The 281,689-nt window shown below is 48.2% G+C and overlaps 10 protein-coding genes and 3 long non-coding RNA genes across 42 annotated transcripts in view; 4 read left to right on the top strand and 9 right to left on the bottom strand.

The window, feature by feature from the left end:
* Positions 1–2,311: 2,311 nt before the first annotated feature.
* On the bottom strand, positions 2,312–3,872 carry LOC137865250 (mid1-interacting protein 1-B-like). The gene is made up of 2 exons (XM_068700174.1): positions 3,414–3,872; positions 2,312–2,674 (listed from the first exon to the last, which is right to left on the bottom strand). Exon 1 carries the CDS (start codon positions 3,838–3,840, stop codon positions 3,439–3,441), a length of 402 nt encoding a protein of 133 aa, XP_068556275.1. The 5' UTR covers positions 3,841–3,872; the 3' UTR covers positions 2,312–2,674; positions 3,414–3,438.
* Positions 3,873–6,039: 2,167 nt separating this feature from the next.
* LOC137865137 (mid1-interacting protein 1-B-like) lies at positions 6,040–6,891 on the bottom strand. 2 transcript variants are annotated; one of them, XM_068700047.1, is made up of 2 exons: positions 6,432–6,891; positions 6,040–6,318 (listed from the first exon to the last, which is right to left on the bottom strand). In XM_068700047.1, exon 1 carries the CDS (start codon positions 6,849–6,851, stop codon positions 6,450–6,452), a length of 402 nt encoding a protein of 133 aa, XP_068556148.1. In that variant the 5' UTR covers positions 6,852–6,891; the 3' UTR covers positions 6,040–6,318; positions 6,432–6,449. The 2 variants fall into 2 exon arrangements, with proteins under 2 accessions (XP_068556148.1, XP_068556090.1); XM_068699989.1 differs by having other exon boundaries at positions 6,040–6,338; positions 6,432–6,887.
* Positions 6,892–9,422: 2,531 nt separating this feature from the next.
* On the top strand, positions 9,423–10,271 carry LOC137865301 (mid1-interacting protein 1A-like). The gene is made up of 2 exons (XM_068700296.1): positions 9,423–9,882; positions 9,976–10,271. The coding sequence occupies exon 1, from the start codon at positions 9,463–9,465 to the stop codon at positions 9,862–9,864; it is 402 nt and encodes a 133-aa protein (XP_068556397.1). The 5' UTR covers positions 9,423–9,462; the 3' UTR covers positions 9,865–9,882; positions 9,976–10,271.
* A 613-nt stretch (positions 10,272–10,884) lies between these two features.
* Positions 10,885–14,981, bottom strand: NDUFC2 (NADH:ubiquinone oxidoreductase subunit C2). Its single transcript, XM_068700414.1, has 3 exons — positions 14,751–14,981; positions 11,756–11,899; positions 10,885–11,074 (listed from the first exon to the last, which is right to left on the bottom strand). Exons 1-3 carry the CDS (start codon positions 14,887–14,889, stop codon positions 11,025–11,027), a joined length of 333 nt encoding a protein of 110 aa, XP_068556515.1. The 5' UTR covers positions 14,890–14,981; the 3' UTR covers positions 10,885–11,024.
* Positions 14,982–16,158: 1,177 nt separating this feature from the next.
* Positions 16,159–40,463, bottom strand: ALG8 (ALG8 alpha-1,3-glucosyltransferase). 4 transcript variants are annotated; one of them, XM_068701202.1, is made up of 13 exons: positions 40,398–40,463; positions 26,133–26,211; positions 24,986–25,179; positions 23,825–23,934; positions 22,882–22,949; positions 22,208–22,334; positions 21,120–21,223; positions 20,882–21,002; positions 20,456–20,595; positions 20,005–20,144; positions 18,967–19,064; positions 17,844–17,916; positions 16,159–16,822 (listed from the first exon to the last, which is right to left on the bottom strand). In XM_068701202.1, exons 3-13 carry the CDS (start codon positions 25,087–25,089, stop codon positions 16,591–16,593), a joined length of 1,317 nt encoding a protein of 438 aa, XP_068557303.1. In that variant the 5' UTR covers positions 25,090–25,179; positions 26,133–26,211; positions 40,398–40,463; the 3' UTR covers positions 16,159–16,590. The 4 variants fall into 4 exon arrangements, with proteins under 4 accessions (XP_068557303.1, XP_068557396.1, XP_068557138.1 ...); XM_068701295.1 differs by lacking the exon at positions 40,398–40,463 and adding an exon at positions 26,813–26,957 and having other exon boundaries at positions 20,005–20,110; positions 20,456–20,554; XM_068701037.1 differs by lacking the exon at positions 40,398–40,463 and adding an exon at positions 26,813–26,957.
* Positions 28,791–40,526, bottom strand: KCTD21 (potassium channel tetramerization domain containing 21). Its single transcript, XM_068653590.1, has 2 exons — positions 40,398–40,526; positions 28,791–34,736 (listed from the first exon to the last, which is right to left on the bottom strand). Exon 2 carries the CDS (start codon positions 34,704–34,706, stop codon positions 33,924–33,926), a length of 783 nt encoding a protein of 260 aa, XP_068509691.1. The 5' UTR covers positions 34,707–34,736; positions 40,398–40,526; the 3' UTR covers positions 28,791–33,923.
* USP35 (ubiquitin specific peptidase 35) lies at positions 40,466–63,572 on the top strand. Of its 3 annotated transcripts, none has more exons than XM_068700531.1 (11): positions 40,466–40,632; positions 47,747–48,443; positions 49,458–49,593; positions 54,174–54,303; positions 55,521–55,622; positions 57,396–57,554; positions 58,012–58,205; positions 58,324–58,417; positions 59,896–60,002; positions 60,520–61,741; positions 62,217–63,572. In XM_068700531.1, exons 2-11 carry the CDS (start codon positions 47,762–47,764, stop codon positions 62,385–62,387), a joined length of 2,997 nt encoding a protein of 998 aa, XP_068556632.1. In that variant the 5' UTR covers positions 40,466–40,632; positions 47,747–47,761; the 3' UTR covers positions 62,388–63,572. The 3 variants fall into 3 exon arrangements, with proteins under 3 accessions (XP_068556632.1, XP_068556703.1, XP_068556772.1); XM_068700602.1 differs by having other exon boundaries at positions 47,750–48,443; XM_068700671.1 differs by lacking the exon at positions 40,466–40,632 and adding an exon at positions 45,615–45,635.
* A 1,201-nt stretch (positions 63,573–64,773) lies between these two features.
* On the bottom strand, positions 64,774–140,280 carry GAB2 (GRB2 associated binding protein 2). 3 transcript variants are annotated; one of them, XM_068700857.1, is made up of 10 exons: positions 140,025–140,280; positions 99,678–99,978; positions 80,680–80,920; positions 77,848–78,434; positions 76,577–76,671; positions 75,374–75,653; positions 74,645–74,735; positions 72,925–73,027; positions 71,911–72,036; positions 64,774–70,838 (listed from the first exon to the last, which is right to left on the bottom strand). In XM_068700857.1, the coding sequence occupies exons 1-10, from the start codon at positions 140,094–140,096 to the stop codon at positions 70,695–70,697; spliced, it is 2,040 nt and encodes a 679-aa protein (XP_068556958.1). In that variant the 5' UTR covers positions 140,097–140,280; the 3' UTR covers positions 64,774–70,694. The 3 variants fall into 3 exon arrangements, 2 of the variants coding, with proteins under 2 accessions (XP_068556958.1, XP_068556880.1); XM_068700779.1 differs by having other exon boundaries at positions 75,374–75,656; positions 140,025–140,279; XR_011102037.1 differs by having other exon boundaries at positions 70,700–70,838; positions 71,911–72,004; positions 75,374–75,656; positions 140,025–140,279.
* Positions 82,137–91,648, top strand: LOC137841126 (uncharacterized). Of its 2 annotated transcripts, none has more exons than XR_011088468.1 (3): positions 82,137–85,460; positions 87,041–90,837; positions 91,238–91,648. It is a non-coding gene; the product is annotated as an uncharacterized lncRNA (long non-coding RNA). The 2 variants fall into 2 exon arrangements; XR_011088473.1 differs by having other exon boundaries at positions 82,137–85,446.
* Positions 140,281–150,648: 10,368 nt separating the features above from the next.
* NARS2 (asparaginyl-tRNA synthetase 2, mitochondrial) lies at positions 150,649–195,877 on the bottom strand. Of its 7 annotated transcripts, XR_011088602.1 has the most exons (17): positions 195,642–195,877; positions 192,953–193,062; positions 191,939–192,059; positions 191,129–191,269; positions 187,726–187,806; positions 179,228–179,328; positions 174,823–174,876; positions 168,705–168,837; positions 163,656–163,754; positions 163,198–163,241; positions 161,802–161,868; positions 160,773–160,910; positions 160,062–160,159; positions 158,135–158,161; positions 156,515–156,636; positions 156,274–156,431; positions 151,328–151,463 (listed from the first exon to the last, which is right to left on the bottom strand). XR_011088602.1 is itself a non-coding variant. In XM_068654007.1 (16 exons), the coding sequence occupies exons 1-16, from the start codon at positions 195,837–195,839 to the stop codon at positions 151,404–151,406; spliced, it is 1,524 nt and encodes a 507-aa protein (XP_068510108.1). In that variant the 5' UTR covers positions 195,840–195,877; the 3' UTR covers positions 150,649–151,403. The 7 variants fall into 7 exon arrangements, 5 of the variants coding, with proteins under 5 accessions (XP_068510108.1, XP_068510028.1, XP_068509947.1 ...); XM_068654007.1 differs by lacking the exons at positions 156,274–156,431; positions 156,515–156,636 and adding an exon at positions 156,007–156,058 and having other exon boundaries at positions 150,649–151,463; XR_011088599.1 differs by having other exon boundaries at positions 156,274–156,636.
* Positions 163,975–179,208, top strand: LOC137841419 (uncharacterized). Its single transcript, XR_011088616.1, has 4 exons — positions 163,975–165,124; positions 166,597–168,858; positions 173,317–173,413; positions 178,514–179,208. It is a non-coding gene; the product is annotated as an uncharacterized lncRNA (long non-coding RNA).
* LOC137841451 (uncharacterized) lies at positions 180,130–184,251 on the bottom strand. Its single transcript, XR_011088628.1, has 2 exons — positions 182,533–184,251; positions 180,130–182,290 (listed from the first exon to the last, which is right to left on the bottom strand). It is a non-coding gene; the product is annotated as an uncharacterized lncRNA (long non-coding RNA).
* A 62,089-nt stretch (positions 195,878–257,966) lies between the features above and the next one.
* The window catches only part of TENM4 (teneurin transmembrane protein 4), a 1,646,934-nt gene continuing 1,623,211 nt past the window's right edge, over positions 257,967–281,689 (bottom strand). For all 15 annotated transcript variants that reach the window (XM_068654787.1, XM_068655360.1, XM_068655430.1 and 12 more), the window contains 4 exons: positions 280,589–280,885; positions 277,733–279,347; positions 273,081–273,223; positions 257,967–264,723 (listed from right to left, as the gene is read on the bottom strand). In XM_068654787.1, the coding sequence (XP_068510888.1) occupies positions 263,965–264,723; positions 273,081–273,223; positions 277,733–279,347; positions 280,589–280,885 (2,814 nt within the window). In that variant the 3' untranslated portion in view covers positions 257,967–263,964. The remainder of the gene's footprint in view (positions 264,724–273,080; positions 273,224–277,732; positions 279,348–280,588; positions 280,886–281,689) is intronic.

Consider the following 281,689-nt stretch of genomic DNA (forward strand, 5'->3'; position numbering starts at 1 on the left):
GAAACAGGCGCTCGTGTCCCTCCTTTTACCCCACGGTCACAGCAACGCCGGGGAAAGTGGTGGGTGGGGAGCAAGCACTGAAAGGCAGAAATGGGATCTCAGCGCTCCACACTGCTGGTAAAACCCAGCCCAGGCTGGTTTAATTTCATTTTTCCCTCGAGAAAGAAGTAAAAAGCCAACAGGGTGAATGTCTCCGTAGCCTGGAGCGACCAGGGTTTTGGGATTCCCACAACCAGCAGCCCCATTGTAGCTCCACTGCTGCTCCACACCCCCTGGGAGGCTTTGGCCACCACCGTGGTGTTTCAGTGGGGTTAGCGGAGTTTCTCCCTTTGAGGGATGGATTTTGCTTTGGATTGAGCTGGAATTTCCACCCAGGATCTCTGTTGGGCTTTTGTGATGGTTGCACTGAGCTGGGAAGAGAAAATCTGGAGGTTTGATGGATCTGGGGGCACCACTGTGTAGAGCTTAGTGAGAAGCTCTGAGTGTCATAGATCCCTTCCTGTCCTCAAAGGGAAGGTCGCCAACAGCTATCATGTTTCTTCTGTAGACACTTCAAAAGTAGATCTCCCACCGTCCCCAGCTTTCGAATGGCAGAAGAACATCTCCAAGACTCCAAGGGACCGTCCTTGCATTGCCTAGAAGGATTACCCTGTACACAAGCGACCACAAAAGTAATAAAAAAAATAATTGAGCGACAAAAATAATCATCATAAATAACTCGGTGTCTGCCGAGGAACGAGCAACTTGACAATGGCTTCGTGGGGAATAAATACATGGTTCTGAAAATTGTATAAATAGGCACGCAACAATGAGCTGGAACAGCTCTGTGCTCGTTCGTACGTCGGATTGGAAAGCAGTGTTGCCCGTGCAAGAATTTTTTACCAGATTTATTTCATTAACACATCCAGTGGGCAGCTTCTGTTACAGAGAATTAGGTCGACGGCATTCCTATCTGGGTTTTATACCCCTCTGCAAGTAAATATCCGAGGGGAAAAAAAAATAATGGAACGATTACGGAAAGCAGCTGTGAAAACAGAGAGGGAAGTGAGAAGCTTGGACGTGGGGAAGCAGCTTGGAAGCAGCACTGAGCGGCTCCTGTTGGCCTCGGGTTCCCTTTTGTCTGGTGTAGAAGTCACTCGAGGAGATAAAGGCACTTTGCTCCATGTAGGAGGTGCTCCAGGGCTGATCTCCACCCTTCGTGTCATGTTGGAGTCATCAACTGGTGCAGAGGGCACCTCAAGAGCCCGGTTTCCACGACCCACCTGCTCCAGGGCATCCCAGGGAAGGAGATTCCCATGGAAAGCTGGGGACAACATGAGAGGGAACGGGCTAAAGTTGCACCAGGGGAGGTTTAGGTTGGATATTAGGAAGAAATTCTTCACCAAAAGGGTTGTGAGGCGTTGGGATGGGCTGCCTGGGGAGGTGGTGGGGTCACCATCCCTGGAGGGCTTCAAAAGATGTTGAGATGTTGGACTTAGTGACGTGGGTTAGTGGAGGACTGGTTGGTGTTAGGTCAGAGGTTGGACTGGGTGGTCTTGGAGGGCTCTCCCAACCTAGACGATTCTGTGATTCTATGATTCAAGAGCCAGGCAATGGGACACCAGGACTGGGGACACCTCCAGCCTCGTGGAACAAGGCACGGCGTGGCCAAAAAGCAAAACCAGCAGGAGTTTGCTCCGGGTCTGCTGCGAAATAGCTCCTGGGCCACTGGGCAGCTCCAGGAGCCACTCCTAAATCAAACAGCCGGGCGCTGAGCAAACACCAGCAACACTTCCAGCCCTTTATCTCCTCCACCCACCTCTGCGTGCCTGGGGAATGTGTGGCTGAGGAGGTGTCTGAGGTGGCTTTGGAAAGCCCCCAAGATGCCATCGAAAGCAGCTGGTTGCTTAATTGCCTGGTTGCTGTTAATGCAGCCCGGTTCCTCGCCTGTTTTAATCTAGGGGAACAGAATAAAAGAGGTAATTTTTTGTTTTAATAGCTGGTGAAGCCCTGCCTGGCTACGGGGTGAGCAAAAATAATTTATTCCCTTGAGGAATAATGTGAGACATGAGGGAAGGGAAGGGAAGGGAAGGGAAGGGAAGGGAAGGGAAGGGAAGGGAAGGGAAGGGAAGGGAAGGGAAGGGAAGGGAAGGGAAGGGAAGGGAAGGGAAGGGAAGGGAAGGGAAGGGAAGGGAAGGGAAGGGAAGGGAAGGGAAGGGAAGGGAAGGGAAGGGAAGGGAAGGGAAGGGAAGGGAAGGGAAGGGAAGGGAAGGGAAGGGAAGGGAAGGGAAGGGAAGGGACCAGCCCGTAGAAAACACACATTCACACTTGCTTGAGGCTTTGCATTTTATTTCAGACCACCCTTGGGTTACATCATCAGAGACCGGTGGGGAGGTGGTTTAGACACACGCAAAAATAAAATAACATAAAATAAAATAAAAGCCTTGCTTCAAAGTTACAGAGACCTACAGAGCGATAACACGGAACGCTTGCTTCTGCCCTGCTGCAGGGAAATTTCACCTCCAGGGCACGGAGGTGAGACGAAGCCGGCGGGATCGGCCGCGGGGCAGCTTGGCTGGTCCAGGCAGCGCCCGGCGGGCCGGCGGCCGAGCTCGGCGCTGGTCACAGAGGACGTTCCTCGGTGGGACTTGGCGCAGGAGAAAAGCTGCCGCTGGGCTGTGGACGTCAGAGCACCCTGCGGGGAAAACGGAGGTGGTTTGGTTGGAAAGACCTCATCCTTGGTTGAATTTTGTCCAAAATTAGGGTTGGTGTTGTTGTTCAGGGCATCTTTTCTGTATGCTTGCGCTGTCAGAGCTCTGTTGGGTGCTGAGCCCGTGGTTGGGGTTGGGTACCGGGGCCAAAGGGACTGAGGGGTTGAAGTCCCACCAGCCCAGAGCCTGGCTTTGTTTTCCAGGCTAGGGTAGGACCGAGGTAGCTGATGGCACATCTCGTTTAAACATCTGGAGACCCAAAAGGGCCAATTTACTCCCTGAAAAATTAATCCTATGGTTTTCCTCCGAGAGGAAGGAGAAGCAACTGGGGCACCGGTGTCTGGCAGCTCCTGGAGACCAAAACTCGGGGTCCTCCAAGCACCCGGCCCCTTCCTCCCTGAAGATGCTTTGGGATATTTGGAGTCCGCCCAGCAGGAGCCAGACATTGCCTAAACTGCAAGCTGGGGGCTTTGGGGACAACTTGGAGCTTGCTGAGTGACCTTTGTCCAGCGGCACAGCCCTGTGCCAGTTGGCAACTGAGAAGGACAAACACTGGAGGAGCTGTTGAGCAACGAAGGGCAGAAAACGAAGGCTCAAAACTCCTGGGGTTTGGGGGAGTGATGCAAACGCTGGGAAGACGCCCAGCTGATGGGGCAAGGAGATGACACTGTGCCACCCCTTGGCCGGCTCCTCCTCGGGCTCCGCGTCTCCCCAAACTCTTACCTCGGAGGCTGGCGGGGGTGCAGGCTCACGAGCTGGACTGATCGTCACTGAGGTTGATCTGCTCCAGGATCTGGCTGTACCTGCGGGTCAGGGCTTTGGTGTTTTTGGTCAGGTCGGTGAGGACCTGCTGCAGGCCATTCACGTGGTGGGACAGGCGCTCCTCCAGGTTCCCCTCGGCTCCATCAACTGGGGCCACCTCGGCGTCGCCCTCGGCGTCCCCACTGCTGCCGGGGTCGGTGACGGAGGCCAGGCCTCGCTCCACCATGGGCTTGATGGCCTTGAGGAGCTGGTAGCGCTCGTACAGGTCTGTGGGGCCGCCCTCGGGGGCCTCCCCGTCCCGCTCCTGCTGCGGGAAGACCCCTCGCAGCAAGCTGGGGAACATCACCTCCTGCTCCATCTTCTGGGTGGCCGAGAAGTACTGCTCCATGGTCTCAGTGTTTCTCCTGCTGCTCCCCGCATGTCCCACAGAGGCTTTTTATGCTCTGCTCTCCTCTCCTCCCCTCTGCTTCCTCCTCCCCTGGCTGGGCTGGGCTCCAGCCCCATGTCCCTGGCTGTGCCCTTAGCCCCACTTGGCCCCGGTGCCGCCGTGTCCCCGGGTGCCCAGGGAGCCGGATGGCTCTTGGGCAGCTTCATGCTGCCTTTTGGGGTGGGTTCGGTTGGGATTCGGTGGCACTGGTGACAGCAGGGCACCGGGCAGGGGGCTGGAAGCCTTTGGTCCAGCACTGCGGGTTGTCCCCTGTGTCTGTACACTCAGCTCACCGATTTTGGGATCAGTTCCCCGTGTGAGGCCGAGAACCCAGCGCTGCAGTCCTTTTGGGGTAAATCTCTGTGAGCAGTGGCAACGGGGGCTGTTGCAGCATCCCCTGCCGTGGTGGAGGTGCCGTGGGGTGCTGCCCAGGGACCTTTGGAACTGGTGGCAGGTCACAGCCCCTGCCTGGAACATCTTGGGGCCCTTATCAGTCACGTTCATCAGCGGTGCTGAGCTCTCCGGATGCCCTGACGGGACCCTGCCCAGGGCACCGGGAGCTTCTCCAGCTGCCTACCCAAAATCCTGAGCCAGGAGCATCGCCTGAGCTGGGCTCAGCCTTCCTCACCGCGCTGCCACCTCCTCCCCCTCGCTCAGCCCCCGGCCTCCTGCTCCGGGTGGGTGAATGACCGTGGGGACATCCCCCCCCCAAGCACCCCGTGTGGCTCCTGGGCTCAGGCACATGCGGGTCCACGTGGTGCTGGGGGGGTCCAGGGCTGGTTCTGCCCAGTTTCCCCTCCCCAAGCTCCAGGAGATGTTTCTCAGCCCACCTCCCCTGCCTGTCCGGGTCCCTCTGTATGGCAGCACGCCCCCCTGGTGGATCTCCCACTCCCCACGGGACTTTTCTCCACAAATTTAGTCTTTTTTCCCCAGATCTCATTGCAACCGGACAGCTTCAGCACCTCCCCGCATCACCACCCCATGGTCGCGGATCAGACAGAAACCCACAGCTGTGCCAGGATGAGGAAGTGCATGGGACACAGATCTGTCCCGAATTTAGGGGATTTCTCCATGGCGGTGCCATGCAGGCACCTCCTTGCTCACCTGCAAGGGCTGGAGGTGACCCCGCTGAATCCCCATTCTGCTGCTTCTGCAACCCCCACCCTGCCCCATAACCCATGGATCCTGCACGGGGCTGCTGCCTGCCCGCTCCCTCCCAGCTCCTGCCTGGTTTCCAGCCTCCTTATGGGGTCAGCCCTCCTTATGGGGTCAACCCTCCTTGTGGGGTAATCCCTCCTTATGGGGTCAGCCCTCCTTATGGGGTCAGCCCTCCTTATGGGGTCAACCCTCCTTGTGGGGTAGTCCCTCCTTATGGGGTCAGCCCTCCTTATGGGGTCAGCCCTCCTTATGGGGTCAACCCTCTTCATGGAGTCAACCCTCCTCATGGGGTCAGCTCTCCTTATGGGGTCAGCCTTCCTCATGGGGTCAGCCCTTCCTATGGGGTCAGCCCTCCTTATAGGGTCAGCCCTCCTCATGGGGTCAGCCCTTCTCATGGGGTCAGTCCTCCTCATGGGGTCAACCTTCATCATGGGGTCATCCCTCCTTATAGGGTTAGCCCTCCTCGTGGGGTCATCCCTCGTTCTGGGGTCAACCTTCCTCGTGGGGTCATCCCTCCTTATGGGGTTGGCCCTTCTTCTGGGGTCAGCCCTCCTTGTGGGGTCAGCCATCCTTATGGGGTCAGCCCTCCTTACAGGGTCATCCCTCCTTATGGGGTCACCTCCAGCAGAGCAGAGCCCATGCCGTGGTGGTGAGGGCTTGATCTACTGTGGGGTGCTCCAGGGACCTTTGGGGCTTGGGGCATGTCACAGCCCCTTCTGGGTGTCCCCCCCATCCTCCCAAATCCCTCTCATGGGGTCACCTACCCTTGACAAAACCATCTTTCCCCCCTTGGAGAGGTGGCTCCTGTCTCTCCCCAGCACACGCTGAGCCTCACGCCAGCTCCCACGGCCCCAAAACCCAAAGTGTCCCCCTCCCAGCTCCCTGGGGCCCCTCTCCGGGGCCACTTGTCCCAGCCCTGTGCTGGGGCTGCAGACAGACCCCGCTGCGGGGTCAGGGCCCCGCTTGTCCCCGTGTCCCACAACACCACAAGCACGCGGCCGCTTCGGAAGAGTCCTTTTATTAGCAAAGAGAGGGGCAAAGGCCCGCGCGGCTCCAGGTACCAGCTGGAACCAGCTCCGCAGAGCTCGGGGCGAGAGCGCGAGGCCGCCGCCTGCCCCCGCTGCCACCGCTTCTGCTGCTGCTGCTGCTGCTGCTGCTGCTGCTGCTCGTCGCCAAGCGAGAGGAGGGCGCGAGGCGGGCGGCTCCGTGGCGGCCCCGAAGGGCGGCGAGGGCTCTGGCGCTGAGGATCCGGCCCCACGGCGTTCCCCGCGGGTCCTGGCGCTGGAGGTGGAGGAGCGGGGCTGGGGGAAGAGGCAGAGATGCCGCGTGATGCCCGGGCTCCGCCAGCACCTCCCCGGGCCCCCCCTGGGCTCCGGCCCCCAGCGCTCGCTCACCTGGAGCCTGCGGCGGCTTCACCAGCTGGGCTGCCCGTCGCTGGGGCTGATCTGCTCCAGGATCTGGCTGTACCTGCGCGTCAGGGCCGTGGTGTCCCTGGCCAGGTGGCTGAGGACCTGCTGCAAGCCGGCCAGGTGGTGGGACAGGCGCTCCTCCAGGTTGCCCTCGGCTCCATCATCCGGGGACACCTCGGCGTCGTCCTCGGCGTCCCCGCTGCTGCCGGGGTCGGTGACGGAGGCCAGGCCTCGCTCCACCACGGGCTTGATGGCCTTGAGGAGCTGGTAGCGCTCGTACAGGTCTGTGGGGCCGCCCTCGGGGGCCTCCCCATCCCGCTCCTGCTGCGGGAAGACCCCTCGCAGCAGGCTGGGGAACATCACCTCCTGCTCCATCTTCTGGGTGGCCGACAAGTACTGCTCCATGGCCTCAGCGCTTCTCCTGCTGCTCCCCGTGTGTCCCACAGAGGCTTTTTATGGGGCCGGGCACGGCCCCGCTCCGCTCTCCTCTCCTCCCCTCTGCTTCCTCCTCCCCTGGCCGGGCTGGGCTCCAGCCCCATGTCCCTGGCTCTGCCCGCGCGTGGCCTTGGCCCCAGCTGGCCCCCGGTGCCGCCGTGTCCCCAGGGTACCCAGAGAGCCGGGTGGCGAGGAGGGGAGGTGCCGTGCGGCCTCCGCCTGAAGATTTCCCATCCCACCAAGGCCACTCAGGAGGCTGGGGGTGTCACTGCCATTGGGGTGGCTTTGGCCAGGGCTCGGTGGCCGCGCTGTGTCCCTGGCTCTGCTCCCCCTGCCCCAGCGGTGCTGCTGCCACCCAGGGGGACGTCCCCTCTGCCCCCGTGCCTGTCCCCCACCGTCCCATTGCGGGTATTGAGCAAGGCCCTGAGGCAGCCAAGGCACAGAGGTGACAGGGGAACATACAGGGGGACACTCAGGGGGACACTCAGGGGGTCACCGCCTCCTGCTCCCCACCCCGGGGCCGAGTGTTGTCCTCCTGGGCTGCTGTGGGGCTCGGGGCAGCCGATGGGGACTCAGCAACCCAAGGGTGGTCCCTGGCACCGCAGCGTGTCCGTCCCCATGTGCTTGGGGTGCTGCTCGCAGGGAAAAGTCCAAGATCAGAGCAGGGCTGAAGTTCTGCTGAGCTCCCACCGGGAGCATGCCCGGCGGCGGCGCCTGGCGCTTGCAACAGGGCCAAAGGCCGGGCTGCCAGGGAGTGTGGCAACCCGCTCCTATTTTGGGATCAGCCACAGGGTCCTTTGGCCCTTTGGCAGCCCTCGCCGGTAGCAGCTCTGCCCTGCATGCACACCGCAGGACGCTCTGCCCCACGCGCTCTCACGCCAGGGCCCTGTGGCCACCCCCACCTCTTCCCCTAAACGGACCTAAACATGCCCGTAAAGGACCAGGGGCTGGAGACCCCAAAGCACAGGACCCCGAGTGGCTGCTGGGGTTGGGCAGCAGTGTGTCCCAGTGGTGCCAGGGCTTTGTGCTTCCCCTCACTGAGCTCCAGGAGATGTTTCTCAGCCCACCTCCTGGCCTGGCCACGTCCTCATGGCTGTGGGACCCTGTGCCCGACCTGCTGCTCCTCCCCGTGCCATGGCATCAGCAAACTTGCTGAGGCTGCAATCTGCGGGGCCGCCCGGATCCTTACTGAAGTTGTCAAACACGGCTGGGTCCATACTGCCCACGGGGTGCTCCACGTGTGTCCCTTTTTCAGCAGGACTTCGCTCCCCTGCCCACCCTGTCTGGGTGCAGCCATTCAGCTGGTTTTCGAACCCCCTCACTGGCCTCTCCCCCTTCCCCTACTTCAGCAGCGACTCCATGGGGATGTTATGGGGACAGCGTCAAAGCCCTATAGAAGTCCAGGGAGACAAAATCCACTGCTCCCCCCTCTCCCATCAAGCTGGTGATTTCCTTTCAGCAGCATCTCAGGTAGTTCAGGCACGATTTCCCCTTGTTGCATCGCCACCTGCCAGCTCCCTCAGCACCCCTGGGTGCATCCCATGAGGGTCCATGGACTCCTTTGTGCCCACTCTGCTCAATATTTTTGTGGCCCGACCCCAGCAGCCACTCGGGGTCCTGTGCCTTGGGGTCTCCAGCCCCTGGTCCTTTAGGGGCACGTTTAGGTCCGTTTAGGGGAAGAGGTGGGGGAGGCCACGGGGCCCCAGCGTGAGAGCGCATGGGGCCGAGCGTCCTGCGGTGTGCATGCGGGGCAGAGCTGCCACCGGCGAGGGCTGCCAAAGGGTCAAAGGACCCTGTGGCTGATCCCAAAATAGGAGCGGGTTGCCACACTCCCTGGCAGCCCGGCCTTTGGCCCTGTTGCAAGCGCCAGGCGCCGCCGCCGGGCATGCTCCCGGTGGGAGCTCAGCAGAACTTCAGCCCTGCTCTGATCTTGGCCTTTTCCACGTTCCCTGCGAGCAGCACCCCCAGCACGTGGGGACGGACACGCTGCGGTGCCGGGGACCACCCTTGGGTTGCTGAGTCCCCATCAGCTGCCCCGAGCCCCACAGCAGCCCAGGAGGACAACACTCGGCCCCGGGATGGGGAGCAGGAGGTGGTGTCCCCCTGGGTGTCCCCCTGTACCTTGGCTGCCTCAGGGCCTTGCACAACGCCTGTGGCCCCAACGGGATGGTGGGGGACAGGCACGGGGGCAGAGGGGACGTCCCCTTGGGTGGCAGCAGTACCGCTGGGGCTGGGGGAGCAGAGCCAGGGCCGCGACGTGGCCACCGAGCACTGGCCAAAGCCACCCCAATGGCAGTGACACCCCCAGCCTCCCGAGCAGCATTGGCGGGATGGGAAATCTTCAGGCAGAGGCCACACGGCACCTCCCCTCCCCTCCTCGCCACCCGGCTCTCTGGGTACCCTGGGGACACGGCGGCACCAGGGGCCAGCTGGGGCCAAGGCCACGCGTGGGCAGAGCCAGGGACATGGGGCTGGAACCCAGCCCGGCCAGGGGAGGAGGAAGCAGAGGGGAGGAGAGGGGAGCAGAGCATAAAAAGCCCCTGCGGGACACACGGGCAGCAGCAGGAGAAGCGCTGAGGCCATGGAGCAGTACTTGTCGGCCACCCAGAAGATGGAGCAGGAGGTGATGTTCCCCAGCTTGCTGCGAGGGGTCTTCCCGCAGCAGGAGCGGGACGGGGAGGCCCCCGAGGGCGGCCCCACAGACCTGTACGAGCGCTACCAGCTCCTCAAGGCCATCAAGCCCGTGGTGGAGCGAGGCCTGGCCTCCGTCACCGACCCTGGCAGCAGCGGGGACGCCGAGGACGACGCCGAGGCGGCCCCGGACGACGGAGCCGAGGGGAACCTGGAGGAGCGCCTGTCCCACCACTTGGCCGGCTTGCAGCAGGTCCTCAGCCACCTGGCCAGGGACACCACGGCCCTGACGCGCAGGTACAGCCAGATCCTGGAGCAGATCAGCCCCAGCGACGGGCAGCCCAGCTGGTGAAGCCACCGTGGGCTCCAGGTGAGTGAGCGCTGGAGGCCGGAGCCCGGGGGGGCCCTGGGGAGGTGCTGGCGGAGCCCGGGCATCACGCGGCGTCTCTGCCTCTTCCCCCAGCCCCGCTCCTCCACCTCCAGCGCCAGGACCCGCGAGGAACGCCATGGGGCCGGATCCTCAGCGCCAGAGCCCTCGCTGCCCTCCGGGGCCGCCACGGAGCCGCCCGCCTCGCGCCCTCCCCTCGCTTGGCGACGAGCAGCAGCAGCAGCAGCAGCAGCAGCAGCAGAAGCGGCGGCAGCGGGGGCAGGCGGCGGCCTCGCGCTCTCACCCCGAGCTCTGCGGAGCTGGTTCCAGCTGGTACCTGGAGCCGCGCGGGCCTTTGCCCCTCTCTTTGCTAATAAAAGGACTCTTCCGAAGTGGCCGCGTGCTTGTGGTGTTGTGGGACACGGGGACAAGCGGGGCCCCGACCCCGCAGCGGGGTCTGTCTGCAGCCCCAGTACAGGGCTGGGACAAGTGGCCCCGGAGAGGGGCCCCAGGGAGCTGGGAGGGGGACACTTTGGGTTTTGGGGCTGTGGGAGCCGGCGTGAGGCTCGGCGTGTGCTGGGGAGAGACAGGAGCCACCTCTCCAAGGGGGGAAAGATGGTTTTGTCAAGGGGAGGTGACCCCATGAGAGGAATTTGGGAGGATGGGGGGATGCCCAGAAGGGGCTGTGACATGCCCCGAGCTCCAAAGGTCCCTGGCAAGGCCACACCTGCAGTATTTTCTTCCACCTTTTTGTATTTCCAGACCTAAATGTTTAAATACATCTGGAAATACTCCCACTTCCAGATGTGCTGAGCACCCAGCAGTGAAATTCGGGAGAGCTGTGGGTTCTCAGCACGTCTGGAACACGTTCGGGGTCAACGTGCTGACTTAGGATCCACAAAGCAGGGCAGAAAGATTGAATCATGATCACCAGGCAAAGAAAAACCAACATAAGAACGCAAAATATATTGATATAACGTAACAGAAGAACAAAAACCTGAATACTCTCTATTCCATCCTAACTTTTATTCAGCGAAAATGAATGGTAGCTCTTTACCCAGGCCATGAGCAGCCTGCAGGAGCTCTCAGGATGGAATTGGGAGGTTGCTTTGTAAGACGCAGGCTTGTAGCTGCTGGGGAAACCCTCAGCGGATTGGAATGAAGTCCTCCAGAAGCTCTCCTATTCTCTTCTTTCCTGCAAGGGGCAAGGAGACGGTTTAGGAAAATCCCTGCTCAGCATTTGAGATCAATTTTCAAGATTGAAATGCCCAAACCAGCACTATTTTCCTGTTCAGAAGGTTACCAAGCCACCAAAAATCTGCCTCCTGCGACCAGCTAGCTTGCTGCACAAACCCAGCACGCGATTTCTTTTCCATGGGGCAGAAGTGCAGAGCCCACTTCTGTAACGCCTCCTTACGTCTGCAGCTGCCCGCTGACACAGCACGATGCCATCATCATCCAACAGGCAGCCAGCTGGCTGTGCTTTATTAGAAAACAAACAATTCTGCCCCCAGCTGCTAGCGAAACTTTTATTTACTGAGGCATTTTTTGTGATTTCCGATATTCGTTATTTTCTTGGATTTTCATTTGCTGGCACAATTTTGGTCGATCCGCTTATTTCGGTTTGGCTCTGCCATTTTTATATTAAAATAAATTATTAAGAGGAAGAGTTGGTCATCGAGCTGATCAGCTTAACAAAAATATCTGCTTTCAGATGCTAACTGCTGTTACAATTTATACCGTGAAAAAGCACCAAAAGCATTTTGAGTTGTCAAAAAAGAACCTGCAAGCAGCACATCGACGCCTTTTTATATTTATATATTTGTTTATTAACCAAAACGCTACAGCAGGCTGAGGTCTTTCCCAAAATACCAACCTGCTGTCTTGAAGTCCTCTGGGTGGTGCCTGACGTACTCGAACATTTCGCGGTCCTTCCTGGCGTGCACGTACTCGGTGCGCTTGGCGAGGAAGTAGCCGGCGAACCAGCCCACGGTGGTGAAGAGAACCTGGCGGTGAACACCTGCAAGGGGAAAAGAAAAGGCCAAAAAGGGTGATCTGACATCGAGGACACACAAAAAATAAATAAAAAAAAGATCCCTCACTTCAGATTGTCCCCAAATCCCCCTACAAAATCTTAGAGTTGCCCCAAATTCCCCCCCTCCCGCCTGTCACCTCAGGGTTCCCCCCCGGTTCCCTGAATTCCCCTCAAATCCTCTTCATATCCCTCAGAGTCCCCCCAAATCTTCCCCATTACACCTCAGAGTCCTCCTAGATCCCTCTCCACATCCCCTCAGAATCTCCCCAAACCCTGCCCTACCCCTCAGAATCCCAAATCCCACCCCAAGGCCCTTCAGAATCCCCGCCAAACCACTCAACCCCTCGGCATACCCCAAATCCCTCCCCAGTGTCCCTCAGAGTCCCCCGAAATGCCTCCAAATTACCCTTCAGAATCCCCCCAAATCCTTCCCCATTATCCCTCAGACCCCCCTCAAATCTTCCCCATCACCCCTCAGTCCTCCTAAACCCCTCACATCCCCTCAGAATCCCCCCAGACCCTGCCCATTACCCCTCCAAATCCCCCAAATCCCTCCCCATTACCCCTGAGTCCCCCCAGAGCCTCATTACCCCTCAGAATCCCCCCAAATCCCTCACCATATCCTTCAGACACCCTTCAAATCCTCGCATTACCCCTCAGAGACCTCCAAACCCCTCACCACATCCCCTCAGAATTTCCCCAAATCCCTCTCCAACCCCTCAGAGTCCTCCCAAATCCCTCCCCAGCCACTCAAAGCCCCCCTTCAATCCTCCCCATTACCCCTCAGTCCCCAAAATCCTTCCCCATTACCCCTCAGACCCCCCTCAAATCCTCCCTATTATCCTCAGTCCTCCTAAACTCCTCACCACATACCCTCAGAATTCCCCCAAATCCCTCCCCATTACTTCTCAGACCCTCCCAATTATCCCTGAGTCCCCTAAAATCCTCCCCATTAGCCCTGAGTCCTCCTAAACCCCTCCACATCCCCTCAGAATCCCCCCAAATCCCTCCCCATTACCCCAGAGAATCCCCCCTAGATCCTTCCCATTACCCCAGTCCTCCCAAATCCCTCCCCATTGCCCCTCACTGCCCCCAAATCCCCCCATTGCCCCCCAAGATCCCTCCAAATCTCTCTCCATATCCATCAGACACCCCTCAAATCCCCCAGAGACCTCCTAAACCCCTCACCACATCCCCTCAAGAATCCCCCCAAATCCCTCCCCAACCCTTCAGACCCCCCATAGATCCTCCCTATTACCCCTCTGAGTCCTCCTAAACCCCTTCACATCCCCTCAGAATCCTCCCCAAATCCCTCCCCAACCCCTGAAAGACCCCCTAAAATCCTCTCCATTACCCCTCAGACCCCCCAAATCCCTCCCTAACTCCTCAAAACCTCCCTTAGATCCTCCCCATTACCCCTGAGTCCCCAAACCCCTCCATTACGCCACAGAATCCCCCTTAGATCCTTGCCATTACATCTCAGTCCTACCAAATCCCTTCCTATTACCCCTCAGACCACCCAAAGTCCCCCTCAGATCCTCCCCATTACCCCCCAGAATCCCCCCAAATCCCTCCCCATTACCTATCATAATCCCCCCAAATCCCTCCCCATATCCCTCATACACCCCTCAAATCCCTCAGAGACCTCCTAAACCCCTCACCACATCCCCTCAGGATCCCCCCAAATCCCTCCCCATTACCCCACAGAATCCCTCTAAATCCCCCCCAACCCCTCAGAATCCCCCCTAAATCATCCCCATTACCCCTCAGAATCCCCAAATCTCTCCCCTTTACCCCACAGAATTCCCCCAAATCCCTCCACAACCCCTCAAAGCCCCCCCTAGATCCTCCCCATTCCCCCTCAGTTCTCCCAAATCCTTCCTCATTACCCCTCAGCCCCCCAAAATCCCTTCCCAACTCCTCAAAGTCCCCCTTAGATCCTCCCCATTACCTATCATAATCCCCCCAAATCCTCCCCATACCCCTCAGACACCCCTCAAATCCCTCAGAGACCTCCTAAACCCCTCACCACATCCCCTAAGAATCCCCCCAAATCCCTCCCCATTACCTCTCAGACCCCCAAATCCCTCCCCATTACCCCCCAGAATCCCCCCAAATCCCTCCCCATTACCCCACAGAATCCCCCCAAATCCCTCCCCAACCCCTCAAAGCCACCCTTAAATCCTCCCCATTCACCCTCAGAGTCCCCCCTAGGTCCTCCCTATTCCCCCTCAGACCCCCCAAATCCCTCCCCTTTACCTCACAGAATCCCTCCAAATCCCCCCAACCCCTCAGAATCCCCCTAAATCCTCCCCATTACCCCTCAGAATCCCCAAATCCCTCCCCAACCCCTCAAAGCCCCCCTTAGATCCTCCCCATTACCCCTCTATTCTCCCAAATCCCTCCTCATTACCCCTCAGCCCCCCAAATCCCTCCCCAGCCCCTCAGAGCCCCCCCTAGGTCCTCCCCATTCCCCCTCAGACCCCCAAATCCATCCCCATTACCCTACACAATCGCCCCCAAGTCCCTCCCCATTACCCCTCAGTTCTCCCAAATCCCTCCCCAACCCCTCAAAGTCCCCCTTAGATCTTCCCCATTACCCTACAGAATCCCCCAAATCCCTCCCCATTACCCCTCAGACCCCCCCAAGCCCTCCCCATTACCCCTCCCAATCCCCCAAACCCTCCCTGTCCCCCCAAAACCCCTCACTCCCCCTTCCCCAACGCCCCAAACCCACCCCCCCTCACCTCCCCTCACCCTCCCAAACCCCAAACCCACCCCAAACCCCAAACCAACCCCAAAACCCCACACCCCAGCCCCTTCCGCCGTCCCCCACCTGCCGTGAGGAGGGGCCGCTGGCTGAAGCCGTTGGCCAGCAGTGCCGCCAACCAGCCGGCGCCTCCCAGCCACGCCGACATCTTGTTCACCAGCGGTGGCGGCGGCAGCCCCCGCGCCTCCTCAGGGACGGCCGCCATGGCGCCCGGGCCGCCCAAGGTGACCGCCCGCCTCCCTGCGCCTCAGCCAGCCCCTCCTCCGAGCCCGCCCGCCCCTCACACACGGGTTCCGCCGCCTTCCTCCCTCACTCTTCACCTCGATTTTGAACGAAAATCGGTGTTTTTAACGCAAACGCCCTCCCCTAAATGCGCCCCCCCCCATAGCGGGGTGGTGGTAACGGGGGTGAGCCCTCTTGTGGTGGTCGAGCAGGGGGCGCGGCAGCTGTGAGGTTTTTGCAGCTTTCGAAGGCCTAAGTTTTGGTTAAACTGCTTCAAAAACACTTCATTTTGAGAATTCTTTCTGCAAAACAGATAAATATTAATATGATAGCGCGACCCAGAATGATTTTTCTTTTAAATGAATCTGAAATTACCTTAAGCCACCTGCGAGAGCAATAGCCATACAATAACATAACCATAAAAAAATAGCCAAACACATCACAACTTCCCGATCTAACCCTATTTATTATTTAGTCTGTCCCCACAAGGAGGATGTTTGGGTATCAGTGTCCCATAGCAGGGTGCTGGAGGTGACACAGGAGCCCCCTCAAAGTAGGGAGCTGGGGGTTGGCCTCTGCTCACAGGTAACCAGTGATGGGATTTATAGGGAATGGCCTCAAGAAATTATGAGAAAGTAATGACAACTGAAGTGAAGAAAGCTGAAAAGGAGTTTGTCATCTGTGAATAGTTATATCAGTACCTTGTGTTTACACAGATTGCCTAAAATCCTACTCCAAGCACCCCTATTGCCACAGCAACCCCTCTAACTGCTACCTGCTTTCCTACCTGAGCCACACATTACTTTAACATCCAAAATATTCAGGGTGTAGCTATTTAATCAAGAATCCCCTCTAAAGGGGAACCTCGTTCTTCGACAGTGTTGAGGTCCAAAAACAGCTCAGAAGATCCATCCCCTCTGTCCTCCCCCACAGAATCCCTCCCCATTTGTGGGTGTGACATCGCTGGGGCCCAAAACAATCCTATTCCTAGGGCAAAATCTCTGAGGGACAGCAGGTTTTCAAAAACCTTGTCTTCTAAAGTAGGTGTGATTAGAATACATTAAAACCTCCTTGAAAAGGCTATGAAATAGATCAAAGGGACATGGCCACATTAAGCAGAAATGCAAAGCTGTGGCTTCAGGTGTTCAGAAGCTTCACAGAGCACCCCAAGAGTTTCCCCAGGGACATTACGTCCTTATTTGTACCTCAACAGTAAAGCTTGGACAAGAGCTGAAAAAGGGGCAAGAAAGGCTGAAAACAAAAATACCAAGTTCCTTTTATTTCCATATTCCACAGTATGCAGTTACAATGCTCTCTCTACACAGCCATGGCCTCTTGTAATTTCTGGTTCCCTTTTCATTCAAATACAGACAGTAATGGGACAGCCAGGCAGGTTTTCCTCAGGACAGAAGCCTGAACCTCTTACATAGTTAACAGGAATCCAAAATCCTTTTTCGTTAAGCTTCACAGTTTATTCATGGCAAAGTATAGTCTCAGTGGACCACGTTATTGTGACGAGTGTTTCTGAGCAGAGGTACAGCAGTTGGACAGTACGGAAGTGTTGGAAGAAAATCTCTCCTCACGGAGATGGTAAACATACAGCTGGCTGTAAGACAACAACGCCTCACCGTGCTGGATAACCCTCTTCAAGGGATAACCTGGAACAGGTCCCACCAACACAGCTTTACTCAGCCTTCTGTCTAACAGAAACGTGCTCAGTCAAGACACTGATGTACAGCTTCAGCCACGCGTATGTGACACCCAGAGCACAGTAAACAGAGGTCAACAAGAGAGGGACAAAAGGAAGCTGCAGCTTCCAGGAGGTCAGGGGAAATATAATTTCACAGAAGATTTCCAAAGGCACCAGTTGGACGAGGTAGATCGTTTCAAGCCAGTTAAGGAGAGGCCTGTCTCTCCTGTCAGAGAGAATTAAAGAAAAACATGTTAAAATACATGTTGTTACTAAAAATAACTATTTTTTTTTCAGCTACTACTGGTGACACAAAAACAGTGCAGAGAATATCACCCACTAATTCAGAAGGCTTTCAATAAACACTTAGATCTTCAGCTGTCAGGAGGAAAACCCACGATAACACACAGTACAGTCAATTCCCTTATCGTGTGGTTTTTACACAGTTCCAACAGGCCTTTGCTGAGCAGAAATGAATCTAGGTGGAGATCACATCACATCAAAGGACAATTAAACAGATCTCCTGTACTTGTTCCATCCAAGTTCTTCTGCACCCAAGGACTAGAAATGTCAGGTTTATCCTAACCACCCCTGCCTCCACATAAGCTTTCTGTAGGAAATTGAAGTTCATCTCTTGGAATGGACACTGCTAGTAGGGTTTTGGCGACAAGTAGTTAACAGGCTACATTCATATTCTGATTTTAACAGTTATGAACAAGAAATTTGCAAAAGCTTGAGCTCTACACAAGTTAAACACCTATAGAGGAGTTAGGGCACTTAAGGAATGACTTGAGACCAGAACGCTACGGGGTCTAAGAAGTCTGGCTGAAAGGGGATGACCTATAAAAAGGAGGTGACCGATGTAGTAAATACAGGCTTATATCAAAAAGATCCTTCATTACAGCTTGGCTTTGCCATAAAAAGTTTGGTAAATAGGACATGGAGACTACAGGATTTATAATAAGCATTGTCTTTGGTTGAGCGGGATCAACTGCCTTAAAAATACAGTAGGTTTACACCCTTCTGAGACTAACCGGACAGTTGTCACAGTTCAAACAGAACAAGGATGTCCTACAAAAGATCCTATCTTAAGCCCTCCTTCCTGAGAACAGAGACATCATCACCTTAACACAGAAAACTGACACTAAAACATGAAACTGAATGGCTATTTGTCTCTTACGACAACACAGTTCCCAGTGACAGAGGTGGTTTCATTCTTGACTTCAGGAACAATTTTGTTTCATTACCTGAACAGAGATTTCAGCGAAGAGAAGCTATAAACTGTAAACAGCAGCATAAGCAGTATTTTGATTGGAAGTTCTGAAACGGAAGGAACACAATATACAATTAAAATCAGTTACAACAAACATTTACCATTTAAGTTACAGCAACCTTAAGTGCTAGCATTCAAGCTTGCGTTGTCCAATTTAATTATTTTCTCCAAACCAAACAAAATTATTTATAGGACTTGCATTTATATACAGAATATATATTTAGGACACAAAAGAATTAGCATATGTATTTACTAAACAAAATGCCAAGCATTCCAACACACACAGGATACAGAGTGAACACAGTTACAATATATGACAGCACTGCTAGTAAGATTTTTCTATTCAAAAGTGATCAGAAATTACTAGGCAGCTTAAAACATGTGAACAACAGGAAAATCTAGTTCTAAGTTACACACTATAAAGGAGTTAGTTGACAGAGAACATAAAGGAAGTTTCTCAAGTCTAAAGGCAGCAAGTCTACTGCAAATAAATGGCATTATTTGACCAGGAGAGCATCTGGATTTGAGCTCTACCAGAAGTATGCCAATCATTACGCAAGTGGTTGTCTGTTTATTTCATTTAAACCTTAACATGTCAGACCTTTGATTAATCAAAGGCAAGAAGAAGGAACAGCACTCATTCACACACAAGAAAATCTATCCCTACACAACTGATTTAATTGATGCTACTGCAGGAATTTTAATTTATTTGATAGCGCTAAGCAGCAGTCAGGAATAGTTGGCTGGAAAACAGCCTGCCAGATCTGTAGTCTCAAGTTGTCTTTATCATGTCTTGCTTCACGTGGTTATCTTGCTTTCCCCATGGCAGGGGAAAGCTTCTAGAAATGTGGCAGAGTGAGGGGTAACAAATACTGACAATTACAATTCCCCATCTCTATTTCAGTTTGAATTTGATGATTCTTCCACTGTGTTTTGTTTTTTTAAACCAAAATTTCATTTGTTGGAAAGCCATATTTACAAAACCAGGCTCACATATAGCATTCTGCAACTTCCAAATTATCACATGAAATAATCCAAAGCCATTATCTGCTCTTCAGCAACCAGAAACGTGAGAGCACAGAAAGAAGACACTTTACCTGGTGCTGTGAACAGCAATGGAAAAAGGGAGAAATGCCCTGTGGTCGTCAGGATCAAGTAGATGCCAGCATCCTTTGCTCTCTGAACAGACAACAAGCTAAAAAATGACAAGAACTTATTTTAACCAGTTTTCTTTTAGCAAAGAAACTTTGTTTCAGCAAAAACACTACGCAAGTCACAAAGGAGATGAAAAACAGGTCATATGGAGTTACATAGGACCCCAGTCCTTCCAAATCCTGGACCTGTGATGGAATCTCCTGCTACCAAGCCACCTGACTTATTAAAAACACAGGAGAAAAATCAGCAAAGAAACCCTCTCCCAGAAAACCACACGCTCTAATCATATTCACAAGTATCAGTTTTGTTTCCTTGACACGTGTCTGAGCATCCATTCTTCTCTATCACCAATGCTGCAGAGCAATTGTGTACAATTACAAGTGATGCAGCACATGATCAGGATTATTTTCCAGTTGTACCCACATTCACGTACCATCAGAACAAGTCCCACTTTAGGGTTTTAGTCGCTAAATTCAGACCTGGTTTGCCAAACTTGAGCACTAGGTGAAGCCAGGAGCTTGGGGCAGTGGCTGAATTACATGATTCTTAAGGTCTCTTCCAGCCCAAAGCATTCTGATCTTATGATTTTTATCAAGCTTGCCCTCAAGCTGTCAGTATGGAAAGGAGGCTTTAAGGGGAAGCTCAACAAATTATTTTAAGAGCTCTGGGGTACCCACAGCCAGAAGTCTGAATCCCTTTCTTTTATGAGCTTTTTTATTATCAAGAGTCATGTCTGAATCCAAAACATGGATTTCCTGTTACACTACACATCTTAATAGCACTCAGCACTTCAAGACACATTTTATTGTGTCTGAAATGAATGCACTTGGAACACTTTAAAAACTACAGCTGAAGGCATTCTATATAAACACGTTTATTTTATGAAATATACTGAAAACCAAGCGATCCTCTTTTGAGGATTCTTCAGCAAGCAGCTGCAGGTTCAGCTTGGCCAAGTACCACACGTGGGATTCACTCACCTTAGAGGCAGAATAGCAAGGAGGATTGCTTTTTCGTGCACGTGCCACCCAAACATGAAGGAGCTCAATGCACAAAGAACAAGGCACTGGAGAAAGCCTCTGGGCCCTTGAGGTTTAAACCAAAGACAGAAAACAGAGGGCTAGAAACAACAGGCAAAAACAGGACTTCAGTCAAGTTTTGCAATCCTGAATGCAAGCCATTGTCCAAAGAGCTTTTCAATGTTAAACAACTGTGCTCCAAATAGATATTAAATAAAAATAAAATATTTTTGGATACACAACTGTATCCAAAAAGATTAACCCCATGTTTATCATAATAATTTTATTTTATTTTTTTTAAAGAAAAGTTATCTTTTGACCTGGGATTGAAATTTGTACAAAGGACATGCTAATCAGATTGAAAGCTGCTGAGGACAAAAGAAAAGTTTCCCAAACAATGATTTGTTCTTACCAATATAGATATGAAAGTACAGATCAGTGTTGCCAGCGGGGTCACAGAAGGAAGGACAGTGTGCTGGAATTCTTGAACCAGCCCTCCTGTCATTGAGGCTTTAGGGATTTTGGTGGGATCAAGGAAGTTGTACTTTAAGCCTGAAAAGAGAAGATTAAAGACGTACAAACTTAAATATTAATAAAATACAGTAGCTGTCAAACTGAACTAAGTATATGGTTGAGATTTTTCTGTTTTCAAATATAACAGAGAGGTAAGATTGATTTCTGACCTACCACTGGGAGCTTGTCACCCACTGAATTATGTAGTTAATTGGCTGATTTACTGGAAGTATAATTTGCTATCTGTATTTCAAATGGGGAAGCCTAAAATCCAGAGAGCTCTATCTGCAAATGAGCACCAAACCACAAGATGTGCATGCTGTACCAACAACTGTGAGTGCTTTGTCCACGGCGTTGTACAAAGCCCAGAAGTTAGGGGCCCAGTAAGCATGGCAGAGGCCTCGCTTGAAAGGGAAGAGCCGTGAAATGACCTGAGGCAGCTGGCCCTACAGGAAAGAAAAAGAATGAAAAAAAAGTCTCTTTAGATGAGATAAAGTTTATAGTTTCGTAACAAAGCTTTCTTAGCTGTTCAGGTGAGTAACAAGTGGAGAAGGGGTCATTACCAAGACTATGAAGGGGCCCAATGAAAGAGCTGAAACAAGACAAACAATCAATGCCAGAAGAATTACGTGAAGAAAGCTGAAACTCCTCCACTTCAGGGATCCATCTATAAAAAGAAAACAGATTAACAATGCAGTTACTGTGGCAAGTGGAGAGGCAAAGCAATCCATTGGTAGGGGGGAATGCTAGCGCTCATCTAGAAGAAGCACACAGTCCTTCATTTCAATATATTTAATTGTTTCCTTTAGCAGGTAGTTTTTAGGTAATTTAAGGTAAGCAACAAAGCCAATTTTGCCCATTAAATATCTACATAGAACTGCCCAGCTTGGCCAAACCAAAGAAGTAAGGCTGACCCAGACGGAAAGAAACACTTCATATTACAGAATCACAGAATTTCTAGGTTGGAAGAGACCTCAAGATCATCGAGTCCAACCTCTGACCTAACGCTAACAGTCCCCACTAAACCATATCCCTAAGCTCTACATCTAAACGCCTTTTAAAGACTTCCAGGGACGGTGACTCCAAGAGTATGGGTATTTATTTTATTCTGAATTTACGTAGAGAAGGAAAGTACAACTTGAGATTGCCCCACTTCTTTTGAGTTAAGTTTGTGCTCTTCATTAGCCTATGCCCATTTACTTTTTCTACTTGGCAGCTCTTGCATTATACAATCTTCTGTTATTTTCCCTTTTAAAGGGAAAAGGAGAACTCCTTTTAAAGGGAGTTCTTTGTTCACATGAAAAATAAACACATTTTTCAGTGCTGAAAAGTGGACAGAAGCCTGAAAGATGGATGTTGGAATAGCCATCTCATTATTTCTTACTCAGAATAATTCTTACTGCTTTAAACTGCCATCTGCAGTTAGTTCATGTTGCATTTTCTTAATAGAGAACTGCCTAGAAACAGGAATTTTTGACACACAAATATATTTAAAAGATCTTTAAAAGATCTTTCCAAGTCTACTCCCTGAGATGAATTTTCAACTGACCAACAGCCATTCTGATCCAATGGTACCCGCATGTCTTGTGTCTTCCCCATACCCCATTAAACACAATTCCTCAAAAAGCAAGCGAGGAAAACCCCATCTTACCTGCGTTATTTGCAGTAAAACAATAGGATCGCAGCAAATAAATGCCATACGCTGGGGCCACATACATGTAGATGTGTTTGAAATGCAGAAGAATAGCAAAAAGTAGAGCGCCCTCCAAATATCTTTTCTAAAATAAAAAAAAAACACAACACAAAGTCCAAGATTTTCTACTTGTTCTTCCTTTGTATGACCTTTAAATAACCCTCTAGTGTAATCCTAAGGTGACAGGAAAACTATCATAGGCATCAAAAACAAATGAGGTGTTTACTTCAAATTACAAACAATATAGTCAGGAATAAATAGAGGAGGAAGCTGCATTCTCAGATGTTGCTTTGAAAACTGGGAATGGCCTCCTCTCTGTGCAGCTTCAGAAGTACATTTTTTAAGGACTGGTGACTTGGAAGGAGGTAAGATGGCAGCAAATCATGCCACTTTGCTCAGGTGTAACAGATTTAGCTTTTTTTCTCACAGGGAACTGAAATGCTGCAGCATCAATAAGGAACTGTGGTTACATTCAGGTTCTCTTTCCCCCAGACTCAATAACTGAACAGCCAAATTAGGACACACTAACTGTGAGCCACTCCCATTAGCTTCAGCAGCAGCAGCCCAAGGAAGTGAAATGATGTACCTAAAGTGTGTAAGTAAATAAAGAGAAAAGAACCACTTAAATTTACCTGGCATAGTCGAGCAACAGAAAGAAGCATCAGGCCAAACAGAAAGCCATTGTACTGAAAGTGAATATCTGAACTTGAGTCAAGAAAGGAATAATGATATAATCAAATTAAAATAGAACTTAAGGCAACAAATTAACCTTAAATTCACTCCATGTAGACACAAAGTCATTAATCTTACCTCTAAGTACACCAAGTACAAACACTACTAACCCTGGAGTATTATCATGATGAAATGAAGCTCAGCAGTCTGGCTACATACCTATCATGAAGCTTACAAGACAAAATATAAGGCTAATCATCCACTTTTTGAGTTTTTAAATACTAGTTTCTGCCTCACATTGGTTTATGGATGGAGACAGTAGCCCTCACTTATCACCTAACACCTGTAAGCAATCAACTTTGACAAAGACAGGGAAGCACAGAATGAGTCCTTTTTATTAAGAACCACTGTATTTCTCCATTCCCTCCTCAACAAAATGAACACATGTTATGTCAAAACTGACTCACAATAATTGGACCTCCCAGAATTATTTTTATATCCTTTTTAAAGAAAATATGCTAATTCTCACACAGCATTACCATTTAAATACATCCCAAACATAAAGCACTTGTAAGATTTTCCTTTACATGGGATAAACCTAGAACTACACCCAGGAAAAAGAAGCTCTCTGCTAAGACTTCTGTAGGAAGGTGGAGGAGCAGCCAGCAGGAACAGGCATCTTGCTTCCAGACTGGTCCTTCAGCAGCTCTGGCAAATCAGACAAAAACCTGATCATTTTCCACTTTGACAAATAATAATTGCCAAGAAAACATGATGAAGTTATTCAACTAGAACACAAAAAGCAGTGTTACTTGCTCTTACAGTAAAAAATAAAACCCAAGGGTTTGTACCACATGCTGTAACAGGTTGAAAACCCCACAAACAACTGGTTTGAAAGGATACGATCCACAATTAACAGCCCAAAGTTCCACAAGAGCAGAACAGCAAGAATAAACGTTGGTTTTTCCAAAATATCCTTTGCAGAGCGCTTCCCATTTACACATCGGCAGCATCTGAAAAACAACAGAAGAAACATTAAGTCTTAATTGAAATAATTAATGAAACCACACTGCTTTTAAAAGTTGAGACATGCACTTAACCTGAGGATATCACATGGCTGGAAGACAATGACAGAATTCCTGCTAAACTTATCAAGAGAATAGAATGTTATGGATAAAGTTTAGTAGAAAAAAAAGGGTTTAAAATACCAGTAGCCATATTTTTTTCCCCACACTAAGTTTTGTTAAGTAGCTTGGTCTCGGCCACATCTCCTCTTCAATTTTAACACTAGTTTTTACTGTCTGTTTGCTGTCAGCTTCTTTTCAAAGACCAGAGTATTGCTCTTATCTGGAGACAGCGCACTGGGTTGTATTTAAAGTCCCCAGCTGGGGCATTAACCTCTTTGTGGCTTTCCCCCAGAAACATGAGCTACATGCTTACTGGCTAAGAACATCCTATAACTTCAGTGTGAAGCCATTTGGTTCATACGTTGAAGGTCAGATTAAAAGACTGTGGGTGATGTGTTTTGTTGCTATGAGTAGCATCATTCTTCCCCCTCAGAAATCCAGGGCACCCTAAAAGCACAGAATCTTAATAATGCTAAGTTAAACTTGAAACAATTTATCATCAAGAACATCAAAAACACTGGAGTGACTTAGCATATTTGAGATCATACTTGAAATTTCACCACAGGTTTCTTATACACTTCTATTCTAGAAGGACAGAGTGATAACAAAATAGGCGAAAACACTTGGGCTCACCCAAACTGACCCAGAGCTCCTACAAAGTGAACCCAACACAGAACCCAGATACCCAGAGTATGAAATGGCAGCTGATGTCTGAAGGCATAGAAATTTGATGACATCTATAGCAGTAGCATCTCCAAGGGAAACAAAACGTTATCTTGCATTTAGCAGCATGTTCCATAGCTGTCCCTTGAATAGGTTAAAACACCTTTGATGATTCCATGCGTCTACAAGCTTAATTGTACAAATAATTTTGATATTACTCTAGAAGTTAGAATACTGAACTCACTGTCCCTACAATTAGATCATTAAGACTTACTCATGAACTGCATAGATGAAAAGGATATCCGTAAAGATGACAGAAAATCTTTGGAAGAAGATGGTTGCGTGACTGCTGTAATTCAGATTTTCAATGACCAACATCTTGGGGTCGAAGTACTTGGCAATATGTGAGAGCGCGTACTCAAACCAAGCAAAAAAAGGTGGATAATCCAGGGTCCATTCTGAAGTTGCCTGAAGATAGAATGAGAATAAATAATTTAACACAACCTGTGCTGTTTGCAGTCCTCATATCTAGTTCATGACATCAAATCAATTGACATTTTATCTCTATCTTATCTTTTGTCTGCATGAAAGAAACCACCAGCGCAATCAGTCTTCTTGGACTCAAAATTATTTTTTTATACGTTACATCTAATAACCCCTTTTCAATCCAATAGTTTTATTTAAGCTTTTCTTAAAAGGACAGTTGTTATGCCCTGACCAATGATTAATCTTTTACATTATTAAATCAGCCTGTTGGAAAGTTCTGACCCACACACATCATTTATCACACATCATTTATCTCTGGATGCACAGTTCCCAAATTATTATGTGGAGTCCTAGAGACTGATCTTTATCCCAGAACTCAAAGAAATATCTTGAGATAGTGAGCCTATACAACTGGGTTTTAATCTATCATCAAGTTGAAGGTGATCCATCCAGGTTAAAATCAATGCATGCTAGTAGAATACCAGCAGAGCATCATAACTTTAATATACTGATTAACTTCATAATGCACAAACCCCTTTACGAGATTCGTTTTTATTGCAATAACTATGAATTATTAATGACAACAGCGAAGACAGCAACAATGCAAAACTACCACACAGCTTGCTCCCATGTTAGGCAGCCTTTCTAATAAACCATGTGCATTAATTGTCTTTCCCAGTTTGCCTTCATAAGTATTAGCAGCTGTCCCAAACAATTCTTTTCCTAAGCATTATATAGGGCCAATTAATTGGGATTGATAAGCTTCTGTAGCACTGCTATCCAGCTGTCAGCCATCAGTATCCCTGGCACGTATGTTCTGCAAATAAAATTTTTTTTTCCTCTAGCATTCAGAGAGGCTGGCATAACCAACACATCTGTAACTTACAAACAACTAATAAAAGAACATAAAACCCTTTCTTCCTAAAGAAACTTACTTCATAATACCACTGAGAGAGAGGTAAGTTGTGCGTGATGGCGAGCCAATTCCTGTGCACTTCAAAATCTGTGGAATGACTACAAAAGGTTTATGTTAAGTCAGACGCATGCACCTGAAGGAGAAACATTACTGAATACAAGGCCAGAGGCAGATAAATAGGGAGCCTACACCACCCAGCTCCCAGACTCTGACAAATAATTGCCCAAATAATTTGGGCAGTAACAGAGATGCTGCACAAACTTCATACCCAGGACACTGATAGATATAGGACAAGGTATATTATAGGTACAATATAGGTATGTTATGGGTCAAGAACGACTTACAGCTCAGCCTTTTCTTACAATTAACGCTAAAATTTCTGGGGTTACTGACCTTTTAAAAGCAATTTAAAGTTTCTGAGGAAAAAGTTGCATTGTTTCCCCTATTAATTAAAAAGCGTACCTGTTTCAGCATATTAAAGCCCCCCAACAACAGCCACGTTGGCTGTGAACACTTTTAAACCCAAACTTAAGCCCATTTTACACCGCCCAGAGGATGAGGAGGCGGCACCCCAGGGCCAGCGATACCTGAGGGGAGCAACCCCCCCCGGGGCCGTCCCCACACCGAATAAATCCCAGAACCCGAGCAGGGGCAGAGCCAGCAGCCCCCCATCCCTATCCCTGTTCCTTTCTTTCTTACTACGTGGGGATGAGGAGGCACTTGAGGAAGGAGACGCCGAGCACCAGAGCTCCGAACCAGCTCCTCCCGCCCGCCGCCATTATGGGCCCGCCGCCATTATGGGCCCGCCGCCATTACGCGCCCGCCCCCCCCGCGCATGCGCCAGGGCTGGGCCTGAGGGGAGCCATGGAGGTGGGGGGGGAATGGCGGTGCTTGGAGGGGCACAGAGGGGTTGGGAGTGCGGCTCCTGGCTCCACGCTGCACCACATAAAAATAAAGTTATGTGTCCGAGAGCGGTGTCTGAATGCTCCTTGAGGTCCTGCAGGCGCGGTGCTGTGAGCACGGCCCTGGGGAGGCTGTCATAGTGGACAACCACCCTAACTTTGCCCTAACTAACACCCAGGGGGTGTCCCTGTGAGAAAAACCTCAAATAATTTTCTTCGGACGGGCTCTTCTGTGAGACTATTTTATTCGCGATCACAATGATGGGTGTCCTGTCAATCAGGAGCGCATTTTAGTAATCAAACCATAACCTTTTATCCCCTATTACCTGATGCCTGATCACCTCCCCTGTTTCCTCATTGCCTGACTACTACAGGTTCACAACCTACTCAACTCTCTTCTATACCATATAAGTACATTTTTTTTTCCAACCCTTTAATTTCTCCTTCTATGTTGAAAGCTGGTGATCTTTGTTTTACTGCTCTCACGCTGCTCGTCCTGTTTTTCTCCAGCTTCTACCTTATTTTGGAACAGTGAGGCCTTCTGCTGTCCACTTACCTACTTAGCCTTTCTCCTTATTATGACTACACAACTACCTTGGAATACAGAAAGATAACTCTACTGCTAAAAAAACACAACTTTGTTTCTCACGTCCCCACAGCCTCCTCTTCCCTGGGCTAAACACATGAAGTGCCCTCAGCCATCCCCCATACGCCTTCCCCTCGAGTTTGGGAGTGAAACTGGGTGTTGTGGGGTCAGGATTGTTGCTGGGTGTTACGGGGTCAGACATGGTGTAGGAGAAAGCATGGGGTTGAGAGCTCTGGGACCAGGCGCAGGGGTGGCTCTTGTGGGCCCACCAGGGGTATCGGGTGGTGGTAGGCTTGGGTGATGTGGGGTTGGGTGGTGTGGGACCAGCAGTGGGGTTGGGTGGCTGCGGACCTCCATATGGAATTGGGTTGTGTTGGACCTGCGGGATGTGGGTTTGGGTGGTGTGGAGCCACTCTGAGGCTGTATTTGCTGCCAGGGCTTGAGCCGATCCTGGTGGCCAGCACCTCCACGAGGAGGGGGCCTGTGGTGGTGGTTGTGTGTCCAGCATTATTGGTCTCATGAAGGGTTGGCATTGTCCAAGCACTGCCCCATCTCCCTCCCTTCATGCTCCTTCTCTGTTTTTACTAGAGCGGAGAAATGGTGTTCCTACAGGGTTCAACATCAGCTGCTGCTTCTTCCTGGGATATGGTCAAAGAGACGGAGGGATCTGGCTCACACTGGATCTGGGTAATCTTTTAGGGTCTCTCTCATCATTCCTTTGCATCTCCTCTGTGGCAGTGGGCAGTGTGCTCGGTAGCCCCCCATGCCAATCTACTCATCAGCACAGGTTTAACCCTATCGATCTGATTTGTGAAAGGTTCCCCTCACAGGACAAGAAGCACAGTGTTTGTGGGTGCATTAAGGTTGGAAGAAATTGTGTAGCAGTTCTTATGCCAACAATTCCCTTGAATCAAGCACAAGCCACTTCAAAACCTACAAGCTTAGCCCTCTTCCAGGGAGGTACCATCTCCAAACAGTGTCACTGGGAGCTGAGTCCCCTTCTAGGTGTGCTCTTCGAGAGGAACGTGCTCCATTTGATAGTTCTGCCAGCCTAGAGGGCAGATATATGCAAAGAGGATGGGTTTTTGGTTGCTTATAGCAAACCTCTGTCCTTCTAGGAACAGTACTCATAGGGGCACCTTGAAATCATGTTAATAATATGTGAGCATCTAATAACATGCAGAGCATCTACTGCTTCATTCACATTTTATTTACTGCCTTCAAAAATACATATTAGTAACAGTTCACAGAAGACTTACAGGCAGATAAAAGCAACCAGATTTTCAAGTGTGATACCCTACAGGCTCTCTATAAAAGTGGTAAGAAAGTCAAACCATCTTTTGACACCTTCCAAAAAACATTCATTCAAAAGTATAGCTCTTAGTGAATCAGGGACCGAGTTCTGATCAACAGAAAAATCCCAAAAAATCCCAAATTAGGATTAAGAACAAGAAAGTAAGAGAGAAAATAAATTATTTACTCCATGGAGCCCTCCCCTGTAGTTCCTTCATTTTTTTTTTATTTTAAATTTTTGAATCCATAGGAAAACCATTGCTCCTATTATTCCTGAGTGAATCTGACAGCATGATCTGCTCGATCCAGCCCTTCTCACACAGAACACCGACATGTCTGTACTAATTCACGTACAAGACTTTTACTGGGAGCATCACATATTAATTAGCACTGCTCATACCCTGCACGTTTGTGACCAGCAGTGCGTGGGTAAAGGCGGTATTAAAGAATTTCAAAGGAGATATTAAAGGACAGTTTCATGTTCCCAAAGACGTGGAAATTCTGGGCAGTGACACCAAGTTAAAAGGGATGGGGTGAAAACGAAGCTTCCAAAAGAAGTCTTCTTCATAACTTCTCCATTTATCCGTGAAGTATCAGAAGATCGTAGATTTATTTTACACAGTCCGTGGCATGGGCTGAAGGCCGTATTTATCAACCTTTTGAACTTTATGTATGGACCCCACCAGCCTTTCCAAGACTGGGAATGAATCTGATTGATTGCAGATATTTACTGCCAGTATACTCGAGTAGCAATTTACATTCAGCATCCCAGTTAAAACACGGGTAACTACAGCAGTGCATATGCTTGGCGATTTAAAGCACGTGCAAATTTAAGCAAAGCTGTCTGCATCTGACAGGGTACTAGCGTAACTGTTGGCATGGACAATATTTAAGTTGCTTAACAAGAGATTAAAACTGGAGAGGACCAGGGAGTCATTTTAATCACAGCCTTCTTCCACAACAAAATCTTTGTCTCCATTGTTACCTTGCTGTTTTCTTTTCCTGAACGCACCTAGATCCTTTATTCTCCCCCTTCACATTCTTGTTAACTTAAGAATTCCTCCAGGTCTAACATTTTACACCTTTTATTTCCCTACCACCACCTGCAGAAACAAACACTCCTCTCACTGTCTCCTAATGACTCTGAAGAACAGCAGCATGACCCAAAGACATCTTAGTATTTAGGTATGATTTCAGTCCTTTTATCGTAACTGGACATTATTAGACAATTAAGAGATGTCAAGCCAAAAAACACGTAAGATAAATCCATGACTGATTCTTTCTGGACTCCACTAAGATGCTTTATAATAAGCTTTCTGTCTTACAAGAAATCCCACTGTGCCATGGACATGCACATGTCTGAAAATGCCATTATGGTACAGCTAATAACTTATTTATCATCTGCCCTAACTCTGATGTTTTTCTGCCCTGAAACTATTGATCTCTGTACCCAGTGACTCTCTCAGCATTTAGGCCATTAAAAAAAAAAATAAAGTGCATGTCAGCCTCATTTTATAGATGGAGGTGGTGAGGGAGATGGGCTGATGGCAGAATCAGAACAGGAGATAAGCTCTGAGATGTGGAAGAAGCCATCCTTCAAACTTTAAGGGGAAGAAAGATTCTTTCCTTGTTTTAAGGAAAAAAATAAGTTTGTTCTCAGAGGGAATATTCCACTCCAACAGTGAAATAATTTGTAGATGTTACTGCTAATCAACGTCAAGTGCTTTCCATGACTAGAGATGAGGTTGTGCTGTACCCTAAGCACTTGATATGGCTTTGTGCATGTTTATTTTTCTTTAACTCAGGAGAACTGCAGAGAACAAGAATCCCCAGTGCTGCTGAGTGGTGAAAGAAAAGCAAGTTACACCCCTCGGGCTCAGAAACAGAAGGTAAGCAAAAGCTAGCTATCAAGATAACAAGGGAACAAATGCTTCCGAGAGAGAATGTGCCTCCAAACAGTCATTACAACATAAATCAGAGCACAAAATTAGGGAGCAGCTATATATTTAGCTTAGCACGTCCGCTGAAATAGCAACTCCATTTGTATAACATACGTTTGATTGCAATCCCAGCTTAGCACTTACTTCACATACTTGGTAGCACGCAGAACTACTGTGGTGCTATAAATAATACCTCCTTCTCAAAGATGTTTATTCCATTTAACAATTTAGAGCTATTTCAAGCTTTTGTGTAGCTCCCAAAGCCTGTTTTCATTCCTGTCCTTACACTGGTTGGACATTTCTCTGCATATCAATAAATGTCAGAGATCTGTGGTCAACCCTACTCTTGCCTGATTTAATTACCTGAGCACAGAAAAATGTTGATTCAAGCTGTCCATCTTTTGCATAATATCCTGATGGGTTCAGGCTCTCCAGATGAGGACCTGGATCAGTTCTCTCCTTGATCTGTGGAGACTCAAACCCGTATTTCCATCTCAGCAGATTGTCTCAGTTACTAGGGCCACGTTGGGGCTCTCTTCACTTCTTGCCCAGATTTTTAAAGAACTGACTGCTTTTAGTGTGGGCTTTGCTGCTGTCTGAAGAAAAGAAAAAGGGGTGGGGGCAAAACGGAGGCTTAGAGCTCTCTGTAAAGCTATGCATAGTGCTTTTGGTGCCGCTTCTTACATGCCTTTCACCAGAAAATGAATGATTCAGCTCTTTTTCTTTATTATTATCTGAAACAGAATGAGGCAGTACCAATCTAGAGCTCGAAGGGGTGTTGATCAGACCTTCCCCCACACCCTTTCAAATGAGATTTAAGCACACTGTTCTTGCCCCTTGATTAACTCAAGCTGAAAGGAAACTAATTACGTTGATTTAATTAAACTAATTAAATGAAATAAGCTGAAAGAAAACTTTTCTTTTGAGTACTGAGTTTAAAAAACACGCGGTTGACATCCCCCAAAAACTATTACCATAAATTCAGCAAGGGCATACCTATTTTGAAGGCATAGATTTGATGAAGGAGGGTTCAAGTGTGGCATTTTACAGATCACAATAAGATCACATGCATAGATCATCGCTGTGAATGTCCAAATGAGCAGCAAACTCGTGGCAGAAATAAGATTCACATTGCTCTTGCTTTGCTTTGTCAGTGACACGCTGCAACCCCTGGAACAGATGACTTCTGCTTCACAGTTCAGGGCAGGAGTGGGGAAAAAAAGTTCTTCCTACTGCTTCCTAACCCCGAAGAATGGTGCCACAAGCTGGAATTTGGTCACAACGTACTGTTTACCATCCTCAAGGCTCACAAAACTGTCCAGGTTTAATGGTTCCGTGGTTTTCAATCCCAGTCAGCGCTTCCTAACAACATGGTCCCCCTTCCATCATCGTGCTGGTGGGTCTAGCACCAAGGCAGACAGGGAAAGAAGCTTACAGTAGGTTGCTAATAACTACGGAATGTACATTTGCACCAGCAGCATGCTGATTTGTGTTGTTCATGCAATTACAGCTTGGGAAGTAGAAGTTATATTTATTCTATTTCTCTTGCTGTTTTTACAACAGTACAAAACACTTCTTTATGCTGCTTACGGGTCAGCTTAACACAGCAACAACTGGCTGCTTTGGGAAACGAGAACATGAGCGACACTGAGCTTTGCAGCCCCCTACCGAGAACTTTTGGAAGCAATAAAATTACAAATGCAGAAGTTGGTTATTGCATTTTCCCTCCTATCTCATTAGAGGTTACGGGAAATGTTCTGGGGGGTCTCTCATGCAATGAGGTTAGGGACACCTAAAATATTTCTAAACGTAATTAGCTGAGAATGAACCACCTTGAACGTGGCACAGATGAACTAATCATCATTTCGATCACCGTAGCACCAGGCCAAGCTTTTAGGAAAGGGCTTGACCACTGTCGTCACCTCTGGTTTCCTCCTGCCTAATCTTTCTGACGACTGGACAGGAAATCCCAGCAAGAAGGCAAAATGCTGCCTTAGCAGCCTGACTGTTCACAAGGACATCATAAATGGCTCAATGTGCAGCAAAAACGAGCCCCTAGCTTTGTAATTAGAAATACTGGGGGTAATGATGGAAAAATAGTCCTTTCAGATGGAATCCAGCCTACCTCGAAACCATCCCGTGCTGGTTGACATGGCCAAAAGAAGGCCGTGTCCAGGCAGAAGAGGTTTAACCGTTCAGAATTTATTTGGGGTCCTCTGCCCTCTTGATGTCTTCACCTCTTAAGAGTTTTCGGAGCATCCTCAGGACAAATTATAGCGTTGTGAGGGAAGGAAAAGGACCAGTGGTCTCGGATGACTTTGGAATGTAAAGGTTTAAGAGCATCCAAAGCAAAGTTCCCCAACAGACACAATCTTCTCAATTTTTAAGAACATCACTCTCTCTCTTATGGCTTTCTTGGTCGTTCCCAGTGTCAGGCACATCATTCAAACACGGCTTCCCTGAAAGCAGAACAGGCTTCCTCCCAGGGTTCAGGAAAAAAAGTCACCTTCAGATGGCGATAGGACAGGATCCCCTACTCATGTGCAGTTCGCACTGTCCTTTGCAGCAATATTGGATGAGTCCATGTGGCGAGGCTTCTTCTCTGTGGATCCAACAAGTTTCTTGCGTGCTCCACGCAGGTGGCATGGTAAGAGAAGGAAAATGTGCCCACTGGAGTGTAGCTCCATGGCTTCTTTCACCGCATCAGGTCTCCAGCTACTCTCCAGATCTTGATGACTGAACATTCGCATCACCCTTGCAGGATAGGTTAAGGACCATCCCATTTTCCAACCGGAGAACGTAGGAAGGGTAGAAGTTCAGTGATTTTCCCCACAGTTGTACAGCAGGTTAGAGGTGGAGGCAGAGACAGAACCAACCCTGAATTCAGGTGTTAGACAATATTCCTCCTGCTTAGAATATGGCCATATTCTGGAAGATGGCTTCGGTAAATACATTAAAGGAAAATCATCTCCCTGTTAGTGGCTCTTAATCCAGGCAAGCACGATTCTGAATTAGGCTGTAAGTGTGTTTTAGAGGGAAACACTTAACCTGTGTTATCTCCACGCCGGCACCACCATCAACAGCCCTTCCTACTTGTATCGAATCAGGCGAATAATCTTATTATTCATGAAATCCGAAGTGTGTGGGTGAGAAGAATCTATGCAGAAGCCATCGCTCAGGGCTATTTTGAGCACTTCTTCCACAAACACCTGGAAGCTGTTGATCTGCTTATTGTCAGGCACCACCCAGAGTCTCTTCAAGTTCTGCCGCGTGTACTCCTCTTCGGGAAGGCCCTCCACGCTCGCAACCCAATCTAAGGTCAAATGGTTGGGGTCCTGCAGGTAGCTGGATATGGACGAGAGGTTTCCGTTGAAGCAGTAGTAAAGTTTGGAACCGAGAAGCTTCAGGAAGAGGCACGAAGTGGAGAAGATATTGGCGCTGAAGACTTCCATGTTGGAGGAGGAGAGGCTGTAGATCTGGGGCGCTTCTCGGACGGTGAAGTGAACGGTCTGGGTCTTCTGGTCGAGGCTGATGTTGAGCATGGCGTTTTTCTCCGCTTTGGAAAGCTCCACCTCCTTCTCCTGCAAGGCCTCGATCAGGGGCTGGATTTGATAAAAATCCACCTCCCGCCGAAGCAAGCCCATTTCCTGAAAGTCCTCAGGGAGGTCCAAGTGAGAAGTTCGTAAGAAGTTGAGGATGTAGCGGAAGATTTTGCCGTCTCTGTCGATGAAGCAGTTGCCTTGGCTGTCCTTCTTGGTGGGCATCTTCCCACTGAACATGGCCCCCAGCATGGAGTCTGGAAAGCTAGTCAGGGTGGACAGGGAGGTGGTGTAGAGTTTCCCTCCCACATTGAGCGTGATGGGTTCTGACATGACGGAAAAGCCGCGGTGCTGGGACTAACTCTAAAAAATAAAAATAAAAATCCAACACCACACATTCAGCTGCATTAACCTGCTCAAAAGGAACAGGGGAAAAAAAAAAAAAAAGAGTACTAAATATATCTGGGTAACTACAGGGTAATAATTCATCATAGGAATTGGAACTTGGGTTGTTGGAGGATGTGTCTTGAGAAGAAACTTCAGGATGTTTTTTCTCTTAAGGGTCTTTAACAGGGCTTTGTTTAGTTCAGTTTAGTGGCAGAAATCACGAGTTTTCCAAAGCTTTGCAGTCATGCTGAATGTGAAATCTCTCCCACAGGTGCCTACAGCAGAACAACTGCTGACTTCAAGAGTTAGATCCTAGGCTCACCTGATCTCATCTCCCTCATGACCACAGGATTTAGAGGAAACAGAAAGGCAGGACAAGAACCGGACACATTCCCAATACCTTCCATGGCATCTCGAGATGTAATCAAAGCAACGAAGCTGTGGTGGCAGAACCCCCCTAGCACACATTTGTGTGCAGTCATCCTAGCAGGGAGCCAGCGAGCTGTGCTGCCGTAAGTGCTACCATTCAGGAAAAAAAAAAAACAAATAAAAAAATCAGACTTTCTCCTTCCAACGTACTTTGCCTGAGAAAACATTTCCTAATTAATTGGGGCCATAGCCTCAGCTGGCGTAGCTTCTGTGCAGCTCCTCTGCAATCAGCTGAGCCAAACTGAGGATGTGATTTTATGCTGCAGTTCAGCATCATTGCCTCTGGAGGGAACATACCTCCCTTCACCTGCTTCTGTACCATCCTTATTCCTTCCAGCAGCTCTAGCACTTTCCTGACCCCACACTAAACCAGTTTAGGGAGCTGCTGCTCCATCGCACGGCTGTTTTCCCTTGTTTGCTTGCATCCACAAGTTCATTCCTAGCTTTATTTTGACTGTTTCAAAAGCAGCAGGGAACCCATAGGTATTTGCTGCAGAGATATGAGGTAGCTCTTGCTGTAGTAGCTACAATCATGCAACAGAAAGCAGCCCAACAGCTGCCTTAAAATTAAGTTTATTAAGCCTAAATAGTCATGGAATAATCCTAGCCAGGATAACGTTGTTATCAGCTCTGCAGTCACATAGTTCAGGTATAACATTTCCCTCTGTCCTGTAGCCCGTGTTGGCCCTCAGCACACAGCGCGTTTGTCACTGCACAATAATGAGGGGAAATAATCAGATTTGCAAATCCACCGAGGGCTTTGCTTGTGTAAGCAACAGAGATCCTGCATCCAATAAAACTGGCAAATAAAGACACGTGGAAAGCAACACAGCACCCACTCCACCCCCGTGACCAAAGCCCGTCCTTGGTACTAACTTCAGCCGAAAACACCCTGAAAAAAAAGCTGTTTGTTTCAGTGTTACCCTCCCCTCAGCACTGTTGTCTCAGCAAACTTCCCACTCTTGAAGGCTTCAACCCAAATTAGAGCCGAGAGCTCTTCAAACCCATTTTATATCGGCTCCAACCGGTCTAATTCTGTTGTACGAGTGGCTGCCGTGTATTTTTCCCCCCTAAGGGCTTGCAATATGCCTGTGAAAGCGTTGCTACAAACACAGTCTGACATTCACAAAACCAGCCCCAAATGCGTATTTTTTTTCACGTTTCAGCCAAGAACAGAAGCGTTCCCAACATCTCCCTGCGAATAACACAGACAGCAGAGGCAGGACTGACAGTGGCCCAAAGGCCCATTCACGGCTTCCCTCCTCTGCTAAAACTCAGGCTGTTTTAGACCAAACAACCCCATTTTTTTCCTGTTCTTTCTTTATAGGTCATGTTTGCAGATTTTGGAGCCCACGCCTGCTTGTTGGTACCACGGGAGGAGTTTTCTCATGCTGTCTGCCAGCTGCAGCGAGATGTCCTCCTCCGTGGGTCTGCGACAGCCTTCTCCTGGCAAATTCTCTCATCAAGAACCTAACGATCACTGGATGGCCCAAATCTTCACTGAGAAGACAAGAGAGAGTCCATTTCAAACCCAATATCAACCCTAAGTTTATTCTGATCCCAAACCTGGCTGGTTACATGCATATTAACAAGAGGCAGACAGCTCAGACTGATCTGAAATGGGTAATGTTAAAAAAAAAAGGGTCTGGCTCCAGCCTCTTGGCACCTATCTGACCTAATATAAGAGAAGGGCTCTCCAAGAGTGCAGCACTGCTGCTTGGTGGCACTTCCACGAACACGAGGCTGCAGGAGAGCATCTGACGTGGCCGTGGGTGGCTGTAACCTGCAGTCCCCAAGGCCAAGCACAAACTGGGTTATGGTTCTTGGAAGCAAGAGAATTACAGTAAAGCCTTTTGTGGAGCTGCTCCCAAAGCAGTACTTAAAATTCAGTCCGATTAGATCACCTAGAGATCTAATTTGAGAGCTGAAGATGTGAGTTTCACCAAAGAGCACAGTGTTATTATGTGCTTTGGGAGTGATTTGGGTTTAAATACATTTTTCTTTCAAAAAAATAGATGTAATTTAGATGTAATTTAGTGTTAGAGATAAATAAATAAAAAAACTACACTTATTTAAAGACATAATCTCTTCAGGCGATGCAAATTGAGAGAAACTAGCCTTGCTTTGTGGCAATTTTTTATTGAGAAGTCCAATTTCTGAGTCAAAGCTGCTGCTTGAGCCTCCGAGCATTTCGGCAGACCAGGGTTTGTAAATCTGAAGGTGGGATTTACTGGCAGGAGCATCCTCAGCAGATGCAGAGCACCCATTTCTATAAGGAGCCTCTACTCCAGGAGTTTAGTTCAGCAAATAATTGGTCTGAACCTGGGAGAGTCGTGGGGTTGACACAGCAGGAAGCTAGGAAACGGTGTGGGAAATGACAAAATTCACCCATTTTCACTAATTAACATCTTCACATATTTATAACCCTCACCTCAGTTCCTTCATTATCTGTGACGCTTCCTTTGTTTAATAATTTTCAATGCAAAACAGCCTTGGGCAAGCTTATTTCCCCTCTTATTTATTCATCGCATTTAAGAGTGCTTTAATTAGATCATAAATAAAATTCTGCATGTATAATTTAACGGAGTGCTGGTTTCACCCAATTTAGAAAAAAAAACCCACACGTGCACAAATAATCATCCAAAAATGCATCATTCACGATGTGCCTCCTTAGGTAAAAATGGTGCAAGTGGCACAACTATTGCTGAGTGTTTAACCTCTCTGAAAAATGAGCAAAGCTGCAGTTTGCCCTTTTTTTTTAAGCCAGAAAATGCAGGTTGCTGTAAACTTTAAAGTTATGTTTATAACATTTTCAAAGAACAAAGAAAAACAACAGGGACCTTTCCTTAAGGAATATATAAATTTGCGTATATATATATAAAAGCACAGGAAAAGCCATTTTTAATATGAGTTTTCTGCTTCCTGATTCAGATAAAAATTGATCTTTCCAGTTAAAAATAATCTACCCCGAACTAGCGAGTTGATGAAACCCGAGGGATCGAACGTCTGGTTCTCTTTCACAATCTCATTAAATATTTGGAGAAAACTGGCTCTGCATTAACAAAATAAAGATAAAAGTAGCTTGGCCAAAGCTAGAAATAGAGGCAGGGCAGAGAAAAGACACAAAAGGTACTAAGCAGATGAGAAAACAAAATTAAGTTTTTATTTGGGAAAAGGCGTAGTGATGCCTTGGTTTCCCTCAGAAGTGAACCAAAGCACAAGTATTTGTTGGGAATGAGAAAATAAAAGCAGCAGGAATTGCTTACAGACACAGGTTTCCCTTTACAGGGAAAGAAAATGACTCTTTTGGGGGGATTTTGGGGAGGCAGCAGGTAAGACGGGGTTAACAGGCTGCTCAGAGCATCGTGCAGAGGATCTCGTTAGGGAAATGAATTAAACGCAGAGCAGCAGAGAGCGATGTGATGTGGGAGGAGGGCATTTTAATTTTAATTTTCTATAGGTGCCTCGCTGATTAATTTTAGTGTACCCTTCCGTACCCAACCCATAAAACATCCCTTCATGGCTGAAACTTTGGAAACCTGTCTTTAAGGCAGCGAAAAACCCAGCTTGGTTAAGAAAAAGCTGCGGGGTTGAGATGAGCAGCAAGGCACACACGCAGCAAAAATTAGAGATGAATTATTTAGGAAGAAAACCTAAGTGGCAATAAGATGAAAGCAAGACGGGGACCATTTCTGATAAGTATCGGGAAGAAAAGCCAGCCTAAAAAAACCTTCCTGGCTTTTGGGTATTGCCCAAGAGAGCCGCAGTGGCTGCAGAAACGCCGCACGAGGCCGGCCAGGTAATGCGCTGCGGGAAGCCCGGAGGGGCCAGATGGATTTGGGGTAAAAAGGAGGGGAAAGCAAGACCCTCAGCTAGGAATTTGTGTTATGGGGGCTAGAGAAAAGGCACTTTGACGTCCAGGAGTCACCCTATGGTGACAGCTTGGAAAAAAGCCGTAACGAAGAATGACCAAGGGAAAGTGGAAATAAAATAAGAAGGGCTTAGAAAAGAAAAATAAAAGGAAAACTTGGTTCGTGGCTTCCCGAGTGAGAGGCAGCCCCCAGCAGCCAGCACGTGAGAGCTGGGTTTAAGGAAGGATTTGGGATAAAATGTGTTCTAAGGAGAGGCTTAACCTTTCTCTAGGGTACCACTGATGCACGCAGTGATCTCAGCAGATGCTCAGCTCCAGCAGGTTAAATGTTTGCAACACGCCTTCTACACACTACGTGCTTATTTACTGCAATCCTACAGAGGGAACCCCGCGTTTTCCCGTTGCTTTAGGATGGAAATCAATCCCACATCGTTCTGGCCACCGGGCCGAGCACAGGGAGCTCTGCCAGACTCTGCAAGACGCGGAGAGCTGCGGCAGGGACTCCAGCTCCCGGCAGGCACCGTGCAGGAAATGCCACCTCACCCTTCCCCTATAGCCTCGAGGAAACATCCCCTATAGCCTCGAGGAAAAGCTCACCCGTGACTCGAGGTTTATTTTCTAATCACGCTGCGTTAAACACAGCAATACACGGGGAAGGATGAACACGACTTTCCTAACATCCCCAGCTCGCTGGCATGCTCCTCCATCCCTTCCAAGGCCAGGAACTCCCTTCTTTGGGGTCTGGAGCATCTCCTGGCAGTGGGTCCAAGCTGGTGCTGCTTGCCGGGGGATGGAGGTGACCCCAAAATGCTGCATCTGCAGATGCTGAAGTTAAGCAGTGTACAGCTCTAGGCAAAGAGGAGGTGGGACGAATGTGGTAGGGGCCAGGATCCGAGCTGGCTGCCCTCAAGAGCCAGCTTCGTCCCCCAAAGTGCTGAAAAACCCGTGAATTGCAGAAAAATGGGATTGGGGAAATGGGGGGAGGACAAAGTTTGCCGGGCGGTGCTGCGCCATGCTGAGAGGGGCTGGCTCCTCCCTGCACAGCCGGGAATTCGCTACAGCAGAATGAAATGCTAAAATCATCCTAATAATAATAATAATTATAATAATTATAATTTAATAATAGGAATAAATCCACCAAATCCTCCCCGCATCCCAAAGCCCTTCTCCCTCTGGCCCCTCTGGCCCGACAAGCAGCACCCCCCTCCCCAAATCCCACCCGTGCCTCAGTTTCCCCAGCTGGCGGTGGGATGGGAAGGGGGTGACCCCAAGCCACCCCTCTCCCCCCTTATGGGGTGGCTCCCCCAAAAAGCCCCCCCTGCTGTCCCCGCACCCACCTGCGGCCCCGCCGAGCCCCGTCCCCGCCCGGGCGCCGCAGGAGGAGGAGGAGGAGGAGGAGGAGGAAGCAAAGGGGCGGCGAGCCGGGCTCTCCCGGTGCTGCCAGAGCTGGGATTTGTAGTTTCGTCGCCTTCCCTTCGCCCTGCCCCCGGAGCTGCCCGCAGGGCTGCGGCTTTTTTGCCCTAAAGAGGAGCGAAACGGGTTGGCACGGCTCGGCACGGCTCCGGGGGGGAGGTAACGGGGGGCAGGAGGACGGGGGGAGGTCAGGGAACGGGGTGCTGGGGGGTGGTTTGGGGTGTAAAAAGGGTGGAGGGATGCTGGAAGGATGCGCAGGGTGAGGGATGCTCCTGGGAAGGGCTGCTCCGAGGGAGGGATGCTCAGAGAGGGGTGTTTGGGATGCTCCGGGGAAAGGATGCTGGAGGGATGCTCGGGATGCAATGTTTGGGATGTTTGGGATGTTTGGGGCTTCAGGATACAGGAGGGATACTGGAGAGAGGGATTTTGGGGGTCAGGACGCAGGAGGGATTCTCAGGGGTTGGGGTGCAGGGTTGGTATTAGGGGATCGGGCTGCTCAGAGGGTGCTCGGAGGTTGGGGTGCTTGGGGTTTCAGGGTATAGGATGGATTCTCAAAGGAGGGGTGTTCGGGGGTCGGGATGTAGGATTGGTATTTGGGAGTTGGAGAGATGCTCAGGATGCTCTGGGGAAGGGATGCAGGAGGGATGCTCAGAGGGAGGGATGCAGGAGAGGTGTTTGGGGCTCGGGGCTCACAGAGAGGGATGTTCAGGGCTTGGGATGCTCAGAGGGAGGGATGCTCAGGGGTTGGGGTGCTTGGGGCTTCAGGATACAGCAAGGAGACTTGGAGGGATGTTTGGAGGCCGGGATGCTCAGAGAGAGGGATGCTTAGGGACTGGGATGAGGGAGGGAACTGGGATTAATGGGGTTTGGGGTTCAGGGTATAGGAAGAGTGTTCAGGGCTCAGGCTGCAGGAGGGAGCTTGGGGTGCTTGGGGGGGTCTGGGTGCAGGAGGGGTGCTCGGGAACTGGGATACCTAAAGGGAGGCCTGCCCAGAGGGAGGGATTTTTGGGGGAATGGGTGCAGCAGGCATGGCTGGGATGAAGGTTGGGATGCAAAGGGGATGCTCAGGATGCAGGTGGGGAACCCATAATGATGCTGTGTGTGTGTGTGTGTCTGTGTGCATTCCCCTGGTGCCTGCAGAGCTCTGCAAACCTTCCTTTGCAAGCAGCAGCTCGCCACAAGGAGCTGATACAAATTGTGTCCAGGCTTTCACCCAGGGAAACCAACCTGGGGGGTGGAACAGCCTGGGATGTTCCCATCCCACAGGCCCTAAAAGATTCAGAGCACATTTTGTGACAGGGGCGGTGAAGTTCGCCACGGTCTCCGTTTGCCACAATCTCAGTTGGCCTTCCTGGTTTCTGGATTAGTGGAGGCACAGCCAAATACTTGGGGGCTGCAGGGAAACTGAGGTCTAAAATGAGGGACATGTCCCCTTTTTCCTGAAAACTGGAGGTCTCTGTATCTCCAAGCAGTAAGGCAGGGGCTGATAAATCCCAGCCAGTGCTCGGTCCGGTGTGCTTTGGTGGAGGAGATGTGGTTTTCGCTTGGACGATCTCCAGGGCTTTTATTTCTCTACACAGATAAAAGCAGGCAGCAATGTGAAGGAAGGAGAGTGGTGTTTATTCTATAAATACCTCCAAAAAAGCCTTCCGGAGTAGATGTATTTACAGTCCCCGGGGATGATAATAGAAAGGACGTTGGTCTGAAGGTCAGGGCAGGAGCCAGGCACTCCTGGTATCACACAGGAGAAACGCAGGCCTGCCTGAGAGCTAGGGAGGAAAGCAGAAGGCTTTGGAAGGAGGAAATTTTGTCTGTGGTTGGTGCTGGGCTTAGCCATAAAGCCAGCGGTTTGTCAGTGGTGGTCCAAGTCCCGGTTCCTGTGCCTTTGCTACTGAATTCGGGGGCAATGGGAGAGGGAAATGTAATTCCTTGTGCCTCAGTTTCTGCAGCCACAGCTGGAGGTGATGGCTGATAATACGCCAGCAGTGCTTTTGAGAGGCTTTATTGGAGAAGGATGCTGACATGGGTTAGAGCTGTGCGTGTATCTCTTGTCTGGAGGGGAGGAATGGAGCTGGGAGGAGTCTGGAGACGGAGAGAGGATGAAATGTCAGGGCCTTGGGCTTTATTTGGCATTACTGCACTCATTGCTTTGACATCTAGCCAAAGCCTTTTTTTGTTTTGTTTTGTTTTGTTTTGTCTGATGACTGAGTGCCTAACAGCGAGAAACATAAAGCAAGAGAAGAGGCTTTGGGGTTTGTGTGCAGCAAAGGGACCGAAGGAGCAGCACTGGAGATCAGAGAGCGGCCTGGCTGAGGCAGCCGCCTTCAGCTCCTCTGGGCAGCCTGGGCCAGGCCCTCAGAACCCTCAGAGGGCAGAATTTCTTCCCAATTTCTTCCCGAAGCCTCCCCCCTGCCAGGCTCCAGCCACTGCCCCTCGTCCTGTCCCCCCAGCCCTGACCAAGAGTCCCTCCCCAGCTTTCCTCTAGGCCCCATTTAGGTACTGGAATGCCTCTGTAAGGTCTCCCCGGGGCCTTCTCTTCCCCAGGCCCACCTCCCCCAGCTCTGGCTTCTTAGGAGAAAAACCAACAGATTTTAGAAACATCAACAGAATTTAGTAAAGATACGGCCTGCTATCTGGTAAATTTAGGCTGATTGCACACATGCACTTTAGCTAGTTACTTTTTAGGGGACCCACCTGTGGCTCCACCAGCTGTGGGGTGAGGAGCCCCACAAGCGCTCAGGGTGCTTTGGATTGAATACACCAGAGGGCAGGAAAGCATGAAAGAGCCTTAAGAGCCCAAATTAATTAGCTGTAGTGAGTAGGAGACACGCAACACGAGTGCAATCTGTCACTGGAAAACAGTTTGGGACAGGAAGCGAGGAATATGTTATCTCCTCGAAAAGGGGAGGTGGATTAGAGGAGGCAGATTGTAATTACAGGCGAAAATTTTGGCCAGCCTTCCATGCTGGCAATCTTTCCCTGCTACGACCGCAGATGGGTAGTCTCACTTTGGTTTCTAAAGGGCTATTTAGCTGCATTTTGGGGGGAAGTTATTAGCTCTGAGTTTCTGTTATATTGCTGCAACAGCCTTGTCTCATGAAGGCGATGTGTGCTCCTCTGTGCATATCCCTACAGATACCCATGGCTTGCAGAACAGCGGGCACTGTTTCAGCTGAAGCCTCCAGGCATTATTACAGTGCGAATAATAAATAAGGCAGTCTGAGGCTTTAGATATTAATGAACAGCAGGATGACAAATAATTAGGGAAGAAATAAAGAGGGAAGCAGCAATTGTGTCGCTGAGGGGACTCGAGGAAGAAACCGCAGCATTAAGTCACTGTGAGTGCTTGAGGTATGCACGGAAGATCACAGAGCTGGCATCACATCACTCCAATTAATTCAGGTGATTTAGCCAAAATAGCTAGATCCCAGCTAAATTAAGAGTATAACTGATTGTGTAAACTGCAATAGATCACAGGGAGAGAAGAGCAGGGGATGTGGCAGCAGTGATGACAGCCTTTATTTGATGATTTATCATTCTGTAGGTCAGCTGCAATTTCTTTATGGTTATTTGCAGAAGTTTTTTTAGCATTTTAGAAAAAAAAAAGTCATAGGGAAGTGATAATGACTGCTTGTGTTTGCTCAATACCTGCTGATGAGGCTGCATCTATTGGATGTGGTACTGATGTGTTATGGGCTGTTTGCCCTCCTCAGAAGGATGGATGTGCAGGTACTTTGGACCAAAAGTATTCCCATTGTTTATGAATTAAGGAGATATTTATTCCATAAAGAGAAAGAAAGAAAGAAAGAAAGAAAGAAAGAAAGAAAGAAAGAAAGAAAGAAAGAAAGAAAGAAAGAAAGAAAGAAAGAAAGAAAGAAAGAAAGAAAGAAAGAAAGAAAGAAAGAAAGAAAGAAAGAAAAGTAAAAGAAAAAAAATTATTAGGACTGCAAATTGCTTTGATGTTCCTGGAAAACAGACCTAGAGAGGTGTGTGACAACAGGGGCTGCTTCTTTGGACAAGTTTGGACAATAAGTCACAGCAAATTTTATAGAAATTTCAGAGAATACTGTTGTGCAGTGTGCTGTGCTCTAGGAAGGTGCTGTGAGCACTCACCTCCACCCTGCAGCAGCTCAGCAGCCTGCAGGATCGAGCCCTAATTGCCCGACTGCCTGGAGGATGAAGGAAGAATAACAGTAATGTCTTGGCTGGCATAAAAGGAACCACTTGAGCAGGAGTTAAGGACAATAAAAGGTGACTCTTGATTCTGTACTTCCAGACCTCCAGAGCATTTAGGGAAGTAGATCACAATTTTGTCTTCTTTTTAAGTAAGAAGGAAGTCACATTATTTATCAGCCTACATTTGGACAGTGAGATTTTTTCCCTCCCCTAGTGGTATTTATCAAGCTATATAGCATGAAACAGTCCTGATGCTATCGTAGGAAATGTGTTAAATTTATTACCAAGATTTCCTGAAGGTAAGATAAATCTCAGGTCTATGTTTTCCCAGCTTTTTATGGTGTGGGTGCAGGAACCAATACTGCATTCTGCAAAAAGTACTGAGGAGCCTTTACTGGAAATCTGCTGCTGGCAGAGATGGGGGAATGAATTGATTTAGAAGTAATTGGAGAGACTTCAAGTGAAATGAGTCCCAATTAAAGAAAAAAAACACAGTCAGGAGAGAAATATATTAAGAGGACACCTCAGAGCATTACAGAATATGAAGATTAGACCCAAGTAAAGCCCAAGGTGACTTTTAATCCTGAGCTCAGTTTTTTTTTTTTTTGTTATTTTTTTGTTTGCAGTTTACTCAGTTGAGGGAGTGAAACTAACCTGGCCGATGATGCTCTCTGCAAACAAAGCCTGTTGCAAGCCTGGAAATACTTCATTTTCTTTGTGGGTTTAGGTGGCATTTACGTCTGGAGCCAGAGCTGCTGTCCTTTACAGCATCCTTTTCATTTCTTTATTTATTTATCTATCTATTTATCTCTATATTTATTTATTTATTTATTATTTTGAGGAGATAGGGGAGAAAGCACTGCCGTGTGTTTGTGGATGCAGTTTGTGCTACCAAATACCATCCATGCTCGTTGATCTATCAGGCAGAAGGCAGAGTGTTTGCAGGACAGTTCCCTAAGTCTGAGCATCTGCGTGACAAAGATGAGGTAGGAAGACATTCCCCCCTTTTACAAAGCACAGCTCCCTCTCCAGCACATCTCCAAAAATCAAGAAGGATGGTCTCAAAAACTACCTTTGTCAGCCTGTCTTTGGGAAAATCACTGGGCACAGCCTTTTGAAAGCTGTGTCTGGGCACACGAAGGAGGTTTGCTTGATGGCAGGGCTGTCAGATAGGGGGACCAGGGCTGGCCAGGGCTGACGAGAGCCTTGTGGAATTCAGCAATGACAAATGCAAAGTTCTGCGTTTGGTACAGGTTCGTCTCTGGATGGACTCATCCAGCATGGACTCAGCTGGGCTGTACCAACCCCCTGGTGAAAGCTGGGCACTGGCTGATAGCAGCTGCCCAGTGCCTCCCAGGAGGTTATCTGGGAGATGGAGCCAGGCTTTTCACAGCAGTGCATGGCAGGAGAATGAGAGAAAAACCAGGCATAAATCAAAACACGAGTTTCCAACTGGAAATAAGGAAAAACTTCCCACTGTGAGCTAGTTAAAAACTGGGGCAAGTTGCTCAGGGTGGTTGTGTGATCTCCATCCTAGCATGTTTTCAAGACCTGGATGGAGAAAGCCCTGAGCAAATTGGTTTAATTTCAGCTTTGTGCAAGGGTTGGACCACAAACCTCCCTCCTGATCCTTTCATTTTCCCCAGGTTGCTCCTGCCAGTCGTGCACGAGGGGCACAGAACAGTTTCACCACTTTATGGGATTTTTTCCTTTTTCACTGCAAAGCTATGTACTTTCTGTTTCGTGTGAGCTGCACACCAGATGGAACCTCAGAGCAGCTTTTCAGATTAATAATTAACACTTTGACCTCCTCCAGCATCTTCATGTGCTCCAGGAACTCAGTTCTCTTTTGCAAGCAGGAATGAGCCGATCCTCCCAACTTTTCTATGAGTTACTGCCTGGAATATGAAGTGCTAAAAAATGTTGAAGTTCTCCCACTTCTTATGACAGATTCCTGATTCTTTGAATATTTATTCTCTCTCTCTCTTTTTTTTTTTTATTTATTTTTTAATTTTTTTTAGTATTTAACAGAAGAGGACCAGGCACCAGATCTCCAGAGCAGTGTTTGGCTGCCCAGTGGCAAAGCTCTCCCCCCCTCTCCTGCAGTTCCCTGGGTTGTTTATGACACATTTCCAATTTCTGCAACAAATGAGGCAGTGCTCTTACAGGCAACAATCTCCTTCACTGCAAACCCTGATTCATTCTCCAAGAAGGCCCTGGAAAAAAATAAATAAATAGAGTTAATATGAGATCCTTTAAATAATATCCCTGAAAGCATCTGGAGCTGTGCTGGGGCTGAATTAGCCCCTCCTAACTCCTAAACTTTGCCACTTGAATGCTGTCTGAGTGTAGTTTGAAGACTGTAGTGTTTGTTTTTATATACTACAATGCATCTGGAATGTAGCTTTAATACAGGTTTAATATTGTATTGTGAAATCCTTTGCTGGTGATGGATCCTTCACCACAAGGTCAGCTTGTGAATGATGAACAGTGAACACACAGGGCACAGAAAGGACCAGGATAGTGCCTGGAGAGCTGTCTTCCAGGGGAAGCCCCGGGGGCTTTTTCAGTGCTTTCTAATGCTTTATGGCTGGTGAATTCGGGCTGAGACGAATAGGAAGCTTTGCCTGACTCTGCAGTTTCTCTCCCCTCTCAATTTGGTCCAGCAAACAAATGTGGCAGGTCCTGAGGGGCAGCCAGGACCTCACCACTCCCTCTGCTGAGAGCCAAGTGGATTTAGGGAAGTGTGGGGCACCACCCTGAGCTGCTGCACCCCTCGAGGAGAGGGAGCTCATCCTTTCCTAGGGTCAAGTGTAAGGCTGTAGTTGGTTATTTACAAGATAAAAATGCTCAAGTATGTGACTAGTCCAAAGAAGTTCTGTTTTTTTTTGTATATTTATTCTGGCTTTGGGACTTTTGTCTCAATCAAGCATCACCAGAGTGGAAACTTCTCCTCATCCCTCAGAACACCACCATGAAAAAGTCACAAGGGTTATCATCTTTGTAGTGTCCCAGATGGCTTCCAAGCTCTGTTTCTGGTCCTAAAAGCTCGACGGATCTTCCCTGAACTAACCTGGTGCTCTGTTCCTTCTTTCAGCAGCTGGGAGCAGGGATGGATAAGATACTGGAAGCCGTGGTGATGTCCTCCTACCCCAACAACGTGAAGCAAGGCCTTGTGAGGCGTGTCATCGAGGCATCGAAGCAGCCCATGGACAGTGAGCAGTGCTGGTCCATGCTGGAGCTGTGCACCAAGCTTTATCTCGTGGGGGACACCAAGTATAAAAGAGAGATCGGGAAGGAGGTTTTGGAGGTCTACGGCCACTACCACCCGGAGGAATTTGAGGAGTTCTTCAACGTCCGCTTCCTCCTGAGTCTCCTCCAGGAGGGCTACGGCCCCCTGGGGAAGAGAAGCCATTATGTCCTCGATTATATCCAGTTAGGGCTGCAGTTCGTCTTGGAAAGCCCGTCAGCAAACAGCATTTTCAGCTTGCTGAGGATCGAGGTGCTCCGGAAAGTCTGCGAGAGGCCCGGCCCCAAGCAGTGCGCCAAGATCAGCAAACTCTTAAGCCAGCATCCTCAGTGCATCCCCACGGGCAAGCACCAGGTCTTGTTTTGTCAGCAGCTGATCCGGTGCATCGGGCAGTTCCAGTGCGTCTCCGAGGGGGAAGAGGACATCATGGAGTTTTTGGAGCATGTGAACAAGGTGAGCGGTCTCCTGCAGAGGATCTGGAGGACTCAGACCTCAGCCATCCTGCCCTCGTTGAAGGAGCTGTTCACTATCATTTCTTCGACAGGTAATGATTAAAAAAAAATAAAAAAATAAGGGGTGCAAATGTAGGGATTGGTTTTGATGAGGAACAAAAGCGCTTGGTGGTTTTCTTGGTTCCCAACCACTCCAGAAATGCAACCAAGACTGAAATATAACAAATAAGTGTCCCTAACTGTTACTTTAAGCTAAGAAAATAATTTATCCTGAAACCTCACAGAGTCTGTACGCAGGAATTGTTAACTGGGCTGAAATATATGCAGCACAGGCTTGTGTGTTCAGTACTTTTCAGCATCAGCTGGGCTTGATGGAAAGCGTCTTATCTGCGGCAGGTCAGGGCGGGACCTGAAACCTTTCAGAAATGTCACTCTCAATCGATGAAGCCCTCAGCCTGCTCCTTAGCAGAAAGTAAGAGCAGAGCTAAGGACTTAACTCCTCACCAACCTAGAGGTAGGGAGCCCAGCTGTCTCTCTGGACAGAGGTCTTAAGGTAGGACAGAAGATATTGATCCATCTTCTGGGGCCTTTAGATTATTACAGAGAGGCTCAGAAGATTTTTGGAGATCCCAGTGCTGTGAAATGTCAGACTGTAGGCAGGTGAGCTCCTGTCCCAGCTATTCCTGAGCCCATAAGGAGATGGACATTTCAATATCCCCGATATGAAAACCTCATCTTTTGAAACGTGCTCCAGGCAGGCAAACCTGCAGTCATACCCCATTGCAATTATTTGCAGTGATTAACATAAAGAGAACACACAGAGGGACTTTGGGACCCAGGCAATAATGTTTTAGTGTCTGTGATCTGTTTGGGCTGGATATGACTGCATGCAACAGCCCGTCTGCTACGACCCAACCTCAATATTTTGGGGTTTGGGGGATCGTCCTCCTAACACAACTACGTGTGGACTCCTCATGGCCTGTTTATGCCAGCTGCATTTACCTAGGGAGGAATTTTCTGGCTTTTAGAGCTGAGAACTGACCTCACGTGCCTGTTTTCCCCGGGGACTAACATCTTCCCTGCTGGTGCACGTCCCTGTCTTGCAGAGGAGCAGGAAGCGCCGTCCAACGCCTTGGCCAGCGTGGTCCAGTTTGTGCCTCTGGAGCTGATGGACGGTGTCATCAGGAACCTCACCAACGACGACAGCATCAGCGATGTGCAAATGATGATGGCCATTGGCAGGTAGGAGAATTAGGGAATGCAGGAGTGAATGTTCTTGGTCTGGAGAAAAAACTGCCCCAAAGCTTCTCTTGGCTCCTCTGTGGGGTTTTATCCCAGGGCTGGAGCAAAGGCCATTTTAGCTTGTGTCTTGTGAGGTGTGGGGATAAAAGGGGAATTTCTGAATACTTCCTTCCAGTTCTGAGGGCCCAAAGAACTAGAATAAAGACTGGTTTTTATTATTATATTATCATAAAGACTGATTGTTATAATTATTATTGTATTTGTCTGGTTTGATTTGGTTTCTTTTTTCTCAGAAATAAGCTGTGTTATGGGATACCCAGCATAAGGTATCTTGAAAAGAATGGATTATTTTTTTTTTCCAGAAGATGTAAAGGGCCATTTCTTCCCCAAATCTCCTTTAAAGAATTTCAAGGACATCACCCTAAACCACCAGCCACAGCTAAAAACCTCGCAGGCATTTTTTAATGCCCAGCTGTTTCAACAAGCCCACCCTGACCTTCACCAGACGGCTGCGGTGCTGCTGGTCTGGATCTTGGTGCTGTGCCATGCTTATCCCTGACGTCAGTGCAGGCAGAGCAAACGGAGACATCAAGGCATGATGAAGCAGTAGCGGGTGAAATTCTGCCTGACGTGCCAGACTTGGTCTTTGCAGAGCCAGCATCCTCTCTGGCATCACCAGATCTTCCTTGCACAGCCGTGTCCAAGTCCTACAGCTCCTCTATGTCCCCGTACCTTGCTCCTGCTTTTCCTAGGATTATCTCTAACCTGCATCTTCCTCAGAGGTCTTCATTTAAATGGGTGATGTTCACATGCAGGAGCACTCAGATTTAACCCAAGGGAGCTGGGGTGACTTGATCTCACTGAAAAAAATCTTTTTTTTTCCCCTCTCTCTTAAAGGATTTCTCCCCTCTCCCTCAGGTAAGTTACAGAACAGAAACCCACATTATTCCTGATGGGAACTTTATGCCTGAAGAAAGAGATCCCTTCACTTTGACTTGTTGGGGAGGGTCATGCTTTTCTCAGGGGCAAGAAAAACCCAAGACAACAACAACAAGAAGTTATCAGTTCAGTTCTTAAGCCTCTTCTCCATCTTTTTTTCCTTCTGGGATCCTATTCCCAGATGCTGCTGTGAGCTCCAGGCAATAAATCCTCCGCGAATGCCAGTGCCTAAATATAGCAGTTGCAAAAGCGATTGCATCATGCCTTAAAAAAATTCTTTGTCACGCAGAAGGGTGAGTAAATGATTACTCAGACTGAGCCAAACATTAAGCAGGGCCTGCAAAATGTAATTAAGCTCACTTAGGAGAAGTGCAGAAGTTTTGGCAGCGCGTTTAGAGCAGACGGATGCCCCAGAAAACTGCGTGACTGTTGGCCTTTTGATGAGCGTGCTGCACGCTTAGGAAATCAAAGAAGTCAAAAGGGTCTTTCAGCTTGGGATCCCTGGCAAAGTCTTCCTCCAAAGTTTGGGTTTGGGAGTGCAGGGCAGGGGGAAAAAAAATGGATGTGGGGCAGAGCTTTTGATCAAGCATTGAAAGAGCAAAGAGCGGTAAAAACAGCAAGCCTGGCACCTGCTGGTGTAAGCGTACACCACAATCTCTTAGTTTCTCTTTCAGAGTTTGTCTCTTTTCAGATAAACTCTATTGATGTGCATCCACAACTTCAGAAATACTGATTTTTTACTTTTCTTTTTATTTTTTTTTCTTAGGGTGTATCTGTTTCAAAGAGCCTAGCTCCGGCTGCGGAGAGTGCCTGCTGTCACACCGAGATGCAAGCGCTTGTTATCTCTGGAAATCAGGATTTGAGCTTTTCAAAGCTGGGCAGGCCACATCAATGGCTCCTTTTGGCAAATGAGGGGCCCGGCTTGCAAAATGTTTGTGGATCTTACAATGTGGGAACTGCAGTGTGAATTTAAAGTGGAATTTGTTCCTACTGCAGCAATACAAGCAGCAGGTGGGGCAGGATTGTAAGTTGGCCATTAATGTTGGTAAAAAAAAAAAAAAGCTTATTGCAGACAAGGTTGTTTTATTTCAGTGTCAAAGAAGATAGGTGAAGGGAGGCCTTTGGATCCCTGAATTCTTCTCCCTGCTTTTTATGCACTGATGCTACAGATCCCTTTCACGAACGTCCAGCCACGGTCTTCAAAGCAGGAAGGGCTTTTGCTCTCACTGCTTTCTTTCATAGCTGCCCCACCATTTGATTGCTTTAATGGTTCAGAGCTCTCTTCTGATAGCCAGCCTCTATTTATTTCCTGCTTTCTCATAGTTCTTTTGATTTTATGCCAGCATCAATAGCTGCAATACCTCTTTTCCCTCCCTGGTGTTTATTGTGTCGATGTATGCACAGACAACAGCCCCATCCCCTCTCTGCTTTCCAGTGGCTGTGCTGAACTAGCCAGCTTATTTCAAGCTTTTCTTGCAGGAGAGGTTCTTCATTTTCCTGACCATCTTAAGAGGCTTTTTCAGCACCTGCTCCCACTTCAGTTCATCGGTCTTGGATATGGATGGAGAGGTTTGTGCACTGTGTTCCTGACGAGGTGCATCGTGGCCTTAAATGATGGCTTAGGAGGTGATGGTTTTGCTTTGGAAAGTGTCTTTTTCTCCTGCACTGCAGCAGGTGCTGGCCTTTTTCATGGCTAGTGTTACACTGGGAACTCACAGCCACCTGGTGCCCTGCTGGTCTTCTTCAGGCAGATTAATTCTCATCACACAGGAGCTGTTTCTTGTTATTTGCTCCCCACATGCCTTGCATGTGTTTTGAATGTAGATATTTCATCCTGGTTCTGCATCTCTAGTCATCAGGGTCTTCCTCAGGATCCTCTTCTTGTTTTGATGATGCCTCCCAGCTTTGCATCATCCCAAGTTTCACAGCTGCCTTCAGGATGTTTGTGCCAACACCATCAGGTCCTGTATCCGCTCAGATACCCAGCCAGATATGATCTGCTTGCGTCCTTTGACTAGAAAATCAGATATCCTGACAAGTCATACTTTGTCATCTATGATAAACCCCTGTGGCTTGCTACCCCTTCTTTTTAGTCACCCCCTTATTGCCTGTCTTAATTGTAGGAACTCTCCTCCTATTCTTCCCACAGAAAGCACCACACCAGTGTTAATAGGGTCATTAAACTCACCAGAGTTCAATTTTACTTGATGAACATCACTGCCCCCCCTCGGAGCATATGAGCTCTTCGTTCCTCTTTTGCATTGGCCGTCATTGCTCCTGTTTCCATTCTCATATCTTCTATCTGCCTCCTCTCTGTCACCCAGATCCATTCCTTCCTCTCCGTCAAAACAGAGGCAGAGGATGTGTTTAGTTTGGAAGTCAAATCTGGAGGCTGTATCATATCTTTAATCACCATCACATCCTCCCTGTACAGCGATTGCGTGTCTTTCCTTATTCTACTCTGATGCAAATGTCTGCAGAAGCTTTTCTGGTATTTGTTTTATTATCCAGCTTGGCTTGATTTTTGTTATTTCTCAACATCCCAACATATTCTGTTCTTCAAACTGTTCTTTTATTATTTTTTTCCTCCCAGTTCCTTGTGGGCTCGCTCTTTGCCTTATGTGGTTATTTATCCACAGTTGCTTTTATATATCTTGCACAAGACGTAAGCTTATAAACAAAAGGGGCTGATTGGGTAAGAAAGCTGGGCTGAGGTGGGAGATTGTGAAGACCTGGGATATCTTCAAATCAACGATCCTGAAATGATTAGCAAAGTTTGACCTTTGGAGATCCTAAGCCTTGGCTACCCTGCAGTTCTGTTTAACATTTAATTTAAGCTTTTTTTTTTTTTAATGCTTAATTTAAGTAATTATTTAAACAACCTGTCATCACTCAGTCTGAGGTTATTTTGTTACGAGTGACTCTCCTGTGAAGCGTTAGTTGCAGAAACATGGCATCTTGTTGGCTGAGTGGCTATAGAAGAAATTTGTTAGCTGTGACCTTCAGGAATATCTGGTTTCTATTAAGGTTACCAGTATTTTCTTTCTTTAATGTGATTTGGGGAATGAATGTTTACTATCCAGAGAAGATAAAGATCCAAATCTGGGTATTTTTCAATACCAGTATCATTAGTTCTCTAACAGCAACAATGAGAAGACCTCTCGCAGATATCCACCACTTTAAAAACAGAACTAGGGCCTCCTCTGAGAGATATATTTGAGAATACACAAAGCAATGCTGTGGTCTGTAGGGCACCAGACTGGTGTTAGAAACTTGAACTCGAGTTGATTTAAGTTAATGGTAGAAATCCCCACTTTTTTCTATGGATTTGGGACAGATTCTCTGATGAGCCACAGGATGCTGATGCCATTGCTGCAGTTCAGCTTCAGGCTCTGTTGTGCTTTGAGTAATGGGATGGATGCTGTGATGAACCCCTTGTGGCAGGGGGTTGGAAATGGATGGTCTGCAAGATCCCTTCCAGCCCAAACTATTACATGATTCGAAATGTCTGACGTGGAACCTCTCTCTTACTTGGCCAACCCGTTGAATGGACAGGAACTTGGAAGAGATTTAACCCCGAGTGGAGCTGGGCTTTCACAATATATCCGTTGTTTACTGTCAGTGTTTGGATTTCATTTCAGGATGATCGACTGGGTGTCCTGGCCCCTGGGAAAGAACATAGACAAGTGGATTATTGCTCTGCTGAAGGGTTTGGCTGCGGTGAAGAAGTTCAGCATCTTGATTGAAGTTACTCTTTCAAAGATCGAGAAGGTCAGTGGGTATTTGGAGAAGCTTTTCCTTGCATCCGGGAGATCTTGCCTTTTGCTTGAATAAAGATGAGATATGACTTAAGATGTGTAGAAAAGATTATGCTGTCCCAAAGGGTTTTGAAGGGAGCGCTGAGCCCGCTGCATGTTCTGCAGATGCTGCATTACTGCAATATATTATGGGGTGGTGGGCAACTAGGAATGATGTTCACCAGAAATACCTGTTTGTGTGCCTAGCTCCTTGTTAGAGGGAGCTGGACACTGGGATTCCTTTTCTCAGCTTTGGGACTACTCCTTGCCAAAGGATTTTGGGTGTGGCAGCAACTGAGACCTCAACCTGAAGTTTTTTTAGGGCTTGGTTTGCAGAGGTACTGATATCTTAAGTTTATAAAATATAACAAACCAAGGACTTCAAAGCCAACTAAGCACTTTCCTTCCCAAAACACAAAGTTCTTCTACAGCTCGTTGTTGGGAACATGAAATGCTGTCCTTCAACTGTGCCTGGATCAGTGCTGGTCCATCACACCAGTGAGTAGGTTAACAGGTCACGTACTTGTAGGTCAGTTTTAAAGCCTGTGTCCTGGCTTTATTTGATTTACCAGCACAGATACAGCCCTAACCCCATTTTCCAACACTTTCCATGCTGTGGTCCTGCTATTTCCTCCTTTGTAAGATAATACCTGGTTGAGTCTCCAGTGCAAGTCACCACAGAAGTTACCAATACCATAATTATCTGCACCAGAACATTATCTGTGGTTGCATTTGTCCCTGTGATCCCCCATGTACATCAAGCAGTGACATTGCTTAGCCTTTGAAAGTGCTGAGAGGCTCTGCAAGAGCTTTGCTTTCTGTCTCTTTGCCTGAAAGGTAGGTGATAAGGTTCCAAATACAACCATAAAACAGGAGAGGCACATTTTAGAAAATCTAGCATCCCTTTGTGCCCGGGTGGCCTCATCTATCAGGAGATCTGGAGGTATGTTATGGCTATCAGGATCACCCAGAGCTCTGTACCTCAGTGTGCCAGGCACTGCACAGGCCTGAATGAGTGATTCTAACCCAGATGGTATTTTTAGGGTGCTCTGAGGATGTGTTCTGGACAGGCGATGACTCTGGAGGTGTGGTAGATGCTCAGTACCTCCCTTTCCTGCCAGGTCCTTCTTACTCATGTTGTGATACCAGTCTGCCTTCTAATTTGCTTTTTTTTTTTTTTCTCCCCACCAGGTCTTCTCCAAGTTGCTGTACCCCATCGTGAGAGAGGGAGCGTTGTCCGTTCTGCAGTACATGCTGCTGAGCTTCCAGCACTCCCACGAAGCGTTTCACTTGGTAAGGATGCGTCCAGCCCTTGGCTGAGTGCATCGCCACAGCTGGGAGGGAGCCCAAGGGGCTGAATATCTCCCTCCTCTGCTAGCTTCTTCCTTGTGGTATAAATTCAGCCCGTCAACTTGCAGCTTGTCCCTGCTGGAGGTTGCTCACCCTCTGGTGAACAAGTAATATGGTAATATATATAATAAATTCATGATAGTTAGTATTGCCCAGCTTGGTCTGGGTCTGGGTCACCACCAAACTGCATTATTGTATTGGAGAAGGAAAGGGAGCATTGAGAGGTGGCATGGGAAGGAATTTGGGCAGGGCTATGCTGACCCAGGATGGGGTTTCGTGGGCAGGTTTAGAAGACAGGGCCCCGTATTTGAACCCATCCTTTCAAATGAGGTGTTGCAGATGTTGCCACTCTGACTTTGGGATGCATTAGGAGAAGACTTTGGATTGAGAGGATCTTGGAAGCCTCAAGTAGCAGCAAATATAATCCCAAACAGCTCTTGGTGTTTCCTAAGAAAGTTTCTGAAAGTTGCTTTTCGTTTCCAGGGTGATGCTTTTTGCCTGTTGACACTAAGGCACAGCTCTGCTTCCCACCAGCGCTGCCCCCAGAATGCTGTAATTAAAAAGTGGGGCTGAGAGCAAAGGCATGCCTGCAGCGATTGAACTGATAAAAGAGCTAATGGAAATTTACTGCTATTAATGTTTGATTTCGTACTTTTGCATTAAAGCCCTTACTTTTGGCTTTTCACCTAAAGTTCATGGAATAAACAGATAAGGTTGGAAAAAAGCAAAGCCAGCCAATATTTTCAACTGATGTTTTCTTGTTCCTCAGCTGCAGCCATTTTAAACGAGCCTGATTTCTTGAGAAACTCCTCAGTTTCTAAAAATAGACGTTCCAACGGGTTGTCTTCGATTGTGCGTCCAAAATTTGAAAGACTCCAAAAGCCATCGGTTGCTCTTGGCCTGAAGTTTCCATCTGCAGCCCAGCAAGCACGAATTTCCTCCCCTATTTAAAAAACAAAAACCCCAAACCCAACAAAACAACAAGGCATAAGCCTGTCATGCTTCTTATCTCTTTCTGTTTGCCCTGGCACCTTGGAAGAGTTTTGAGAATTGTTCAGATGACAGCTTGGCAAAATATCGATGCGTAAAGGTTCTGGGATTCATTTGTTTCCCCCACCAAAGCTTTCCAGTAGAAAGGAAGCAGTTAAAATCCCCAACATTTTGAGGAGGAAGAAAAAAAGAGAGGGAGAAGAGAGGAAGAAGAGTGAGGAAGGGACGACCAGCTAAAGGTTAAACTGTGGATTCTGAGCCATTAAACCAGGATCATTCTGGGGTAAAATCACGTAAAATAGAAATATGAAAAACGGTGCCTGACTGGCACATCGGCAGGGCTGGGAACAGGTTAGCAAGGCTCTGTACAGCTGTGGGGTCGGCAGAGGGTGCCCGTGAGCAATCTATCCTTGTCTTTGGGTCTGTGTGCTCTTTGTAAAATCCTCTAGATGAAAGCAAAATAACGAACATGCTCTTTACGTGCCTGTCGCTACCCATCCACCCATCCAATTCAGTTTACGCAGTACAAAATAAAATATAGCACACGAGATAACACCTCTTGGAGGTTAATTCACCTATTTTACAGGTTTGAATCCCTGCACTTGGTGCTTAACATAAACCATTCCTTTCCAGCACGGGTACGTGTTTGAGCAGGTGCTGATCTGCACTAAGAATGGAAAATACAGCATGGCAAACTTTTATTTTATTATTTTTTTTCTTTTCCAGCTGCTCCCTCACATTCCGAGGCTGGTGGCCTCTCTGAAGAAGGAGGACTCCAACTCTGCCACCAGCTCCCTGGAGCAGCTGGCTGAGCTCATCCACTGCATGTTCTTCCGCTTCTCAGGATTTCCAGATCTCTACGAACCAGTCTTGGAAGCGATTAAAGTAAGATGTGTACTTCTTGGCTGTTTTTTTTTTTTTTTTCTGTATTGCTTATGGACATGACATCTCAGTTTGCAGTGTAGTGCTGAGCGACTGTCCTACTGGTAGGGATGCCCAAACCTCAACACCTCCAGTTGTGGCAGAAGAAACGGCTTAAAATTCTGAGTTTGAACCCCATGTAGGCAAGCTGGCTGTGTTTTGGGAGTAGAGACTTCTCTTACGGTGGATCTGCAGAAGTCCTTGTCATGGCTGTGGGTTTTAGCCATAGATTTAGACTTGAGTGCCTCTAAAGTACTAATACTAGCAGCTAAACAGTTCCTTGCATGATTGCATGTTCAGGTGAAGAGCAGGGAAATGAGTTGTGCCATGGACACCTCCAGCAGAGAAGTTTTGCAGTTGCCCTTTAGTAATTGTTCACATAGAAAGGCAAGGATTCATGACACCCATCTCTTTTTCCAAGGCCCTTCCAATTCCAAATGAAGACAGGATTAAACATCTCTTGGGACAAAATGCTTGGACCTCCCAGAAGAATGAGCTAGCCTGCTTCTACCCACGCCTGGCATCCAAATCGGAGACAGGAAAAATTGGCTTAATTAACTTGGGAAACACCTGCTACATGAATAGCATCATACAGTCTCTTTTCATGGCTTCCGAGTGAGTTTTTGCTCCCTTGCTCCCATTCAAGACTGCTCTGAGGTTGCTCATTACACAGGCGTTATGCTTTCCACACTAATTTTCCATCTTGTTTTGCCTCTCTGGTTTTCTTTTGCAGCTTTCGGCATTCGGTGTTGAATTTAACCGAGGGCAACTCCCAGCCCCTGATGACAAAGCTCCAGTGGCTCTTTGCGTTTTTGGAGCACAGTCAGGTAATTATTTCATGTTCTAGTTATTTGTTTGGACTGTCGGCTGCGGAAAGGCTCGTCTCCAAGTTGCTTCCTGCCGACTCCAATGTGCTGATAAGGAATTGTGGATCTTGGTGGATTTTTATAACGGGACAAATTTTGTTTATGTGAAAGAGGCTAATTTTGGGGGTGGAGGAGGCAAGCAAGTCTCAAGCTCCTCTCACCCGTGCAAGCGAGCTGTGTTCACACCAGGCTGCCTTTCTTCAGCCTCTGGCCTTCCTGGGTTTGACTGATGCAATCACTAATAGTTTTGACAATGAAATCCATTTGGTAATAGCTTACATATGTGGCCAGCTGAAAAGCCTGTTGGTGTAAAGCAGCAGTTTCTGTTTCTTGCTGTGCAGCAAAGAAGACTGGAGCAGTTTGCTTGTCCCCTTGCTTCATGGCAAAGTGCAGTCAATCAATAGAAATTGCCTTAAAAATAGTTTGGTCAGGAAAAAAAACCACACAATACCAGCAACAACAAACCTGTGGATTCCAGATGTTTTGAGTCTTCTGCATTTGAGGAAAATTAAAAAGTTATAACCCCAAAACAAATTAATTATGAAAGCTTTCTGGACAAATCTGAAATTTAACGTGGGTGACTCCAGATAGGTCGTATCTAGGTCCTCTCTTGAAGATGCATCTGCCTGTCCCTAAAAAGACACAGTTCTGAATTTTCCTTTGATGTGAACCCATTCATATGGGCCTCCCCATTTTCCAAGCTATGAGTTGGCTTGTTGTACTGTGGTATTATGCCATTACCGATCACTTTGGGGGAAAAATATAGAGAACCTGTTAAATTTGGCCAACGAAGGGCCTGTTTTTCAGGGCAAGTTAGGGTGCCTGCGATGTGTAAATCCAGTAACGTAGCTGCTTGTTAGGTAGCTTGTAGATAATAATATCTTAGTAACTTCCAATCATCATACAGGTTATTTTTCTTTTTTTTTTTGGCAGTACTTAACGTCACTTCTTTACCAATGATGAGTCTTTCCCCATGTTGATTAGGCAGCAGCTTCCTGGTGGTGCCAATTACATTATCACTGATTATGCAGATTACCTGCCTGCAGTGATCAGAATGATGGGTGGAAGTTCAGTGGATTATTATTTTTTTTTTTTTAAGGAAGGGATTTGGTGAGAGAGATCGTGATCAAATTAAGTTGATGATCAAATTAAATTCAGGCTGAATTAAGTAGAAGTCTCTGGGTCAGGAAAACAAACCATTGTAAAACTGAATGAAGTAAATGCGTGGATATTTCATAGAAATATATATAAAATATATATAGGTAAAAAGTGAGCATTTGGAAGCTCCTGTTCTAATAACAATATCAAAAAGGGAGGTTCAGTAGGGCTGATATTAATCCTTCCAGTCCTGGCTTGCAGCAAACCATGCAAGCCTTCCCTGCTATGAAGTGGGAATCCAGACCTCATGGCTTAAACATGTTTTTCCCTCTTGGTGCCAGCGACCTGCCATCTCACCCGAGAGCTTCCTCTCCGCCTCCTGGCCACCCTGGTTTACTCCTGGTGCTCAGCAGGACTGCTCGGAGTATCTCAAGTACTTGCTGGATCGGTACGTGGCAAATGGCCTGATTTCGGAGCCCAGCAGCAACAGGTTCCCCTAGACCCGGCGTGTTATTTAATGCTGACCCACGGGGAAGGAGGGGAAGTGGCTAAGAGCTGGAGGAACTCAAAGAGTGGAGACTTGGGATGAAGGATGGTGAGACCAGTCTGGGGTGTCTTGCTTGTGCCCTCCTGGCGGTGAGGTCAGCAATGAGGCCAGCTTGAAAATTTCTGGAATTGCACCGTGTTCAGAGGAGAGCTGTTTGTTTGACAAGCCTCCACTTTAAAATGTTGATTTTTGCCTTTTTCTCACCTAGAAATCCCAAATCCTGGTGTCCTGGTGATGCCCCTAGGAGTGGGGTCAATGGCCCATTGCCCACCCCCACCTTCCTCCTGCAGCAGACCCTTGTGCACAGGCAGGCTAACCCAAATTAACCCCCACGGCTGAAGAACAGAAACCATACTTTAGAAACCAGTTCTTGGTGTTGTACTGGTGTATAATGCAGACTTTTTTCCTTCTGCCAAAGATTACACGAAGAAGAAAAAACCGGGAAGAGGATCTACCAGAAACTCAAGGAGTCCAGCTTGATGTCTCAGGCTGTGGAGCATCATTACTTAAACAAGACATTGATTGAGAAGATGTTTGGGGGTAAAATGATGACAAAGATCCGCTGCTTGAAGTGTCTGAATGTCTCCTCCCGAGAAGAAGCCTTCACAGACCTGTCGTTGGCTTTCCCCCCGCCGGACAGGCACATACACGGGCCTGGGAGTGCCTCTGTTCTACCCGTGGAAGAAATTGGCCCGCAATTTATTGAGCCTCCTGAAAACCTAAACCAGGTAATGGGGTCTCCTTGGGTCCGAAGGAAGCCCCATGTGTCTGGAGACCACCCAGCTCAGCCGGTGCCAGTGGAAACGTTGGGTTTTCAGGAGGCTGGAGAACCATCAGATCCCTTAAGCCGCGACGCTGTTGGAGCAGAATCAACCAAAGACCCAATATTGGCTTCTGGGGAGCAGGCGTCCGCTCCCAAGGACTCCCGATCGGTCCCGGATTTAATCAACTATTTCCTGTCCCCGGAGAGACTGACGGCGGAGAACAAATACCACTGTGAGAAATGTGCTTCCTTGCAGGACGCCGAGAAGGTGGCGGAGCTGACGGAGGGGCCGCACTACCTCATCCTCACGCTGCTGCGCTTCTCCTTCGACCCGCGGACCATGAAGAGGAAGAAGATCCTGGACAACGTCTCCATCCCCGTGGTGCTCAAGCTACCTGTCCTCGTCTCCTCGGAGGAAAACGAGGATGTTTGGCGACACAGGAAGGGCAGAGGTGGCCCGGGGAGCAGTTTCGTGTCCGTCGTGTACGACCTCTGCAGCGTGGTGGTGCATTCGGGCATCTCCTCCGAGAGTGGACACTACTACTGCTACTCCAGGGAGTGCACTGACGCCGTGCCCCATGGGCAGCTGCGGGATGGGACGCCGAAACCGGCTTCCGACAAGCAGTTGGACTTTGAAATCCAGTGGTACCTCTTCAACGACACCAGGGTTTCCTTCTCCTCCTTCGAATCGGTCAGCAACGTGACCTCCTTCTTCCCCAAGGACACTGCCTACGTGCTCTTCTACAGGCAGCGGCCGGGCACGCAGAGCTGCCCGCTGCATGAGGCTGCGGCCGAGGCCGGCCACCTGCATGGGGAACCCTCCCTCAATAAGGACTTGATGGAAGCCATCTCCAAAGACAACATCCTCTACCTGCAGGTAAGAAGTTCCCTTGCTGCTTGCTGCAGGGCCTGATCCTGTGGCTGGCCAGCTTGTGGGGCAAATTTCCACCCCCTGGGCAGCAGCAGGGTCAAGTCCAAAGGATAAATCTGCACCAGAATTATCCCTGGAGCAGATTTCATTCACCAGCAGAGTTCAGATATTTCCAAACAGCAGTGTAGGAATATGAGGTGGAATTTGGGAATCACAGGGAAATTTGAGGGCCCTCTCTCCTCGTGAAAACAGCCCTTCAACGGGCACCTCTGCTCATCCATATGGCTGGAGAGACCCAACGCTTTGCATCTCCCCTGCAAAGCTCTAGAGATGAGGACGTGGCCTGGTAACCCCAACTTAATTTGGAGGAGGCTCCCAGGAGCACCCAAACAGGCTGCTGACTACCTCCTCAGGGAAAGTTGGAGCCCTTTAGCTGCAGATAATGGCAATATCTTTGTGTTATTTCTCCTCCTTCTCCCAGGAGCAGGAAAAAGAGGCGAGGAACCGAGCCGCCTACATCTCCGCCTTGCCGAAATCCCCGCTGTGGTGGAGGGACTTTGACAGGGACAAGGACGATGACAGCTCCTCGGGGGGATGCAGCCCTGCGGCGGGTGGAGGTGGATCCGGCTCCTTTCACGGACTTGTCTTCTAGCAGCTGGGTGAAATCAGAACATCAAACATCCACGGGGCCAACCCAAAGCCAGAGGCTCCTCTTCCTCGTCCCGCTGGCAGCGAGCATCTCAGAGGAGGATTTGGGGAACGTCGCGATGGAAAAGGACTCAGGGGCTGACTTGGAGACTGCGTTGCTGGCACCCGGAGGGTCGTCCTGCTTCCTATGCACTCGGTCTTAACGCCTTAAACGAAGCCTTGCAGCTCAGCGCCTGCAGACAGCTCGGAGAAGTGCCCTTGTGCTTCAGCGCCGCCGTGTCTTGCCTGCTGCCACCAGCCTGGGGAGGGCACGGGGTGGGGATGGGGATGGGGAAGGATCCAGTGATGGCCTGGGGATGGGGGCTGCTCGTGCACGTCCCACCTGCAGCCATTCCCATGGCAGTGAATTTTGGGGGAACCTCTTCACCATTTTTTTTTTTTTAATAATGTGGTTCTAAAAGACCACCTGGACAAACCTTTAGAGGTGGAAAAAGGCTGAGAAGAGGCCACTCAAGCTCCTCTTTAGTTACTGGTGACCTCTGGATGTTGTTAGTGTACATGGCACTCCAAGGTTCCCAGCTGCTTGTCCAGATGTGTCTTTAGGCTCGGTTCACCTGGCATTTCATGGCTTGAAAACTGGGCTTCCCTTTGGGACAAAGAAAGATAGAGACCTTTGAAACCACTATTTATTTCTTCAAAATCCTGATTTACAAAGAGAGTAACTCAACCAAATACATTGTATGCACCCAACATAAATACCTAGTACGTAAACCAATGCTTTATATAAATCAAAAATGGGACAGGGACTGATTTTGGTGGCAGGAGCCAGCCCAAGCCTTGGGCAATGCATCTATAGGATTGTGGCTCCCTCCCCGGCTGCTCCCCACCCATCCATCGTCCCTACCTGCTCCTTACTTGCGCCTGTAGTAGATTTCCTCTAGCTCCAGTGGCAAACTTGTGCCTTAGGTCCTGGGTGCGGGGCCTAATCCTATTGGGAGGGGTGGGGGGAGCATTTTTTTTTTTTGCTGTGGAGGACAAGACAAAGCACAGACATTGCTATGGGTGATGCAAGCAGCAAGTCTGCTGGAGGGGACGTTTTCTGGCACAGGATTGAATCTCTGGCATATACTAGCATATATATTCTTTTATTGTCTTTCCTACATATAAATAAAGGAAATGAATGAATTCACCAGAGAAGCTTCGTGTCTTACAGCAGTGCTCATGGGGTGGATGGGGTCAACAAGATGATGGGAGAGGAGCATTGCAAAACCTTCCTCTTGCTGCTGTGTGTTGGAGTGTCACCTGGAGGCATTTCCTGAGCTCTGGGCCAAGTGCTGGATGGTACTTCAGCAGGAGATGGTCTCTGCCTTGATGAGACCATGAGACCCTAATTTAACTAATGAACGCAACACGGGAAGCTGGAGAGGTCATTTCATAGCAATGCCCTTCCTTGAGTATCTCTCTTTTTTTTTTTTTTTTTCTCTTTTCCTTTTTCCCCCCTACAATTTGCTGAGATGAGGAGGGGCAAAGTGCACACAGTGCTCAGCATGGATGGCAGCCTGGGCCATCAATTATTAACACCATGATTACTCTTAACATATTATAATTACTATTATACCGTATATGTGTACTATAATACAGTAGTATAGCATGTTGCCGTGTCTGCTATACCAATTATAATATCTGCTATGCTACTGTTAGTGTTATTACTAGCAGGAATATTTGTATATATCATACTAATATCGTATGTGCTGGAGTTTCACATCCACCTCTGCCCAATAAGAACCTCCAGCCTGGTTCTCAGCTCCACGTTTGGGATCTCAGATGTGCTGGAGATGTGCTGTGATGCTGCTCTGGTCTAGAAAAGGGGGCTCTGGGGGGCAATGCTGTAGGGAGGTGGCTTACTTTTAATTCTTGTTGAGAAAGATTTGTTCTTGTGCTTAGGTTTTATGGGGGATTTGGTGACCTAAGCTGGGACCTGTGCTGCTGATGGGTGAGGAAGGTGATTGCCCTTGCACTGCATATACCCAAGTGTGTCCCAAGAACAGATATAGACATAGTATTAAATTCACTTTATCAGCCCCAAAAACATCTGGTTTGGGTTCTGGTATCAAGAAAAGCCCCAGGTGCATCCTTGAGGCTGTCACGGCAGAGAGGGGACACCTGAAGCTGTAGGAGATACTTGGTGACATGACCTGAAGAATACTCTGAGAGCTTCATAGTGCTGCTTAATTCAATGTGACCCAACCATTAATTCCCCCTTTCTCCCTCCCAGCTCCGAATCCGTGCAGGGAGTCAGCAGTGAGAGATCTATTTTTGGTTTCATTCTTTTATTTTCCCGTTGCTTTTCCGCTGCATATACAGTACTTAAAAATGAGATCACCTTCACATCAGGCATGTACCATGTTTATTAACAGCAAAAAAAGTATTACCTAGGTTTCACTCGAGACCGATTTACAGGATAAATAATTGTTTCAAATTACTTAAAAAAACAAACAAACAACAAAACCCCAAAGAATAAATTAATAACTTAAGTGATTAGCTGTCCACAGTGATTTGAAAACTTAATAACCATTCAAACAGTGACACCACAAGAAGACACGTACTGTACAGTTTGCCACAGATTACTCTTGTCCTTCCTTCTACAAATGGAGAAAAAAAAAAAAAAATAAAATACTCCTCTTTAAGAACAGTCATAGGCTTCGAAACACACAAAAATATCCCTGCGAATTGGCTGCCGATGCGACGGCTCCGAAGCCGGGGCTCCGACCCTTCCTCGCAGCAGGTTAAGAAAGGGAGGGTGAAAACTACCCTAATTTGGCTGGGTCCCTTCCCACACAACGATGCTCAGAGTCAGGGGGGACTTTGCCAAGGGCTGGGTTGAGTGGGATGTAGCTAAGCTAAAGGTTTGGTCCTAACCCTATGGGATTCGTCAGGGGGCTCTGCAGGGTCCTGCTCCCTTCCCTCTCCACGATGCTCCGCGTGTCCAAAGGGCTCTCAGATAAAACGTGGTGTTTTCAGGGACAATGTGACAATGTAGTTGTCAACTACTTAAACCTCACTGTGAGGTGGGGAAACGAGCACTAAAAATCTTCATTTTACAGGCTGGAGAGAAAGCAGGATACAGGGAGTTCAGGCGCACTCCCTTGGCCCCTCTGAAGATGAAGTGTGGTGTCACCCAAAGGCCAACACTAAAAAGGATGGTTTGTTACCTCCTGGTTTTGGGGATAAGCTCTCCCACGTAGGTTGTGGGTTGGCTGGGTGACACCTCGCTACACATCAGCTCTTCTCAGAGCAAGCTCTGAGGCAGGAGCCTGGTTGATAGCACATCTCTCAGAGCTGCAAAGCGAAGGAGATAAAATCACAACTACACAAGGATGAGACACAAAGGACACGCTGTTGAGGGGCTGGACTGCTTCAGGCCGAGGAGAAATCATGACACCAAGGCTCTCACCAAGTGCCTGGTGGTGACAGGTCCCTGTGGTGCCAGCCCTGCTCCAGCAGGGCCACCCCGAGCAGGGGGCCCAGCCCCATGTCCAGGCTGGAGATCCCCAAGGAGGAGCCCCCAGCCCCTCTCTGGGCAGCCTGTGCCAGGAAAAAAAAAAAAAATAAAGAAAACCAAGGAAAACAAGCGATGCACAATGCATTTGCTCACCACCAGCTGACCAAGGCCCAGCCAGTCCCTGAGCAACGGCAGCCCTGGCAAATTTCCCCACGAGTTTTATTGCTGAGCATGGTGCTTGTATGGCATGGGACGTCCCTTTGGCCAGCCTGGGTCAGCTCCTGGCTGTGTCCCAGCTCCTGGTGCACCCCCAGGTACCTTGCTGGTGGGGCAGCACCAGGAGCTGAAGGTCCTTGGCTCTGTGCGAGCGCTGCTCAGCAACAGCTACAACACTGGGGTGTCACCAACACTGTTCTCGTCACAAACCCGGAACATAGCACCATAAAAAGCTACTACAAAGAAAATTAATGCAATCCCAGCCCATGAGCCGTGCTCAATGGGTGGAGAAAAGGAACCGAATCCTCCTGGTACACTCCTGGGAGTGGGACCCTGGGGTGTCAGGGCTCAGGTGGGGCTCCAGAGAGCCCTGGGTCAGTCAGTGTCTATCCTAACAACTTTACAGGTTCAGGCTGTTCCCCGGTGGCTCAGACTGTGTGTCCGTGTCCTGGGTGACTTGGCCTGGGCCAGCCAGCCCTCTGCCAGGTGCAAGGGGTGGCCCCAGTGTGGATTAGGCCTCCTCACCAGGGTGTATGACCTTAGGTGTTGAGCTGTGCCTTTTCACGTCACGGCCAGAGAAGATTTTAGGATACCACAGGCATCCAGGCACTGCCTTTGGCCCCTTCCCTCACACGGAGGAGGCCTCACACAGCCCCAGCAGCAGGGTCTCAGGGGAATTCAAGGGGAAGGGATGTTTCTAGTCCCACTCCCTGCCCTAAACAGGGTCAGCAGTAGGGTATGACCCACTTGCTCAGGCCTTGACCCAGTCAGGTCTTAAAATACCTTCAAGGACGGAGACAGCAGAGCCTGACAGGACACCCTGCGAAGCCACAGCACTGCTTCCCAATGACCAGCCCAAGAGAGCCCCAAAACGAGGTTCCTCAGCATAGCTGGGTCTCCAATATCTCCCTGTAGGGCTTCTCCTGCACACCTCAAGGATGAAGTGCTCTGGGTAAGGCCTGAGAGCAGTGGGTGCTGCCCTCCCACCAGCACGAGGCCCTCACTGAGCAAAACCCTTCCCTCCACAAACCCCCTCTGCAGATCTGACTTAAGACATGCCAAAGGAGGTGTGGAAGACCAAGACTCAAACCTTTCTGGCAAACACACCTGCCTTCTCTCCTCCCAGCCCATAGACAACCCTGGTTGGTGCCTGTGAGGCTCCAAACCCATCCCAGTTATCCTCCAGGCAACCCAGCCCCATCTGCCAGTCTGCCCCAGCACAATCTGCACACACACGTATTTTCTTTCTCCTGTTTGAGACTAAACCTCATCCCTGTATCCTTTCAGAGCCAGCAATTTATTTTCCCCTGAACATTCAAATGCCAATTCAGAGCAAATTGGTTCCAAGACAACTCACACGTCGCACGAGTTGCTGCGAGCAGCAGGTGCAGGCTCACAACATGGGATATGTACATGTATTTTGGGAAGTTTCTGCCTCTAAACCCACCAACCTAGCAGTTCTAAAGCTCGGGGGGAGCTTTCTGACATGGCCCTGATGCTTTCTAAAATGAACTACTGAGGTTGTAGTGCTCGTCCTGCAATCGACCCTTCTCCATGAGCACACACACGCAAAAGCACAGCCCTTCTCTTAAAATGAGCCCATAAAGCTGAAGTGCAGGCTCCGACATAAGGATTCAAGCCAGGTCTTTTGCTTGCAATTAAAATGAATCATTAGCAGTGCTCTCGGCTTCCTAAAATACCTACTCCTAACAAAAGAGCCAGTCATACTCGAGCATCCGAGTATAAAGTGGATGTGATAAACTCAATGCCTTCAGGACAAAGTTCTTGGCAGGCCGTGTAATTAAACCAGCTGCTTTTCGATACAGTTTAAGACTAAATACTGCACAAACATTAATCATCGGGGACTGCTCTAATCAGCCCGGCAACTGGCAGGAATGACTATTTCCACTGCAGCCATCGATTTCTTTCAGGAGGGGCTGGTATAGTCACATCCATACAGCAGGGATGGAGTCGGCGAATTGCTGCTTGGTATGGAGGGGCCGTTTGCTTGATGCTCAGCAGGGGGAAAAAAAAAAAAAGAGAAAAAAAGAAAAAAAGGAGGAATATATTTGTTTCTGGGAAATTGGAAATGCAAAACCCATCCGTTTTGGCTTTCAAGCCACTGCATCCTCAGAAATGAGGGTTGCTGCTGCCTCCCCCTCATCTCCCTGCTTTCAGAGTGCTTTTGGGACCCTTGTCTTCTTGACCCCTGATCTTCTGCGTACAGCAGGCTAGAGGATGACATAGGAAAAGCAAGTTCCTGCTTGAATCATGTTTGCTTTTCAGCAGGGATGGTGCAGAGCTCGTTCCCAGCCAGACCAACACCCAGCAGGTCCCTGGGCTTGGCTTTTCCCTCACGGGATGCCGAGACCACAGGATCTGTCCACGTCCTCTTGATGAGCTCACCGAGCTTCACGGGAGTCTTTGCAGTGACTTAGCAGGCTCTGGACCAGGACAATGTTCCGTCTCCCCTGAGATGCGGTGATGAAAGGGGCTACAGAGAGCCCTGCTCCCTGCTCTTCATTTCATTATCTCACCAAGCAAGCCCTCAATGAGAGGCAAAGGCCCCTGCAGGCTGTAACACTCCCCAGCCTTCACAAAGCATCTGTCTGTGTTAAATTTTCCCCTTTGGGTCATTTTTTTTTCCCCTAGATGATGATTATTTTTACCAAAAGCATTAGGATATTTGCTCCATTATTCCTGTAAAAGGCCAACACTGCAATGTCTTACAAGGGTTATTGGAGCTTTTTCCATTAATATCCTTCCCTTTCATGGCAAAAGAGAAGAAAACACAAACCGGGGATGGAAATCGGAGACTTACAAGGCAGCACCCAGCCCTTAAGGGCCCAGATCCCATACCTGCATGGGCCATCTCTGGCCCCTTCCAAACTCAGGCCAAGATTAAGCAAACGTGCTAGCACTTGAGCATCAAGAGTCAACACAAACGTTTGTTTTTCTTGGTGGTGGTGGTGCGAGGCAGAGCCTGTGTGGGGCAGGATTCAGCTGGAAGGAAGGGTAACTCAAGCTCTTTAACAAAAGCCACTACTTGATCTTTCTAACAGAAATGATCTTTGTTCAGCTCCCAGCTCGCAGTTGGCCTGTGTGTCCGTGTCAGTGCCTGCTGTCTGGCAGCCAGGCCTCTCCACGCCGATCGTTAGGCCTTCCTGTTTTAGTGAGATCCCAAATTCTTACTCTGCAGCGAGCTGCCTCTTCCTTCTTCTTCCTTCTCCACTCCAGCTTCTCGCGGAGCGATCCCAAAGCCTGGTTGCGTCAAGGATGCAGGTGGGACTACAGCAGATTCCCATCCACAATGGTCAAAAAGTCCTATTTGTGTTGAAGAAACATCACCAAAGATGGGGAAAAATACAGAGTCCGGCCCTTTGTGCCCAGTAGGAACTGACTTTTATGCTACATTACAGCTAACACCCATTGAGACACCCTGTCCTGGCTCTTCTCACCAACCTCTTCCCAAGCCCAAGGCCTCACCACCGACCAACGTTTCAGTTACTCCGCTCATTTTTTCTCTCAAATGCACCTCACCAGACCTTCTTCACCCCAATACAACCTCTAAGGTACAGCACCTGTCTTCTCCTGGTCCCCACAACAGCCTCCTTCTCCTCCCTCCTTCCCACTCATCCTCGTGCCAGGCCGGACATTCATGGTCTACAGAACCTCTCTACACTCCTCGTACTCAACCACTGAGCTTCTCATGGTGGCCAGGGATGGAGGACTCTTCCTCTGTGGCCTTCTTTTAATGCCACAAAAGGCAGATTTGGGTTTTTAGGGCCAGATTCACTGGCAAATGACTTCAGATAGGCTTAAATTCTCCAAAGCCTCTCTCTCCAAACTTTGAGAGATGCAGGAGAGCATCAACAGCAGAAGACACCCCAACTAACCTGGCTGTTTCATGCATGCATGCACGTGTGAGCACATGCTGGCATATATACGGGTATGGTGGGGCAAGTTCTGGGCTCAACGGGGCAGTCTGGATGCTCGTCAAGCCCCTGAGGGTTAACAGCCACAACCAGAAACACAGGGGCTGTCCCACCAGGGGAACAGCTGTCAGAGGATTTGAACACATCATTATTTACAAGAGATGGGATGATGAAAGTAAAGTCAGACAGGAAGGGTCCTTACTCAGTTTTGGGATTTGGGAGGAGGCAGAGAAGAGGGTAACCATGAGGAGATGCGGGAATGAGGTCCTGTGAGAGGTGCTGTCAGACGTGTATGGCATGGTTTGGGGGTACGGCATGGAAGAAGACGGGGAGAGATGATGTTAGCACGTACAAGGTGGCTTTAATAGCTGTAAGCAACAGACGTGTAGGGTGAAACCTGGTATTGCTACGTTGAAGTTCCTGGATGGCGCATCCAGCAGCTAAAGCACAAACCTAGCCACCGAACGTGGTTGCTCTTTACCATCGGCAAACAGTATCCGCCAAGTCTTCCCCTGAAATTAAGTTTCTTTTTTGTCTTAAAAGAAAAAAAGTCGTGAAGACCCCCTCCCCTCGGCAGACAACAGTCTCAGGGATCCAGCCCAAACAGAGCTGGGAAAACCACGAGGATATTTGCCCGCTGAGCTGCCCGCCCCGGGTGCTACTGCTTGGTGCTCTTGGTGGGCTCCGAGGACTGCCGCACGTCAGTCCACTCCTGCATGGTGCTCTGCAGCGCCTGCGTCTTCTCCTTGTCCACTTGCACGTAGTCAACCTTCTCATCCGAGGCGACCGATGAGGTGGAGGGCTGCGGGGGGGAGAGACACGGCCACCCGTGGCCACTCGTCAGCTCCAGAGGCCACCAGATCCTCCCCGGCCTTCCCCCGTTATCCATAGCTCATCACCCTCCCTCTAACCTCCTGAATGTTTGGTTGGAAACGTGTTACCTACCTGCTGATATTGCAAATTCAGCTTTGCATCGTGCTCGTTTTCTTGTAAAGAACTCAAGAATAATTATAAATGAGCCAAAAAATCCCAGCTCTAGAATATTTTAATCCCCTTAAACAACAGGGGAGAGCTGCTGAGTTAAAAGGAGATTTTTTTTTTTCATATTTTCTTGGGCCCTGGAAGCTCTTCTGCCTCTTACGAGTATTTCAGCTGCTGCAGCTGGAGCTAGGTGATGGTTTGGATGGTGCCAAACCCCTTGTGGTTTATTATTTAACTCGGTAATAGCTGCAGAAATACTGCCGGGCAGAAAGAAGGAATCAAGGGACAACTTCTAAATAATATGAAGAGCTAAGCAGTGGGATGCTTTCCCTGGAAATGAGGTGGTGGTTGAGAAAGCTGAGGCCAATGCAGAGGTGGCTACCACAAAGGTTCTCCTGAGGTCCTCCCTTGCTCTATTCTCCTGTGATTCACTTTAAGTCACCAACGTCTGGGTCTTTGGAAGCTTCCCTTTCCACATTTCTACTTGACATTTGGTAGAAGCATCCAAATGTCAGCAGGAGACAGATCCCCAGCACTTTATGTGTGAGCACCTCTCTGGTTTTGGAGGGCCTGTTGCTCTGAAGGAGCAAAAAGTTCTGCTGCTGCTTCTTGGGAGACCTCCTGACAGCTTATGGCCATGGCACCAAATTCACAAGATCTAGCAGGATTTCTGGTCTCATCAGTATCCCTGAACCCCTCAACACCTGTGCTTCTGGTGACACCTCCAGCAAAGCTGCAGACACAACAAAGACCAAACCTGACCTAGAATAAATACAACAGCAGATCTGCAGGAAAAAAAAACATCACTCTTCTGAGGTTACTAACCCAGCCCTGCACAAAAACCCTCAAAAAATGCCTTGCTGTTAACCAGAAGTTTAGAAAAACCCCAGTACCTTTCTGTGTGGCCCTGGTGAGCTCGGCTGGAAGTCCAGGGCCAGATAATCCACACTCCCAGAACTCTTTTTAGGCGCTGGGCTGTTGGTGCCACTAGGAACAGGAGAAGCAGAAATGGGGTTTTGCTAATGCAGGGAAGAGACAGGAGAGATAATGAGCATTAACATGGGAAGAAGGATAAAAAAATAAAAAAGAAGGAATTAACACACATCTGGCAAAGAAAAGCTTCAGTGGCACTTTCAAAAGAGGTCCCAGCCTGGAGATGCTCTCACCTTTCTCGCAGGGACCAGCATGTGCAGCACTGCTGGGTTGAGTATGGGACTAATAAATACAAATTAATCCTCAAGATTTTGTATATCAGCCTTTCTGCTGCCTCTGTGCTCATTTTATTCACATGCCTGACATCGGACATAAGCTCCAGCATTTCCTGGGAGCCACACCTCGTGAGGCCAGGCCAGTGCTGGGATCTTTGCTAATCACAGCCACGCTACAGATCTGCTTGGCCCCCTCTCCTTTACACAGCCTTCGAAATATGCTTCAAGTCAGCAGCTTTGCAAAGAGAGACGAAATCCCCTCCCTGTGAGCAGGGCCACTCCCTGCTGCTGCTCCGATAGCCCCTGCCCTCCACACAACCATGATGTCAGCAGCTATTAGGAGGATTTAAAAAAAAAAAAAATAAAAAAAAATCAACTTAAATCAGGAAAATTTATCCTGACAGCCCATGGGTGTTTTTATCCCCTCTTAATTCCTTGTAAAGTGGGTAATAGATGTTTCTCCTCTCATATCGAGTTAAAACCCCAATAGGATATGCCATTTTAGGAACAAAAGCCGCTGTTCTGTGCCTAGCTGGACAAAGGGATGCACACCACATCCCTCCTGGTGCTACCAGAATCCCTGTGGTGCTCCCATGTCACGAGCTAGGAATGTGTTTGCCGCACTGGGGGATGTATACACCCCGTTGGGACCCTATATCTTAGCTTCTCAGCATCTCGGCCCTATATCTTAGCCCTTACCATGGCCACGTAGTTCTCCTCGCTGTCTCCTGAGTCAGTGCTGGTGATGCTCTGGGAGGAGACAGGGCGACAGTACTGCAGCGAGCCGGTGTTGAAGGTCTGGCTGTAAGGACAAGGGGCAAGGATTTAGGGACGGCTGCAGGGGCTCTTCATCTGTGGATGGGAAGGGGTGGGAAAGGGCAGCACTTGATGCCCCAAACATCACCATGCTCGTGGTAGGTGGTGGAGAAGAGCTGGTGGCATTGAGGCTGACCTTTCCATGGGTCAACAAATCACTCAGATGGTCTCCTTATTTTGTTTTTTTCTTTCTAGGACCTTTTTAATAACACCTTGCTTGCTATAAACCCGTAACTCTCCTGCTATCAGCTACATAAATCCGGCCCCGTAAACACTTTTATCTCACAGGAAGTATTTCACTGGGGAGGATGCAGAGCCAGCCTCCGTGGAGGTCCACAGCAGGCTTCTCACCTCCAGCCCCGCCACAGCTCGAGGCTTTGCTTACCGTGCAGGGCCCTAGCTGGATTTTTTTTTTGCTGGAAACCAAAATCTCCGAGGCGTCGCCTTGTTTTCAATTGGCCAGATCTAATTACGGAGAATAACCTAATGCAATCAGCGTCTGGCATTAAAGCCCATGTCTTAAAAAGTTATTCGTTGCCTTGCAGTAAAGGCAGGGTCATCTGATTAGCTGATAAGGGGAAAAAAAAACCAAAAACAAACAAAACATTAGCTTCTCCGGGCTTGGACATCTTGTCAATCCAAGCCCGCTCGCCCTTTCCTGGTGCAGTGTTTTCAGCACGCAGAGCCCATGCCCTGCAGTCAGTCTCCACACAATCCAATTTATGAGAAGAGTCATAACAGCCAAGCCTGGCTTCTTCCTTTCATTGGACAACATCAGCCCGCGAATTAGCAGCAGGACTGGAACTGTGTGAATCCTGTTATTTTTGGCCGGCAGACTTCGCTGTGAAGTGCTTTGGTTTCGTTTTGCAGGCTTCCTCCAGGCTAGGCTTTGCTTTCAAGGCAATCCAAACACGACTCGGTCAAACCCTGCGTTTTTAGGCTGAAGCAGGGTTTTTGGGGATAAACTGGATGTGAATTTGGTACCGTGCCCTGAGTGTGGCTTGGTTTGGGGTCACTCAGCCGTGTCACAAGTTGCGGTGGACCACAGGTCCTGTGTCGGAGCCACAGCTCCGCGGGTGGTGTCAGATCCCAGAAATAGGAAACGTCTCCGAGGGATCTTAATTAGCTGCTTGGCCACATGCTGGGCTTTCATGTGAAAGCCTAACCTAAACCAATTCATCTTCCTGCCGCTGGCTGTGGTGTGGGGAACATGACTCTGGCTCTCACAACGCTTGATGGAGCTCGCAAGCTCCATCGGGCTCCTCTTCTTCAACAGCATCTGACCCCAAAGTCTGGCCATGATGTATCCAGGGAAATCCCTGAGTCCCAAACCACCATGGTGTGGCAGGATATTTTAAGAAAGAATCACTCTATACATGTAAATGCCCAATTCTCATCTTCTTCTCAGGTAGCTCCTGCTGGGCCCTGATGGATGAGGATTTAGGGCAAGGTGGACTTTTAGCTCAACGTAGCCGCTCCTGTGTTTGTATATTTTTCAAGACATGACCCAGCTCTGCAGCTCCTGCTTCTAACATCAACAAAACAGGGTGGAAGGGGTCACCCAGCTTTCAGGGAAATTCAATATGCATCATGCATCACTCACCTTGGCCTGGACCAGGATTTTGTGACTGGCGATTTGAAGGGAAGCTCATCGATGACAGTGTTGTTCCTCAGGTCCAGTGGCGATGGCTTTGCTGGGGGGGAGAATTATTTATTCAGATCACAACAAACATGAGAGGGGACAGTCTGCTACAAATTGCTTTTTGCTTCCCATTTTTCTCACCAGCTCTACAACCCTCCTTGCTGAAGACAAATACCCCCAGTCCCAACCCCCTGAGATCATTTACACTGGGACTGGGGAAAAAAAAGTGATTTTTTTTCTGACCCACAGCCCCAAATTTAGATGGATGGCCCCAAGAGGGGAATGGTGCCTCATTAGGGAGCCCTGATGCCTCGTTGGATGGGAAAAAGCCCACAGCCAGGCAGAACTGACCAAGGCTTCGGCAGCACTGAGCAACCTCTGGCAACAGAGGGACTTGAAAAGGAAATTTGTAGGGTAACATGAAAGCTCTTCTCATCCTGGGTAGTCCATTAGGTGGAAGAGAAGAATGCTGTGCTGCAGTCGCAGCCCTCATCTGGTGCATCGATGGGGTTAGATGCTGACATACTATTGATGGGATCACCACAGTCTTCCTCAAAGAGGAACGGTACGGGAAAGAGGAAAATTTGAGGATCTGACCGTGCTGCTGGTGACACAAGACAGATGTAGTCCAAAATATCACAAGCATAGAAGGGTTCCTGGGACGTTTTGCCCAAAAACACCCATTCTTACCTTTCCGGTCGGGTTTGAGGTTGCGGTTGACCGGCGGGGGCTGGATTTCACTCAACCTCCTGTGGCACTGTGCCATGGCTCCTCCTTTGTGCAAGGGGAGGGTGGCCGAGGACAACCCCACCAGGTCAAAGTGATGTGGTCCTGGGCTCATGGGGATGTAGAGATTTTGGGAGTTGTCGTTGGCTTTTTCGGTGTGGATCAGGGGCGAGGAACCGGGGTTCATGGGGACGTAGTTGTCCTCGGAGTCGGCGCTGTGGGAGCGGGCCACCACGGCCTTGGCCTGCTGGGGAACAAGCGGGAGGACATTGAGAGCGTCAAGACACTGCTCAGCCCCAGCCTGTAATAAGAGGTCCAGAAGAGGGCCACTGAGATGATCAGAGGGCTGGAGCACCTCTTCTATGAAGAAAGGTTGAGGGAACTGGGCTTGTTTAGCTTGGAGAAGAGAAGGCTCTGGGGAGACCTCATTGCGGCCTCCCAGTACTTGAAGGCAGCGTATAAATAGGAGGAGGAACACCCAGGCTGGATGCAGCTCTGGGCAGCCTGCTCTAGTGGCTGGCAACCTTGCCCAGAGCAGGGGGGTTGAAACTAGATGATCTTTAAGGTCCTTTTCAACCTGATTCTATGAATAAGCCCCCCTGCATCTCATCATCATCACCAAACCAGCCTTAACATCTCAGCACGGATGGAAGGGACAGTCTGTCCCCTGCTTGGCCATCAGGTAGCACTGAGTGTGTCTACCTACCATGTTTTCAAGACCCTGAGTGCAGGGAAAGGTTTTAGTCACCCAAAGGGGCGTCTCTTCTCATGCTCAGAGTGATCTGCAGAAGCACGCTTAACGTGGAAAGTCAATTTTCTCTGGGCTCTGGCCATTGCACTAAAATGTAATATGAAAGGCCACTGTAAAGTCATTTCCAGTTCAGGAAGTCTTAGAAAGTGCATGAGAGAGGCTGTTCTGGCAACATATCAAAATGCAGCTCGATAGCTTTTAGGAAGAAGCCTCTAGGGCCGTTTTTTTGGGGTCAAACCTCCAAGAAACTCTGTGGAAGCACCCAAAGCAAAGTTGCACTGTGTTGGGTGTTTGTCCCTCCAGCTCTGTCCTGCAGGAAATCAGTGACACAACCCTGCTGGAGTCAGCTCTGAAGGACGAGACCCTGAGGTCCTGCCTGGAACTGACTCCTCTCTGAACCTGTAAGGCCAACTCACCAGGTAGGAGTTGTACCCGTCGTGCATGGACTCCACCGACTGCACGGCGCTGCCGCCCCCGTGCTGGGGGTAGTCGTACGTCTCGCAAGAAGAAGCTGCAACACAACCACAAAAGCACGTGTCCCAGAGCATCCACTAACAAACAGGGCTCCCCAAAGCAAAATTTAGGTTCTGGGAAGGCATTTTGTATTCCTGCTGATGGTGATGCTGGTAGGATGATGCGGCTCGAAGCCCATCACAACTCCTCGGACACCCTGCAGTGCTCCCTCCCTGTTAACGCCTCTCCAAAGCATCAGTGCAACTGCACGTGCAGCCCGGACCTAACCTGGTTCTGTCAAAGTGCTGCAAAACGCCAGGGTGAAGACGTCAGGTAAGGTAGATCACAGTGACAAAACTGGGTTAAGGGAGAGCTTCATTAGATAAAGGGCTATCAGCCTCCTATTGGGGGAGGAGGGGCTGAAGATGGGGTGAGAAGCTTTTAGGTTGGTCTGTAGCTGAGCTTCTCTTTGATCTCCAACCTAAATGTTGGTATTTAGGTAAGAGGAGATGGAAAAGTCATTTCAGGGATGTGTGTATCATCTGTAGATTGTTTTCTCTCCAACTGCTCTTTCTAAGTTAATTTAGAACTAAATTAAACTAAATTCTAAATTAAAATTCTTCTGCTTGGGAAAGCAAGAATTGTATGAACTGGGTTAGATTAGGTGATATGGAGAGAAATGGCTCTTTCCAAGAGTCCTCTGTTCTCTGCAGGGCTAGGAACAGTCCTGCAGGACTTAGAGAGGGGAAACTCATCCATGAGTCAATGAGAAGGGTGCCTCTGCCTTACTGGGCATGTTGGGAGCTGGAGATGTGCAAAATTACTTCCCAGTCTGGTGAGCAAAACAAAGAGTTAGCTCCAGGCTGAAGTGAGTTCTGACAGCCCTGGTTATAAACTAAACCAAAAGCAAGGTAGAAATGGCAAGCCCTGGGGAAGGACTGCATTGGAGGGCAAGTTTGGGGTTTTATTTCGAGGCACAACGTAGCCAAGAGCCAGCTGGGCCCCTTGGGGGTGCAGAGCCCTGGGGATGCATAATAAAAACAGTGAGCCCATTACAAAATAAAAGCAGGGCTGGATCCTCACTGCAAAAGAGCTTTTTTGTGTTCAACCCCAGGTTGGCTTTTGCAAACATCCCCCCTGTCTCTAACACAACCCAGTTGGACCTCCCTGCCCAAGGCTGTTGGGGAGAAATTCCGCCCCCCACTGCTCCCAAGCCCCAAATCCCCAAATTCACCTCGGTGCAGCCTGCTGTTCTCCACGGCCGGCAGCGTGTTTCTCCGGGGAATGGTGGCTGCCATGGGGGCCAGCCCTAAGCTTTCCCCGGGCTGGGGTCTTTGGGGTGGGCTGCCCCACCGTGGCTCTGTCTGCCCGGGTTTTGGGGGCCGGGGGGGCGGCGCGGCGGGCGAGTCGCTGGCGGCCACGGCCAGAGCGTTGTGGTTCTTGTCCAGCGTAAACGTCCTGGGGATCTGGTAAACGGAGAGCGGGGTGGCAGGGACGTCGTAGGAGTCCGTGGAGAGCTCCCCGAACTCCTTGCACAGGGCGTTGCTGGGGGTCTTGTAGGTGTAGACGTCCTCGTTGTCCGTCTCGGAGCTGGTGAGGCTCGATTTGGGGTGGGAGTAGGAGCCGAAAGCCCGCGGGAGGTCGTACGCGCTGTCCCTGAACTCCGAGTTGTGGCGGCTGGGTTTCGGCAGGCTGTAGAAGCCGTGGAGCTGCGCGCCCACCCCGTTCACGCAGTGCCCGTTGCCCTGCGAGAGCTTCTGGACGGCCGTGTCGCTGCGCATGAAGAAGGACGACCTGGTGGCCTGGGAGAAGCTGGCGCTCCTGGGGAGGAAAGGGGAGAAAGGAGCTGAGGTTTGGGGAGAGGCTCCTGGGGTGCACCGAGCTCTGCTCCCCATCCTTGCCACCCTCCCAAGCTACATTGGCCAACCCCAACATCATGAGAACATCTCCGACTCCTCCCAATGTCCCCAACAGCCCATTTTGTCCTGAAACACCTTCAAGATGCTCGTGTGAAGTCAACCTCTTCCCAACAAAGATCACACCGTGACCTTGCCCTCTTGCAGGGCCATAAAGCCTCTGCTCAGAAGGATGGAGAAAGCCTCTTAAGGGAGAGCTGGAGGGAAAAGTGCTCACTGCAAAGCTCTGACTGGGTCCCTTTGCTCTGCTCCTGCTGGGGGCAGCCCCTAAAAGCAGCTTTATAGGATCAAGGCATCCCCAGGAACCCGTCGTGCTGCCCGAGGTGCACCTCCTGTTTCGGGGATGGGGCAGGGGGCTGTTTGTTACCGAAGCTGAGACAATTTCCTTCCGTCGGCGCTCAGAGCTGTAGGAAGCCAGCGATGGGCAGGGATGTGTTTTGTTTTTCTCTTCCTTTCATTGTGGCTCTATTTAATCGCTCACTCGGCTACGGGGACGCGTGGATGGCAGGATGGGGACGCTGCAGCCCCATCCTGGAGCCCCACACGGGGTGCTGCAAGCCCCGTGGAGGCCAATTACACTCCCAGCAGCTTCCAGCTGGGAACTGGGGTTTTGCAGCCCCGATTGCAAGTGGAGAGGAATAAATCTCAGGGCTGAAGTCAGACTCATGCTCGGTTCCTCGGTGGGGAGCCGGGCGGCGTGGCCATTACCTCCCCGCCTGGCTAACAATCTTTTGATTTGCATTGTGCTCATGCCCAGGGATGGAGGCTGAGTGCTCATTAGCTGCCGAGCCCCTCTGAGCCCTCTGGCAAAGCGCGTTTCATCCTCAGCCTCCCGTTTCATCCCCCCCCTGCTGCTGCTGCCTTCCTCCAGCGTGACTTTTTGCAGACCACATCTCGCCCTGGCTTGGCTTTCTGCACCCAAACCAGCAGACGAGACGGTTTTCACCCCAAATTGGCCACTGTGATTTCTGCAACGACGAGCAAATGCAGCCGCAGCAGTCGGGAGCAGCCCTTGGGCTGGGGCAGGTTTTTGGGATCGTGTGCTTGCAGCCCAAAAAAAGCTCAACCAGCCCCATATAAACATCCCCACATGTTGGGAGCCCTGCCACGGATCCCTCACCGAGCTGGGGAAAGAAAATGCAATGGTTACAGGGGGATTTCAAGCTGCAGATCCCTGGGGAAGAGTCAGCTCGGTGGGAGAAGCCAGGAGATGCTGGTTGACACCGCTGGGCAGGGCTGCTGGCTCTGTTTCATGGAGCCAGCACGAGGTGGCGCTCAGAAATAGGGCTTATTTGGGAAAAAAAAAATAAAAAAAAAATTCCATGCTGTGATAACGCCGATGAATCCCCGCTGCCTTTGGAGCTGGGTTTGCCTGTGAGACATTCAGCCCGTTCGGCCGAGGATTTGCAGTCCCTCACGGGTTAATAATTCAGCATCAGCTGCCAATTAGCTACTATTACCCTCATTTTATGGATGAGTAAAGTAAGAGCTGCAGAGCTGGGTGGGGAGGGATTCCCAGCAGTGCTGCAGCCTGGCCCCCTGAACAGTGCATCGATCGGGGAGATTATTTCTGGCCCAGTTGCAGAAGCTGCTGCCGGCCAGTTTCTTTGCCCACCAAAGCATCAGAAACTTCTCCTTCCTTCTCTTCCTTCTCCTCCTGCTCTTCTTCATCCTCATCCTCCCTGCGCTCGGGCTCTCGGAGGGCGGCTTTTAGGTATCATCACAGCTGGAGCATCAGAGGGCTTTTTTTAAAACACTGCTCCATTAACGCCATCTGAAGTTAATTATCTGACCCTTTCTTTTTTTGTTGTTGTTGATAGTTGCTTTTTTTTTGGTAGGGAGAGGCAGCTGCGGCAGGAAAACCCAGCGGAGGCAGCAGCCCAGGCTCTGCGCTCACGCCCCGCCAGCTGGGCTCCGGCCGCTTCTCCTCCATCCCTCCTCCATCCCTGCTCCCGTCAGCCAAAAGTCCTCACAACCAAAAAAACTCATGGAATGACACGGGGTTGAGGTCGGAAGGGACCTCTGGAGACCATCTGGTGGTCTCCAGATGGTTCAAGCAGGGCCACCCCAAGCAAGGCGCCCTCCTCCAAGTTGGGTTGAGTTGGCCAACCCCAACCGTGGCTCCCCGCGCGTTCTGCTCCCGGCAGTACCTGGCGTTTTCCGACTTTCTGCTCATGCACTGGTGGAGGAACAGGTAGTCCTGGGGGGCACTGGCGGACAGGGTGCTCTGGAGGTGGCCGGCGGGCGAGTCGAAGGTGAAGAGGGTGGGCTGGCTGGAGTGGGAGGGCGCCGAGGACTTGCGCTCGCGCAGCAGGTGGTGGTTGGCGCCGCTGAGCTCCGCCGGCGAGGACCGCGGCGCGTGGTTCATGGAGGCGATGCTCCTCAGGGTATCTGCAGGGAAAAAAAGAAACACAGCGGATTGAGCAACCCCACAAAAGGAATTCTGGTGGGTTTCCTACTCAAATGCTTTGTGAAGTTTCATTGAATTTATTTATAGCTCTTGGGGATGCAGCAGGAGGCTCCTCCACTTGGAGCAAAAGCAGCGATAGGTGGTAGATCAATACTTTAGCACTAGGTGGTCGATCAATGTTTTATCAGATTTTGTTAAATTTTATCTTTTTAATCATGTTTTATCATATCCTTCGCGGCTTGCAGGGATGTCTGGGGGATGCCAGGCCAGCAACTGTGGGTTGTTAAAACCTGGTTAAAAAGGGAAAGGAAGAAAAGAGCTTTTGTGCCATGGTTTCTGCTGCTGTTTTTCCTTAGAGACCTCCCGTGGGAGGCTTTAAAGGTGTAATTCAAGTCATCTCCATCCCTCTGTGTAAGGACATCACTGCCATTCTTCTACAGTCGGGTAAACTGAGGCACGGGGCAGGAGTTTGGATGGACCCCGTGAGAGCAGAGCTGGAAAACGTTGCCCTGTTCCCCAATTCCCTATTAATTCTGTGACTCTGAAAGAATTCCTGACATTTTCTGATAGTAAAAAAGAGGAGGCAGACCCAACTCCTAGTGCCCTCTCGCCTTGATTAAGGAGAAATACATTTAAAAATATTAAATAGGTTTCAATCGAGAATATCCCAGAGGTCAGGAATAGCTGCCCAGATACTCCAGTCCCCTGGTAAACTCCTGGAATTTGAACCAGGAATGTTTTTTTAGAGCCAAGCTGTAAACCCCATTAAACATGAAACCCCCCAAGTCCCCAAGGTGTGGAATATTTTGGGAAAGCTGATCCACCCCCGGCTGCAGCGGTGTCCATCCTGTGTGCAGTCCTGGAGTGCAAAACACTCGTGTGGCACCGAGGTCACCCTTCCTATAGCTCTGATTTACATTTATTTGGTGCTGACGCAAAAATGTAAAATAAAATAAAATAATCCCAAATCCTAACAAAAAGGCCGTCTTTCCCCGGATTAATCTATTATTTTTGGCAATCAGTGATCTAAGAACCACTCCCAGGTTTTCCCTGGAGATCGTGGGATCTCCAGCTGCTGCTCGAATTTTCAACCTCAGAAACCCATAAGGGAACCAACACAAGGATGCGGGGGATTTTCCAGGTTCCCAACCCCTTTTTTTTTTCCATTCCTTCTCTCAAATCCCTGATCTTCTCCCTACGAAGAGGCTGTCGCGGCTCAGACGAGGAGCCACTGTGCACGGGGTGATTTTTCACTGACTCCTGCCTCGTGTCAAGATACCAAATCGATCCGTCTGCTGCTCGCTCACCGCCGCTCCATTTTTTTTTTTTTTTCCCAGTGATGCTGCAAACTTCACCCGACACAGAAAAAGTACATTAATAAAAGCCAAAGAGCGTGGCTCGGCTCTATTGTTCGGTTTGTGCTAAACACGGGGAGGATCGATACGCAACATTGACATTAATGGTGGGGGATGAGAGCTTAAAACCTCAATTTCTGTCTTCTTTGCATGGGCATTAAAGATCCCTCGGTGCTTTTCATGGGCGTAAATGGCCGTCTCGGTGTCCTTGGACAAAACACTGCCTTGACCCTTATTCTTATTAAATATTTATCCCATAGCAGTGAAGACACATCCCCGTTGGAAAAGGAGCCCTGAGAGCTCTGGGAGTCCCAGGTCTGAGCCCTAAATTGAGTACTTTGAGATCCACCGGCATGGTGGAGGAGCCCATAGCCCTGTTGCTCTCTAAAATAGGGTGTCTGCACCCAAAATGCCTCTTGGGAACGGCCCCATGGTCCTGCTGTGTCCTGAATCATGGTCAGGAATCGCCCATGACATCGGGTTTTGGCCAAGACTCTTCCAAGGAAGGTGCCGTGTCCCCAGCTGGGGACAACCAAGAGCAGCGCCAGGTTGGGGCCCTTCTTCCCTGAGCAGTCCTCTGCAGGCTCTGCTCTTCCCATGGCATGGGAAAGCCTCAGCAAGCCAAAATATGCTCAGGAGGAAGAAATTGCATTGATTTCCTTGTGCCGACACATCCCAAGGGAAGAGTTGGGCTTGCACGGAGCAGACAGCGCCCGGCATCCCCCAAATCACAACGCGTGGAGGAGCCCCACGAATCCTGCACCGCCAGGGGAAATATTCCCAAATTAACCTCAATTTGGGGAAACCAGAGAGCACGGCAGCCACTGAAAGAAAAATTAATTGCGTGGTGGCGATCTCCATCAGCCCGACAGCGTAAAACGAAGCGGGGGATGAAGGGGAACAAGAAAGCAAAGCCCAGCGAAAGCACCTCTGCTTCCCCCGGGGAAGCCAGCTCTATCGACAGCCGCATCGATTTTCAAAATGAATTCCCAGCCCACTTCCCGCAGCCACCCGAAGCCCGAGAGCAGCAGCGGGAGTGAATCCAGGGCTCACGTAGTCCATTAGGGCCGGGAGATGAACTCCCTAATAGCAGGTGAGAGATGGATGGCCTCGCGGGCCCGGGAGGGGATTGCAGGGGCTGGGAAGATAAATCCTGCTGCTGCAGAAGGGGACTGCTGAGATTGCTTTTTTAATTTTTATTTTTAATGTTTTTTTTTTTTCTTCTTCTATTTTTTTTTCTTTTCTTCTATTTTTTTCCACTAGAGAAAAAAGGGAATCTTGCATGCCTGGATCACACCCCGATGGTGCGTCCACGCTGGGCACTTGGCAAACATCCTTTGGGGCTCTCATCTGGATGCCTCCAGGCATTGTTCTCACCAACGATGCTCAGCTCACTCTGGGCAGGACCCCAAAAAAATGATATTTCCCCATCCATCACCACCATCTGCCTCGCAGCCAAGGATAAGCCCACGGCCCTCGTTTTTTTTTTTTTTTTGGGAGGATGAAACCTCCAAAATCCCTTGGCTTTACGTTGAGATCTTGAGTTTATGTCGAGGGAATGCATCGAGTATAGCCAAGGAGGGATGAGGTCTTGTTCCAGCTCCTATGGCTGTTCCCAGAGGGGCAGAGTTAAGGTTGTGGAGCGGGGCCATATGGGAAGTGTCATCTTAACCCCATGTTTCCTGGCTGGAGCTCCTCCGAGGTTGGGGAATTCGGCTCTCACGCTCTGCAAGAGGCGGCGTTGGACGCCCACAACCTAAAACCCGATGTCGACAGCACGGCTTGCATGCAAAGAGCTCGTCGGGCTCGTGCTGCAGATGTTGTCCTGATCCTTGAGAAGAGAACCAGAAGCAAAAACAGGTTGGTTTCGGTCAGCTGAAGGCGTGGTGCTCTCTGGTCCGGGTTTAGATGTGCCTTTTTGGCCGCACGTCGCAGCAAGGGGAAAAGAAATCCTCATCGGGACTCCGTCCCTGAAGAAGAAATCTGCAGCTACAAGCACGGCCGGCAGCGGCCCTGACTAGGCTGGGAGCCAGGAATTTTTTCTGAATGTTTTCGATCCCCCAAAGCGGTATTTCCCTCACTGCTGACAGCTCTGAAGTCCCTGGCTTCCAGCAGCCGGCTAGTGCTATGTGCACATCCCTTCACACGATGTTCCTGCGCTTATCTGAGTGCAAGAATTACTCAGCCTCCTTCGGAAATTGTTGCTCAGAACAGCTTTTTTATTTTTGTTTTTGATTTTTTTCACCTTGGCAGCAATGTTGGCTTTCCCCCTGAAGGCAGAGGCTGTGGCTACAACCCCGGTAACCCACAGAGGGGGAAAGGTGCAGCCAAGGAGGTGGCGATTTTTGGAAATTTTTTTTTTTAAATTCCTGTGCTCTCATCAGTGGTTGCAGCAAGGCACCAGATTTCCTATTTTTGCCTGAAATTGGCTGTGATACACACCCCACGCTGCCCATGGAGAACCAGCCCAAGCACCCTTGCAAATAAAGGTTCCCCCGAGCTGCCCTGCAAGTAAAACCCCAAAACGCCTCTCCAGGTGATGCTGTGCCATGCCCTGGAGCCTGTGCTCCATCGCTCGCTATCTGCGAGCCGTCATTTCGTCTGGGGACCACGCTTGGGCTGTGCCACCCCTCCACGATGGCAAACCATGAAGCTTTGGACTGTGCTGCTGAATCCTTGCCAGCCACAACCGGTGGCCGAGGATTATTTTGTAATTTGGGGAGGGAGTAGAGGAACCCGCTAGAAATAATCCCTAGGAGAGCGCGGAGGCGTCCTCGTGCGCTACGCTTCCCCCCAGTATTTGGAGCAGCTCCATTAGGAAAAAATAAAAAAAAATAAAAAAAGGGGGACAAAACCCCCATGGGGATCCGCCTGCGCCTCCACTCTTGCTGCCAGCTCACTGCTAGAAAAAAAAATAATAAAGAAAAAACAAAGAAGAAGACAAACAACCCTACCAAAACAAGCCCTCCGCGTGCTTCTCCTGGCAGGGACAGAGCAAACAACACGGCCCGGGGATGAGTCACTGCCAGGACGCCCTGGGATGCTGCGAGGATGAGCGCGGGGAATGTTTATTTCCCCAGCTCTCGGAGCCGGATGGCATTCGAAAAAAGGCATCGTCGGGCTGAGGACATGTGCAGAGGCACCGGCTAAAGGTTTTCTCCGGCGGGTGGGTGGGGAAGGGCGCCTGATTTGGGTGATTTGCCCTCTCGAGGAGCTGCAGGAGAGGGTGCAGGGACCGTAGGAATCAGCGCTGCCCAAATTGTGGCAGCAGAGCTCCCCAAAACTAAGGATGGGGCTAAGTGGGGCTGACCGCAGCTGCATCCTCCACTGCAGAGGAGCCCAAAGGAGTACAATGAGGTGCTTTTGGTCTTCTCGGCTGTTCTTTTCCATTTGATTTCTGCTGCTTATTTCCATTTGCTTTCGAGAAACCGACTGGCTGAGGGAAAGGAGCATCTCCGCTTCGCAGACAGGGTTCAGCTGCTAAGGGCACGATTTCTCTTTCCCAATTTCAGCCTTCCGAATGATTTTTGGCCTGGGCTGCTCCCCTTAGGTTTTTCTCTACTGCCAACAGCGAAAAAACCCCAATTACTTGCACATGCAGCACAGGATGGGAAGAATTACCCTAGAAAGAGGTGACGGGAGAGGCAGGGAGGCAAAGATCAGTGGAAATAAATAGCCATTAGTGCCAGAGTCCTGCTTGTATTTTTGCACAAAAATACTAAAAAAAATGGGTAAGCGATTTCTTCTGCGTTTGCCTTGGAGGGGCATGGGAACAGGGGGAAAAATCCCAATGCTGGGGAGAAAAGGAGAGAGAGGAGAGGGAAAGGAGCCAAGCCAGATCACCCTGACCTCAACGCGTTACACATCCCAGCTATCTGAACAGAAATCGATTCTCTGAAGGACAAAGGGGCAGGAGGGAGAGCGACAAAAGCAGCTGAGCGGTAGTTGTGGCTGTAGCCAAAAAAAAAATAAAAAAATCCCCCAAAACCCTGCAGGCTACCCTTGAAAAAGCGAATCCTTTCGTGTTGATATTTGGAGGGCAAAGCAAAGGGAAGCGAGGTGCCCGCAGTCCTGGTGTCCGTGCGACCTTGAGCATCCCACCTGTGACACCCTTGGAGGAGAGCTCTGCCCGGGGACAGCGACCTAAAGCTGGGGACGAAGGACAGGTTTGAAACCTTAAAGCCCTTTTTATGGAAAGCTCAGGTCTTTAATGTTGCGGGAGAGCAGAGAAAAAAACTTTTTGCTATGAGAAAAACATGAACCTGCTTTACTTATGCATGCTTTAGTGCCATTTCGATTCAAGGGAGAGCACAGGAGGCCCAAATATTTGCACTTGGTATTACAGAAGGGCTGCCATCCCCGGCTCGTTGCAGGAGTGATTTATTTCCAGCTCTCCTTACCTTGGGGGAGAAACATTACAACTCCCTGCTTGCTTGGGGAGTCCATAAAACAGCAGCGCTGTTACGGGGCTGCTTTACCCTCACCCAGCAAAGAAGTGATGGGGAAAGGAAGGGGACCCCTTCCTCTCCTCTCCTCTTCCCTTGGGAATTTTGCAAGCATGCATGGGACCAAAATGCAGCAGTTTGGCCCCATTTTTTTCTCCATGGCTGCAATATGGTGTCCCTAAACCAGAGAGTGGGGTCAGTGTCAGCAGGGGATGGTTCATCCCCAGAAAACATGCCTGTAGGGACAAAGACTCAAAATAATATCACTGTTTTCCTCGTTTTTCCCCTGCTGGATGCTCAGCTCTCCCTGGAAGTCACCGTGGAAGACCCCAGACTCCCTTTCCCATTCACGCAGCCTTCAGTTTGAGAACCGGCGCCTCCTCAAAGGTGTTGCAGGGCATTTTTATAATTTAAGGGCTACAGAAAAACCCTGTCTACATGCCAGGCTCAGCTAAAGAAATCCTAAAGGCGAATCCATCCTTGAGATGTTGAGGGTCAAACGCAGGGAACAAAGTCTCCGCAAGCACTGGGAGGACTGCACAACGCGAGCTCTGCGACACCGATGCTCCAGCAAAGAAAAAAAAAGCAAAGTGCCACAAAAGCCATCCTGGATTTCTCTATCCCTCATTAAAAACCCGAGCCCAGCCCATTTTGCAGTCTATTAACAGTGCTCAGTGGAGGCAGAGAAAGAAAAGGTCCCTTCCTGGGAGCAGCTCGCCTTGCCATCGGGTTAGAGATGCCCGTGACCCGCCAAGCTTCATGCATAAAGAAATCATGAGTTCAGCCGCAGAAAAGGCTTCAGTAGCAGCTAAAACCTGCACGTTTCCCCCTCCCTCTTCTTTTTAAGATGTAACGATTGGGGAAAAAAGACTTAAAATTTATTCCCCACACATCGCCATAATCAAATAAGATGCTAATGCTATTAGCATGGGACCTTGCATCACAAATGACTTCGAATCATATTCCCTTTCCAAGTGCCAGAGTTTCATTTAAATCGGTCTCCACAGCAACTGGAAGCAAAATGCGGGATGGAAATCTTCCTGGCTGGGCGTGTGAGTGAGGAATTTCACGGCGGAGCCATGGTCGGTGGGCTCGTGCCAGCCATCTTCCACCCAACCGGTTATCAGCTTCTCGCAGATAACCAGGGCCAGGAGCAGAGGGAACGGCCTCGAGTTGTGCCAGGGGAGGCTCAGGTTGGCAATGAGGAGACATTTCTGCTCAGCAAGAGCGGTCAGGCCTTGGGACGGGTTGCCCAGGGAGGTGGGGGAGTCCCCGTCCCTGGGGGTGTTCAAGGAGAGGTTGGACGTGGTGCTTGGGGACAGGGCTTGGGGGTGACATTGGTGGTAGGGGGTGGTTGGAGCAGGTGATCCTGGAGGATCTAGGATGGGGAGAACCTGCAGCATCTCCTGGCCAGTGCCCACCAGATGATTTCATGGTTTCATCCCACAGAAAACGCTTCCCAAAACCATTTGAAAATGAGCTAAGCTTCGTCATGCCGTGGTTGGGAAGCCACTGGATAGAAACCGGCTCTCCTTTCCCATCAAAACATTGTCCCAGCCACTCCACTCGTCTTCCCTGCACTTGTTTCGCTCTTTGGTCATCATTACATCAACGGGCACAGGGGGAGATCCTCGTCCTGGTTGGGGCTTCTCGGTTTTTCCCCTAATAAAATGAACATCAGCAACATGGCCCACAAAAAACATCTTTGAGAGCAATGTCAGCAAGTGGGAGGCGCCTCGCTCAAGAGCGGCTGAAAGTTCACGCAATGAAAAAATAAAAATAAAAAAAAACAACCAGCCCCGACCAGCCTCTGGGCTCTGTTAGTAATTATCTGGGCTCCGGTGGGTGTTAAAACATCTGTACTGGTTTGGCAGGGAGCAGGGAGCGCGGCTCGTGCCAAAAGGCAAGGGCTGGCGTGGGCTGAAAGCAGCGCGGCGATGCTTGAGCGCGGTCTTCGTGCTGAGAAACGCGGGGCTGGCAGCTTCTCCTTGCGAGTGCTTTGGGGTTGGGGTCATCCCCATCCCCATCCCTATCTCCATCCCCACTGGGACAGTCCTGAAGAGGAGCTGAAGGTCCTTAAAGCAGCCCCAAATCCTGCTGGGTTTAACATCCCCCTGGGCTTCGCCAGCAGTTCATCTCCACGTTGCGCTCTCGCAGCTCTTATTTCTAGGGAGAAATGTTTCCACGTGGACGCTCCCCATCTGGCTGTGGGCCAGCAGCTCTCTCCCCCCTGGATATTGCAGCACCGAGCAGCTCCCGGCACGGCTGCTGGTGCTTGAACTTTGTGCACTGAAGCTCGGGCTCCTTTGGGGGTTGTTTTTAACGCGGAGCAGCAGTGGGGCTGGGTTTAGCGGGGTAGCAGAGCGTAGCGAGGAGCTTGGCCCTCAGCAGCATCTGTCACGATCGCCCCGCGAGGAATATTTTTGGGCTTTGGCATTCCTCGTGCCCTGACTCAGGAGCAAAACATCCTCCAGCATCTAAGGACTGGAGCAAATTCTCTCTCCCCTGATGCTCCCTCATGGGATGGGAATGATCCCAAGCACTCTCCCTGTGCAGCATCTCCTCTCCCTCCTCTTCCTCCCCCAGACACAGCTCACAAAACTTTGCGAGCCTGTCCCCAACACCCAGGAGAGCCAGATTACATTAGCACCCTCGAGGCTGTGCCCGTCTCCTCGTGCTCACCACAGATGGCAGCAGCACCCAGACCAAATCCCGAGCCTCCTGCCCGGCGCATCTCTTCCCGCTTGGCTTAGGACCAGCTGAGAAATCTTCTGACATCCTCCAGCTGCAACGTGCCACTCGATCAAAAGGGAGCTTGCCAAGGCATCATCCGGAGCCAGAAACCATGAGAAACCTTCAGAGGGGATAAGGGAATTTGAAGTGGAGGGGGAGAAGGTCAAGGTGCTTCGATTCCTTCTCCTCGGATCGCTTTTTGGGGGGGTGGATGGCGGTGTTTTGGCTGAAAATCCTCAGGATGCACTGTCGTGATTTATTTTTTTCGAAATTCATTCCAACTTGGAATCAAAACGCATGAATCAAAACCGAGGCTGAGGATGGATGGAAATGAATTCCAAGGAAGAAGAGCACACTGAATTTTTACCACCGCTTGCGATGCACTTGCCGCTCGGAGCTGAGCCTCCGTATGTGCCTTCGGCGAGCTCCTTCCTCACAGGAATGGGATTTGTCGTATTTTAATTCCTAATTAAATTCCAATCTCTAATCACCTACGTAAACCATGCCCTAACAAGGTTGATGAAGAGGTTCTGGGTCAGATCCAGTACCCGGTGCCCCCTTATCTGTGTCGTGGAGTCCTTCACCTGTGAGATGAAATAGGGCTTGGCAGCAAATGTGCAGGGCACTGGCCACAGCAATGCAGGAATTACCAGGAGCAGATGAGAGAAGCCAGCCTGCTCCAGCTTTCCACTTCCAAAAGGTCCAGAGAAAGCTGGGAACTTCACAGGGATCGCTCCTGCAGCAATGGGAAAAACTGATTTATGCCTCACTTCCCCATTTCCAGCACTTCTTACAGCAAATATTTTCACCCCACCGATACAACCATGGGCATCCTTGCACCAATGGAAGTTTGGGAAGGAGGAGAAGCCATGGGAATACAGACATTGGGACTGAGACATTAAAAAAAATAATGTAATGACTTTTAAAAATACACCGGAGAGCTCTCCAGGAAAAAGTCTTCTCCATCAAGAATTTCGGAGACAACCCCCTGGCAGATACAGAGGTGGCCTGTGACCAGGTTTTGACCCGACCACTAATTGCCAGAAGCAACCATCAGCTAGCAAAAAAAAAGGCTCATCATGGATTTTTATGGATTTCAAGTGGGTATTTGAAAGGCTCCATCATGACTCATTGGAGAGCAATTCGAGCTGTTAGGGCCAGCCAGCCAAAATAATTAACCAGCGTCAAGGCCTGCTGTCAAGGTTGAGCCTACACGGAGGGTACGCGAGCTTCGGGGAATGATTTTCCCAGATAAAAAATAGCAAATGCAGGGAGCCACTCGACCCCAGCTTACTCTCAAGGCAAGCAGCAGCTGCATTGGCCAGGAGAGGACTTGGTCATGGGCAGCGTGAGGAGATCTTGTAGGTGAGATGCTGTTTGGCATCCTAATAAACAGATACAAAGGGTGGGACTCCAGTGGGGCCGTGCCCCTTCCCACCTTGGAGGGGATGCTACCAGGGAACTGGTGCTCCAGTTTTACGTGCTGGGATTGCCGGGGTGCCTCTGCTCCTCAGCGTGCTCTGAGGTCTGGTATTTCCCTACAGGGTCACACCATGAAAATTACAGAAGCACAGAAGATTTGGGGTGGGGACGGACCTTTGGGGATGGTCTAGGCCAACCGCCTGCTCCGGGCAGGGGCAGCTCAGGGCTGTGTCCTGTTGGGTTTTGAGTAGCTCCAAGGGCAGAGACTCCACAGCCCCCAGTGTTTGAGTGCCCTCACGCTAAAAAGTGTATTTTTTTTTCTTTATTATTATTTTCTTTTCAGGAGCTGTGCCCAAGGGTCCCTTTTAAAACCACTTCTAGCTTGGAGAGGACAGAAACCATCACCACACTGCCTCCATCAGCAAAAGGAAGAAGTTTGGTCCTCTGTGAAGACTCCGAGAGATGTTCTCAGCCTTCCTGCAGGGAGCTAGGATTTGGCCAGGGCACCCAAAGGGAGTTTTCACGTGCTCCTGTATTCCCCAGATCAGGTGTAACCCTCCGGTCCAAATAATAAATCACCTTTGCTGGAGCTCGGACAATGCAGCGCACTAAATAATGCAGCAGCGTGCTGGAGAAGCAGGCAGCAATTATAAGCAAAGCACAGAAGCCATCTAGGGAAGAAGTGTTATCTTTGCAGATAAAATCAGTAATAAATGCTACTGCATTCATAAATAAAAATCAGTCTGGAAACAAACGCTGAGTGGTGTCATGGAAAGTTCACCGCAATCGACAGCTTCACGGCTCCTTCCTGCTTCATGAGCATATTCACTCGGAGGCTTTCAAGGCTTTAGAAAGCTTTCTCTTCACTCAGGCTTCGTTTTAATTGGAAATATAAAGCAAGGCAAAGCAGTAAACAAACAGGCATCGGGGTCCGGGAAATGAGAGCTTAAAATCTGCCCTGGCTTTTAGCACGCTTCACAAAGCTGAGCTTAGGGGGTACAACACGTGGCCCGAATCCAATGTTGGGGAAAAAACAACGTGAAATACATGGGAGGGGTAAAGGGGAGGTGTGGTGATTGTGGGGGAAAAGAGCCATGATGGGAAAAGCAGCCCTAAATAATTTGACACGCAGGTCACTGATTTCCTCCCTTGTCCCCCAACTTGCTCGCGCACAGATTTTGGGGTTCTGCCCCCATCACTTTGCCTGGGTTGAGCCCCACGCATGGGGCACCTGCATCTCACGTGCACATAACTGGGGCTCTGAAGACACGGGGTGCAGCAGGGCAAACCCCAACACTGCCCAGCCCAGGACCCTTCTGGGAAACATCATCATGGGCAAATCCGACTGCGAGATTCCTCCTGGCTGGCTGATGCCCAAAATTTCTCCCTCCTTCCCTCCTTCCCTCCTTCGGTTGTGCTCAGGCCATGCTGCTTCGCCGGTCACTTTGCTCCAAGCCCATCAGCTGTTTTTCTTTCCGAAAGCTTTGCGTGGTTTTGCTTTCCGATCTGATGCTGATACCGTCCGCCGCGCTCGTTTTTCCACGGTCACTCAGTCAGCCGAAAAATTCCTTGGCGCCCATTAACCTAATGGGGCTGACCTGATGCGCGCGGGGCTCACAGAGATAAAAGCCAATTAGAAAATGAAGAATTGTTTGAAATGGCTTTCTCCTTCGGGGTACATGGGCCAGGAGGCAGCCCTGGGAAGGGCTGAGAGGCGCGAATACGGCATGCCAGGCTGCTGGGAGGGCTGGGCAACGCCTTCTGCTCTAATAAAACATCAAAAAAAAAATAAAACAACTCTCAAACTTGACATTTCTTCCTCCCCTCCCAGCTCAAATCCCAGCCCTAGCTCAGTGAACCCAGTGGGACCTTGGCCAGGAAAGGGCAGGATTTTCCCCAAGCCTCCAGCTCTATATTTATCTCCAGCAGGGGCTGGACAGCCTTGCACTGGGCTCCTGCTGGGAACCAGTCAAGAAGGACTGGAAGATTTTGCTCGTCGGGCTTTTTTGAAAGCTGCACACGCATCTTCTTTTTCTGCTGGTGGATGTTTCTGTTATTTGCAGCAGGAGAGGAGGGTTCTTCGCCTGTAAACCCAGCTGCATCCTCTGCCAGCTCTGCTGGGGGCTCTCCCAAAATGACAGTGATACGGGTTTGCAATTACAAAGCCAAGAGATCTCCTGGATTTTCCAGCCCTCCAAAATGTCCAGAGCCAAAATAAAATTAAAAAAAAATCCTAAATTCCCAAATTCTAAAGAAAATGCTGATCCAGCATCGCAAGCCTTGGATGTTCAATGGCATCAGACCCCTGAAGCCAGAAGCTTGGCTTCATGCAGATCCCTTAAGACTTTTTCTCTTGCTTTCTGGTTTCCAAAGCCCTCTGTATCCCTGCTTTAATCTTTTTCTTGGCACCTAAACAGGCTTGAAATCTGCTCTTAGTGCTCGCTCTGGCCCTGCAACGCTTCTGGTAACACAACGTGATGAAGAGCTGAGTATGGCAAGCAAAGAAAGGTATGGAAGAAAGTAGGGGTTGGTCCTTGTCTGATGTAAATGAAATGATGAAAAATGGTTCCACCTCACCTCAAACACCTCAAAAGCCTTGGGAGAAGACCTGAGATGGATGGGATTCATCTCAGCATGCTTTTAGGAGTCTACGAGGTGGATGTTTCCACCTGAGCTTAGCAATCCTCATTCTCTAGAGAGTCAAGGGATAGAAACAGGCACTTTTAGGGTGCAAAATTATCTGTTGCAAATGGATTTGCCCCATTTCAGACATCTTTTTCCACTTTTGCCCTACAAATGGGCGTGTTACAACCAACTGCCCACTGCATCGGCTCCCTCTCCCAAAGACCATGGGAATTGCAGCAAGGGGACCCCGATGGGTTGGTAGAAATCTGCAGTGGTCTCTGCCTGTTTCTTTCTTCCAGGAGCAAATTCCTGCTTGTCAGTGGCTCTCGGCTCTCCAGCAGACTCATTAGCACCTGAACTAGCTCATCTCCAAAGGGAAAGAGGGAAAAAAAGGCAGGGGGGAAAGAGGAGGGGAGGGGGGGGGAAGTCAGCAGGCACTTAACTGCTCTCAAGCCGCTCCTTTGTGCCAAGACCACTCCATCTCTGGTATTGTTTACACTGAAATAAAAGCTGAACAGTGTCAGATCCTAAAATAACTTGCTGTTTGTGGCTCAGGAAAACCAGGGTCAGGGAAGTTTGGAGCGAATTTAAAGAGGCAGGATGACGAAGGGATAGGCTAGGGCTCCCACAAGGAGGTGGCTGCAGGAAAATGAAGTTAGGAATGAGGCTGGTGAGAAGTTAGATGGGGTCAGTGGGTTCCCAGCCCCACTCCAGGTGGGCTGGAGCAAGCCATGGGTTGAGATGTGCCATCCCCAGGTATGAATCTGCAGCCACGATTGTTGCCCTCGCTGGGCAAAGTCAGCAGACATTGGAGAGAAACGCAGTGGGATTGACCCAAACATCCCTGAGATGTGTAATCAGGGGTGTAGATGTGAAATATGGTGATTTAAAAGGAGCTCCGTGATGCTGAGTGGACAAAATATGGATGGGAACACCGAGGGAAAGGCTGCATCTATTTATAGGGACTGTAGGGTGAGAAGAAAGGGCTCGATGACCCCACGTTGCCACCCCAATGCAGGCCACCTCCACATCCCAAACGAGGCAATTAGGTTTTTGGGTAGGTTAACGACATACACAGAAGGAACCAGAGCAGATCTGCCCCACGTCTCGAACTCAACTCAACCCCAACCTTGCTCGTTGCTTGCCAAAACGCCCCGTAGACCGCAAACTCAAAGCCAAGGCCAAGCAACTGGAGTCAAAAGAAGCTGAACCATCCAATCCTGGCCCCTTTTGAGGGTGTAGGGCTCAGCAGGGTGTAGTCTGGTGGCCTGCTTGGCTGCCCTTAGGTGGCAGTGCTGCCTGCAGATCCCAAAATATAGCACTCGGGGCTTGGGGTGCCTTCAGAGACACAAGGACAACCCCACGCCTCCCTCCTTGCCCCTATTTCTCGGCCACCGGCGAGCTCCCCGGCACGCTGCGGGGCTTGCAGCTCATCCAGGGTGCGAGCAGGGAAGGAAGCAGGCGTGTGCCGGGCACAATAGCAAGGAAGTACCTGGTCATTAGGGTTTCCCCTCTGGTTTCTGGCCATAGGAGAGGTGGAGGCAGCGGGAACTGGGGGCTGCCCCGGGGCTGTCCCCTGGTTTGGGCTTCTCGGTGCCTCGCCGAGCTTTGGGGCAGCTCCCAGCCTCCAAATAAACCTCTGGGGGTTGCGTGGTGCTGTGTTTTTCCTCCCTGAGCTCAGCAAACGTCCACGCAAAGCTGGAAGCAGCAGGGTGAGAGGCATTGCTGGCCTGATACGGCACTGAGATGTTTTTGGGGGTGGAGAGGAGCAGGAGCAAGCTGAGTTGAAGGAGGAAGGAGAGTCCCCTTCTTCCCAGCTGGGAAAGCATCAGCCCTGCAGACTTAGCAGGCAAAGACACTCAGCTCTCCATTAAACATTAATGCCCGGCCCTGGCTGGCACTCGGCGAGCCGCTTAAAAGCCCGGGGAGCGCTGGGGATTGATCCCAGCCGGGATGCACAGCATCAACCCCGAGCTCAGAGGATGGAGCGAGGAGGGAGCCAGCCCCTGCGAGCACCTTGCAGCAAGCGGGGACGCAGATAAAAGAAACAAAGTCCTGGATGATAAAAAAAATGAAAAGAAAAAGCACTCCGCGACCCTATTTTTTGGCTGAGGACGAGCGTGCCCGGGTTGGGAGGGAGAGGCCACTGCTGCCAAACGCAGCCCATGGGGCAGGAGCCGAGTGCTGGCCCTTTCCCACGCCCCGCTCAGCCTCACCGAGCGCCTTCAGCTCGCAGCAGGGGCAGTCGCTCATCCCCTGAGCCGCTGCTGCTCCTTCTGCTCTGCTTTTTTCACCGTGGCCAGGCTGCCGTTTGTCGGGGAGAAGCTGTAGGATGAGTGCTGGGAAGCCTCTAGCATTGGGGTGAGACGTCAAGGCCGAGATGGGGCTGAAATGCTGCAGATATTCCCCTCCCTCCTTCCAGTGCAGGGTAAAACCTCGAGCACGGGGGCAGCAACATGGTGAAATATTAAAATCCCACGGGGTCTTGATCAGTGCCCATGAGTTAAAGCCCCGGGAGAGCCCGTGCCCCAAGAAGGAGGCCAAAAAAGAAAAAGAAAAGGAGCAGGGAGGTGAATGGGGGCAGAATTAGGAAGGTACCTACTTCTTCATCCATTCTTAATCCATCCCAAATAAGTGACCTGTGCACAAGACCCCTGCGAGGACACGCTCCCTGCACGCAGGTCCACGAGAAATTAAATCCCAAGCTGCAGCAAGGAGTCCTACCAGAAATAGGAAACCTCGTTTTTGTTCTTTTTTTTCCTGAAGGAGCAGCTCCAGGAAGGGTTAATGGCAGATGAGATATGTTCAGCGGGCTTTATTTATTTATTTTTCCTCCCCCCCTTTTTTTTTTTTCTTTCTTCCCCCCCCCCCCCCAAAACCAAACAACAAAAGCGCCTGAGAAAATGCAGCGCGCAGCTGAGAGCTGGCCGCCTGCCCACTAGGGCAGGGAAAATGCAGCTGGCTGGAAGCACAGCGCGGTGCCCACGGGCTTGGGATCCTGCCACAGCCCACGGCGGAGGGGCCCTGGGAACTCGACGGCCACGGGATAACCAGAAATATTCACCCCAAAGCGAGGGTGACGGCGGAGATGCCGGGATGGGGCCGGCACCCAACGGGGGGCAAAGAGAGGGGATGAAAGCAGCCCAAATCCTACCCTAAAAGCAAGGAAAATCTTGGGGGATTTGGGGTTTTCGCCACATCCCTGTCTGCCAGCTGGAGAAAGCATCATCAGGGTTGCCCTCCCGGTGAGGCTGGTGTGGTCTGAAAGCAGTAATTAGCTATCAAAGCAGCGAGGTGCTAGCAGAAACAGGGAGCTGCAGGGGGCTGGGTAAGCACCTGGGAGCCAATTTCATTTCCCCTCTCCCGGGAAAAGCAATCTCGCCGCTCCGCAGCTCCTTCCAGGAGGCTTTGGTGGTGCTGGGGACTGCGTCTCCTCTTCCACCTAAGTCCCCGAGGCTGCGGGGCAGCTCCCTTTTGATGAGCCAGATGTGCAGCCCCGCTGAATTGTGCTCGGCTCCATCCGTGTCTTAATCCTCAGAGCCTTCCAGTCTAGACAGGACACGACCGACTAATGCAAAAACCAAGCGAGAGGAGATCGACCGCCTCCCGTCGCGCTGCAAGCAGCAGGAAGCATCAAAGAGCACTTTGGCCATTCTTTTTTTTGGGGGTTTCTTGCAAAGGTGTTTTGCCCTTTTTTTTTTTTTTTTTCCAGGCAGGCTTTGGGGTTAGGGTGCTGCAGCCACGGGTGGCGTGTCCCCAGGAACGGGAACATCCTGCAAGATGCCCACGGGAGCTTCCCCGGCTGTAGGAAGCTTCTGATCTCATTCCACCTGGCTGCTGGGATGGTGGTGGAGTTAATTAATTGGTGCAATTAGCACGGAGCTATCCCTGCTTCCGATGGTTAGCTTTTTGGGGCATCCAGTTCCTGACTCTGCAAGGCTGCACTGAGCCTGCAAGCTCAGCCTCGAGCCCTGGGTGTTACCCAGCACAAACGTGATTTAATTTTGGAAATCCAGAGGGATTTCCCAAATTACCCACCCACAGGGTGGCCAGGTGGGCTGCCAGGAACCCCGTGGGGTTCAACGAGGAGGAGTGAAGGTTCCTGCCCTCGGATAGGGGCAGCACCAGGATGTGCAGGCAGCCTGGGAGCTTGCAGCAAACAGCAAAGGAAAGGCTCCTGCCAGAGGTCACCGCTTCGGCGAGCACCAAAGCGAAGCCCCAGCCCTGAATAATTCATGCTCCCTCTTTCTGCAGCATCTGGACACATCTGCTGTGTTCGCCGCCGCAGGCTCGCTCGCAGCTGACTCAGAAAATTGCGTTTTGGCAGCCGGGTACTGTTTCAAGTGGGTACTTTCCCTCCGGCGTTAAGCGAGCTGTGATTTTTGTGACAAACAGGGATTTTTGCTCCTCTTTTGCTGATGTCACTCCACGTCGTCCCGCGGGGAGCGGCGCTTGGATCCCTGCAGTCTAACACATCCTCGCTTCCCTTTGGGACAGATGGACTTGCAGCCAGGAGATCGTTTTCCCTTTTGATGCCCCAGGTTTCTATTTCACCCCAGCCTGGTATCGATCCCGCTGTCCCTGCGCTGGCAGCTCATTTTCCTAAAGGGGAAGAAAAAAAAAAAAGCTCCCCTCTGAGCTGAACGCAGGCAGAATGGAAAACACAGAGCTCTTATAAAGGTGCCTACGATTTCACCAAACCCTGCTGCATCCATGGCATCGCCACGGGATGTCATTTAATTCATCCTGACCTTTCCCTGCGAGATTGTGCTCGTGGCGTTATCCAGGATCCCTTCAGCCGCTCGCATTGCCAAGGTGACGTCCCGTTTGAATGCGTCAGCGGGGGAAGATCGCGCCGCCGTGATGCTTTGTTTGCTGTCCTGCCCGACGGGATCTTGGCAGGGATTCAGCAGATCGCAGCTGCTCCGGGCTGGACCGAAAGAGAGGCAAGCTGGGCGTCCTTACGGGGAGCTTTGTGCAGGCTGAGCACGAGGCTGGGGTCCCCTTTTTTGCAAGAAGATGTTTTTTTTGGGGGATGAGAATGGAGAAAAGTAATGCACGGAGAGGGTTTATCCTGGATGCTTCGAGGAAAAGGCTCTCAGCATGGCACTGGCACCTCCTGGCAGCCACCTCCTTTGGCAGCAGATGCTGGGCTGGTTTTGGAGCCCCAGCTGAGCTCCTCCAACCCGTGGCTTGAGGCTTGGGGAAAGCCCAGATGAGATAAAGCCACGGACGAGATAAAACCATGGATGAGATAAAGCCACGGACCAGATAACGCCACATACGAAATAAAGCCGTGGATGTGATAAGGTCACAGATGAGATAAAGCCATGGATGAGATAAAGCAAGGATGCCCACAGCTGATACCAGGCACAGTGGGACTGTGGGGCAGCACCCCAGGTGCTCAGCCCCATCCCATGCTGTTCAGGATGGATGTGACCCCTCGTGGTGCCTCCGAACATGCTGGGCAGCCCTCGAGGAGCAGCTGGTGGCACCGTTTTGAGGAACAGCCCTGGTGGGGTGGCCGTGAAGGTCCCCAGGCCGTGCTGGGGACGTGGAGGTGGCTCAGTGGCGCTTGAGGCAGCAGCTTGCCAAAGCAAAGCTGGGTTTGGGTGGTGGGCACAAAACCACCCAACATTTACCTCCTCCCACCCAAGGCTTTCCCAGTGTGTCCCAGGAGGAGATGGGGATGTAGGTGGGGAGGTTGTGAGTGTCCACAAAACGGTGTTGGTGCTGGGGACAAGCACAGCAGGATGAGGGACACGATCCCATTAAACCTCTCACCACACCCCACTCCACCAAGGGGCTGAAACTCCTGAAAAAGGGGGATTTCACCGCTGAATCCCATGACTCTCAAGGAGACTTTGGTGGTTGATGAGGACAGAGGCCGCAGCTAAAAGACACCTCAAACCCCACCAACTTCCCATAAGAGGCTCAGAAGTCTACAGTCACGGGGAAAAAAATAAATTGGGTGGCTTAGAGGGGCAAAGCCTGCTCTGCTTTGGATGCTGAAGGTAGGAAACCCCCGTGGAGGTTCCCCGTGTGTTCATCCAGAGACGAGCCAGACCCCAGCCCTGCACCCTCGTCCCATGGCTCTGATTGAAAGAGGTCCATCAGAGAGGACGGGACGGGACATGTTTTGGCTGTGGACACAGTACCTGTGTTCTCCTCGGACTGGTTGAAGCCGCAGATCTGGCAGATGCTGCGAACCCACTTGTTCATGTCGTCTTCGGTCTCGGCCACCAGATAGAAGGTCCTGTCGCTGGTCTTGATGTCAAAGATGTAGCTGTCCTGCAGCTCCTTCTTGTTGAAGGTCAGCCCCGCGTCCACCTGCTCGCAGAAGTTGAGGTTGATCACCCGTAAAGGTTTCTTGGAATGGTCATTTTTGTAGTACTCCAGGACGTCGGGGTCGCCGCTCATCCGACCGCTGCGCAGGACAAACCAGCGCTTCTTCCATGCCTGAAACCAAGCAGAGAAGGAGCATCAACCCCACTGCTCAAGCCACGAGGGCCACGAAACCACTGCCATGCATGGGGTGACACAGGTGGACGTCCCCTTTCCACCCCAGGATGCTCATGGACTGGGCATCCATACAAGCAGCACACAGACCCAGGACTTTGAGACCCAAATCCCACTGGTTATTTGGTTAGGTATGAAAATCCCAATGGCTCAATGACCCCGAGAAGTGCTAGTCCTGAGGCTTAGAGCAACCCTGCTCCCACCCTACAGCTCAGACATGCTCTTAGGACCTGAATACCCTTCGTTCCTGGATGACCATCTGCCAAAATGCCTTTCAGCAGCTTAGAGGATCTGAGGAGCTTCGGACACCACACCCTTGGTCCCCCGTCCATCAGAAAAACCCCTAAGAGGGGAGCATCTGCAGATACCGAGCACGCTGATCCCATCTCTGTTTAAATACCAGGATAGAAAGGCTAATAAAACCAAGGGGAAAGCGGTTCGGCTTTTTAAATATCAGGAATAATGCCAGGGGAGAACCCAGGCTTCATTTGTTTTTCCGCATCTTCTGCTCCCGAGTATGTAGGAAGCTCCTTAGCGAATAAAAGGTTATTATTGATTTCTAGGTATGGCAGCCCTTGGAAAAGAAATGCCAGTCATCAGCCCCGGTGCTGGGGGTTGAATATGGACATTCGAGGCCCGTCAGAACATTTTGGACTAAATATGGGACAGGGTAAGTTGAACACGCGGTCATCTTGCGCTCGATCCTTTGCACTGCCCCAACCTTTTCAAAAACAGTTGGGAGCCACAAAGGTAAAGTCCTAAATGCCACAAGTTCCAAGTTATATGGATAATCATGCAGTTGTAACTCCACAGGAGGGTTTTTTGGGGTGGGATCTGCATGGGCATCTCCATACTCGTGGGATGAACCCCCCTTGAGCTACTCAGCTCATCTGTCCCAGCAGAGCTACGCTGCCTTGCAGAAGGCTGAGCTCCCATGGTGTAAGGACGTGATGATCCAACTAAGCATAGTCCCTAAAACATTCACTTTGAGATTGAGGGCTTCCTTGGGAGGTGATGGAGAGAGGCAGCACTGGTTCATGCAAGTTCTCGTTGAATAAAATGACAGCTTTGCTACTAAATTGGTGTATTTTCCCATGTGCCCGGTGATAGGATGAAGGGGAATGGGCTAAAGTTGTGCCGGGAGAGGTTTAGGTTGGATTTTGGGAAAAACTTCTTTACCAAAAGGGTTGTGAGGCATTGGGATGGGCTGGCCAGGGAGGTCCTTAAAAGACGTTTAGATGTAGAGCTCAGTGATATGGTTTAGTGGAGGACTGGTTAGTGTCAGGTCAGAGGTTGGACTGGGTGATCTTGGAGGCCTTTTTGCACCAAAGGATGCCACGGGAGCAGATGTCATCCCTACCACCCTGCCCCAGCCATGGATGTTTGTTATTTTACTATTTTTCCAAATCGCCAGTTTTTGGGTTCATATGACGGTGAGAGGCTAGGGCACGAGAAAGCACATGACATCCCTAAGAAGGAAGAACCGACAGCCACAAACATCTTTGACAACCCAAGAGAGCCTCGGGGAGGTGCTGGGACCTCCACGATGCTCCCCATGAGGTGACAACAGCCCCACGAGGCTCCACCTGTAGGTGACGGGGCACGAGCCAGGTCTTGGACACCCACCTCTATCAGGATCCTACAGCTCTGGAGAACACGGTGGTTTAAATAAAGGAAAGAACCCCTTGTGATTATTTGCATCGTGCTTCCCAAAGGCTTAAAAATAGCTTTTGTTTGTGTCTTTGAGAGGTGTAACCTAATCAGTTTTGCACCGATTCCTAATCTGACTGCCGGGGCTGGGAAAAAAAAGCTTCGGTGCAGGCTTCCAAGTGCAGTGGAGCAGCAAATTGCTTAGCAAGAGGACTTGCGGGGCTGGCAGGTTTTGGTTTTGTCTGGGAGATGCTCACCCACTTCTTCTCAGACAGCTGCTCCTAGATGAAGAAATACACACACGAGGGAGCCGTGTCCGGCCGCTGCAGGGGAAAAAAGAGTTTCCCCAGGCAGCAGCAATAATTTGCCAGTCCATCTCCTCAAAATGGGTTAGCCAAATCTTTGGGGAACAAACTCATGAACATTTTTTTTCTAGCTCTGAAATGCCCCGTTAGCTTCTTCCTGATAACACCAAGCCATTTCTTTGCAGCTAGGTTGTATTAGAAAAAAACACAAAACACAGCAACTCGGATCCAGAATTTAGGGCTTTTAGGGAAAAAATGGGAGGAAATGCTGTAAGCGATGCCAGTGATGCCACCACAGTTCCCCTTTTTGTCTCTGTTACAAGACCCACAGCTTCTCTAGTTCTCTGTGGTCTGTCTGGTAGCAGTGGAAAGCCCCACACAGACAGTATTTTGAAGAGAAAATGGAATAGAAAATAGTAGAAAGGGTAAGAGGGAAAGGAAAGGAAAGGAAAGGAAAGGAAAGGAAAGGAAAGGAAAGGAAAGGAAAGGAAAGGAAAGGAAAGGAAAGGAAAGGAAAGGAAAGGAAAGGAAAGGAAAGGAAAGGAAAGGAAAGGAAAGGAAAGGAAAGGAAAGGAAAGGAAAGGAAAGGAAAGGAAAGGAAAGGAAAGAAAGGAAAGGAAAGGAAAGGAAAGGAAAGGAAAGGAAAGGAAAGGAAAGGAAAGGAAAGGAAAGGAAATATTTCCCTAGAAATCTCTCTGCCTTTCTCTTTCTCCCCCCACCACCACCTTTGTCCCCGGCAGCGCAGCACACCGCTGGTGTGAAATAAACCTGCCAGAATCTGACCTGACATGAATTGCAGCACCTAATCCAAGCTGGCATGTGGGATAAGCGACCGAGCTGTGATGTTGGGCAAATTTTTCACACCGAGATAAAAGCAGGGGCTGAGCGATTCGAGCAGCAAACCCAGCAGAGGGGCGAGCAGGTCCTGGTGCCCCAGATTTGCCACGGACCATAACCACGGGCACAGAACGGCTCCAGCTATTGCCCCATGACCCCCAGCTGCTGGTGGGGATGCTACCGTGTGCATGGGAAGCCCGTGCTGTCCCCCCTTGTCTGCTTCCAATTTTAGCATCCTTGCAGAATCAGCCCTGGGAAAGGGGGATAGAGATGGAGGTTTCATGGGGATGCACACAGTGCCATTTTCAGATGGGTTTTGAGTCATTTTGGGTGGCTACCTGCACCACGGAGCAGAAGCTCAGGAGAGAATTGCAGAATAACCTGCTGGTGACCTGTATGATAATGTCGTCTTCGTCGGAGTCCCTGCAGGCTTGTTATCTCATCTGACGGACAGGAGGATGCTGGTTTTATTATTCATGCAAGAAAGCCTCTCTCCTCCCTGCCTCGGTGCTAACTCAAAGGAGATAAATACATCTTGGATAAAGACAGGCTTGCAAGAAGGAGCAAGGAGTGAGGAAAACTCACATGGTAATTGTATTTATGAATTAATTGCCCCTGCCAGGTACCTTGGAGCCCCTCTTGGAGACCCTGATATCCCCAAGCCTGAGAGCAAATGAGCTTGAGCCCCGCATCCAAATCTACCCCCTCCAAAATCTTCCAAACACCTACTCCTCACCTGATGCCTGCTCACGGCGCCCTTCAGTGCACCGACACAACTCCGCGAGCAAGTCCCAGCCCTGGGACCACCAAAAAAAAGGATGGAGGAGACCTCAGCTGAGCACCCAGAGCCCGCTACCTGCGAGACAGTCTGCCCCGCCGTGCTGATCCCGGCTAATCACACGTCTGCGGCAGCCGAGTTCACGGCGAGTTCGTTAGCGGCATCACTTTAGGGGGAGGCTTTGATTGACAGCGTTAATAACGCCGAGCTGCAGCAGCGAGAGCCTGCGGGGCACAGGGAGCCTTGCCGGGGTGCACGGCGACTCCTCCTCGGCTCACCGGGGAGCCAGGGAATTAATAGAAATTAAAAAAAAAATCAGCTTTGTGTGCGTCTGAGGCTGTCAAGCCTTTCCTCCTGGGGGTTTCTCCCCTCTTCGGAGGGGTAATTAGCTTTTGGAGCACACACTGAATGGCTATGTGCAAAACCCACCCTGGGGTGGCATGGCCAGCACAGGACTTCGTGCACCGAGTGACTCTTTCAGGCTGGGATGTGGTTTTAAGGAGGTTTTTAGGACTAAAACCTATCCGGAAGATCATTAAAAAAGCTCATAAAAAAAAATATGAAAGCTTCAAACCCAGCTCCTGCCACCAGAAATTGTTGTTACGGGGGAAGAAATGGATTGAGATGGCTTCTACCCACGGAGGTGGTGGTGGGAGCCGCAGGACCATTGCGTCCCCGTTGGCTCCCCACGGCCCTGCTGGGCTCTGCAGAGGGCAACAAAGCAGTGACACAATGTGGAAAGCACTTCCCTCGGTATTTACTTTAGGGGAGTTCTCCGGCTGGAAAGATTTCAAGAGTTCAAGGCTGCGCTGTGGATCTTAGGAAAATAAAGATGTCCCTGGGTGATGCGAGGGCACCGACCGCTTTTCTGCTGGGATGCTGGAGTCGCTGGTCCGGGATGGGGTGGAAAAATCAAATAAAAAATGGTGAGGTTGTGCTTACACCGTGCAGAAGAGAGAAAGAGGAGCTGCAGGCAAACTCTGCTGGAAGATGCACGGGGATGGCGCCAGAGGTGATGGAAAGCTCCCATTAGATGGAAGGAAAATATTTCACAAAGAGTGGTGGGACTAAAAAGATGCGAGGGATGTCCAGCCTTGGAGACATTCAAAACCTGCCAGGACAAGGCCTGGAGAAGATGATTTACCTTCAGAGTTGGCCTTCACTTCAAAGCTTTGAGCAAGAGATTGGGCCAGAGAGCTCTGAGCTCCCTTCCAACCTCAATTATCTCTGAATCTAAATGACTTTTCCATAACTAGATCCAGCTCCCAGTGAGGAACTGATACACGCTGAACTTGCTGTGAAAAGACACGATGAACACGCTCACACCCTGAACCCCAACGTGGGGCTGGCACAGCACCCTGCTACACGTCCGTTTCACGTGAGAAAGGGCAGTACTGACATTTTTTGACTCTCCTTGAGTAAAGGAGACTTTTCTGGGTGATTTCTTTTTCATAAGGTGGCAAGAAAGAGGAGAGATCTGGAGCCCAGCTCCTGCCCTGGGGCTGGCTGCAGACAGTTCATGTGCGGGGCCTCCACCGTAGCCCTGCTGCCCCGTCACAGATTTCGTTATCTGGAAGTATTTCCTGCTATTCAGCCCTGCTCTGCATTTCTCTCTGTTATTCCTAGCCGAAATTTCTTCCCCCCCCACCGCAGCACACCCTTCTTCGGGGGATCGGAGCAGCAAAACAGAAGAGCGAAAAGGGAACGCGTCCTACAAAAGCAAGGCCCTGGGTGATATCACCAGGGCCCCAAAGGGCCGCGCACTGAGTCTCCATCCAACTGTTTAGTCTGGGTCTGGTCCAGAAGCCAGGGCAGCTAAAGGGATTTTTCATGCTTGGCCTCAAGGTGCTTTGTTTTTGGCCGTGGGGGTCCCGGGGGTGCTTCCCCAGAAGATCCCCAAGGATCTTCTCCCCGGGGGGAGATCCCCAAGGAGGAGCCCCCAGCCCCTCTCTGGGCAGCCTGTGCCAGGGCTCCGGCACCCGCCCAGCCCAGCAGTGCTTCCTGAGGGGCAGAGGGCACCTCCTGGGCTCCAGGCTGGGCCCGGGGCCTCTGGGCCTGGCCCTGGGCACCCCAAAGGATCACCTCCCTCGGACTGCTGGCCCTGCTCTGCCCCATGCGGCCCAGGAGACCATGAGGCCTTTGAGCAAGGGCACGTAGCTGCCTCCTGTTCCACTCAGTGCCCACCATGACCCCCAGGGCCATTTCTCTTCAGGAAGCACACAGCATTGCCCCAGAGCCCACAGCAGTCTCTGGTCACCCCATAACACCTTGCCTTTCCTTTAAAACACCCATTTCATCTCCCTTCTCCCTCCCCAGGTCAATGGTCCGTAGTAAGAGCCGCCCGCGGGCAGACCGACAGACGTCAACACGCACGGCACAAGCACACAAGCAGCCAAGAGAGGAGTTTATTTTGCTTTTTGAGAACAGAACTTGGGGTTTCTGGAAGCAAAAGCAAACTGCTTGGAGATTTTTCCCCTCCTGAGGCTTTGGTATCAGGCCCTGATAAGCGCTTTCCCGGCGGGATATGAGAACCAGTTGGCAGAGACAGGGGCCCGTTACACAAGCAGGGCTGGACATGGGAACTCAGCACAAACAAATGACTTTGATAACCGAGACCGAGTTTTTCAAGCTTTCTGGGCAGGCTGTGCTGTCACTGTCTCTTTTTCCCTGGAGCAGGCATTGGAAGGGGTGAGAGAGAGCAGGAGGCCTCCATAAGAGCAAAATAAATCCCACAGCACTGTCAGTGCTTCCTTCCCTCACCTATAACTTTGGGCTGCTCCCATAAAAATAGGGGTTTGCCCCCAAAAAACACATTGCACTGGCCACAGATCCTGCCCCAGACTTGGCGTGCCGATGTCTCTGGTGAACATACGCCAGTCTCTGCCCACACGAAACATGTTGCAGGGATGCTTTTACCCATTAGCACTCAAATCCCAAGCAGGGCTCGTGTTACAAAGCTGCGCCGATCTAAAGCAATACTTTTGAACCAAGAAAAGAAGTTGAAAAAGACAACTCGAGGCTGAGTTTTGATCATCTGGGAGGAAGGCACCCGTGTCAGCTTTTGGAGTCGATACTATAATTAAACTGCTCTGCCCTCCACCTCTTAGGTGAAGGAGGATGGAAATAGAGATGGAAGAGGGGAATAAGAGCCGTGTCCTTCCCGCTGCCCTTGGCACACTAATTCCTTCACTTAAAGAATGCGGGAAAAGGGTCTTACAGATGATACTGAACCTCTTCAGCGTTTGGCAAGCTTTATGAGAAGCACAAATCAGTACCTGCTGTTAGCTTTGAGATGATCAGCAGGAGGTATCGTGGGGCTGAAGGTGATAGCAAAGTGTCAGGAAGTTTCTCCCCTCATCTAAATGACTGACTCTTGGTTTCTCTACCTTAAAATGGGGTATTTGAGGTGGGTTTTCCTTTCCAAGGATGATTTCCAGTTTTAGAAGAACTCCAAAGCTTGTTAATTTTGCATCGCTTTTATATGTTGCCCCAGTGTGTAACCATTGCCAGTTGGATAAACCTCTTCAAAAGTGAGATGATGGGGCAAAAAAATAGCCCCCGACCCCTGGGAATTCTGTGGGAACTGGGCGTCCTCACGCCTTAAAAAAACAAACAAACAAACAAATTTGGACCTTCACCTTTCCTTGTCACAGCTCCTTTGTCAAGAAAATATTACCATGGTAGCCCCAACATGAGAAACTATCCAAAATCTGGGCTGCTTTGTGCCAGGCGCCACATGGTGAGAAACTGCATTAGCTCAGAGATGCCAGACTGGAAGAGAAAAGGCAGAGCAGGAATGAAAGGAGAGCGCTAACCCAGCCAGGGCTACCCAAACCTTTAGCAGAAGCGAGGAAAGGACTTTATCTTCTGGCTCTGAGGCCAATAAAACACTCCCTTGATCTTTGACTCCAATACCTTTTACTCTGTGGTCTTTTCCTTGTGGAGATTTCCTCCTTTTCACGTCTAGTTTATTTCTAGCTGTGGTCAAGGTGCATGTGTCTGCCTGAGTCTCTTGCTCACAGAAATAATCATTTTTTTAACACACAAAAAACTGTTCTTGCCTCCAGGTGCTGGTTCAAGCGAACTGACTCCCTTTCAGAGGAAACGAAGCCATTTATCCCTCCCAAATGTTCCCTGAATCTAGTGGGGATGCATATTTAGGGCTACGAGGAGGCTGGATCACCAGGATATCCTCCAGACCCAAAAGACACCTTCTGCCCCCTAAATACAGGAGGCAAGAGGAGGCATCTTCAAGGTACTGATCTGCTCCCCTTTGACCATGACAAATGGCAGACATCACGACCCACACATATTGTCTTTGGTTAAACCCACGTTTTCTATGAATGGGTTAAGATTATTCTAATTTCACCAAAGTCACTTCAGCCTGAACCAAACCCAGGCCTCTCGCAGAGGCAATGGCGACAACAGCGAACTCCTGGGACGTGGCCCAGATCTCACATTTCAGTGGGCTTTACCAGAGCATGGGGGACTTTTTTGGTGAGGCTGTAGGGTGGACGAAAGGAGGGAATGGGAACGCTTCTCATCTGAGGAGTGAGCAAACATCTGAGTGTGCTTGAAGCAACTGCACCCAGAGGAGATGGCTCAGAGCTCCCCCTGCAGCTGTCCCAGATGGAAAGTAATGCAAACACAAGAAGAATTTGAGGATATTTCAGGTGATGGGGCAAGAGAAGCAGCCCTATTGTGTCTGTAAACTACAGAAAAACAGAGGAATTGTCTGAGGAATCCAACAATGGCAGGGAGAAGGTGGTGGAGATGACCTGCTCACTCCTGCCTAACACAAGGATGACAGGGCATCATTGAAGATAACAGGAGCCAAGCCTGGGGCACACAAAAGGAGACTTTAATTTGGGCAATGCAGAAACAATCAGTGGGATTGTTTCTCGTGGCTAAGCTGGTTGGGGGAGGTGGGGTTTATTCCTGCAGTATAAAAGGGCTACCTAACGAGTGGATTCCCTGGTGCTTCATAATGTGCAGGCTCTGGAGAAAGCCTCTCCTGGGTTAAAAGCAGATTTTTCTTCTCCTTTAGATGAAACTGGTAGATACCTAATTATCTCTTCCTGCTGAAACCTGCTGAAGGATTTACCACTTTCCAGGAGACACTCACAGACAGCACAAGCACATTGGGGTGTACGTGGGGACAACCCCAGACCTGCACAACACGAGGGGACAAATTTCACTTGTTGCACAGCCAAACTAAGTGAACTTCTTGTTTTAAGCCCAGTAAACTTCTCCAGGGAACCAGCTCACCCTGCTCGGGCCTCCTGAGGTCCCTTCCAACCTGAATTATTCAATGGTGCTATGACCATAAACCGATCTCTTCTACATCAGATGCTCTTTATGTTCACATGAAACCCGGTAAGCACTTGTTTGTCTTTACATCAAGCCATCATCTCTGAAAAAAAAAATAAATAAGGAAAGGAAAGAAGCAGGGTTGCTTCCAATTTATCACTTTGTGGCTTTGGCATCTCACAACGGGCTCTTGTGATGCTTTTCTCCAGCAGACTGAAGGATCCTTAGCACCTTTGCTGGGAGAAAATATCACATTCACCTGCGTGCTGCAACCCCTCAGCTCTTCTGAAAAGGTAACCAGCTGCCAGCCTAGGCATTTTCTGTGCTAAACACCGTTTCTGCAATACTTTCACGTTCCCTTTCTTACTCTTTGGCATCAACATTAGTAGGCAGCTAGTCTAATACAGCTTGCTGTTGCTGTACATAAGGAGAAATAAATGCACCTTTTACCCCTTTCTTTCAACGTCAAAGGTTGCAGTAACTATTTCTGCCGCAGCCTCACTCATGTCAGGAGCTGCTCATGCAGTTTCTTTCTCCTAAACCCAGCAAATCCCTGCATTTGATGATTCATTGCACCTTTCCATAGGAACAATCTTCATTTCTTCGCCTTTGATGTACAACTTTGCACGGGGCTGTATTCTAACGTATTTTGTTTAAATCGGCTCTGCTTGCCAAGTGATCCAGACTGCTCCATCTGATGAATTTGTCTTCAACATTTACTGCTTCATTACCCTTTGTGCCACTGGCAGCATCTCCCCGCAGGAGCCATCAGATCCGTTTCACTTATAGAAATGCTGAGAACTAGCATTAATCCCTGAAAAACAGCACAGAGAAAAGCCACAAAAGAGGACGACATCTTTCTTAGAATCTATCAGGTTTTAATTCACCTTTCACGACTGCAGGGCTGTCCGGGCTGCCCTTGTTATCCTATAACTGACCTGCCCCTAACAGGACTGCTTTCACCCCGTATCTGCAAAGCTGTTGTGCTTTTCTCCCACACTGTGGTGGAGAGGAAACAAGACTGCTGCAGGGAAACTCAATCCATGAATTTCCCTGCAGGAATTTTTTTGTACTGCTCTGCTCACCATTTCCTCAAGTACCAGACCTTCAAATCTCTCCATGGCCCTTCAGTGATGGGTTCTCTTAGTAGATAAAACTTGTAGATGAAATTTGAGATGAACTAGATGAATCTTGTAGGTGAAAAAATTCAGGGATTTTAGGAAAAAATTAGGAAAAGTTTCTTTACTGTGAGGATGCTCAGACGCAAGCTCAGACACTGGTGCAGGGCTTCCTCGGGAGGTGGCACTTTATTAATCAAATGTCTGCCCTACCTCTTGCTTTCTACCAGCAGACAAAGCGTGTTCCTGAGCACACAACAGTCTCTCTGGCCTTGGGAACTCAAGTGCGTAAGAAGTGACTTGATAAACATGAGTGTGGTTTAGCCAGCAGAGATGAGGCAGTCAAATGGATGAGAAGATGGCCTACCCAAAACCCACTCTTAATTGTGATGCTTATGTCATAGAATCACAGAATCATTAAGGTCAGAAAAGCCCTCCAGGATCATCTGGTCCAACCACCCCCCTCCCACCAATGTCACCACCAAACCGTCCCCAGGCACCACGTCCAACCTCTCCTTGAACACCCCCAGGGACGAGGACTCCCCCACCTCCCTGGGCAACCCGTCCCAAGGCCTGACCGCTCTTGCTGAGCAGAAATGTCTCCTCATTGCCAACCTGAGCCTCCCCTGGCACAGCCGCTCCTCACAGGACTTGTGTCCCAGGCCCTTCCCCAGCTTCGGAGCCCTTCTCTGGCCATGCTCCAGAGCCTCAATGTCCTTCTGGGAGTGAGGGGCCCAAAGCTGAACCCAGCACTCGAGGGGCGGCCTCAGAGAGCAGAGCCCAGGGGGACGAGCACCTCCCTGGCCCTGTTGGTTGCACTCTTCCTGATACAAAATTAGAGCTGTGAGGCCTACAGAAGCTCCTGTAGTATCAGATATGGGAAGCTGCAGGATTTCCAGTCATTCCTCTTTCCCAGCTAACCAACAACACAGCGAGAACAGGCTCTTGACATCAAATACTCCTAGTCTGACCTGAAGGATGGCCACAAATCTGGCTGAACGAGGCAGAAAAATAACCCAAGGACATGGTAACAGATTGCCTGGTTTAAGGACTTCAATAAAATGAAGGAAGCCAAGGGGGGAATGAATCGGGTGAGGTGCTGGGAACCACTTCACAACAGCTGAGAAGCTGCAGGATCAAAAGGACCATTTAGTAGGAACTTTGCGGATTAGCTTTTTCTCCTTAAATTTAAATTACTTCACAAAAGTGGCTGAAGCCCAGACATGACTGTGGTAGTCTGCTGTTCCCCCTGACTGATCACACAGCCTCATCTTCTCAGGAGCCCAGCCTGAATCCCACATTTCAGGCCTCAAAGCAGCGGGCATGAGGATGGGTGCTAACTCCGTGCCACCACAACGCCAGAGCAGCTCCTCTGCTCGCTGATGTGTGTGGAAAACTGTTACCAGCATTTCCCTCGGCGGGTTGAAATGGTGCTCAGCCACTGACGTGCACTCGGTGGAGGATGGGGCCCACCACCTCTCCCTCTGCTGGAATCCCTGTGGCCACCGTCCCCAGCTGGTGACCCCGTCGATATCTGAAAAGCCTTTCCCAAAGCAGCAAACCTCTCTCCTTTCATGTATTATTAAAATCCTCCCTGGTTAATTTATTAGGGCACTCTGAGCTGGAAAAATGACCTCTTTGTCGACCCACTTAACCATGCTCCACTCAAACACAAAGCCGTCAGAAGGGCTAAGGCAAGAGCCAGGGAAGTTGTGCGCAGACTGATGTCCTTTGTCCCTGCGAGACAGCTCCAGGATGGAAGTGCCGGGACTCCCTGGCACGAGAGCAAAGGGTTAGACACAAGCCTTCACAGACAAAACCACAAAGGAAACATTCAGCCCATGCGCCGCACGGACACAGCCAGAGAAACAAGACTCCCCGGTCCTCCCTCCTACGCAGCGCTGAGCCCTCCCTGAACCTATGGATTTGGGAAGAAACCTTAAGCCTTCCCCACGCTGGCTCGTCTCGAAATACAAATGGAAAATGTGATGGTAACAGGGGACGAGCCCATCTGCATGTGTTGGCCTAGGAGTCGCAGAGCTCATGGAAAAGCTCCGGCTGAAGGCATCCAGGCCTGCAGGTGGACCGTCCTCTTCTCATCTCCTGGGTTTCTCCAGCCAGAGGATTGCTGGATTTGCTCCGCAGCAATCCCAAATTCGAATGAACAGATACGGGGTGTGGAGGAGCAGGAGATCGGCACTGCGAGGCAGAGCCGGGTACACCAAATTGACAGCACAAACAGCAGTTGGCACCAAAAGCACCCCTGTAAGTGAAATGAATGGGATTAGCCGTCATTAGGTCTTGTTTTTCCATTAGTGTCATAAAGATGAAGCTGCTCTCCTGCCATAAAGGCGGCCTGTAAAGTGCTCAGCCTCGACGGGACTCTCAGGCTATTAGGGAGGACACAAAAGCTCGATTTGCTTCATCACCACCCAAGTGTCTGGCGAGTGCAGCAGGGACAAAATGAAGCCACGAGGTGCCTGCATAGCGCAGGGGACTGGGGGCCCCATCCCATGCCCTGCTCTTTACCCTATAATAACACCAGCTTCTTGCCGGAGAGCGTTTTAAAGCCCAAATGCTTTGTGATGCTTGGACTGAGCCTCAGTCTCATGGGATACGCTTTGCCTCAAGCAAATGTGCTGCTGATTATCCTTGCTACGAAGGGTGCATGTAAAGAAAGGCTCGTGGGGACAGCTAAACAAACAGCGGGCTGAATTTCACCCCATAGGAGAAGACCTGGAGGGGGACCTTGGAGGTAGACATGAAATGCATTAATTCCTGCCTGGTTTCAGCTTCATAAAGCTCATACATTACGGCTGTTTTATGACATAATTTACACAGAACAGAAGTGAACAAAATAAACTACAGCAGATATCTGAGATCGGGAGGCAGGAGTTGGTGAGATCTGACGCTGCAGCTGACATTTCTCTGTCAAAGGCTTGGAAAAAGGGGTTTTTACCCTGTTGTACTGCAGTTTTCTGAGTGCCAAATCGAGACCTGATCTCAGATGGATGTTACAAATATAAATAAAGGAAGAAAGGAATTGAGCTCCTATCTGCAGAAATACTTTGGGGGTGGAAAGTGTAGTTATGGGTGGGGAGTAATTTTTCTGCCTGCAATGGTTCTGCGGACCGAGAGGTAGAAAACAGCGCGTGGGAACCTGAACCTGCAGCAAAGAGGGGTGGAAAGATCAGTAACTGATGAGTTTTATTGCAGCATGTGTTAATCATCCCTCTAGAAGAGGGATGGGGATGGGGGTGGAGAACTTGGCAGCGGGGAGGAGAACGGCTGGGGGAAATGACAGTTCTGAGCTGCATTTGTAATGCTAACTCACATCTGGGATCAATCCTGGAATGGGAACACAGTGTCTGGCCTGGGCAAGCCAGGAGGAAATGAACTTCGTGGCTAACCTGCATGAAGAACCCGACCCGGTGAGCCAAGCGTGGCCTTTGGAGGTGTTCCTCAAGTGACCCGGGGGCACGGACTACCGCAGATGCTTTCCAAAGGGAGCAGAGAGCTTCTCCAAGGGGCTCGCTCTGAGGCTGAGGATGCTCTGCATGGGCTGCCAAGGAGGAACAGGTCCAACTCTCGATGGGAGCCCTTGTCCCAAAGCCTTTGGTGGGGCAGGCTGAGCTTGGTGGCCAGGTGGCTCTGGGAGCTGCACGGCAAAGCTGAAAGAGGCTTTCTCCTCCACTTTGTGATCCCGCAACTCATTCCCAGCAGTTCTGCATTCCTGTATCCTTCTTCTCTTACGCCACCTGCCCATGTCTCCTGCTCACAGCAGCGATCAGGGGACCAAGGAGTGCAGCAAGGCACAGGCACACCGAGACCAGAGGTGGCACCTACATGCACCATGATAAAAGATTTGTGGTAGTCCCTCATGAGACCCCATTTGCAAGCTCCTTCAGCGGCAGTTCATCTTTAGAAACAAACCTTATTACTTTGTGACTGCACCAGGATGCACCAAGTACATGCCTTTCCTGCCCCGACCTGCATAGGCTGCAGGTTTTGGGGCAGATGGGGAGTTCGTGCTGGGCTAAAGCATCCCAGATTCCTTGGCTGGATGTTGGAGAATTTATACACACCATACTCTGCAAATCTGGGAGGAAGCCGCTCCTTATTTCATTACCTCCTGATGCACAGGGGGATCCTGGGCTTTGTTTTTGCTGTGAACTCCTAAACCCATCCTGCGTCCCCTGTCTGGCTCCACGGCAGGTGAGAGGGGAAAAAAGAAAGCTTGTGTTGACTCTGCGGGTGCTCTTCGCAAGCACCAAGCACTCAAGTGGTTTCTGCAGCTGAGTAAATAGGAGGAAAGCCCGTGGTGGATCTGCTCTGTCTACACGTGGCCTCCTCGCCCTCCCACCAGCAAGGATGAGCAATGAGAGCCCTGCTGGGATCTCCACCCTGAGAAAACACCCGGAGAACGGCGAGGGTGGGCTCCATGTGTAGCTCCAGGTGCTCTTAGTGTCTTGGGAACCAGAAGCAAGGAAGTCCTACACCAAGCCAAGGATGTCTCCTTGCCTTGGCCAGCAACATTGGGCAAGAGATAATATCAGCGAGGGCATGGGTTAATGAAGGTTGGGGAGATGGCAGCAAGACCAGGGTGGGCTTCCAAAGCTTTATCATTACACCTAGAGGGCTATTAATGATTTTTGCTTCTGGGGAAACCACCCTGTACACATACAGATGAGTTGGAAGAGTAGCACTGAAGACCCCTACATCGCTGAAGGGCAGTGTAAGGGTTTGAGCCTGGCTAAGCTCAGTTTTCATCTTCACAGGAGGGATGAGCCCAGGTGGGATGGGGCCACCTCCGGTCTGTGCTTGCTCAAAAAGATCAAGGAGGCATCCAGACCCCACGAAACCCTGCACCCCTTCTGGTTCATCCACCACAGGCACCTGGATTTTCCACCCAGCCCTCAATTATCCCCAAAGACGACACCTCCCATCTCCCCATCAGGGCCCGGTGCCGCGATCCCAGGAAAACATCAATAAGCCCGAGGAAATTCAGAGAAGAGCGAAGCAAAATATTATGATGGAACCAGAAAGACCGACTTTCTGAGATAATGTGTTTAGCTTGGCTTATCGGCAGCTCAGCGGGGACGCGGCAACTCGACGGCCTGCAAATATTTGAAGGGTGTAAACAGCAGGGACAAGAAGGAAATCACCAAGTGGGTTTGTGGAGTAGGATGAGCAGGAACGGGGTGAAGGCATCACCCTTGACACTTGCTGACCCAGGTTCAGGTCTCTCCATGGATGATCTACACAAGCTTCCTCATCCTATAGCTTCTCTACAGGTCTCTGTAGCACCCATCATGGCTTTTTGGGACTCAAGAGAAGCACACACAGCCCTTATGTTGGGTTTCACCCCTGTGGATACAAATACGGGGAAGGTTTCTAGCTATTGCTGCAATTTTAAGCCCACCAGGGCAAGGGCAAGTGGTGTCCATCAACACCCGGCCCTGTTCAGGCCGCTGACAACGAGCCCATTTTGCCACCTACATCCTGTTTTTCTTTTCCGTCACCACCGGCTTCGAGTCTCATGAACAGATAGGTGATGGTTTTCAGCTGAAACCTTGGACAGATGTGGCAACAAAAAACAAATTTTGTTCATCTGTGTCAGATCTGCAAACTTATTTCCTTGGAGTAAACAACCTTTAAAAAAACCTCAGCCCCTGAAACGATTCGCTTTAGCATTTCATAACTATGTTTGGATTTCTTCAATTCAAAGTGACATTTATTTTCAGATTGGAGGGGTTAAAACAATAGCTCCGAGTCCAAATATTTAATTCACAGTCAAGGAAAATATTTACTCATCTTTCAAGCAAAGTCCTCCTCCAGCTTTGCAGATCTCCCAGAGAACCCCCTAAAACATTGACATCCTCTTCGAGGGTGACTCAAACTGCTCTGACTCCCCGTAGTGACGTCGCTAAACCCCGAATGAGACGGACACAGCCCAGTAAGCACCCAAAAAATGCTTACGGAAGGGAAGATTCAAATTTAGAGTGGCTGCCTCTCTATAAATAGCCCGCAGAACTAAAATACATTCCACTTTGGCTGGAAATGCCTTTGGCCTCGTGGTCATAAACACTCCTGCCTTTTATACTTGAACCAAATATTTGGTTTCTATAGTTATAACGCCGAGTGCCCCGTGGTCTTTATTTTTAATCCGCAGTGTTTGCATGAAGAGCTGGGCAGCGGTTTGCGGGGACGGTGGCGGAGTCTGGACCACAGGTGCATCATTAAAAATAAACCTGTGAGCAGCCCCAAAAAGCTCTCCCCAAAGTGGCTGAACGTGCACCGAGCTTCACTTGTAAACACCGCCTGGCTTTCAGGTTTTTCGCTAAGTGCACCCGGAGTGAAAAAGGCCAAGGAACCAGCGATGGCTAATAGAATAATGAGGCTCTGTCCTGCTAATCTGATGTTCTCAGAGCACTTTGCGAGCATTCATCATCCCCCCAGCGGGGCAGGTTGCGGATCGTCGCTCCGAGCGCGTGACATCGGAGAGGTCGGGTAGCACCGGGGGGGGCTGAATTGCTTTATATATATACACGGATATATAAAAGTCACATCCATCTCCCCCAAATTTGTCTTCAGAGGAGCCTGTTTATCTTTCCGACAGCGATACACATGAAAGGGCTATTATTCGGCGCGGAATAAATCAAGCACCCACCCGCCAGTGCTAATGATGGAAGGAAAAGGAAATTAAAGGTGACCCGCGCGGCGTCGAGATCACAGGATAACTCCCCATCCATTTACCATAATTTAAGGCGATTAAATCCTGCCTGTAAGAACTAAACGGGTTTCAATTATCGTGGCAGCCCACCCTCAAGATGCTCGTGGGGCAGGAGGTTGGGCTTCCTAAGGGATGCCTGGAGGGGTTGGTGCAGACTCGGTTTCTCCATCCTCCCGAGCAGCGAGCCTGAAAACATGCACACAGGTGTTTTTTTCTGGAGAAAACCTAAATTCAGCTTCTCAGCAAAGTCACGGCCATTGAATGGATCTGAACTGACTTTAAGGCATGACTGGGCAGGAAGGGTGGAAGGTGCCCAGCATCTTCTCACCCAGGGATTCCATCGAAGAGAGTGCCAGGTGCCAGAAATGAATAAAAATGGCAACAAAACACCCTGAGCAACGTTTCATTATTAGCGATTATTGATATTGATATTGATATTGATAATACACCACGGGGAATGCTTCATTATTAGGGATCTCCACTAGCTGTCGATGGCATTACGGCAATGCCTGCAGTAGATGCAATTCCTAATGCTGATTCCTAATTCCTAATTCCTAAATCATCTTCTGGATGGAGGAGCAGCTCACATTTTTATTACAGGTGGCACGCTCCTGCACCCGATCCTGAGGGGATGATATAGGTCAATGTGCCACCCTACACACCCGACAATGTGAAGTTCTTGCAGCCTGGGACTCCCAGATATCCACTTCTGCCTCTACACCACTGCACAAAGACAAGGCAAAGCCGAATCTGGCAAAAAACACCTGGAAATCACAGGGATTTATTATCATCCAATAATGGGAGGCAAAATATTTTAAATTGCCCCGGAGGGGTGGGTTGCAGTGTGACTCACAAGGTCTTGACCTCTTGCTCCCTTGGGGGTGTGTGGATCCTGAATTATCCCAGGCCAGGGCTGTCTGCCCAGCGCAGAATGAGAAAAATGGGCAATTCTGGGGGAAAACAGCACAGGAATGGGCACGAGTATGGATATCCCGGGTGAGATTAACGCCTCTTTCCCCGGCTTTTTCTCACACCGTGGGGAGGGCAGAGTTCAACCACCAATTTTTGCTCAGCAAAGGCGTTTTCAGCAGCCCCAACAACTCCAACCTGGCTGTTAGCTCCCTGAAACCGATGCAGCACGGCTCGGCGCTGCCAGCCCTCCCTCCGCCCCTCTGCGGCATTCAAATTCCCTGCACACGCTGCATCGCCGGCTCCGAGACCTGCGGTCGCTCGGCGCTATTGATATTTCAGATTTACCGGCAGACGTGGCGCGGGATGCACCTCCAGGAAATCGCTGCCGTTATTTAATCACCCCCCACCCTCCCTTGGATTCCCGCTGCATTTCAAAGCAGCGGTGGGGGAGAGACGAACGTCACTCATAGAAGGGATTTGCTTAGCCGTGGGTTCAAAGAAACGCGGAGTGGTTTTAGGATGGGACAGAAATCCCATTAGGGGCTATAAAATCCATGCTCCCACCAGGGAGCCCTGAGGTTTATTTGGGTGAGAATGTGTAAACGGCAATGACTACAAGCATTACTTCACCACAGGGCACCACGCGAAGTATTTAGGAACCATCCATGGCTATACAAGAAGAGTAATGAGAACCACACCTGGTTTAGGATTTTATTTCCCACTTCTAGCCTCACAGGCTATAAAGTGTTTTTCCCTGCAAATTTTTGGACCAAGGTTGGACCAAAAGCTGATCATGCCATGCATGAGCAGGAATTGATGGATATTTTCAGAATAAGATTCTCCTACAGGGGCTGTAGCTCAGGTTGGGTTCAATAACCTACTCCATGCGTGTCTTTGCCTCTCATGTGTCCGAATGCTTTATGCAGCTTGGGAAAAACTCAAGGAAATAAATATTTAGAATCCTAGAATCATTAAGGTTGGAAAAGCCCTCCAAGATCATCTGCTCCAACCATCCCCCTACCACCAACGTCACCCACTAAACCATGTCCCTAAGCACCACGTCCAACCTTTCACTACAGAAGTTTAAAGTGAAGCCAGGAAAATGCAACTGCTTTTAAGGAGTCCTGGAATGAGAGAAGGGAAGGGGACAGGAGAACAATGTCCTTGTGGGATGATGCTCCAGAGGCAGGGAGCACCAAGGAGAAGGTGCAAGTTTTATATGGGACAAGGCACGTTTTCAACAGCCAAACCTGCTCCTGCACAGCCCAAGTCATCGCTGAAACAGAAATAAAAGTCTAGGGCCAGATTCTCATCTCAGATGCTCAACCTAAAATCCAGACAAGTTCCACTGGCTTCAAGCTGTCCTGGTTTACAGCTCCCTCAAAGGCAGGTTGCAAGGACCACCGTGGCCATCAAAAGGTGCAGCACCCCAAAAACTCCTCCAGTGACCATTTCCCTGTCACTTGTCTCGGCAATAAGTGCTTCTACAAGGAAGCCACAGCTCGACAGCAGCGATGCTCCCTGGTTTTCAGGAGGAAGACCTGAAAACCTGCTCATATCTGGGAGATCTTGGCTTGGAGATGCTGAAGGCCCACCTGGGATCTGCTAGCCTGGGCTATGGTCAAAAGTCTGCCAGGTCTACCTTGCCCCCGAAGAGTGGCTGGTCCTATACACCCCAGGGAAAGGTGGAGGAATCCCCAGAAGAGTGAAATTGCCTGTTTTGGGGAAAAGCATCCACCTGATCTAGGCAGCAGAGAGCATCTTTGGCATATGGGTCATAACCACCCGCTGAGTGCAGCTACAGACAGTGCAGGGAGGCAGATCAGATAGCAGTGCTTCCAAAGCTATTTCTCCATACTTTAATATCATTAAAAAATTGATAATCTCCTCCTCTATAAAAGCACGGCTCCCTCTGGGAACATCTTTGGCTGCTGCATTGACCCAGAGCAATCCTGAAGCCGGCTGAACCAGGCGATGGCAATGAAAAGTGGCGTTTCGGAAACCCAACCCAGGGTGTGCAGGGATGGAGCTGTGCCCCGAAAAAAAAAAGCTGCCAGCAGCTTATTTAACCTTTAGGTGCCAGTGCCATGAGATCTCAGAAAGAAGGACTGACATGCTCGTTTCTTCTCTCCTTGTTTTTCTCCTTTGTTGAGTGTTTTGGAAACTTAATGATGATTTTTTTAATTTTAATTTTTATTTCTTTTAAAGAAATGCCAGCTGCAGCTGGGACTCATCCTCAGCCCTTTGCCTGGTGTTATTTTACCTTTTGTTTTCCTGCCAGCTCTCCGGGGACATAAAGAAAGTGCTTACAGACTGTGCCCTTTTGGGTGAGGATAGCGAGAGGAGCTCACCTCTTGCCTTCTGCACCCAAATCTCACCTTGTCCCCCTCTTCATCAATTTATAGTAACAGGATAAGATAAGCAGGGAGCCTTTGGGGCTGTCACATACTCTCCCTTGCCAACACTATGGCATTAACACCCCCAAAAATCCCATTATCACACTATTTCACCTACCGGTTGCAATGCCTGGGGTGTCGGACTGTTGCTAGCTCACCTTCACGGCAGCAACACCCATGGCTGTGCTGTACTGGCACTGCACAATTTGCCTGATCTCGGAAGCTAAGCAGTCAGGTGTGGTTAGGACTTGCACCAGAGATCCGTGGAATTATACTTTAATATTCAACACCTTCAGATTCTGCAAGACAACTCATCTTGCCTTCATTATTTCCTCGCCCAGCTCGTGTGAGCGGCCGAGGATTTCTCCCAGTCTCTTCTCTCCCCATCCCCTCTGCTGACAGATAACTGACATGAGGGGGATAAAAAGCTTTGGGGAGGGAGGGGAGAGGAAGAGTCGATTCTGCTCGGGATCAATGCATCGCCATCGAACGGGAGGGAGAGGGCTGGAGCGGCCGTGCCCTCGGGAGCTGTCTGATCCATCAAACCCGACACTCCCCGCAGAGGAGCTGGCCCTAGAGGCCAAGGCAGCCCCTGGTTATTTTTAGGAAAAGCTTCCCTCCTCTGTTGTCCCTTTCATGCAGCAGGAAATCTTTTCTTGGACATTATGTTAAAAGAGAAGGCAGCAGACAACCAAAACAACACCTCATTTCCTGGATTCTTCCTCTCCATCTCGCTTCTCTCTTCCCATTCTCCCTGTAGCTGTTATTTTGTTTTGCTTTTAGGGCATGTCCCTCAGCAGCTTCCACTCTGCCTCCAGCCCCTCTCCTTGCACACCTCTATTATGTTAATATTTACTGCAAGGAAGGAATAAAATGCCCCGAGTGATGCTCCTCCAGCACCTGGAGCACCTCCTTGAGCAGGTCCGACCCCAAGTGCTACCCAACGAAGGAAGGCGCGGCGTTGACTTTGGCCAACGGTGGACGCGGCCCTCGGGGTGCAGCCTCTTCCATGTCCCATATGCTCCGTCCGGAAACATAAACTCTCTTTCTATAGGAAAGCAGGTTATCCTGGGGCAGAGGAAATGTTTCCTCTTCCCGGCAGGATGTTTGCAATGAGCCCAGAGCGAGGTATGTATAGAAACCTCCCGACGCGGCTGCACCTCTGTGGAGGTTTCGGCAAACATCTCCCAGCAAATGGCCTGAATCAACGCTAGCGCCCCAGGACTGAAAAGAGCCAGCCCGAGGAAAACAGACAAAGATGAACATTAAAAATAACATTTGACACTTGCCAAAATTAGGCAGGAGCTCCCTGAGTAGCCACAGTGATCAATAAAGGTATGGGGGAATCCCTGCAGGTAGATCTCCACATCTGGCTGAGCTTCTCAGTATCCCCAAAATCCATGGAGATGGGCACCCAGTGCCCACTTTATTATTCCTCCTTCCCACCTGCATTTCTCTCTAGGATAGAAAAAGTCTTTCCAAATCTTTGCCAAAAGCAAAGCTTCTCTGCAAAATACTTTGGTTTTGAAAAAGTGGATTTTTTTTTTTTTTGTCCCCAAAAGAAGATTTACCAAAAAATCCCCAGCTAGGTCTGTCCAAACAGTTGAGATCTCAGCTCTTCATCTGACAGAAAGTGTAGATCTTGATGCACAGCTCTGTGGGGTTCATGATGACCCTCTCTTCTAGGTTTTGGGACTGCAAATAAAATTTAGAAGAAACTCAGACTTTTTCAAGCCAGTCCTAGAAATGTCCCTTGACTGCACAAGGTTTGCCTGAGCTCTTTGGCGAGAGTTTTGTCCCTCTTTTACACCACACTGAAGATTTCCTGAAGTGCTCTGGAGAAGGCTATTTGGAAAAGAGAAAAACCCCAAAGAAATTCAGTGCCCAGGAAGGAGCTTTCCCTGCGTGGCAACAATTTAGGGATTCAGTAACTTCAGGGTTCAGAGGCTGCTCTGAACCCTGAGCCTGCACCTTTCAAGCTCCTGAACAAACACGGCTCAATTTTACCTGAAAAACAGTTTATTTACCCAAATGTTTCATGGGCTTACTAGAGAAACCACAGCTTCACCCTTTTGGTCATCAACCCACAGCCTCCAACACCACTTGCACAAAGTGTTAAAGGGGTGAATGAGCAGTAACTCCTTTTAGGTGTTGAAAAAAATGTCTTTTGTTGCTCTGTTCTAGACCATACATAGCTGTAATTATTTATCTGCCCCCATTTTCCTATATATGAAATGCAGGCTCAGTGGCTCTGCCACTCAAGCTGCACCAGGGTTTGTAATCCCTGGGGCTGGGGTTAGGATGGGGAAACATGAGCTTGCCAATGCTTCAGCATCATAAACGGTTTTGACATGTCAAAAAGAAGTAAAGTAGGTATTTTAGAAGTCAGCTGAAACACAAATAAAAATAAATAGGCTAGGACAATATCCTTTTTTTCTTTTTTTTTTTCCTTTTTTTTTTTTTTTTTTAAATCTCATTCCTATGCCCTGTTAGCCTGCTGTGGGATGTGTTTGTAGTGGTGCACAGTTGGTTTTACCACTAATGATGGGTCAGCCCGTCGGGTTTTATTTTAATTTTACGACCTTTATGAGAAACTCTTCTGCAGCAGCGATTAAAATAGCAGCCGACTCCTGTCTGCGCAGCGGTGAAACCGTCTGACACCGACACAGACACACCACCAGGATGAAAAACATCACCCTTTCTCCTTTATTGCATAAACACTTTGCCCAAACACATCAATGCAAGCAGGTCTTGGGCTCCTGGCTCTCCCACCAGCCCTGCCCATCCATGCAGGGGACCCAGCGCTGTGTTTTCCTGTGGGGATATGAAGAGGGTGAGGACATGAAGGATGTTTTCCTCTGTGCTAGCAGCCTCCAAAACATGATGTGCTTATTCACTGTGTCTCCAGTTTTAAAGAATCACAGGTTAATGGTCTGCTGGGCTGCATGGGGCAGAGCAGGGCCAGCAGGCCGAGGGAGGTGATCCTTTGGGGTGCCCAGGGCCAGGCCCAGAGGTCCCGGGCCCAGCCTGGAGCCCAGGAGGTGCCCTCTGCCCCTCAGGAAGCACTGCTGGGCTGGGCGGGTGCCGGAGCCCTGGCACAGGCTGCCCAGAGAGGGGCTGGGGGCTCCTCCTTGGGGATCTCCAGCAGCCGCCTGGACGTGGGGCTGGGCGCCCTGCTCGGGGTGGCCCTGCTGGAGCAGGGCTGGCACCACAGGGACCCACAGCTGCCTGACACCACCAGCCACGTTGGGCTTCCATATCTCATTTCCACTGCATCAGTCCCACAAAGGCACCCCCAGCCCTCATCACTGTCCATGTGGCATCTCAGAGCCACCAAAAACCTGCAAGGCCCATCCTTGTGCACAGACACTGTGCTAGTCCTGAGTGAACACACAGCGTGCCAAATGGAAATAAAATTGAGCAGTAGGGCTGTGGGAAAGGATGGAGACATGCTTTAACTAGCCAACATTTTCAAAACTCTTTAATAATAATAATAATTAGCAGGCACCTGATGTTGCCAAAGGCCCAATAGTCTCCGTACAGAAACCCAGCTTCCTCCTAGCACCAGTTTGGGACCCACTCCTCCTTTCGACGGTCAGTAGCCGAAAGCTGTTGTTGCCCTACTTTTTTTTTTTTTTTTGAAACATTCACGTGAATGAAGTTCTGTTTGTGGAAAATTACATCACTTCAGCTGAAGGAGACTTCCTGCTTTTCTTTGTCTAATTATCGCATGACTGCTGTCTATTTGCAACACACTCGCTTCGGTATTTTGGGTTTTGCTACATCAGTGGTATCAGTGTTCACGAGCGTGCACAGGCACGGGTTGGAGAGTATAGGGACAAATTCTTGGCTAAATTCTTCCCTTTTCATAGCTTCCCTCCTGCTTTTGCCAAAACACACAAAGTTAAGGGGGCAGGTGATAAGGACATTTCAAATACCTCAGGCCAGGTCCTGGGAACTTACAGAAAAATGGGCAGAATTCACATCCTTTTAGAGAGCAAATCAAACAACCTCTTTCCAAAGGTTTGGGCTAAAATCCTGGATTTTAAGTCCTCCCAACTTCACACAGAATCGTCAGCTCCATCACGAGTGCTCGCAGGTACCTGGGTCTGAAGGCAGAAGAGCTGAACTGCAGGGCTCAGGGGACAGATTTCAACCTCAAGAAAGGCTTGGGATGCTTATGCAGTGCTAATGATGAGATAATTCAGAAATATTTCAAACCTGACAACATAACATACTAGCTCCGGCTGCAATTTAGTGCGTGTTACCGGGTTTTTCATTGCTTTTCCCTGGCTACGATGGATTCCAAGCTTGCAGTTATTATAGCCATTACATGCTTCATTTCAATGGGGGGTGCTTGCAGCTGTCACAACGGGCTGAAAATATATTCTTTATGTCAAACTGCACAGGAGACATTTCCTCCTTGAGTCACTGACAGGTCACCTCCCCAAACCAATTAGCTAATTGTCTAATATCACTCCCTGAAGAGCAAGAGAAATGAGTGACACGCGAATGAACTCTGCCCATAGAAAACGCTTGTTCTCTCTCCCTCCCTCGTCGAATTTTTTTTTAAAACCTTAATTTAATCTGTCGGCCATTCCAACAAACGATGCAGTGTGCCTGCCCGGTCCTTGCATGTTGACTTTCTGCCAGGCCATTTTATTTTATTTTTTTCTTAAATGAAGGAGAATAAAAATTAATAGTGTTTCCTTCCTAGTATATATAGAAACTCGAGGCAGCTACAGGGGGTCATCAGCGGCCATCAGCTCGTTCCCAAACCTGCCATTAGCTCCTTCTGGGTTCGAAGCAGCTCAACCCTGACCCTTGAGAGCTGGCAAGGCTCTTGTTTAACGTGGCCACATACCTGTGCCAGGTTTGGGCTCAATCAGCTGGGATAAGAAGTGTTGCTTTACTCAGCAAAAGTGCTCCTTATGTGAAGCCCTTCCCGGCCATTGCTTCAAGAGCTGTTTTTATTTCTCCTAGCAAAAGCGATGCAAGGAGAGGGAAATAACAAAGAAAGGTTGCTGAGCTCCACAGAGAAGCCCTGTGCTTGCCCAGGGACAACTCCCATGCTGCTTGATGTTACCAGAGCATGAATATCACGGATGATGTACTCCAAAATGCTGTTTGTATTCACCCAACTGGAAAAAACTGCTTGTCATGGCTATCACGATGTGACCTCGACCTTCTACAATCCCCTCTTAGCACCGTGCCTGTGTAGTAAGACTGCTAAATCATGCTTCACCAACCTGAAAGCCCTCTAGGGGGAGATGCCTGGCTCGGCGAGAGCAGTGGGTGCTGTTTATCATGAGTTTAGTATTGTTTTCTAATGTTTTTCTCAAAATGTCTCCTGTAATGTCCTTACAGACAGACTGGTGGGCTTCTGGTGGACACCAAGTCAACCACAGACCAGCAACGTGGCCTCATGGCAAAGATGGCCACCAGCCTTCTGGGCCGCCTCAGGCAGAGTGTTGCCAGTAGGCCAAGAGCGGAGATCCTTTCCCTCTGTGCAGCACTGGTGGGACACATCTAGATTCTGGCTCCAATTCTGGGCTCTCCAGTAAAAGACAGACACAAACACTGCAGTGAGCCCGGCCATGAAGATGCCGAAGGGCCTGGAGCACCTCTGCCATGAGGAGAGGCTGGGCCTGGAGCAGAGGAGGCTCCGGGGGCTGCCAGCCATGCCCCAAAACACCTGATGGGGGAAATTAAGACCAATAATAAAACATTCATGCTATGATTAACCTGAAGCCTTGCCTTATGGGGATCCAGAAAGGATAACTACAGGGAAGATGTTAATTCTCTCAGATATGGCTCTACCAGAGGCAGTAGGAGTATCTCAGACAGACAGAGATGGTTAGGGCAGGGATGGGGGCTGCTAATTCATTTTTTAGGCTTGGTGCTGATGGATTTGAAACAAAACCAGTCAGCACAGCAGGAACGTCCTACAAAATGGTATTTGTTGACTTTACAGAGTTTTTGTATGGGGAGGGACAGATGAAATAAGCTGATAGCAGACAGTAAAATGTCTTCAGGACGGGAGGACAACGAAACCAGTGGGAAGAAACAAGGAAAATGAGGGCCCTCTCACGAACACTATCCCAGGAATGCTCCTGCCAGCTACAGATTTTAAGCCTTGCTTGAGCTCCTCCAGATGGGCTGAACTTGGCTCCAGCAGCCCAGTGCATCACCCCAATCCCCTTGGCACTGACCCAGTTGCTCGGTGTTTGCTCGTTAAACCGGCATCCTGAGGGTTAAGCACATCAGAAGAACCTGCCTCGACACATTGCTATCCATTCCTTTTTTTTTTTATCCCTTGGAAAATGCTAAGTCACTCTTTAGCAAGAGGCTAGGAGAGAGGTTGCTTAGGAACTAAATCACTTTCATTCTTAGACAGTGATTCTAGCTGGCACCCAGGGCAGCCTGGAAGCGTTCAGCCAGGGGCCGGGGCGCTGGGAAAGGAGCTGCCTTACATCAGCAGTGAGCAATGGGCTGTGGGGGTCGTCCCTGAATAAAAGAGCAGAAGCCACCTCTGCTCCCTGTTTCTCTAGATAACCGTGCAAGGCTCGTGTAAGAAACCACCGGGTTTGCTCCAAAAAAAGAGACCAAAAAAGTATAAATCAGCCAGGTTTGGGCAGTGTCACAAGAGATGGTGTTTAAGGTTGTGTAGAGTGTCAGAGCTTCTCCAGTCTCCAAGTCAGATATTTTAGAATAAGTGAATCCAGGACCTCCAAAGAGAGAACCAGATGCCAAGTGGTACACCAGACCGCTCACGATATCTTAAAACCACCCACCAGAGTTGTCCTCCTTTAGGAGAAAACACCACAGAAAAAGACTCGTAGCTTTTAGGGAGAGTTAAAAACTTCTAGGGACCGTCCTCCAGGATGCACGAGGGCAAAGAGAAGTTGTGCCGACGAAGCTGCCCGGTCCTGTCTGCCCAGGGGAAGCTATTTCGAGGGAATCATGTGAAAAGAGACCAATGAGTCAACATTTCGGACCTGATGAACTGACAAAAGCTGCAGGAAGAAGCCGAATTGTCAGATTTCCACTGTGTGTGCACTTGGGGAGAGGACTCGTTTGACCGAGCCATGCAGGAAAGCTTTGGAAGCTGCAAGGTAGGAACACAAGAAGTGGAAGTCCCCTTCTCCTCTGCTGAGACAGTCCAGCAGCTCTCTGACAGCCCTACTGAAGACTTTGCACCATTAACGCTTGACTTGAAACATGCTCAGCTTCCAGGCTCTGTAAGAGAGGAGGAAATCCCCCATTCTGCTCATCATTTCTCTGCAGTGTGCCAGCAGTCTCTGGAGGGTTGGGGCAGGAGGAGAGGCTGATCCAAAGGGATGAGCAGTTGATAAGGACCTCATCAGCACTGCCCTGTATCACAGGTGCCATCTAGTACTTAATAAAATCCAGTTTTGGTCACCCCAAGCATATAAGAAGGTGTAAAATGCTGGAAAAGCACAAGCAGAGGAAGCTGCCCTAGATAAATCATTGTTCCTGCATCGCTTTCATCATAAGCTCAAGGGAACCAGATGCAAATCTTCTGCTGAACTTCCCACATCCACCTGAAATACCAATCTAAACCCACCACTAAGCCAAGATGACAGCTAGACTGCAATCCAAGAGCTGCTAAGGTTGGACTGGACAATGTCATGTCCTTCTGGATGTTCATGCTGATGGACAACCAGAACCTTTGCTCTCTTGGTTTCCCCCAAAATACTTAAAACAAGCAAACAGATAAGGAAATCAACAACCACACCCCAGCTAGGACAACATTTGACACCCCACAATGCCTTCTGAGAAGGATTTTCAGGAGCTGAAAAAATAAAACAGCAAATCATGCTGGAAAGACAGATGATAATTTTTCAAAATAGTTTGCTCCCTCTCTTGTGCTTCCCTGAGCCCAGCAGATCAATGTGGAGCCACGAAGAAGTGTGTCCAGGAGGGGACAAATGAAGCTGCAGGGACCAGCTGGGCACTTTGGATGGGTGCAGAGCCTGTCAAGAGCAAGGTGAGGACCCCCAACCCCATCCTTTCACGTGTTGGTCCCATACTCTATCACAGCTGTGTTTAGGACCCAGTGGAGTTTGGGATGAAACGTGATATCGTTGCAAGCATCCTCTCCCATCCTGCGGGACTCAGATGGCAGGAGAAGTGCACGCTGAAGCAAAATTATTCCCTGATGGATAAAACAGCAGCTGACCAACCCGAAGGGCAAAGGCACAGGGCCAGTGAGCTCTCCTTGCCCACCCGTGGGCATCGCAGCAGCCTCCCATGTGCCACAGAGCCTCCCAGGTCCTAATTTGACGTGCAGCCCCTAACGAGATCAGCCCCGATGATTCAGTTCGCTATTAAATCATCATTTACTGCCCTGCCATCAGCTCCAGGACAGAAAACAACATAAGTGTCCAGAGAAAGAGCCCAAGGAGAATTCAGCCGGCGCTGCCACACGTTTCAAGCTCGGTGGTGTAAACCAGCCTGGAAACCCACGTTTCCTTTATCCAGGTCAGGGATTTTTTGGCCAACACGGCACGGATGTCGAGGAATAACACATGCAGCAGCTTGGGCTTACTTCACTCAGATTCATCGTGCTGGCTGCAGACAGAGGTTGGAGCCCACCAGGCAGGGAGCGTTTAACAGGCAGGGAGCCCACCAGGCAGGGAGCCCACCAGGCAGGGAGGTGGTGTGGGCAGGGAACGGTCTCTGTGTTATAGGGTGATGGATAAAGCTGGAACAGAACCTCCTGCACCTGTGATATTCTGCTTTTCTCACCTGAATTGCTAAAACTCTCTCTTTTCTTAACAAAATTCCTTCTCACCAGCTGCCTCGGTATGCACACTGTTGTTTTCCCTTCGAGAAAATCTTGGCTGAGCCTCCGTGGGGCTGCGTGCCCTTCTCCCTGCAAAAAGGCATTGGGAAAAAGCAGAGGGAACGATGCACAAAAACGTGGGGCTGGGAAAGGTTGGGGAAAGGAACGGGAGGCTTTGCCCTGCAATTTGTTTGCTCGGCATCTTGTATTTGGATGGAGCAAAAGGTTTCATTTAGGGAGGGTAAGGGAGAGAAGAGGCTGTGTGTGAGAATCAGGTGGTGACAGAGGGCGGATGGCAGTGCTTTGCCCTACGGTTTTAAAGCCCAGGAGCCAGATTTTCTTCTGTTTTGTCACTTTTTCCCTTGGGGATCATGTTACGGGGCAAGGAGAGGGGACTTTGGGGGATGCTGCACCCCGTTTCCGTACGCTTATCCTCCTGGGGATCAGTGGGAGAGGGTGGGTGGGCACCCTGAGTAGCTTCATGGAGGGGTTTAGATTTGGCTTTTAAAGTCATCCTTGGACTCTGCCATCCTAATTCTTATTTATCCAAAGAAACAGCAGGAAAAGCCAGGCTCAACGTGATGAACTTGCATCACGCCGAGGAGATTTGCCTTCCTCGTGTTTACACAGCTCCGCGTCCATCTGAAAGGCATCACCGCCACCCTCCTCACGCGCTTCCCAAGCTCTCAGACACGCTTAAAAAAATACCACTAAAGAAAAAAAAAAGCATAAAAAAAACACAGAAAGCAATCAAAAAAAAGACAAAAAACCCCAAGCACCATCAACAAAACCCACCCCGCAGCACCGCACAGCGAGCGAGGCGCTGCGAGGCCACATGTTTTTGTGCTCACTCGAGCTCAGCCTCCTCCACAACCTCTCCTCGAGCCAAATGTTTCTGCGGAGCGCTGGAAAAACCCAAAAAAAACCTCCCCCAGCACAGCACGGCGGGGGCTGCGCCGGGGGGGCCCTGCCCGGCACTGTCTGGGGGACATGGATGAGGAACAAGTGCCTATTGTCCCTTGACGGGGCTGAAAGGAGGCTCAGTGGGGTAAAAATATAACGCGGAGAGGGTTTGGGCTTCCTCTGCTCTCTGCTTCCACCTTGCAAAGCTCCAGCTCTGGTCCTGCTGCCTGCTGCGGTGCCGAACCCCGATAAGTAGCTCTGAAACCACACCTCGAGCAAATGAGTCTTCTAATCCTCTCCCAAACGGGTCCGGACTGTTTTTAATACCAGTGGCACAATTGGGAGGGAGCCGAGAGCCGGGCGGCGTGTTGCGGGGTTGATAAAGGGCTGAGGGTGGTTTCCAGGGCAGGGCTGGAGTCGTTAAAAGCAAGAGTTTGCCAACAATTGCATTTTTATTTTTAATTTTTTAGGACAAAATCACAGCCAGCCCCGCCGGGGCACGCCGGCAGGTGATGCCCATCTGGTTTCTTCACCGCCTCCCCTTCCCCACGTGGGATGAAGGCAGCGATTTCTCCCAGGCAACGTTTTCTCGACGTTTTTCTCAACGTTTTGCACAGGTGCAACCTCCAGGAGGAGGCACGCTCTCCACTTCTCCCAGTTTTCCTGCAGAGACCTTGTAAAGGGTTACCAGCTCCTAAAGGTGGCTGCAGGAAAGCTGGGGAGGGACTCTTGGTCAGGGCTGGGGGGACAGGATGAGGGGCAGCGGCTGGAGCCTGGCAGGGGGGAGCCTTTGGGAAGAAATTGGGAAGAAATTCTGCCCTCTGGGGTCATTTTTCCATTGAAAAAAAAAATAACTAACATTGCTCTGCCATTGATACTCGTCTGCTGATGACATTCTCCTGGCGCTGGAGGGGAACGTGGTGATTTTGATACAAAAACGAAGCGAGGTGAAGGCTGCTCTCCGGGACAGATGATGCATAAACCAGCCCTGCGGCTCGGCTGGAGGCGAGGGAAGCCGCGGGGTGTCAGGAAGGAGCTCTGCCTTCCTGGGGAGGCCAATGGTTAAATAATCAGGAGGCAGACACGGCAGTTCTGAGCTTACCAGGACTTTCTGAGCTTTTTTTGGGGGGGTTTTGGCAGCCTGAGCTGGCCCCTCTGCTGTACAGCAGCCCCTCTGCTTGATGGAGGGATCCTCAACTAAAGAAAAGAAACTTTGAAGGCTTCTAGTGGGATTTATGTCAGCCAGGAGCTGAATCCTACATCTCCAAAGGGTATTGCTTGATTTATTTCTTCGAGGAGTGAGAACAGGGGAGAACCCATCCACTCTTGATGGGTTCCTCAAGCGAGTTGAAAAAAAAAAAAAGAGAACTCAAAAGCTCCCTTGCTTCAGCACCCTAGGACATGGCCTTTTATTGCAAAAGGGTAGAAATGCACGGGAAAAATAATAATCAACCTTCTTTGTTTGAGAAAACCCCCCCGAGCCACTCAGAGGATGCGCTGCTGTGGGGCTGGGGACGGGTGTGGGTGGCACCTCCTGGCACCGAGGGGCCGTTTGCGTTGGCAGCCGCGCCAGAAAGCCCCCGCACAACCTAGGGGAAACGGGACTAAAACAAAAAAGGGACAAAAAGGGACAGAAAGAAAGAAAAAAAGAAAAAAAATAATAAAAAAACCCACCCAGCAAATAAACAAAAGCATTCCTAATAAACTGGAAATGTCACACCGCATCAGGGATCACAAGATCGGGCGCGGAAAGGTCCAAGTGGCGAGAACACGCCGTGAAAAACAGATGGGAAAAACAAGCCGGGAAAGGTTGGGAGCGGGTTTCTGAGCTTCTGCTCCTGACACGAGTTTTAGAGATGGGGCTGGTGTGGCTGGGGAGCTGCTGAGTGAAACACCGGCCATCTGCACCGTCCCTGTAACCCCTGTGGAAGCCCAAAAGCTCAGGGACAGAGGGCAAAGCTTCATGCTTCAATCCCGAATCAGCCCGTTTGGGAATGGAGATTTTTCCAGCTTGCCGAGCCCAGGCTGGCTGCGTGTCGAGTCAGGTTAATAATGCAGCTTTTTATATCTTGGATTTGTTTTTTTTTTGTGGATTCCTGCTTGGAACAGGGCTTGCTCCTCGCTGCACAGCTGTGCTTCGAGGCCGGGATTCAGGCTGGGTTGCTGGGAGACTCTGCAGCACGGGGATGGATGGCCAAGGACTCGTAGAAGAGGTTCCTCAGCAAGCAAACGCAACAAGATCCACGCTGGGAAAAGCAGATTCCTGCTGACAAGCCTTAAATATTAAGGATCGAAAGAAGAACGGAAGACTGAAGTGAAACGGGAAGAGGTGGGGAGGTAAAACTCCTGATGACGAGCTTGGAGGAGCCACCAGACGGGACCAGCTTTTCCTCGGCCCTGTCTGACGCCTCCCAACCTCACGAGATAACCAAAATTTATTTTTTTAATGCAACATCTACCCCCCTCCGAGGGTATGAAGATGGAGCCGAAGCGAGGGCTTGGCTCAGGTGCCTTGCGACGTGGGAGGGGTGGCGAGGGAATGCTTCCCAAAGCTCAGCCCCAACGCTCTTGTTTTTTTTTTTTTTTTCCTTCTGAAATTTGACAAATCCAACTGATTTCCTCTACTCCTTTGCATTCCTGCGTGCTCTGGGGCTCCAAGAGATGCCTGGCAGGAAGTAGGAGCGATCTCCAGGGAGAGCTTATTTTGGAGAGCCGGCCAAGCCGAGCCTTCAAACTTCTCGTCCTCGTTACTCCGACGGAGACGGGCCAAGGCGTTCCCACAGAGGGCCAGATCCCTTCTCACCCCGACGGCTTCTTGGTGCCGGCAGGGAGGTGTTTTTAGGGCTGAGGTCCTGAGACATGGGCACTTTGGCCCTTGGATACACTTGCCTTCAAATTTCAGAAAGCAGCTCTTAATTCTGCGCTACTCACACCGCACGAGGCCAAGGTGGATGGAGAAAACTATTATTCACTTCACCCCAAAAATGTATTAAAAAAAGCACATGGACATGACAAAAAATTGCGCAATGATAGCTCGGCACACCTGTAGTATCAGCGTGGCAGTCGGACATCGCGGAGCCACGCTGCTGAAGAATTGCATTTCCCGACGTTAATTGCACCATCCATTTTTTCCCCCTTTTACAACTCCTCTTTTATAACTTAAAAAAAAAACATTTAATAGCCGTCCTGCAGCTCGTTCCTTAAGATTAATACGTCAAAACAGAAACACCGGGGAGTATGCAAGGAAGAAAATCATCCTAAAACCCTCCTTCGGCTGAATTTAATCTCTATTAGAAGCCTTAGTCACGATGGAAATGTATTTACAACCACAGACCTCCCCTAAATTACCTTAACAGCCTCTCGCTGATGCTCTGATGGCCAAAACAGCGCCGTAAATTCCCGGCTCGCCGTACCAAATCACACGGGTGGCTGTTGCACCGCGTTTCAGCCCCAGCCACTTCCAAAACAGGGTGAGATTTTGTCTTGCTACCCAACCGAGATCACCTCCCGGCACAGAGGGGTGCACCGAAATGGGAGGAAATGCCCCGAAATAGGAGGAAATGTTCAGATTTGTGCTCACAAACCTGCTGGCAAGACCCTGAGGAGCCTACAGGCTCGGTTTTCCCCCTCCTTTCCCATGTCTGATGGACTTTCCGTTTGTCTGGCAGCAGGGCTGAGTTGCTGAGCAGGCTGAGTTCCCTCCTCGCCTTGTCCCGGTGACTTCCAGGCTAAAAAAACCCTAAGAAACACCTTGAGTAGGAAACCCAAGGAGGAGATGGGATCAAAGGATGCTGGTGGCTGGCTCCCAGCTCCATGAGGGACTTGTTGCAGAGCCTTAAAGACCCGATTAATGCCCAAACGCTTCCATTCCTATGATTTTATTTCCTATTTCCAGGGACAGCAAAGAGCAACCTGGCAGCACAGAGGTGAATCCTTCAGAAAGCCGTTGGGTGCCCAACGCAACCCCAATCCTTGGCTGAGCTGGGACGTGCGACGCTGAAATCCTTCCCAATTCTGGGTTTGGTTTTGATGAGGGGGGGAGAATTCAGGAGCTGGGAGCGGCTCTGCTGGATCCACGCCAGGTGGGATCTCTCCAAAACGTTGGTGGAGATAAATCCACCACCAGGAGAAGCCTGGGCTCGCCTGGTTGAAAGCTCAGCTCACCAAATTTGCTCCTTTTCGGTGTTTTCTTCCCCAAATCAGCCCCTGCCATGGCAGATAGTGGCATCGCTCACATCTCACCCCCTTTACGAGGTGTCAATTCAGCAAGGTGGCCGTCCCTCGGCGTTTGGGAGCCCGGTCCCGTGCAGCTTTCCCAGGCTCCTCGTCGCTCTCGTCGCCCTTCTCCAAAGGCTCCGGTGTCAGGGGTCCACCCACGCACATTTCTATGGGATCACGGCCCGATTGCTGGCAGGGACGCTCCCCGCGCCGGCCAGCCTCGCTCTGTGCACGGCCTCAAACCTCAGCTCCCCTTTTCCGGGCTCCAACCTCACCCCATAACCTCCAACCTCCTCCTGGGATCACCCCGCATCACTTGACAGCACCTCCACCTCCTTGCTGCAGCCAGAAAACCCCAAACCAGGCGCTCCCCGTGCTCCCCCCATCCCTTCTACATCTTTTTTTCTTAATTTTCTTTATTTTATTTCTCCCCCACGGCTTTTTTTTTTTTTTTTTTTTTTGCCAGCAGCAATCACAGGCCGCTCCCTGTCTGCCGCTGTGGCTGATCTATGGCCGTGCTGGAGGTAGGGATGGGCTCCTGCCACCCCAGCCCCGCGCCCTGACCCCAAAACAATGAGCCCTTCTATTCCCCCCCTCACCCCGTGGAAACTCCGCTCTGCCTTGATGGGGGCAGGAAAGGCAGAAGGCAAGCCTCAAGCCCTCGATTCTTCTTCTATCAAAGCAAAAGCCTTTTTTTTTTTTAATTTTCATTTATTTCCCGGGAGCTTCCTATCTGGAGGGGTTTTTTTGGGAGCGACACAGAGAGCTGCACAAGACCCGGAATCAAAGGAGCTGTGTGCGGGGTGGATGGCACGAAGCGGGGTGGCTATTTTTTGCCATAATTACGCTGGAATCGGGTGTTTGTTAGGTCTGCCCCTGCCCGTGCTGGATGGCTTGCAAGCCCACAGGCCGTACGGAAGAGGGATTTGGGTGTGAGGTGCCCTAAATAGGGGCGCTGGGCCAGGCTTGGCAAGGGAGAGGCAGGTGTGGGGCAGCAGCTGGAGTTCAGCAGCCCGGATCTGCGGGCTCGGAGAGCACAAATCTTCTCCTCCGCTGTTATTTCCAGCTCGCCATATGGACGCGGGAGCTGGAACGCCACCAAGGAGATGTCTGAATTGCCTTCCAAAGCAAACGCCTCTGGAAAAGACTGGGTTGAAGTGGAACGAGGCGCACAGCGAGCGCCGGGATGCTGTCAGGAGGGCATCCCAGAGTCACCCGGGAGGCACGGTGGAAATATTCCAGGTGCCCCAAAAAGGTGCCGGGAAGCAGAGGAAATAAAGGAAAACCAAAAGGCTGAGCAGAAGGGATTTGTGTGAGTGGCTCAGGGGAAAAACAGGCTGAGCACGCAGGATTTGAACCCTCGGAGGCCAGGAGAAGGAGAGGCAAGAGCCTTTTTTTTTTTTTCTTGTGATGTTTCAGTCGCTGCCTGGCCGGCTGTGATGGGTGACAGAGGCACGGCCGCACAAACCAGGCTGACCTTGGGGAATTCCTCCTCGGACATTCAAAGTGGAATTCCTCCTTGACCTTCAGGTGCCGGCGTGGCTGCCTCGAGGCGTGCTCATGCCCTGGGTGCTCCTCCAGCTCTCGGGCCCCTCCCTGCCACCCACACCTTTTCCATTTTTGCTTGCTAATTGGGAATAAGAGAAGGGCCGCAGCACGGTGCTGCTCAGGGACTCATAGAAGAGGTGTAGGATGCTCCAGGAGCTTTTTTTAGGGGATGCTCGGCAGCTTTGGGAGCCTCCCTGGATGCTCACCCTGCAGTGAATCCAAGTCTCTCATCCTCACTTCTCCCTCTTCTCCATACAGAGACGCACAAAACCCGCAGAGGCACTGCAACAGGGCAGCAGGATCTCAGGAAGATGCCCTAAAACCCAGTTCCTAGCTGCGGGATGACCCCAAACACGAGTGCAGCCAAACCACCGCCTCGCTCCCTGCCTCAGTTTCCCCACCCCAAGCGGACCCCTCGGGGCAGATGCGGCCTCGCTGAACGCCCAACGCCACGCGCAGCGAGCCCAAGCCCCGGTTTCCTCAGCTGCTGCTGTCATCCAGAGAAATAATGAGCGCTCTGCCTTTGAGTCACTGCCATAAATGATGTGCTCCGGTCTGGTAAACACTATTACATCACCTCTCGCATCTGACACTCTCCAAAAGAAAAAGGAAACACACACACACAAAAAAAAAAAAAAAAAAAAAAGGGTTCCAGTAGGTTTCAGTATCGCTTCTGCTCTATTCCAAGACGAAACGAAGCCAGCTTCCTGCTGCGCTCTCCTCAAGTGCTGTTTGTTTCTGCACTCCCGTCCTGTTTTCTGCCACCATCAGTCTTCAGACTTTGCCAGGAGCATCGGGCGGCTCGGAAAGTCGTGACATAGTCACGACAGACAGCTGGGGATTCGGCGGAGGTGCCAGGAGGCAAACGCAGCGCTTCCACTCCCTGCACGCCACCGGAGCGCCTTGCCTCCGCCGCGGAACCCCCCCGCTGGCTTTTTCTCCATCCAGCACTTGAAAAATCTCCAAAAACGGGTGTTGTGGGAATCCAGGACCCTCAGAATGGAGAATTACACCCCAAAACCCTCAGACCTGAATCTCCAGCGCTGCTTTGTGCTTGTTGCCCCTTGCCTTGCTGCACCGTGCCCTGATCTGCCCTGCGAGTAGCTGCAAGCGCTCAGGATGCAGAGAGGTGGTGCCACGGGAGCTGGGAATAAAAAAAAAAAAAAAAAAAAAAAAAAAAGGCAACCCTCTGACCTGCAAAAGCCCTCCTGCGGCACAGCGAGGCTCTGCCCTCCTCTGAATCACAGGGACGGGGCTAAAAGTACGCCCGCTGCTCCTTTTGAATCACAGGGCTGAAGACGGGGTGGTTTGACAGCTGGAACAAGGCACCACGCCGCCCAGCTCAGGGCTGTCGAAACTTCTGCTCCGTGCTGGGTCAGAGGGCTTCCAAACCTCTCCCCTCGCAGCTTTTCTCAATGCTCCCCTCCCTGGCTGCAGCTCCAGCTCAGCACTCGTTGGCCAAGCATTTGGGCGGCCCGGGATGTCCCCGCACCGCCGGTCCCACTTCTGCCCCCATCCCACATCCTCACCCAGCGAGGATGCCCTAAAGGAGGGACATCGAGGATCCTTCAGGGGCCAGAAGAAGCCTTTCTGCAGGGATTTACCCGAGGAAAAGGATGGCAGGATCTCAGACCAGCCCCTTTAACCTCTCAAACCCTCTGACCTGGAGCAAGCTGCTCCTGTCTGATGGAAGATGACCGCTGCCGCGTGCAGCCAAACCTTCCTCCCAGTTAAACCAGTTGAGGGGAAGCACTAAGGGATTGTAAAACCAGTGCAGGACCAGAAGGGTTTGGTTCGGGCAGAATTGCAGCAGCACATCTTGGCCAGACAGAAAATCCAACGACTTGGGGGTACCCAAACACCCAGGCGAAGCGCGGTGATGTGATGACAGGAGGCCACGAGCCCCTCCACGACCACAGAAGTTATTTTTTACGTTGTTTTTCTACCAGAGAGCCCCTCCCTGACCCCAAATTGGTCTCAGACAGACAGACAGACAGACACAACCAGCAGGAGAGCACCAGGAGACGGTGGGCGAGCACAGGGCGGCACAACACGCACTGGTCTAGGCTCATGGGTCCCACAGCCAAAGCCAAGGGGGTTGTTTAGGGACCTGATTTTTCATTATTATTTTCTGCATCCCGAGCAGAAGTTGGCATTTTGGTGTCTCCACTGCTTTTGACCTTCAAACATCTGCTTGGCTTTCCCTACCAGCACTAGGGTGACATCTGTGGGGTTCATCCGAGCCTAACCAACTGTGGTCCCAAGACCGTAGGTCCCAAGACCGGGTTCGTAGCAAGGCAGAAAAGAGGCAGGAATGATCTGAGGCTGGAAGAGCTTGTGGTTGGCTTGGGGGAACACAACGGGAGAGAAAATCCCGAGCCCGCAGCATCACACACAGCACGGGCAGCCCGAGCAGGCCCTGCAGCGGGTACGGGGGAGCTGCCCGTGTGGACATGAGGAAGAAAAGTCAGCACTTTCCCCTCTTGCCAAAGATCTCCTTGAGAAGTAAAAGCAAAACAAAGCCGGGCTTGCAAAAGCACAGCGCTTCCAAGGGCAGTTTCAGCCCCACGCCCATGCGCGGACACGCACAGCTTGTCAGAAAAAAAATAAATAATAAAAATAAATCCATCATCTTCCCCGTGTCAACGCAGCCGGAGCAGGAACTTCAAACCCAATTAGCAGCATCCTGCAGCTCGAGATTCCTCCTTTGAGGTCTCCGAGCGGAATATAAACCAAAGGCACGAGGCGAGAGGCGAAGCCTTCCTGGTGAAGCCCTACAAAAGCCGGCGCAACGCCGCGGCGGCCTTTTGAGGGTGGAAACCCAAAGGCGCCCACGTGGCTTTGGGGCAGATCACAGAATCGGTGAGGTTGGGAGAGACCTCCACGATCAGCCAGTCCAACCTCTGACCTAACACCAACCAGTCCTCCCCTAAACCACGTCCCTCAGCTCTACGCCGAAAAGTCTTTTGAAGCCCTCCAGGGATGGTGACTCCACCACCTCCCTGGGCAGCCCATCCCGATGCCTCACGACCCTTTCAGTGAAGAATTTCTTCCTAATATCCAACCTAAACCTCCCCTGGTGCAATTTTAGCCCGTTCCCCTTCATCCTGTCTCTAGGAGGAGCAGAGATCCCCCTGAGGTCCATCTGCCGAGCTTCCTGCCCCGTGCACGCTGCGTGGGCCGGGCGGGCGCATCGCGGCCATGTTTCCTCCATCCAGGGAGGGAGGGAGGGGAATTAAGGATGTTTTGACAACACAGGTGGCTCACGAGGCTCTTGGGGCTGCAGCCGGATGAAAAGCAGCCTTATGCCCGTGGCTAATTATGCCCGTGGCTAATTAGCCCTCACCGGCGGCGTGGATTCGGCTCCCGCAGGAATGCCGGAGCACGAGGTGGGTGAAGCCCCGACGGGAGCACCCTTTTACGGGGCAGGTGCCGGGGAGCTAATGATGTTTGATGAGTTAAGGCCGCCGGTGACTCAGGACGAGCAATTAAGCTGATTTCTGCGGGAGGAAGGCGCTTTGCTCCATTAAGCTAAAAGCATCCTCCGCGGCTCAGCCCGTCCGCCACCCGGCGAGCCCACGGCAGGGTTTGGATGTTTTCCCCTCCAAAAAAACCGGACGCTTTCACCTTTGTCTCGGGATATTTTGGGGCCGGAGCCCCTCCCAGATCCGCAGCCTCACAGCGACCCTGTCCTGCCTCCAAGGGGACAGGGCACGCAGCTGTAGGGCTGGAGGCATCCGAAGGGGACGGCACCCCTCATGCCTATAGGGCCACCCCCATTTTGTGTTATCGTAACCCCAAACCACAGCCACCCCTCTGACCCTACCCCAGTCCATGAAACAGGTTTAGGGACGCCCACCGATCCCCAAAAAAACATCAGAAAGGATGATTAGGATGGAGACCCCTAAGGATGGGGGAGCATCCAGCTGGACGACCCCATTGGGACGCGATGTGCCGAGTCATGGGGTGGCAGCTCTTTGGGGCCAGGCTCCCGGCGAGCCCGTGGGGAGGAGGAAAGGCTTTCCTCAGACAGCGGGGACGGCGCCGGGGCTGGCATTTGGACCCTTTTTCTTTTACAACTTCCTCACAGGCGTTTGATCCCGCTCGGGACCCCGAGGGGTGACGGTGGGGCTGCTTGGACATTGCCCCATTAATAGGATCGGCAGGCGGGGAGGGGGAAGCAGACATTATACGGTGTGGGGAGGGATCCCCAGACGCTTTACCTTTCCCCCCAGGACCGAAGGCACCTCAAAAAAAACCCTTTAGGGATTTTAAAAGGGTTGCTGACACCCCTGGGTGCCCCCACAGCGGGGCTGAGCCGAGTCCCCCCAGCAGCAGGTGCACCCGGGCATGGAAAGGGGAAGGGGGGGGCTGTCCCAAAAGGGCCTCCCCTATCCCAAAGGGGCTGTCCTGAAGGGTCTCCCCCCATCCCAAAAAGGTCCCCCCCCCCGACCCCAAAAGCCACTCACGTATCGCCTCAACTTCTTCTCCGGCGGCGACTTGCGGAGCCAGCCGGCGCACACCACCTCGCCCCCGCTCATCGCCACCCAGCCGGCCGCTGCCTCCCCGGCCCCGAGCAGGAGGAGGATGAAGGACGAGGAGGAGGAGGACGAGGAGGAGGGATGGAGATGAAGAGGGAGGGACTGGGGAAGGGGGGGCACACACACAACGAGCGCCTCCCCCCCCCCCCCCCTTCTCTCTGTCTCTCTCCCTCCCTCAGCTTCCAGCCGCGGCTGCGGGCGGGGAAGCAGGAAACCGCCTCCCGGCCCGGCTCTCCCCGCCTCCCGGCCGGCTTTAAAGACACAAAACCACCCCTCCCTGAGGCAAAAGGGTGCCCTAAATCCCCCTCGGCAGCTCCCCGACCCCACAAGGCTTGCCCGACCCCACAGGAGTTGCCTCAGCCCGGCCCTGCCCTTACGGAGCCCGAGGTGGAAACTTTCCGGGCCCACGCCACCCCCCCCTCGGTTTTACACCCCCCACCCCTTAATTTTGCCCCTCAGATTTTGCACTAAACCCCCCTAATTTGAAGGTTTGGAAGCAGAAAGCCCCCCCAGAGAGGTTTTCACAAGGGTTTGGCAGGTTTGGAAGCAGAAAGACCCCCCTCAGAGAAAGGTGCCTGGCTGAGCTCAGGGCCCAGTGGGGGAGATGAGGGGGTCAGAGGGGTAGCAAAGGGGAAAAAAAAAGACCAAAAATCCCCCCCAAAGCCAAAATCAAACCCCAAAAAGCAAAATCCAAACCAACATGAGCATCGACAGCATCAAAATAACATAAAACCAACATGGAAATCAACAAGGTGCCCTTCTGAGCTCAGGGTCCCGTGGGGGAGATGAGGTGGTCAGAGGGGTAATAAAGGGGAAAAAATGACCAAAAAAAAGCCCCGAAACCAAACCAAAAACCCAACCCCCAAAACAAGAACGTCAACATCAAAAATCCATCAAACCAACATGAAAATAAACAAAAAAACAAAACAAAACAAAACAAAACACGAAGGCAAACCAAACCAATAAACCACGGCAGCAGGTTGTGGCAAAATCCCCCCCTGCCCTGAGGTAAAAAATAATAATAATTGAGGGGAAGCGATAAAAGCCTCATTTTTTATTTTTATTTTTTTCTTGTTGTCAGTAATGGAGCAGCACCCACTTCATCCAAGGTACTACGTCCCTTTACAGCCCTCTAACCCTCCTTTTGCTCCATCCTTAAACACAAACCCCTGGGCATGGCAGTGGGAAAAGTTGTTCTGTGCCGAGTCCCTTTCGCACTGCACCTGTTTTGTGGCGGTGTTTTTTTTTTTTTTTTTTATTTTAAGGAAATACAAACTGGGGATGGATTTCCCAGACCTGCCTCTCTTCGACGGCTCTGCCCCAAACCTGCTGGGGCACATTCAGTCATCGCTCCCTGCCTCGATTTCCCTCCCTGCTGCTCCAACCTCCGTGGGCAGGGACGGTCTCTCCTGGCATGTCCCTGCTGCAATAACAGCTCCAGCCTGGGACAAAAACCAATATATGAGGCTGCTCGAGCGGGGATCTTGCGTCACAAGCAGTAATTACAGCTCGCGGTGCCTCTGGGAGGGAGGGATGGCACCTTTGTGCAAGCCGGGGACAAGGCACTTAGGCCATACGTTGTTTATCAGCTTTGCGAATATACACCGGAGGGGAATAACCCCTTGAGGAACGAGGATGTAATTTGTGAGGGATGTATTTTTGTAGGCTTCATTTTTATTTTTATTTTTGCCAGGTTAAAAGAAAAAAAAGGGAAGCTTCAGACCTTTTCCTTGATCCTGTTCCTGCAGGTGCCAGCTGTGCCCGCACACCCCGGCCATGCCTCACTCCGTGTGCAGGAGCCATCCACGGGGTAAATGGGGTGACCCCGTGCTCTGATCCCAGCTTCAGAGACCTTCCCAAAACCCAGCACTCCTCCAGGGAGGCCGGAGACCCCCCCGGAGTTTACAGAGACCTAATTGAGAGCGGACAATCGTGATTAATAGGCAGGTATCGCGCAAAGCCACTCTGCGCTGCCCATTAATGATTCACGGGCTAGGAATTTGCTCGCACTGACACAGATGCAAAGTGGTATCAATTTGAAAACCAGTTGTGGAGAACCCCGTCTGCATTTTTATGTTAACAACTTTCCCCACGCAGGGCCGAAACGCTTCACTGGGGCCACGGCTCTTTAAAGCGATGCTCCGTAATGAGCATCGGGGTGAATTGGTATGAGTTATTCTGCACGGCCTTGGGGTTATGACCCTGCTCCCTGTCCTCTCCTTTCTCTCTACTCATCCCATGTCCTGGTGCCCAGCTCCTGACTTGCTTATATTACCCGATCATATTTGACCGGTGTCCAAAACACGAAGCATCCCCAGGAATTCTTTTTTTCACTCCTCTGCTGATGCCTACTCTAAAAGCCTGCCGCACGCAGCTCCCCGGCAGGCTTTTGGATGGGAAACGGGTTGCGATTTGTGCACCTGTAAGCACGCTGCCAGCTCAGCCGTGAGCCAGAAGCTCCGTGCAGAAAAATCGCTCGCAACAAAGGCGCTCTGCCTGAACGTGCACGCCTAAACCCTGCCACGGCAGTGCTCAGAGCGGGGCCAGCGAGTAAAACCTGGCATCAGGCGGCCAGATTCCTTGTGACCCGATGCATGTCGTGCTACAGCGCCTTATAGTGCCGGTGCCACTGAAAGCGTTGGGCCAGGAATACAAATCTTGCCCCAAATGCAATATTTGCTCTGGAGCAAACTGGAGTTGGAGCAAACCAAAAAAAAGGGAGGAATTGAGAGGTGGTGTGTAAGAAATCACGTTCCTATGGGGTTCTGAGTCAAATCCCGCGTTTGGTGTGGTGGGATGCCTGGGAAGGAGCTGCCCTTCCTCCTGCAGAAACCTCCGGGGAGGGGGTTTTAATCACAGCCTTCACCAGCCTTCCTCGTTCTCGGCTGAAACTGAAATCCACGTGTGAAAAAAACCCAACTTCTGGCGAACCGCAGTGCCCACCGCGTCCCCTGCCGCCTCCCGGTTTCTTTAACCGAGCTGTGCCATCTGCTGGCCCAAGGAAAAGCTGCAAGAAGAGCGCGTCCAACCTCGCAGCGGCTTGCTGGGGAGGCAGGATGGAGACAACGGGGCATTTCCTGGGGATTAGGGGCCCAGCTGGCGGAATGCTTTGGGCTACTTACCCCAGCCAGGCTCTGATCCCTAGGAAATGCCCTGCGCGGGGGTTAAAATAAACCAAAAGAGGCTGCGGGGAAAGAAGCTCTGAAAATGCGCCGTGCTGCCGGGTGCCGCACGCCTGCTTTGCCATTCCGAGCGCACGCTCGAGCTCTTGAGATGCAGCTCCACGCCGCGACCTGACTTTATCTTCACCACACAGCTCCTGCAGCAGGGCTGGCTGGCAGCGGTGCCTTTCGTGTCATCCAAATTTGTCAAGGTTAGGGAGAAAATAAAAAAATTCTTCTCTTTCAAGAAGGATTGGAGCCTTTTCAAGCTTTCTACCCTGCGTAAAAGGGCACGGCGAGCCCCCCAGAACAGCCAGCGGGTGAAGCCAAACCCCAAGCCAGTCCTTGCCTTTGTCGATAGGCAGCAGCTCCAGCAGCTCTGGCTGCTTTCCCTGAGCAGGGGGAATATTAGCACAGGATGCTCTGATCAGCTAACGAGGCAGTTTGAAGCATCTTCACTGTGGTGTTCTGGCAAAGACGGGGGCACCAGAGCTCCGATGCCTTTGCAGAGACTCAAAAAAGGGAAAGAGACGACTCGGGGGCCAGCAGTGCTGGAGATGCACGCACAGCCTGGAAATTGATGGTCCTGCAGTGATGGGAAAACAATGGGATGGGATTTAACAGGCTGCCCAGAGGGGTTGGGGCTCCTCTTTGGTGCTGAACTGGTGTCTGGATGCAGCCAGGGGATGCTTCCAGTCCTTGCATTTTAAGATAATGACACGGGTTTTGCTGCTTGGGAGCCAGGATCCAAGCTAAAGCCCAGTCCTGCTTCCCACACTAAACCAGACCGTTTGAAATAATTTCGCAGAGAGCTGAGCTGGGACAAAACACAACTGAAATTCTTCCAAAATCTGGGCCCAGACGGAAGTTCTTCACGCCTGGTCCATCCTTCTGGGATGCTTTGACCGCAGCCGGGCCCAGGGCAAGCAAGCGTAAAACAAATCACAATAAAAGGAGCAGGGAGAAGTCTTTGCCCGGCTCCCCTGCCTGTTTACCCGAGCCTGGTATCCTCTGACATCCTTCGGCATTACTTCCAGAGCAGATGGTGCTCTGTGGTAGAGCAAACGAGCAATTATCCTCCTGACACCCCGCGAGGCCTCCCCGCATGCGATCGCAAGAAGTTACTTCACCCCAAGCTAAGAGCTGTTGTCTGGCTTTTCAGCATAATTGGCTGTAATCGAGTTTAATTTGGTTGGTGCAGTAACTCTGAAGACTTTTGTAACCGGATTACTGTCGGCTCAGCGGTCATGTGCCATTATATTTGCTGGGCAAAACAGAAGCCAGAATAAAACCAGATGCTTCCCCCCTGCTCCTCCTTCCAGCGGCACCCCTCCAGGATATGAGCTCTCGCTGCACAGTCACCGTAATGAACTCAAAATGCTATTAGAAGAAGGAAGTCGTTGCTGTCATATTACATTCAGGCCTCTCCTAGAAAGTGTAAATGATCTGCTCTATGTATCTCTGTTTGTTTACAGTCGGAGACCACGCACAGCTTAGGGCTAAAAATACTGGAGCACAGATCTAAGACGTGCACGAGCTTTGAGGTGTACAAATCTTATTATCCTTCTGGTACAGAGAGGGGAGCTCGGACCAGGAGCAGGAGTGAATGAGCCCCTCAGGTCCCATTTTCTGCTGTACATCACCAGCCAAGAGAAAGGACTAACAGGATGAGAATGCTGTGTCTGTAGCAGATGCACGGATCTACTGCAAGCAAGCCATAGGTGAGAAAGGCAAATGTAACTAAGCCAGCAGCATAAAGCCCTTCTTTTCAGACCTTCCAGCTCCTACTGGCGTTAACTTACCCAGGCAGCGTGTGAAAGGCTGTTCTCATCAGGCTTTAGGACAAATTTTGAAAATTCACGACCCTGTGGACCCCCCAGTGCTGGGATTTAAGACCCGGTGATATCCTCCTAACTGATGCTGAGACCAGACAAATGGAGACTGAAATGTACTTTTTTTTTTTAACAGTGAAAATGTACTTTTTTAAACAGTGAAAATGTATTTTTTTAACAGTGAAAATATTCATGGGAACAACGCATGGAAGAGATAGGATCTTGTGGTTTCACAGCACTGGAGGCTATTTGGAGGCATAGGAAACATATTATGTTCCTGGCTTAAACGCCTGTTGTCAGATAGATGCCTCCTAAAAACTCAGCTCAGTTTTGAATTGCAGATAAACCGTAAAAAGACCAAAGAGACTTCTCCGAGAAGCAAAGCAACATCTTCAGCTCCCAGTCCCAAATGCTACGGAACAGGGACCCGCACGGCTGAATGCTGGTAGGCTGCAGATGCAGGCGTATGCATCTCTGGTTCTGGCCAGATGGCTATTCCGAGTTTCTAATGATCTGGGAAATGAACGCTTCGTAATGTTGCATCTCTGAGGGGTTAGCACCAACTTTCTTCCAGTTTCCATACCAGCACTGCTCCAGATGGCACCAGATCTCGGGCGGGGATGGGAGTAACGCGCTGCTAAAAGCTGCACGTGCTCCGAGGAGGCGGCAATGTAATCCTGCCAGGCAATCACCCGTCAAGTTCGTTAACAAATATGCTCATGAAATGTGTTCAACGCTTGCATCCTATACTTCCTAAATCACCATAAACGACAATAATTTATTAACGCCATTAAAAACGGAATATGAAAGCGTTTTTCAGCCACTGCAGAAGCCAAGCCCTCAGATTTCATTTGCGTTGTACTTTGGGTTGAGTGAGTGGCAGAGTTCAAACACGTGGGGTTATTTATAGGGAAAGCACTTTGCTGTGCAGAGCCCCTTCTGTGACACACCGCACGCTGCTGGGCAAGCCCCAACGCACGTGGTGGTTTATTTACATTAAACAACCAGAGAGGTCACTTCAAGTGCTTCACGGGGATGGCATTGTGCGACTCCAACCCGGCAGAACGAGGCCTCATCAGCAGAAATGTCTGCTTGACTCAGGCAGGGGAGCCTCCAAATCTAATTCTGACTTTGCTTCCCTCTATAAGCTCTGGCAGGTCCCTTAATCTGTCCCTGCACTCACCTTGAGTATCGGTTTTCTCATGGCTGCACGGACACAGAGGTCAGCAAGCCTTGGAGTTGTCTGGGGTGGACAGTCTGTGGCCGTGCTTCCAGCAGCAGAGCAGCACAGCTGAAGGACACACGGGAGATGGGAGAGCTGAATCTCAAAGATTATGCATCACACACCTGCTTCACGTGGCTTAATCTGGCTTAATTACAACGCCAAGCATTTAGAGCCCGAGATCTTCAAAGGGCCACGAAGAGTACTGAATTAATGCTCAAAAATCACTCTGGAATTAAAGAATTACTCCATAGAATTGCTATTGCACCGCCACTGCGTCTGTGAAATGAAATTATTTTCCCCCGTGGCTGGAAACGCAGCGTCTCTTGGAATTCATGGCTGATCATACAGGAGTGTCCAATATAGAAATGTGTGAACGTGGTTTGTCAAGGCTACCTTCCAGACCACACCGTGAGTTCCTCAGAGCAATTTGTGCCTTTTTTTTTTTGCCAGCAACCCATATGGTTCGTTACTGCTGAAAACCGAGGCCTCCGTTACTACAGCACACGCGAGTGTCAGTACATTAATCTGCTGAAGACAGTAAGAAAGATAAACAGCTCCTGGTGAAGAGCAAAAAGCAGGAGCAGGCTTTGCAGAGAAAATTAAAAATGTGCTCTGTTGGCTCCCTCAGATTATTCAGGAAAAAAAATAAAAATCAATTGCAAGAGTAATAAAAACAAACAGCAGCACTGTGAAATCCGTATTGCTCTATCTGAAAGGCCTCGGGATGTAGAGGGATAGATAAAAATCACTGAAGCACAGTCTAGGATGTTAGAAATGCCAAAAATGCGTTTGAAATCAGATCGGCTGCAAACATCCTGCCTTGCTGCTGGTGTGGCAGTGCACCCAAAGGCAGAGGGGAGTCTTGTGGGGAGGCAATGTACAAGGACTCAGTTGATTTGGGTCAGTTCCACGGTTCTGCCACGTACCTTGGAGAAGCTGCTGAATTGCTCCATGCCTCGATTTCCCACAGAAGTGTCAGCAATAAGGATTCTGAAGCCATTTCACCCATGTTTCACCCAAAATCGAGCCTACAATTTCTGACAGAGCTAGTCGAAGTCCTTCAAACAGCCTCACAGCCTTGCCCCACTCCTGCCCTTCATGGCAAAGCTCTCCCTTCGCAGCTTCTTTGTCTGATCTCGCGCGGCGAACACTGAGACCCAGCTGCAGGACAGATAAGAAGCCAGGTCACGGCAGCAATAAAGCAACGGGAGCTGTAATTTCTTTGAACTTGGGGTCAAACTTCTTGTTAGCCAAGTCTATAAGAACCCGTACAGTAAATTACATGCGTCTCTTTACCAGCAGGATCATAAAATAAAACTTTACAATCCTTCTGAAGGTCACGGCTCGGCTACAAACTGTAAGATAAAACAATAAATTCACCCCAGAGACCAGTTTTCGTGGCTTCTCCAGCTTTGGTTAGATCTGAGGAAATTAGGACTTTGACAATCTTTATACAAAATCTTTCTTATTTCTCCTTTGGACCCATCTCCCAGCTCTCCCTAATGTAAGACAGAGGCTGAAACAACAGCAACAGCAAGCGTTAGCGGTTTCAGCAGCAGCAGAGCCTCATTTATCTCCATACACACATTTAATGGGAACAATGACCAAAGTGTTTCTTGGCAAATTAGTCCCTTTCTCCCCCGAAAGACAAACACACCTATAAGCTACTTCCAAAACAATCAATATTAGTCCAGCAAACAAAACCGTACGTTAGGTTTCCCATCTAAGTCTTGGCACTGCCTCGAGTGATGCTCTGTAAATTGCAGCCGCTGTTGAATGAAGTGGAAAGGGGACCGCTGAGCTGGGCACCTCAGTGCTTCTCCCTCCTGTCTGGGGGCTTGAAGGGAGTTAAGGCAGCTACAAACCCTACGCCAGCCTGGCCTGCTGACTCTGAAAATCTGGCTGAGGGACAGAGCTTTATTTCTGTGACTGTCTAAGTTAATACAACAGCCCAAGATCCACACACTGCCTCAGTAACTCAGCGTAAATCCTAGGGAGAACAGCAATCCCTGCTGCTAGCTAAGGAGCACGTGTTCACTCTCCTGGGAAGACTGAGACGTGGTACCAGTTTTTGGGTATGATTTTCTTAATTAGATCCTGCACATAAAACTCTGAAGTAAAGGGATTATCCGAGGTTCGTACGAGCAAAACCAGAAGTCTTCCTTTCAACGTTCACATGCAGACACAATCATCGATGACGCTGATTCTTTCCTCTGAAACTCCAAGTGAGGACAACCCTGAAAAGAGGCAGCGCCGGCTGCTGAGGAACTGAAACTGCAAGAATTACTTACCGACAGCTAGCAGAGATCGTGCTGCTTACCTGGCCTCGAGAGATGACCCCTTACAGGGCTGAAAACACCCCAATGTGAGCTACTGCGCTGCGGGTTCAGCTAACGGATGAGTCCTGGGTGCAAAGAATGACAGCTTTTTATTTCAAGAAGTGTCAGTTTTTAATCTGGCTTCGACTCTTGCCGGAGTGCAGCCTCTGAGCAGAGAAGCAGCAAGGAAATGGCTTCAATCTACAAAAACTCTCGGCATGTTTCCCTGCCTGCATGTCCCAGAGGAAATTCATTCCGGGCCGGGAGCTTCAGAGGAAATAGATGGCATTCCACATGGAAATCCCAGAGAAAAACGCCCCTAAGGACAGCCCTGCCAACACACCCAGCACCTCAGAATGAAGCAGAAGTACGTGCACAAAGACGAGGGAGGCTGCTCCGCTTGGACACGCAGTGGGGAACGCGCCAAGAAGTGCGTCCTTGCCACCTCTTGCTTCACAACCTGCTGTCCTACGATGGCTACGACCAGGAAAACAAAACGAAACAAACCCTCTGACATTGCTTCATGTACTTACCTGCTCAAAGGTTCAACCTTTTCCTTCTGTCCTGCAACAATCTCTTATCGAGGTGAAGAATGGAGGGTGGATCACACCAGCCCTCGGCTCTTGCAAGGCCTCGATAACCTGCCTGAAACGCTCCTGCCGTCCTTCCCGGTAACTCGTGACTCACTCCACATCATCCCACGGCTTTTGGGCACCTGCCATTGTCTTCTCTTCTCCGCCTTGTTTTTCACCTGCTGCTCTTTAGCCCCACCCGGCCCGTCAGATCTGAGATCCTGTCAGATTCACGGCGTGGCCAACAACCTCCTGCACCTTCACGGGGCGGCCTTCAAATAGCAGATAGCTCAAACGCACAGAGATACTCGGGTGTCTTATGAGCTTCTCAGTGGTTTCAAAGGTGCTCGAACCCTTCCACGGAACCAGACTTACCACCTTGGGCTGTACCAGGAAACACAAAGCAGCAAATGCACGGTTAACACCCGCCTAATCAAGCAGACGAAAGAGAAAACAATCTTGATGTGCAAGGGATACTGCAGTGACTGCACCAAACAGCCCAAAGCAATGACCTCGAGGTGATCTTGTTTGCACGATCATTACACACAAGAGGCCCGGCCGTGGACCAAACTGAAGCACGGCAGGTGCCCCGTTACATAAATTTGTGTTTTTAGATGCTGCAGGTGCAGTATTGCACGGCCTCACTGCAGAGAACTGGGACCAGGATGCTACCAGCCCAACGCTGTTTGGTAACTGGTTTGCAATCTCTTTCATCTACTCGGAAGAAAAGTCTTCGGGGCTGTTCTGCAGCCACTTCACGTTCCCCGTGCCAATTTACCCGGGTTCATTAGCAGTAAGGCTGTTACCTTGCTTTTACTTCTTTATATATCTATTGTTTTTACTGCAGCTGTCTCGGGCTCCACTGTAGTAAGCACTATGCAAATGACTGGTTGCTGGATGGTTGCTAATTTAGAAGGGAAGAAGGATGCTGGAAACCCTCCGTTCGAGTCCCAAATAAACCACTTGTTTCCAGTTGCCTTGGGCAAGTCACTTGATCTGCCCTGAAATCTGTTTTCAAAACAGAAATGAATATTTCTTTACCTGGCAGGGAAGCTGAGAGCATAAACCCATTAAAGACTGCAAGGAGTTCCGATCCTAGGGTGATAAGCAATTACTTCATACATATGCAAGGGCTGGCAGCGTGCGTTGCTTGTTCCAAAATACACACAGAACTGCTCGGCCCGATGAACAGATATTTTCTCAACAACAAAACAGCAAAGCAACAACAACAAACCGCCAGAAAACTGCAGGTTGGCTTCAGAGGGATGAGCGTGCTCTCGTCTAATCGAACGTTTCCTTCTGCTGTGCAAGTGTGCTTGCTCGGATGCATGAAGCAGGTACCTCCTGCAGAAGCTGTGTGACCGATTCGGGTCCACGCAGAAGGAAACATCAGCCAAAGAGGCTGGAGGAAACGCTTTCCACCAGAATAAGGAGCCACGCAGAATTACAAAACAACCCAGTGAACATCTTTATTCACAAAATCAACCATCAGCCACCTGATGCGCTCCCGCAGTTCCAGGATGACGTTTTGCCTTGCTAGGTCTGCCTGATTTTTTTCTGAGGTAAAGAGGATTTGCTTTTAACTTGGGGTGGGGAGAAGCACGCTGCACAGTTGTCATTTCGTAAGAGCAAAATGCGTCTCAGCCGTGACAATACTTTGCAATTTTATACTACTCAAATCTTCAAAGCGCTGTGCAGGCATTTAATTAAAGCCTATTACAGCCTCACAGCAGCCCTGGCTCCCCGTCCCTCTCAGGTCACACCTCCTTATTAATATTTCACATGAAACCCCCGCTACCTCCCAACAATACTGATTCAGTACTCCCATCACTCGTGCTAGTCTCAGGAGAACCTCAACCCTTTAGTTAGGGGTTTATTTATTTATTATCACCCCCGAAATCACTACGGATGTGAACTGCTCTCACATTAACCGCAGCTGTGCTTCCATAATCTCACCAGAACATGTATTATTTTCAGTAAGCCAGGATTAAGCTCACGGAGAGCTTCGTGATACAAAAATCCTCTCCGTTTCCCACTAAAACGCCCTGTCCCGTGCTCACGTTACGTCCACGTGGTGACACCAGCACCTTGCTCTACTCCAGCCAGCTGCTGAGCTACAGCAGACAGGAGTGAGGGAACCTGGGGAAAGGGATCACGTCCTTGATGTTGTCGACTCCCAAGATGTACTGCAGGTAGCGTTCAAAGCCCATCCCGAAGCCTCCGTGGGGAACCGAGCCGAATTTTCGGAGGTCTAGGTACCTGCGGTGGAAAGAGACAGTTACACTTGCAGCGCGTTTATGCTGAGGTAATTACAGCGAGCTTTTTATCTAGGGGTTTGTTTTCCATCTTAATTACTTCTCCTCGCCCCTAACCGCTGCGGGTTTCTGCCAACGCAGCCGGGACAGGCCAGGGGTGGGAAGAGGTGTGGCTCCCTGACAGGAGGAGCTTTTATTAGCAGAAACCCCAAGTGCAAAAGCATTTAAACCAGCAGAGCTACGCCTTGCCGATGTGCTAGAGCCTGTTTTGTTTAGGAATGAGAACTCATTTGGGTACAAAGCACGGCTTTAACACCACAGCTCATGCTGAGAGCACTTCTGGAAGTTTTAACAGGTAAAATATCCTGAATAGAGGCACGAGCCCAGGTCTGACAACACAAAACAGAGATGGAGGCGCCTGCTCGCAGCTGTTTAGCCCGTGCCATGCTGGTTTTGAAACCTGCCCTACAATAAATTCTTTCATTTTCTGTTGAGTCACCTTTTCAATAGCCTAAATCATGTCATTTCCAGTAATTTCTTTAGAAGACTATTTCTTGGCCCAAGCAGGTCCTGCTGTCTGCTGAATTTTCCTTCAGACCTTTACTTTTGTTTTAAGGTAATGATGATAGCCTTTTTTTTTTTTCCCCCAAATCACTTTTACAGGCTGATTCATTTATTCCCCCAACAAGTCAGCAAAAAATCTTGGCCGTACCTTCTCCAACAATGAGACCTGGAACAAGACATTTCGTTTTCGAGAACAGTTCCTGTCATCAACAGAAAACTCAGCTCCCTGGTTTGGAAGCAGATATTCCAAACGTCAGAGAATGGCTCGGGTTGGAAGGGACCTTAAAGCCCATCCAGTTCCAACCCCCTGCCGTGGGCAGAGACACCTCCCGTTAGATCAGGGTGCCCAGGACCCCATCCAACCTGGTCCTGAACACCCCCAGGGATGGGGCACCCATGATATACGGGTTAAGAAGCTTCTTCTTTAGAGCTCCCCATTGCCCTGCTGGATTTCACCTGCTGTGATATACAAGGACCATGTGTGCAGCTATAAAATGTCACCCACAGTTTTATTTTAACAGGAGTGAACAACATCTCGGTGGGTGTCTTCTTTTATGGGGCCACTTCTGAGCCTGCTGGGGCCACGAAATTTTTATTCTTTATATGAATGCCCTAGTTGGGGATTGAGTGGCTGCACGTGCATTACGTGCTTCTAATCTTGAATGAATATTTTATCACCCCAGTTTAAAAATGCAAGTAAATTTAAATGTAAATATATAACCAAGTATTCTTAAATATGTAATATGCATATAATTATATACTAATATAATATATAAATATGCAAACAATACATATAAATATGCATCTTGAATTACATATGCTTACACTATATCATATAATTATATACTATGCAATTACAATATATTACAATATTATGTATTAAATTATATATTAAATATATTTAATAAAATAGATAGCACTGGGTTTGGCTGGGATCATTTTCGTCACAGTAGCTCCTACGGTTCTACATTCTGGATTTGTAACAAAAACGGTGTTGATAACACCCTGATGTGTTAATTATTTTAATTATTTAATTATTTTTAATTATTGCAGAGCAGTGCTTACGCAGCATCAAGGTCTCTTTTTGGTTCTCCCACCCAAGAGGAGGCTGGGGGGAGGCAGCACAAGGAGTTGGGAGGGGACTCAGCCAGGACAGCTGACCCAGCTCACTGGTTTTCACACTTTTACCTTTCTGATCCTCTTCCCCATCCCACTTCGGGGGAACGAAGAAGTGGCTGTGTGGGGCTTAGCTGCCTACCAGGGTTAACTGACAATACATATAAAAATATGTATTTATTTATGTATTTATTACATTTATATAATACATGAATAAATGTAGTAACACCTAAGTACACTTAATAAATACTTAAGTACCCATAAAAACATAGGAATTATATATTTTGCTTGTATTTTTATACATACGTAGATACATATTTATATTTAAGTGTATTTGCTTGCCTTTCAGGGTTTTGTTGGTTTGCAGCCCACATTTTAACAGCGTGAAGCCAAAGCAATGCCACTGATCACCTCCTCTTGCAAAACACAAAGACATTCTCCAACGAATGGCTAAGCCTGCAAGACATTGCTGTGGCCGACTGAGTTTGGTGGTAAGACTTTTAGAGCTGAAAATGTTAATTTTTCTTGCAGTTCATTAACAGTAGTTAAAATTTGGGAAGCCGTATATTATTTTTTTTATTTTTATTTTTTCCATGGGGCTCTGCCTCCTCCACTCTGCTGCCTAAGCAGTAAAACCAAAAGCAGAACTTCCTACCTCTTCCTAGCACTGACCCACAACGGTTATGCCTGCACTTGCAAGCTTAACAGCAGGCTCAAGAGAGGGATATTTGTTGTCTGGTCCCTGGGGCCCACAAGTTTTTTGTCTGCACACGGCCATCTTCATCTTAACCCGCTTCACGCAGACTGCATTCGTAAGAATTTGGTTTTCCACTTATAAAACAGGATCTGTCTCCAGGGAGCTCTGCTCTGCGACTTTTCAAGGGTTTGCAAGGAAGGTGATGGGTGAATCTGATGCTGAGGGTGGTGACTTGTAAAATATGAACGGCCTCCTAAACGTGAGGGGTTTGAGCGCTGCCCGTGGCACAGCAACCTGTCCCAGCTCAGCAGTTCTGAGCTGAACTGGCTAAGCAGCTGGTGACAACTCTAGCAGCAAGCAGCAATTTAAATAAGAGCACAAACACTGCTGGTGACATCAGTGAGCGTATCTCGGCCCGTGCAAAGACAGCTGAGGCTACGCCTAGCACCTTTTCTTCCCTTCTGCTGGCAAGAGAGTTTACAAAGTCATCATAAAGAGATGAAGTAATTCAGCTGCTTCCAGATGAACAATAATAATAAACTCTACCCTAGCTTATCCAGGGCTTTCATCTGTGGATCTCAAAGCACTCTGAGAAGCCATTTTGGCAAAAGGACCGAAACAAAACCCATTAAAGTTAATAGAAAAAGTCCATTGAATTAAACGTGCTGAGGATCAAGCCTGTGAATCCTTCCTGATGACTGTGCTTAGACGAAGCAAAGGAATTGAGAAATTTTCCATTCTTCCCAGATGAAAGAAAAAAGTAACTGCCTGCAGATGAAAAGAAAAATCCCTTTAGGCTGGGAAATGTTCCCCGAGGTTTCCTTCATTCAATAATCTCCAGACACTGGATGTTTCTCACCTCAAAACCAGCCATGAACTAATCTAGCTGTTTCTCCCAGTGCCTCATACTTATGAGGAGGGATGAGCCCCTCACTGGCAACTGGGGGGCCGTGCAACAACATTCTATGGGGGAAATAAGTTTATGTGACCGCAGCTAGCCCCTGAGTTCATGTTCAGGACCCAGAGGGCTGGTTGCTCTTCTGAGATTTGAAATTTACTAAAATATGTGCTGCAACAACATCCCCTGGCAGCGAATTCCACGAGCTTGTTATGTGGCAAGTTAGCAAAGCATTCCCTAGAAAAGCATTCCCTTTCATCCCTTTAAAAACCTATATCCTTTCACCATCATCGTGAAATCCTGCGCTGCACAGCAAGGCCCTATGAAGAACAGCACTCTCCTAGGGACCATTTGTAAAGCAGAATGTATTCTTTTCGGTCTCCTTTCAAAACAAATACCACCTTCATCTTTTATGTAACTGTCTTGTTATACTGAAGCCTCCGCAGCCAGCTAGAAAAAAAGCACAGCCGAAAGAACAAAAACACTGCAGTCCACGAAGCAAAATATCCTACTGGAAGAAAAAAATAAGGAAAATATATGGGTAATGAAAGACTGCTAGTGACATGAGATGACATTTGCAGGACCATTTGGTTAAATGTTTCAGGTACTGAGCATGCAGAGTACCAACAGGTTTTGATGCTGGGTAAAATGCTGTCTTTGGTTTCGTACAACTTCTGCTCTGCTACAACTTTTTGGGAATTTTCCAGCAATCTTCCAGCGCTTCTGCGTTCTCATCAGAGCAGCAACAAGAGGGTCAGGCTTCTTCAAAAGAGATTGATGGTTTTACCTGCTTTCTTTGTGCTCTGAAGGAGGTTCAAGGAGGATATGAATGCTGTGACTGCCTATTGATCCGAAGCAGCTCACCAGTGCTGCTGTTTCTTAAGCCCTCTCCTTTCTACCTTGCCACAGAAGAGCCCGACAGAACGCTCTGACATTAGAGTCACAGAATCATTAGGGGTGGAAAAGACCTCTGAGATCATTCAAGCATCAAAGACAACTGTAAATAAGAAGGCCAAGAAGATTGAAGCTCAATATTCACCATCTAGGGCAGGAGCAAGGCCAGGATGGCACAGTAATATCCATCCTAAGATAGCAGGTAACATCTGCCCCGGTGCTATGTCCAAGGAAACTGGTGCTTTTATGTAGAAAGACCACATGAAACGCTGCTCATGCTGCTTTGGGGACATGTTCATTACAAAAAATTAAAGTTTTGTTATTGCTCATGCAAAGTTGGCACTTGGAGCCTGAAGAATGTGAAAACAAGATAGTTACTGTGAAGCCAAACCGGATACTTCCCCAGCTCATATTCTTTACAGAAAGAAACCTGTGCAACAGGAAAGATGTCCTGAACTGAGGAAGATTCAGAGGAGTTTGGCTATATTCATTTATCTACTTTTTTGAAAAGCTTTCTAGAAGACAGGGAGGGGCAGAAGCACCACAAATCATCGGATGCCTCTTTGACCGATGATTCCCCCACCAGCAAGGAAGTCTTGAAGCCACGAATAGAAGCAGCATGTCCCAAAATATCCTCGTGCTTACTCAAAGAAGAAAACAGGCAGAAACCGAGATATGGCACTATACGGGGGATTTCAGAAGGGACCACATCTTGCACAGCCCATTCAGGAGTTAGCAAATATTGCACTTCAAAAGGAATGATTCAGCTGCTCCCAGAAGGGTTTGTGTGCCAGCTTTGGAGACTGAATTCAATCACAGAAATGGAGGAAATTAATTTCAGTCTCTCCTGCCACCTTCACTGAGAAGATGCTGGCAAACCACCGACCTCTTTTCTGGCAGATTTTGGAACGAGAGGCCAGTAGGAACCACAGATCTCCTGCGCCTTCCTAGCACACCAGGCTCTGCTACGGCAAGGCTCTTCAATCAGTTTCAGTCTTCTCTGGGAAGCTGCATCATCCGCAATGGCGTGGAGGGAAAAGGGGAGCAGAGAATCTCCAAAATGAGATTACAGGAGGAAAGAGTTTGCAAAATGTCACTGCTACACGACATGAAACTGAAAATGGGAGATGGGCAATGTCTTGGTCTTCTCTTTGCAGGAGGCATAAGGCAGGGCTGAGCTGTTTTAGTGCTGAGAGGCTCCCTGCTACTGAGCACCAAGCTTTCTCAGGCTGTATCTCAAATCCTGACCACACAACTGATTATCCTTGGTCAGGACAATCCTTCCCTCTCCAGCAGACCCAATATTTAATTACCTACGTACGTTGGAGTTGCTGACTATGCTCCTCTAGTCATAGTGTATCGGGTGCTGGGCAGGGTTAGGAAAAAAACAACCATCCTATGTACCACCCAGAGTCCTGGGATTGTTCTGAGTATTTTATATAAGCTCCAAGGGGACAACTAAGAAGCAGAGCATGCTAAAAGGATTCAGCTTGACTCCTACACCTTACACAGGCTCACTGGACATGTTAACAGCTCTCTACCAGCAATTTTACCTGAGAACACGGACAGTTAAACTGTAAAGCCTACCTAAAAATATTTCCTGCAAACAGAAGCTATGGGCTGAAAGACATTCCAGAAAGAAACCTTCACCCTATGCTCTGGGTTTGATGAGTTGATATGGTGCATTCTGACCCATGAATGCAAATAATAAAGGAAGACCCTTCATTCACCCTATTTGCAAATGGATGATGTAAAGGACTGACAGGCACTGAGCACTTCCCAAGTGATTTCATACTGTGGGAGGAGGAGAGTGGAAGAATCTCCTACTACTGCTTTTCCCAAGGCATTCTCCCTAATGAGCACTCCAAATACCGAGGAGTGTTTGGATGCACTCTTCTAAATTTAAAATTCTCTGCAGTATCATCCTCTCAGGAGCTTTGACCAAGTACGTACCAAGAAACACTTGTCAAGAGGGGCACTAAAATCTTGGCATTTTAATAGGCTACGCTGTTAATTCAAAGGTTGTTCAGCCTCCTTAGCAGGACAGTTTTAATTGCTTCCATGGATTTGTTAGGGAAGGTTTTTCGACCCAATTGCCCTGTCAATTGTAAAAGGAGTTATTCATGGAGCTGTTAAAGGTCACAAATTGCTTGTGGTTCTGCATCCTGTTTATCTCGTGTGCTGGTGGACAGAATCTATGAGGCTTGGAACACAGCTTAATGATTTAATACCGCTGATGAGCTGTAAATTAATCCACTTCGTGCCATCCTGAAAGGAATGACCTGTGCTGTCCGTGGACAAATTGGGAAGATAAACTGTGTAGCATCAGATTAAGTTTGTTTAAATGAACTGCCTGTTCCATTTAGACTGGACTGGGCCAAGAAATGTCCCCCTCAAGAACAGAGCCAATAAATAAATAAATAAATACATATATATGTAAAAGAAACACTTGTTTTAAGAACCTCAGAAGAAGAAATATAGCTTACAGACCAAGATATTGTCTTACCATTGGTAGGTATCTGCAAGTCCTAATCTGTGGAACAAAAAGAAAAAGCCTCGTAAGTAAAAGAACACAACAGATTGTCAGGAGCATCACTTGCCTGGAAGATGATACTACGAGGTTAAGGGAGGCTCTCGTGATGAAACTCAGTCCAAAAAGGAAAGGCAGGAAGTTAAGGGAAGGCATGATCGGTGGCTGTCAGCTCTGGCACTTGGTAGACATCTCAAACAGGTTCCCAACATGCCTCTTAAAATGCCAAGTTTGTTTCTAAACAAACAGGGTCGAGCCCAACTTCATGCAAAAACTTCTGCACATTCTTAAATTGAGGCAAATTAATAAACTCTACTTGTGAATTTCTGGAGAGAACAGGCCTAAATACTGAATTTACATGCAGCCAAACTTACTTATAAATGAGTATAAATCTCTTCACATGTGTGGCTATGGAATGATGCAAATTTTCCCCTTTCTTAGTTCACAAAACCACTAAAGATGCCACGGATTTCATAACGTGTAAAGCCATTAAATAAAAATAGTTTCGGTAAAACTATTAAATAAAACCGTGGCTTTTCCTAATTGCCACCAGTGCAACCTCCCTCTTTTCCTGTCCTGGCAGAAACTGAGCAGAGTTGATGTTTTTTTTTTTTTTTTCCCACTTCTGTCAACACAAACAAGAACGTCTGTAAGCAAAATTAGACCATTTTGCTGATCTTCAGCACGTTGCAGCAGTCCCTGTAGGACTTGTAGATCTGTTGTAAGAAGTGTGCATAAAGAGCCAAGAACCCAGCTCTCTCTCTACTTACGGTGGGTCTGCAGGAATTTCAAGAATTTAAAGGCATTAACAAAGTATTTTGACTCAGCACATCAGATCCTGAGCACTCAAAACGGAGAAAAATGTAATAAGTATGATTATTTTTCCACGTGTTTCCATCTTCAGTGCAGAGCTGTACTTTAAGGTTACTGTAGATACACCATTTGTAGCCTGAAACGCTTCCTGTGTGTTCCCTGTCAAACAAAGAAGTCTGGCTTTAACCTTTACCAGGATCCCTCCTCCAGCTGCACACCTGGAGGGCTGGGGACTTGGGATCTCACTGTCAAAAATGTCAAGTGCAGCAGGCAACACTGCTCATTGCTTCACATGAAGCGTGCCTCCTTCTGGAGAGTTCACAGGGAGAGGAACAATAAGCAAAGGGAGGCCTTGCAGGGAATATATCACCCTACGCTGCAAACTGAGAACCACCATGCCAGTGATTTAATCGCCCTGTCTGTTGTTTTCATTATGCTGAAATGGGTTTTGCTTTTCTCTGCTGACTCGATCCATCTCTGTGGGCACGCAGCTGATTTGAGTGATAAATTCTGTCCCAACATGCAAATGATGTTGCTCTGGGATTAATCCCCCTCCAAAATTGCTCTGTGCAAGTGTACGACTGGCACAAATGGACTCCTGTGAGTTATGAAAGGTTCTCTGGAAAACTCAGATGGGATCTAGGGAGTGATTTTCCATGGAGATTTACCCCATCTGTAACCTCAGTTATTGTTAATTAAACAGCAGCTCTGATATCCTGACACTGAATTTAGCCTAAAATCACTCCACGTCACATGAGCCAGAACAAAACAGCAAGGAAAGAGACCGTCAAAGAGCCTGCGTGACTCAGAACAGCTCCCAGCCACTTCCAGGGAAGCTTCTCACCAAGCTGTTAGCTAAGAAAACTGTTCTCTGAAATGATGCCACTGAGGCCAGCTGCATCATGGCTAGCGGAGCTTCTGACCAGAGCTGCAGTTCCTCAGTTGCACAACGCAGTAACAAAAATATCCGAGCTCTGGGTGACAACTTCCACCTTCACAGTCAGCTCGCAGCCACCAAAACTGCAGAGGAAAGGTTCAAAGATGAAGTGCTTCAGAGCAGGGCCTCCTGGCACCTGCAGGACCCACGTACCTCTGCAGGCGGGACTGGAGGAAGGGCAGGCGCTCCTCTCTCAAGCTGCCTCCACACAACTCCCCGATTCCTGGTACGAGGAGGTCAACAGCTGCAACCTTAAAAGAAACAAAAATAACGTCAGTCATGCCCTTCAGTCCACAGCAGAAGCACAGCAGACACCGGATGGTTGTTTGTAAAAAAGCTACTTTAATTATCCCATTGAGTCCAGGACCCTGAGGTGAGTATTTTCACGTGCTCAAAAAGTCTCTTTTGGGCAGGAGAAGGCTGGGAGAGAAGCCTACAATGGCAGAAGCTGTCAGGCCTACAGAAAACCTAAACGAGGGCAGTCACGTTCCAGGCTGAGGGTGTTTGCACCACGTGGTGTGAACTGAATGCCATCAGGTCACTCTGGAGACAGGAGTGCACATAGGAAAATCTGTAAGCGGTGCAAAAAAACAAATGGGAGCTCACGAGGAGGCAAACACGCAAAGGATCTGATTTCCTTAGAGTTTATGCAGCTCTAAAAACCTAACGCTACCCAACTCCTGAATCTTCCTCCTGGTACTCCAACTTTGGGGATATCTTCTACAACAGAAAAAAGACCGGACAGGATCATATCTCATCTTGGACTTGTTGAGTGGAGGCCCAGCAGAAGGCTATCCTCATTTATCAGAGTCAAAGGCACATGCTCAGCTGAAAAGGAGGAGGAAGCGTGACCCGTGGACTCACTGTTCGTTGGGGTCCGTCTTCGTTGTCCCGCATGTAGAAAGGTTTGAGGTCGTAGGGGTAGTTAATGACAAACACGGGAACCTCCCCGCAGTGCTGCACCAGGTACTTCTCGTGTTCCGTTTGGAGATCACAGCCCCACTGTGAAGGCAAGAAAAGGGACCTGGCGTCACGCTTTGCCTGTGGTAAGAGACACGGCAAAATCCCTGCAGAGGAGAGGCGTGGCTTTGACCCACACGAAACCACGAGCAGTAACTCTGAGCGCCCACGGGGCAAGGGGAAAATCTGCTAAGACAACAGAATTCCACAGGTTTGAAGGCAGAGCAAAGCAATGAAAATGACAGAGGTAAATTTCCCAGAACAGGGCCAGACTTCCCTGCAGCTGATACAAAATCAGAAAAAAAACCAACCCCCAAAAAAACTCAACAAACAAAACCTTCTCTCCACATCGCTCCAGGGAAATAGGCAGCTGTCCCAAACTGCTTTACTCAGCCCAGCACCCCAGCCTTATTTTGGCATACAGAAAGCAGCTCTGCTAGGATGACCGCTCTCTCCTTGCTGTGTCCTGTTACAAGCTACTTTAATCCTCACTTAGGAAAACCCAGCACCCTACCAACCAGTTCTTTCCTACTGGAAAACCTGGCCATCTGCAATGCCCTTTGCTTCTCCTGCTTTCTTCTAGTGATGTTACAAATTCTGGGGCTTTTGACGAGAAAAGGGAATCAGGTGATTCTCTTTCCCAGGTAACAATTATCCTTTGGAAAAGCAAAGGCATCCCTTTACCTCCATGTAGGTTTTATGATATTTTGACATGGTTTTGGCTTATTAAAACTTGTCAAACTTTTGGTGCTAGCTAAATATCATTCCCTTATTTGAAGATGACTGAAGAATGATGACAGCAGACAACACCACAACACACTCAGCACTACTCGGATACAGAAAGAGAGAAAGGAGGCTTCCCTGAGACCCGTAAAGTTTTTCAGGGTGTGTGCAAAAACAGGCACAGGGAGAAGCCGCCAGGCAACCACCTACCTCTGGCTTAAAAGCAAAAGTTTGAGAAGCTTGCTTCAAAATTTCCACCGCTTCGTTGTAGGAAATTCTACAAGACAAAAAAAAAAAAAAAAAGAATCTTTGAGATAACTGTGAAAGGAATAACAAGAAAGTTTTCTGGCCAAGCGTTGCACTGGAAAATGAAGGAGGCATTTCCCCCTGGCCATGCCAACTTGTGCCGTGATGTCAGACTTCCCAATAATGCTTTGGATGGAAACCAAAAGCTTACATTTTATATGGCAAGCACTCCGTGCCTTCCTGTGCTTCAGCTACATGCAGGAAGTGCTAAGCTCTCAAGCCACTTCTGCGTTATTGCAATGCTGCATTTCAGTCGGAAGGGAGTTTTGCACAGAACCTCTTCATACAACTTTGATTTTTTTTTATTTATTAAAGAAACCTGTCTTCACTGGCACAGTTCCAACAACGCAACTCCATCGTTCAGCACGGTGTTAGGAGGCAAAAATAACAGCGCAGAGCGTGAAGAACTCATACCTCCAACCTTTCAGTTTTATTTTGCAAATACCATGAGGTTTATTTGCAGCAACGTTTCTCTGCTCCTCTGACAGCTTTGAAAGCGGTTTCTCCACTGATTTCCACCAGTACAGGAGAACAGCACCGTGGCAAAGCAAACAGAAAAAGTGCAGTCAGAGATGCTGCAGGTTTGGTAACTGGAAATCAAGACTTGATGGAAGGTGCTTTTGCTGACAAGTTTTCCACATAGCAAGCAAATGCTGCGGACAGAAAGAGCAACTTGCTCGTGGTAATTTCATCTCTCTGTATCGTTAGCCAAATGCAATTATAAAACAAATTCCCTGAAGGGCACGAGCTCTTTACGTCCATGGAAGGCTTCTGGAGGAAATACATCAGGAATACCTCTGGAGGAGGTATTTTAGGGGGGCATGGAAGGAAATCAAAATTCTTCCGTTCTTTAGCATAGAGCAAAACAAAAAAAGGAGTTGCACAAGTGATTGGGAATAAAAAATCAGCTGGCCTTTTTAAACATCAAAAGTATTTGCAGAAAAGGGGATATGTTGGAGAGAAAATGTGAAGGAGGGCAGAGCACCAAAGCTGAAACCAAGGAGCAAACCACTGTGAGCAAACCACTCGTCAGGTGCATGTGAAAGGAGGACACCCTAGCAGAAAGAGGATCTTGTCTAGGCAAGCAAAAGCGAAAGGATGGCAGACCCAGACGCTGGTCTCATGCAGAGGTGACAGGAGGACTGGCAAACAGAACAGAAGGAATTTCGGTTCGTGCTCTCGAGGAGACCTTATGCTAACCCAGCAGGCACCGAGTTGGGGCAGAAAAAGAAGATAGAGAAAATAGGAACCCCTTCCCCAAATGCCCTCTTCCAGATCATTTTGAAATTGAAGTACTTACGTGACGAATTTGTTCTTCAGCATTTGTTCCAACCTGCCCTTGGTCAAAACAAGAAAAACAAAAGCGTAAAGCAACTCCTACGGGTTCAGGGGCACAGAAGAAGCAGAGAGAAGTCACCCCCCTCTATGTTTTGATTTGTGGGTCTGCGTTGTGCTCTAGATAAGGGTCAAAATCCACTCCAAGCCATGCAGTGCTAAAAGGGAAGTTCATTTTGGAGCTGAGGATTCGGAGGCCAGTAGGTGATGACACAACTGCGGCTTTGCCACAGATGTTATAGCAAGTTGTGTACCCTCTCTACACTGGCCTGAAAAATAACTTCAGCTCAGGCCAACTCCTGGCTCTTCACAGTTCATTAACACAGGAGAACAATTAAACAAAAAATAAATTAAACTCCCCTATTTCCAAGAGCTCCCAAAATGCATAGAAGGGTCGCAGCTCTTTCCTGTCCCATTTATTACCTTCTGGGCAGGAGCTACGTATTTATGAAAAAGCTCCACGTCACGAGGACATCTGGAGAACACGGTGCTTGTTGCCGTCTTGAAAAGATCTTCCATAACCTAATAGAGAAAACAGAAGGGCACAAAAAATTAACACTGCTTAGATGTCCCAGACTATAAATAAAACGCGGTGCACATCAGCCAAAGGGTACAAAAGGAGCTTTTGCATGGTCAGACTGCATAAAAAGAGCACCAGCTTGCTAATGCTCCTAATTAGCAGGCTTGCTCACCAGCTGAAGAGGATGAGAACCTGCTTTTCTGCTACAGGTTTAGGGTCTCAGCGTCTGCTGATGGCCTCGGTATCTTCAGTCGAGTATCTCCAGTGCAAAAAGCACACCTGAAACGTTTGAGCAGCAGCCACAAATGAATGCATTACAACCATTTGTGGTGACTGGGCTCCGATGAATCATGAGGAGAGGGGAATAAATGTGTGCTGAGTAGAGCCAGCCTGTCCAACAGATTCCATCTAGAGAGTTTCTGTGCAGTAAGAGCAAAGCAAAGGGAACACATACAGAGAAGAGCAGAGAGCTAAAACTGACCCATTGATGCGGGGATGTTTGAGAAGCTAAAAAAAGACCTGCTTTAATTTTCCTAAACTAATGTGGATCACCTGAATGACACTCGCATCCAGTTTGGATGCACTTAGCTGTTAAAATGGGCTTCACCTATGAAGAATTAAACTAAGCAAATGCGTTTTGGATTCCAAACAAAAACAAACAGAAAGCAAAACAAACAAAACCAAAAAAAGCCTCACATGGTGCTCCAGTGCATTTTGATCAGCCTGTTGGAAGAGTCATTTCTGTGTTTGTTTAAGCAAAGCAGACTACCCCATACACTTGCTGGCATGCTGGCAGGTAAGAGTTCCTGTATCTCCTCGTAGTCCCACACACCTGCACCAAGCAGGGAGTTGGTACCTGTGGAGTATTGATGCTCCCAACTCTTCTGCAAAATCACTCTCCTTATTCTCATCTCTTTTGTAAGCAGCAGAGCAAAGCAGCTGGACTGCGTTTCACCTTAGCCTCGATGAGACCAGGTTTTTTGGAACAAAAAGCACCTCTGAAAGTCCTGGTGCATTTTCTGTGAGATTAATAACTTGGTTCATTAACCGAAGAGCTGAGAGAAGCAAAGTACCCACCGGTGATCTCTAGGTGAAGAGAGGTCCCTGGATACTGCCCAGGGGAGACTAACTGCACGAAGATGAACCTGACTTCTGGTCTGCAGATCTGAGGAAGAAGCAAGTAAGGAACCAGACCTTACAGGGCAAGAGGAACAAAACACAGAGGAAAGAAGAAGCTGGGCTCCTGACGTAACTACACTGAGATTTCAGGCATTTTCATCAAACTCTCACGTTTGGAAGACCGTTCTTTCTTCATCACCTGTCCTGAACTGCTGCTCTGTGCTGAGGAACAGTCTCTGCATCCCACCAGCTGGTAAGTCAGGCCCCTGTCTTCATCCCTTCGGAACCAAACTCAGCCTTCAGAGTCCTGCATCGATCTGGGTCCTCTGTTTAGAAAGGCAAGATCCAAATGAGGCCCTGCAGATGAACAGTTTTCCCCCTACTCAAGCACAGAGGAAATGAAAAGCCAGCATTCCTGCTGCTGAGTGGCAAACAAGCAGCTTTGAACTTTCTTCAAAGTAGCTAGAAAAAGGCTTATGCAAATGAAATTAGAAAACCTGGCAATTCATCTGGTTTCGCCGAGGCAGAGACGGAGAGGTTTTACATTAAGCTTCCTCTTTCTAGAAAATGAAAGTATCATCTGGTTTTAGAAAAGCATGTTGTTTAATTAGCACTATTTTTTTTTTTTCCCTCGCTGTGCGATAAAGTAACAATTAGGTTCCCACAGCCTTCAACACAAGCAGCTTCCTCTTGTGGAAAAAAGATGTGGGTGGTATGGGAAAAACAATCTGAGAAACATTTCCAGGTTTGAGACTGAGGTTTAATCCTGTCAAAAAAAAAAAAAAAAAAAAAAGAAAAAAAAGAAAAGACAGACACGTGGGTCATGCGTCGGCCTCCTCACTGCTCTTAACTCTTATTTATGCCAAATGTGTACCAGGCACGAACAGCAGGGCAAAAAATAAAGGGAGAAAAAAGCTCTCCAGCTCAGGAGTTCTGGCTTTAAGCAGATTAATGTAATGAAGGACTGGAAAGCAGGCTGGATGAGAAGTGAGTGGAGAACCTCAGGTGCTGGCTTGCTGAGCACGTGAGCTGCAGAGATGGCCCAAGTGGCTGGGAGTGAGTGAATTCTGGAAGAAGCACGTTTGGTAGGGGACTTTAAAACACCACCAGAACCACAGCTGGTAGCTTGTCTTAGAAGTGGGACTCTTGGTGTCCAAAAGTTTGCTTGCTTCGTAATGAAAATACAGGAATTGTGCTGCTGGAAAGGCAGGTGAGGAGGACAGAGGTCAACATCTTCCCTTCTCCCCTATGTCTCCCTACTTTTATCTGGTGATTCTCACCTTCCAAAGAAGTTCTGCAGCATCGGTTCTGGCCTTCCCTGATGTTGCTGCGAAACTTAATGATTACCTCGCTGATTTTGAGTTGTTTAATTTTGACTCGGAGCTTTTGATACTGCGACTTATTCTCTTCCCAAATCACGTTGTGACCAGGGGTGAAACAGGAAATCATCACCAAACCAGTGGCAGACGTCAGCAGCAGCAACCGAAGGTGCTGTGCACAACGAGAGGAGTTCCAATTGTCACCTGTCCGTATAAACATCACCCAGGCATACTTTCAGAAAAAACACAGCGCAGGCTCACACCAGATTCTGGCTCACACCTGCCTGCTGCTGGGAAGTAGTAAATAAATTCCTGGCTTTGGTTTGCTTGCCTGTGTGGCTTTTGCTTTACCTAGCAAGCTGTCTTTGTCTCAACCCACTTTTATCTTTCCCATTCTCTCTCCCAGGCCACCAGGGGACAGCGAGCGAGTGGCTGCACAAGAGCAGAGCACAACACTTCTACAGCAAAGGAAGCATTTACCAGGACCGCAGGAGAAATATCCTTGCAAGGGATATTCCTCTTCACATCTTCCTGTCTCCTACGGTACCCTGATAATCCTATTAGTTCTCCAAAGAAGACTGTAAAGGAGAAGTGTTAGAGACTAGCTCAGACTAGAGCTCAAATGCTGTGGGTTAAATTTTGTTCTCCGTTTTATGCAGTTTGTGTTGCCAAGATTTGACTTTATTAAGGAAGACTGACACTATGCAACAACTGCTCTCAAAAAAAAAATATTTTGGGTATTTTCCAACTTCGCAGCCTAAATAATGTTCTTTTAACATGGTTTTGTATGCGTGTTTACTGAAATTCAGTAATGATGGCACCACGTTACCTCTCTGAGGCCCCATTAGTGTCACAAGTGAAGTGGGACCCTTTAAAATCCTCTTCACTGTCAGGACAGCCAAAAAGAAAAATAGAAGATGATGACCTACAGACATGACTGCTTAACACAGCATTGGAGAGAGGGGGAAAGGGTGGGAGCAGGCATCTCACAGGACAGGTAGGAATGGAGACCTTGGACTTCCAGCACTCTGCTGAGACCAGACACTTCCATATAAGACAGATGACTTCTAACCTGACCTTCTCCTAACTCTTTCTTCCTCATCTTGGTGGAACTTCTAGCCTAGACTCCTTTGGAAAGAGGCCATAAAGGCCTGAGAACCACTCGCACACTCCCTGTAGGCTGAAGCAGTAACAGCATCAGGCCGAGTGCGGCACTGAACACACGGAGCGCCGTGGGACTTTCCGCAGCAAGGATTGTGAAACCTGCCTGCCTTGCGAGAGTCTCGGCTTCTTGGGAGCACTAAGACACGGTTTGGCACAAAGCAGAAACTTACGCTGCGTGATCGAGACACACAAGACTTCCTAAGAACTGGGCTGCTAATTTAGGAATAACCGAGCATTACTCCGTGCAGTTACACCAGGGAAAAACAAACCTTTGCTCTTGAATCTTGCTCTTCCTTTTATTTTGTAAAGAAAGCTGCTTTTCTTTTGGAGCTTTGGCTAAAGAAACACCTCACTAGAGAACAGTAAACACGCATATCTTTGTAGCAAGGCTCTTCTGTACCCTTTCACGGTGCAAAAGCAAATACTTGCAAGATGTCCCTGAAGAAGCTGAGCACTCCCAGCACGCTCACTTGCGTTGGAGGTATTCATTCCACGTCTTGAACACCAATTTTAAAAATAATTTTGCAACAATCCAGCTCTTTATCTGAGGACAAAGTTCAGATGCTAACCGTAACCAATAGCCCCCGAGGCTTTCAGCTGGGTGTTTGGCATCAAACAAAGAACATGACAAGCTGCCCAGTGGGCAGATAGGGGAGAGAACACTGCCTTTACGTCAGTTATGTGGGGAAAAAGAAACTTAACTTAGGCTTTAGAGCAGCTGTCAGTTTTTTTTTGTGTGTATTTTTATTCTTTTGTTATTTTTCCAAAAGAGATTGCCCAACGATTTAAAAATAAACAAAACAGGAACTCCACTTCTGCAAGAAAGAACATCACAAAAGTAAGCGTTTTGCAATGTGGACTTGCTAAGGGGGATGCAAAACCATTGCTGCTAGGAGGATTTCTGTAACAAGAAAGGATTCTTGTCAGAGACTTTGGGGCAGGAGAAAGAAGGGACAAATGAAAGCACAAGCTGAGATTTTACAAGACTTTAGCAGCAACAAAAAAACAAGCCAAGAGGGTTTCCTCCTTTCCCTGCAAATAGAGCGGAGGCCCTGCATGTTCCAGAGCACTCCTCAAATCTAATTCTCTGAATCCTCTGAACTGGATATGCTCCAGAACCCGATATATTTCATAAGCCAAGAAATTAGGGTTCTAATCTACCTGTGTGGGTATTTACTCCCAAGTCCTGTTGGGTGTAAGCTAGCTTGTGCTGAAAGCAGAAAGATGCGTTAGCAGCCATCATGTGGTTAGTGGTCAATCCTGGAAAATCATTTGAGAGCAGCAAGCACAGCTAATGGAAGAGGAGGGAATTCTGACGCTGGTTCTGCACAAATATTTGGGGGTGCCCACCTGCATGATGTCCTGGAGGCTCTCGGTGAAGGACAGCTCAGCCTCCACCATGTAAAACTCTGCCAGGTGCCGGCGACTCTGCGAGTTTTCGGCTCGAAACGTCGGCCCAAAGGTGAACACGTGGGTAAAGGCCCTGCGAGGAGACAAGAACGAGGTAGGTCAAGCCCAGCTCACAAACATTATACTGAAAATCCCATCCACGAGCTCACTTTTCTCCCAGGATCTCAAAGCTTTCATGTTTCCATCATGTCTTTGACCTGTTTAATGGCACTGCTGTGTATGGTGCTGTTACATTCCTCCAGTGGGGTGGGAAGAGGGGTTATTCACATCCCTCCACAGCTTTCACATCCCTCCACAGTTAACTGAGGTTGCACAAACCCTTTGCAGCTTTCACAGAGCACCATTTACACCCAGGATGCTTTCTGTGGCGCACAAGAAGAAAAACAACACGCTGCAAGAAACAGATCCCCACGCCAGCACCACACCAGCCAGGCTCCCCTCATTTCTTATCCCTCCACATTTATCTGGCTGCACGGTCTGACGTTTGCAGGTGCTGCAACACCCCAAAGCCCAGCAGTGCAGTGTCCCACTGCTGGTCCTGCTGGCACCCAGAGGGTGCAGGTGAAGTCCAGCGGGCTGGAAAGATGGTGCACAGCTTGCAGTCCCCCTCTAGTGGCAAGACCAAAGGTTATTCCAGAAATGGACAAGGAACCAGGCTCCTTCCACAGCTGAAAATGGTTCAGCTAAAAGGGATCCCCTAATTAGGGAGCCCCTAACGCAGAAAATGCTTATGGGATAGCACCTGGTGCTGAAGTAACCAATGTGTTTCCTATTATCAAGTTCTTTCTCGTGTCTTTTTACTCTAACTGAAGATGTCTTCCTTGTGTCTTGCTCAGCACCTCTGGTACCAACATTTTGCAGCAAACATCTTCCGTGAAGGATCCTTTTCCTCTTCTATTCCCTGTGGAATATTCAACCTGATGGGATGTTGCCACGAACTTCTGCCCCGGCTTGATCCTCCTCCTCCAAACTGCCCTTTGCCTCTCCAAAAACCTCAGCGACGTTTAGCTAATTGCTATAACGAGCCTGTTGCTCCCTGCCCAGCTCAGTATTACCTCACCAGTTCCTTGTGCTCCCCCATCTGGAGCCATCTGTTGTCTTCTCTTCTGGAGAAACGCGTGTTTCTTCCTCAACGCCTTGTGTGTTTTCTTTTTTTTTCTTTCTTTTCCATCTTCCTACAGCACCTGGCACAACAAGGTCTTGGATCTGAAGCTTCAGAGGCTCAACTGCTATAGCAATACGAACAACAAACAGGCAACAGTGAGTCACTCGGACAAAACTGGTCAAGGCAGGACTGGTCAAAACCTTTGGCTTGCTGTGGAGGACACAGAAATCGGCCTGCCGTGTGCTACCCGTGCCCAGGTCTGCTAAAATATTTCCATTTGGGGTTCTTCAGTGAAAAGGTTTTACCTAAATGCATCGGTTTTGTCACAAATTCGGGTTGGAACAGACACAAAAATACTTCCCAAAGCTTTCACCTGCTGAAGGAGGCACCCAGGACTGCTGGGTTTGATGTGCAGCTTTCCAGCTCCTCCCTGACGTGGAGATCTCGATCAGAACTTACTGCTCCGAGCTGTCGGCTGTGGCCAGATCCTTCACAGCCATGGATTGATTTTGTCCTGCAAGAACCAAGCCTCTCTGTGCTGGGTATTTGGGGAGGACGAGTGCAGAACTCCCCCAGGCTCCCCTTTCAGCCTTTTCTCAGCTCCAGGCATCCTCCAAAGCTGCGAGGAGGAGAGGAGTCGTGCATTTCCCAGGCTGCCTTTTGGGAACACATGGATCCAAGTGGGTGTGAGGACTTCACCACGACCCTGGGATGCTGCCACAGGGAAACCAGGCAGCCAGCACGCTGGCAAAGCAATCAGAGGACCACAATAAATGCTTTCTCATCTGGCAACAGGAATTCAGTGCTGAGCAGAGGCCTGGGAGTAACAGGGAAGCACAGCTGAGATACACACAGCCCGTATTATCAGCCCCAAGCACGAACAATTATTTTTCAGCCAGGCTTTCACGTACTGCTGACTGTCCCCTGCCACTCAAGACACGAAGCAAACGCACTCTGCGCAGATCTGACCTTTATTTGTGCTTCAGCTGCTAGTAGGAAATGGATCTGGGATCGGACACGCTGCTGCATCATGCTGAGCATGTATAAATACACCAGGAAACAAGGATTGGGGCTGCCTCTGCTTTGATTTGATGGATCATTTGATTTGACTCCTGTGCTTTCTGCTGCTCCTGATGAATCCTTCACGTTCCCAGCCCTCTGCGTGTCTTCTTCCAGCATTTAAAAATAACTTGAAGCTTCTGGTTGAGTCTCCAAAAAGTTCCTAGGCTGGCAGAGCCCCTGGGAAGCCGAAAGGGATGTGCTGGGAGATCCCTCGGCCCTAAGAACGTCTGGGGGGGAGAAATTTCCCCCCTTTCACCCCAAGTTTATTGCATTGCAACCTTCTGCTCTGAGATCTTTGCAGCACACAGACTGTAGGCTCGTTTTCTTCCAGCCTGCTGACAATTCATTATCGAGACAGTGATAGAAAGCACGAGGGGAGCACAAAGCATCCATGCCCAAAGCTGCTTAAAAGGAGCCTTTTAATTAAAACTCACACGATGATCGTGGGGCCGAGCGTCCCTGCCTTCCCGGCCCTTTTTAATGCTGCAATCCCGACATAATTAATTGTGCTGCTGGCTCCTGGACTGGGAATGGATCGTGCTCCTCTCCTGAGCCAGGGCTCCACACTGCTGCTGGGGTAATAAAGACTGATTGGAGCTGCCGAAGCGAGGGCACGCGACTCCAAGTGAGGAGATTCATCAAGGAGAGGCGATTCCCGTGCAGCCAAGGTCACGCCGATGACACAGCTGGGGACAAGAGGAGGTTGTGACTCAGGGCTGAGCACCAAACCACCCCAGGGCATTCAGCTCTCTGTCTGTAGGGCGCCCTCGTCCTCACCAGGGTCTGCGGACTCGTTTTGGAGGTGGAAGGCCGCCCTGCTCCACCAAAACGAGCGGCAGACTTTGCTCCACTGCCAGCTGGCTGCAGCCCTTGACCCGAGCACACGTGGGATTGCTCAGGGATGCTGAAATTTCTAGCCCGAAACATCTTCTGGCCTGACACATGAAACCACCCGCACGCAGAGAGCCTTTCAAACAAGCCCATCCGATGCCTCCAGGGTCCAGATTTTGGAGGAGCTGGAAGCCCAGGGCTCCTATGATGCTGGCGAGGTACAGGTGTTCAAAGAAGGGGGACAGTGCTGAGCAGAAAATGTTAAAAGGAAAGCTCAGTGTTGGACAGAAACACCCTTTTTTTTTTAACCTCAGCGTAAAAGGAACAATCCCAGTACTGTCGTTGGGTGGTTTGGATTTTGCACAATGAAAATTGTTCGTGTTTCTGCTGAAAAGGCAGCGCGGGTAGGGGAAGGGCACTGCCATGAATTTTCTCCAGAAAAATGGGTTTTAAAGGATTCCTCAGATTATGCCAGTTCTGTCTGCCCCCTGAGGAAGGGCAGATGTGGAGGGCTTCATCCCGACATGGGCTCTTACAGCAGTCTGTGAGCTTCAGGCTTGGGCAGCGGTGCTGAGTGCTGAGGTTTCAATTCATGCTACGACAAGATGGGACCGTACTTCCTTCTGCAGGCAGCCAAAAATAAATACATAAATTAAAACCAACAACAACCAAGAAAAAAAAAAAAAAAAGCTGTCTAAGTTCCCAGACAGGGACTGGGAAGTGCCAAACTTCCACCCCAGCCAGCCAGACTGAAGCAATGCAGCAGCTTCCCTCGTTGTGCCTTCCGAAGGGCAGAGTCCAGGGCGTGCAGCAGCAAGAAAAGGAGAAGAGGGGACCCGGCTCCTCTCCAGGCCACCCTCCTCTGCTTGACCAAGGTCCAGGCAGGCTTGAATTAAGAGCAAGGTGATCCACGTTCCCGAATTGTCTGGCAGAGCAGCCCGTGCTCTGTTTGTTGTGTCTCACAGCACCGCCAGGCGTTATCCTGGTAGGTTACAGATGGGAGAGTGGGGGAAAAAGCGAGACACAAAGCAAACAGAGTTACTCAGAGCCACGCAGCTTCTTCTGCTCCAGGCGCAGAGATCTCATCAGCTCGGGCCCTCCGCCCTTTTATGAGGCTCTGCGGGGCTTTCTTCTCAGCGGAGGCTTGTTTTGTCCTGGTTTTGATATTAGGATGTTTTAATTTAAGTCAATAAAACAACCCATTAGCGACGATAAGTCAAGCTGGGCTGATGAAAGCCACCAAAGCAGCTCAGCATTTATTCAAATCACCATCTCCCAGGCCCGAGCTGAAAAAGCTCTTCCACAAGAAGTGATACAAAATGTTCTAAGCATTTACACGAACCAGGGTGCAAAGGGCTGTTTGAAAACATCATCATCATCAGACTCCAAGCCTGAGCCGTAAAAATACATTACCGACAGGGAAAAAAAAAAAAGAAAGCAACCGTGCTGAATCTTTTTTCCTTTCCAAGTGGAAAAAACCCATGGTCTCCACGAACTGCATTATAACAGCTTGCAAGAGGATTTTTTTTATTAAATGTCATTTTTTTTTTTCAGATGGACACTGCCTCTGCAAATATGGATTGCAGACAAATTACATTGGTGGGTGCATGACCACAAAGTGCCATGGTTTGGGCCCCATTTCCAAGTTCAGGTGAGGCTATTTAAAATTTCTGAGGTCTACAGTAAGCAGATAAAGGAAATAACTGTGCTAAAACCAGCTATTGAAAGCAGTATTGAATGCAACAAGCTCCAGCTGACTGCAACACGCACCTACACAGATCCATATCCTCCTTCAGTGCAGGGATGGCAAGGCTTTGAAGAAATTTGGTGCATGCTCTTGTTGGATTTGTGAGCCTCTTTTAAAGAAAGCTGTGGAGCAAATGGGGCTGGAGCAAAGCAGGAGTTGCTTGAGCACGAGGCATGCTCACCTTCTCACCAGCAATCACATTTGCCACGGTGTTATCAGCAACTGATGATCAGCTGAGCTGCAATAAGAGCACCTGCAGGCTTCTTGCCACCAGGAGTGTGGATATCGTGGCACAGGCGGCCGAGTGGTGTTCCCCAGAGCAGCGTTGAGGCCAGTTTTGGCTAATATTTTATCAGTGGTCTTGATGAGGGGATCAAGTGCACCCTCAGCAGGTTCAGAGATGACACCCAGTTGGGCAGGAGCGTGGATCTCCTTTAGGAGGAAGGTTTTGCAGAGGGATCTGGATAGGCTGGGTCAGTGGTCCCCGCCCGTTTGTAGGGCATTCAGCAAGGGGAAGTGCCAGGTGCTGCACCTGGGGCTCACCAACCCCATGGGGTGGTATAGGTTTGGGGAAGAGCAGCTGGAGAGCTGCCCAGCAGGAAAGAAGCTGGAGGTGCTGCTCAACAGCTGGCTGAACACAAGCCAGCCGCGTGCCCAGGTAGCCAAGAAGGCTGCTAACATCTGGGCTTACATCAGAAATGGTGTGGCCAGCATGACAGGGAAGTGATTGCCCCTCTGGGCTTGGCACTGTGTGACTGCACTTCAATATGTGTTCAGTTTGGGAAGAAAGGGGGATATGGTTTAGTGGGGACTGTTAGTTTTAGGTCAGAGGTTGGACTCGATGATCTTGAGGTCTCTTCCAACCTAGAAAATTCTGTGATTCTGTGAAAGATACCAAGATGCTGGAGTGCATCCAGGGAAGAGAAATAAAGGTTCACGTTCACGGTGCTTCTGGCAAGAGAATTAACTGCTTCTCCTCCCAAAAAGGCAGAGGGAAGGGGCCAACAGCACATCCACGCAGGCTGTAAAGCCCCCGCCAGCTCGCTGCCCTACCTCCAGATCTGCGTTTGCCTTCCCACTAACACCAACTCATTAGCAGTCCCTGCAGCAGGCAGGGACCGAAGCGTGCGGTAATTGATTAAAGCCAGACACGGCACGGCTGCTTTTTATAGCTCCAATTAAGTGGCAGTCTAATTAATGGAAGTTAGCGTGCTAATTATAAAGAGGCTGTGCTGTGAGTCAGGCTCGAGCAACTGTTGTGCAAGAAACGTCAGAATTTTTTTCGGGGATTCAACGTAAATAATGAGACTTACACTGGTGAATTCCTCGCAGCAGGGCCGCCGTGCAACTGGACATCGTTCCTGCAGCTGCATTTGAAAGTATTTCAAATCTTACAGTGTAGAGCAAATATTTGCTCGAAGACAATGCAATCTTTCCCATCGTTAGCATTGGGATCAAATTTTAAGGCTGCATTTGGCAGGCTGCTGAAAGAAAAGCCTCTCACGGAAGGCCTCGGATGCGTCTTTTTGCAGCCCGACAGCGTTTGCTGGAACAGCAGCCCCAAGCCACAGCTCCCTGTCTTCTGTGCTTTGAAAAATCAGCGAAACGCTGGCATTTTAGCAAGGAAATCTGTGCGATTTTAGTCCCTTCTGAAACCAACAGGAAGCTCACCGCTTTCAGCTCTCCGCAAACCCAGGCAGCCACAGCCAGGAGGGCTTTGGAGGACTGGGATTTTTCTGAGCCTCTCTGCAAGCAGAAAAGCCAGCTGCAGGACTGCAGAGGATATCTGGAAAAGGCAGGACAGCAGTGAAATCCACGATGGCTTAGAAACCACAGAGATGTGCTTAAGGAGAGGGAAGGAGCGTTATTTTTCAACCAAACCAAGTTTGATAGCTAGACATTTACAGGCAGATGTCAGGGGGAAAGATGAAGGTTTTAGTTCACAGGTCCTGGGGAGAAGTGCTGAACTAAAGGATAGTTCACTAAGACGGTCTTGGGACAAAATGGGAATTAAATCAATAATAAACTCAGTGATAATTCAAGCTGGCAGGGATGTCAGGAGCTCGCTAGTCCAACTTCCTTGCTCACCCTGCTCTCAAGCTGCTCAGGGTTTTATCCAGCTCAGTTTTCTAAACCTCTGAGGGTGAGAAGTGCACAACCTCTCTCAGCAATCTTTCAATGCTTGACTGACCTCTTAACAAGTTTTTTTTCCCTCTCTATAACCACTCGGAAATTTTCTTGCTTCATTTTATGCCCATTCTCTTGTCATTCTCTTGTCATTCACCATTGCAAGGAGCCTGGGACTGCCTCCCTGATAACCTGGCAGGCTGCTATTAGGTTCCCCCTGAGCCTTTTGCCCATTTAAAGGGAATTTGAAAAGAATAAGATGAAGAAGAGATGAGAAACCTACTGAGGGACTGACAGGAGTAGAAACAGAGCTAGGGAGGATGAGGAAGGAGATGAGAGAACTTATTGTGAGATTTAGGGAGGAAAGGGAGAGTCCCCAAAGCTTTTAGGAAGCAGTTTCTGTTAAATTCACGATGCATCAGGCAGAACAAGCAGTGCCCAGGATGAAGGGCCAGGAAAATCAGTGCAAAATGTCAGCTGAAGGAAGACGGGCTGAAAGGAGAGGAGCAGGTAGGTCCTGTGGGAAGGTCAGGCGGGTGAAAGGAGAAATAAATGAGTAAATAGGCCCAGTGAGCTGTACTTCTTGGCAGCGATTGGTTTTGGTGCCTCTGAATCATCAGCTGTCACAGCCCCTCCAGGCTGCTTTGGGGCCCCAAAGGAGCCTTTATCCTTACACCAGGATCACAGGTCAAGAAAATACCACGAGGACCAGCGGCTTCGCAGCGAGCCCGTGACATTTCAAACTGGTTATTGGGACACACACACGCAGCCCTACAAACCTCTGCCCCACAGAGCGCTCACTGACTCATTGAAGATTCAAAAGCCCGAAGCTGAGAGCTGTGGTACTGCATAAAAGACTTTTCTGGAGACCTCCAGCAGCCTACAGATTTACAGCAGCTGGCTCATTCAGACGCCGAGCGGTCGACCTGGATGCCGTCAGTGTGGATGAGAGGAGAAATTGTGCCAAGTGGGCCGCTCATGTCACGCTGAGAGATGAGACAAACTTCTCTGACCTTGCCTTCAAGAACAAGCACAGCAGACAGTCAACGCAGGAACTCCCTTTTTCTCATTTATTTTTGGAGAAAACAGTTCAAAATTCATAAGGCCTAATAGCTCACTGCTTTGCTTGTCAGCAGAAACAGAGCCCAGAGCTCTGGACACCGGGTACGGAGCACCACGTCCTAAAAGTGCCATGGAAAAATTCCTCTCTCCCCTCACACCACTCCTGGTTTTTAATGGCTTCTGGCAGGGTCTGTCCCCGCACCCTCACCTCCCATAGCAAGTCAGGGCTCCCAAACATTCCTACCTCGGGCTCCTCCCTCAGGCTCCCAGGGACCAGATGTTCCTGAAAGCTGTAGGACTGCAGCAAGGCAGAGCTTCCCCAAAGGGAACTGTGGAAGAACAGCTCCTTTTCTGGGTATGAAAAATTCAGTTTGGCTAAAGAAGTGAGAGAAAGGGTCAATTTCATTGGATTAAACCCAAAACACACAAATTCTTTACTGTTTTAACTGCTTTGTTTATCGGGAAGGCCAGAATATTTCAGCTTTTGGGAAAAGGACTCCTGCTTTTTACTGCTTTGAATGCATCACCAGAACATTTCATTACTATACTACAATGAACTTCAATTACTTCTTCACCTAAGGAGTCCTACTCAGAGATTAACACCCAACTTGCTGGAAATAAACCAGAAATAAAAAACTTGCACCAGAAATAAAAACGTGGCAGGATCTGAAAGGTCTCACAGCACCTAGGTGGTTAATGCCTCCCCTCCGCTGCGATGCCTCGCATTTGCTTGTGTGCCGAGAAGAGCCCGAGCTATTTCTGATGGCTGAAGGGATTCAATAGCACTTGAGTTCCAGGTCTCAAAAACTCACCGTGCTCAAATAAAAATGAAAGGAGCAGGTTCGCAGAACGGTTACACCCCCAGTAAACACCGCTTATCTAAATTTAGACGGCACTGGATCCACTCAAAACACCTGCAAGAACAACGTGCTACTGTAAAACAGGAACACGAAGCTGCAGTACAACGTCCTGCGTTCAGACGAGCATTGATTTTTTGACAGAGCAAGGTGCACCCGAGTGACAACGATGGAAAAAACACGTAGCAGACAGATCCTGAGTCTGCCCAGGTCAGCCTTCTGCTCCGTCCCCGAGCAGGCTGTGTACTATTTAAAGGGAGCAGAGTGATGTAAGGCAGCGGGGCTGTATTTCAAGCGGATCATTACGATCCATACTTTTTCTTCGGCTTATTTGATTTGTTGAATTACGTCTTCCAATAAAGGTCACGAGGCATGAAAGTCAATTAAGCCTCCCGCACGCAGACGGATGTCATCCCGTCTTCGCTCAGGGATGTGAAAAACTCTGCCACCTCTGCAGCTAAACAAACCTCGTCCTCATTATCTTGCTTCAGATAATGGCCGAGATGACGCAGCAGCCTGTGGCTGCCAAGTGACCCGTGCTTCTCTTGCAGCTGCCGGGGCACCACACAAAAAACATCCTGTCCATGGAGAACCTCCAGGCTGAGTGTTTCAGCAGACCCCATCTAGGTAGCCTGAGAAGAGATGCTTTCTCACAGACAGAATAAGCCAGGCAGAAAACAGTTTTCTGAACAAATTCCTATTTTTTTTTTTTGATCAGTGTACTAAACTTGCCCCTTGAACAGCTTCCCTGCAGCTACTTACCAGCAGCCAGCTAAACTCTGCAACAAGGATTGAGCAGAAAAGAACTAAGTGTTTATTATTTGGTTTTCAGCACTGGGCGCAAGGCATGGGCAGCAACTTCCGACTCCTAGAAACATTCATTAGAGTCCGCATGAAAAGGGGAGGGCCTTCCAACTTCTAACCGCATTTTCTAAAGCTTTATTCCTCTCATTTTCAGGAGATTCACACTGAACAGTAACTGATCACTTTGGCAGATCTTTCCTCTCTGTCAGTGCACAATGAATCCTCCTGGCACAGTCCCACCTGATCTCTGATAGGCTTTACCAGCAGCGCAGCTGGCAGACAGCTGAATTTGGTACCACATCTGAGGATAACCCACATCCTTAGGGCCCAGAACATTGTGCCTCCCAATAACAGGTTGTTCTGATGTGATTACCTCTGTTTGATGTGCCAACTTAGTTAATTTATTGTGAACATTCAGTGTAGGTGAGGATCAAACCCACTAATCAAAGGGAAACGTGGCTGTGACGGGCTGTGACACTTTCACTGCTATCAATCTCGGTGAAACATTAACATTAAAAGCTTAAGGATAATTTTTTATTAAAGTCAGTATTAACTGTGCAACTATGATCACTTTGGTGACTAGATTGAACAAGCATCTAGTGTGAAAGCCATGAAATGGAAGAAATCAGAACAGGCAGAGGGAAGAAACACAACTGGAAGACTGAAAGAGACAGATGAAGGAAGTTTGAACCAGAATTCAACAGGAGCCCAGCTTCCACCCTCTGAGGCTGGCCTCTCACACCATCATTCAGCCACTGTTGCTCACTTGGTTTCTGGCACACGTGGCAGGTACCTGCTGGGTACCAACAGGGCAAAACTGGCAAGTGAAAACTCACAGATCAACCCAAAAACTTGGTGTTTCGCTCACCCTGCCATCACTTCCAAATGGAGCTGGCCAGAAACCGTCAGGAAGGCAGGCACGTTGAAGAAATGGTTCTTTTCCGCAGATTTCTGTGTCTCATTTGATGTCTGCAAATCGAAAACGCACAAATTAGACTCCAGGTGCTTGAGTAAAGATCCCTGCTCCCAGCTTATTTCCTTTTTTCTCCTAAGAAATGGTATCAGAGTCAACCTGAACACTCCTGAGATGGAACCCAACACTGTGCTAAGCTGTCCTAACACAATTTTTCCCACCTCTGCTCAGACAACTGACAGCCTTGAAAACCAATTCAGGCAAAGCACACTAAAACAAAAATAACGGACGGGATAAAACACCCCTGAGGACTTCTCTTTTTAGGGGTTTCAATCACTTAATAGGGTGTGGCTTTTCACTACACAGCCACAAGGGGAAACACCACAGTTCCCACCTCCTCTTTCAGTGATTTATGAGGAGGATGTGGGCTGTAGGTATCACAACAACGTACAGAACAAGTGTGAGCTGCAAGCACGGCTCTCACCAAGAAAATCTGGATGTCTCAGCACCAAGGAAGAGCACCCAATGCTTTCAGACATCTCTCAGACTAACAGGGATTGTAAATCAGATGTCCAACAATTGTATCAGTTCAGCTGCTGGGGAAGTAACTTGTTAGGATGACAAAGCTTTCATAGGGTTCAGTCATCTGTCCCCAAATTTTGAAGGGCAGTGAGTTTGTGCACAGCTAAAAGAACAGCTCTTCCCTGCTCACCTCTGGCCTTTGGATGCGGAATTTTGTCAGGAGCCCTGAATTTTGCTCAAAGTAAATAAATAAATAAATAAATAAATAAATATAATTTGTGTGTTTAAACATGGCTGAGCTGAAACAGAAGTGGCATTGTAGAAAGGAAGGAGACACTAAGATGTAAACTAAAGTGTCAAGAAGGACTTATTCATCATTTAACAAGCCAGTCTGACAACAAAGGTGGTGGAAGCCCAGATTTTCTCGAGTCCTGGCTCCCGTGCAGGATAAAATATACAGCTGAAGGCCCTGCCTATCCAGAAATCTGCAAGCAGGTGGAGAAATCACATCCCTCATTTCTAGGAAATAAAACCACACAAAATGAAAATCCCACTGGAACAGCTGTTGAGGAACAATTTATTCAGCAACATACACAAGAAAGAAGGCAGCATAGCAGCCCAAGTCTCCAAATCTAAGTACGGATTTTTCACTCTTCCCTACCAAGATTACTGGAGACTGAGAAGGGAAGGATCTCTACCATCTTGAAGTTCAAAGCTTCACACAACATTGCCTTCAAAATTCAACAGAGAAATGAGAAAGCAGGGGACAATCCCCTCGCCTGCCCTGCTGCCACGCTGCTGCAGCCCAGGGCACGCTTAGTTTTCAGGGCTGCCAGCGCACGGGGCTGGCTTGTGTTGAGCTTTCCTCTTCAAAATCAAGTGAATTTGTTTCCACTGGGAAAAACAACCAAAGCAAAACACCAAAGAACAACAGTAATCAGGAGAAAAAAAGCAAAGGAATATCTTCATAAGACTTGTTTTTCCGTCTTCAAAAAGGCAGAACTCAAACAATATGGAGATGGAGATATCACAACTTACACATTGCACATGCACTGAAAAACAACGTTTAGTTTCGGCTTCTGCATAAGATTTCAGGTCATCATGTGTTTTAAGCATAAAAAAATACCTGGAATGGAAGCTTTAGCAAGCTCAGTATTTGATTATGAAAGAGGTCTGAAAACAATCCCATTGAATAATGGTGTATTTAGGGGTTTTAATTTACAGGCATGAAAGAGGAATTAAAAGGCCTCTGTGATGACCCTTTTGAAAGTCATTTAAGAACGGTGCTTCTCTGTTTCCCTGGTGGACACTGAGCTGACCAAAAGACAGCAATGAACCCTCAAAACGAAGCAAGCCACCAGCCTCCTGCGCTCCAACCAAGTTCTGGAAGGTGACTTCTCTCTGCTCACCGCTGGTGACAAATCTGAGTGGAAGGTGCTGTGCTTGATATCAGAAATACAAGGACACAGCCAGCTGAGTCCAGCAAAGGGCCACAAAGATGAAGAAGAAGCTGGAGCATCTTTCAAATGAGGGGAGAGAGATGTGGGAATGTTCAGCCTGGAGAGGAGGCTCAGGGGGATCAATAAATACCTGAAGGGAAGGTGCAGAGAAGATGAAGCCACGTTCTTTTCAGTGGTGCCCAAAAGACAAGGCAATGGGCACAGATTACAACAAAGAAAAAGACCACACTGTGAAATTCCATCTGAAGACAAAAATAAACTTAAAAAAAACAAACCAAAACAAAACACAAAACTACCACCACAATGAAGGTGATCGAACAGTAGAATAGGCTGCCCAGAGCCTCCATCTGTGGAGATGCTCAAAACTCAACTGGACACAGTCCTGGGCAGCTTGCTCTAGCTGACCCTGCTTGAGCTGCAGTTGTATGAGATAATCTCTAAATTTTATCAACAAATTTTATTTGTTTTTTAAAAGTGAAGATAAATGAGAATTTGTTTCAGAATTTTCTATATCCCATTGGCATCCCTAAGCTTTGGAGGAGTCAAAGGTCCAGAGAAAGGAACTCTGAAGCTACTCTGAGGTTTTGCTGATCAACATTTGCTTCAAAATGAATACGTCCTTCTGAGACAAATTTGCAATACCCACTTTTCACAGCCTAGTTCCTAGGAGTTATGCTGAGCACAGCCAGCTCAGCTAGGCACGTCACTGCCTCTAGCCACCCTGCTCCTCAGCTTGCTTTGTCATGGGGAGGTTGCGAGGCTCGGGCTTGTTTGCCAGCCTTTGATATTCCGCAACCTGCCATTTTACTCAATGAGATGGAAGGTGTTGCTTTTTGTTCTTAAAAAGCTTCGCTGCTCATCACAGGGATGAAACGGAGACTGTCAAAGAGCTCAGATCACAAGGCAGTTTTATCTCTTCGCAGCATCACCCTGAAGAAAAGAGCGAGCCTGCCTTGCTCACAGAGATCAATGGAAAGAGGACAATTTGCGGCTGGAACCCCAGGACGGTTTCCTTTGTTTCAGAGATTTTGCAGTTCTAAAAAAAAAAAAAAAAAAGAAAACAAGGATGCAGAAGCAGGCCCCTATTGTTTTCTTCAAACAAAGCCAAGGTATTTGTTCAAAAACAATACGGATATTAATAAACATCCAAACATCCACATCCCACAGTCCCAGAGCCACGGCCAGAGCGCTAGAGAGCAGAGCCACGCACCACCCCAGCTCCTCCTCCTGGAAGTTTAGTTCAGCCACGTTCCTCATCCCACCGGCGAAAAATCCCACCTAATCCTGTAGGATGCGACTTCTAAACAACGAGAAAGAGACGGGCTGGAGGCAGGAAGAGAACAGAAGATGACAGCCATGAAATCTCAGCGCTTCCCCCGGAGCCACAAACAGGATACAGCTGTCTCCACGAGCTGGGGCCCGGTTTATTTACAATGCTTTTTGTGTCATTTTTCATTCTCCGTATCAGATGTAATCTCGGTGAGGCACGGGGAGAATAGACACAACATTAAGTAGGAAAACGGAGAGACTACAGGGCTTAGAAAAACCCGCAGGCAGTTTGCTAGGCCACCCAGGTCCTGGGATGTGAGTGTGTGCTGCAGGCAGCTCCTGGACTGCTCCCAACACAAGTGGAAGAGCGAACGTAGCAGCCTAAATAAAAGTTTTACTCCCCTTCAGCTTCCCAGTCGCTGCCTCTTCCCTTCATTTTGAGGCACAAAGCTTGATGAGTGGGTATTAGGAGCTGGAAAAAGAAAACGAGAATCAGTGCACTCGCCACGCAGGAGAAGGGAGGCATCTTCCCTTCAGAGCCACCGTCAGCAAGGAGGCATCCCATAATTAGCAGCTTCCCATTTCACACTGACTAACTTGCTGGAAGGGGTTCCTCCACTCTACACGTTCAAGCACCAGACCTCGCCTGCCACTTCCCAACCCAAGAATACCTCCTTGATAAAAGACGGGGGGAAATAATGCGTTTACTTTCAAGTTCTCTCCGTTTCCTCGTTGAAAACTCCTCTGCGTGCAGTGGGGAGAGAGGGAGGGGCAACCCAGATGAAACAACACCTCGGTGTTTCTGCGTAAATGCCCTATAAATGTACTGGGATTCGACACTGACATCAAAGGCTTTTTATTCTCATTCTAAATACGAGAACAACTGGATTTAGTACCTGTTTTGTTTTCCTTCTCCGATGTCTAATGATTTAATTTAAAAGCCATTCACTTTGATGTCAGTTTTGTATTAACTTCTACTCGAGGCAATTAGCTTGAGGAAAGCACGAACCGTTTGATTCTGTCTTTCCCTCCATGCAAGCCAAATGCACGAAGGGCTCAGGGAAGACTTGGAAGGCTCACAGAAATCGCTGCTTTAGCTCCAGACCAGCCCCACAATGCCACGCTGCTGAAGCTTTACAGTAGCAGGGCTTTAATCCAGACCTACACTGTGATGTCCCATTATAAACATGAGTGGGTTTCCTTTTTTTTAGACAATCTGTACGATTTTCCATCTTCCCAAAAGTTCTCCTTGCAATTTCAGCCCTGATTCTGATCAGCTGGACTCCCACTGGGCAACGGCAGCTGGTTCTGCTGAGAGAAACACCTCGTTAACGTGTGCTGGAGCTACAGGACTATAGAGATGAACCGGGTGGGGAAAAAAAAGCAGCAGAAAGTGGGAGAGCCAGGAAAGATGAGAGCAAGCCCTCCCTCGGCTCAGTTCCAGCTTCCTCCGACCCTGCTGAGCAGCTCCCAGGTACTGGCTGCCTCCCAGCCTGTGACACATCTCTCATGGGGAACCACCTGAGGGACACTGATCCTGGGTGCATTTCACCCGGATTCTCCCCAGCAGATCCCAGCCTTCCTTGGTGCTGACAAGGTTCTTTTTCAGGAGGACTGAATGAAAAATAGGAGTAATTTGCTGCACCTTCAGCAGCAGGCACACATTTTGGGTTCCATAGGAGGTGCAGCCATGAACTTGAGCTCCTCAGGGATCTAGAAACATTCCTTCCTGTAAGCAGGTGGCAAAACAGCAAAAAAAAAAAACAAACCCACCTTGCATCATCTCTGGACACATTTTAGAGAAGAATAATACCTGCACCTTCCCCACAGCAGCTGAGGACAGTCAAACAAGGCAGCTGTCCAGGGAGCCAAGTGGGAAAGACAAGGGAAAGAGACCCAGAACACAGGGAGTTTGCAGACAGAGTGGGAGGCTGCTGAAAATAGCCAGGAACAGCCACGCAGCCGGGTCGCAAAGACAAAAGGCAGGCAGATTTCGTAAGGAGCAGCCCCAGAAGGAGGCTGGGGAAAGATTCTTTCAATACACAAAATCTTCTATGGATTTCAGACTTAAACAGAAGGAAAATCTGAGGAAAGGATCCGCCCTGAGGTCCTCAGAGAGCTGGTACAGAGGAATTATTCTCGGATTAAAAATAAAATAAACCTATTTCACCCTGAGTCCTCTCAATTTCACAGGTTACCTTGCCCTCCTTTGCATTCTGCTAAAACCCAGATTACAATATTCAGAGCTCTGCTGGCCTTTTCAGTCAGTTTATTTTAAAGAAGGCAGCACAAGCGAGAGGCTTCCACCAAAAGAAGATATTGTTAAAAGGTGCAGAGATCTCCACGTTGGTGCCACTGATGTTCTCAAGCAGGTTAGGGTTTGCCTGGCTGTTTTTACAGTTTCTCCTCACACTTTCTTTTTGAAAAGCTGTAGAAAAATCTCCCATACAAAGGATTTCTTTGAAGTTTGCAACATCTTGTGATTTATTTATTTGATACTTGATGTGGTCTGCGTACTACCCTCTTCTCGTTGTTCCAGTGCTACATTTTTAAAATATTTTCTTAAATTGATTTGCCCACCAGACAGGAAAAGTGATTCCCCCCCATCCCAAGCCCTATTCTGAGAACATCACAACCCAAACTATGCACAGACTAATCAGTGCACTCAAAACCAAACAAAGATAATGAGGAAGCCAAATCTATAAACAAACACAAATCCTCCAGGATTAGGAGGTCTAGGAATTAAAGATCACACGCCTTCACAAAGCCTTTCCCTTCTAACTCAGGATACTGCTTTCCCATCTCTTCAAGTCTCATGTGAAAACAGATTCTTCCTCTCCTCACTTTCCACCATCTCTAAAGAATGTCTAAGCCTGCACAGCCACCAGACGTCGGGCAGAGGATTAAAACTGGCAGGGAGGAGAAGATGGCCATTAAACGTACTCATTTACAGTGGATGCAAAAGTCTTCTGTGGCCTTAAAGGCTACTCAACCAGACCTTGCAACTCATTCCACCCACGCCAGCACAGCTAAACTGGTGAGACCATCCGTTTTCGACACTGCCCGATGGAATTTAAAACAAAAAATGCAGAAAAACCAGCCCTGTCTGCGTGCAGGCTGCAAGCAGCAGGCACATTTTAACTACAAATTCAGGAGCCATAGGACATCAGCTGAGGATCTGTGTTAAAAGCTTACGTCCAGAATTTACCTACTTCTTTTTTAAAATGCAGGATTTCATTTGCAGGTTGCTCTCACTGATTCCCATCCCCACAGTTCTTGTTTCCTGCTTAACTGCAGGAGCAAGAGGAATTTATTCTCTCCCTTACCATTTGCCAGCAGTGCATTAAGGGCTACGGTGACTGCATAGAGCAGAGAGGGAACATGTTGATGTCTGGTTTGATTAGAAGCACACAGAGGCTCTGGGCTTTGATGTGAGCACCACAGGAATGCTGTCACCCTCACTGTTGTCCATCTCATGGATCCACATCCACAGAAGGATTCATCTCCCCCAGATTTCCATGGCCAAGAAACGCTCTCACTGCGTGAGGTGGTCTTGGATCTCTGCTAGCCAAGACCACTTCTGAGCAGAGCTTTAAGAAAAGAAAACCACACCCTCACTAAATTAGGGCAGCTGACGAAGCAGCGAGCAGAGAAGAAATGAGAAATCAAGGAAAAAATCTCCTGAAGCCCCTTGTCTGTGGCACAGAGCTTTCAGTGAGATACCTGCACTCACTTTCAATGGGACTCAGCACTCGTTCCACACCTTTCTAGTCCAGCTGTCACCAAGTCTCCCCCAGACAGGTATTATTTGCCACCTAAGCAATCACACTGGAGCGAGCCTAGGAGATTTGCCTTGAACTCTGCATTAAGATCCAGCTTAGACAAGTTTCAGATCCGCACTTTACCACCTCAATCTCCATTTGCATCAGTGCTTCTGCTGCTACCAGCCACCTACGCTGCAGTCCTGCATCCTTTACAGCTTTCAAGTGGATACAATTTGTACCAAAGACGTAACGCACGGTACAGCTGCAAACTGGATAATGTTCTCATCATCAAGTGTCGCTTGTTTTCACGTCTTCATTTGCATGCAACAGCCTGGAGCGAACCTTTGGTGCATCAAGGGATCTCAATTAAACAGGAACAATTTAGTTTAGCTAATCAACTCTTATTGTCACAGCGAGCAGAAAGCTGAGCCACATGTATTGCTCTGGACTGGTCTGGAAGGGAATCTCTGCTAGCAAAGGTTAGGCAGCAAGATCCTGAAGAACAAGTACAGAGAGGCTTTTTGTCACGAAGCAGCAGAGAAAGTGCAAGACATGACCCTGCAGCAAGCAACTGCTACCTCAACAGTTTTTCTGTTGCTTACAGATGATTCACCAGCAAGGCTGGAGCCGCCGAGCGTTAAAAGTGGCAATGGATGTAATTGTTCGAGACAGAAGAGTACATTTCAAATATAGAAATAGGGAAAGCAGATGGAATTTCCTATGATTCATGGATGTGGGGGCTCGGAATCACGAGAAATCTGCAGGGAAGAGCTTCGTGGTTACAGTCGCAATTAAGCTTCACAGGCGGTTTTGACCCAGGGTGTCAACTACTTAAGAAAATGACAGATTGTGGCAGTCGCTTGGTGGACAGACGGGGAGACTTGGCAGAACTGGGAAACACGGCAATTTCAGCCATGAATTCCAACATGCAACAGGAGTAGCTTGGAGGGAGGAATATATACACGTCTGAAAACGGTTTTAGATACCGCTGACTTTCTTTTAAGGAGTTCTAATGGTTGCAAAGAAGAACCCAAGTGAATGTATTCTTAATTTCAGAGCTAAGAAGTATTTGTTTCTGGTAGGCTGTCCTGAACGTCCCATCCCATCTCTTGGGCTCTTAGGATCGCGTCCTTTTGCTTACTCAGATGTTCCACCTTCCTCTGCTGCTCTTTGTGAGCCTTTCCACAGCACCAGGGAGAGAAAAACCTCGGCAGTACAAAAGGTGCTGATTAATGCACTGAACAGGACTTAAAGGAACGCATCTCTTTTACTCCTCCTCAATTATTAGTTAAGGCAAACGACTGCTATATTAAAAAACTAATCACAGCTGTACATAAAGGGAAGCTTTTATAAAGACAAACATTTCCTCCGACCTTCAATGACTCCAGAACTGCTCTGCAAGCAAAAATCACAACGAACTCTACCCAACCCAACCTACCTCAATCTGAAAGAGTTCCCCGGCACCTTCGCAGTCATTCGATGTGATTATGGGGGTATGGATGTGCACGTAGCCATGATCCTGGAAGAGACAGACCACAGGAAGTTAACCAGCTGAAAATATCAAGCAGCGACTGCAAGGATGACATCAACCAGCACACATCATGACACAGCTATTAGCCCCCAGCCAGGACATCCTAAGCAGCCTTTCAGGCAACTTCTGCCTTACATGGACAAAGACAGAACACTAGCTAAATGTTATCATGATTTACAAATCCAAATGTGCACGACTATGTGTTTTTGCAGCTGTTCATTTCCACACCACTCCCCTTTCTTTTCACCTCCTCCAATATTATTTTATCATGTGAATGGTTTCAATCAAATTTCATCCCTGTGGCTTCAAAATTTCAGCTTCTCCCAGCTTTTTAGAAGTTGGTGGTTGAGCAGAAGACACTGTGATCTCCACCAAGAGAAATGTTTGGATGTGTTAGATAACAGAGATCACATACTGCATGGCAGAGAGACCCTACAAACACCCAACCACTGTGAAAACGTCAGTCATACCTCACATCATCTTAAATACCCAAAGTTAAACAGGGTGTACCCTGGCTTGATCATTGTCCAGGTACCCAGAGAACAGGATATTCTTTAGGACCAGTGGGAATGGTCTCAAGTTGTGCCAAGGGAGGCTCAGGTTGGAAATGAGGAGACATTTCTGCTCAGCAAGAGCGGTCAGGCCTTGGGACGGGTTGCCCAGGGAGGTGGAGGAGTCCCCGTCCCTGGGGGTGTTCAAGGAGAGGTTGGACGTGGTGCTTGGGGACAGGGTTTGGTGGTGACATTGGTGGTAGGGGGATGGTTGGACCAGGTGATCTTGGAGGGCTTTTCCAACCTTAATGATTCTAGGATTCTAATAACCCATTCAGGAAATGGTTTATAGATCCACCAGAGGCTCCTGAAGGCAGGCAGGCTATAGGAAGAGCAAACCCCAGTTCTCTGAGATTCTCTGCAGAGCAGCACCAGGGTTTTAAAACAGCTGCAACGCAGTTTCCAGCGGATGGGTACATCAAGCAGACCTCAGACGTTCACATATTGCGAGTTAAGAGGCAAAAATAGGAGCAGAACTGTACTGTCTCCTCCCTAAATTAGTCTCACTGACGAGACCTCTGGTGAAGCACAGATCATACCTGTGCACATCAAGGCACACAAGACCCTTGAACTAGCACCTTCCGGCTGAGAACAGACAAACTTGGTTTCTCTCGTATCACTTTAATGTCTAGCACAAGGGAACCCCTTTAAAAATCAGGGTGTGACAGCATTAGCATGACACAGGCAATTAAGTAGCATAACCCACTGTCTGCTCCCAGAAAACACCAAAAAAGAAAGATAAAAATCAGTGTTTCTAGAAGCTTAAGTTCTGATTTTATCAGAATAATACAGATTCAGGGAGGGTAGCTTTAGCCTACCAACACAAAGCGCAGGTTCTCTGCTATCATCCCACACACGCTCCAAAACCTGCTGGGCACAGGTCCTACCACCCCGACATGAGATTTCAGGATTCTGCCCACATTTTTTACAGCACCCATTAGCACTGCACACAAGAAGATGCACGATTCACATTCCAAAAAAAAAATAAAAAATGAATGAACCTTCCAAAGCAGGCAAGGGTTCTTCTGCGTGAGCTGCACAGGTCAGAAAACTGCTGTCTAAGATGTGGAGACAATAAAAAACTCCTGTCCTGCATAATTCCTGTTATTAAAACTCCTAGAATATTTCAGATCACATCATTTGCCCTAAGAAACCTGGAAATTAGTTAACATGCAAATCAGAGATGATCTGCAACCATTTCACGCTGCCCATGAACAATGTTCCTACCCCACAAGGACCACAAGACCCGGGGGAAGATTTAAAGATGACATTTTAGGCTGCCACATCCAAACCAAAGGCATTTAGCATTAGTCATTCACTGCTGGCTGTAAACTATTAGGCTAAAAAAAAAAAAAAAACTTTTTAAAGTTACAGACAGTTTAGATTAGCTTTGAATTAAAAAAAAAAAAAAAAAAAAAACACATTTATTCTCTTTCACCATTAAGCCCTTCACAGCTCTGCACAGTGAAAACTGGTTATATTTTTATATTTTTTAGATATCACACACGCTGACAACTGCAGCACTTCTGGGATGATGTAGGTGGCAATTTTTTAAAAAAAGACTCATTTCTGATGGAAGGAAAGCAAACAAGCCCCAGACATTCCTGGTGCTAGAACAGTCGTGACATAAGCATTGCAAATGGCAGGTCTGGGACCAAACATTCCTTATCTCTTAAAAAATAACTTCACCATAGCTGCTGCTAAAATGATGATGCTTTATATTTTGCAATAGTTCTCCTCTCCTGAGCATTTTAAACAGGAAGATGTCAGTTTGAGATGGGATCAACTTGGAGAAGTAATGCCTCTGTCAGAATAAAATGTTTTCTGGTATCTCAGCTGGCTTCCTCGTCCCAGTTTGGTTACAAACTTTTGGAGGTATTGCCATCTAGTGGCTCGCCAGCAGACCGCCAGCAGTCAGGTTCTGCATTACCAGCTGGAACAAGGCTGGAACTAACAGTAGCTTCACCTGACACTGCATTTCTGTTAAGCTCTTCTACTACAACTGAACCCATCTTAATTCAAATAAAACATTTACTTCAATGCACAGCTTTAAAAAGAAAGGGCTTGGGTGTGTTGGAGAACTTTCTGCCTTATTTTCTCTACTCATGCAGAGAATCCCATGGTCTCTGTAGCATCTTGAGTCGGAATTAACTCACTGCCCCCTGCTGCCACTGCCTGCACAAAGCCTACAGCCTGCCCGCAGCTTAAGGGATGTCAGCACGTCCATAAACACAGGTGCCTCCCACCCACCAGTCTCAAATGCATTAAAAAAAAGGAGTGAATTAATCTCAGCTAACAACATCCATGCAGACTTGTAGCACAGAAATGAAAAGGTAAGAATTGAGAGGATATCATGAAGATCTGAGTCACTTTGTCTGCATCACACAGATTTCCACGTGGGAGGCAGCTTCTGTCCAAGGTCACCGCTGAGGGCCAGTGAAAGGACTCGGTGTTACGGCGTGTTCTGCAGACCACACACGCTCACGGACAATTATATTGCAGCTCAGTGAAAGGGATAAAAAATAAAACTATCAGGAAGTGGGTGGAAAGACAGTAACAAGGCCACAGATGTGCTAACTTCACCATAAGGAACAGCCTGGCCAAGGCCTCAGCCAGGCCCAGGCCTGAAGAGAAAACCACTACGCCCAAAATCTGTACCCTGCAGTCAACACTTCACGCTCCCTGCCTCTTCACGTGCCTCTGTGAAGCCCGAGCAGGGAGTGTTTTTACACAAAAAGCTCAGCAGAGAAGGGAGCTACCTGGAAGAACGAGTGGATTGCTGCGGTGGCTTCACTGCGGATTCTCAAGAGGGCGCCGAGCACGTTGCTCCTGCATCGCAAGTGGGGGAACTGGCGGACGTACTCCAGCGGGTGCCTCTCCTTCGCTTTCAGGGGGAACAACTAAAAGCAGCAAGGGAAGAAAAACAAGAGGATGAGAGCTTGGAATCAACGCGGTTTTATTGCTGTGTCCATCTCTGAGTAGTGAAACTCACTTGTCATTACAAAGCAGGAAGAAAGAAACGCTTTTCTCTGGATTTTCTAGTTATTTCGTGAAGTTTTATTCTTACAATTTTTGAACAAAAAGCGGCACTCTGAAATGTATCTTTTGGATTTTGAGCCTCCTTCAAAGCCAACTGCTTGACTCGCTACTGCAACAGCGAGCTGTTTCCAAACGTGCTTGGGGCAAATTCTCCTGCCTGCACAATCTGGAGGGTTTAACCAGTGTCTCTGCTTCCCAGATTTATAACCAGGCCAGATTTAGCAGGTAAATCAGTTAGCACAGGTAACTGCTGCAGGCTGGGAGCAGAGCACGCACTCAGCTGCCAACATCTGCACCTGTTTCCATGTGGGAACATCTCTGCCCCAAAACAGAGCATTCGCAGTGTTCCTATCAACTTTTTTTTTCTCTTTTGATATACCCTACACCCAGCGCTGACAAATCAAAGCCTGCAGGAGCATTCAGACTCAAAGCAAATCCAGTTTGAAGCATGTTCTGCTGGATTCTGGAGCCTTTTGATATTTATTCCCCAAGTGACCCTACCAGCTGGATTGCCTGCTGCGGCGACGTACCAAAGTGTCACAAGGTCCCACCACGCGAATGCTTTCAGCCTTCAGCTCCATGTTTTGCATCTTGTGAGGGCTTTTGACCAGTTTCCCTCGTACTTCCACTGCGCTTCCAAAAGTGAGGTCTCTAAGAAAGCAAGAACAACAGCAACCAACTGGGTGTTGGTACAAAGTCAACCACAATCAGCAGAGACTGCTGTTAAATTAGGTAGAACACTTGAGATTCGGCACTATTGCTACAATACCTCTTGTAACTGATGGGAAGTTATCAAATGCAGTCAAACATTAATCATATTTCCACCTTTTAATAGATTTATAAAGCAACAGAGGAAAGTAGGACTCTAGCAGTGTTGGAAAAGTGGGAAGAGAGGGGAAGAGAGGCTTTTATAAGAAGGGGTTATTGGTGGGGACAAGTCAGGCTTATAGGAAAAAAAATAAAGATCAAGTGATGGACAGAAGGATCCTGGATCATCCTGAACCCTATCCCAAAGGAGAATTCAGAGTAACGAACAAAGTGAAGCTGGAAAACAAGTGCATTATTCTATTATCTTGTGATAACAGACTAATAACAATATATATTACATAATAATATTACCTCGTGCTACTAGAACAGGCACACCTATCTAGGAGGTATGTTGACCCAACCATCCCTCAAATTACCATGGTAAGAGCAACAGCTCTCCAGAAAGCTGAGGAACAGCCACCCCTGGCTATAGGGTGTGATTTCCTAGGTCCAACAGCAGCCCAGAACGCCCACACTACTTATTAAATTAAAAAGTGAGATCTAAATTAATCTCACGGCACAAGCAGCTGAACTACAAGGCCTCAGGTAAGAGGAGATGGAGTAATCGGACACTCTCCATCCTAAAACCATCCCCAGAGAGCCCAAACTGCAGCAGTGCCTTTCCTGTGGGCAGGTGGGAGCTGCTCCTCCAGCAGCCTGGTGAGTCCCTGGCGCTGCGAGGCCCTGGGAGAGCCGATAACCCCAGATATTTCTGCAGCTGTCCCAAAGCCACCAACCTGCTTTCCATGCTGGGGTCAGCCACCACCTGGAGGCTTTCCAGAGAGCTCCCATCGTTGATATGCAGGAACAAAATCTCCTTCTGGGAGCGGATGGAGCGGACCCAGCCCTACGGGTGAAAAAGAAAAAGAAATTTGTTATTTCTTTATAAAAAAAAGTTTATAATTTTTTATTTCTTGTTATAAGATTGACCCGCGTCTCATTGGAGCTGAGAATACCAAAACTGGCAAAGCATTTTGAAGATGAAAAATATTTTAGCAATGTACACGTTCTTATTCATTACCTTCTTTCAGAACTCTTTTATTGCAACAGTCAAAGAATGCAGAGTTTTAAGATAAAACACTTGAGGCCATTCTGACAATTTTAGTACCGATGGGTTGCAAGGAAGGTTCCAACTGAGAGTTGTTTTTGTATACATGCCATCATGGAATGGTTTGGGTTGGAAGGAACCTCAAAGCCCATCTAATTTCAATCCCCTGCATGGTCAGGACCCTCTGTCCCCAGAGATAAGGAAGAAATTCTGCCCTCTGAGGGTGCTGAGGGCCTGGCCCAGACTGCCCAGCGGAGCTGGGGGTGCCCCAGCCCTGGCAGTGCCCAAGGCCAGGCTGGATGGGGCTGGGGGCAGGGATTGGTATTAGGTGGGCTTTAAGGTTCCTTCCAACCCAACCCATTCTGTGATCCTAAAGAGTAAAATTTCCCTTAAAAAGAATTTTAAATTTACAGTCAATACCAAGCCACCAAGCAGAAGTCACAGCAAATACAACCCCCTCAGCAGCTCCCCAGCTCATGTGAGCTGAGACAAAGCTGAAACACCATCCATAGGGAATTTCCAGCTCATCTTATAACAAGGCTACAGAGAACACTCGAGAACAGTGTTGCTTAAACAACCAAACCGGGCCCACGTGTCCCATCGGTTTTGTCTTTTCCTTAACTGGCCCAAAAAGTTTCAAAGACTTCAGGCCGAGCATGTGCTTCGGGGATTTCATACAGACAAAACAATCTGAATCCGTCTCCTCAGACTGTCTAGACTGAACAAACTGCAAGAATTAAACAGCATCAGAAGGAAAGCATTCTGCAAATTACGGAGCGACTACTGACCCCGGTAAGGCAGGACCACACTGAGAGCTAAACACTGGAGACATTCCAATCCAGATCACGGCAGCAAAGACAACACACATTTAAAATCTGCCTGAGGTATTTCCACAGAACCTTCAGACCTCGTGCACAGCAAATGCCTACTTAATTGGGGAGGGCAGGGGAGGCAACAGCTGCAAGAACTACGAAGGCTTTAAGGCCATAAACCTTACGATCACCAAAACTTCAGCTTTTCTTCCAGCCTTGCCACTTCAGCAGGCGTTCACCTGGATGTCTTCTGCAGGTGTTGTACCTGGAGCTGTAACTGATTCAAGGAACAACCAGGCTTTACTTCAGGACTCTTACATGGCACAGCATCCTCATATACTTACAGCTAAAGCAACAGGTGTTAAAAAGGCATTTCAGACAGAGACATGCCTCAAGCTGTTGTGCTTATCCTCTGTATTTCTGTAAATCCCCAAACATTACACTCAATGCATAATGTTTACCGTATAATGGCAAGTGTTTTTCTTATTTTCTTCTCTTGCAAGTGCTCCGTAAGAAAACAAACAAAATCCCTGAACAAAGAAACATCCTTAATAGCTTCTTCCCACCTCATTGGGCAGCTCTGGGATTTGTTAAACACAGCAATGAGTCCTGCATCCTGCAACAGGAAAATACGAGCGTACCCTCAGGCTTGTAGCAGAGCCACAGAGGCTGTGGCAGCGGTGTTTTGACCGCTTCGTACCCCTTCAGAAGCACTGCGTGGTGACAATCCCCATTCAGACCAGGCTGCGGTTTCCATAACTAAAACCTGGCCATAATTAGGTTTATTTTAAGCTACGGCAGTTTCCCAGTGCAGCTTAATGCTAAAGACATTTGTGCCAGCACAAGGGAAAAGAAACAAGAAATAAAAAGGCGATATTTCCAATTCCAGCACCAGTTTATTCCAGCTTGCATTACCAAACTTCAAAAGAAAAGCACCTGTGCTGGCTGAGCTTCATCCTACCCCGTTAGGCTGCACCTAGGTGTGTGCAGGTTTTTGTGTCAGCGCCCAGCCCTTTACAGCCTGATCCTCAAATGCTTAAATTGCTTTAGAAGAGAACCCATGCATCTACAAGCACTGCTCTGTCAGAAACACCTCAAAACAAACACGACTGTTTGCTAAGGAGATGGAACAAGGTCTAAAAAAGCTTAATTACTGAAACTTTACTTCAGTCTACCTTGGTTCACATCTACCTTGGCTCACAGCTGGAGCTGGGCATGAATGTCAGCCCTACCTGATGCTGCCAGAAGCCCTGATGTGGAACAAGCCCTAAAGCAAAGCTTTAAAGAAACAGCAGGGCACAGATTGTGGTTCCCTGTCCCAAGCTGAGCAGACCCAAACTGGCTGGATACAGACCCAAACTGGTTTGGATGCAGCCCCTCACGGGACAAGCCTCTCTCTGTGCCTTGCCCCGAGTACTTCAAGCATCTGATTCACCAGCGGCCGAGCGAGCAGGGGCAGGCAGAGCTGGCGAGAGGCCACGCAGGAAATCGGCCGCTTTTTGAGGAAAAATCACCACACAGAACAGCAACAAAAGCAGCTCGCCTCCCTTCCGCACCGCCACACACCTGCACCTGCACCTCGCCCGCTGCTTCCCGGGCTCCCAGCGCCTGGCGGACCCGCAGCCGCGCCGCCGGTGCCCTCTGCTCCCTGGGGAGGGAGGAGGACGAGGAAAATGAGGAGAAAGAAGAGGAGAAGGAGGGAGAGGAGAAGATGGAGGAAGGGCAGCGGCGCAGGGCCCGCCACCCACCCCGAGCCCCCAACATGGCCGCCCCCAGCGGGCCTCGTCCCCTCAGAGCGCCCGCCGCCTCACGTGACCGCCTCAGCCAATGGCCGCCGGAGGACCGCCGCAGGGAGCCAATCAGAAGGGAGAGCGGCAGGGCGGTCTGCTGAGCGGGCGCAAAGGCTGCTGGGAAATGTAGTTTATGGTGGTGGGTTTCGGGCCGTTGGGGAATAGGGGGGCAGAATGGTGAAAGCAATGGGTTGAGATAAGGACGGGGACATCACTCACAGATTGCCACCACGGGCACCACTGACTCAGCACAGGGAGATTAATAAAATTTAGTACCTGTTATTAACAATCTAGAGCAATGTGAAAGTAAAAAACACTAAAAACCGTCTTCCCCCCCATTCACCCGCATCCACCTCCTACCCTTGTGGTAGGGGAATGGGGAATGGGGGCTGCGGTCAGTCCCTGATGTTTCATCTCCACCACTCCTTCACGGTCACTCTCTGCTCCTGATCCACATGGGGTCCCTCCCATGGGATGCTGTCCTTCCCAAACTGAGCCTGTGGGGACTGCCCACAGGCTGCAGCCCTTCAGGAACTGCTCCCATATGGGTCCATACCATGGCGTCCATCCATCAGGAGGACTTCATAAGGCCTCTGAGGGAAAAAAATCAGTTCTAGAAAAGTTTTGGGGCAGGCTGCAAGCCCTCACATGGTTCTGGGGACTCAGATAGGAAGGGACTGAAGGGAGAGGCTGCTCCCCTCAGCAGCAGCACAGTATGGGGACGGGGTAGGGCACACAGCAGCCAGCCCTACAGTGGGTTTGGGGGCACACGTTCTCTTGTCCTCCTTATCCCTGTCTTGCTTTCCTACATGCCACACTAACAGAATTGATATGGAGCTGGAGACAGGACTCAGTTCCGCCCTGCAAGCGCAGTTTGGGGTCAAGATCCTTCTCCTTGTCCTTTTTTTTTTTTCTCCCTCTTGACCTCTTGTAGCTCCCCTGAGTGGTGTTTGAAAAGCAGCCATCAAGGAGCCGAGTGTCAAAAAGGCAGCGGTGCTTCCCCACACAGCACACCCGCTCTGCTCTCTTGCTTGGCCCATGTGCATCCCTCTCCTGTGCGATCACCCTGCCTTGTCCCAGCTCCTTACATCAATCCTCAGAGCACGGAAGGCGAAAACGCTGCCTCTCAGCCTCACTTTCCAAATTTCCTTCTCCTCCCAAGTGGCAGCGACATCTGCCCCGGGGCCACGAGGTGCTGGGAGGCAGCTTTGAGAGCAGCACTGCTTGCAGGGAGACAAATCCCTGTCTCACTACAAAGGCTCAGGTAAGAAGAAATTTGCTGGCCAGAGACCTCATTTAAAAGAAACAAGCTGAGCTGATGGGAAAGAGAAGAGGCAAGCTTTGTAGATGCTTCGTTTTGACTTTCCCCTGTGGTGCTTTTTATCTCGGAATGAAAAGCTTCTTGTCCTCAAAGTCTTGCCGGGGCTTTCCTTCACCTCTCCCTTTTCTCCCAGTTTCCTGATGTCCCTGCCTGTGGCTCTCAGCCCAGACCCGAGCTCTGAGCTCCCTTTGGAAGGCCGTCCCGAGGAATTAGAGGCGCAGAGCAGGGGCACAGGCATGGCTGGGTGGATAACAAAGAAATTCACAGAAAGGACAGGAGACCGCAGGAAGGAGTGCGGAAAGGGTAAGTGGGAAAAGGGCTGGATGTGCATCAACCAACAAGGAGCACTTGGTAGGTGGTATCACCCATCCTCGGTGTCACTGCAAGGAAATATTTTTTTTTCAGGGTTTCTTGATGCAGAAAATGATCACCAGGCCAGATTAACAATTAATTTAGGAAATAGTTAGGAACGAACGCCAATGACAGCATCATTTGTGGTGAATTCACCAAATAAGAGGTAAAGTCCTTTCCTTCAGATCCCTGTGCCCCAGGGCCACCTATGGGTCTTTTCTGAGAAGAGGGTAACATGGCCTCAAATTTCTAGGGCTACACATGAACTTGTGCCATCCAACTGAATAATTTTCCTTCTAAAGACAAAAGGGTAGCACTAGAAAGAGCAAAACTTTGCTCCATCAGCCCCGACAGAAAATCAGGATGGGGCATTAGCAGCAAAGTACAAGGCTGCCAGTTTTCCACGTGGATTTTCTGCCCCTCTACACTGACCACAGCTCCACACAGCCCTATAAGCTTCATATTCCCTCCTGCTGAGTTCCTCACCCAGAATCAATGCTGCTGGGACTTGGTCACGTTGCTGTGAGCTGTTCCAGGCTCCTGGACTGCAGATAGCATTTGTGTGCTGACAGGCACAGTTTCCAGCGAGTTTTTTTTTAAAAAAGGGCAGAGGGACAGACAAGTGTTAAAGTATTCCCAGGGCTCTCCAACAAAGCACAGTTTGTTCCCAACAAAGCTGAGCATCCTCTTGTCACTGCTGGGCGCTCTCCTCACCAGAGAGCAATTTTTGCCATGTCAATAACATGAATCACAGCCCCGGTGACGAGCCAGGAGGCTGGTTCAGAAGATCCACCTGGGTCTAGACAGTGCTCAAGCCAGCTCATGTGTCTGTTTCCCCTCTCGTATCTGAACTGGGTGTTTTAGAGCCAGTTTGGGTGTCTGAAAAGGACACGGCAGTGCCTGAATGCGTGTTCTGCTTCTTTCCCTGCAGAACAGAGCTCTTCTAAAAGCTCTCCAGAGGGCACTGGTGCTATTTGTGGATCAGATTAATAATGTGAGCCTGGGCTGGAAGGCAGAAAGCCAGTTGTCAGGGTGTCTGCAGGGAGGGGAGCGTAAAGAATGGTGAGAAATAATGATCCTCTTACACTTTCAGCTGGGCCGAAGAAAGCTTGGAGAAGTGGTGGGAGAGAACTTCCAAACAGGGGGTGATGTTTTTGGGATGGGAGTGGGCATTTAGTGGTGTGCTTGTAGGTCGTTGCTACAACCACGTCAGGGGTTGGAATTAGGTGGGCTTTAAGGTCCCTTCCAACCTCTGAGGTCCCTTCTGTGATTCTATTATTCTATGGTTTCTCAATCAAGACATCAGGGAGCCCATTAAAGATATGGAGCGTTCCCAAGCAGGAAGGGTCTGGGGAAGCTAATACTGCTCATGTAGCAGGTGCCACCCAGATCTGGTCAGGGAATGGGACTAATAAAAAAGGCAAGGAAGAGGATGTGAGTGGCACAAAGCAAGAAATAAAGTCCTGCCTCCTACAAGAAGGCCCTCACCCCTCTGGCAGCTGTTAACACGAATCCATTTTCTCTCCATATTTAGGAATTGGAGATGCTGCTATAGGAAAACTCTGCCCTCAGAGCTGGCCATGTGGAAATCTTTTCCACCTCTACGCCTGAGAGCCCTGAAGATGGCATCTTGGCAGCTCTTTCTGATTTGGAAGGCTCTTTCAATGAGGGTTTTTATCATCAGCAGCATCCACTGTTTGTGGGACTCTGATCCTGAGCCCAAGGAAGTGTGGTGTCCCTCTGACAACCTGTCCCTTCGAGCTGGAGCCCGCTGTAGTGCCTTCTGAGTAGATAAAGGGCTGTGTGTGCAGGCCATACACATGCCCTCCCAAAAGGAAGAGTAAGGCAGATAAATATCCTTGTTAACCCCTGGATAACACACAGTTCTTCAATCTAGCAGACTCCTCACTTTATAGGGTCTTTTCACTGTATCAGCAGATGTCCTCTGGTGCCCCTAAAGGTCTTAGCACAAGATAGTCCACCTCCTGCAATGTCTCAGATACAGCAGTGGGGACACTGATTAGAAAGTAGTTTTTTTTTTTTTTTGTGGTATCTTGGTAACCCCAAATGAAGCACATTTGTCTTTATTGCAAAGTAAAGAATTTGTATTTCTTTGTTTCACGGCACTAATTTTCTAATGAAACGAGATACAATATGGAAAACATTTCTTCCAATAAATAAAGATGATTTTCCTTAAACAAACGGCTGGCTTAGATATCTCTGTCTTTCAATCTCAGCTCCCATATTATGTTTTTTTTTTTTTTTTTTTTTTTTTTTTTTTTTTTTCTGTACCCTTCATTGAAAAGAAACAAAAGCAGACACAACAACTGCCTCTTACATCGTCCTTCATTTATTTCTTTAAATTTCCCTGCAGATGAAGAAAAGGGAAGAATCTGTTCTTCTGTCAGAGGACAACACAGGACTTGGCCTGGCTGACTTTGGGCTTCAGGACAGGACCAGCTCCATGGTGCCACTCTCCACCCGGGTTAATGGGTGAGTAAATGCAAAGCTCAGAGATGCTTTAAGCTCCCTGGGCAGGGTTCAGGGTGTATTCACAGTCCTCTGAGAGTACACCGCTGCATCCCAGGAAGGAGCCAGCCCAAAGCCAGCCCAGGGATGGAGCCACGGAGCTGCACAGCAGTATCTGAGCAGCTTTCTTTGACTCTTCTGCTCTGACAGTACTTGCTCATAGTGTCTGTGGATGAAACATTTATTTTGCCTTCTTTCAGAAGAGATTCTAGTGAAAGGAAGAAATCAAACCCTTCCCTGCCTGGTTACTGATGTTGCTGCCTGCTTTTGGTATTGAGAGGATACCTTTCCTTGTACCATTCCCATCCCGTCCTTGCTTTCCTTCTTAGTCCCATTCCCTGGCTAGATCTGGATGGCACCTGGTACATGAGCATTATTAGCTTCCCCAGACCTTTCCAGCTTGGGAATGCTCCATTTCATTAATGGGCTTTCTGTCTCTCACTTAAAATTATTTTATTTTCCCCACCCGAGCAGCAATGACTTCCCTGGGGATTGCTGGGTTCCTGGGTTATGGCTGGGGCAGTGATGAGATAGCACTGAGGAGAAATGTGGCTCTTTGCACAGGTCCTCCAGGTGAGCAGAGCTCCTAGCTATAAGAGAGTAAAGGAAAGCTGGGAAATGTCCATCCTGACCTTGTTCTCTCTTCCCCCAGATTATTCCCTGCTGCAGCCAAATCAGAAGTGTCATTACGTGAATGTGAGGTGCCTGGACAGGTTCATCTGGGACCAGCAGATCTGTTCCTACGACACCGAGGTGGGTTTCTATGTGTCCCACATGGAGCTGGGACAGGCACTCGCCGAGTATTCGATCAGGCTGCAGTGGCTCAGCTACGTGTGGTTTGCTCTGCAGCAAGGTTTTATCCTTCTCAAATCAAGATCAAGTGGTTTTAAAACGGGCAGGAAGAGATGGGCAAAGCTGCCCACCATGGCCTGGAGTAAGAGATGAAAATGGAGAGGGCAGAAAGTCTTGGGGAAGGTCACTCCTAGCTCTGTTGGGACAGCAGGAAACTGGAAAAAAAAAAAAAAAAAAAGGGAGAAAACAGTGAATGTGTAGCTTGGGCCTTAGCTCTCTGGACTGCTCTTCCAACAGAAATGCACTCTGGAGCTTCTGAGGGTAAGAAGGTGCCTGGACTGCTGGGCTTTGTGCTGGGCTTCATCATGGTTGGGGCTCATTATCTATCAGAAGGAAAAGAAAAGTGAATTATTCATGAGCTAAGTAGAAACCTGTTCTTAATGGGGCTGCAGAGAAATGTTTTAAAGCCTGTAAGACTTCACTAAAAGTTAGATTTACCATGATAATTTCCTTGGGTTCCCAGCATTCAAGTGGGTTTTATGTGGTCTAATCCAATATCCACAGAAGCCAGTGATAGCTTTTAATTTATTTTAACTGATGTTAGATTGGGCTTTCAGTGATGAGAAGCCATTTCAGAACTATCATCAGTTGCTGAAAGGTCAGCCCTGTCCTCTGAGATACAGTCCTAGGCTATGGTTATGGTTTCTTATGACTATCAAATTAGCTGCCTCATTCCCAAATGTCTCCGCGTTGCTTTGTTGCAGACATATTTTGTAGACCCTGGAAGCAAATACACTCATACTTATTTATAAAAGGATCGAATTCCTCTCTTTTGAAACTTTGCAGGGAAAAAAAAGAGAAGAAGGAACATTATCTTCCAGAAAGATGTGTTCTTGCCCCCAAAATGTTTGTTTGCTGTGTGCCAGCATCTTCACACAGCCCTTGCTTTCTCTTTTCTAATTATCTAGAATTATTAGAATCAGAAATGGGTTTTGGGTGTTGTCTTGGTGCAGGAAATGCTGAAACACCCTTCCTTAGACCCAGACATCTGTTTCCCAGTGAACTACAGTGAACATGGTAAACAGATTTGACTTTATGGGAATGAATTTTGCAGCCTGCCCGGAGCCTGAGCTCATTGCACCTGTGTTGGCTGGGGCCCTGCAGGTCACCTCAGAAACTGGATTCCCCTGCCAGGAATAAATCCCCTCTGACAGAGCTGCGGGGGTGATCTCTGAGGCTCAGCTGACCCCGAGGCTCTCAGCAGCTCCGTGGTGGATTTTAGCACGGGACCACCGTGCGCTTGGAGATGATGGGAAGAAGCAGCAGGCTGGCAGCTGCCCCAGGACGTCAGAGCAGAGTTACATCCACAGATGGTGAGGATAAACGTGGAAATCACAGGAAAATTATTTGGGGAGGGTGAATGCAGGAGACTCTGCTAGCAGGAGCCTGGGGGAGCTTTTCCTGGCCTTGAATTCAGCTGGCACAGTGACTGGCAATGCTCTTAAAACCTTCATGAGAGGTTCCTCCAACCATTTCTTTCTACTTTTTTTACTCACAGGGGGCTCCTGTGCCCGTCTGCTGCAGCCTCAGAGAAACAACACGGAAGAAGACACACTGCATGGTGCCTAAATCCACAGCAAACCTCTGTGAGTCTGTTTTTCTCTCTCATTATTCAGAGGAACCCTTGCTCCCTGCTCTTTCCCCGCTCTATTCCCTCTCTTGTTGGTGTTGCCTACACTAGGAGGGTGATGCCCCTTCCTGTTTCAGAACTCTGAGTTTGCAAATCTGCAAATTCGGGGATAACCTCACAGAGATTATCACGGGGAGACCAGTGATGCTGGGAGGAAGGACTCTGCTCCTGCTTGAGCTTCCCAGCCCTGCACACACCTGCAGAGAGACGAGGGGAATAGCTAATAGCATTTCTAAGAAATGTGTTGTACTTTGAGCGATTTATCTAAGGGTCTGAAAGGATTTAATAACCGAGAGCTAATTAAATGTACTAATTAACCCAGTGTTTAATCTCAGCTCTTCACGAGATTTCTGTGCTGCCGGAGCACGGGCGCCGTCCCATATATCATGACATCCAGCCACTTTGCTTAATTGTGATTCCTCGGCACACGGTGCGGGCACTCGGCTGCACAGGTGATGAGAGGAACACGAAAACCCACGTGCAGGAGGAAATTGGAGAGGCGAAGCCAGCTCCGTGTGACTAACGACCCAGGAGATTATTTCCATGAAGAGGACACTGACAGCTAATTTGCTCCCCCCCCCCCTTATCACTGGTTTGTTCCTGCCACCACTGGTTTGCTGAGGGGAACGGGAAGCATCTTTCTCTGGACGCAAGGACAAAGTGGCTGTGTCACTCCTTGGTCCTGTGCTTGTCACCATGGCTCTGAGCAGCTCTGCTACAACCAGGAGATGGACACCACTCACTTTCTCTTCTTACCACCCTTCCCCATGGGCTGGCTGTTCCAGGAGGGTTTATACTGGTGCTACTGGTGCGATTTTGGTGCAAAACCTACACAGCCAACCCTCAGATCTATGGGAGCTGTTGCCACAGTGCCACACAAGAAGGAACATGCAACATGGGTGCTTAGAGCCAGCAGGAGACCGAGAGCAATGCGACCTGCTTGCTTCCAGGGCTGAATAATTCCTCCTGGCTCCAGATCTGTCGGGGATCCTGAAGCAGGTTGGTGGTGGTGGGCTCAGGAGGAAGAGAGACGGCACTCACACGATCCCAAATCCTGGCACGTGACCAGGGGAACCACCCCAAAATACATGTGCAGAATTCAGTTGAGGACATCTGAAATCCTGTCATTGCTTCTGCTCCCAGCTGGCATGGAAACTATGCTTGGGCAGCTTCCAAAACCCACAGACTGCCCAGCCTGGGGCAGAAGAATTCCCCATGACAGCACTTTTTACGCCAGTACTTTCAGTTCCCTCCCAGCTTTGACTCCATCTACACACTGTTCATTTTTTTTTTTTTTTTTTACTACTAGTTTAAATACGGGGTGGAAGTGAGCTTCTTGCATGCTCATGACCTCAGCGTGGGGTTACAACTCCTTTAGGAGCTCCTAATTCCAACGTGGATGGAAACACATCTGTGTGAGCCCGGGTCATTAAATGAACCGGGAAAACAGGCTGCTGCGGGGAGATGTGGCAGTCACCTTGATTGGAAATCTCCAAGGGGAAGCCAGGCGTGGATCTCTCCGGGATGTCTTAGGAGAATGAATCAGACCTGCCAGGATGTGGGGAGAGGGGGGAGACGACCCACTGGGGCCTTTTTTTCCGAGCTGAACAGGCGAATGCTTTTACGAAATCACCAATCCCCCAGTGTCTCCTTGCGCAGCCCTATGCAGCCGGCAGAGGAAATTGGTAACTGTACCCAGCAAGCCTGTTTTTAATTAACAAATAATTATCTACAAATTGCTGTAATTATTGCCTTGGATTCCAGAGGATGGGGACGTTAGCGCGAGATGAGCACAGTTGCCTTGCAAGTGAAATATTTTCCCTGCCTTATCTCCAGCGCCCTGCTGCTGTGAGGTTTGGGGACTCGGCTGCGCGTTCCTTTGGAGAAAGTGATAAAACCGCTCGGGCTGCCTGCAAGGGGAAGCACGATGGGAAAACACCGAAGGGAGGGCAGGTTCTTGCATGCATCCTGTCGTCTGCCCTCATTCTGGAGTGGTTTGGGGGTTTCTGATTAAGACATAAACCCCTGGCAGAAGTGCCAGGAGGAAGGTGCTTGCACGCCGGTGAGCCAAGCACAGCCAGCATCCTGGGTGGTGATCTCTCCAAACCTGATGAAACCAAGTTTGGAAAAGGTGGGGTTGGGTTTGGGAGAGGTTGGTGTTAATTCAGATCAAGTGTGCAGCAGGGAGCTGCTCTGAGCCTTCAGCACGGTGGGATGTTGGGATGGAGAGGGCTCAGGACCACCCGTGACCTTCCAGACCATGTTTCAGAGGGAAGGTGGTACACACAGAGCCCTTCCACTGCTTTTCACAGAATCATTAAGGTTGGAAAACCTTCCAAGATCATCTGGTCCAACCCCTACCACCAATGTCACCCACTAAACCACGTCCCTAAACACCAGGCTCTGCTGCCAAACCTCATGGTGAGCGTCCACACCAAACCCTTCTGGTTACAGAGGAACCCCGTGGTAGCCTAAATACAACTCCTGTGCCAGCAGGCAGGGAAGTTCATAGGTTTAACCACCCACAGGAGGTGGAAAATCCCCCTGGTTTGCAGGGAAGGCATTGAAAGACCGTGATATGTCCCAGGTTGGATGGGCAACCTGTAGAACAGCCGCCCAAATTTCAGTCTTGCTTGGATTGCAGCACAACTGTTTTGTGCTGCAGCCTCTTCCAAGGCGATGTGCGTGCTGCAGACTCTCACGGAGGGATTTCGGTGTTTGTTTCTCATCCCTTTGTCTGTAGGAAAACCCTTCTTGGCCAAGACATGCTGTGGCTTCTTGCTGTGGAGGAGTGCAGAAGCCAAACGAAAGCAAGCTGGCCAGCCCTCAACCTCAGCTTGCTTTTACTGGCAGGACAACATGAGAGCCCTCCATCCTGCTCAGATATATCCTACGCATCCTGAAGATACAGAGGTGGAAGCTGATTTTCTGCTCCTTTCCAAGGTAGCAGGAGGAATTTGCTTGGAAGCACGAAGCTGTATCACTGGTGGTGTCCAACCTGGCCTCCAGCGTTGGCTGGTCTTGAGGAGCTTCGTGCTCTTCACACCCCTGGAGGTTGAGCTCCCAGCTGTGGACTTGTTGAGCATCCAAAATGCTCCTGCTTTTTTCGAGGCATGGCCGGGACTCAAATATGTTGCACCAGCAAGAAAATGCTTTGGCGTTAGGATTAAGAAGCGATTTCTAATGAATGGAAACTGTTTATGGACAAAGAAGCTGTCAGAAGAAATGATTGATTGCACTGAATATTTTATTTGCGAGCCTTAAAAGAAAGTCTCTGAAATATCCTTTGGCAGGTCTGTGAACCTAATGAAGTGATTCGCAGAGATACAGAGGGAACTGAGGGACTGCTACCAGCAGAACAGGACAGCATTGGTAGGTTTCCATACCCCCATCTGCAGCATGGCTCAAGAACACTGTGGGGGACTGGCAAAAAAAAGGCAAAATTCAGATTTGGTTGCTTCAGCCCTGCTAAGAAGAGGAAAAGTAACACATCCTAACCACTCTGTATCTTCATTACTTAAAGAGTAGGGGCTGTGGGGCTGAAACCAAACCCGAATTGTCTTTGAAATCGGATTATCTACTCAGCATCTTCTACTGCGCCCAGCATCACTGTGGGGCTTTATGCAACCAAACCTTAACACCTTTGGAGATCTCCCATGGGAAACCAGCATCTTTTTGTGCTGCTGGGCTATGCTGGTGAAACAGCTTGTCCTAAATCCCACAAGAGGCCAAGGACACGCGTGGGATTTGGACTCCAACCTCCTGATGGCTTGTTCTGTGCCTGCACCACCAGCTCTTGTTCTCCTCATGTTTCGTTTCCCTTCACCTCCTCCTGCCCACATAGTTTCTTCCACCCTCGACCTCTTGCTGCTGCCAACACTTTTTGTTTTTACCCAGTGTGTCACCCCAGGGGATGTGTCACCCCACAAAACACTGCAAAAACAGTGGTTTTAAACTAAAAGAGGGGAGGTTTAGATTCTCTAATCTAAATTTTGAGGTGGAAATTCTGGCAGTGAGGCACTGGAATGGGTTGCCCAGAGGGGTTTTGGATGTCTTGTCCCTGGAGGTGTTCAGGACCAGGTTGGATGAGGCTCTGGGCAACCTGGTCTAGTGGGTGGCATCCCTCCCCATGGCAGGGGGTTGGAACTGGATGGGCTTTGATGTCCCTTCCAACCCGAGCCATGCTGTGACTCTATAACACGGCGTCTGGAGAAATTCTGGCCTCTTCTCCAGGTGTCTGCATCGGGGATGTTCACACTCCCCTTGGAGCCGATGGGTCCAAATAGGCTCCCCTATGGAGCAAGACATCCCAGCCCGAAGCAGGCATCTAGAATAGCCCAAGTACACGCTCACTGGTGGCTGTGATGGCAATTTTGGGTGGAGAAACCTCGTTGGGCAGGACGTTGGCACCCATCTGAGATACTCCAGCCATGGGCAACGCTCGAAGAGCCAGAGCGATCCTACACGGCAGGGGAGGATGTACTAAAAAACGTCTGCTCTGGCATTTCTTTGGCAAGATTGTTTTATATATTTAATTATTTTTTTCGAGTACTTCTTCCCTTTTGTCACTAGGTGACAGCAGAGGTCTCAACAACATCACAGCGAGGACTGCTCTGAACCAGGGGCTGGTTCTGAACCAGGGGCTGGTTCAGCTTCTCTACCAGCTGGGACAGCCCGATGACTTCTAACACCTCTTTCTCTCTTTATTTCTCTGGAAAATTAAAAACAAATATATGATGTAAGTAAAAAAAAAAAAACACTACTTTTCTGTGGCACTGCCTGAATCTGGTTTGCCTGCATCATCACCTCCACCGTCCGCGTCATATTTTGAAGAATTTCTCTGATATTTACACAATGTATTTGCTCTAATTGGGAACTGGCACCTAAATTTGGGTACGAACGCTTTAGACAGGATGGATGGATGGATTTTTGTGCGTACAGTAATTCTTGATAGGCCAGATAGTAGATAAGGGGCAGAGCAGTGGATTTTTAAAATAAATTATTTAATTATAAATAATTCTGTTATCAGGAATGCCTTTACCAGGTGCAGGTAACAAGGAAGAAAAGGCGAGGGTTTCTGAAACATGAGTCAAATGGTTGATTTCTGTACTTGGGATGCTATAAAGGGGGATGAATCAGGCTGTGGTCTAGCAAGGAGCTCTGTAGGAGCACATGGACCTTGTCTGGTGATTAACTGGATCTGGTCTCTGATCTGTACAAAGGTATTCTGCAGGGAGGATATGATCTATGCTCTTAGGAGAGGCCAGGACACTTTAGGAAACATTGGGTGTGATTTATTCGTAGTTTCATAGGAGATTCTGGGGCCATATTTCACAAGGAGGATTTTCATTACAAAATTCTCCAGCCTAAATCCTCAACAGCAATCTCAGAGCCTGCAGCTCTTGGGCAGGGTCCAGGATTTTGTCCTTGTCAAAACCAGAGCAGAGGAGATACTGAGACTGTTTGAGTCTTCCAGATATTGCAGAACTGGAAAGCGTATTTCAAGCCCCTTGTCAGTGACCAGAAGAAGCTTCCACATTCTTTCTCGTGCAGAGATTGTGCTTGCTGCCTTTGTTTTCCCTGCAGTGTATTTTTTTACTCTCAAAGGCAGTGATAACCTCCAGACACCGGCAGTGCTTCGTCTCAGCCCCGTGCAGGCTCTCAGTCCTCGACCTTGTGCTCCTATTGACTTGGATCATGCAGGATCACGGGCCCAAAGAGCTGTTGTATTGTGTTGGGAAGGAAAACTAAACCAGCCAGCATTTCCATTTCTTATCCCTCCATCTCTGGCCCACAGCTGGGTGAAGGAGAAAGGATGATGTTGCTTCTTGGTGCCATACTTTAGCTGCTGATGGAGATGGAGGTTTCTAGGGAGTGATGCCTCTTAGTTCATTGCTGCCGTCTAAATATTAGGCAGTCAAGCTAAGCTGGCAGTATAGGAGCTATATATGACAAAATAGTTGGGTAGGTGACTCTCCAGAAAGGCTTTGTCCATCCCAAGGTGAATATCTGAAACTGGAATCAGGAGGAGTTGAGCCAAGCTTGTGTCTCAGCTGTCTGTGAAGTGACAGAGGTGTAACTTCAACTAAATCCTGATGCTCCCATGAGATGAATCCCATCCCTGGGAAGGAAGAGCTCAGAGACCTTTTGCTGTGTGCCCTGAGCAGCCCACTGCGTGTCTCTTTGAATCCCATGGAGAGGTTAGGGTAGAATTGGTTGGGACAGGTGGATTGAGCAAGCTCTAATTAGGTGGAATATCCAGAACACCCACACAGGTATCTCGTCCATACTGAAGTCACCAATTATGCTTTTTTCCCCGATGCCATGAGCTTCATCCTCAGATCCGGGAGCTGCCCAATACCTAGGAGATGTGGCTCAGGTGCTGGCTGATGGATCGCGGGGAAAGGTTGTGTCTGGGAGCTGACCCATCACCAGCAGAGGACCTGCAACGTCCCTGGACATGTCCCAGGCCATGAAGGATGAGAACCAGCTAGGATCTGCCCATCTGCTTCCCGTCCTATTTTAGAAACTGTGACTGAAGGTAAAATCCAGCCTGGAGGTGACAAGCATCTAGGTCACCCTGGCCATGTCCACAGCTGGCAGAGCAGGGAAGGGAGGGGAGAAGGGTGACGCTGGCTGATGAATGAGGGCTGAGAGCAGCCCTTTAGAGACACCGTCACAGCCTGAATGTCACAGATTAGCTACTGCTGATCTAAACAGTCACCTTGAAGTTCAAAGGATGACTCCTAAGCCTTGTTACTGCAGTTTGGGGACTAAAATAGGTCCTGAGAAGCCCGTACAACCTGAGTCTCAGGCAAAACAGCCTGCAGTTAGGCTGCTACGTGTCTGTGGTACCAATCGAGCTTTTAAATCTGGAAGCATCTGCCCCAGCAGTGATTTGATTTTATGCAATGCCTCTCATGCTACTGTATTGCTAAGCATGTCACTAAATCCTTGCACATCAAAGGAACAAAGTAAATCAAGCAAAACTGCATAAGCCACACTACAATTCAGTTTTGGCAAAAGGTGCTTAGGCAACTCTGGAGGCCGTGGCCCTATAGCTAGCAGCAAAACTCACAAAAAGCCCAGAAGCAGTGTGGTTTTTCCTCCACCACCAGGCAAATGGCCTTGCGGCTGCAAGGTTGGATTAGGAACTGGCCTGGAGTCAAGTGTCTCAGAGTCAGACCACAATTTTCCAAGTGGCTTCAAGCATTATACTTAATTTTTTTGTGCCTCCACTTTCTGGTCCATAATATTTTTTTCCATGTTCCATGGAGGAGATGAGGATTAAGGACATTCCTTGGAGACAGAAAAGCTTTGCAAGTGTTAAAGACTCAGCTTCACCCTTGGCTAGGCTTGCTTGGGTTCCTAGGAGTCAGCCATGCACGGCAGAATGTGACCGCAATGCTACTGCTAATTTTTAGTATTTATTTTTCATCCTTTTGCTGCTTTGTGGGTGTTGGTGGAGATGGGGAATGGTACTTCAGGAGCCCACCTCGCTCCCTGGGACCAGGTTCCAGCAGGAGAGCTGTCCCTTGTTGGCACACATGGAGACAGGAGTCCTTGGCTGTGCATTTGGGTCTGATGGGTGACACGTATGGACAAACTGCTTGAAAGTTGGGTAGAAGCCACCATGGGCCATGGAGGAGATGCTGCTGTGATGGCCACAATGGAGAAGATGCAGTCTAGCAAGTAAAGAATGATCTGCTCTTGGGGGTCACCATATTTCCCATCACAAAAGGAGGTAGGAGGAGGATTCTTTGGGAATATTTTCTTGCTCCCATTTGGAAATTTCCAGGTCAGAAATCCCTCCTGCCCACAGCACTTTATTCTGTACCTCCCTAGATTTCTGCTCTTCCTACCCAAGTCCTCTCCATCCTAAATCTATCTCAGAAACTAAATCCTCTACTCCAGATATTTCCAACACCCCTTGTCCCGTGCCAAACCTCCTTTTTACCATGAGACCACAATGATATGGACGTTGGTCCCACAATAAATGGATTAAAACCACCAATGTCATTTACTCTGGGTAAAGTCAAACCCAGCTACGGTGACTTTTGCTCATTCCTAGACTAGAGCACGTTGACATTTATGGACTGCCATCCCCACACGGAACATTACAGAGGCAGCAATTGCAATGCATCTCCCAGGGATCTTTTCCTCTAGAGGATCCAGATGCTTTCCAGGCGCTTGGTAACAGTACAAAATAGCCTGCTATTAGAATTCAAAAGCAAACAAAATAGCCCTTCCCTGCAGGCTTTCTTTCTATGAGGCATTTCTGATGAGAATCCAAAGTCTCTGCAGAGGCCTGGCATACAAAATTCAAATTACATAGCTCGCGTTCCCCTCTATAAGTAGCTGCTTGAAGCACAAAATCCCTCTGCAGTTCCCTCCAGAGACGAGAGGCAGCTCCCAGTGCTAAAACAACTCCTCTCAGCAGGCCTCAGGCTGAAGGCCTGCAAAGGTTGTGGCCCAGGCTCTCCCCAACCATTTTGGGGTCCTCCTGCCTCACAGAGGGCCAATCCCCCAACCATGGCAGCAAACCCAAAGCAGAACCTCTCACCTCCTTGCCCCCAGCCCCTGGAAACACCCCGGGGCTCCGTCCGTCCTCCCATTCCCATCTCCGGGGCCGTCCCGCTGACATCTGAAAGGGCACATCTGCGACTACCCCGTTCAGGGCTATTTTGTCCTGGGGTTAGGTTAAAAATGAGTCACGGTCATTTTGGCGAATTGCTCGCACAGCGGCGTTTTTCCACGCAGCGAGCCATTACGAGCCCATAGGTGGAGAAGGTAATTATGGCTGGTGCAAAGCTGTGCCTAATTTCCCAGGCTGTAAAGGGAAGACAATAGCTACCTTTCCTCCTGGAGGTGTGTGACGCTTTAATCATAAGGGGAGCTCTTTATATAGAGATTTTAAAGACACCACCACGTTTATATAGTCCCACCTTCTGCATAAAAAAGGAGCAAAGATCATCAGCCGTTAATGTCTGTGTCAAGTTTACAATTTTTCCTTGGGTTTATAGCACATCTCGTAGAAAGAAATTCACGTGACAAACCTGCATGGATGTGCGTCAAATTACAAACCCCATTTTCTGTGCTGACTTACACTCAGTTTTGTAATTTCCACCTATAAACTCAGCTTTGGAGTAAAATATGCCATTTGTGTTTTCTGTTGATTTTAGGCAAAATTCTACGGGTTCAGCCAGCCTGAGTCATCATTTCCTTTATGTTCCTGAACCAAATTTTGAAGGAAAAATATTTACTTTTTGAAGGAAAAAAATTTAACATGATTTACTTTGTGTTGTTCCCGAGGAAGATAAGATAATCTTTCTGCAACGACCTCATGAATGAGCATAATATTGAGTGGCATCTCTTTGTAGGGATGTATATGGACGGAAGAAAATCAAATTTATAGGCGATGCATGTCCACGCAGTTGTGAGTCCAGCTTAAAAGGCAATAAGAACAGACTTGGTGAAAGAGCTCTCTCTTGAACTGAAATTGTTTGCATGTGGAGGAAAACCTCACAATTTTGAGAAATCAGTTTAATCTGCCTGCCTCAGAGGAAGTTCAGATTTGTACTTTGGTGATGTGATAGGCAATACTATGTTGTCCTCCATCACAGGGTTTTGCTTTTATTTACACCAGAAAGAGCTAATTTGGCCTAAAGTTATTTTTCTTACTTTGCCCAATGTGAAAATCGCTGCCATGAATTTGAGGGCATGCCTAGCCTACATGGGATGAAGGGATGTAGGTTGACCTACCACGAGTAGGTTGCAGAGGATGTAGGGCTCTGAAAGAAGTTTATCCTTTAATGCATTCAAGACAGCTCATCTGAACACACAGATGTGGGCTGGCCTCTGAAATGCCGTGAGAGTCTGGCCCAAATCTTAAGCCTGCAGTTATTTGGTGAAGATGATTGACATGTAATGCTTTCCAAAAGTAAAATAATATGGTTAAAATTTTCATTCGTGACTTTTAAAATGAATTTATATATCTGTATATATTGCTTATTTGTCATTGTATTCTCTGAAGGGTGAAACTAGGAGCAGAGTAGGCTCAGTGGGGTGGGGGAGCAGAGTGCTGTGCCTGGGGGAAAGGCTGAGATGCCAGAGCTGTGCCTGAGCATCTGCCCCCAGGACCCAGGGCCAGTAGGAGCAGCTCTAATCCAGACAAAGGTTCTGTGAGGAGACTTAATTTGCAAGATTTCATTCTTGCATTTCCCTTCGGTGACCTTCCTGACATCACCAACACACTCCAAATCAACTCCGAGTTGCAGAGAAGCTACTGTATTCGTAGGCAGGTCATTTCCCAGGGAAGCCCTAGGAAATCGCTCTGTATTTCCATCTGAAATTTCTTTCTAGCATGGCTCTGGTGTCTAACCACCAGATGTCATTGCTCCTTTCTCCCAGGCACGAAAGCTGAACTGAGCAAATAGTCAAACAGAGGCACTCTGCTAACGCTAATCGCAAAGTACACACTCAGTAGCTGTTCGTGGTCCCCAGCTATTTTCCAGCGGTTATCAATTAGAGGACAAAATTACCTACAGGACATCCCGGGACTCATTACAGCAAGGTCTACACCTGGAAGAAAGAGGACGTGCTCCTTAGGGGGCCAGCACATGGTTATAAGTGGAGTAATAGAGCCAATAAGGCCACAGGAGCCAACAGCAAAAAGAGCTTTACGAGACAGCCAGAGGTTTTTATGGAGAAAAAAGGAATTCAGGGGTGTGGTGACAAATCAGAGAGGTGGGGCTGAGTGGTTTCTTGGTGAAACCAAAGAGGTAGAGGAGGAGGAAATAGCTTTTTTTCTTTAACACTTCCCTATGTGCCATCTGATCCCCAGGAGAAAATGTCAGAAATGCCTTGACATGTTCATGTCATGCCTTTGCTGTGTGTCTGGCCTGTGGGACATTCAATTTGCAGTAAAAAAAATCATCTTTTTGCTTTCTCCTCTGCTCATCAGCATCTTTAAGTGCTCCTCCTTTGGATCCAGCCCTCCCTTGTGTCTTAATGTCTTGAAAACAAAAACACGACACCGATTTTGAAAGGAATATCGAAAATCAAGAGCAGCGCTTTTGGCTTTCCATAAGGATCTAGAACGTTTGACCTATTTTCCTCCCGCTTGGCTACTGCTCTCCTTTTAATAAATCAAATAAAACTGTAGGAGCACTGCATTTCGTCTTGTCTGGACTGTTCTATTTAATCTCACGAGTGGGTGGAGGTAGGTGTGCACGGGGGAGAATGGCTCGGAAGCCTGAAAACATGAGCGATGGCTCTCTTAAGCTCTTCTGATTTCACAGAAAGTCGCCAGACAGGACTTTAATTAGGGCCTATCAAAACCAATCAGGGATAGGAAAAGGTTTGTTAAGTTGTTAGCTGCTGCTAAGCTTTCTGGAGTTTGTAGGGTTGTGGTTTTTTTTTTTTTTGGCGTTATGCACAAATTTATTCATCCTAACGATTTTACGGCCGGGCTCCCTTGCTTACAACACATCTCTCTGCATGAGAGACCTCTTCTATCATCTTTGCCGCTTGCTCAATTGGTAATTTTCCTGCTGGGGTGGGCAGGAGCACTCAGGCGTTGCCAGGGTGGAGATTGGATTTTCACTTTGCACTTTTTCTGGCGCTAAGAACATTTTGCTCACGTGCTGCAAATGCCATCATTGCCGTTTCATCTGCAAAGCGAGTTTGGAAATCAACAGTCCTCAATATTCACTTCATGGTGTGAAGCACAAGCACGATAAATAATCTCAATATATGGTCTGCTAGGGAAAAAAAAAGGGGAAAACGGTGCATTTTAAAAGGAAAATTAAAACTTTTTCTTTACCGGAGCTTAGTGGAAATGTGGTTCACATTATCTGCGGAATTCTCTGCTCCGTTTGATGGTTTTTAGAAATTTTGGTCAATAGGGAGGGATTCAAATATTGAAAGCTAAGATCAGCTTGAAGTGCTTTGCTGGATCAGAGCCTTCATTATCAAGGTACCGGTCACATGAGCTCTGACATCCGGGAATATTTCTTATTCGAAAAAACAAAACTTTAAGTAAAATTGTTAACTTTTGTGTCTAATGTAGCCGCCAAAAGAAAACACATGATAACTGCAGGCTGTAAAAACAGAGCGGGATCACTGAACACATCTGGAAATACTTCCAGTGCTGCACATTCAGCATTGAACCACTTGGTTCCTATGTAAACATAAGACAAGTAATTAATGTACAAGATTTAGGTCATGTGGATTGCCATCTTTTAACTACCGATTTGAAGAAGGGAGGGAAAAGAGATGGGGAAGTTACGCATTTCAAGGCCAATTTCAAGATTTCAAGGCTAGAAGGACCCTTAGATGTGGCTGGATGGATAACAGAGCAGTGAATCCCACCCAGTTACTCCTTTTTAAACCCCAAGCTTGGTGTTGACTGAAGCATATTTTCCTGAAAGAGACTTAATCTTGGTAGGAGAGGATCAAGTCATGACCTTGGAGAGCTTGCTTATTTAATGAGTTTTAAGAAAGCATGAAGATCATTTAAAGCTTTTCAAGTCCTTTTTTTAAAAAAAATATATATATATTAAAATGTATGACATTTTGATTTGCAATAAAGCATTTACAATGAGTCATGATTTTATCTGTAATTAATTTTATATTTAATTTTCATAGAATCATAGAATATCCCAAGTTGGAAGGGACCCATAAGGATCATCGAGCCCAACTCCTGGCATCACACAGGCCTACCCAAAAATTCAGAAATTTTGGAGGTGTTAATAAAAAGTAGCGGAGGTCTAAAGGATATCCAGACAAAAATGGTTGACTTAGAAAATTTTCCTGAAGAATCACTTTAAATGAGTTTGTATTCACTGGCTGTGCCTTGAAATCTTGCGTAGCTGGCTCAAGGTGAGAAATTAACTGCACTGTACAAGTGAAACTGCTTTGAATAGCTCTTCCTTGCACTAAGAGAGCTGCACAGAGACAAGAAAAGCACAGCATTAGGGAGAGCCTCATCTGATGGGCACCATTCTGGGTCAACAAGTCCTTTCTTTCTGACAGTGGTTGGGGAGTTTTTACGAAAACAACCTCAGAGCTCCTCACCATGTGTGTTTCCATCCTCAGCAGATCACCCCTGGGCATCGTGAAACCCATGTGAGACCACAGATGACATTATGGCATAGCATTTCCTCCCTCGTCTTGAAATGCTGAACATTTTGGCTCTTCTGGGATTGCTTCTGTGCTCAAACGATATCTCTGCTGCTCTGGTGGAAGCTACGTGAGATGCCTTCAGCTGGCTCACCAGGATGCTCATGGTCTACCTTGGCAGAAGAGAACTCCCTGGGTATTTAAGATAGGACAAATCCCTCTCTCTAATGCTTCTCTGCTTTCTATGGGAGGTGCCCAAGTAGCTAATTATGACCAGCTGTCTGATTTTCCAGTGGTTAAAGTTGCATAAGTGAAATCATACTCCTTATGGCTGACATTGCCTAGATAGATATGCCCTGTGGGTGCACCATAGCACAGATAATCTATCTGGGGTTAAAACCAAGACAAACTCAGCATGGGCAAAGCTACGTGGGCATTCCTGCCACACAAGCAACAAGTCCTCTATGAGTGAGGTTGTCCAGGACTGAATTAGCCAAGGAGAGTGGATGGATCTCCCAGCATTGTACTGCGTTGTCAGGAGAGATGGAAAAGCCTGGAAAAAGTCAGACTGCTGTAGTTTCTCCTCTTGCCTTCTTTCTTCTTTTCTTTTAGAGCCTAATGCAGAAAACTTGAAAATTTAGGGAAATAGAGACAAAACACTTTATGTGACATATAACCTTCAGAATGAGACCTGAAATTTTTTAGAGTAACTATTATGATATTACTGCTACTGCACTTCTACCTTTCACTAATAAATATTTCCAGCGATGTCAGTGCATATCAAAATGTACAACATTAATAATAAAGATTTCCACAAGTTTTAGACTTCTCTACCGATTCTTCAGTGCTTTGTTAACTACATTATACTGAACATCTGTGGTGTCATTTTTTTTCCCAAGCTTTCCTCCTGAATGATGATAATTTTCTTCTCCATTTGCATGACAACATTAGAGGATGTAACCTTTTTTTTTTTTTGTATTTAGGAAGTCAGCAATATTGATGCTTTTTATTTTCAAGTTTGTAATTTCCTTACCTATTTCAGCAGCATTTACAATGAGAAAACATATAGACATGCAATTTAGTATGCAGCACTATTGTATTTGCGTGGGGTGTTGTTAGCATTATTAGGAAGTAAAAAATTGAATTGAATCGTTCAATCAAAATTTTTATGTGATATATAATGATGAGTAACATAGTGTTTATACTATGAGAAATTAATAGGGATCAGTTTCAATAAGGTAGGCATTGTTGCAGATTTATTTATTTGAAATTCCAAGGGACTGTTTCAAGAATAAATGAATGGATGTTTGGAATTTATTTATTTATTTGCTCAATTTTCCTACTGCAGTGATGGGTTGAAAAAAAAAAAAGAACAGATATTTGCCACTGGGTGATGGAAAACATCAGCAATTAAGCATAAATTACAACAAAAAGGAAAAGGGGCATTACAGAAGGGACAAAAAGCAGTGATGGGAGGTGGGAGGATAGAAAGGGCTTGGTTCCCATTTCTGCAGACAGTTGCTTTACAAGACACAAGCAGCAGGAGACACTTCCATGGGTAGATCTCCTTCTGCAGCTGCAGAGGGCTTACCTTTAAGAGCGTAATTTCATGCTGCAGAAGGAAAAGATTTTCAAAGTAAAAACAAGGGATGGCTCAGGAGTGACAGCTCTGCTATGGCAAATCCAGCTGCGCACCAGTGTTCCCAGAAAAGGTATTTCCTATTGAAAGCTCTCCAGCACAGCCTCCTTCTGAAGTCTCCATCAGCTGGAGAGCAGAGCTTTTGTGGCCCCTCTTGCTCCATGTCTTGTACACGTCTCGAGGAGGTTTCTCAGGCTTGCATGGAGCAGTGCTGTTGCAGAAATGCGAAGCAGAAAATTGTAACCTGATGTACTCAGAAAAAGCAGCCCTAATTGTGCACACGCAGTGATAGGCTCTGAGCTGGCTGTCACCTCTCAGGGCTGAGATGGCAATAAAAAGTCCCCGAAAAAGCATCACCTCAATGCACAAGAGCTTTCCAAAAAGAGCATATTGAATCTTAGGAATTGTTAGCAAAAGAATACAGATCAAACCAGGAGATATCATCGTGCCATTGAACAAAACCCTCAGAAATACCATGTGCTGTTGCGCCTCCTTCGTCTCAAAAGAGATTTAATAGAACTGGAAAAGGTGAAGAGCAACAAGGATAATGACAGACGTGGCGTGGTTTCTGTATGAACGACTGAATAAGTAAGAAGGAGACGGGAGTCTGTAAAGTCACGAGCGACAAGGAGAAGCTAAATAGGGAATTTCTAATTGTGGTTTTCAGTACCAGAATTGTTACATCGGAATAATGGAAATATCTCATCATTTAAAATGCAATGAGAAGGAGCCAGGTTCCAAATGTGTACAAGGCTTTGTTTCTTTCCACATCAAGGAAGTGAATTTCCTGAGTGCTTGCTAGAAAACTCTGGCCCAAAAAGCTTGGAGACAAAAGCTTGGAGAAATAAAGATTTTCCAGCTAGACGTTAGGTCTGCCTTGATAAGGCTTTTTTTATGTGAATATTGAAATCTGGTGAAAACCTTTTATTTGTTTGGACTTAGTGGACTGGAACGTCGCTGTGCAAGGAATAGGATCTGGCACTGATGGCTTCAGATATGAAATTTTACAAATTGATTCATAAGTGACAGGCTGGAGCAAAACCCCAAATCTAAATACTTTATATCCATAGCACCAAAAGGACTGACTGATATCTATCCCATAATACAGATATTGCTTTTCCAGTTTCAGCTGTAGGATTTGAAGCAGGGAATCAACCAAGAAAACAGCTATTGACAGTAGATATGCTTCTGAGAGCATTCGATGAGGCTGTACGTGAAACTGATACATTCAATACATGCATATTTGATCAAAAAGAATTATCCAGTTTCGAAAACAAGGTGGAATAAATTTACACAGGCTGCAGCAAGGCATGAGACATTGCCAAAGGCCATGATGTTTGTGATTGTGCGCTGGCCAAGGAATTACACACCTAGCCCATCTTTGCAGTTCCAGCCTAAGCTTTATGTGATTGAAAACTGTCTTTGTGTGATTGAAATGTCTCAGAAAAATACAGGAAGGCTAAGTGGATGTACTTAGAGGATCCTAACGAAGAGCCTGAAGTGATCTTTCAGGCTAAAAAAAAAAGCAAAGTGGACATCAAAATGTATGAAGTCTTATGGATTTGGGAGCATCGCATGCAGCCCCAGACATCCCCACTGTCATGTGGTGCAGGCAGAAAAAAGACGAGCTGAGAAGTCAGCCGAAGGAGCTGAGGAGCCTGACGTGAAATTATGTCCAGGTCTGGTGGACACCAAAGCTGTAAGTCTGGAAAAATCAGGATTGTCACCAGCAGCAATGTTGATTAGTGCAAAGTTTAGAACCAGATTGGCTCCTTGGGATGAAACTACCATAAAAATAGTTCTCACCTGGCTGTACCAACATAAGCAGCTAATATTCTTAAGCCTGGGAGCCCCTTTGTCTAACTTTAGAAATGTAGGTGGAGATGTCAGCATCTCAAGTCACCAGTTTGGTCTTCAGTGGCAGCCAGCAGAGCGACAAAGAAAATATTCCTCTGAGCTATTGTAGGTACCTCGATGCATTGGACCTTCAGAGTGCTCCTCTCTGTCCAAAAGCATGCAGAAAGCCAGGTGGAAGACATATGTAGTGACAGATTTGCACTTTGGACCCCAAAATCAGGTGAGAGGAACCTGGGGGTTCATGTATAAGTTGGTACTGCAGCAGCTCAGATGATTGCAGAGGATTTTGGAGATACAAACTCCCAAGGAAGATTTGTGGAAGAATCAGAGTGCACTCGCAAGCTATTCTGAGTAAGAGGAATAGGGTTATGAAACCTGCCGAAATAGCCCTAAAAGTAAGGGAAAAAAAATGAGGACGTTGCTGAGCTGTAAAGGAATGAGCAGAGGGACTGAGATGGATGGGCCTCTTAGAAGAACAGCCAGCACACACGGTGCTTCTGGGAGCTCCTGGGAGACTTACTGAGTGCTGTTAAAACAGTTAAAGTGGAGTTGAATGTGTTTTTTTCTAAGTGCTGTAATACAAATTGCAATGTGAGCTAATTTGCTGTTGAAAAACAGAGCTGTGTTATGAGGATATTGACTGTTCCCAGAACAAGGAACAAGGTGATACTGGCCAAAAAGCAGCTGTGAGGTTTCTGGAGGCAGGTAAGTGCTTTACCCATCGCTTGTCTTTTCTACAGACAGCCTGTCACTGTGTTGCCTTTCTGATGGGACCCTGACTTGGTGCTTTGGTTCTTCCCCCATAGAAACTGCTGCCCAAAACTTTCTTTTTGGGCATCCCAGGCCTGTGTCAGAGCAGGGCATGGCGTGTGGCTTCCCTTCTTCTGGCTGCAATTCACCTAACCCAAATTTTGGTGTCTGGAGTGGAAGCATTTACATTTGAGCCAGCTGTTTTGGCTTCCCTTTACAGTCAGGAAAAAATATGCTGCCCTAGTGGTGTCCCCATGCATGTTTTGGTGACACAGCTTGATGCTGAGCTGCTGGGGCTCAGGAAGGTTTGTCCTTGAGCCAGACATAATGTGGGGGACAAAGCATGAGAATGGACAAGATCAGACCCACCAGACACAAATTACGACTTCTTGAAATAGGGTAAATACCTTTTCAAGTGAGAGAGGTCCTCTTCAATCCAGACAGGTTTGCTCAGTCGGATATCCACCATCTGTGGATCTTCCCTTATCTACAGCTGTAGGTGGTGGGATGCTCAGATGCTGTGTGCATTAAAAGGAGCGTGGCCAGCAGGTCAAGGGAGGTGATCCTCCCCCTCTACTCTGCCCTGGTCAGGCCTCACCTGGAGTCCTGTGTCCAGTTCTAGGTTCCCCAGTACAAAAAAGACAGGGATCTCCTGGAAAGAGTCCAGTGGAGGGCCACAAAGATGACATGGGGCCTGGAGCATCTTCCCTGTGAGGAAAGGCTGAGAGACCTGGGCCTGCTCAGCCTGGAGAGGAGAAGACTGAGAGGGGATCTCATCAATGTTTACAAATACCTGAAGTGTGGGAGGCAGAGGGATTTGGCCAACCTCTTTTCAGTGGTTTGTGGGTATAAGACAAGGGGCAATGGCCACAAAATGGATCAGAGGAAGTTCCACACCAACATGCGAAAGAATTTCTTCATGGTGAGGGTTACGGAGCATTGGAACAGGCTGCCCAGGGGGGGCTGTGGGGTCTCCTTCTCTGGAGATACCCAAGGCCCATCTGGACGCCTACCTGGGCAGCCTGCTCTGAGGAACCTGCTTTGGCAGGGGGGTTGGACCTGATGATCTCTTGAGGTCCCTTCCAACCCCTACAGTTCTGTGATTCTGGGATTCTGTTGTTCACCTCTTCGTGCCTTGGAAACATGCACCTGCTCTTCAACAGCAAAAACACACACATCACCCAAGGAAGGAGACCAGGTATCTTCACCTTCCCTCCCCAGGTTACTGTTGGGCAGTTTAGCACACCCCACACGCCACTAGACGTGCATTGATTATATGGCTTTAGCGCTATCGATATTCAGTCCATCAACGTTCAAATGCTACTCGGGGAAATAAATATCCATAAATCATTTTGCTAAAGCTCCCAACCAAAATAAGGGCAGATGATGCTAGTAACTGAACTGTACAACTGATTGGAAGTAAGAGCTTCTGAAATAGCTTCTTGATTGAGGATATATGTCTCATTAATCTTTTAAACAGAACAGCTGAGCAGGAAGGGATAATGGAGGCCCCAGCAGCACCCTCAGCCATGCCCTTAGGACAAGGGCTGGCAGTGCTCGGGCCTGATTAAATGAATCGCTGAGGTGGAGGCATCATTTTCTGCAGGTGCTTAAAACACCGCGGGCTATGCTCACCAAAGGGCACAACTGCCCTGCAGGCAACTGGATGTAAAGTGGAGATCCCCCTCTTCTCCCGCTTGGTTGCTTCTCTCTCTGCAGGTGGCTGTGTTCTTCACAAGCCCATCTTTTTTTTTTTTTTTTTTTTTTTCTGTTTAATCTTTCCGACACCCAAAGTCTGTCTCTTAAGTAGCCCGTTATTAGGTGTAGTGGTTGTGAGTTGAGGTTGGATAATGATGTGGGGCTCTACACCGAGCAGAGCTGGAGGAGCAGAGGGTCTCCATCCCCTCCCTGAAGAGGTTTGGGCACCCCTCTGGAAAGAGAGAGACTTCTGTTCAGTTCTTGTTCCAGAGGGCTTTGTGTTTGGATTCAGTGCTGTTTCCTGTGTCTGGGGTCTCAGTACCTCTCCCTGAGGCTGTCCCATGGCATCTGGGGACACCACATCACCTGGTGGAGCAAGAACATGGATCAGTCTTCAGCCCTGCACTGAGGGAGGTCCTTAGGGTGGAAGGAGCCTGTCTCTGCTTCAGCAAACATTTCTCTTTCCAGTAGTGTTGTCTTTACAGTGAGAACCACAAGCTGGTCGCCCATCTCAAGGGTGATTCTGGATCCTTGCTACCTCCTGGCTTTCCGTGTTTCACCTCTTTTAGTCATTCTTCACTAGGAGAAGTCAGGAGAAATGATATTAGCTAAGCAGGTGTTTAGAAAAGCCATCCAGACACTTAAATATGGACTGAGGCAGAGCAGAAGCTGGGTTACCCACAGCTTGGCTGAATGGTCCCACCACTGTGTTAGGCTCCAAGAGGGACACAGCACCCTGCCCAGCAGTCCTGTGCTGTGCGTAAGGGCTGCAGGTGCCCAGCTGGGCTGTAAATACCACTAGGGCTTGGCAGCTGGCCTGGGAAGGTTTGGATCCATTGGGTAGGCGAAACTTTGGAGGTTTCTGGTGTTTCCTTGCTCTCTTTTTATTCTATTACAAAGCCACAAGCACTTCAGAGATACTTGGTCACCTCGTGAATACATAACGCTCTCCTTTGGCTGTAACCACCAGTGGAGACGCTGCCAACAGCTCACAGGAGTCTTGGCAAAGGAGAAAACCTGCCTTTCTTTCCCCTTTGCACCAGTGGGTCGTGTTGTCTTTGGCTGGCTGGAGCACTTTGATGTTCCTCCGTTTCCTCAGGTCCTTGGACTCTACAGCCCAAACATGCCATATACACAAAATTATTAACTGCTTGTCCTTTGCGTGAATTCAGACAGAAACACCGCACATTAGTACAGAGCAAACAAAGCCAGATTAAAGAAGCAGCTGAAGCTTTTCCTCTTTTTTTTTTTTTTTTTTTTTTTTTTTGAAATGTGGTTTTAGCAAAATTGATTCTAATCTATTTTAAAAACACGATGCCAATAGCAAAGTTCTTCTGAACTTTCGTGCATATTTCCCAAATATTACGGGGAGGCTCCTGCTATTTCCACTTGAATAGGGAGTTTGGCGAAAGGCTTTTGTGAAAATAGATGAAATATTCTGATCATAAACAGCAAGGGATGAAATAAGGATCTTCTAAATCAGACTGAAAACTGGCTGCTCCGCAGTGCAGCCAAGAGGCTAATGTTTGATGAAGGTTGCCTGCAGTGAAAGACTGTCGAACTATCATTTCTTAAATCATAGTGGTTTGCTCGATTTTCTTTTGAGGGAAAGAGAAGGGAATGCGTAAAATTATCATCAGCAGACGCCTAGTCTCTACCAGCAGAATGGGTTGTAAAGTGCATCTCTGCCACTCTCCATCTTCCCCCTGGAAATGGAGGATATTCTTCTCCCTTTATTGGGTTGCTGGAAAGCCAGTTTATTTTGCAGTTCATCACCAGATTTTTTTCTCCTTTTCCTTGTATTTTTATCACCCTGTGATGTCACGTTGCAAACCCATAACGTTGTCTCTCGGAGACACTGTGGGGAAAATCTAAGCGACCCACGGGTGTTTGCACATACGGATGCATTTGCTATTTCGCGGGGCTCTGCTCGTTACCACCATAAAGCATTTGACTCAACGCCGTTTCTTCCTTAAAATGGCCTCGTACAGCATTTCAGTCCCAAACGTGGCGCTGGATTTGCTGATGCCATCCATTACGCTTACAGATCGGTCCACGCTTCCAGTTCATTGCCCCTTTGTGAGCCCTTAAGGAATCTGGGAGCGACCGGACGGCGCAATGTGCCTGGTAGCTAAATTTAAGTGTGATGGAGGGCCTGAGCTCCGTAATACTGCTGCACAGGGCGGTGAGCTTGAATGGAAAGGAGACCAAATAAATACTGGATCAGATCCTGCTGAGGATGAGGATTTACATTTATAGAGGAGCGTGCACTTCTGCTGAAGGGTCCAGATGTCACCTGGAGTCCAGGGGGCTCTCTTTGTTGATTTCAGTGGATTTTAGATAACTTTGGGACTAAACCCACATTATCCTTGCTTCTGAAGGAGCTCACCTACAGCCTCTTAATGTGGTCCTTGGTGAAGGGATCTCCCCTCCCTTTTATTTTTCACGCATGTCCTTCCCAGCTTTCTGCCCTGCTCCTCTTCCTCAGGCTGGGGACGTCAACTTTCAGGGGAAGGGAACCTGGGGCACTTCAGCCTGCTGCAGAGTTGGCTGAAAACGTCCAGATTATGCTTCAGGAAGAACATTCATATACATTTCTTGCCTGGTCAACAGTCATTGAAACTAGAAAGAAAAAAAAATAAGGCTGGAGATTTCTAATGTTTTTTTACATTTTTTTTTTTTTCCATCACTTTTTTATTTTTATTTTTATTTTTATTTTTATTTTTATTTTTATTTTTATTTTTATTTTTATCTTTATCTTTATCTTTATCTTTATCTTTATCTTTATCTTTATTTTTATTTTTTATTTTTTCCTTCCTTGTGAATGCCTCATTACTACTCATCTCGTTCTTTTTTAAGGCTCGTGGTTCTGTGTGTGCAGGAGAGGGTCAGAGGAAGACCCATAGGCTGCACCTGAGGCTGCCTCTCCGCCTTCTGCACGACCTCCCATTGCCCTGTCCTCCTCCCTGCCTGAGCTGGTTTGACAAAAATACCCAGCTCAACAGGATCTGAAGGGCCAGTGTAATAACAGCATCACTGTAATTGCCTTTGTTTATCATTAATTTCCTTTTCGCTAGTTTTATTAAGGCTCTCAGTCTTAGGTGCTGATAAATTAACGCAAATTGCCATCTTATTAATGGCTCCCACTCTAATCTTCCTTCTGATGAGAAAGATTGGGGTGAAAATTCTCCACAGAAGTTGCATTTTCTGGCACGTTATTTTATTATTATTATTGTGTGTGTGTGTATTTTTTCCTCCTACTGTCTAATTGTAATTAACTAACAGTTGAGAAAGTCAGCCTTGCTGTGTCACCTGCAATTGCTAGGGTCCAAGCTGCAGCTGTAATTTAGAGGGCTGGAATAATCACATAATTACTCTGCAGTGATTACAGGAGACTTGCATGGTCAGTGGATAAGAGAGATTAAATGGCAGTGGGAAAAAAGATGCAGACATATGTTGCTAGTTAAGTTAACTGCTTTATATTAATCCTGGCCCACACAGGGAAAGTGCAGTACTTCTGCCAAAGGGCTGGATCCACAAAACCCTTGCCCAGACTGCAGGGAGCACAAGGCACCAGTGCCCTGGTTTCAATGAATGGGAACGTTAGTTTGAAAGGGTGAAATAGGAAAGTGAAGTACTGAAGGTAATCGCCTTTTCCAGCATTGCTGGGACAGCCTGGCACACGTTCCCTTGGGATAGAGCTTCAGAGCTCATGGGCTGCAGGAACTGGGTCTGGAGCAAAGTCTGAGGCAGCATTTGGCCCAACAGGGCTTCGCCTTAGGAAACAAAGAGTAAGATTACCAAATCACATTGCTTTTGTGTTATAATAAGGTATTCTGATTCAGTTCTGAATGCTTGACTGTGCAGGTTGAAGGGGCTTGAGTCGGGACAGGGAGTGGGATGGCAAATTGTTTCCTATTCCTCAGCTTGCAAAGGGAGAGGGATGATTTTAAAGCTATGACCAAATCCCTGCTAAAAGAAAATCTGAAAATTGAGACTCATTTTGTTAATGAGAGAGGGAGACTGATGAGAATGGATGGGGATGCTGAAACCCTTCTTTCCACAGGATAAACTGATAGGGACATGTCTCATCCCACTCCAGCCGGATGAGCAAGGAGCAGTGTGGAGCCACCATTCCCTTTTGCTTGCCCCAGGGTTCACCCACAGGTCTGATTCTGCACACACGATATGTCTGACACAAATGAGTGTGTGACAAGTTTAGGTTCAATCTTGTCTTGGGCTTCAAAAAGGTGCTGCCTTGGAGCCTGGTCATTGTTGAACTCCCCATGCACTCCTGGGTGCTGCAAGTTGGTGAGAGGCATCTCCTGCCTGGTCCTAGCCCTGTGCTCAGTCTTCTGCTCATGATATGGCATCATGGGTTGCTTAAACTAATTACAACAGCAAGGAACTGACCCCACATGGAGCAAGTGGGTCATTTTCTGCTACAGTTTCAGTGGAAAGTGTCCATCCAGAGCTGCCATCAGGAAAGCCGGTGAGGGCAACCATCATGCATGAGGACCAAGAGCAGGATGTGCAGATGTGACTTCTGGGGATGTTGGCAAATGCAGCATTTCCCAGCAGGGTGGCTTCCTTTATTGCCCTGAAAGTTCTGGGCAAAAAAACTCCAAATGAAATACAAAACCTACTTTAAAACCTTGTTGGATCGGCTCCATTGGTGGGGATGTGGGGCAACCTAAAATCTGCTTTCCAAACACCGCTGTGTTATCAGTTGCACAGGTACAGTGTACACAAGGTTAATGAAGGCAGGATAGGAGGGGATTAGTAATGCATTGCAAACAAGTTTGGGCTAAGTGGCTTAGGGTTCATCCTGCCCTGCTTTTAAATACTGATTTCTGCTGTTTTCACCTTCCAAAATACATAAACTGTTGATTTTGATTAGTAAATGAATTTATCCAGATAAGCTTTAGCCATCTGCTAACAGCAAGATGCGCCCCACCACCTCGTCCTTTGACATTCAGAACTGAACTTGTGTGGTTTTGGTGCAGGGGTGGGAATCACAGCGTGTCCATGCTGACGTGCATTCAAACCATCAAACATTCAAACAGAGCTCCAGCCCTGGTACAAGCACATGTAGCACGTCCCCCATCTGAAAACCTGTCCTGAGTCCTATAATGAGATTTAGTCCTATATATGAGACTCAGTCTCACAAACCAGTAGCTGATGGGTCCCCACCTATGTTGCAGAAGACTTTCTGCTACTCAGGACTTTGCGGTGGCAGCTGGGTGCCACACAGCAGTTTCCATTTTCATAGCAATTTCCAGACCAGCTCTGTTTAGACTCATTAATAGCAGGAATAGAGAGGGTAGGATCCCTCAATTCATGACTTCTGTTTTGCAGGGAGAGGTTGTGTTTCATCTCCTGAGTGTGAAGGAAATAGGAGGAAAACAAAGAAAGAAAGAAAGAAACAAACAAACAAAAACAAAAACAGGAAGGATGCCATGCACCTGGAGACCTCAGGGGCAGAAGGCAACGTTTTTGCTCCAGGAGCTTTGTAGCTTCTCTTGTACTGCAAATTTTTCTACCGCTTTTCTTAAGATCCCACTGTTGGAGCATCTTTGCTGCTTCTGCTGTTCCCCAGACCACTGACTATGAGCTAACCCCGAAATTAACAGAGCTACTCTTGCAAAACGGGCTTCAGAAACTTCATCACCTCTGATCCAGGGTTCCTTATTGCACAGGGAAATTTGCTCAAAACCAACAAGGATGGAAAAATACTTTCCTCCTATGGGAACTTATGTCCAAGCCATACATCAGAGCTCCTGAGAGGTACATCTGAACACGTGTTTGCTAGGCTCACCCAGAGTCCTTTCACTTGACAACCAACATATGACTACTACGCAGAGAAGGATGGAGAGAACTGAACCCTTAGTTCCAATTGCCTGGATCTGGAGATCCTTTGCAACTGTTTTGGTCCAGAGTAACTAATAATAGAAGAATAACTATTCATAGCTGTTCTGGAAGAATAGAAGAAATAATGAATAACAGAAGTCAACTAAAGCTGTGCTGGCACAGTTTGGATGGGAAGAAACCACATTTCTTCAGGCTGAGCCTGGTTCTTCTCTTTAGCTTTGAGTTTCTTACTACTATTTCCAATTAGAAAGGGCAGTTGTGTTGCAGCTAATATTCAATGAGAAGCTTGAAAGTGTTCTTAAACTCTTCTATAAGCCATGAGCCCTGCTTGATTTGATTATCCAAATCCACCAAAACTCTCAGCCACATAGTGGATTCAGAAGCAATTTAAGAGCTCATTACCTCTAATTTGTTTTTAATTCTTTTCTCTGAAACCAAGAGAGCTGCTAGCAGTCTCTGAGTGATTACAGGGTCTGCTCCCGGTAAACAAAGCTCCTTGGAAGGAGGCAGAAACCTATCAGTGGGACATGGGGGCCATTTCATGCCACTGGGTCCGGGCTGTCTCCTTGCAGCATCTTATCCAGATGTTGGCTGTGCAAGAGTGAATGGTGGCAGCCAACACCCTACACATGAGCAAGTTAAGACATTTCCCCAGTTTATTAGGACATTTGGGGCTGATGAGCTTTTCTGTCATTGGTGACAAGGGATCAAGTTGTTTTTGTCCTTATAACACAGGCTTTCAGCACTTTCATCTACCTTCCATCTGTAGGACTAAACGCTTACTTGAATAAAAATCATTCAACTTAATATGGGTAAAATGTAGGGAAGTGATGCACCTGTGATGTAGGGAAGGGGAGTCTATTTGACCAAATGGTCTTCACCTGGTTTTGAACTTGGACATCCTCCACTCTTAAGGTCAAGGGTGGATCTTCATCCTTTAATATCTATGTGTGCAGAGCAAGGTAAATCTGTTCCTGCGCTAAAATGAATTATCCTGTCCCCCCATCACTGACCAAGAGTCCCTCTCCAGCTTTCCTGCTCCCCCTGCAGGCCCTGGCAGCTCTCCCCGGGGTCTTCTCTTCCCCAGGCCCACCACCCCCAGCTCTCTCAGCCTGTTCCAGCCCCTGAGCATCCTCGTGGCCTCCTCCAGGCCCTCTCCAACGGGTCCATCACCTCTCATCTTTTCCCTCCCATAAAGTGCAGCTCATCCAGCAAAACCTGCTGTACCCTTGATATCAACCTCTGTGGTGGCTCTGGTGGAAGGGACAAAGCAGACAACGCTGAAAACGGGCTGGTGGAGCCGTAACGGGGAAATGCCATCTCCATTAAAGAACAACCGCTGCAATAAATAGGAAAACCTATGTTTAAACTCTGAACCCACTTCCTTAAAAACCTCTCCATTCTCTATAACAGCTGGAGATGGAGATAGCCATTTGCTTTCCCCAAAAGGTGATCATTTCTGGGGTTAAAAACATCAAATCTAACCCAATCTCCCTTTATGGCCTAGTGCTGGGGCAGCCCACCCCAGGAGGTGGCAGCCTCGCACAGCGCAGGGCTCTCAGGGACCGGCCTGATCCCACCCAGCAATTCAGAAAGAGAGTAAAATATTTATCTGCAGATATATTTGGATCTGATTTTTTTTTTCCTCTTTGTATCTGAACGATCTCTTTCTAGCCTTGCCTGCACAGCGGTTTTCCAGAAAAATGAGACCTTGCATTCTTGTCTTCTTTCTGACTTAAAGCCTGCAGGGCTGTGGTTATATTTTTTTCCTTCTTTTCCTTTTTTATTTTTTTTATTTTTCTTCTCCCACAGTGGAAAAAAAATAGAAAATAAATTACTGGTAAATGCTTTAAAGCTGATCCAAGGTTCCTGGTAAATAGAAATCATTAAAATCCAGTGTGTTTTACAACAGAAGAGGTGAAGTGAATTTGCAGAGTGTGTATTCTCCCTTTCCCGTTCTCATATTATGGCTTGCTCATAATATTGAACCAACCTTTTGGCCACAGACATGCTGGGCCTTGCCCCTGTTGATCAACAGGGATTGAAAAAGATGCCCAGGACTGCTTGCATCGAGGTAATGAAATAGGAATCCGAGGGCAGCGGAGAGAAATTTGGGAAGCTTCCTTTCTTACTGCTAAGGCCAGGGCTGGCTTTTCCCCAGATTTAGTATTCTGTCTGGGAGAATATAAAATAATGAGTGCCCTGCTACTTCCCAGGGGAAACTCTTGAATTGCATTAGACACTTTACTCCCAGACTGAAGTTTTCCTGTCCAAAGCTGACCTTAAAAGAAGGTGAAAAAGAAAGCAGAAGGAATGTGTGACAGTTTTGATATTTTCTGGTGGGCAGAAAAGATTTTTAATGTCATCTGTTTTCTTTGGGGAGGCAAGGGGGTGTTGTTTGTGTGTTCGTTTTGTGTAAGAAACACCAGAACTATGGACTTCAGTAGCAAAAACCTGTAGAAAATGGGAAGAGAAATGGAGGATTGCTCACAGCCTGCTCTGCAGGCATCTGAGATCAATGGGAAAGGGATGCTCAGGCATGAGGTTGGAAAAGTGTGGTGTTTCTGCAGTCGCTCATTGAAGGGAATGAAAGTTGGACCAGTAAAAAGAGAAAGCAGCTGCTGGAACAGCAAGGAAATGTTGCGAGACACTGGGTTTTATAGCAGCATCAAAGGTGGCTCTGGAACAGGAGGAATGCTAACGCCAAAGAGATGCTAGGAAAAGCCACACTGCCCTATTTCTTGCAAATCAGGAGGAGGAAAAACAAAGGGCCCTATGCAGAGGGCTGGGAAAGGTTGCTAAGAAGCAGAGTGCATGCTGCCAGACTTTGGCTGGGGTTTTCCAGGGTGCATTTTTGCTGCTGGTCAGGGAGAGGACTGAGCAGAAGTCGATAAAGACAGATCCGATGCCGTGTTAGCTTGTTGGCCTCTAAAGCCGTCCCTGCACTGAACAGACCCAGAGCTTGAGTACTGGGTGCAGTTGTGGGCACCACAGTATAAAAAGGGCATAAAACTATTTAGAGAGTGTCCAAAGGGTTACAAAGACAGTGAAGGGTCTAGAGGGGAAGATATATGAGGAGAGGCTGAGGTCCCTTGGTTTGTTCAGCCCAGAGCAGAGCAGGCCGAGGGGAGGCCTCATGGCGGCCTACAGCTCCCTCACGAGGGGAGTGGAGGGGCGGGTACTGAGCTCTGCTCTCTGGGGACAGTGACAGGACCTGAGGGAACGGCATGGAGCTGGGACAGGGGAGGGTCAGGCTGGGGTTTAGGGAAAGGTTCTGCACCCAGAGGTGGTCAGGCATTGGGACAGGCTCCCCAGGCCAGTACCAAGCCCGCAGGATTTCAAGAAGTGTTTGGACAACGCTCTCTGACATAGGGTCTGATTTTTGGGTAGTCCTATGTGGAGCTAGGAGTTAGACTCGATGTTCCTTGTGGGTCCTTTCCAGCTTCGGATATGCTACAATTCTAAATACGAGAGGTTTAGCAACCAACCCTAGTGGCAAGTGAAATGGGGAGCTGGGAAATAATGTCCCCACTTGTCACATGAATCACTGCTGGTCCTTCAGGTGGTGGCATCTGGAGGTTGCTCCTGAGCAACCTCTTCCAACTTACGTCTCTTCTTGGAAGGTCTCTTCCAACCTAGATGATTTTGTGTGATTTTGTGTGAACCTGGACCTGAAGGTTCAGGCATTTGCAGTTGCAGCTGTAGGAAATGCCACCCAAATCTGACTCAGCTGCTCTCTGAGATCTGGGATGGGAGAAGGCGTACTGGGAAAATGGGTCGGTTGTGGGACACCAGAAATACTGGTGGCTTCCACGTGGGTTAGGAGGTTGGATCGCAGAAACCCCTGGAATTAGCCAACAGAGGATGGGAAAAGTTAAGAACAGAGTTTGCAAATAGACCTGAGGACTCTGAAGAAAAAACGGGATAAAGCGAGACCTTCCTCTTCTATAGCCCTCTGCATGCAGGTGAACCTGGTCCACTTTTATCCTACACAGATGATGCTACACGGCTTGTGGGGGATGACCCAGCTTTGTTGGGGCTGGCACAGTGCTGGCACATCTCTGTCATCACCATTTCTGAGCTGCTTTTTTCTTTGCTGATCTCATACGAGGGGTAGGGCAGTGGGGGCCATCGTCTGAAATTAAAAGGCCCCCAGGGATAAAGGAGAGCTGGCACGGCCCTGTTTCGCACAAAGGGGAGTAAACATATGGAATAGGTTAACAAGTGAGGTGGCTGAAGCCGCGCTATAAATAAGGCTATAAATAAGTTCAAGAGGCATGTCGACAGGCTGCTGGGAAAATATACAAAAAAAAAAAAAAAAAAAAAAGAAAAAGCTGGTGGGGAGGAAGGGGGTGAGGATATGAGGATGGGGGTGGAGGGACCCAAAAGGCAAGCTTATGATAAAGGGAAAATGAGAGAGAGAAGCAGTCTGGCCTCTTCTTGTTCCAGCTGGGCTGTGAGTCAGAAGAAAGAGGTGTTTCTGACCGATGTGTCTGAATTAGCAGTGATCAGCCAGTGCAGTATATGGCAGGTTTTGTCCCTAAAATTGGAAGGTGTTGAAGAGGATCAGCCCTGTGGTGTAAGAAATGGAATGTTACAAGATTTGTTTTTTTTGGAGCAGCTCCGAGGGTTGGAGGTGCAGTTTTAGAGGCTTGTATACTTGGAAATATGTCTGCAAGGTGGTGAGGTCTCCTACAAGGCTTTCTGATGAGAGGGGTGAGGGCACAGGGGGAAGGTCCACGGTTCTGGGAAGTGGTGGCAAAGTGCAGTGTGTCCTCCACCACCTCCACAGATCCCCTGCTGCAATGAAATGAAGGGAAGTCACAGCTTTGATGGAGCGAAGCCGGGTGTGAGCCAAATGGGCAGAGAGGGGCTGCATTGTGGTGGTGCCTGCAGGATGGTGAAGATGCGGAGATGAGACACTGGTGTGAGAAAGATCAGAAATGACTCCCGTCCCAGCCCCCCAAAAGACCAATTTATCTGTTTAAAAGGATATGTGGACAACAGGCTTGGGGAGAAGGGAGAGGTGGATTCAAGTAGACCATTTGTATGTAGTAGATGTTTTGGGAATTACCTTGGCAAACCAGAAACTTCAGGAAATAAAGTGTGACCAAACTCCACCAAAGCCAAGCCACCAGTTTCCAAGATTTAAAGTCATTTAAAGTCTTTTTTTTTTTTTTTTTTTTTTTCACTGCATGACAGCCTTCTCTACTATCTCTGCTTCAAAAAATCCCAGTGCTTAAATCAAACAGGTAACAAGTCCTGAGCTTTGCAAGGGAGGATGTTTCTAAAAATCCTCACATGGATGAGCATCCCCTTAGCCAAATGGAGAAAACATCCTATACCGGGACACTCACAGAGCCAGCCAAATGGATTTTATCAGCTCTAGCAATCTCCATTTTGGCTGCCATGGTGGGAAATGAGCTGGGAATCTCCAGAGTGAGAAGCCAAAGTTTGTTAAACTGGGATTTTAAGCTACAATAGTGTTGAGTTGCGCTTACAATGAATGCAGCTGATGGTTTTGAGGTGGTTTTTGGTGCTTGTCCTGACACCAAGCTCTTGATGTCTGCTCTGACTACCTGGAGCCTGGCATCATCACCAACATAAAGGAGACATTTACATCCCCTACATTGCTTCCTTCAAAAATAAAGCTCTCTTGCTACCTAAGCGGGCACTAGGGTGATCTGTCTGTCTTGGCAAGTCTGCTGAGTTGGGACTTACCTCCCCACATTGGTCGTAATGAGAATTTCCAAAAATTTAGGCAAAAGAAGTCCCAGTTTGGCGATATTATAGCAAACTCTAATAGATGGGATATGAGCAGCAGATCAGTCTAAGAGGAAACACATCTTTGGTGAAAATTCCTGGTGAAAATTTAGGAACTGAAGGAACATTTATGGCAATGACGCCAGTGCCTGTGAATGCTGAGATGTCTGGGAAGGTAGGTGGGGTTTTTGTGAGTTGCTGTATTTTGTGGTTTCCTAAATTCCAGCTCAGCTGAAATGTGGACACCTAAGTTCCTTTGCAGATTTGGGTCCTGAAGCCTAGGTTTCAGTTCAAAGTTTCCTCTATGCATGTCCAGAAAGTAGCTTAAAGTGATGTTAGCCTGTAGCCATCACAGCCCAGTGAAAGCATCATCAGATGGTTCCTCAGAGTTAATTCATGCATTCATTATTAATGTGTGCCTGGAATTTCAATTTACTCTCATTAAAATGTGATTGATGGTAAAGATACAGCCGATTACGGTCACACCGCACCGTCTCTTTCCTTGCACTCAGCAGAACTTGCCCGATGCTGCTTCATGGGCAAAGTCAGGCCTTTTGCTTTGCTTTCTGTGCAAAAGAGGGGCTTTGGCAGGAGGCTTGCTGGCCTCTCTGTAGTAACTGCTCTTCCTTGCCTTCTTTTAAAATAAAGAGTGCTGTTAATTCCTTGCCAGTAGCAAATTAGGCTGCAAATTGACAGAAATGGAGAGAAATGCAGAGAAAACACATGAAATGCCACTGCTGGGCTTGCGGTTTTAAATCAGGCACCGGCAAAGGGATGCTCGAGGGGGTGATGTTGGTACCCCAACGCCCCAGGCTGGCCGTGAGGACTTCTTTGATGTTCCACGGACCGGCCTCGCTGCGCCGTGGCCACAAGCATCCCCCTCCAACCGCGGGCGGTGATTTCCCTCGTAGCCTGGCCGGGCTCCAAGCTACGCCGGGAGCCAAGCCCTGGCCTGCAGTTAGCCAGGAGTTAAGGCCTCATTAGTTTCTTACTCCCGTGTCAGCAGGCTGTTAGCAGGCTCTGAATTGGCAAACCGGCTTCTGGAGACCAGCCAGCTGACAGCCGCGCTCGGGGCTTGGTCTCCTGCAGCCGGTGTTGGTGCCGTTCAGGAGAGGCATTTTGTACACATCCCTTGATGCTGGTTCCAGCTCTGCTCGCCTTCTTCTCCCCGAGGAACCTCCTCACGTTAGGTTTGTGCAGCAGAGAGTCCTGGGAGCTCCTGGCCAGGCTCCACTGTTGATCCAGGCTCCTGGGGTGATGTTTCTCCACCAGCTTCTTTTCTTCCTGGCACCCCTCTGCTCTCCAAATTCCCAGGTGTCCTGATGCAGAATAAGCTCTTCTTGGCTGCTCGATTCCCCGGAGAGCCGTCTGTAATCCATCTTGTTGTGCTGGATATCGCTTTCCTGCATGAAGCGAACATCTGAAGAGCTGGCTACCCTTTCATCTCTTGAGCTGAATTTTCAACGCTAAGTTGGAGTCAGCGGGGCCCAACCTGGACTTCACACCTCCTTCAAGGCAGCTCCAGCCTCGGACTGCGAAGAGCCACTCTTTTCATCTGGCACTAGATGCAAAATCCACTGGCAAGAGCTTTCCACTCCTTACATGTGAGTGGGGGCAGCGCTGTTGCAAATCGTGCTTAAAATTCAAGCTGGCAGGAAAGCTCTGAAATGCCTTTGAAAAGCTGAGCAAAACGTTTTTGTAAGACTGTGCGGCCTGTCCCTGGAGAAAGGAGAACCGCTGGTGTCCCAAACGTGGTTGTTTTTTTTCACCTGTTGCCTCTTGATCTCATTCCTGCCTTTATTTTTTTTTCCTGTGCTTAGATCTCCTCGTTAATATGGTCCATATGTTTATTACCCTTCAAGTGAAAGCCACACCGGCCTTCACACCACACGCTTCTACCTTGCAGTGTTTTCCCAGCGTGCAGCGGCCTGTGAGGAGGAATTTCAAGCCTTTTCATAATTTGCAAAGGTGGCAATTAGATCACTGCCTCTAAACCGCCTCTTGCAGTGAAAATAAACTCCCATTTCCTTTGCTCTCCATCATACCGATAGCCAGGAATTTCTGAATGCTTTGTGTCATTCTCCAAAGCCCCGTCCCTCCAGGGTAATTACAGAGCATCTGAGACAAGGTCATGAATCAAATGTACAGTTCTCTGGGTCAGATGGAACCATTTCTTTACAAAGCAAAACCTCTCTCTCTCTCTCTCTCTCTCTCTCTTTTTTTTTTTTTTGTTTCGCCCCCAAATTTCCACAGTATTCCATTGCAGCATGCCACCACCTTGGTTGCTTTCTTTTCTGCAGCACTACAGATAGGGAAGGTTTTCTGCCCTGAAAAATGATTGAGATAGCAGATATATAGATATATCTGGTTTGGATATAGCAGGAGGAGTAGAGGTGTGGGGGTCCTTTTCCTCCTTTTTGCTCTGCTGTCCTTCTCATTCCCCATGGGTAAGGATGCTAAGCACCGTCTGGTTTTCTGTGCAATGCTCATGCAGCAGGGAATTTGTGGCTTTCTTATGGACGTGAAATTACAGAGAGAGAAATGGAGAGGCATTTTCCAGAATGAATTTGTTGTCAGCAAGAGCCATTATTGAACAGCACCGAGTCCTTCTTTCAGGGAAAATCCCATCTCAGGACAGCATGGTTTTACAGACTGAAGTTTTACTGTGTCCCACGTGCTTATAAGGAATCAGCTGTGCAATGGTGAGCTTAAAAGGGTGTTTCTGGGTGTCTCAGGACACTTGGTGCCACATTATGGAAAGCTATGAAAGCTCAGCAGAGATCACATCCAACTTACCTCTAAGAAAATAAAAATACAGAGACTGTAGGAACTAAAGCAGCTAAAGAACAGGAGAAGAGAGTCCAAATAACTCGTTTATGAAGAAGTTTTGCAATTCCTAGTCAGGAAACCCAATAATATTTCGGGGTAAGTGAAACAGACACTTAATGAGAAGAAAATATCCCATATAATATGGAGAAACTACTCTTAGCCAGAAATCTTGAGCAGAGGTGATCAGATACAATTTTTCTTTCAGAGGGAGAAAAAAACTGCTGCTGAAAGCAAAGATATCAACCGTCTGCCTGTGTTACCCTACGGATTGCTGTTCATTCATGCTAATAGCTTTGAACAAAGGGAATTCAACAGAAATTTCACCAGCAAATGGCACTTTTTCCAGACCTGTGCTATCAGGCTGGAAGCTCGATACAGATTTGAAATGTTTGGGATCTGAAACTTGAGTAATACAGAAGACGTAGTGGCCTTCCTCTCAGACTCTCTAAATGGCAGAACTCAAACCTTCTTGCTTCTGGATTTGACTTCAGGTATGCCAAAATTTCATTAAGTGTTTCTTTAGGCTTTTAACATGAGTTATCGCAGTCTGAGATGGGAGCATTATCACAGACCTTCGTTCTGGAGAGCTGACTCTTCTTCCTCTTTTAACAAAAGAAGAGGATGTAAAGTTGGGAACAAAAAGAGCCCTGTGGTTAGGGGATAGTTAGGGAGCTAGGGGGTTGCATTATTCTCTCTAATTCTTTCCAAGTAGATAGTAAATGTACAGTTTTCTGCTTAGTTGTTCAATGTGGGTGCTCTGATCTCAGGACAAACTGCTTTCTACTTCATGATAAAATGCTTCCTTTTATGAATGATAACGAGCTTTTGCCATATGCAAAGGGAGGCCACATTCCCAAAAATACATTGTGGGATTTCCATCTCCTCAAGTGAGGGCAGTCAATGATTCAACCCTGTCTTGTGTATTGCACAGGACTTAAAAATAGTGTGCACTAGGATCGACGGGTTTCTTATTTCAACACGAAGTCTTGTTTAGCCCCTTAGACCTTTCCTCTCATGTCCACACAGTCTAACAATGACATACATGTATCTGTACCACTGCCATGGCTAAGACAAAGTTAGGGTAGAGCCAAACTCATTGAGCAACGAGATGGTGAGGAATCCTGCTAGTATTTATTTCACACTGGTCCTCTTGAGCATTTGTCTAAGCCATCATGCAGAAGAAAACTTGTCTAGCCTGAAAAAAAGTGTCTAGAAAGAGACCAGAGAAGAAAGAGACCAAAAAGTTTTCATAGCTGAGCTGAATTTTGCACTCATTTCTCATAGCAGTAATCACATTGAGTTTTGGTGTGTCTACCTGGACAACAGGCATAACGGAGCAAGGCTGTGAGCTCTGGTCTGTAGTTCGCACTAGGAAAGAACTTGCTGATCAAAAAATATGTGCTGATTTCAAGAAAATGGAGCTCTGGATTTGCAGCGACTGTAAGCCAAGCAGCAGAGGAAGCGGGGAGATGTGGCTTGTGCCATCATGGAGGAACCCCAGCACAACCACCAGCTTCAGCTTAAGACCCCAAATTACTTATTTACTGGAAACAATTTTCTAAAGAATTGGCCCTTCTCTCAATTACACAAACAGATGTCTCCTAAGCTTGCATGGAGGAAACAAAGCCTTCCCTTCCCAAAGGAGGCTGGAAAGATCCCATTTTCCTATGATACTGATGGAAGCTCTGGATACTCAGCTCTGTACCTGGTTTTATGCCCAAGGAACATTTTATACTACTTCTGGACTTATATTACTTATGGACTCTATATCCACAGAGTGTGAATTTTCTGTGATATGGCACTAGATGAATACTGATTTTGTAGCTCTTTCTGGAAAGTTGCATTTCTCCTGCACACTGGAGGGGAAAAGTCCCAGGTTAAAGTTGCTACAAGCAACCCCAGCCATGCAACCCATGTGCACATGGGTTTATAAAGAATATGGCCATGCTGTACCTCCTGGATTAACTCCTTCCTCAGCACGCGAAATGCCTGCAGAGGAAAACCACAGAGGCATGTGTGAACGAACACTCGCAGCCACTGTTTTGTTGCTGTTTCACTCCAGTTCATTCTGCCTTCGTGCACAAGGCGGTGTCTGCGTGTCGAAAAGTCAGCTGGCAGGGGAAGGAAAATCTAGCCCAGCATTAAGATTTAAAAGCTTTCTTGGAGCTCCAAGCAAAATGGCAAGGCTGGCTTCTAATTTTGGGCTTCAGCATACAAAGAGGCATCTCATACCTGGCAAGTGAAGAAGCTCCCCTAGGTCTAGGTGTTAGTGGCCTGGGAATGAATACACTGGATTTCTGTTTCCATTTGCATGGGGATGTAAATGAAAATTTGAAACACCTGCTGACTATTAAATCTGAATGAACTTGCTGGGGGAAAAGAAAAGGGAGCTGGGGGAGTGGGGTGGGGGGAGAAATCTACTGCTGTCTTTGCCATGTTTTACATTTGGCACTCATATATTTGGTAAAATCATCAGCTGTCTGGGAGTCTGCCAGTTGCTTAGCAGCAGAACAGCTCTCCTGATGCTCTGGAGAACTCCATCTAGGGACATCTCAGAGGAAAGGATTGGGCCATTATTGCTCTCAAATAACCTTTTTTTTTTTTTTTTTTCTTTCTTTTCTTCTTTGTCCATGAATTATAACAGCGAATAATTTACAGAGAAAATACCTTGTTCCTTGGCAATTCAGTTTAAGGATGTATAGAAGCAGTCCTGATGTCTTATTTAGAGTACTGTGTTATTCACAAAATTTATCTGGGTCTTCTTGCTGCCAGTGCTATCGTGGGCATGTGTTTGCACATTGAATAAGACATATGTATCATTCTGGTTTGTTGATAGCCTCATGGATCAATAGCTGTCAGTGGATTATAGATAATCTGAACCTTGTATTATTGCTTGTGGGGTGTGTGTGTGTGCAGAAATTCAGATAACACAATAAATAAGTAGGCATGTGGGCATTTGTTTTGTTCTGTGTTGACATCCAGCTAAGCCAGAGGTACCACTTTATGGTTTTCTGTGCAGCACGGTATGACTGCCTACGAGGACGGCACAGGAAAATCAGTACAGAGGTATGTGCTGGCTGTCACAGCAGTGCTCCAAAAGCCACCAATGCCATCATCGTGTTCCTGAGCACCCCAGAATTGACGCACGCTTAACTAATTGTGAATCTCTTTCCGTCTTTTTACGGTCCTGGTCAGCCAAACCCCATTTTGGAAGGTATACGAGCTCTCACCACACACAGCTGGATCCAGTGGTGCAGCAGCTGTAGCTGATGCTTGAGCAGATAATGTGTGGGTGAATGGTTTGGAGAAGACTGATGACACATGGGCCTGGACAGGAACAGCAATTCAGCCCCCCAGCGGAGGCCAAGTCCTTATGAACAGCACTGAGATCACATCCTGTGTGCTCTACGCTGCTCTACAACCTCCGCTTGGAGAACTTCTTCCAGTTTCATCCAGACATCTGTCCCAGTTCAGCCACTGCACCTTCTGCAGACTGCTCTCCAGGCACACAAATTCCTCTTGGCTGACCTCCGAGTAAGAGATGCTCTTCCATACAGGGCCATGCATGGTGGCTAGACGTGCAGGGTGCTGTCACGTCAACGCACGCACCCCCTCTGGCTCCCAACGGGGCTGAGCATGACACCAGGCCATGGTGTCTTCTTACAGCTCAGCTTCCCCCCTGCTGCAGCTCAGCGCCAGAAGAATCAGGAAACCCAGTGACTTCCCAACAGGCCTTCAACCCTGTCACGCAGCTTAGTTTTGGAGGCTGTCAACAACATTTCCTTTGGGGACCAAAGCTCACGGAGAGTCCTGGCCCCCTCCTCTACATTGCAGCCCCGTTGCCAGCAGCCAAAACCCACCCCCCGTGTTCCCTGCTGTCTCCTGTGCCTGTTTCCCATCTACTCCCTGCACGTGCTTATCCTCACTTGGAGCAGTCCTTCATGGGTTACCTCCCTGGGATCCTGACGCTGATGCAGGAGCTGGTGCCAGCCCCATGCTCCAACTCATACTGGTTCCAAAGCACCTCCTGTTGCCTTGCCTCAGAAGAAGAGCCCATGACTTTCTTTCCTCTGCTTGGCTTTTTGAACACATGCCCCAAACTCATTTCTTGGCTCTGGTTGGCCTTCCTGGGATCACAGCATGGCTAGCACACACCTCCCTGCTGGCCCCAGCACGTCATGGCAAGCTGCAGATGAATGTAGATCTGGCACATGGGATGGAGAGAGGTTGGTTTTCTAACCAACTTGCTCTGGGGTCTGTTGGCATCCGCTCAAGCAATTTTTCACTCAACCTGGAAATTCCTATCTATTGCTGTAAAGGTAATGGGTAATGTTATGCAGCACCGAGGATAAATCCAAAGCCCCAGTGATTCCCGTGTTGTAAAGAGGCATTTTGAACTTCTGGCTTTCGATTTGACTGATGGAGCCCGCTTGAATTGAACGCGTTGCTTTACCAAAGCTCACCTCTTCCAGCTGGCAAGGGGAAGTTTGGCTGCGTTGCGTCTGCTTTGCACCTCATCAGCAGCGAGGATGACGCTGGAATCAATTTAGGTGGTGATGGGGTAGATGGAGCGTGAGGCAGAGCAGGATGTTAGGAGCGGCTCCGCATCTGTCTCCCATCACGGATGGTTCCAGGGGTCTGGCGGGGGGTTTCGACCTACTGCAAGGAGAGTGGGTTTAGGGAGCAAGGAGCACATGGGTCCTCGGTGCACGGTCACGCCTGGGATTGCAAATGGGGAAGCATTTAATGTTCGAGGTCACGGCATGGCATGGCATTAGCAAGTGCTAATCTGTTTTGATAAGTCTTTGTCCCTAACTTGTGTGATTTGGATCTGTTGCTTCATCAGATCTTTAAGCTCTTTCTCCGGCTGATAAAATGCACAAAATGGTGGTGCTGGATCCTGTGAGGTGTGGTACAGCTTAGCATTTAGAAAGCAGTGTAAGGCTGGTTTATCACCAAAAGGAACCTTAGGACAACCAAAACACTATTCTAACCTTAATTCACAGAGTAACTGAGGTTGGAAGTGACCTTCGGAGGTCATTTGTCCACTCCTTTGTAGTCCCAAAGCAGGGTGGAGGTTGCCTGTGCTGCAAGCTTGCAGTGTTTTCTTTACTGGGCATGCATGGTTAAATGCTTTTGAATTTTTATCGTATTGTTTCCCTGCAAAATGCTTTCTATTGCCTGTCTGGTCTGTGTATCTTCTGAGTTTCAAGTAGCTGATTGGGCTGAATTGTGCCAAAGTGCAGAGCGGGGCCTTTCCTCTGCACCCCCCTGCTCTGTGGAAAAGTGCCTGGAAAACAGTTTGATTCAGAGCAGATTTCAAGCTTGTGGATCCTCAACAGGGCAAGGATTATATCTGAGGGCTCTGATGGGTGTGAGGAGATGGCACAGAATGCACGGAGATGGCCGACAGCCTTCTGAGCTGGGACAGTTGCCACCAGCTGGCTTTGCCATGAAACCCAGGGCCCTCAACAGGCCTTGGTTGGGCAGAGGGGCTGCAAACAGCTCTGCTGTGCTGACAGAAAGGCCAAGGTGAGCAGATGAAGGAGGTAACACCTACAGCTCTGTCATGTCCACCACAATCAGGTCTCCAGCACGACTACAGGCCTCATCTCATGAGGATCCCCAATGAAGAAGGCCTTTGGTGTGAGAGGCCACTTGGTCAGCCCAGGCTGACAGGATCAGGCCACGTCCTCACCCGTTTCTTCAGATCTGCTTTTGTTTCCTGGGCTTTGGAAACTTTCCTCCAACCCACACCCCTCTTTGAAGCCCTAGGCCATTCCTTTGGCCCCCATTTAAATCACAATGCAACCTGTTTGGTAGTTATCTGTCTCCTACCCAGCGCCTCATCAACAGGGCAGAGAGCTTATTTCTGCTTCACACGGGCCGGCACCCTGTTTTTTTGCAATCTGTGAAAGGCTAACAGAAGAAAGCTGGTTGCTATCTGTGCTGTTGCTTAATCCTCAGTCTCCAATTCCCGCTATCAGCACTATCAGCGAGACTTTTCTCTCTGCCACCATGTTGCAGAACAGCAGATAACATAATCCTAAATCCCAGGTACAATTTTGACCCTTCTGCCATACCGAGCTTATTTTTGAAAGTCTCTTGCATCAGATGAATCACAGCTGGTAATATTCTCCTTCAGCCTATATTTCCTTGGTATCAAACCAAGCCCCATGTGCTTTGTGCTGTTTTATTTTCTCAAACTATTTTCAGTTTTCATTTGAAAACCTCTTTTAATGTGGCCATGCGTGTAAGACTTTCTGGTAAAAGGAATTAAAAAAAAAATATTCCATGATGCATCTTTCTCTCCTAAAGAGCTCTGATTTATGGCTAATAAGAATTATTCTTGCTGCCCATAAAGTAATTTTTCCAGCATGTTGGTTAACACACAGGGTAAGATTAGATCCAAATTCCAGATAGCTGGGAATTTATCAAGCCATCTAAGACGTACATGTGCACAGGCACACCAATACACTTTAAAAAGATTTTGTGGGCCAGGTTTTTTTTTTCTGTTACATAAAGTAATTTAATAAAATTCATTAAGTTTCGTGGGCTGGCTACCAACAGAGGCTGGGATATGGCTCAGTGGCTGCATCTGTGTTGGCATGGCCGTGATCACCTGCGCTCGTCCTCGACCAGACCTCTCTGTGCTCCCATTACAAAACGATAGTAATATTACATGCTTTATTTTGTATTAACATACTCTTGCAGCCCTAATGTCTGCTTTACTTACAAGCAATAAGCTCTTACAGGAAGAGACTTTCATCCTTAACCGCATCACAGTAGAAAACACATGGTTCATGAAGGCATTTTGCTGGAAAAGCCCCAGTGGTATGGGTTTAAGCCTTACGGAAAGGAGCTGCGAGCCAGCCTCCGTATTCCCCTGGGTGCTCATGACTCGTCTATTCGGGGAAAGACTGTAGCTGGGCTTCAGGGGTTAAAACATAAAGGAGGAAGGGTAGGAGGAGGCCTTTTTTTCTAGGGAAGGAGCAGCTGTGACACAGGGTTTTCATGGAAGCAGCTGTGACCCTGCCAACTCCAGTCACCCAGACTGACTTGGAAATCACAGGCGTTATTGGTTTGTGTGTGCATGTGGGTGTAAAACCTTTTCCCACCACCCTGAGAGTGTGTTTATTTCTTCAAGGTTAGGAAAGTCTTCTCCGCCTGCCCAGCATTTCCAAGTGCCAATGCCCACTTGACAGCGTGACACCAGAGGCAAGAACTGGAGGAAAATCTCCACACATCCGAGGTGTGGGAATAAGGATCCTGCAACCATGCTGTCACCTACAAACCTCAGTGTCTCCCCAGTCCCAGGCTTCAGAGGAGAAAAATTTAGCCCTTTACTGCTTAAAGCAGCCACCCTGGTAATGGGGTGCGGTGTCCTGGGTGGGCTGCAGTACCTGATGGCACCTCCTGTTGCTGCCTGGCATTGGTGGCTAGTAGAAACCCTTTAGCCAGCTTCATACGATGGGAACAAGATTTGTCTACATTATAGAAGCCACCAAAAGTGGGTTTTGCTTCCCTGATATCTCACGTCTTTAACAAGAAATGATTACTTACATGATTTGAAAGCATCTTTTGAGTCAAGTCAAATAAAGGACCAGAAATGACTATAGCTGAGATTTTCCAAAGTCATTTTGGGTATTTCTTGGTTTGGGTACCTAATTTGCAATGTCCTCATGGGGCAAAAATCCTATGCTTTGCTCCATTGGCATGTGTCAAGTGGCTCATAGGAAGACCTCTGAAATTGTCCAGTGTCTCTGGAAGGTCTTCCTGCCTCTTTCTCTTTGTAAATAAAGTTTGTCATCAAATGCATAATAAATGTATATAAAAGCCCACTTTGTTTTTCCATCACAGCAAGAAAGAAGAGACAGCAACAACTAATGGCAGAGGACTATGAGCAGCTGGGATGAGGTAAAATCCAGGGAAACTGTGATGCTTTGATAGGCTTTATCCCTACCCTGCAGTCTGAATAGCTTTTCCATTTCATGAAAACACCTGTAGAAGGGAGGTGCTTTTCTCTTCCCCTTGCTTAACTGTAACAAGGAGCATGCTGTGAAAAAAAGGTGCTTCCAAGAGCATCTAGAAATATTTCCCACCCCAAGCAGAGATTGGTGAATCCTGCTGTGAATGCTCTGCGGCATCCAAAAAAAAAAAAAGTGAAAAACATGGGGAAAAAGAAACTCAACTAGGATGTTTTCATGGCTGGGGTGGCAGCAGGTGGTGGAAATGAGGGCTGGACGTTGGGGAGCAGTGGGTGTCCTGTGCTGATGATGCTTTACCCTGCTGTGAATGCAATGCCACTGACCCGGAGCATCCTCTCAAGTCTGCTGTAGCTCACAGAGATTTTGTTTCCAGCTGTCTCTGTGCCTCTTGTACTGTGAACAACCTGGGTAAAGGCTCAACTCGGGCTGTTCAACCTCCTGCGGTGGGGGATGATTCCCATCTGGGTGGCAGATATCCTGCCTGGCTCGGGAGGGAACCTCAGATTTTTAGTTGCCGCTTGAGTCCATTTGCTGTGGAGTCATTTTTGTGATGCTCATTTGCAGAGAGCTGGCCATGGGCAATTCACAAGAGGATAAGACCTTGCTGAAACAACATCTAGGGCAATTTTGGTGTGTCTGGTAGGTGGACTCATCCCCTTCTATAACTAAACCACGGGAAAGTGACCTTTACAAGACTGGAGAGCAGGTGAGATATGGATCCTGTGGTGCTTCTCCCATGGAGCTCAGGAGGGGCCGTGTCTCCCACCTGGCCCCACCTTTATTTTGAGAGATAGATGGCTCTGCAGTTGCAGTAAGCTTGCACTGCAGGAACATGCCATGATCAGACACAGATTTTCTCTATGACCTTGTTCCAATCACCTTATTTTTCAGTGTTTCAGTTTCCTGTGGGAATAACAAGGCTTCACTTTCCTTCAGGATGTGTCCTTAGTATCTGGGAGGGGCTTGGGGACAACAGGGGAGATGGATGCTATGTGACATGGCTCCAATATGTGCTACAAACAGCTCTAAGCAAGCTGCTCTTCCCTTCCCTCTGCAAGCACACACCTCGCTGGTGCAGCTTGCTGTTCAGCCAGTCTTGGGTGCAATGTTTTTTTTTGAAAGATGGTAAACATGGCCATCTAATGATGCCGGTTTTACAGAACAAGATTTACCCCAGCTATTAGGAGTGCTCTAGTGTCATCTTTTGCTCTGATTCTTTCTCTTGCTGCCCCTCTAACCAGGGCACGTTCGGTGTATTGCTCTTTCCTCGACAATGTCAATTGAAGATCAGAGATTTTTTTTTTTTATGACTTGCTTTATGAAAGCCCGAGGTTTTCTGAGCTGAAGGCAGAATAGCTTCTGTAGCCTAACGTTGGCTGTTCGGCACAGGCTGCTCACTTTTCCTGGCTTCCCAGTGGCAAACTCCCAGCAAGAGCCTCAGAGAGTGATATGTGGAGAATAGATAAAAGGCATAATATGGCAGAGAAGAAAATCTGAAAGTTTTCTCATGTGTGTGTCTGTCTGTAGAGATGTATTTATTATCGGTTTCATATAATTTTATATTTTCCAACATATTTCAGATATATGGTATGATATAAAAATATGGACTCTCACGACAGTGTTATAAATGATTGGAAATTACCAGCTGGGAAGTTTGTCATCTGCAATATATAACACAATGGAAGCATGTTGCATTAAAAAAATCTATATTTCAAAAATAAAATAATAAAAAAGAAACCCTTGTCAGAAGCAATCTGTTTCCCAGGAATATTCTGGATGTAAAGGGGAGATTTATAAACCCTGCAGTGTGTGCACAGAAAATGGATGAAAACACGAGCAGCTAGTTGGTGTTAAACTGCGGTGGCATTCCTGCAGCTCTCTGCATCCAAGCCATGTGTACAGCATGGACTGCTTCCAGCCGGGGATCCAGCAGAGCTGCCTTCCTCCTTTCCAAAACTTTGGAAGGCTGTACTTCCCTGGTGAGGGTTTGCACGAGCATGGGACAGATGTTTGTTAGTCAGCAATTGGCCTTGCTAAGTTTTGGACATGATTTTGGACCTTTTTTATTCTTTTTTTTCCCCCCCCGAGAGGTTGAGAAATGAATGGGCTTATTTTAGATGAGGATGGGAAGAGCTGCTGTTTGTTCTTCACGAAAGAAGGAGATATTTGCATCTATGTGGAAGCAACTAGATTTTGAGCTAACAGATATTTCAGCTCAATAGTGCATCCATGGGAATACAATTCGTGTTTTCGTGCCAAATACGCAGACATCTGTCAATTGAAATAAAACTGAGCGCATTTGACTTAATAAATAGCAGGCTGTTGTTGCTAGGACTTCCCACCCAGAGAAGCCGTGGCAAAGGCTACGTATTTGGCTAGTGATAGCTGTCGATATATGAAACAACAGTGACAGTAGGGCTAACCAAACAGCCGCATGGAAAGATGGAAAAATCTCCAGATTTTCATCTCAGGCTTGGAAACATGCAGTCTCTCCAGTTCTCATGTGAGCCAACATGCAGAGGGCTGTGGAGTGAGAGTAGAAATGTCCAGAAGTGATGAAAAATATGCTTCACACTGCATTTCTGTGAAAAATCACCTACAGGAGTGTGGTGGTGGGAGAAATGGCCCCCCTGACCTAACCAGTAAAGACTCCCATGAGTAGAAGCCTGGGGTTTGAGAGGGGCAGGGGTGTAAAACCTGCAAGTCTTGGCCTCAACTGGCCACTGCTGGTGAGTCCCATGGGCAAGCAAGGAACACCTAATATTTTAATTCAGAGAGTAGCCTGATGTAGGAGCCCTGCCATTTTATGGCATCCTTGAGCTATTTTTCCTGGCCTCTTAACCATCTGCTAGTCATTAATATTCCTCCAGAAAGCCAGGAATTTCTTTTTCCCCCAAAGAGACATTAGTTTCCATACTTCCTTGACTCTTCACAGAGCCCCCAAGAAAATCTCTCCCAGCTACTTGCTAAAAGCTATTTCTAGGAAATAGATCCACAACTGAAGAGTAATTCCATTATTTTTCTCCCATGCAGATATCTTCTGCAAGGCCACGGCACCGGTTCATTCACTTGGGTGGGAAAAGTGCACGTGGCAAAGGATCATCTCCAGGAGACTATGAAAGAAGAGAAATTGTCACTTGTAGAGGGTGAGGCATCTGCCCTGTCTACGGATGAGATGAATCACAGCCCAATTTATCCTGTTTGGCCTTAATGGGAGAGTAAAGCAATTAGTGGAATGGATGGGGGTACTTCAGGAGCCTCACGCTGGACAGGGTGGATGCTTCCTTTGATCACTTCGGCTGGATAAGGACCTAAACCTCCTACATCTGATAGGTCTGAAAGGGATTGGTGAGAGCTTAGGGTTCAACCAGGCGTGAAACGTTATCTGTGCTCCTGGGTGGCTGGTGGCACTCTGACCTCAAGGCTGCAGCAAAACCCCGGTGCAAAATAAAGACCTGAAAACGGACAGAGAGCTACTTCTGGGGCTGATAGTGGATTAATTCAGTCTGTTTTCAAATATACTAAAAATAAGCACAAACACTAATGGCCTCTTCAATGGTTGCAGAATGATATTATCGTTAATGGACTTCTATCCTCAAAGTCCACTCTCTGCCTAAAATCTGCTTGGTGTCATTGGACAATTTCAGGCAATATTGCTTAGGCTAATTCTGTCTGAATGAGTTAATGGCCAACATGGGCACTCCTCTGGGGATTTCAGATGGCAGAGATGTAAAATATTTAGTGTGATAAGGACTGATACTGTTTCAAAACAGTCCTGAACAACACATCAAAACCAATTTTTGAAATGCCAGAACTATGTCCCCTGCATAACTGTATATTTACTGGCTTCTCTTCTTTACAGAAATAATGATGGGAAAAACAAAAGAAAACAAAAAAAAACCACTAAAGTCAAAAGCAGGAGTATTTGATGGATTTTTATAAATACTGCATTTCTTCCATCACACACGCATGCACACTTTTTTCTTTTCTGGAGGTGCAAAATTTCATTCTTACCATTTCTAATCTTGCAATATTGCCACAGAGCAAAACTGTGTAAGCTTTTGGGAAGGTGGTGAATGCACTTCTGGTAATGTCTAGCTGCCTTTATTAGACCATAGGCTAATTCCCAATCTTTCTATTACACAGCCTTATTTACTCTGCATTATCATTTCATTTATGGGCCTCTTGGAGCTCTCAATCACTTTGGGGAGCTCTCTAAATTTGCCTTTCATCATGTATTAATGAAGTGTTAATAGCTCACCAAGCCATTTTTGAGCAAACACCATGTGACGTGCTTGTTTTGTGCAAGCAACCCATGTGCTGTGCTGATATATGACCAGTGGGGACATGGCATGTGCCACCTTACTGCTAATTTCTTCTTCTGATGCTTACTTTGCTTGCACATTTTGTCCTGGCCCTCTTGGGGCTGGTGTGGACCTCTCTGCAGCAAGCTGATGTCCTGAAGCTCTGCACACAACTTCAGGTGGCAGAGGGCAGGAGAACGAGGCAGAATCGTTCAAAATCAGGAATTTCTGGAGGCAGGATCAACACCTGACCAAGGCTGAGATGTGTATAAATGCCCTCCTGGATGAATTCCCAGCAAAACTGTGATTATGAAGGACTTCAACCAGGCTTTGCAGAGCTGGTAGGGTTGGCAGGAGATCTAGATTTGCACATACCTGGTTTGTTGGGCATCCAAAAATTGGGTAGAGTATCACCTGGAGAGGTGGTTAGCAGTGGTGGTTAATTCTGTCCGTGTGTTTGAGTCTGCTCATCTATTATTTCTGATATGCTCTTTCTTCCATACATCCAGAGAGAAATAATTCCTTTTATTTTTAAACCAAACCAAACCAAACCAAACCGTCCTGGTGAATTAGTTGAGCTAGGTTAAAAAAAAACAAAAAGAAAAAGAAAAAGAAAAAGAAAAAGAAAAAGAAAAAGAAAAAGAAAAAGAAAAAGAAAAAGAAGAAGAAAAAGAAAAAGAAAAAGAAAAAGAAAAAGAAAAAAGATTTGCATTTATGGCATCTTCATTTTTATTTGTGCTTGTTATTATTATTTTTTAAATGAGCAAGTTCCAAATGCAGGGGGAGAAATCCAACCATTTTTTTCCCATTCCTTTCAGTATTTAGGAAACATTTCCAAATTCCTCTTATTGTCTCTTGTGAGGTTCCCAGTTTAGGTGAGTTTGCTGAAAAGGAGCAAGAGGGTGAGGAAAAAATGAGAAGCTATGTAAAATGATTTATATTTTCTTACCTTCTCACTCTCTTTTTATTTTATTTTTATTTTTTTTTGTCCTCATTAGCCACCTAATGCCCCGACCTGGAAGTACTTTGAATTAGTAGTACTACAATAACACAGAGAAGAATAAAATCTTGAACCTCTAGGGGGATCTACTCATGGGCATCACGCTAATGAAGCAAGCTGTTGCAGGATCAGGCTGCTGGGCTCATGCAAGTGATGGGAAAAGGCACGGTGATGGATCTTAAAAACGCTTTCAGGAAGAGCTTATTGACAGGTAGTTAATAAATGAGCACATTTCAGACATCAGTGCCATGTGAGGGAGATGGTGAGGAGGCTTCTGCAGAGGTTTTGTTGTTCCTTACCCTCCCCGAAGCCAACTGGCAGCTTTTATTAACCCCTGCTGAGCAGTCCCCAGTGCCCCCTTGCTATCAAGGCTGGAGAAAAAGGGCAGCAGGGAGCTTTGTGGGGATAATGCAAACTCTTCCTGTACTGTGAAGGACTGGGATAGACAACACCTTCCTGATGAGCAGACCTTGTTATTAATTCAGCGTTCTTCTTAACAAGAAATTGGCTATGCATCCAGCCCCCTCCAAAGGACAGGGATGTGTTTCTGGCAGCTTTTGCAGCCCCACCTGCACCACGCTGTGGATTTGTGTTGGGATATCCATCGCAGAGCTCGCCTGAAGGACCGCCATAGCATTTAAACACATTCAAGGAGCACAGTGCCTCCTTTTTTTTTTATGCACCTCCCGTGAATTCTCCAGGATACGTGGTGGGATGCGACCCCCTTAGAGCTGACCTTTTAATAACAATAAAATCACTCAGCGGTGCACTTTATTTTGATTTATCATTGCACAACATAAAGGGATTATATATCAAAGGAGGCGCTAGAATGATAAGGCTAATAGGAAGAGACTGGAGGAAGATGGGGAATAGTACTGGAAGAGGTTTCATTGGTATTTTCAGTCAAAAGAGATAGGAAACCATGGCTTATCTTGAATGGCCCTGGGAAGGATTTGTTTTTTTTCTCCTTCCCGGCAGCTGAAAATGCAGAGATCATGTCAAAATAGACTCATATTCAAAAAAAATGTACAGGCTATGTAGAATCCATCTCCAATAATTGGAGGTGGTGGACGTTTTCTATGGGCTTCAGCTATGTTATTGTTTGCATTTAAATTATTTTCAAAAAGGAGATTTATCCAGAGGCTTCATATATTCTGATTTTATTTCTTTTTTTATTATCAAGGCACTTTGATCCACTGGCATAGCAAAAATCAAAAGTTAGACTTACAAATACTTACAGATTTTCTTTTAAGAGGAGAAGCTACAAAAGGGGCGATCATTGCTTAAGAGAGAACATTTTATGCCCCTTCCAAATGCTGGAAATAAATACTGGGGGGATGTTTCCATGCTCCCACAAATGATTTGCATGGAATTTGCTGATGGGAAGAGATTCTCCGTTGAGGTGGAGCAATTCCTTCAGTGTTACCTGAAGGCTCTGGTGGTGGTTGTGCAGGGCTGAATGATGCACAGGGTTGTGTGGTTCCTCTGGTGGATCTTGCTATGGAGCACAACCTGGCATGGTGGTTGTCCATCTTTCAGCACTTTTAGCATCTTTATTTTTTTTTTTTTTGTTGTTGTTGAGTCTATGGGCATGGCCACAGAGCACCGAAGAAGTGATATGAGAAAAAAAAAATCAAGGTAAACCCTTAATTTTGAGCTCCTTGAAGCCCAATGCTGTTTCATATTTGTTCTGCACTCTCAATGCATGTGTCACTGCATAAAGACAGCATTGAGACGGACACAGCCATCAGAAATAGCCCTGCAGATCCCCCAGCTTCAGTGCCAGCCTCATCTTGCAGGTAAGGTTAGCAGACAGGTAATAAAATGCTGTGTTTGGAGGAAGAAAACGGTTGGCAAAGTGGCATTCGTGGCAACAGAAATGATTTGTGAACTTGAGGTCCATCTGAGTGGATTCAGTTAAAGATGAGGGGAAACCTTTGGAAATGTCAAAACACGAAGGTTTTTCCTTTATGAACTGCTGAAGGTGAGTATTTTGCATTTTATAAAGTGATGTTTAAACAAATACTCCTTCCACAGCAGCCTGTTGGTTGAAAAGATTGACTTACAGTCAAAGAAGAAAATTTTTGCGACATGAATTTGGTTCCCTTCGTTCCGTGCCTGACTAAAGGTTCGAAGGGAGACTTACTGCCATTCAGCCAAAAAACCAGTCCAAATCCCCATGTCCTACCTGACCTCATTTCTCCTCCACTTTTTTCAACAATTGTCCCAGGAAAGGTCTGCTACCAGGGGACTAAAATTCAGCTCATCAGCGTGGACATGGGCGGCCACCTCCTCCAGCCTTTTTCTTCTACTCTAAGCCCCAGAAATTACCAAACATTAACATTTCATCAGTTCAGGGAGTTGGACGGCAGTTCGCACAGTAGCTGTCGGAAAGCTTTGCTGACTGCACTGCAAGTCAGCCTTTCCTGGGGTATTTTGAGTGCAGCTGCTGTGGTTAATTCATGTGCTGGTGGTGTTCTTAAGGCCACGTGGCTTGAGCAGCCCACTGTTGTCACAGCTGGGCTCCAGCACACCGCATCCCCAGAAAGATGTAAGTCCACTGGAGACTGTGAAAAGCAGCAAAACAAGCAAGAATGAGGGCTGAAAGCACAAGGCAGAAGGTCTTGTAAGGAAAATGCTGCATGGAGAGGCCGTGGGGCCCCTGCTAGGGCAGGTGTTTAGGAGGAAGCCAAACCAGCATTTGTCGGAGCTGATGTGGTCCATCCTGCCCTAGCACAGGGGTAGATTGGGCGGCTTTTTCCATCCCTCTAATTTTGGGATCAAGGAGGTGTAAATGTCTGACCATATGTGTGCAAATGCTACAGTGCAAAGGCTGGGGAGAATAGAGATGGCCAAAATGCAGTTGCTTGAACTCTTAATGATCATCCAGTGCCAGCATGGGACACGGGAAAATAAATCAAATTTTGCTTTTACAGGGACAAAAATTGTGTTGGATATAGAGGCAGAGGGATATCCTGGGGCTCTTTACACTGGCAGAGCAGAAATGCTCAGCATTGGTACCAGTATAACAGACTAGGACCTGTCTCACATGCTCCTGCCTTTAAGAAGTCCTCAGGCTGGTGTAAAATGAATGTTAATGGGGCACTGGAAGATCATGAACACTGGGGCAGCATCCAGAACCAGATACAAGACACAGAGAGGTGAGATAAAAGTGTCTGAGCAAGTACTGGAGCTTTTACACTTGCTGCTGTCCCAGCTGAAGCAGATACTTCAGCCTGTTCCTGAATGAAAGACTTCCCAAAAGATGTTTTCAGCTTTGCAAATTTATCTTTACTCTACTGTTGCTCAGCTTAGGAGCTGAAAACCCCATTGAGTATTTCTCACTATGACGCAGGTTAGCATTTCAATTCTTATTCCAGGAAGGGAAATCAAGAAACGGCGAAGTTCAAAAGGCTGGGTTGGGTCTTCTCCACCAAGTTGACTTCATTTTACTGTAGATCCAGTTGCTGCACTTACCTGAGGTGTCTGCCCAAGGGCAGCCCCATGGACAGAGAGGTGGCCAGCAGCCCCCTGAGTCTTCAAGCCCTTGTTGACCCTTGGCTGTAGAGGAATTTTTGGGAATTGGCTCTCCCCCTGCAGGTTTCAGCTAGAAGTCTAAATTTAGTGAGGATGAATTTAGCCACCTCCAAGTAATTTTATGTTGCAAAATGTAAAAACAGGGATGCATTTGGTGTCTTCCCAAAGGGCTTCACAGAGGAGTCTGCTTTCCACTACTTCATTACAGAAAATATTACAGACATCCTTGGACCTGCATCACTCTCTTACATGCGGGTTCATGGCCAGAGCAAGAACTTAAGCCAGCACAGATGGCATTGTTAGACATGGGAGGGGAAAAAAAAGAGAAGAAAAGTGCATTTCAAGAGTTGTCAGCCCTCCAACTTTGAAGTGCCAGGGCATGTTTGCTGCAGTCGTTTCTCAAGGTCCCTACAGAATTGCTGAGAGGAAGAAAGCCGTGTTTAGAAAAGCTGCCAGATGACGAGACCTGAGGATGTAGGGCACCAAACAATCACACGGTGCTTTGTTTGCTCAAAGTGCACCTGCAAGGAGGAGAGCAGGGTGTGCGAGTGTCTTTGTGTGTGTGTGGAGAGCCAGAAGGAATGGAAGAGTCTCCTAAATGCTTATAAATACTTATAATACTTTATAAATACTTATAAATCCATCCTGTAGCTGCTCCTCTAAAACACACATGCACACATTTATATATTTTTTTTTTCAATGTCTGGCAGGTGTAAAGCCCTGAGCTTCTCGAAGCTGTGGGCCTGCAGGTGACCTTCCTTGGTGCCGTCCCACCAAATGCAAGAGGTGGCCTTTTCTGGTGGGACTTCCAGAGGCACTAGGGGAAAGCATGAAGGTGTGGAGGTGAGGCAGAGTGATGCAGGTACGTTATCCTCCTGCCCTGTTTGTCCCTAAGCTGAGCTGGCGCAAGGAAGGACATAGGATACGAAAAGAAGAGGACCCTCATGCAAAACATATCCAGAATGACCACAAAGGCACTCCCAAGGGTGCCAACCTCATACAGGTGCCATTTTAGGTCCCTAAACAAAACCCAAGCATTGCTGCTAACATCAGGGCTGAAAAAAACCCTCCTGTATCCTGGTGTTACCCACTCACTGGGCTCTGAAGATCTCAGCAACAAGCTGGCAAGATTCTTGATGTGGGGGCACCCTTGGGCTACCCTTGGGTCCTCCTCCTTGACTGTTGTCCAGGTTTTGTGCATTTTCTTCCAGTTCTAGCATGGAAAAGAGCTTGCTCACCTCTAGTGATGAGAGACCTGGCCAGCACAAAGGTGCATAGCCATTGGTGCCGTTCCCAAATGCTCTTTGATCTTTGCAGCCTGAAATCATCCCTTTTTAAATATTACTTTATTAAGAGGGTGTGGGAGCAGCTCTAATTAAAAATGCCATGAGTCAGATAGCAAAGTTAGGAGATGCAGTGAACAGGAAACTCAGCTCAGTAGAAGTCACGCCAGTGAGCGAGTGGCACAGGGCCGTTGAGTCACGGCTTTTTCATTATTTATCCCCTGACCGAGTGATCTCAGGCCAAACATTTAACCTCAGTGCCTCACTTGTCCCACTTGTAAAATTGAGGTAATATTTTCTGTAGCTCGAAGGAGATTTCTAAACACGAAACACAGCACAGGTATGAAGTACAGCTATTGTAAATGAACGCAACATCCTTCTTTCTTTATATGTTGCCAACCGCTTTTATCACAGAGAAATCACAGAAATGCAGAGGTTGGAAGGGACTTCACGACATTGGGTCCAACCCCCCTGCCAAAACAAAAGTACGTTTTAATACTTTTTTTTTTTTAATCAAAATCTGGGACCATGGATTACACAAAGGTAGATTTGTAAAAAAAGCAAAGGTGTTGTGTGGTCCTGCTTGCTTGTAGCACCTCACCTGGGGGACTGACTGCTGAAGAAGCTCACTGTAATGATCTGGTCACTGACTTCCCCTACTTAGGAAGCCCCATAGGTAATGAAACATGATTTGAACTTGAAGTTTAAAAGCTGCACTGTGACTGCAAGAGGTGGACTTGGAGGCATTTGAGCAGGCTGAGCAACATCCAAACCCAGAGCTGTATTTTGGCCATGGTTCTGTATCATTCAATTCAAAGAGGGGGAGATGAGCTGGCTTGCAGCCTGAAGATGCTGTGATGTTGACTGCAAGGATGCAGCTCTTGTCCTGCTCATATATTCCTCCCCATTACATTTATCTACAGGGCTGGAAAGGTCTCCTCTGACCTGATATGGCCATTTTCTTGTTCTCCACCATGAGGAGAGTACCTGAGCTCCCTCACCACTGAGTGGAGCCAAGAACTGCATGTGCTGAAATGTTTTTGTTTCCTTTTTTTTTTTTTTTTTTTTTTTCTCTAGAAATATCCAACCAGGCAGACCAAGCAGATCTGTTAAGTCTGAACATTTGGCCTGTCTCTGAATTGGAGCTACAGAGCTGCTGTCCCAAAGGACGTGCTGCCCTTTGCACGGGCTCCAGATATCCTTCATGGAGGAAATCCTGACAAGGATGTGTTGGAAAGGGCTTAGCAAAGCTTGTGTTTTTCCAACAGGCATGCTGGAGGAGGAGGTGCTAGGGCTTGTGGTTTATGTAGTGGGCTGGTGTGTGGAGCAGTGTCCCTGTCAGAACCTGAGAAACAGAGTTTTTAAAACATCCCAAATCACAATAACTCATGTGATTCCCTTGGTGTTTTAGCATGCTGCGTTCAAGGGAGCTGGAAATTTCTCCGTAAATGACTGCTCCAAACTGAAATTGTCATGTTTTGGCAAAGACCAACCTCAGTTGCTTCAAGGGGACATATTAATAATGAGATATTGCTTTTACGCACGTTGCTCTTTGTGGAGGAGTCTCTGTCCCTGTTCTCAGCTGCAGCTCCACTTGCAGCCCGGCTTTTTTGTGTCTTGGACCTGCGTCTTTCTGCAAGAGAGCTAAGGGTCATCTTTTTGTCCCTAGGAAAGGCCACCAGGCTCACCATTGCCAGACACCTGTAGGGACGACCCACCTGTTCTCCACTTCTCCCTCTCCCATCTGAACCTAATCCCCATTCTTTATTTTCAGCACTTTCCGACTGTACGTGAGATGTCGCCCAGGCTAATTGCTTTCTATGAGGCATGCAGAAGAGGACAAATTTTCCTTTGGGCCCTGCTCAAAAGCAAGGAAAATCTCCCGGCAGCCTCTTGAAAGATAAGCCAGAGGCCTCTGGCTACGGCCCCTATTAAAACACGACGTGATAAGTCTGTGCTGACCTATTGAACTGGCATGGCAGGGCGGCTCTCATGAAAGCACTTGATTTACTACCCGTAATATTTTGATTAAAACATTGGTCTTATCTGGCGTGACCATGCGGAGCAGAGCCAAACCTGGTCCACCGGCAACTTAAAATGTCGCCGTTTCCTTGGATACCCTCAGGGATTAAATGCTCCGATGCATTTTGATATAGTTATCAATGATTTAAAGCAGGGCATTTTTTGATGATAAACCACAGGTGGCGCACCAAGTGATGGACGGCGGGTACCAGCAAGGGCAGGTCACTAGCACAGGGGGATGTGAGTCCCCTGGCTGAGCACAGCCCAAGAAAAGCCTCGTGAATAATAGCCTGACGCAAACTAATGCATCTGTCTTGGAACAAAGGCTGCAAATCAGATCCGCGGGATAGCCGGCTTCTCTCAGAAACCTGTGGCTTCAAGGAAGGCTTCAAGGTCACCGTGTAATTGGTTCAACATGCACTTTCGGTGGCAAGACAGAAGGGGCCAAAGCCTGCCTAGGAGATAAAAAATGCCCATGAGCAGAGGAACAAGACCTTGACTTTCTTCACAAGGTAAGGGAAACCTGTGCTCCTGCTTAAGAAAAGGTAGCCAAAACCTTCAGAGGATGGATAAATTATCCTTCAGGTGGAAGGTAGTCCTTGTGCCATGGGGCTGAAGGAGTTTATCATGCTTGGGATAGTGAAGGGGTTGGTGTTGGGGAACATTTGCTCTGTAGAGTGGCTGGAGAAACTGTACCAGGTCTGGCACTGGAAGCTGAAGGCTGAGAAACAAATACAACACATTCTCCTGATGGAGAGGATAACCTCCCATCAGGAATGGCCACAAATGGGTAGAAACCTTTGGGAAACCTTTTATGAGCCAGCATCTGACAGCACTTGGACACATCTCACCTAACCTCAGAAATGTGCACAAAGAGGTATGAACGGGTCCCTCTGACTCTGTTTAGAGCCAAAGGAGAAAGGAGAAACTTAATTCCCCTATTTCTGATGCCTACATGCTGAAAGTGATAACTTGATTTTTTTTTAGGGGGGAGGTGTGATGACTTGATTTTTCTTGAGCACCACACAGCTTCCCCCAGACTGAAATACTCTGTTACCAGATGCAAAATGCTGGTGCGTGGTCTAGAGGTGGTAGAAAGTAGAGTCTCTGTGAGCTGTGCAATGGTTTTCTGCAAGTTTGACCCAACAAATGTTGTGAATTAATAGTGTGTGAGACAGGAGATCACCTGTAACCCTCCCTGGTCCTGCTGAAATGGAAATGTCTGATGCTGGTACCTGCAACACCTGATCGACAGGGAGAAGAAATAATCTCTACCATGGGAAGAAAATTATTCATAGCAAAACATTTTAGAGGTCTTCATGGGTTTGGTTTCTGAATGGAGAGCAGAGCTTTCTGCCAGGATGGGGGCTTCCCCCAGTGCTACAAGGATGCCCCAAAATCCCAGGGTTTAACCCATGGAGCTGCAAAGTCCCGAGGGCAGCTGTGGTCCTGCACAGGTGGGGATGCTCCCGAGGGTGCAAATTCACAGGACCCCGAGTGGCTGGTGGTGTCGGGAAGCTGCGGGTCCCTGTGGTGCCAGCCCTGCTCCAGCAGGGCCACCCCGAGCAGGGGGCCCAGCCCCACGTCCAGGCGGCTGCTGGAGATCCCCAAGGAGGAGCCCCCAGCCCCTCTCTGGGCAGCCTGTGCCAGGTCCATCTCCTTGGGGCTGGCTTTCCAGCTCCAACCCCCATGTCAGGAGCAAGCAGATGAGACGAAGAAATCCAACATTTTCATTAATAATAATAATAAAAGCTATTTAAACACAAAATATTCTTTTATTTGTCACCGAAGGCTACACACGGTCACTTCTGTCTGTTCGTTTTTTGTTTTTCTAGAAGGTATCTACATCTGCACTTATTTACAGCCTGGTTGTATTTACACAGTCAAGAATACAGTATTAGAAACACAAAGTGTCGAGAAAAAAAATTTCTCAAAAAATTAGTTCCAGACTTCAGGAAAATTATTACACAGGGTAATGACAAGAGTCTCCAGTGCCAGGCTTGTAGATGCAGCTTTAATACAAAGTCCTCTGCTCAGGTGCAGCTGCATTAGAAGTCCTCACACAAAATAAACATTATTATTTTTTTTAAGATAGAAAAGTGTGATTCTTTGATTGGTTATTTCAACAACATCCATGAACTGCCCAAAAGTCGTAGGTTTTTTGGAAAGTTCTATTGTTTGCTTGAACCGTTTTCAGCTCTGAGGAAAGAAAAAAATATATATATGTGTGTGTATATATATATATTTCAGTTAATTTTCACTCACGGTTTTCAATGCTCCCCTGCCCAGAAAGCATTGACCCTCAGCGTGGGAGTTAACAGTTGAGCCATGTACGACTTTGTCAGGAACACAAAGTTTTACGTTAATTAAAGGAAAGCAGGCAAGAGACACAGAAGGTTTCCCTTTGGTGGGTCATTTCGGGTAGCACAGCGTGGAAAAACACCGCGGGAAGCAGCCCCCAGGACACGCGATGCCCAGGAGCACCACGAGGCTTCCTGTCCCTGCGGGGGCTGCTAGAAATTTGCTCGACAGTAGCAAGAAATTTTATTTAACTGTACTGCAGGGATGAGGAAAAAAAATTAAAAAAAAAATCTTTTACTTGTTATAAAACTCAGGGAAATTCTTCGGTGTAACCGGGGGATTCACATATCTACATATTTAGTGATAGTAATAAAAAGAGGGTTTGTAAGAAAAAGAGATGCTCGAGAGCATCCGGCATGGGATGGGGACGCTGTGGGATGGAGGACACCAGGTTCAGCCCAGCAAACCCCAGCCCAGCAGCACTGACACACGGCCCTTCGCCGCCAGCACGGGTGGGTAAAACAAATCGGATTTAACAAGCAAAACGATCTTTTTAGCTCCGTTATTAACATCACGGGCGCTTCTTTCTCCTCCCCGTTCGAAAAGCGGCTGAGTGAGTAACCGAGATCCGTGGCCCTGGTTTCAATTACGCAGAGATTGAATCGAAACAGACTGCTGCGCTGTAAATATGAGGGGGGCCCTCCCTGTAAATCGTAAAATTGAATTCTAAAATTTCATGTTAAGAGCCTTGTCTTTGCATAATGGATTGTGCTGCCATCTATCATGGTGACACTTACAAGTCACAGCTGAAAAAGTACTTTATTAGATTTTTTTTTTTTTGTGTGGATATTTTTTTTTAAACAATTTTGATTTATTCTGGTTACACTCCCCGTATAATAGACTGAGCAGAATCTCACCCGGTTCCCTACGCTCAATAAAGCAACTACAGATATATTACAGAAATCCCTCACTGCTCCTAACGTGCAGCCAGATGGGGGCTCGGAGCCGGCTCCCAATCATCCGTGGTTTTCAGACCCGAACCAAGCACCGGGCTCTGAACAACCTTTGTCTCATCAGCTCTCGCCTGGTATCGTTCCGATTTGTTGTGGCTCTGATCAATAGCCGTGCCGACACAGATATGATGAGCTGCGTGGTTCCCTCCGGTCACTGCCGCTCAATGATTTTTCCGAGCTCCAATTTTCAGCAGAAAGGGATAAAAAAAAAAAATAATGAAGAGCTCGGAGGTAACAAACACTGGGGCATTTCTTGTGATGCCAAATTAGTTTTGGTCCTCTCAATTCGGGCTGAGCACGTGGGATGATCCTGAGATGCGGAGCCCTCATGGCACCAGCTTGTGTCTGGGTGTCTTCAGATGAAGCACGTTTTGGTCCCAGCAACATTTATGGAGGGCTGGAGCTGTCTCCTCACCCACGGCTCACACCGGGATCCAGTGGTCAGGGATGCTGGAGTTTCTCCTCCAAACTGAGCTTGGTCCTAGCCCTTCACCCAACCCTTCCAGCTGGAGACAAGCCCAGGAGTTCAAGGGAATTTAATCCAATCCTTTGCATTTTGAAGGGATGCCGCTTTGGGGAATCCAGAAGATCTCGAAGTTGAGCCATGAATGTGCCTGAGGCCACGGTGACACTCTCCACAGCCATGGTCACGCACTTGACTGGCTTCCAGAAGCACATCCAGAGGTGGGATAAACGGGGTTAGCATGGTGGGAGTGGTGCCTAGGACCTCCCAGCCTTCCAGAAATGAGGAACTGCTATCCCGCTGCCCACAGGCAAAGCATGAAGGGTTGGGGAGCCACAATGTGGTCCTGCAGGGAGGCAATCAGGGTTGCACAAGGGCTGGGAAAGAGCTACGGGGCCGGGAGTTGAGTGGAAATGCTTGGGGAACAGCTGAGAGCAGCCCCTTGCTTGGCAGGGCATGGCTCAGCCCTCTTTGTGCCGTCAGCCTCATCCCTTAAATTCCATGGGAAAGCACAACAGGGTCCCCTAGAAAAAGGACTTTCCATTAACGGACAGGGAAATGCAGGGGTTCAAGGCTGAAAATGTTTGTTTCCAGTTTCACCACCCAAGTCAAGTGGAAGAGGTGAAGCTTTCACAGAGGCTGAAGTTTCAGGAACAGAATCACAGAATCACAGGAGGGTTGAGGTTGGAGGGGACCTCTGGAGGTCATCTGGTCCAACCTCCCTGCTCAAAAAGGGCCACTAACAGCAGGGTGCCCAGAACTATGTCCAGAAAACATAGCAGACATCTTCAGGCAGGTTTGTATCCATCACCGGATGGCCGTCCCTTTTTTTTTTGGTTAAAGGCTTCGATAAGGAAACGAGCATCACAGATATATATGTATATACCCTTACATATATATTTTTTTTCCTTTTATTTTTGACATACTGTCCACAGTTTCTGCACAGGGCGCAGGTCCAGGAGAAGACCTTCATGTTGCTGGTGGGCAGTCGCACCCCGCCGGTGCTGGAGGATGCTGAGAGGTGCACCCCGTGGTGCGGAGCAGGACGGCTCCCGGCTCCAGGGACCGTGAGACTCTTGAAAACTGGGAGAGCTCCTCCAAGTCACCAGCTCGTGTAATAACCTGAAGGGTCTGTAAGGCTGTAGAGGTGCCGTCTCAGGCTGGCAGGGTTCCAGCAGGAATGTTTCACGCTCGAGTCTCTTTCCGTGGCTGCGTGGCTTGCTCTTGCTCTGCTCCTCCTGCAACACGCGGATGGGGATGGGGATGGAAGCGTCGCTTCTCGCCGGAGCTACCTGGATGATGGGATGCATGCCGAGCTCTCTCCATGCCACAGGTCTTCAACACGTTTTTACGCCTTTCCTCCCAGCTTCCCATGTTTTATTTTTATTTTTTTTTGGTCCACCTGGTCGAGGAGCTGGTAGGGGGGGATCTGTTCTTGGTGTACCCCAGGGAGGGGGAACTGGGGAGCCCTGGAAAGGTGATGCTGCCTCCTCCAAGTAGGTGGCAGCTGCTGGCTTGGCTAACACTGCCCCAGTCCCCACCAGAGCATCCTCAGGACAACCGAGGCTTGCCAAGAGTTGGATACCAGTGACACAGGCAGTGATGCCATGGCCTTTTCACCATCCCTGGCAAGCGGCTGCCCAAAGCCACCGCTCCTTTGCCAAGGACTTGAGCTGGCCCAGGCTCTGCAGCTCCTCCCAGCTGGCTCTGCCGGAGCCCGATGCCCTTTCCAGCCCAGCTGCCTGCGATTCACGCCTGCCAAAGCTCTAAAGGTTGCGTGCTGCAAGGGGTGGTGGGGAGCACAGTGCTGGTTACAGCAGCAGCAACGTCATCCTTGCTGCAAGCAGGAGGGACCGCCAGGAATTCAGGGCTGTACCGGTGGGTGGCCCCAAGGTGGGTCAGCCCTGGGGCTCTGCAGCTGCCGAAATTACGGCCGTGCAGCCCGAAGGATTGGGAACTGAAGGAGGAGCAGTCTGCTGGGGGAATTTCCATCCCATACCTTCCTCCAGGCAAGCACCCGGGAACAGAGAGGCAAGGCAGACAGAGCTGGCAGCCGGCATCTACGGGGAAACCGCGATAGCACCGGGGCTGCCAAAACTTTGCTGCTCGAGGAGCACGTGCCCAACATGCCTTGTTTTGGGGGCTGGAGCCTGCAGAGGAATATCGGGATGTGTTGGAGGATGCCAGTGGTGGTGGGCTGGCTCAGGGGTGCATTGCAGGTAGGGCACTGAGTGAAGAAACAGCCTTGGCATGGATTTGCACATCTCGGGTTATCTCTCTGCAGAACCAGGCAGCATAAAGTGAAGCGGATGGGGGGAAAAAAAATAAATCAGGACCGAGATGTTCTCAGAGAGACACGGTGAGAGCTCTTAGAGTCAGGATATGTGCACGTGTCAGTGTGAGATGCCTGTTTGGGACCAGGGCTGGCCAGCGGGGTGATGCCTCAGCCTGCAGGAACGGCCCCTTGCTACCGCGGGGCTGCTTCAGGCAGGGAAGAGGATGCTCATCTCATCTCCTTGTTCCCTTGAATTTCAAGGACACTTCCAGAGCACAGAGGTTATGTGAATACAAATTACATTAGCATGCCATGTAACTCTGTCAGCAGTTTCTTATTAAAGCACTTGGTCCCCTCTGTAGTGGGCATTTCTAGCCAAGCTTCCCTTTCTTCACTGCTAACAGTCAACTGGGCTCTCCGTTAAATTCAAGCTCGTGTAAGAAACAGTGAGAGGGTTGATTCCAATATTCTCCTTCTTGTCCCACCATGCACAAGCTGTTGCTACTTATTAAACATTTTAAAATCCCTGCTGCCAAAGTCCCCTAGAGACATTTATCTGCCATAGTCATAAATGACTTGCCAGCATGCTACTCAAAACTGCATTTCCCAGCCAATAAATACAAGCTCCAGAATCAGGAAAAGCAGGGTTTGGCTTGCTCTAATTTTCAGTGGTATGTCACTGGGATACTATAACTACTTTTAAATTCAAATCAGCTTCCTAAAAATTAACTGGTTTTATCAGATACAGCACAGTGGACTGTTAAACACGTAGCCTCGTGTACTGAAACACTATACATTTAATGAAGTTATGCCATTAGCAAATGTACAACATGGGTGCATTAAATCCACCTATAGAACAGCTCTACGTATGAGAGAGAGAATTTATTTTAGCTTTTCTCAATAGAGCAGGAGTCCCTTTCTTGGCTTTTGCTAGGTTTTAACTAAAACCAGGATTTGCGCACACACACAAAAACAAACAAAAAGTATCTACTCTCATAATGAAAAAAGACTGATTTTTTTTCTTTTTTTATTCCAGTTCAGGAAGGAAGAGAATCATCTTGCAAGTTAATATAATCAGCTCCTTTGCCTCTATAATCTACTTCTGCTCAGCAGGAGCCCCCAAAAAACACTTTAAGTCCCAAGTGAAACGTGAAAACTACTTGTAAGGTCTCTTTTGAGGCACATGATTCGGACGGTCGGTCGCTTTCGGCGTTAAGGAATCAGTGTCGTCTTCCTTTTCCTTTCTTCCCAGGAAGAGCTCTCCGGCACGCCGTGGGCTCCCCATTTTTTGGGTGGAAGGCTATCTGTCCCTGCCCCAAATCAGAAAGGGTTAGGATGACACAAGTTAGCACAGACACCCATTTCGCACTTCACACCTACGGACGTACGTTGACGACTCCCCACTTCAAATTCCTCACAAAGGGGAAAAAAAAAAAGGACAAGAGACAGTAAATGTCACTGTGATCACACTACGGCAAAATATACCTTCTGTTCATTGCAAAAAACGTGTGAAGGCCAAATTAAAGGGGAAAAAAAGGATGTTGCATGAGTTACAGTGCAACCATATTATTCCTTCTCTTTCTATTTTCCTCCCCCCCACCTTGTTCAGTTTAGAAAAAGGATTGAGTACAACACAGTCAGGTAAGTGGCCACAAAAGAGTAGCTGTCTTTGGCAAGAAGTCACCGTATGGACCCTCTCTGTCACCTTCTGCCCATCTCGCTCTGTCTCATGAAGTGGATGTTGTTGGCGCTGTCTGAGAGTTCTGGGTACTGCTCCACTGAGATCACAAAATAGCCGTCGTAGCCCTGTACCCGGCCTGTGTTTAGCACTTGTTGCTTCTCCCCTTCTGTCCACGAGCGAATACCCTCCTCCCCATCCCGCAGTCTCTGCTGTTCTCGGGCCCAAGCTTGGGCGACGGCGCGCTGGCGGGCCAGCTCCAGGACGCGGGCCTTCTCCTCGTCCAAGGTGGTCCCGTAGCGAGTGTTCAGGCACAGCGCGCCGTACTGGAGCTGGATGTCCGTGTAACGTCTAGTCCTTCCACCCAGCACTGTGTTGATCTGGGACACCGTGACGTTCACGCCGTTCTCCAGGGTCCTCCGCCCGCCGCTGAGGCCCAAGATGGACAGGTCGCCCTCCGACGGCCCTTGCTTGATGAAGTAGTGCGTGTCCACCCCGTCGATGGTGAAGTGCAAGTTCTCCAGGTAATGGGCGTTGTTCAGGATGGCCGCGATCCTCCGCCCATCCTCGTTGGCCACACTGATAATGTCGGTGGCCACGCGCCCGTCCTTCATGGCGAACTTGACGCCTTTGCCGAAGATGGAGCCTCCGGAGGCAAAGTTCTTGTTCTTCTTGACGTGCCGGCACCCGGCGATGCTGGAGCTGTAGATCCGTTCGAAGCGCTCAAGGGTGACAAAGGCCTTCAGCTGCTTCTGCACTTCACATTGGACCCCCAAAATTGACTGCGAACAGAGAGAAAAAAGAAAAAGATATGTTAGAAAGAGAAGCCTGATGACCCAAAGGCATTATTTTGCATGCTGGAGACCAGCTGAACATCTAATGAGGAGCTCCATTTTTTTTTTTTTTTTTCATCATCAACTTTCTTCAGATTTTTAATTCTTTGTAGTAGAAGAGACACATGCCAGGATATTCCCCTTAATACTCATTGTTTCAATAAATGGAACTGTAGTTACACTTACAGATAGAAAGAGGTAGAGTTAGAAAAGGAGTTTTTGCTTTAGTAGTGTGGGGGTCTCATTTGGGCTCTCCCACCTGGCTGAGTTATTATTTTGTGCTGCAGCAATCTTTTTCTGAAAATAAGAAATCACTCACAGAGAATTCGGTGGCCATTATGCTTTATAAAATGCTTTGAGGTTTCTGTGACAAAGTATGAAAATATCTGTAACAATTGCCTCTATTTTAACTTCACCTTGTAACTCTTTGGGCCATTTTCAAAAGGCCTGCATCAGAGGTACGACCCTCGAAGTGGCCACAGCCCCTCTACATCCCATTTCAGCCTGGCCAAAGCAGGTTGTTTAAAACTCAAGGAGGGCCCTAAATCCAAATCCTATTTCCTGCAGACCCTCTACAACGTGCCAGGCTCCCTGAGCTAGGGCCTGCCATACCTGATGTTCGAGTTTTAGCTTATATTGAAGAAAAACTGCAGAGAGACAACAGCCTGGATCATTTGTAGTCAGGTACAATACAAAGTCACTTTTGCTGTTAGCGTATAATGGAGCAAGCACACAGCGAGTCAGCAGCTCATCATTACTGCAAAATGTCTTTGGAAATGCTCTCATCAATTCATGGCAGCGCAATCTTCTTACAAACCCTTGCTCATGAACAATTATTTGCTCAAATTTCACAAAAGCAAGAGGATGCTACGACAAAACTCTCCTGGCACTGCCAACGGCTGAGTTCAATAAAGTAATGACATCCAGGATTAAAAATAGGCTACAAAGAAAAGTTTGCTGCACTCCAATTATTTTGAGGAAATTTAACATCCATGAAGGAGATTGCCTTAAACAGTCCACAAGCTAAAGGCTCACATCCTTCCCTGGCTGTAAGAAGACATTTCAGACAATGCAGACATTTCAGCATTGACCTCTTTACTACGACTTATGGTGAGGGAAGGGAGATGAACCCTTGCTTCCCTGGTAGCCGTTTCCAAGGAAGGGTTTCAAACCATTAGAGAAACAAAATAAAGCATCCTGCACTGTAACTTGCTCAGTGGTTATGAGCAGTTTTTGCTCTATAGAGGAGAAAACTATAAAAGAACAGAGGTACACAAGTTTAAGGGCGAGTGTTGGGTTTAATCAACATCGAAATACCTAAGACCCAAGACTTACTTTTATTCAAAGTGCCAAGAAAGCTGCAGAAGCCCCCTTTCCTCCCCCTTTTTGGTTGCTAGCATAGTTGCTGGAGCAGCCATAGGAGCTCTTTCTGGTTCTCCCCATGCTGCCTGTGGGGGATCTCACATACAGCCCAAAGAGCGATCTAATTAACAGTCTGATAGCTCCCCCACCAGCTGAACAAGGGCTCTAATTATGGAAAAGATGGACGTAATTAATGAAGATGTCACCGATGATGGACAGGAAGCAATTAGGCTTCTAGACTCCATGAAACACTTACAGTTCTGCATAAGTGCACATCGCACACCCTTCGCTAGGTATTTCATCTTAAGAGGTGTTTAAATGGGGATGTATTCCTCTCAGGTGCATCTCCTATGGGCTGACTCCAGGTGGTCCTTCCCCATGACCCAAGCCTGCCACATTGCTCTTCCATCTTGCTCAGTAACTTTTACAAGCAACAGGAAAAGTTCCTTCTCGTTACTCGCACTGAATCATCATTTAGTGCAAGATCCTTCACTCAGGAATGTAAATCAGGTCTTCTGCACCACATTTCTGCCTCCTGTGGTCATTTATCTGTCACCCTTCTCTATATATGCATTGCTATATTTACCAGAAGTTAAGTGGTCAGGGATACCTAGAATTAATTAATCGCAGCAGCTACTCAATATCACCTTGGGTAAGTTGGACAGCACCAGGCATGGTTTGGGCCAGAAGGACATAGTCTGTAATATTGTGTTTATGCTGCTAAATGAGAGAAGCCTCGGCAGTGAGGTCTTGCACTGGACCTCTTATCATCCACACTGGTTAATTTTAATTAATTAAAATGAAATAAATTTATTTTCAGCTCATGGTTTGGCTTCAGACCCCTCCAACTGCTGTCTCTGAATGGCCTCAAGTAGCACCGGTGGAGGTTCACGTTGGAAATGAGGAGACATTTCTGCTCAGCAAGAGCGGTCAGGCCTTGGGACGGGTTGCCCAGGGAGGTGGGGGAGTCCCCGTCCCTGGGGGTGTTCAAGGAGAGGTTGGACGTGGTGCTTGGGGACAGGGTTTGGTGGTGACATTGGCGGTAGGGGGATGGTTGGATCAGATGATTTTGAAGGTCTCTTCCAACCTCTATGATTCTGTGATTCTGTTATTACTCTAAAATGTTGGTTGGGAGTCTTCTGCTGACAACAGCTGTAGAGTGACATTTACTGGGTGATGTCCTTGAGTTTGCCATTAATTCAGGAAGGACGGTAACCTGTTTGGCACATGCTGTGATAGGTACAACAGGCAACAGCTCTGACACGATCTACCTTCATCAAGCTCCACAAGCTCTGTCAAGCTGGGACCCTCTGGCCTGAGGTCAAATTTTTTGATTTTCAACTTCATGGTCAAATTCCCAATCAATTTGATTTTAGATCAGCAACTGTCCACTACAAAAGGTAAACCAAAATTTTAAAGTCTTTTTTACAATTTATGACCCAATAATAGAATACATGACCTTTCCTTTACCTAATAACAATGCTGCCTTCATGACATTATATGAAGTCATACAATTTCCACAGCTCCACTGCTCATCTGGATTTCATATAGAAGGAAAGTAAGCAGCACCCACCCCTCTACTGGCATGACTTGGAGGTTTAATGGCTTACACATGAGCTAACAGCAATGGCACTGTCACTTTTTGCCTCAGGACACTCAGACAGGACGTGAGGCCAACTGGCTTGTTGGTTCTCTCAGCCTCTACCCAGGACACATCTCCTCCTCTGTACAGGGAAAGCATTTCTCTTGTTGCATGGGCAACATTGCTGGCAAAGTAACTGGGTAGTACTTGCCAATCTATGGATGTCCCAGCCTTCTGTGTACCTGCTTCTCACACTTCAGTGCTGGCTTCAGGACTGATTCAGTTGCCCATAAACCCATACACTGATGTCTAGTGTGATCTGAGATGCCTCAGAGTGCCTGCAGCTTCTTCGTGGAGCAGTGAGAAACAAAAGCTCTGGGTGATTTGTGCCCTGCTGGACACCAAGTTCACAGGCAGGGGCCTAAATTTAGGTGTCTCCATCTAGAAAAAAATCACACCCAAAAGGTCTTTCACTGGGGATTGGTTACAGGCCTTCTAGATAAAGGCCTTTTTTTTATCATAACATCTCCCCATCTTTTGTTTTGTAGTAGAAGCTGTAATACTGAACATCTCTTAACTATTATAATAACTAAACTCTGTTATCTGCAAATAACTCTGTTATCTTGAAAATGAGCCCGCAATCACTTTGAAATGACTTTTTGAGTGCATTTCTTTGATAAAACAAAATGATATTTGGGAACAGCATTTTTTTTATAAAAGAAAAACAAACCCATCCAACAGTAGAAAAAAAACACACCAAATTCAGGCAAACCAGGGCACAGCTAGCTTTGTATGCTCTGCTGTGAATATACAGGGGGGAGGCAAACATATTGCACACAGTTCAAAGAGGCAGTGTATCCCTGACTTTGCAATTACCATTTCTGTTTCATCTTAGAACTCATTTTAATGAACTGGTAAGGAAGAGAAACAAAATTTTCATCCAAGGCTGCAGTGGTGTATAGTATTTTTTAAAAAATGCCACTGCTTTTAGCAACTGTAAAGGAAGGTATCTATAAAACCAGCATTAAGGCAGAAAGAGGGGAATTCATAGTTGTTTTATTTCAATATTTGTTCTTAGATGTGAGTGACAAATAGGCTGGGTTTGTTTTTCCTCACAGACTCTTTTAATCAGATGTCCTTAGGTGACATTTCACTTTATCTAGTAACAACCCATTGGAGAGAAGAGAACGACCTTCATCATTTCTTTCCTGCTGCACAGAGCTCGAGAGAACGGCACATTACAGAGCTCTCTGAATAGCCTCTTGCATTTTGCCTGCACCTCTCGAGGATTCGAAATACCATCGCCAGATACTATCATCTGTTGTTTTTAAATACCGCCTTCCAGTGTGAGACTGCAAGCTTTAATTTCCCATCAAGGATCCAAGATGTGAAATACGTGAGTACGTTTCCAAGTTTCTCTCCATCCCCTGCCGCTATACACAGATAGGTGTTTCTCCAACTACCATATGGGTTACAACGTGGAAAGCCACTTCCAAAATACTTGGCCCAAGCTACCCCTTCCCTGCCTTCAAAATTCTCCACCGTTAACTCCCTGCTATGGATGCCCTCTCTGATGGTGAACCCCTCAGGATGTAGCTGCCAAGGTCTGCCCAAGAGCTAGGACACCCGGTGGAGGGTGGCTGGGGGGACACCCCATATCGCTAACTCTTGGGTTTGGAGGAGAGATCTCTCCTCCATCCCACTTTCCTAATTCTTGGGTTTGGAGGACAGGTCTCTCCTCCATCCCACTCATGCACACAGCTCTGGGGGGATAGCTAGGTTGAGCTCATCACGCAGATTTCCATCTGTGGGGAAATAAAAGGATTTGCCTCCTTTCCCTGCTCTTCTTTTTTCGTAATGCCTCAGGAGCTTATTACCTTGGAGACTTCTGCTCTTCCCCAACATCAGATGAAGTAAAAACTAGCCAAAAGGTTCACAAAACATAGCTGAATACATGGAGAGCGTGATGGCCCATGCTCAGGACAAAGCACCCCCAAAGTGAGGATGCTCTTGCTGAGTGATGAGCATTGTCAAGAGCAATCCCTCAGAAGGGGAGGAATGTCCTTGGGACATTTTCTTATGGGAGGGACAGAAGCGTAGTTAATGATATGATGTAGCTAATGTTAGAAGCACTGATTCCAAAACATCCCTTCCTGCAAATAGAGCTGTTCTGGCTCTGGCAATTACCTGACAGTTCAATAAGACAACAGGGAAAGGGGGGAAAAAGGGAAAAAAGGAGAAATTGCATTCAGGTGCAGCAGCTCCACAATATGCCAGAGGTCACCCGGAGTCCCCTGGTGGCCAATAACACTGAACTTGTTCAACAAACAATTTAGTGACAGGCTCATGGACACAGAGGAGGGGGGGGGGGAAAGTGCCACACAACAGAGTATTGGATTTTAAATGTCACTCCAGAGCTGCAGGGGGTTAGTGCAAAGTTTATGACATGCTGGCTGTTTCGGAGCTGGTGGATGCCCACAGCCAGAATTATCTCTCCCATCTTCCAGCCCTGCAAGGCAAGTCCCGACAATGTCTTGGAAGGAGATGCCAGGCCCCTCTGGTTATGCACTCCGAAGAGATACGATGCAGCCAAAGGAGTTAGTTGCTTTGCTGCTATGCTCCTGTTATTCATTCCTCTCCGATAAAAGAGCTGACTCAATCTGCTGGGCCACGGCTTTGATCAGCGGAGCCAGTGGAGTAACTCAAATTTCCTTTGGTCTATTACAAGGGGCTATGTGACCCAGAGAAACCAGGGATCGGAAGAGGCAGAGATGAGAAAGCTGTGGCACATCATGCAGTGAATATCCCCGGATTTCAAACAGAATGGGCATTGTCTGGTGCCTTGTCCAGGCTGCTTTTAAATGATAAAAGATCTGCAGTTTCTTCCACGTGCTCTGGAAAGGCATTCCACAGTTCGATCAATCTCATTAAACAAAAATATTTCCCGAACTTCCATTTAACTTTGTTTAATTTTGTCATTTGTTTTGGGAGGCTTTCAAAACTCTGCATTTTATTCCACAAGCTTCGTCAACAGATACGGGGAGAACTGATACGACAGAGGGCTGAATCCTGTCTGGGAGTGTGTGTGTGTGGCTGGAAGGGCTGGGAACAAACAGAACTGCACGTGAAAAATCAGCGTTCAACGCATGGATAGGTTTAGGAGAAAATGGATCGTATGTTCAGGTATAAAATGAGAATGAATTTAGTTTATGCAAATGCATGTCTACATTATGCTGTCTGTGACAGAAAGGAAGGGAACCCTGCTCTACAGTATTTGAGAGCCACTTGCTATCACAGCATGATCCTGCAACTGTAGACTAAAATAAAAATGCTCCTGTTTTGTTGCTGTCATAACACGGGAAGAAAATGAAACAACCTGCAATGGTTAAATTCCGCTTTCAACGTTGTGATTGTAAAGTGACTCATCTGGAAACACCACAGCTGCATAAAGCCCTTATTTACCAGGCAGGTCCCTGCACAGACCTCGCTGCAGCTTCTTGGTTTACAAACCTGAAGGGGACAAGGAGACTTCCTTTTTATTGCTCATTCAGGCAGATTCACCTAAAATGGGTGGCTGGAAGGGACGGCTCCTTGGTTTTATTTCCAGCTCCCGTATAAACAAGTGTCAGACTTCATCTCAAGCTGCCAATTAAATTATTTGGCTATTCAATAACCATAATAAAAATACTGAAATGATATAATAATAATATTATTATTATTATTAACATCTGAGTGTTATCATCTACTGTACATAATAATTTAAAGACAATCTTTGTGCGGTCTCTGAGTGAGCCTTCCCTGTTTGCCTCCTCCTGTACGGCTTTGCCTGGAGAGACTGTCACATCAAAGCGGGGGAAGAATCCCGAGGCTATTTCTCATTACAGAAATCATCTCTGGTAGCATTTCATTGTTTAATCCGAGGAAGAGAGAAACAAAAGAGAAGTGTCTGAGCTCCAAAACACAACCGAGTTACTGTGGCGTAATAGTTTTCAAGCATCAGCGCAGCCATGGTAGCAAAAGGCATCGTTCTTTCCGTCTGCTTCTATTGTACAGTGATATGTCTTAATTTAAATCTCTCTTGTTGAAGTCGAAGCTGGTACATTTTAGCTTGTCTTCCCTGCAACTGTGAGGCTGAGTACCGAGGCAGGGCTGACACACGACTATGTAATTAATTCACAGTACCTTGTTCATACCTCTGAGTGATACCTTGGGGCTGGGGAAATGTGACACTGTATTTTACCTGCTGGGTTAATAATTTGTGTACAGGACCTCAAGAATCCACTGCAGGACAGTGGGATTTCAGTAAAGGCTTAGATAAAGAGCCTAGGAAGGCAGCTGGGATCAGTTCCACTTGCTACCATTATCCTTTTATTAGCAGAAGTGTTAAGAGCACATCCTGATCTCCCCAAACAAATTGGTGCCTCACAGCTCTCGCAGTATTTGAATATACAGCAACAGCAAGCAGGAATCTATATCCTAAAGAGAATTCAGACTGGAGAGATAAAACAACCCCAGAATAAAATCAGGCTAGGAGAGGAAAGAGTATCCTGAGAGGGAAATGACTGTTTTCAAGGTCATACAGCTGATAAGCAGTAGGGCTGGGAGTAACCCAAGGCTCTCAGACCCCGACCCAGTGTGCTAACCTTTAACAGTGCTGCCTCCACCTTTCAGCTGAATAATTCCCAACAGGAAGAGACGGAGAAATGATTGGGCTGTAAAAGCTTTTTCTTGCCAATTTTATCATTGCATTTTGTGCTAGCATCTGCCAAAGTGGCTTGTGATGCAGGCCTGTTTTTAAAAGCAGGACACAGTGGTTTGGGATTAAAACCCCTCAGGTAAAATGAAAGTTAACTATCAGCTAAAACTTCTTTCTGGAGAAACCCACTGTAATGCAGAACAATTTCCTAGGGAAGTGCTGTGACAATTTTTTTTTTTTTTAAAAAAGGTATTTTAAACCAGACTGAATAAATTAAAAAAAATATATAAAAAATCTGTAGAAAATGATGCTGTATCAAGGTTTTCTTTCATTTGCTTCCAAGAATCCTTGGTGCAAAGGCCAGGACCTTTGTCTGCAGTATGTGGTAGTTCTCTCTTGTTTGACAAAAAAATAGTAATGCTCCTTCTCACTGAGTGACTACCAGAAAATATCACAGGAATAAATACAGGGGCAGTAAAGAATTTACGACGTGATTATTCAGTGAGATTTCATTACTGTAATGGGGAGAGAAAAGCTGCCTTGGGTCGATTCCCTCTTAACCTCCCAGCACATCTGGAAGAACAGGCTGATGGTTATTTACAAAGACCCCAAGTGGATACTTTGCTGATCAGGGTATGAAATACAGCATGTAGTTGCATGGATCACCTTGCTGTTGTCCCATTCTTGGGTTTTCATCTGCGTGTGGATAAGCTCATAGGATGGCTCCATGGCGTCCATGTCTGGCTTGGGGTAGCCGGGGATGACGTTGTGTAGCTGGAACCCAAAGGTGAGCAGCCAACTGTTGACATCTGGAAAGGAAGAGAAGCAGAAATCAGATTATCTGGTCTCTCAAGCAGGGTTGCCTAGGCAAATGGCACAGATGAGGACCCTACAGTGCCTGGCACTTTAGCAGTCTGGCCACAACGATTGCTCTGTACTCCATGTGAAGAGAGCAAATCTTAATGGCCCTTGAAAGAACCGCGTGCCAAGGCTGGGCAAGTCAATGACTTTCCACCTCCAAGCACAGTCCAAATCTGCACTTTCCCAGCTTTAAAACTTTGGCAGTGACCAAATGGCTCAAATTAAAGCCAACTCCATGGCTGTTCTACATCAGCAGCCACGAGACACTGCTCTAAAGTGACAGAGGAAAAGCACAGGAACAAAGATGCACTAAGAGAAATTGAGATGCTGCAGCTTAACTGGAAGTGTTTTCCAGCCCTGCAGTCAGCTCTGAATATCTCAGCCACAATACTTCTCTTCCTGAGGCCTCTCAAAGCTTTGCAGTGAGCCAGAATACCAGGACATCCAGGATGAACAGCAGTTTTGGTGCAGATGCTCAAGGAAGAGGCTCTTTGCTTTTTGCAAGGCATTTCCACCTCACTCCCTTGTCATTTTTAAGAACATGTAGTTTGAGCATTACACCAGTGTAAAGTCATGGCATCTTTTACAGTGATGTGAAATCAGCTACCACACCACTACCTGACAAGGTTATTTGAAAGGACTAAATAAAAGGGACCACAGACTGTTCTCAGGCTGTAATGCCACATCCACACTGCCGGATTCTTTTCTGTCCCATAACACAGCAGCCAGCCTGCCAGGCTACCTACAGGGATACAAAATCACTTTGCTCAGGCACTTTTCATAAACCCCTTAGAAGAAGTCCTTGGATGGTGAGAACACTGCTGGCTACAAGCCATAAACCATTGTCTTATGCAAAAGAGGGATTGTTGGCACTAAAGGGGACATGATGGAAAACCAAGGCATTTGGGATGTTGAGGATTAGACTGGGGGAACATTCTTGTATTCCTTTGACAGAAGACTACAACATCTTCCCTAATTTGCAAATTGCAGAGCTATTAGGCATAGCAGCTAGATGTTCTCCTGCTGGAGGAAATAACGACGTGGCTGGCTAACTCCTAGATCTGCTTGGGATCAGCATCGCTTCCCCACTTTAACTTTGGAGCATTTGATGATCTCACCTTGTTTGCCTTTGCTGGACTCTAGAGAAGGACACACCTGCTCCAGTCCCCGAGCAATATGGTGTGCATTTGGCACACACACAGCAATTGCAAGAAGAAGGAAGATATGGAGGTAAAGTTTAACTAATATCAGCTCCCAGGGGTCTTGTGTGTTTTGCGTGTAACTGGGGTGGTGTTGGTGATTGCTCTGTTTCAAGCTGGATGTGCAAAGGGCTTGTTTTTCATCTCGCTAAGCTGAATAAACACTGCTGAAACAGTCTGAAAACAGGATCAATTCAAAGAATCAAATGTGCGGATTTGAATATTTTTTTCTTTGTCCCCTATGGGCCTGAATGAATGTTCTGAAGAGCTGGTCAGAAGAGAAATTACAGATGCAAATGGCAAGAAAGGCACTTCCAGATGACTGGAGGACCGGGAGCCAAACAAACACACTATCTGATGCTTGTTTTCTTGCAGGCCAAAATGTTGAGATTGGGCAGATGTCCAAAAAGCCCTTGCAACAATCCATGTGGAAGGAGGAGGGTTTCTGTAATAAAAACACTTCTGTTCACTCAACGTACAGATTGTTTTTGGAGTGTCTTTGAAACAGAGAGGTTGGGGGGGAGGGGAGGAAATTAATCGGTTCTCATTCTCGTTTGATTATCTCTTTGCTTAGCGCTAAGCCAGCCTGCTTCCAAACCCCTCTCATGTGAAGCGAGGACCTTTGATGTCCATATTGTGGACCAGGTGGTCAGGAGAACAAAGGAAAACTGTGAAGGTCGGCATCGGTGCAGGAATCATTTTCCGAGCACTTCACAAATGTTAGAAAGGAGACAGAGCAGGGATGCTGAACAGCAGAAAAATATGTACCATGTCTGGAGAGATTCATGACAGGGTTTTTTTTGGTACTGCTCAGAAAACTGACTTTCAAAACATTTGCAAACAGGAGCTTGTTCTTTTTGGGAAGAGGTGTTGGAATACCCAGCACAACAACAACAGAAAACCCACACCCCAAAACCCACCACAGGAGGAAGGTGTGGAGCTGAGAAAACAGAGGGGAAAATATTAATTTGCCAAGAGGCAGTGACAACTTTTTTGACAGAAAAGTACATTCCACATCACAGAGTTTTTTTTCAGCTACAGTAACCCTGCCAACACATTTCACAGTAAATTCATTTGAGGGCAAAGAAAAAGAGTGCTTAATGCAGACACATGTAATGGAAATGTCAGTTCAATCCATCAGGATTGCTGAAGCTGGCAGCAGAGCTCTGTGCCATGAAGTGTACAATCGCTAAAATACTCATGTTTAACAATGGGCCTCTCAAAACATAAATACCTGCTCCTCCTGCTCTCCCCTCCGCCTGCCTCCAATTTGTACCCACGAGCTCAGAAACCTGATATTTCGAGACCAAAATGCTGCTCGCCTGTGTCCTAGAAACTGAGCTCCCCTTAAGAACAGCAGGTGCTGGGGTAGGGAGGGAGGGACAGAGTGGTTCCCTGTGCCAAAATCTGGGCAGATGCGGTTGTGATGACAAGGACACTCTCATCACCCACCCTGAAAGCTGCAGCAGAAAGGAATGGCAGAGCCAAGTATCACGACACTCATCCCATATCGTGATTTGTTTCTGCCATGCACAGGGTGAAAGTGGGAAGGCAGAAACTTAAAACACGAACTTGGGCTCTGCGTTCTTTTAAGACTAGAAATTGAATTTTTAAGATGATGGAAAAAGTTATTTGGTGCATATAAAACATGAAAGTATTGGATTTGGGCGTCTTGATGTTATCATCAAAGCTGGGTGGGAAACTGTTTGCTTGATCCAAGACAGCATTTGAAATTCTGTCCTGCCTGAACTTGAGCAGAAAAATAAAAATCTGTTAATATGTCATGAAGTGACTGTTCAAATACTAGACTACTTCAAGACTACAATTTGGTGTTAAGATGTTTCATTTTGATTTTGACTTGTTAATTTCTCTTTTCCAGTCTTCTATAACTAGTTTATAATTAATTTGAAAAGGTTGAAACTGAAAAAGGATTTTTTTTTCTTTCACATTATTTTGGAATTTGTCATTTAGATGATTTTGAGAGCTGTTTGCAACATTTCTGCTGAGAAATCTCTCAAGCTCAACACTCTCCCACAAACAAATTCCCTTTTGACAAATGAGCATTTTCTGATAGGAAAAGTTATCTCAAAATATTCCCTGCCAGCTTTAATTATCAGTCAGGCCAACACACAGAGTCTTAGCCTGCATCTTTTGGCATAGTTTACTTTCCTCATGGCATCATCTTCCCAGCTCTGGACAAAACAGCTTTTCATCTAAACAAAATACAACCTAATGCTTATGATTATTGCAGGAGAATTTGAAAGCATGAACCTTAATGGCTGAAAAAACAAGCTGAATGAAACAATATGGGATTTTTATTTCATAACATTTTTTTTTTTTGCTATTAAGCCACTCTCATAATTTAGGGGAATGCAAATATTGTTGTATATGGAAAAGTTGTGATAGATGCAGCAGATTTTAAAATTATTGGTATCTCCTCAAGAAGTATGCACATTTGATTTGTGACTGTCGCCTGGTTTTGCAATGATAATTATATGGAAAAAAATCCCAACAGAACAGTACTCTAAAATGTTACTGCCAGTGTTGCACAAAGCATGAGTGTAGGATGGACATTTAACCTCCAGAATGATTTTCTGTATAAAAAACATACATAGAGATCATGTTAACGCCATTTTATGAAGTCTTTGGGGAAGCAGTTCGGAGGTTATGTCAAGCTGTGGGGGACATATGCCTTAAAACCTGGCCTTTAAGTCTAAAGCACTGGCTTTTTATTGACATTTAATAGAAACTGTTAATTCTGTTGGGCAGATTAACTCTGAACTACATCGTTACTGTTGTGTGCTCTGAAATGGCTGACAATGATAAAAGGTTTAAGTTGCTGCTGCCATTCTGCTAAAACAAATCTGCATGTCATTTGTTTAGTTGCAAATAAATCTCTGGGCAAAACTGTGTAAACAGAGCTGCCCCACCACAAAGAGAAAGGATATTAGGACGTTAATTGGTAGCTAAACTTGGGATATCCGAGGAAACAAACAGCTGGAAGCAACATAAAGAGTTTAAATACCAAGAAAGTGAAAAGGAAACAAGTTTGGGAATTAGAATCTCAGTCTATGCTAACGAATTAAACATGCCCACGACCACGCTCCGACATAGGGGTCAACTGGCAAAGAAAAGCTTGTGTCCATTGTTCTGAACACTGGAAAACCCCGTTGTGACAAGGATACTGAGAGGATCCTACTCACTGATGGCAAGCTAGACACCAGTATGTGAATATATTAATCAATTTAAATGTCTTACCTGTCATATAACATTTGATATCCTGAGAGTTGCTAATGGGGTTGTTGTTTTTGAACATATACAGGTTGAAAGGCATTATGTTATTGCTGCTCAGGTGCTTCCACATATCATGGTCCGGACTCGTCCATCGACCTGCTAGCACATCGTAGTCTCTCCGTCCCATGTGGATAAGCTTTGTGAGGGGGTCGTACAGTCCTCCGTGGTAGCCGATGATGATCTGGAAGTTGGGATTGGTGTCCATATAGATCTCCCCATATGCTGTGTATAGTATCTGTTTAATCATTAAGCCGGTCCCACTGAAGACAGCCAGAGGAGTGCCGATGTTATCGCAGGCTATGTAGAATTCATCGCCGCTGCTGAGCTCCATTGCAAAGAGGTGGCCTTGGAGGTCATAATAGAGGGACGTGATCTCTGAGCTCGAGTGGTTGTACAGATGGGTGACCTTGGTTGGGTTGGTCAGGTCTGCGTAGAAGAACTGCAAGTGGTGGCCATGGCTGGTTTTGCTAGAAACTCTCCTTCCTAGGCCATCGTAGCGGTATTTCACGCTCCACCCACTAGCTTTGTTGTAGGCTTTGATGAGCAGGCCAGCTGAATTGTATTCAAAAATATCATTGCCTCTTTGCTTCAGGAAGCCATCCTCGTCCATTTTGTACTGCACATCCCCCAGTCTAGTAATCCTATCCCTGAGGTCGTACCTGAGTGGGGTAAGGCGGGCGCTATTCCCCGGACTCAGCAAATGGAGGTTTCCATTTAGGTCATAGCTGTAACGCCAGAGTGGTTTGTCATTGATAGACACTGTCTGCAGCTGGCCATCAGCATCATACTCATAGGAGTACCTGGTGGTGTTTGCATAAGGCCCAACCTTTAACTCTTTCTTTACAACTCTCCCCATGTTGTCATACTGCACGGTCATCCAGTACATGAGCGACCGAAATATCTCGTACTGGACCTCCTTCATCCTGCCATAGGCATCGAAATGTTTGGTGTGAGTCATGACAGCGGTGGTGATAATCTGGTTGATGTCGTAGTAAATGACTCCGAATTTACCAAATTGCTCAGTTTTGCCTGATACGTCATCGTACCTGTAGAGATCGATGGGTAAAGGTGTCTCGTTGATGACTGCTTGCATGCTGGTCACCCGAAAGCTGTTGTCATAATTATAGTCAAAGCGTGCATTCACCATGCCTTCCTCAGTGAAGCGGAAAATCTGCCGGTCTATGAGGGGCCCTATCTGTCTGTACCTGATCGTACATGTGAACCCTTCATTCTGCAAGTTTATCGTCTTCAGCATGCCAGCAGTTTCATCATAGGTGAAACTGATCTTTGTGGTGTCGTAGAGCATCTCCGCCAACTTGGACAACTTTCCATACTTGTAGATGACACGTCTCCCTGTCCCCAAGTACAAAGTGTGGAGCAACTGCTCATCCTCTGTGAAATCCTGAATTACTGAGGCGTTGCCTTCTGGGGGTCGGTAGATGTTCCTGTAGTAGCCGACGGAACGGATGGTTTCTAAAGTCTGCCGGGCAACATTGGGCATGGTCACAGACGACAACCGGTCATTCTTATCAAACTCGAAGATGTACTGCCTCTGGCTGTGAAGGAGCAGCACCATGGACTAGGTGGGGAAGAGAAAAGAATAAGTTTTAATCCTTGTTTTCAGGCAAAATCATTCTTAACTCTAAAAAAACCCTGCAAAATTCTCATTCAAAAAAAAATAATAAAAAAAAAATAGGGCAAGTGACATAAGTCTGCACCCACAGGATGAAGTAGTGGTAGCATGCAGCTGTGTGGCCCATCAAGCATCCCCAAGTAGGAGCAAGTCAAAGGAAGAAGCAGTTAGTGCAGTGAAGGTCTAAGTTTAGAATGCTCAGTTGTTCGGATCGATACCGTGTAGCTGTCTCTACCCAAATTCTCCTTGTCAATAGCTTCTACAAACTAACTAAATAAAGCTGATAGAAAGACCAAAGAAATGCTTGAAAAAACACCTTCCTGAAGCTGTTCAATGCCCAATTAACTCGGTGTGTCTATGTGTCGTCTGTTACTGCCTTAGAAACTTCTGCCCACGTGCGTATTCATTGTCAGTGTTTTTTTGCATGTAACTGACAATCACACGGATTGTATAATACAAGGTGCAAGTCAATACTTTTTGCTTTTTAAAAGCCATGTTACTGCAATTTCCTTAAGCTATTGTAGGGATAGGCTCTATATAAAACTTATGAATATCAGCCCCAGGTATGCAAGAAGGGGATCTACGGGACACTGAGTAGTGTAACAACAAATGGTAATACCCAGAAGAAATTAAGTCCCATGCCAACTTACACAATGAAGACTATAGAAACCACTGCAAAGTGTTTACAACAGTCTGGCTGGATTTGTGCCTTGTGCTTTTCATTACGTTTATTTCCTATGAAACAAGAATAGGCTACTCAGAGAAGGGAGGATGTCATACTATATGGGTTGTTTTCACATGGAAAATCCTAGTGGAAATGCCTACTGTTCACTCCTTTGACTTTATCTGCAGATATTTTATATTACAGCTAGCTCAGCAAAGGAATGTTGTGCTTAAAAATCAAATGCCAGAGCTCTACAGCATTAAGACATGCCCTCAGTGTGACTGGGAAAGACTACTGCCCCCAGGGGAACTTTCCATGGTATTTTCAACTGCTTTTTGGGTGGTGTGGCACCGAAGTTTCTATATGCATCTTAGTGCAAGCAGAATCCACAGAAGAGAAGTATTGGGCTATAAGGATCAGTAATCAGCTGCTGTGAAGTCATGAAGCCATGCTAAAGTCAAAGATGTGAAGATCTTTGGCACCAAATGCACCATGAGTGAGAAGTCAGTAGGAGGACTCTCACCTTCTCCAGGTAAGTGTAGCTCCAAGATTTGCCGTCAGCAAAGATCCTGGATGTAATTCTGCCAGACTGATCATACTCCATCCTCTCTGACATCGTGCCCCGCTGGATCCCTGCGATGTGTCCTCCTGGGGAATAGGTGACGTTGACCCCATTCAGTCTGCTGCTGGGTGACCAGAGGCTGGGCCTCCCTGCCTGGTCATAGAGGATGCGGAGCGTGAACTTGCGGTGGTCGTCATAGATCTTCTCTGTTCTTGTCACACGATCGAAGTCGAGGGACAGCAGGTTTCTGTTGTGGACCTACAAGAGCGAGACAAAGAATTAGGAAGCTGGAAACTGTTCTAGTTACCAAGCCTAGCCTTGTTTCACCAAAAACCTCTTTAGATCACACTGGAGACTATCCGGATCTTCATTGCCTCTGGATAAGACTTTCAAAACCAAGTGTTGGCCTAACCCTACTTCTTGACTTCAGTGAGGACAGAGGCAGAAAACCCGTGGGTACTTCTGAAACATCACCATGGTGGATTAATATTGCTAATATCCCAAACCTAGGCTTAGGACTGGTACAGCACATGAGGTATGGCCCTACAGAAGATGTCATAATAAATTGTTGCAAGGGATATTTGCAAGATTGCTTATTAAATCTGGGATATAGAAACTTTTTTGCTTTCATGGACATAAAAAAAAATATTAGTTTTAGAAAGAAGATGAGTTTTGTGTCAATATAGTTGAAAGTTGAGTTTTTCTCTGAGTTTTTACCACATGCACTGGAGGTGAAGCCTTCCACCTGGGATGAAATATGGAGGCTTTGACCACTGTAGATGTTACATAGACCAGGGACTTTTCTGTGAGAGCTGGAGTTTTAGCTTCATTGTCCTGGGGTTATTCTGTGTTGCATAATTACACTCCTGTTACCTCCACTGCCTCTGCATTTCCAAAGATCAAAGGTATCTACTTCAAAGGTAGGAGCAGGAATACATTTTCATTCAGGGATTGTAGCACACAGCATTACAAAAAGGACCTGCTAATACAACTCATGTTTAGCTGCATGTGCAAGGAGATTTAGAAAGCCACATCAGCACAGTAGCAAAGCACCGTGCAAGG

Source organism: Anas acuta, chromosome 1, assembly GCF_963932015.1.
Source record: "Anas acuta chromosome 1, bAnaAcu1.1, whole genome shotgun sequence".
In the NCBI taxonomy this organism is placed as follows: domain Eukaryota; kingdom Metazoa; phylum Chordata; class Aves; order Anseriformes; family Anatidae; genus Anas; species Anas acuta.

Coding starts and splice junctions, on each gene's coding strand:
- LOC137865250 (XM_068700174.1), bottom strand. CDS start 3,840: ATGGAGCAGTACTTCTCGGCCACCCAGAAGATGGAGCAGGAGGTGATG.
- LOC137865137 (XM_068700047.1), bottom strand. CDS start 6,851: ATGGAGCAGTACTTGTCGGCCACCCAGAAGATGGAGCAGGAGGTGATG.
- LOC137865301 (XM_068700296.1), top strand. CDS start 9,463: ATGGAGCAGTACTTGTCGGCCACCCAGAAGATGGAGCAGGAGGTGATG.
- NDUFC2 (XM_068700414.1), bottom strand. CDS start 14,889: ATGGCGGCCGTCCCTGAGGAGGCGCGGGGGCTGCCGCCGCCACCGCTG. Junction 11,900..14,750: donor GCGGCCCCTCCTCACGGCAG/GTGGGGGACGGC, acceptor TTCCCCTTGCAG/GTGTTCACCGCCAGGTTCTC. Junction 11,075..11,755: donor AGAGGACTTCAAGACAGCAG/GTTGGTATTTTG, acceptor TGCCCCTTGCAG/GAAAGAAGAGAATAGGAGAG.
- ALG8 (XM_068701037.1), bottom strand. CDS start 26,892: ATGGCGGCGGGCGGGAGGAGCTGGTTCGGAGCTCTGGTGCTCGGCGTC. Junction 25,180..26,132: donor TCTCTCAGTGGTATTATGAA/GTAAGTTTCTTT, acceptor TTCTATCTTCAG/GCAACTTCAGAATGGACCCT. Junction 20,145..20,455: donor GTACTTTCATATCTATATTG/GTAAGAACAAAT, acceptor TGTTGTTTCTAG/CCCTCTGTTTTCTGTCTTTG.
- KCTD21 (XM_068653590.1), bottom strand. CDS start 34,706: ATGTCAGAACCCATCACGCTCAATGTGGGAGGGAAACTCTACACCACC.
- USP35 (XM_068700531.1), top strand. CDS start 47,762: ATGGATAAGATACTGGAAGCCGTGGTGATGTCCTCCTACCCCAACAAC. Junction 54,304..55,520: donor CTCTTTCAAAGATCGAGAAG/GTCAGTGGGTAT, acceptor TCTCCCCACCAG/GTCTTCTCCAAGTTGCTGTA. Junction 55,623..57,395: donor CCCACGAAGCGTTTCACTTG/GTAAGGATGCGT, acceptor TTTCTTTTCCAG/CTGCTCCCTCACATTCCGAG.
- GAB2 (XM_068700779.1), bottom strand. CDS start 140,096: ATGAGCGGGGGCGAGGTGGTGTGCGCCGGCTGGCTCCGCAAGTCGCCG. Junction 72,037..72,924: donor AGGAGAACTACGTGGCCATG/GTAAGGGCTAAG, acceptor TCCCTGCATTAG/CAAAACCCCATTTCTGCTTC. Junction 70,839..71,910: donor CACCAGGGCCACACAGAAAG/GTACTGGGGTTT, acceptor TCCCCCCCGCAG/CCCTCCACCTCATCGGTCGC.
- NARS2 (XM_068653846.1), bottom strand. CDS start 195,839: ATGTTGGGGGCTCGGGGTGGGTGGCGGGCCCTGCGCCGCTGCCCTTCC. Junction 163,755..168,704: donor GCCTCCAGGACATCATGCAG/GTGGGCACCCCC, acceptor TTTCTCTATTAG/GTTATGGAAGATCTTTTCAA. Junction 151,464..158,134: donor CTTGCAGATACCTACCAATG/GTAAGACAATAT, acceptor TTTCCACCGCAG/GTACCTAGACCTCCGAAAAT.